Source organism: Xyrauchen texanus, chromosome 24, assembly GCF_025860055.1.
Source record: "Xyrauchen texanus isolate HMW12.3.18 chromosome 24, RBS_HiC_50CHRs, whole genome shotgun sequence".
Taxonomy (NCBI): Eukaryota; Metazoa; Chordata; class Actinopteri; order Cypriniformes; family Catostomidae; genus Xyrauchen; species Xyrauchen texanus.
The window spans coordinates 8,536,842-8,781,617 of record NC_068299.1 but is presented as its reverse complement, the minus strand read 5'-3'; the positions used below and the strand labels follow the sequence as shown (position 1 = coordinate 8,781,617).

Below are 244,776 nucleotides of genomic sequence, written 5' to 3'. Positions count from 1 at the left end.
CTTAACAAACTATCTGGAAATCTCAGTTTCACTGTGTCGGATGGTTGATGATAGCCATTACCATTTATTTGATTATTTAGTAACATTGTTGAAATGCACGTGATCTATGTGCACTATTGCTTAATTGCTTAATGATATCAGATAGCTAGGCTACTACAAAACTTCACATCGAATATATGCTATTATATCATATTTGATAAATATTATTAATTATTTCCCTAATTTATGCTACTATGTTTATAGCTTATGGGTTGTTGACAAATCACATGTTTTGTCATGTCGAAAACTTCATGTTGAACTTCTTCAACATCGGGATTTTGGGTTAAAATTTGTATTGATATATAAGGCAAAGTGAATATTTTAGGTGCAGTGACTGGTCACCATTTCTTTTAAGTGCTTCACATTTTTTAACCACCTTTTTGCAGTAGGCCTACATATACAATGCAAATATTCCATATATTTTCTTAATTAGTTAGCATGCACGATGCAAGAATCAGAAATGTGTTGCTCAAAGTACTTATAGATGCAATGTGCTGTTGCATGTCAAACTGCAGAAAAACCCCCACATTAAATCGTTTAACTTTGAACTTGAGGTACACGTTCACAACAAACCGCTTAAGGCTACTGTACTTTATGTGCAAAGATGCATAAATGATTGTAGCCTACAAAACTGCGTGTGTTTCAATTATGCATGCACAAGTGCTTATTTATTTATCGCAATTTGTTTGCCCTGTTACTTAAGAGCTCAATAACAACAGTCCGTGGTGGGTAACGGATCGTATTGGTTTACAGGAATCTAGAACTGGGTCCCCAAATGCACATCATGCTGTAAACTTACTCTGGCCTGAAGTTTATTCCGAGGATTTAAACGTCGCTTGACATTTTGTGTTAAAACATATTGCCACATAATTGAAGTGCTAGAGACATTTTTTCTAACCATGATCTTTTCCTGTGTGTTCTATCAGATGGAGTAGTTCTTCTAAGTATGTTGGCATTTGAAATCGGTTATCCTTGTATATGGGACATGATCTGTGGTGGGACACTGAACTTTACAAGAGCTGAATAGTTTACTTAGAATCAGTCTTGAAAAAAAGAAAAATATATATAAATATATATATATATATATATATATATATATATATATATATATATATATATATATACACACACATTTACACTATATATATTAAACTGAATATGTACTGAATATTTAATAGTAACTGGGTTGTGATTACTAATGTAGGGTGAACGCAATCCATGTCTGTAAGAACAGTAACAAGTGGTGTTAGATTACCCAGAAGAGCATCAAAGTGCTTTGAAAAGTGACGTTGTTTTCTATTTGTAGGTTTTCAAGAGGCCCTTACTCATGTGCCAAAGAAGACATGATTAATTTGCTCAGATGGACTGTTTTCCTGTGGATCGTAAAAACCATTCCTTTTACTTTAGGAATGGCAGTGAATGAGAGACTAGGTACAGTATGTATGCAGTGTTGGGCTGTAACGGAATACATGTAATGGCATTACGTAATCAGAATACAAAAATGAAGTAACTGTATTCTCAACCCCTGTTACATTTTCAAGTACCTGTATTCAGAATACAGTTACTTTATAACATTTTGGAATACTTCTCTCATAATTACCACAAAATAAGGCATAAAAAAGCAGTGTGTATGCAGTGTTGCCATGGTTTCATGCCAAATTGGGCTCATTTGAAAAAAGTCTCGGGTTACATTTTTTTAACATATTTTTAAAATGGACGCGGTCACCAAAATTCTGATGGTGAGCCCAAAAGAACAGAAATGCAATGTTTTATTCATGTATAGTTTATATCATGTATAGGCCTAATGATTACCGGATTTAATATCTGGCAACTGCACAGGCACATCTTAACAATCAGCAGGATCAATACAACGTTATTTCGACAAATACAGCTGCAGATGCGGCTTCTGTGTAGGTGTATGTGCTCACGATAGCATTTGGTGAATCACGTCCACATCAGAAACTTGCAGAACTGTTGAGAAATAGCAGTTGTTAATGACAATAATAGGCTACTATGAATAATAGGTAAAAAATAAAAATAAAGAAAGTAGGCCTACTGTAAAGACTGAAACAGGGAAAAGGACTTGAAGTAGATTAGAGTCCAATGGACAACAGAAAAATCGCAGGGTTGGTGGTTTGATTCCCAGCCCACACGACTCCACATGCCGAAGTGTCCTTGGGCAAGACACTGAACCTCAAGTTTCTCCCAATGGCAGGCTAGCACCTTGCATGGCAGCTCTGTCGCCATTGGTGTTTGAATGTGAGTGTGGATGGGTGATTGGGACGCTTTGGTAACCTCTAAGGTTAAAAAAAGCACTATATAAGTGCAGACATTACCATTTACCATTATTGGGGGGTGGGAGGGGGGTTACCCTCTGGAATCTATGCCCTTGAGTACAGTACAATTTGTGGCTTATAGAGGTATGGGGCTAGTTCAGTGTGACACATATTGTAACATACAGGCATATTAATATTATTTCTCACTTTTTAAAAACATCTCATACAAAGTGATGAACGAAAATATAAAATAACAATTAAAAAACAAAGCAAAGGATGAGTAAATGTATCAAACGCACCCAAAATAAAAGTGTTGGTAATAAAAAAGATAGAAAATTAAATGAATTATTTGGCCTAAATATGGAAATATGCAAGCAAGTCTAGTTACTACATTGTTGTCACATGACCTCACTAATTTATGGCATTCAGTTATCATCTTGAAAATAAATAGAGTTTATTTGAATTTTGTATCTAAATTTGTGTCAAAATGTATTATTCAAATCAAATAATGGGTTAAACAAAAAGATTAAAATGTTGTTAATTAATATAATTAATATAATATAATATTAAGATATTGCTGTGCACAAACTGCCTTCTGTTTGTCTTTTTCCTTCTATAAAGAAAAACATTAGTGTCCAACTCCACATCTAATTTAAAGAAACAAGCTATTTAGATGAACTTAGTTAAAAGTAGCAGTGTAGCTGTTATGTTCCCTGTTGTCTTTTGTTTTTTGTACTGTTATTGTGAAGTTTCGTTTAGTTCCTGTTTTGGTCTTTGTAGTCCTTTTGTAGTTTCTCTTATGCTGTCATGTTCATTGGTGTCTTTTGTTGTTGTGCTCTTATGTTGAAGTTTAGTTTAGCCCCTGTTTCCTGGTTCCTGTTTGGTTTTTTGTAGTCCTTTGTAGTTTGTTATTATGATTGGTGTTCCCTTGTTTGTTTCTTCCAGGTGTCCCTCATTCCCTTGTTTGTTCCTCTTGTATTTAAACCCTCGTTTCTTGTTCAGTCCTTGTCGATCGTTGTTTGATGTATGTGCATGAATGTTTGCTGCCCTAGTTCTCTGTTTATGTTTGCCCTGGTTCTCCATTTAAGTTTATTTCCCCCTTGTGGGTTTTTCCTTTGTTTATTCGTTTGTTCATTTAATAAAAGTCTAAACTGCATTTGGATCCGCATCTCCTCGTCTGCCTCGCTGCTCAAACGTAACAGTAGCACTTCAGATGATAATAATGACATATAACTCTTAATTCCTCCAATTGTGCCTTACCTTTATAAGTATGAATTTGAAAAGTATTCTTGTATTCTGAATACGTGGCTTTTTGTTTGATGTATTCTGAATACTTTACTGAATACATTTAAGATAGAGTATTCAGTATTCAGCCCAGAATACTTTATTTAAGTAATTCACACTATGTCAAACCACATTAATTTGCTGTATGCTGTTTTCACACTTTGTTCATTTGCTTGTTCTGAACCTGGGTTTGAATCTAACCGCTATGTATATTTGCATCATCGACATGAGAACCACTGTGACTAATAGTGAAAGATATTTGCCATTATAGCTAGGGAAGTTCCATAACTTGAAACACACAGATTATTTCTGCTGCAGATTTTTGTTTTGAATAATTCAAACTTCTTTCCAAAGTCTATCTATTCAGACACAAGCAGTTATGACAAATGTATTATACTGTAATAAGAGCGAATGGGCAAACATGCAAATTGTATGTCATTAATAGTGGAACACTTTCTGTATTTATGACAGATTGTTTTCATACCAAACATGAACCGTATTTTGAATTCACCCATATTCGTTTCTGTTTACAAAAGTTTTCATTAGATGCAATTAGATATGTTTAGAATTGGTTGCTTTTACGTTTTCACTGCGTGACGCCAAAACTGGAGAGCTTGTAAATGTTTCTCACTCGTCATTTGTTTAAGCCTAGTTTGGCTCCTCAGCACAAGAGGTCAAAGTTGACTTCATTGCTTCATCCGAGATTTCCAGCATGCAAAATGGTGTTGTCATCACCTTTAATTAGCAGTGTGTTTCAGCTCTCTTGTTTGGAATCCTTGTACGCAAACACATTGTTTGTGATGAAAGATGCATTGATTTCCTTTAAAAAGTAGGAGCTCTTGCACTGCTGTTTGGGCCTGTAAGGAAATAGCGTGAAGCTCTTGACCTGGGCGGCATTAGTGTGAGGTCACCAGGACACATCCGCTGTGGTGTTGTGTGTCTGATAGAATTGCTTTATTGGCCCCATTCAGATTAACATCAAGTGATTAAGGAATATTCTTGCAGAGTGTAAATGCTTATGAATGAGGGTCCCATGATCAAGAGGACAGCCAAGCAATATTTTTGCCAGCTGAGTGAATTGTATCTCTAGTGATACAAAGTGTGTAAGTGTGACAGCCAGGAAGAGATTAAGAGGATTTACTGCATGGGTCTCTTCTCCTTAAGTTGACAGTTTGCTAGGCTGATGTGCTGATTTTTGACATTTTTGGGTGAAGCAGTGTGTTGCGCATATACCTGTATGAATCTAGATATGTTTGTTTGGAAGCTTGTTTGAGTGTGCATATGTTTGTGCTATGTTCATTAATGTTAATGTAGGGGTTTCCATTTAGTATATTTGTTGATGAAGCAGAAATTATTCTTCAGCAATATCAGGCTGCAGATGTCATGTAGGGAAATGCTTGTTTTCTCTTGCTGTGATTTTGTATGTTGATTTTGAACACTGACTAATATTAGAATAATTATTTGTGAATTATTGTGAATCTCCCAATTTTAAAAATACAAAATTGTAATTTACTAGCCTGTTGGGTGAACACAAGTGAACACAATAAAACCACACTGGTATACATTAAGCCAAGAGTCAACTATTTACTGTGATGAAGGTAGATTTTAACTGAAAGTTGAAGTGGGTTCTCTGGACAAGGGTATTTGTCTTAAATGGGCAAATTGTCACATATTTGGGGGACAGATTTTCACACGTCAGGGCTCCAGACTGTGACTAAAATGGTTGTAAATGCGACCAAAAATTGTTTATTGCGACTATCATTTAAAATCTAGTCACCATTGGCGACAGTCGGGTTGGGTTCATATGCGGTTTCGTCAGATATCATCTTGTGAGTTATTGAATACATCTATAGAGCTGGCACCACTGTGTCTCACGCCGCATTTCACCCGTTCTGTTGTGGTGACGAGCTGGCTGCACCACACAGCCACACAAAAACAACAACAAACCCAGCATGAGAGAGTCGTGACCAAATGACTCTTTTGTACCGAATCTTTTTAATGAATCACCCGAAAAGAACTGAGGGTTTGAATTCAGGAGCTCAGGTTAGCAGTTTTAATCAGATTCACTTTAGATTAGTGCGCTCACAACTGGGAGTGCATGCATTTCAAAATAAGATTCCCATGTGTATTTCAGGCTTCTTTATTATTAAAAATTCTCCTGGTAATTATTGATTGGGTAGTAGCACAATAAACTGCATCTGGGATTTTTTTAAATTTGCACTCTTGTATTCTCTGTGTCTAGGCCATCTGGTAACAGTAAAAGACTGAGGCTCACGCTAGCACCATCTTTGATTTTTAATAGGAATGACACCAAGGCTGTGAGGGATAGACGTATTCAATCAATGCGTCTCTTCAATGGCACAAATGGTGTAAAGCTGTAAAGCTCCTAGATCACATCTGATTTTCCACAACTCATTTTGTCTGGAGTTCTTTGTATACAGAATGTTCTTGGACAGATATATTATCAATGTTTTGTCTGTGGAATGATCCAAAGACACTTTAAACTGCAGTAAAGCCCATTGAAGAGATGGTAATTCTCCCTCACAGCCTTGTTGTTATTTCCATTAAAATCAAAGATGGCTCTACCGTGAATAAGGTCTATATTGTAAAACTATATATACAGTATATATATACTATATATATTAATTTCAAGCTTTTGACACTTAGGACAATTGAGGGACTTGATCACAACTATTACACAAGGTGCAAAGATTCATTGATGCTCAAGAAGACAACAAACTACTATATGCATGCTATCCATCCATCCATCCATCTTCAACCGCTTATCCGAAGTCGGGTCGCGGGGGCAGCTGCTCCAGCAGGGGGCCCCAAACTTCCCTATCCCGAGCCACATTAACCAACTCTGACTGGGGGACCCCGAGGTGTTCCCAGGCCAGTGTGGAGATGTAATCTCTCCACTTAGTCCTGGGTCTTCCCCGAGGCCTCCTCCCAGCTGGACATGTCTGAAACACCTCCCTAGGGAGGCGGCCAGGGGGCATCCTTACCAGATGCCCAAACCACCTCAACTGACTCCTTTCAACGCAAAGGAGCAGCGGCTCTACTCCGAGCTCCTCACAGATGACTGAGCTCCTCACCCTATCTCTAAGGGAGAAGCCTGCCACCCTTCTGAGGAAGCCCATTTCGGCCGCTTGTATATGCATGCTATACTTTATGTAATTATCTGTAATGTAAATTGTGAAGAGCAGTATTAAATTAAAAAAATATATTTTATCTCTTATATTTGTATAAATATATATTCACATTTATGAGACAAAGGGAATGCAAACTTATATTTTCAACTATATATACTGTTATTAAACCTCAGATTAATGGGTTATCAGCTGTCTTCCTTTTCTTTGGCTTTCTATCTTGTTTCTGAACAGCAATCTAAATCAAACAATTATATGATTTGGTGACTAAAAACAGCCATTTTGCTCCTTAATGTTTCAGTTTTGGAGCCAATGGCTCCTATTTTTTAAGTCTGGAATCCTGCATTTTTTATACGTTGTAATTTTATGCATTTGATTAATTTGCAATATTTGTTTACCAAAACATTGTTTGGATATTTTTGTACATTACCTGTAAATTTTTGCTAATGGTAAATTAATCATTTTGTGCATCAAAATTGTTTTACATTTTGCTGAAAAGGCATTAGATAGACTACAAAAAGGCAATTAATGGCAGGATCCCATTGTGACAACTGTGTAATGTGACAACATGCTCTAATGTTGGGTCATGTTGTCAAGGTCAACATGTGTGACAAGCAGGGGTGGTTCTAGGGTCAATGGACATTCTGGGCTTATCCCAGACCTCTGTGGATATTATATAGGGCCATCCTTTCATTAAATATCGAAATATAATACTATTCTCTTTACATTAAATGTTACATCTGTGAGATGTCATTTATATAGTAAATGTTTAAATATAACTGAAACTAAATTGTCCCACTAACTTTTGTCTCGGCCTCAGATAAGCTTGAAGATAAGATATTAAGTGCTTTTAACACTATGTACTTAAAACTTGATTTAAAACAACACTACATTTCTCCTTTCAGTGTTCCGTGGTTTGTATATAACAAAAATCAGGCAGTAGGCTGAAATAGGTGCTTAAGAGAAGAAAAAATACATTGCTAGTTTTGCCAGAGTTTGCGAGGTTGAAGGCATTGTGTCTTAATAAAGAGTTTTGCAAATAATGCATATGTCCTGGTTCATGACCAAAAGTTAGCAAATTCCTCAAGCACCTATACTCTTTGTTTTCAGGGTAATATATTTTAATATTTGCTACTTAATGCATCTGGATTAAAAAACTCAACACAGTTCCCAACATCTTACCAAGACAGTTGACCAGACACTCAGCCGCAATAGTGCTCTTTTTACATGGGCATACAAGGGTGCTGGAAAGCAGTGAACAGTGTGTACTTTGGTGTCATATCATTATGCTGTTGTTTGGTTTTATCATACTGTAGAAAGAAAGGTTCTATTAATATATATATATATATATATATATATATATATATATATATATATATATATATATATATATCAGTGGGGATTTCTTTAAGACTGCAAGGGAAGCTCAGCTTCCCTATAATGTCAAAAAAATAATGGTCAAATATGTACTATTGTGTAAACAATTTATTGACTAAAAATGCGTTAGAACACGTTCATCTCGAAGACGAGTTCGTTCAGAATCAGCTACATTACATATAGCAGGTCGGCTGACTCGATTTACTTCTCATACATTCCCGTAAGCGCCAGTGCATTTCCCTGTTGAAGCCGAGCGTCCATTGACTTCAATGGGGCTGCTCTGAACAGTTTTTTCAGTGCTCCGAAAATAGACGATCATTGGATAAATGCTGCGATTATGTCCCGCCCACGGACGCTCAGCGTCTCTGGGGGTGAATGAGGAGTGGGCTGGCCCGGACTCTGGGCTTCCGCGTGATGATTGGAGGATCTGTCGAAAGACTGCATCTCCTTTTGATTGACAGCGAATCTGTACTATAAGAAGTCACTGAAGCTATTTCGCGCTCAGTCCCATCGCGGATTTCTCAAGTGTAGTGGAAAGACAAACTGCTGCAACCTATTTCTTTATATTTGTTTGGCGAAATTGCTAGTCAATTTGCATAATACATTTCACACAATTATACACCACATTCCTTGTTTCAGTTTTACCAAGTTTAATATATTTTGTTTTAGAGCGTTCGTTCGTTCGTTCGTTCATTCATTCATTCATTCATACAGTAGGCTAGGCTAGCGTCAGTACGGGTGAAACTGCGCACGATGGCAGACGGTGCTAATATTGTCGACCTGATTTTGGCGAAGCCATTTGAAAGTCTTCCTTACGAGGAAAAAATTAGAATTAAACAGCAGGGCAGATCAACACCTAAGATTGATTTAGTGCAAAAAATAGGGTAAATAAGTTTATAATGTAGGCCGAAAATGAGCTTCCCTCTTTGAAAGACCAGCAGCCGCCACTGATATATATTTATATATATATATATATATATATATATATATATATATATATATATATATATATATATATAGCTTAATATTAAAATATATTGTTTGTTTTAGTATAGTGTTTGACATCCCTACAAGATGATAGAAAACATTCAGGGCTTTGCGGAAAACTTTCATGGCTCAAGCCCCAGAAAACCCGGTCTTAAAAGCCTATGGTGTTAAGTGTGCTGTATCTTTTTTCCTCGACAGTAACAGTGTAATTGTTCATTCACTTGGCTGTAACCAAGACTGTAATGTACTTTAAGGACTTTCAAAATAAACCTATTCACTGGAGGCAAAATATTAACTGGAAGCTAAAACATTTCCAGTTTTTACAAATCAATTCATGTTCTCTGCACTTCATGTATAATATTCCTCTGTTCTGCAGATCATTCATGTCCACCCTTAAAACTGGAGGAGAAATGGCATACCATCGTCAGCATTCACCAAGAACAAACAGGTACAAAGAAGAAATACTGTATATTTGATCTACAGTATATCTCAGGGAAAAAGCACAGATTGCCCACATGCAGCACTCTAAAATATCCAACTGGCTGTTTAAACATCACTAATGATGAGTATTGCTAAAACTGACAGGGCAGCATATACAACTAAGTTTGCATTTCCTAAAGAAAATAACATTGATTAAACGTGATTGTTTTCAGTCAGCTACCAGCATGCAAGAATCAATCAGTATTGTCAATGTGCAATGTAAAGGTGACTTAAAATTGTTAAATTGATGCAAGAAATAAGACCAATCACAATTCAGTATGCAAATGCTTTTGGAAAGTTGACATGCCCTGTGGTGTAACATGCTATCCTCCAAAATGCTGTTTTAAACTGAATTTTGCTCATTCTTTTGTAGTTGTATGCATGCTTCTATGCTTTCATTGCCTCATTTTAATTGAGAGACATGCACCATTTAAATAGTGAAGAATATAAAGCAGTCTGTAATTTGATTTATATATATATATTGACTTTTACTTACACTGACACCTAGGGGCAGGGATACAGCATCATTAAAAAACAATAGTTTCCAGTTACTGAAACCATTGTAGATATTTACTATTAACAGTTTGCCAGGATTAGTTTAAACCATGAGTGAAAGTGTTCAGTAACAGTGTGGATACTGAAAATTAAGCGAGTAGTATTAATAGTATTTGGCTGATGAGGAGACCCTTTCCATGTAGAATAAAACAGCTTTTATAATGTTATTAATTTGAGTCTTTATCTTATATGGATGCTTATGATTTTATAGATATGTATAAATGTATACATATTTGGTACTAAAACCAAATATAGAAAGCACAGGTAAGGCTGAAATCATCAACATCAGAAAGTTTGAATGGAGTCTGTACTCCATTATTTCAGTCTGTCCACTAAAGTGAACAGACTGAAATAATTGCAGAATAAGATACTTAGGATTGATAGACTGCTTGAGGAATGTCAACACAGCGCTGCCTTGCAAACACTGTAATTATATCTTGTAATCGACCAGATGTGCATTCAGCAGTTTGTATATGACAACACTGACTGAAAATGTCTTTAGCCTGAATCTAACGCAAGCATGTTTTTCTTCTCTCAGGATTTGATTTAGCCGAGAAATTCCTTCTGCGAAAAGGCCCGGTGACGGACGACAGGCCGTTGTTTAAACTAGGAGGTAAACCTCTCTTCAAACCCACCGAGTAAGTGCTCCAAACGTTGATTTGGTTTTGATATCGTGCCATTTCTTGACTGTCCAAGGATTGTTTATTTTTTTCTCTGAAAACAATGTCGAGCTTTCCATGACTTTACGTGGTTTACGTAGTTTTGATGTGATCAATGTCCTGAATCGTCTGCCATCTCAAATGAAAAATCATTTAAAATCCCTCTATTTTCACTCAACCATATACAAAATTGCAACAGTGGGTGAAAGTCTTGGGTGCAGTTACGAGCAACATAGCAGTCATGACAGTGATGAGACATATACCAATTTACTTCAGATTTACAAAACACAATTTCATGTCTAATATACACATAATTACACACAACACAATATACAAATAATAATATACAATGTACAGTATACAATACTTACAATATTGAATACACATACACACAGTGTAGAATACGCAGTATACAAAAAAAAAAAATAGTATGTATAAAATATACAGTAGGTTGTATTGTGCTGTATTGACATTCAGGCTTTCGGTTGATAGGCAGTTGCCAGTGTGTTGTTAAGAGAGAATATAATTTATGACAGTTCAGTGTGAGATTAAAGTGCAGTGCTGATGTATATGGATCGTGAGAGATCAAGAGTTCAAAAGTCTGATTACTTGGGGGAAGAAGCTGTCATGAAGTTGGCTGGTGCGGGTCCTGATGCTGCGATACCACCTGCCTGATGGTAGCAGTGAGAGCAGCCCATGGCTCTGATGATCCTCTGAGCTTTTTTCACACATCGCCTGGTATATATGTCCTGGAGGGAGGGAAGCTCACCTCCGATGATGTGTCTGGCAGTCCGCACCACTCTTTGCAGGGCTTTGCGGTTGTGGGCGATGCTGTTGCCGTACCAGGCAGTGATGCAGCCAGTCAGGATGCTCTCTACAGTGCTGGTGTAGAACCGTGTGAAGATGTGGTGGTTCATTCCAACCTTCCTCATCCATCTCAGGAAGAAGAGGAACTGGTGAGCCTTCTTCACAACGGCCTCAGTGTGGACAGACCATGTGAGTTCCTCAGTGATGTGGACACTGAGGACCTTGAAGCTGCTGACTCTCTCCACCGGTGCTCCATTGATGGTGATGGGGCTGTGTTCTCTGTCATTTCTTCTGAAGTCCATCACAAGCTCCTTGGTCTTACTGACATTAAGGGAGAGGTTGTGTTCCTTACACCAGTGTGTCAGAGTGTGCACCTCCTCTCTGTAGGCTGTTTCATCATTGTCAGACCTACCACCATCATATCATCAGCAAACTTAATGATGGCATTGGAGCTATGTGTTGCCACACAGTCATGTGTGTACAGGGAATACAGGAGTGGGCTGAGAACACAGCCCTGCAGGGCTCCAGTGTTGAGGGTCAGTGATGAGGAGATGTTGCTGCCCATTCTAACCACCTGGCGTCTGCTTGACAGGAAGCCCAGGATCCAGCTGCACAGCGAGCTGTTTAAGTCAAGAACCTGGAGTTTCACATCAAGTTTGGAGGGCACTATGGTGTTGATGCTGAGCTGTAGTCTGCAAACAGCATTCTCACATATGTATTTCTTTTGTTCTAGGTGGGAGAGAGCAGTGTGTAGCGTAAGTGCAATGGCATCATCAGTGGAGCGGTTGTAAGGAAACTGCAGTGAGTCCAGTGAGGCAGGCAGCACAGAGCAGTTGTAATCTTTGATTAGTCTCTCACAGCATTTGCTGATAATGGGGGTCAGAGCAACACAGACGCCAGTCATTTAAGCCAGTGATTTTGGATTACTTTAGTACAGGCACATTGGTGGACGTTGAAAATGTCTGTAAAAACACCAGCCAGTTGGTTCGCGCAAGCTTTGATGACGCAGCCTGGCATGCCACCTGGACCCGCGGCTTTATGGATATTTACATGAACATTTATGCATTTGGCAGACGCTTCTATCCAAAGTGACTTACAGTGCAATTATTACAGGGACAATCACCCCGGAGCAACCTGGAGTTAAGTGCCTTGCTCAAGGACACAATGGTGGTGGCCGTGGGGATCGAACCAGCGACCTTCTGATTAACAGTTATGTGCTTTAGCCCACTACACCACCACCACTCCTATACCACTCCTTTACCCATCGGAAGGATAGGGTTACATCAGCTACAGAGACGGAGAGTAAACTAACCTCTGTCACTTCGGCCTCAATAGCTCTCTCCTTGAGGGCAGTGTTATTTCCCTCGAAATGAGCATAACAAATATTAAGCTCATCCGGGAGAGAGGCAGCAGTGTTCACGGTGGAGTTTTTAGTCCCTTTGAAGTCCATGATGATATAAATTCCCTGCCACATGCTTCTAGAGTCGGTGGTGTTGAACTGTCCTTCAATCTTGTCCCTGTACTGGTGTTTGGCTGCTCTGATAGTTTTGTGGAGGGCATAACTGGCTTGTTTTTGCTCCTCCGTATTCCCGGAATTAAAAGCGGAGGGCGCATGAACATCGCTATTAATCCACAGTATAGTTTTTGTTTTGGAGCATCTCCCAGTCCGTGTGATCATCGAGTCTTGTAGCATAGAATCTGATTGGTCCGACCAGCACTGGAACGTTCTGAGGGCCGTTGATTACTGTTTCAGTTTCTGCCTGTAAGTGGGCTGAAGCAGAACAGAAGAGTGGTCCAATTTGCCAAATGGTGGGCGGGGGAGGGATTTGTAGCCATTCCGGAAGGGAGAGTAGCAATGGTCCAAAACCCAGTCCTCTTGGGTGTTGAAACTGATGTGTTGGTAGTATTTCAGTGCTATTGATTGAGGTTGGCTTGAAAGTCCCCGGCCACAATGAACGTGGCCTCATGGTGCACGGTTTCCTGCTCACTTATACTCCAATACAGTTGCTTGAGTGACCAGTCTGTATCGGCTGGTGGTGAATTCCCTTGGTAGCCAAAATGGTCAACACAGAAACATAAGAAATTCCAGATCAGGAGAGTAGAAAGACTTTATAGAATGTACGTTCCTCTGATCACAACAGGATTTGTTGATTATAAAACATACACCTCCACCTCTGCTTTTACCTGAGAGGTCTTTCACTCTGTTCGCTGCACAGAGCTCTGCAGGTACGATGACTGAGTCTGGAATCTCCGCAGACATCCAAGTTTCTGTAAGGCAGATAATGCAGCAGTCTCTTGTGTCTCATTGGAAAGAGATCTGTGCTCTCATCTCGGAGAGCTTGTTGTCCAGAGACTGAACATTAACTAATAGAATACTGGGTAGCGGGTGTCGATTTGCATGATGTCTTACTCTGATGTGAAAGCCGTCTCTCCATTCCTGGGCTGCCCAGACAAAGGGCTCCACTGGCATGTTTGAAAACAGCAGGTCAGCACTGAGGTATTTAAAGACTGGTTTTCAGTGTGCTATTGCAGAATGTCAAAAAGTGTTTGTCTATCATATACAATAAGGCAGACATCATCCAAGACAAAAAACTAAAAACTGTAGTAAAGAAAGTTGGACAGTTCCTTGCAGAATCTGTGCTTTGATGAGCATGTTATAATGGTAGTTTGAATTAATGCCCACATCCACATGTTGCGTGTTTTGGAAACTTTACTTCAGTTGTTCTAACAGCTTCTCATATAAATCTCGGTGAGGACAGTGTGAGACAGACCAAAAGATGCTTGGCTGAACAACTGCATTCAACTCAAGCAGCCAGTCAGACTTGTTTGCATGAGTTTAAACCATTCAAAATAGGAATATATGCCAGCCACGCTGTTAAGGAGATGTTCAGTGATTACATCTGTTTGTAGGCCATCCAGGAAAGCTAACTCGCCATTGGTTCTTTTGGGACTATGTTATGAATTTTCACAACAGAGGTTTATGAGTAAAATAAGGTCTGTGGTTAAAGGGATAGTTTAAACCTGAATGAAAATTCTGTCATAATGTTCATGCTCAACCCTCATATTGTTCCAAACCTGTAAGAATGCTTTCACATTAGCTGGTTTCCTTAAAATAAATACCAAGGAGAAGCTGAGTTCACTGTTCATAGCGTTTAGACACGGGATGTCCCAGATATCACAAGCTCGCTGAGATAATTAACCTCACATTGGCTAATAAGGATAAACTGCCAGGTCAGCCATGAGCCATTTTGAATAATTTGGACACAAATAATTTTCAGACCGTGGGCAGTCGGCCTGAACAAAGGAGACAGAAAGGGGACTCTAAGTCAGTGCTGTGTAGTAGAGAAATCAAGCAGTAATAGGGAATCATGTTCTGTATATTAATTGCCTTAAAATGACTCACACCTCAAGGGTGGTGCCACATCCAAAGATGGGTTCTGTCTCATAAGGTGCGTCCCAATCCACAGGGTTCCTACTCACTGAGCACAGGATATCTGTTGAAGTCCATTTCACTTGACAAAATATGTGCATTTGGAATACCCAGCAATGTCATCAAACACAGACAACGCTTGAGTCGAGCTGATCACGTGGTTCAAGTAAGATGACACAAAATACTTGTGTATAAACGTACAATAAATAACCTTTCAGCAATATATACATTTATAAAATACATTCACGTGTATACTTATAAAAATATATTGTTATACATTTAAATTAATATATTTCTCTAGACTTTCAACACATAAGTTAAATGACTGTTGCTGATTAATTAAAAAAATAAATGTTATGTGGTTATTTTATAACATGTGCATCTTAACTGTTATATGACATACTGTCATGATAATACAATAGCATGAAAAGCACAACTGAGGTAAATTCAGCTTAATTTAAACGACAGCATCTCAAACTCCTTTCTTTTATTTGATTTTAGTGTTTATTTTAGACAAACTACGGCAGTACTCTGCTGGTTCGCAATGACTGGTGGGTAAATTTCCCCCTCCACTTCCTGTGAAGTGATGTATCGATATACACTTTTTTATCATGTATCTATTGTGTTTTTATTATGGTCTTTGATTCAGTATAATTGATTATTCTGTTGTTTCAAGCATGCCTGCTGGTTTGGCCATGGAGCTTTAGCAGTCGGTGGACCTCACTTATTCCTCCAAACTTTTCACCTGCACAGGGAAAGGAAGGATAGTTTTAGTGTTTTTTTAGAACTGTGAACACACTGTTTGCACCCCGGGACCCTGAATGGGCCGTAGGTCAGATGATTTGTGATCTGTTGCTCTGTCTAACGCTTGGTGGTCAGCGGCCTGCTGTGGGGCCCTCTCTTTGCTCTTCAAACTGGCTCTTAGTGTTGTCCCTTTTTTAACCGATGTCAGTGCAGGTTATAGAGACGTTGTCTGATCTAGAAACCATTCCTTGCGTTTCCACTGCAGACAATTTATTTTCCTCATCCCCCTAACATAAAGTGGAATTATTTATTATGTATAATAAATGTATTTATTATATATTTTAAAACAATTCTGGTCATTGCATCAAAAGTTGTTTGTGATGGCATAAAGATGCTAAATTAAATGACCATGTGTAATGGTAGCCAGCTGCTAAGTGATAGCTGTGCAGTGTGTAAATCTCACTCTCCTACCTTAAGAGACACACTAGCGACAAAGACTAGTGCCATAGCTTTCTAGACTCCTTGCTAGCGTATCTGATTCCCGCGGGAATCACCAGTTGGAATCCAGCTCGGGGCGGGTTGAGTAGGATCGGTGACAGTGCTAGGTAGGAACTGATTACATTTAATTTGGATTATGTAATCAGATAACAACATAAAGTACATGTAATTGGATTAAATTATATTTTAAAATGCTCGAATTACATAATAAATTGTTAACAATTTATTGATCATCCTAATCATTCTCTTTTTTCAATCTTTTACATTTTTCATTCTAAATCAGCACACCGCTAATTTACGTTTGGTAAGTCTTTGAGGGTTTTCGGAAGAGAGGGGGAGGGGGAGGGTTTTGTGTATCTCAGCATTTAACCACTGGATCTATAGAGATCATTTTAGTGTAAGAATGAAATTACACCAATGGTGTGCAGAACACATGTATAACTTTGAACTTAATTGCTTCAAAGGATCTTTTGGATGCCATCTCTAAGGGTCCTGCCCGCAGGGTACACAATATTTCAACTGCAAAATGTGCAGCAATATGAAACAAAACCTACCTCTCTACTATTGCTGCTGATGCAATGGAGTCTACTGCATGAAACTTCACATAAAACTTGACACAATTGTTCCTTGTGTGACTCGGTGGAGCTCTGCTGTTTTAAGCTTTTTTAGAATATTCTTGCTGTTCAGATGATCTTGCACCCCAGCTTTGGTAGAGTTGATGGACCATCATAAAGGTGTAAGGGTTAAAAGTGTTTCAGTTTTTAGATGAAAGCTTTGACCTAGAAACGATGTTGCTGTTGATTTTATGGTAATTTATGTTCTTAAAGTTGCTATTCTTTTATGCACTCAACATGACCTTGATGTCAGAGTGTGCACCTCCTCTCTGTAGGCTGTTTCATCATTGTCAGACCTACCACCGTCATATCATACAGCAAAGTTGTATAAACTTTAGCCATGCCCTGTCATTGCTGTTAGATTTAATGTTTATTTTATTCATGTAATGTTTAATGCACACTTTTAAAAATGTCATAAGGAGCTCTTTTTGTGAGGTTATTTTTGTTAGTAATAAAGAAAGGAAAAAATGTTCTTCCTCTTTGAACTTTTATGTTAAAGATATTATCCTACTCAAATGTGTGTGACATAAAATTAAATAGAATTAGGTAGAAAGTAATCTAAAATTAATTGGATTAGTTTACCCCAAAAATGCAATCTACGAGATTACATTACTTATTGCATTTTTTTGTCATCTAATTTGTAATCAGTTGAGGATTACAATTCACAATTAAACTACAGAGCACTGCACATGGATATTAAAATATGTTCTCAAAACTCCTAAAGGTGAGGTCACACATACCTTTGCACAGTAATATGGGATCTGTGTGGGAATATGTGGGAATATGTGCGATCGTGAATTTCGAGCGATGGACTTCAGGTGTGAAAGAGTTTTCCCTTGTGGATTTCATGTGGAGTTTAATTTTGGTGAACTTTGACACGTGATATCGCCATGTTGACCGATAGGAAGTTGTGTGGTTTGACAGTGACTTCTGTGTGGGCGGTGCTTCAAACACAGCTGCAGTGAATATTCACAATGGACAAGGATATCATTTTAGCAGTGACTTTTTTTTTAACTTAAAGCATAGCATAAAAAGAGGCTGCTTGGCAGTTATTTTTATTTCGCATGCGCTCAGCATCTGCCCACACCTTCTTCGCCCGCAGAATTTCACACTTCTAAGGTACTGTATGTGTGACCACGACTTGAGACTCATGGCTCCAGCCTCTTTAATTTTTTTTTTTTTGTCAAAATAAAATGACTTTATTTACAAATCCTATATGTGAATTAATTGCTTTTGAGAAAAAAAAACTTCTGACTGTTGCAACAAAATTAGCTTGTGATGGCAAAAAACATGCAAACATTTAATTAAATTACTTTCGATTTTAAACTATGTGACATGCTCCATAATTTGTAGTCACTTTGCTAAGGAGACACATTTTGAGTTTTATGCACCAAAGTAAAACAAGGACAGCACTGAAATGGGGGATTAATGGCAGAAATGTGACGCTAATTATTTAAAAAAAGCACTTTATTTTTTTAGCTGTAAAGCTGTTTAAATTGTCATTTTTACTTTTGGGGGGCCTGGGTAGCTCAGTGAGTATTGATGCTGACTACCACCCCTGGAGTCACTAGTTCGAATCCAGGGGTGCTGAGTGACTCCAGCCAGGTCTCCTAAGCAACCAAATTGGCCCAGTTGCTAGGGAGGGTAGAGTCACATAGGGTAACCTCCTTGTGGTCGCAATTAGTGGTTCTCGCTCTCAATGGGGTGCGTGGTAAGTTGTGCATGGATCGCGAAGAGTAGCATGAGCCTCCGCATGCTGGGAGTCTCCGCAGTGTCATGCATAATGAGCCACGAGATGAGATGCACGGATTGACAGTCTCAGAATCGGAGGCAACTGAGACTTGTCCTCTGCTACCCGGATTGAGGTGAGTAATCGCATCACCACAAGGACCTACTAAGTAGTGGGAATAGGGCATTCAAAATTGGGAAGAAAATAAATAAAAAATGTACACTCATTTTAGGGTTTTAGGGCTTGTTGACATTACAATGTCATGGCAAAAGGTTAGTTAGTGATTTTATCAAAATCATGTCTATATATTGTTTATGTCTTGTGGCTATACTTTTGAAAAAGTGAGTATTTTAACATTCAAAATTGGCCCCATTCACTTCCATTGTAAGTGCCTCAATGTAACCCAGATTTTTGCGTTTTTTTTAAAGAAAAGAAGGGGCAAGTTAAAATACATTTTTGTGGTTGCATCAGAACATGTTGTAAAATCAATAGGACAAGCAAATAAAAAATGGGTTTGAATATTAAAATATGCTTTTAAGGCTCGTAAGGCTCTTGAGATTCCCATGCACTATGTTTGTTTGCAGGCAGTTTACGCAATGTAGTAGCCAATTGCATCATTGTTCTGCTCTCAAGACAGTTGAAAAGCAGTTCCTCCAGTTTCTGAGTTTCTCTTGCTGAGCATGAGTACCGCAACATTTTGGTGGAAAAGGGGTATTTAAGTCTCCCTGCCTGGAGGTGGAACAAGGTTCTGGGGAATGAGAATGCCAAGTTGTCTACTCAGACCCCCACAGACACAAACATGCACACAGTTCTCCAGCAGACCTCAATTAAGCTGGACTCTGACAGGTGATGGTGTTAGTCAGCTGGATGTGTATGGGGGGTGGAGAAGAGAGTCAAAAAGCCCCAAGCACAACCTCCAAACTTTGCTCACTTTGCAGGAAATACAGACTGTCCTGTCGTCCAGTTGATACAGCCATATTGCGAGAGAAGGCTCTACTCTCCTAGACTATTTTCCATTAGTTGTTTCTGATTAATAGCATGCTTATTTGTTTTTATGATAGGTCAGGGGCAAAAGAACAATCTGAAATGTGGGTAGGCGACACAATATTAAACTTATCAGCTTTGCTTATAAATATTACAGTACATACGTGATGGGGGCGTTGCCCATTAGTTCTAACTGATTTGCTGAATGGTAGTTGTTGAAAAGTAGGTAGAAGCCATAGGAGAGTATTACTGCTTAGGCTTTTATTCAGTCCACTACTGATGCTACTGGTCGGCAGAGAAGAGTGCATTTATTCCAGGTTCAGTACAAGTCAGGGACAAAAAAACTCAATGTTTTTCATTTTGGTTTGTTCGGAGCAAAAACTGTATTTTTATTCGGTTCAGAAGTTCTGCAGACTCCTTTCCAATCGGTTACCGGATAGAACAAAATAAAAGAACGGTTAATAATGTTCTTTTTTTAAGTTACAGCACTAGGTGCTAAGAGGTGGGTGAAATACTAGTTGCCATGTTGCCAGATCTCGCAAGAGAAACAATCAACCTTGTCTAGAAAAATAATCCCTAAATAAGCCACCTCACCAAAATAAGCAAAAATAAGCAATACATTATTTTTCCTGTGTGGTGGATTTATCAGCATGGAAATCATAACAAGCATAAAGTTAATTAACAGTTAAGTATAATTTTAATTAAGCTTCTCAGTCAAAACCCGGCAGCATCAAATCTGTATTAATGCATCATAACTAACAATAATTCAATGAAGACTTGGAAACAACTCTCAAGTAATGTTTTCATTGTGTCTGGATTAGCTGTCCATGTATACTGTATGTTGTAATTATATACTGTATAGTTGTTAAAGATGTCTTGATTCACAGAATACAACATCCACAATGGGCAATTAAGAAATATGTGACGCTGAGGTTTCCTTCAGGATCAAAGCATGTATTCTTTTCAGGTAACATAAAGAAATTCCAAAAACGTACTTTGATAAACCCTTTGGCCTTTGGTTTCATGAAAAAACAATCTTAACGAAATGAACCAGTTATAAACAGTTACTAGAATTTAAAAATAAGGTTTCTGCTCCGGAACAATTGGAAAACAAATTGTTCCCGTTTTCAGTTATGATCTGCAAACATTTCCTTTAGTTTGAGATTTTTGTCTTTGTTCCTTGAACTGCTTTAAGTCCCTGAAACAAATTAAGCACAATCAACAGCATTTGTGTCATAATGTTGATTACTACATAAAATTATTTCGACTCGTCCCTCCTTATCTTTAAAAAAAGCAAAAATCGAGGTTGCAGTGAGGCACTTAAATTGAAGTGAGTGGGGCCAATTTTTGGAGGGTTTATGGATTATGGGTTTTGGAGGGTTTATGGGCAGATATGTGAAGCTTATAATCTTATAAAAGCACTTGCATTAATTCTTCTGTTAAGACTAATGTGTTATTTGATCAGTAATGTTGTTTATATTGTCATTTTTACAGTAATTTTAGCGTTTGTTTACATTACATCATCATGTCAATGAAGGTAAAATTGGCTATACCTTTACACAGAAAAGGTTAGTTAGTGATTTTATCACACTAAAATCATGTTTGTTACGTATTGTTTATGTCTTGTGGCTTTTCTTTTGAAACAGTAAGTAATATGGAACCATATTTCTGCCTAATATTTTTTAAGAAAAGGAGTGCAAAGTCAAAATAAATGTTTATGGTAATCATTATTATGCCACAAATGCTGTCAGTTGAGCTTAACTTGGATAGAACCCGGAATATTCCTTTACTGTGATATAAAGTGACAACTATTTGTTGGTAGATTCACTGGAAAACTCTTTACTATCAAAACAATGCTCTGTTTGTTTGAGCATTCTGACTAACCCAACCCAGCAATACTGGCTCAACGAATGCATACATTATGGGAACTATTGTTGGGCTCACAGTTTATCATTATCATAGATAATTATCAATTATTAAAATCAATAGAACACTGATTAGAATCAATGTTAGTTTTTCTAATCCTTTAAATCAACAATCATCAAATTCAATAGAATATGAATCATTATCAAAGATAATCATTCATTATTAAAATGAATGGAACATTGATTAGACTTAACACTAGCTTATTGATCCTTGAAATTTAACAATCATCAAAGATAATTGTGAATTATCAAAATCAATATAATTTTAACAAGGATTAATGTCGACGGGGCACCACCCTGGAATCAGGGACTAATAACCAAACAGTATAACAGTCTCAATATTAGATTGTTCTCTTAGGAAAATTGATGTCGGTAGATCATCAAAATTCAAATGGACACAACGAAGGTTTGAATTCGAGCACTGGCATCCCCTGCCAGCCTTTGACACATGTGTATGCAAAACAAACCAAAACACTTCTCTTTGAATATAACAAAGTTTATTGATGCAGTAATATCAATTAATAATCAATACAATGCAGTCAATAAACTTCCGACTAACAACTATAAACTAAACAGTGACGTGATTAGATATTGTAACCAAAATAAGCCTATAACACATGAGAGGACGGTATGTGTATGTGTGTGTGTGTGTGTGTGTGTGTGTGAGGGTGTGTGTGTGTGTCTCCACTTGTACGATAACTTGGGGACAAAGCTGAGCTTTATCACAAAGTTATCTACTAGGCAAATGTTTGTGAGGGGTTGCGCACATGCGTGCGTGTGGTTTGTACGACAGAGAACTGTATGTAACTCTAATGAAATGCCAATTCAGAATGTTAATCCAGAAACAAATAATGTTACAAGTACATCCGGGGGAATGGTTTCTAACAATAAATTTGAAGAACGCTTATTTCCATATTCAGATTGCGCCAAAGCACAGGCACTTTTTAGATTTGCTTTAGTAAATCCATAATTACATTCAGATGCTTTAGCTCACTTGTGCGCCGCTGTATGCTTGCCACAAGGGCTTAGACAGTTGGCAGCTACTGATATACTGTGAATGTATATCGTTCCCGTAGCATTCACACAGAGCATAGAGTTGCTATGAGAGGGAGAGTCTCGATTACGTACGTACCTTGGTTCTCTGAGTGGGATGAGCTGGCCACACTTTATAGTAACTGCATAGGCTCCTGCCTCATGCAGAAAATCTGACTCGGTTGTGCAAATGCGAGTGCCTTTATAGAGCCCGTGACATAGCTCCCTAAGGGCATCACTTAAGCGCCATCAGCCAATTAATTGGCATGATTGTATAAGGGCTTTAGACCACGTGACACTCAAACAGTGTCCCCATAGTGTTCATATGCAGTGTCTCTGCCACCCCTCAAGAGGCCTTTTTATAGCAGTGGCAGCATTTGTTTGCTTATAAATCGATATGTTCAGTGATTAGTTTTAATATGCACTGCATTAGGTCGTTACATCCCATAATATTTGACATATGGCCACAGATGTTCTTATTTAACAGCTCAGTGATGAAGTGAATTGATTTCATGGTGCTCAGGTTTGTTTGATCAGAAAAGCTACACTCACAACTTCTGCAGTCTCACTTATCACAAATCCACTGCACTGAATGGTCATATAAAATATAATATAGTGTGATTATCATGGTCTAGCTGGTGGGCAATGTTGTTTACAGACAAAAAATGTCAGTCAACCAGTCATTCATCTTTCTTTTTAAACTTGTTGACCGATTGAGGATTGCTGGTTACGCTAGTTAAGAATCTTGGTAAGGACACAAGTACACCAGCATCCAAAATACAACATCTGCAGGGTATTAAAGCATTCATTTCCTAGTAAAAATGTTTGATGGAATCCTTAAAGTATTACCCTCCCTTGATATAGTAACCAGTGGCTGTCAAGCTGCAAAAAAAACAAAAAAAAAAAAACACCATATAAGTATCATAAAAGCAGTCTGTGCAACTCTATACACTATATTTCAAGTCTTCTGAAACCATACTATAGCTTTGTGTGAGGGAAAGACTGAAAAGTCTTTATTCACAAAAAAAATATTTCCTTCGCAGAAGCTCTGAAATATAATTCACGCTTTCATCCATCTCTTGTTGTGTTCATTCATGTTTGTAATGACATGAGGATGAAGATATTTTATTACAGGAATTTCATTTGTGGGTGAACTGTTCCTTTAAGAAGGCTACAAGCAAATAAACATGTGTTGCCATCTTTACTAATATTCTGGCCATTTGCCATTATTATATCTAGTTTTCTTTAAGCCTTTTGGCTAAATGCTCTCTCCTTCTGTGTCTTCCTCTCTTCATCAAAAACATTTGATCTCGCCAGCGTGTGAAGTCAGAAAATAGATATAACTTTAATAATGTGCATTTTCTCCACTGTGCCTTTTAAAAGACATGCTATGCAGACGAGCCTATAGCCTAGTGAAAATAGAGCATGTTGTATTTGAGTGGAAACTCATTTTCAGTCTGTCTTTTGTAAGTCTTATCTCTCCCCTCTCCCTTCCTCTCTTCTGTGAGGAGTGGTAGTATTTCTGTCTCTAAAAGTGAGATTCACCCCAAAGTGTAATATTATTATTTTAATCATTTTTGTAACCTGACAGAAGCTTTACAAATATGTTAGCATATACATGGTTGTAGCTGAGCTCTTAAACATCCTTTTTGAATACATGCAATTTACAATGTTTTTATTTTTTTTTATTTTTCACGAAGCTCACCATGGTTTATAATATCTGTGTCAACCGATATAAAATGTAAAAGGGAAGACAAAACATTCTTGATCAGTTATTAATTTGTATATAAGGGAGATTGTGTCCCCTTTAATGTCTGGTTGCTTTCCCTGCTGAAAAACTAAATTAAACCAGCCTAAGTTGGTTTGCTGGTCTTAGCTGGTCTCCAAGCCTAGTCAGACTGGTCTGGTTTTCTAGTTTAAAATGGTTTTGGGCAATTGCTGTTCAAATAGATAAACTCTAACTGTAGGTGCTGGTGGTATTTGTCTTTTCTATAGATCTGTGTTTCCAAAAGGACTTTCACATGAATTCTCAATTATATCTACATTCCGGCTCAGGAGAACCACAAAGAAAGATCGCTGGTTTCTTCTGCAGATCTTTGATAAAGGTGGAGATACACAGGTATGTTTCAGATTCAGTTTTTTGTTTGTTTGTTTTCACTACAGAAAGATACATTTATTAATCTAAAGTTTGCTCAAAACTGAAGACTCAAGCAATTATGGTATTATTGTAAAAACTTTGATTGTTTCAGACTTCAATTTGCCTCCCCCATTAACTTCTTTAATGAGCCACTCATTTTAATCTTTCCTCTCTCTTTTTCTTAATTTAGGTGTCATTAATAGTGGATGGGGCAAAAAAAACTGTGGAGTTTTTAGCTCAGGGTTTTCTGAAGAACAGCCTCCTGTATGTGTTCAAAAACCGAGACCTGCACGCCCTGTTTGATCGACAGTTCCACAAGCTCAGTGTATCCGTCGAAAGCAATGCTGTTTCTGTCTTCGTGGACTGTAAATTGATAGAGCGTCAGGTGACAGCTGAGAGAGGTGCCGTGAACCTCACCGGACGCACCTTCATCACCACTCGTGTGGAGGATGGACGTCCAGTGGATGTGAGTTGTGAAAAAAAAGCAGGGTTGCTAAAACTGAATATGCATAAGCCACAGATTTAGGACATTTAGTATTTGTAAAAGCGTCTTCAAACTGATAAAAATTGTGAAATTAGTTGATAAAATGAACCTTATGAAGTCAATGTCATCATTTAAAAATGTATTATTTACAAAGGAACAAAATGCAATACATTTCCTTACCTTTCTTTTCTTATATAACCTTATTTCTGCTGGCACTAATATTTTACCTATATATTTCATATTTCACAGTATTTGTAAATTCACATTGTAGGCTAATTATAACTGCAGTTGGCCTATTTGTTTCCATAAAAATAGTATCTATCTTATCTGTTTCGTCATGCATTGTTGGCTGGTCAAAACCCCTTACATTAAAATCAAATTTGTTTCTGGTCTGATTTGTCAAACCCTCAAAACGCAGCACAAAAATAATTCAACTCACAACAACAGAATTTGGTCAAAAGTATCCCCGGTTCTGTGGGAAAACATTAGATTTGGCAACCCTACATCTGACTTTTACTGAAGAGCCCTTATAGTCAGTTATATTTATATTTCAAGTATCTCTTTCATGCTCACATGATACTAACTTATCTTCACAGATCGAGCTTCAAGAGATTCTGATCTTCTGTGATGCTAGGATAGCCGATATGGACAGATGCTGTGATTCTCCTGGAGTTTCGGTAAGACATTAGCTTTAGTGCAGCAGTGTTAATTATGGAGATATGAGCAAGCAGCTTGTTATTTTGCACTAAAATTACAAGCTTTACATGTTTATCAAATTCAATCTAAACAGCCCTTTCAAACACTGCTATTGAAAACTAAATCATTCAGATAAATGTTTGAAATACTTTTAGTTTTTGTTTTATTTATTGGAATAATGGGTTCCAATAATTTTTATAGGCACGGTTCCAAACCCTTGTGAGCTGCCTTGCCTTCTGAGGCAGCATCATTACTTAAACCAGTGTAAGATGGTTTTCTGGTTTTAGCTAGTTTAAACCAGTTGAGCTTGTTTACCAGCCTAGCCAATCTGGTGTTCTACTGGTGTACTTTAGTCTTTAGCCTCTGCTGGTCTCCCAGCCTGACCCGATAAAATATTGCCCCCAAAACCCTCAAAAAACATTTTGACATGCCTGACCAGGCTGAGAGGCCGGATAAGAAAAGAAAACCAGCTAAGGCAGGCTAAAATTAATTTTTTCCTGCCTACCCTTTGTAATAGTTTTCACTTCAGGAGTACAGCTTTAAATGTTGCCTACATAGACAGCGTGCTACATTTTGGAAAACAGCCAAAGTGATTTCCATGTATTGTTCTTGGGCTCATGGTTTCCATTGAAGGCAAAGCCCTTTAGGGCATCCCTTTAGCTCAAGTTGCTCCGGTCAATAATTTCTGATTAATTAAAGGCAACATCCTGACTTAAATGACTGGATTAGGGAAAATACACATCCCTGCTCAATGCAGTAATTGGAATTTGGTTTTTGCAGTGGTGTGCTAATCCCCCCTCTCAGCGTTTGGGATTATATTTCTTTAGCATTTTCCTCACTGTAGCTGAATGATTCAAATTGCCAACCTGGTTAATATTTGTTGCTCAGGTCTTGGGAGCATATTAATACCATTTTACATTACCAAATGTTATATTCTAATTATAATGTTTTGGCATCACTGTTTTTTCCAATGTTTTGAATTTTTGAGAGCTAAACTGCACACATGCATGCTAATGTATAAAATCCCTACAAATCCAATTGATGGCATTACTGGAACCTTCTTTTTCAGTTAGGAATTCAAAGGGTAGAATTGATTATTTTAGGTTATATTGGAGTGATCTAACAGTTTCTTTTCAATTTGACCAGTGTGAACACCTGGAAATCCACAAACCCACAGCTGCCCCATTGGTCACAGGATACTTCCACAGAATTCTGTCCATGCCAGTCTATCAGCCCACTGATCGATGCCACTGTCCCTCTCTGAAGGTAAAGTTAGCCCATTAGCATTCTTTTAATGACTGAGTTAGCACTCCACTTTGAATCTTGAGGTAATGCTGCATGCACAATAAATGGCCAATTAAAGCATATTAATGCCAGTCCCTATACCTGGACGACAGCCAGAAGCAGAAATACAAGCTTATTAGCAGCAATTTAGCACAAATAAGGGGGTGCTTGGGCTCAGACATGCACTTCATCAACGGGTGATGTTCAGCTAATCTCTTCTGAAGTACGAAGAGGCAGAGTTCAGACTGGGACTCCTCTTTGAATTATGATCACAACATTCGAGACCTGATACGGAGGGCAGTTTTAGCATATTAACATGGTATAATTTGACTTCTTTTTCTATTTAATTTGACCGTTCTACTTTTATTTGAAAGGAGGATGAAGGGCTTCCTGGTCTGGGAGGACATGCTGGACAGAAAGGAGATAAAGGAGATATAGGGGATAGGCCTACAGTAAGGAATGATTTTAATCAACATCAAAGATTTATTTTTATTTTGTTGTTTTATAATAACACAAAATTGGATGGTTCTTTGTTCAGTCATATTTTATACAGGTGAAACTCGAAAAATTAGAATATCGTGCAAAAGTTCATTAATTTCAGTAATTCAACTTAAAAGGTGAAACTAATATATTATATAGACTCATTACAAGCAAAGTAAGATATTTCAAGCCTTTATTTGATATAATTTTTATGATTATGGCTTACAGCTTATGAAAACCCCAAATTCAGAATCTCAGAAAATTAGAATATTGTGAAAAGGTTCAGTATTGTAGGCTCAAAGTGTCACACTCTAATCAGCTAAACACCTGCAAAGGGTTCCTGAGCCTTTAAATGGTCTCTCAGTCTGGTTCAGTTGAATTCACAATCATGGGGAAGACTGCTGACCTGACAGTTGTGCAGAAAACCATCATTGACACCCTCCACAAGGAGGGAAAGCCTCAAAAGGTAATTGCAAAAGAAGTTGGATGTTCTCAAAGTGCTGTATCAAAGCACATTAATAGAAAGTTAAGTGGAAGGGAAAAGTGTGGAAGAAAAAGGTGCACAAGCAGCAGGGATGACCGTAGCCTGGAGAGGATTGTCAGGAAAAGGCCATTCAAATGTGTGGGGGAGTTTCACAAGGAGTGGACTGAGGCTTCAAATGTCTTATTCCTCTTGTCAAGCCGCTCCTGAACAACAAACAACGTCAGAAGCGTCTTACCTGGGCTAAAGAAAAAAAGAACTGAATACACAATATACAATAAGTGGGAGTATATGAAATATATATAAGTAGTTGAATTGAGGAGAATATGTTGACAGTCCAGTGTGAGATTATAGATTAATAAAGTGCAGTGCTAATTATTGATCCTGATAGATCAAGTGTTCAACAGTCTGACTGCTTGGGGAAGAAGCTGTCATGTAGTCGGCTGGTGCGGGTCCTGATGCTGCGATACCGCCTGCCTGATGGTAGCAGTGAGAACAGACCATGACTCGGGTGGCTGGAGTCTCTGATGATCCTCCGAGCTTTTTTCACACACCGCCTTGTGTATATGTCCTGGAGGGAGGGAAGCTCACCTCCGATGATGTTTCTGGCAGTTCGCACCACCCTTTGCAGGGCTTTGCAGTTGTGGGCGGTGCTATTGCCGTACCAGGCGGTGATGCAGCCAGTCAGGATGCTCTCTACAGTGCTGGTGTAGAACCGTGTGAGGATGTGTTGGTTCATTCCAAACTTCCTCAGCCGTCTCAGGAAGAAGAGGCACTGGTGAGCCTTCTTCACAACGGCCTCAGTGTGGACGGACCATGTGAGTTCCTCAGTAATGTGGACACCGAGGAACTTGAAACTGCTGACTCTCTCTACCGGTGCTCCATTAATGGTGATGGGGCTGTGTTCTCTGTCTTTTCTGCTGAAGTCCACTACAAGCTCCTTGGTTTTACTGACGTTGAGGGAGAGGTTGTGCTCCTGACACCAGCGTGTCAGAGTGTGCACCTCCTCTCTGTAGGCTCTTTCATCATTGTCAGTGATCAGACCTAACACCGTCGTATCATCAGCAAACTTAATGATGGTATTGGAGCTATGTGTTGCCACACAGTCATGCGTGAATAGGGAATACAGGAGAGGGCTAAGAACACAGCCCTGCAGGGATCCAGTGTTGAGGGTCAGTGATGAGGAGGTGTTGCTGCCCATTCTAACCACCTGACGTCTGCCTGACAGGAAATCTAGGATCCAGCTGCACAGTGAGCTGTTTAAGCCCAGAGTCCGGAGTTTCATATCAAGCTTGGAGGGCACTATGGTGTTGAATGCTGAGCTGTAGTCTACAAACAGCATTCTCACATATGTGTTCCTTTTTTCCAGATGGGAGAGAGCAGTGTGTAGTGTAGATGCAATGGCATCATCAGTGGAGCGGTTGTTACGGTAGGCAAACTGCAATGGGTCCAAAGAGGGGGGCAGAACAGAGCAGATGTAATCTCTGATTAACCTTTCAAAGCATTTGCTGATGATGGGGGTCAGAGCAACAGGACGCCAGTCATTTAAGCAAGTGATTGTGGCTTGCTTCGGTACTTGCTTGCTTGCATCAGCCATAATGCACCTGGTTCTTCTTACAGTTTTTGACCCAACGTGGTTTGAAAGATGGATGTGCAACATAGTGTAGTTACTTCAGTTTCAGGAAACAGTCATGAATAGCTAGTTAATATCTCCAACGATGCATCGTACTATGATGGTTTAAGCAATGAGAAATGGGGAAATGCACCCCAGATTAGGCAGATGCCAACCTTTCCCTCATTCTCAAAATCAATGAATTAAACTATACTAAATTGTGTTCAGTCGCCACTTGATACCCTAAAATCTTGGTCCTAAAGCAAAACCAGTTGAGAACCATTGTTTTGTAAGACCAGTGTGGCAGGGTGGAGGGCGGGGCCGGGTCGTGATCCTACACACCCGGTCCCGTATTAGGCTAATTATGCCTCCGTGAGGTTTAAAGGTCGACTGCAGAGGGCTGTGCGGGAGAGAGAGATCGTTAGCGGACATGTCCGTCATGTGTGTTTGTGTTGTCTTTTAAGTTTTCAATTAAACTATGATTTATATCGTCAAGCCGGTTCTCGCCTCCTCCTTTCCCATCCTTTAACTATTTTACAACCAGCTTTTGAGGAAATATGCTATTTGCTTAGCTTTCTACATATAAGTGAAGCTTCTGCCAAAATGTGGCATCTGATTGTTTTTTAAATCCAGCTGGAGTTATAAATTGAAAGTTATGGAGTTGATACAGTTTTTTTTTCTACTGATCTTTTTCCAAGTTATCCTGAACAATAAAGTCACATTATATTTTTTAGATCTGCAATGTTAGAATATCTATATTAAATAGACCCAACAAATGTCAGTTGTTCAGGTAATTGCTCTGTTTTTGCAACAGTGCTTCTCTTCTTTATTGTAGGTGTAAACTGATGACTGCAGTTTGTTGCATTGCTGTTGTACATTATATTTGGCTCCTGCTGTAGATTGTTCAGATTTCACTCTGTTCAGTAACTGAATCCTCAGGAAATTACTGTTCAGTTTCAACCTTGCATTAATTTTTAGGTGGCCTCAAATAGAATACATTATTTCTCCAAATCCAGAACTAGTGTAATTTATTTTTCTTTTCTTTTTTGAACATATTTGTAACAGTACATATTGAATTCATGGCGCAATCCAAAAAATTGGAAAGCAGAGCAAAGGAGGTAACAAGTATGGAGCAACATACACCCCTGCGAACAAGATGAGTCATAAATATTTGTTCTTTTTGAAATAAATGTCAATGTGTATATCTGCTAGAAGTTTGTCAACTTTTAGGAATACATTGACTTTGAGGCCAACTGTGATATTTAGGTCTCAGAAATCACAGACAAGATATAAAAACTTTGACTTTGATAACACTGGGTCTATAAATAACATAAAGTTGCGATTACATAAGCCTGAGCACCATGGTTTTGAGGTTCTGTTTACTGGTTGGAAAGTTTAAACAGGAAGGCTCATCTCCTGTATTGAGAAAAGAATATGGTCCACATTTCTTATATGTGGGAATTCATAGATGTCAGAATGTTTCTTTGGCACTGAAAACACATTACAGATAAATGAAGCACATGCATTTCACGGCTGGTGGTATTTTCGTCATCTGCCAACTTCATTCTGTTATTGCCTCCTCACAGAGAAACATTTGAATATCACAGGCAAGCTAGCTAGGTATCAAGCGGGCATTTCAAGCTTTGTGTTGCCGATGTAATTTGTCATCTTCACACCATTCTTAGTGAATTTTTTAGTTTTTTGTTTGAAGAAAATAATTGCCAGCATATGAAGGCAGGGTAGATGGGAGAGTGCATGCATATATATTAGCTCACAGGCTTGATTTACTACAGCATAGTGAATGGAAAGGGAGACAAAAAATCTCATATTAATAGACTGCATGCAAAACTTATTTATTTACCAAAGTATCTATCTTTTAATTTGCAGTGGAATTGCCTGATAGTATTGTCATTATATTGAATGGCTTGCCTTACTGTATCTTTTGTGCTGTAGTGCCTGCATTTAGCTCTTTATTGGAGCTTGGTCCCCTAAGACCTAAATCAATATCAGACTCCCTACAACCCAGACCAAAACTAGGCCCCTTGCGACTCAGATCAGTACTCGACCTCCTGAGACCCAGACCGAATACTAAATCTCCTAATACCTAGACCAATACTAGAATTCCTAAGATCAAGACCAGACCTCCTTAGCCCCAGACCAAATACTGGACCTCTTAAGACCCAGACCAAATACTAGATCCTGAAATACCAATAGTAGAAGGTCTAGACCAATACCTGACTCCTAAGACCAGATCCCTTAAGACAAAGACCAGACCCCCTTTGACCTAGACCAATACAAGTCCTTCTTAGGTCCAGACTGACACTAGTTGACCTCAGCCAGTACCAATTACTCTATGAGCCAGACCCAGACCAAGACTAGTTTCCTTAAAGGCTCAGATCAAGACTAAGACACCGGAACCAGGCTTAATTTAATGCAACATGCATTTCAATACTGACCCATTTTGTTCAGTGGCTACAGTTAGTAGCTGGAATTCTTGTGACTCCTCTGTAAAATACTGACATGTGTTTGTGGTATCACCCTAATATGCTGGAAATAGACTGCTTTCATATTTGAGAGTCAAGACTGTAGTTTTTTGTCTGTTAGAGAAAAAAAAATGGCATTTAGTGAAAAAAAAAGACTATTAAAAATCTTTTGACTGGCTTTGATATATGTCATGCTGTCAAATTATGCCAGTTGTCTTGAAGATGAATTTAAAGATATAATAAGGTTTATTATGCACTGTAAACTTAACTAATTTGGCCTATTGTTTTTTAACCAAATTACATGAATTTAAATCTGCTTTTAAGAAGATTAAAACAAAGGACAAATGATGCATTTTATGTATGAACCAGCCAAAATAGCCTAATATGTTGCAATACGACTAACCAACAGCCATGAAACTGCAATTACAAAACACGGACACTCTAGTCAGTTGTTTAATAGATGCATTAGTAAGGTAAAGTATGTCTATTTTGAAACTGAATGAGAGTCATGCTCTCTTTGTGTAGACACGGTCACCTCTTAACCCCAAAGAAGAATTAAGTCAAAAAAACTGTGACAGTTTGCAAGATAGCATACGAACATTACAGTGTTCTGAGCTATTAAGCTCAAAGTGTGTCACCCAAAGGTTAATTGCAGTGACTCACATGAGAACACTTTTTGTGGATCACTTATAATGTGTTTCTCAAAAGGGTTTGTAACCAGCACTGAAATATTGTTTCTTGGAATGAATGAAGTGGGATTAATCGCATGAGGAATTCTGTTCGGAGTGGACCGGCATTTTTACAGGCCAATGCACAACACGTTCAAAATGCAATTACCTGGGTTGGTTTTGTTGTTATGGAGATGTACTCTCTAACCATACTACCTCCCTTATAGATCTCCCTCACTCTATAATCCAATATTCAAATAGAAACCAAGTGACATAGCAAACCTGGGCAGCAAACCTGAATCCAGGGACCACCGGCATGCCTGAATTATTTATGAGCTGCAGTAGTTGGTTTAATGGTCTTTTAATTCACTAAAGAATACTCAATATTATGTTTTGTAAACAGATTAAAATCTAAGGAGTTTCAAGGTTACCTTTAGGCCAAACTGACAGCGTGAATCTAGTTTGATTGATGGACCCCATGGCGTAATAACTAAATAGGAAGTTGTTTTTTTTTCTTTGTTTTTTTTTTCTTCCACAAATTAAATTGTATCTTGTGTGTCCTGTAACTCAAGTGAAATACTTCCACTGTGAAAAACTGTTTGGGCAGCACATCAAAATGGAAACAGAATAAGGCATCCAAGGCATCAACATTACAGTTGCTCAGTTTTGACAAAATACTGTATGTACCTAATGCATTTTTCCTTTGCTGGCCAGAATGAGATTCTTAAACTTGCATTTCCCCTTTACGTCCTTGCCGGTCAATTTGGCGATTTCCATTGAAATCAGTGGATTTTTTGTGCTATCTGAGCAATGTAAACTCTAGTGTGTGTAGGCGCTCTTCCTTTATTAACCTTGACTGTAATGTTCTCAAGCCCATCAAGCAAGGTTACTGTGGCCTTGAGCTTTTAGCCTTCCAATTATCCAGACTATTATCCAGCTTTGCGCATGTGCATTTGCTATACAAGCTAGTTTTTCAGTCTAATCTGAGGTAAAGAAACATCATTTGTGATACCAGTGTTGCTTGATTTTACTGCTGATTTGAAATATGTCATTAAATGAAAGCTTGGCAAACAGTTTTTTAGATTTTGGTTTTCCCCCATTCAAGTAGATTGGAGCTGCACTGTCATGACTGGAAATAGCCTCCCGGGAGCATTCCAAAGATGGCAGCCAGTGGACTGACTTGGTAGAAAGACTTTGGTTGGACTCAATTGTGTGGCATGCTGAGAACCTGCCTGTGTAGAGTGTTCCAAATTAGTAATTTATTAGGTTCCATTTCAGCTAGGGTGCCACCTTAGGGGCTGTTCAAACTAATGTGGCCGCCCAAGCAGGTTTTAAATTGTTTTTCTATGCACATATGTGCTAGATAGACGTGTTTGACCATCAGCAGCCACACGTTGCTGTTTTATTCAGTATCTCGTTAATGATTGCTGCATTTTTTTGATGTAATGTCAAGTTTAAAAAGACATCGCATTTCAAGACACCTGTGTTCCCTTGCAAAGATCGAGAGTTCGCTGCAAATTTGTCACAAATTTTGCAGATGAGCTTTGTGGCAAACTTGCGGCAAATTGTCAATTTTTGCCAAATGTTTGCTGCAGGTTCACCACAACTGGTGAAGAGCTGCAAACTTCTGTTAAACATTGTGGCGAATCACAAGCTTATTTGCTTGTGAAAATAATGAGTGGCAAATGTGCTGCAAGTTTGCGGCTAATTTGTCAGAACTCTAGATGTTTTGTAAGGGTTCTGTTCTATTCGTTACATTGCCTCAAGCTTATTTTAGCACAAGAACTTGTACGGTCTGAATTAACCTTTAGAAGGCTGCTGCCTGTAGATAGTAGACAGCAAAGCAGCTCACTTTGTTGGAACAGAACTAAAGTTTCCTTTTAGAATGTCACATGCTTCTAATAGCTTCAAAGTTGCAGAGACACATACTAAAGATTGTAAGTCCATTGTAGATTTTAGGATGTCTCTGTAAAGTGAACCCCAGTTAAGATAGAGACATTTTTACCTTATGGAGCTTACAAATTTCCTTCATTTCATAATTATAATGTTCAAAACTTATCAAAAGCAATAATGTAAACAACAAAAACTCTTTAGGGGTTTCTACTGTAAATTAAGTCAGTTGTCTTTCCTCAGGGTGAGTTGGTTCCCATGGTCTGGATGGTTCAAATGGTAGCAAGGTGAGTCTTAATGGATAAATGCTGTTTAATAAATGCTTAAATGGTAGTTCACCCAAAAATGAAATGATGTCATTGTTTACTCACTCATGTTTTTCTCCCTGGGGAACAGAATGTTAGTCTCAGTCACCATTCACTTCCATTGCATATTTATTTTTATTTTCCATACAATGAATGTGAATGGTGACTAAGGCAAACATTCTGCCTTATGTCTCCATTTGTGTTCCATGGAAGAAAGGAAGTAATGGGAGTTCGAAACAACATGAGAGTGACTGAGATGAGAGAAGTTTCATTTTTGAGTGAACTACCCCTAAAAGAGAGGAGAGGAAGTGGCATCTGAATAGCTTGTCTGTCGCTAGTCTGAATGTGGTGCTTCACATAGAGGTCCAATAACAGTATTTAGGATGCCATTCTCATCTGTATAGTATGTTTGAGGATGTGATGTGTGAAAGAGTCATTTTTCTCTACCCATGGAACTTCACCAGCCACATATAATCGGCTAAAAAGGTTTATTTTATTTTGCGGTGCCTCCTGAAATCAGATTACACAGCGGGATGTCTTCCATCAATTGGTTGGGATTAGATGGTGACAGAACACTGGGGCACCACATGCTTTGTACTGGGCACTGGTGTGAGCTGTTCACCTCTGGACTGTTAGTATGAGAGTTACTGCATGTGGAGAAAAGACTTTAAACGAAGGGAATTTCTTCTAGGAGGTCATGCTGGAACAACAGCCGAGGACTGGGACTGCTGTAGCTACTAGATAGGCTATACAATCAGTTTTACATATTCTGAAGGAAAAGAATTTAGGAGTTTAGGTTGTTACACTAATATACAAATAACATACAGTATACATATATTATTACAGTATATATAATTATATTGAAATTCCTCTTTTCTTTTTAGAACTCAAACACACAAACTATTGCATATTTGCATAGTCATTCTTCTCACACGTATAGCTTGGAAACCATTGGTACTCTGTGACTGGATTTGAAATTGGCAATCATCTGCATTCATATTCATGTATATGTAAGTAAATCGCTGCAGGCAGATGGACAATTTATCATGCTGTAATTGAGAATGTCCAGGTCATAATTATCTCACCGTTATCAGGCTAACGAACACACAACTGATGGGAAGAGAGTGTGAGGCATATTGAGAGATTGTTTCTTTCACACCTGGAGAGTGAGAGGTGGCATATACTTAGTGAATTAAAGGGATAGCTCATCTAAAAAGGACAATTCTCTCATCATTTATGCCAACCCAGATGTGTATGACTTTCTTCTGCAGAACACAAATGCCACTGAGGACCTACAGAGTTGAGATATTTTGTAAAAAAAAACTTTATTTGAGTTCTGCAGAAGAAAGAGAGTCATACACATTAGGGATGGCATGAGGGTGAGTAAATAGAGGAGATACTTTTCATTTTTGGGTGACCTGTTCCTTTAAGGAGAGTGAACTGTAATTATGACTGGATAAAGATTCACTAAAGAACCACTTTTGTTATGACTTATGAGGTTCAATAAGCTGTTTTAGAAAATGTGTATACAGAAGGTATAGCTTACAGTAAAGAAAGAAAGTGTGACATTTAGCATTGAATTACGAATACCTTAAATTCCAATTCAATTTCGGAATTCAAATTGAGGTGGGATGCAGAATTGTAGTTCACATTTGAATTGAAGGAAATACATTTAAAATGAAATGAAATTCAAAAGATGTATAGTATGTTGTCATATATGCAACATGGGGTATTTCCACAGACATTCGATGATGTCTGTCCTTTAATTTGTATTTCATTTAAAATGTGTAAAAAAAATAAAATAAATGACATTAGTAACTTTCATGTTATGGACCATGCTAGAAGCACACTTCATTTAAAAGAATACACAAAATGACTCACTATATATTGTATAATCAATAGATTCAAATATTGATGTAAGTATTTTTATAAATGTATTTAATAATAATTTTGTGTGGAAATTGTGTAATGATGTATGATAAAATCTTTCTGATGGCTGTGTTAAATCTTTCGGCAGTATTGAACTTAGTTTAGAGAAATAAGTCTAATATATTCTACATAATAGGGAATAAATTAGCATAATAGTCCAAATTAATAATGTAATTGTTGTTTTGTCAAGAAAACTTGTTTGACTACAGAGGTTCTTTGTTTAAAACTTTTGGAATTGCAATTCATTAAATTCCTCTTCCACTTATTCCAACATCCTGAGGGTCGTGGCCAATTCAAATTCCAGATTATGAATTAAAAAGTGTCCAATACTCAGTAAAGAAGAGATATACTTCCATTGGAAGTCTTTGTTACACAGTTCTGTGGAAACAGAACCCAAATAGTGTGGATTGGATCTCCAGTGATTCAAATTTAACATAGTTGTTGTGCCATGTTGTACTGTAGAATGAAATGCTCAGCAAGGTGCACATTTCACTAATTTACACTACTGCCACACTTTAGTGTTTCATGAGGTCCGACATTGAGCTGTCAGCCTCACCTTCTATAATGTGAAGCTTATCGTTAGTATGGTTGTTTATTTGCTGCATGTTTGGATGATTTAAATGGTAATTGCATGAAAATATTGCCAGAAGCTAGTCATACATTTTACTTAACTATCTAAAATGAGCCCAGATAATTTGGTCATGGAAGAACTTGATGAGCAGTTTTAAATTCATATTGACATTCTTGAGTTTTGATTGCAGACTTGGTATCTTGGCATATCTGAGTACAGTTTGTGACATTGTAGATCTCTTCTAAAACTGTAGAGCGGAAGCATGAAATTACTGAATTTTTGCTCCAGAGAATATCTCAGAAGCAGGAGACTGAAACAAATGTCCATTTAATCTCATTTTAAGAAATTGTTTTGTTTAGGTCTACAGCTGTGTCTTTGGTCCATGGATAAAATGAAATACACACACATACACAAAAGTCACATCAAGCAAAGACTTCAGTCTGTGATTATTTTTTTAATTGTATTATTATTATTATTATTATTATATTAATTAAGCCTACAGAGGGAAAACTTTCTGCTTTTATGTTTGTTTTAGTTTTATGTTAGTTTTAGTTTGTTTACAAGGTTAAGTTCATCTGGGTATATGCTTATTGAAAATGTATAGGTGTATTTTTGGATAATGATGGAAGTCTTCAAAACTTGGAATTGGATTAGTAAGCATCCCCTCTCTCTCTTTCCTAGTACAGGTGTAGGGTCAACTTTGTGATAGTCCACATACATAAAGGCAGTTTACAGTCTCCAGTTCACTTAACCTGCATGTTTTTGGACTTATGGGGGACACCAGAGCACCCAGAGGAAACCCAAACAAACACGGGGAGAACATGCAAACTCCACACAGAAAGGCCCTAGTTGAGCCAGGACTCGAACCCAGGACCTTCTTGCTGTGAAGTGACAGTGCTAACCACCGAGCCACTGAAATAAAATTTAAATAATTTAAATCTTAGGGCATTTGGAACAAAATATAATTTGAATACAGTCTGAAGTTAATGAATAGTGCAAATTACAATTTTCTATACACACTAACTGCAAAACATGGTAGAATTACACTTTGCAGTGTTTTTGAATCTGAGGTATATCCTGTCAGATGTAGTCTAATGTTAACCAGACATAATTCAGTGCATCTGTTCTGTTAATGTTTGCTTTATCAGAATTTTTATTTTTCTGTAGCTGAAAGAGAACTCACCTGATTTCTTTAAACATACTGATTTATTCAACATTAACAGCTCATTTTCTGTTTTCTTGATAGGGTGCAGAGTCCATTTGGCAATACCAAAATTTTACTATGGTACTGCCACAGTACTTTTTTGTAGGAAATGCTGTTACCTACCTTATTTCAGCACAAAGCAGTTTGGCACATTGAAGATTCCTGACATAATTCATGTCAGAGCTGCCATGCAAGGTGCTAGCCTGCCATTGGGAGTAACTTGGTGTTCAGTGTCTTGCCCAAGGACACTTCGGCATGTGCGCCAACCCTGCGATTAGTATCCAACCCGTTCTACCCCCCTTAGCCACAGCTGCCTCTACATTGTCAGTGTTTTCTGCAGTTAGGGACATTGGCAAGGGTAAAGTGGGTCCATCCTTGATTACATTGGTGTTGTGACAGGCAGGTTTATAGCAATGCTGATAGATTTACCCATACTTTTAGAGTATGCAGCATCCCATGTCATCCAAGTGGACATCAAAGTGGCTCAGAAACTCCCATCACGCTTCAATGTGAAAATAAACTCCTTTTGCCATACTGCTATGCTCTGGTTGAATTATGGTGTAGTTGGGAGGGAGGTTAGAGAGTTCATCGTAGGCAGCACTTTCTTGCATGATTTCACTCATTCTGAAGTGGAATCAGCTTTAAAGGAAATAATAACACAATAATGTGTTTTAATGAACTCAACATGCTTGTGTATGAAAACATGCTATAGATCACATTTTGAGTGATGTTGTTTGTCAGTTTTTGTTTACATTTTTAAATCTTAACTTAAAATATGGCTGTACTTAAAGACTTAAAATAAAGCTCAAACTTAAATATACTTAAAGCTGATGTATTAAACCTTTCCTTTCTTTCTTTCTGTGGAACTTTGAAAATTTCTCTGTTTGTTTAGAGCGACCTGCTTAGAGCCTCTCCAACAACGTTACTCAACCAATGGCGTGATTTCGGGGGGTATTCAGAAAGCTGTTTTGAAAACAAAGTTTATTTTTGCAATTCCGTTTGATGGCACTAGTGTCGCAGAAATGACATACTTCAGCTCTAACATATCGAAATATTGGGATATTCCTTCAGTAATAAGTTTTCAGTCTGCAGTAATACATTTATGTTTAATATGAATTTAATTGAGTTATACATCAGCTAAATATAATTTGTATTATAGGTATTTTATTTTGTACATTAAACATTATTTTGGACATTACTTTTGGCTATGAACTTTGAACAAAACATGCAGTGTGTACAACTCGAGTAATTACTAAACACATGCTGAAATTGATTAATCAATAGCTGGTAAACGTAATAATTAAATTTATTTAAAGACAATTAAAAAGTTGGCATTTCAATGCATTCCTCTTTATTCTCTGATGCTTTATGGCAGTTGTAAACTGTTGAGATTACTTAGCAGAGGCAGACTTGTTTGGTGTAATGTTATTTACATGATGTCAGTGTGAGAGTTACAACTTATTAAGAATGTGAGTGAGTAAAATCAGATATGGAACACAAAGAATACTTTGACATTTTCTGGGGAAAATGCTTACAGTGATGAATGGCCATTTCATGCTCTTGATTGGCAGATGCATTGTAGATAACAACGGCCAAGACTTACAGAGTTACTCTGTCTGATAAAAGGCCTACTTCAATGAATGTCAGAACAGATAACTATCTTAAAGCTTCCACCAGACTGCTGTTTGAAAATCAGCTTCATTTTATGAATATAATGGGGGCATTTTTCAAACTTCCATCATTAAATACGATTACCCTTGATGTTGAAATGTCAAAGAGTTTCCAGGCTTTCCATTTCTACAAAGTCCTTACAAATCACTGATTAATTGTAGTGCAAGAGTCAGCACCAGCTCTCTATAGTCTTGATTTGTATGTTAAATGGAGACCGGCAAACTACTAGAGTGATTGTAATGTACACTGATGTTGATGTTCTACATTTAGATATTTGTTCATGTTCAAATTACCATAAGCAAAGATGACAGAGACTCTGGATTCTGACTATGGATGACATACCAAGTTTTTGAATGTGCAGATTTAGGGGATGGGGAATGTAAGTAATTGAACTATTCTGGGCCTTGTTTTCCAAAACCAACGTAAGCCTAAGTAGATCGTAGAATCAATATTACGATTCATCTTAGTTTTGCGGCCCATTACCCAAAGCCATTGTAACTTCAAATAAATATAAAATGTAAATGCGTGCCAGCAATTTGGCGGTCCAAAAGTCACATTTCGGCAGCATAAAAGTAATCCCCAAGACTGCAGTTGATCAATGAATGTCTTCTGAAGAAAACTGATACGTTTGTGTAAAAATAAATAGATAATTAAAACTTTATTACATTTTAAATAGCGCTTCCTGCCAGCAGTTGATGCAATACGGAGCTGTCGCTTGACGTATGTGTTTCGGCAATGTGTGTCATGCGAGAGTTCGGCCATTTCAAACAGCATCAGAGCCCTGGACGGAAGCTCCGATTTAAAGTAAAAAACATTATCATTATCAATTTGTTTCTTGCATAAACCTAGCGATTCACTTCAGACAGTCATACACATCTGGAATGGCATCAGGATAAGTTAGGGTGACCATACGTCCTCTTTTTTTCCAGACACATCCTGTTTTTCTGGCATCCGGCTGGGATTTCAAAATTTGAAATGTGCATCTGGTCTAATACTTCATTGTGTGTGCGCACATAATTGCATTGCTTTAACCTCTCTTTCTATGTCCCGCCTTCTTGAACACCAATTGGTCGATTATAAGAGGCTTGCAGCAACTATTGGCCAAATTCCTGCCTGTCAATCTCTCCGTGAATGCACAAAGCGCTTTTGTGTTTGGCATCAAACAGTTGCTTGACAGTAGAAGCAAATGACAACTGAGTGGAAACAATTCCCAAACGAATGTGCAAATTTAATTTCATTCCCATACTTTTGTCCAGGTCGAGATCCGTTGGAAGCAGAATGTATGACATGTAAAGCTGGCACTTATGTGTCATTTGCTAATAAAGGTGCAAGTTATTTAGATGCACACATTAGCTCTGCGAAGCATAAAGAGTCAGCAAAAGGTGAATGTTTATCAGGTAAATTAACGGACTACTTTTTGCGACCAGGTAAAATTGTTATCACATTACTTCTTTGTCCATGGCCATTTAAAATATTAGTAATAGTAAATGAAGGCACGCTCATGGCATCAAATATTTTATTTTAGTACATGGACATTCAAAAGAATGTTGGAAATGTTTATTTATTTATGTTATGTCATTTTCACTAAATTAAAGTTTGCATTTTTTTTTGGGTGAACTATTCCTTTAAGTAGTACTTGAAAATGCTTGTAGATTTACGAGTGTTTTGGAGTAATCGTACGGGGCTAAGAGCATCGTACGGACATAGAAGTTGCACTTTAGGAAATTTAAATACCTACAGTATAGCTACACTTTATGCTGAGACTTTAATATCTTGATACCTGCTTTATTTTTATTTTAACAGAAAAAGCTAATAATAAAAATGTATAAATGCATACAATAGATCGTCTATGTAAATGGTCAATAGATGAATCAGTAAACATAAAATAATTGGTGGTATGATTGTTGTAGACAACTGTACTAACTGTAAATAAAATGTAAACAACTTGCTGCCGTGCATAAAAATCATCTGTATATTGGCTCATCATCCTCGTCTCATCTTCCTCTCTTGACACCCAAGGATGCTCTCTCCTGCAGCACACTTTGTGTAGTACCGCACATGTTGTGTAGCATTGCTGTTAGCATTATCACTTTTGGGATTAAAGAGCAGACCTCCGCTTTATTGGTGAATGTCCTTAAAGTGCATCTTCCACACGTCTCCTTATTTTGCACTACACAATAAAATAAGTAAAGTCTGGGTTACAGTGAGGCACTTACAATGGAAGTGAGTGGTATCCTTTATTTTAACAGTAAAATACTCACTTTTTCAAAAGTATATCCACAAGATATGATTTGAGTGTGATAAAATAGCTTTCCAGCCTTTTCTATGTAAAGTTTTAGCCAATTTGACAACTTTCGTGCCATTACAATGTAATTGTGAGATCAAAATTATTATGAGACTAATTTGTGAGTCTTTTTGACCGAATCAAACAAATAAGTCATTACTTATGGCTCTTTTTGACTGATTTACACCAGGAACACATCATTTTGGGACTGATTTGTGACTTTTTGACTGGTTCAAACCAGTAACGCATGATTTTATAAGTGATTCATGGGTCTTGTTGATGATTAAAATCATTAACTCATCATTGGTGAGTGTTTTTGACCAATTCAAACCAACAGCTCATTATTTGTGACTATTTTCAAAGTGATAGCTCAGGAGTTTGAGACTGATATGTGAGTCTTTTTCACCAATTCAAACCAGAACTCGTGATTTTGAAGCAGATTTGTGAGTATTTTTTTACTAAATAAAACTGATATATCATGAGTTAAGACTGATTTTTTATCTTTTTCATTAAAAAGACCCAGCTCATAAGAGACTAAACAGCTACTGCTGTACATTTGTTTGTGCTTGCAACCAGTGAAGACATCGCAATACAATGATAAAAATGGTTCTAGTTACCAGACCCTGATGATGTGTGTGTTCTGATGTGTTGTGAATGGTTACTTTGATTGCCAGGGTGAAAAAGGAGCTGCTAGAGAGCCTGGTCCTATGGGATCACCTAGAAAATATGTAAGAAACCTAATTAATCTGCTATGCCACGAGACATTTGGCATCAGTCACAGAGACTGACCACCCTGAGTCAATACATTCTAACGGCTGACTAATTTAAGTCTTTTAAAGTCAATACCTGATATCTGAGGCCCTCAGGGGTTACATGAGAACCCAGAATGGAATGTGCATGATGGTGTGTATCATTTGTCCGATGCGAGGCCGTTGAGACACTCAAAGCACTACATGGTGTGTAAGAGTTGAACATGAAAGGTTATTATAGCGTTACTATTGATGAATGCAAAAGCTTTGTGTTTAGATTGCTGAATTAGTAGAGAAAGCTGTTAAAGTCTGCATATGATGTACTTGAAAATGCATATTTAAAATTTTAGTTTTAACAATAAGTCTTATGAATGCAGTCGAAAATTGTCTATTCTGGTGCAGCCCGTCATGTTTTTGCTCTGAAAGTTTGTTTCATTGGTTATCCTCCTGAGCTTCTTCAAAAGTTTGTAGCGTTGAATCGCTGAGCAAATGGAAAATCACAAAAAGCATTTCCTGGCATAAGCCTCTCGGCATTCATGGGCCAGCACTCCAGATATCTCGGTTACTCTACTGGATCTTGTTACAAAGATATTTGAAGGCTTGCCATTCAATATATCAACAGTTTTCACTTCTTAAAACACACACCTCTTGAGACAGACACAATTTCTTTTTTTATATTAATTTTAATGTTATTCTAACCAAAAGTTGGAAAACTTACCCAGAAGTACTGCTTCAAATTTTTATATAGGTTTGTATTTGATATGAGTAAAATATAAGTGTTTTTTAGGTTTTTTAAGTGTTTTTTAGGTTTGTTGTGTCTGTGAGTGTGTGTGTGTGTGTGACAGGGCAGAGGGCGGGACTGTGTTGTAATGATGCACACCCGGTCCCTTATCAGGCTAATTAAGCCTCCGAGAGGGATAAAGGCCGACTGCAGACAGTGGTGTGATAGAGAAAGAAGATACTGCTTCGCCGCCTCCTCTGAACGCTGCCTTGTAGTCCTCTGCCAGCTGGACGGCTCCATCCAACGATGCCGGGCGTTGGCACTGGACCCACTCGGACATGCCTAGGGGAATTTGGGAGATGAACTGCTCCAGTACAACCAGGTCAACCATTTCCACGACGTTGCGGATTCCCCCCACCAGCATCCACTACTGGCAGGCATCACGGAGCTGCTTCCCAAAGCTCAACGAGTGGAAGAGCTGCCGACTCTGCTCCGGGGTCTGACCGACCAGTTGCTGGATGGACTTCTTTAGGTGGCTGTAATCCAGGAGGCTGGCAGCGGGAAGTTGTTGTGCCGCCAGCTGCTGGTGGAGGGAACCGGTGATGTCATGGAAATGGTCAACCTGGTGGTACTGGAGCAGTTCGTCTCCCAACTTCCCCGAGGCATGTTCGAGTGGGTCCAGTGCCACTGCCCGGCATCGTTGGATAGAGCTGTTGGATGGAGGCTTAATTAGCCTGAAAAGGGGCCAGGTGTGCAGCATCACGACCCGGCCCAACCCTCCGCCCTGTCACAGTGTTATGTCTTTAAACAAATCTGCCTGTGCTATGTATGGCTAAAACATCCAAACACCATGCTAATATGAGCTTTTTGAAGATTTGATTTCAAAACAATAGGCATTATTAAGGAATTGGTCCTCTATTTCCTGCAATAACAGCTTTCACTCTTCTGGGAAGGTTTTCCAATAGATGTGGGGAAATTGCTCAGGCATTTGCTCTCATTCAGAAACAAAAGCATCAATAAGCTCCCAAGGTCAGGCCTTGATGTTGGGTGATGGGGCCTTGCTCACAATCAGCATTCCAATTTATGGCAAAGGTGTCCAATTGGGTTCAGGTTTAGGATTTGTGCAGGCCAGTCAAGTTCTTCCACGTCAGATTCAGTAAACTATATGTGCACAGGGGTAGAAAATGGTCCCATTGTACTTCAAATGTAAATTGAAATTAATTGCATGGCTGTATGCTTGATTATATGCACCGACTACAAGTTCTGCGTGCTACTGAAATAGCCAAACCTGTTATTTAGGAGGTGTTGTCCACATACTTCTAGCCATGTAGTGTATCTCTGTGTGTCTACCCGCCCTGGTAAAAAGCCAGATTGTATTATGACCTGGCGTCTACTGCAGCCAGCACGTGCTGTGTGGTACATAATTATCAGGCAAGTGAGCAGAAACCCCTGCAGCATTTTGACCTGAGAGAACGTGAGAGGGACACTGCCCTGATTTCACCCATCCTCCACCTCTCCTCTTCTGTTGTAATGCCCAGAGCAAGTAGAGGCTAACTGTGGACTCTGCCTCTCTGTCCTCACTCCTGGGGTCAGAACAGCCTGGGGGCCTGGAGCTCAGTTTAAGTTGCAGATGCAACTGTGTGGACTGGGTCTGCTCTTGGGGAGGTGGGGCAACAAAAGAAAGGTGTTCTGGTTCCCTGATTTAGTCATTTAGATGCTGCCAAAAGCAGTGTGGGGTGCTCTCTTTGAACATATATCTTTTAAATGCAGCCTCAGTGTAACCTCTATAACGCCGTCCCAATGTGAGCTCCTCTTCCACCTGCATTTTCACAGTACTGCGATCTTGATCAAGTTTAAGTGCCAACTCTTACTTGCATCTATCTTTCATTGCCTCAGTCTGGTGCTAAAGAGATAGCTGTTCAGAGAAAGAACAGTTTGTTTGATTAAGGCTATATTCGGTGTTCTACTGCAGGGTTCCCACTGTCATGAAAAAAACTGGAATTATCAGGACATTTTAAAAGTGTGTTTTCCAGGCCTGGAAAAGTCTTGAAAATGTCTAATTAGTTTAGATTTGCTTTAGTTATGCTGTGCTCTACAATGTTTCATTTTCAAAATCTAAAATATTTCATAACGTTGTTAGAGTAAAACATGCAATGTCTGATTTGTGAGTTCTTTTCCACAAACCAGTTCAGAAATTGGTGAATTTTAATTATATTGAAAAATAGTTATCGTGTTATCACCAATGACAGGAAAGGAAATGAAATTAAATGTTCAAAAAATTTAGGACTCCTAGAAGACCACTTCTATAAATTCTGCGCATTATAAAATGGTTATTGCCGACTATAAATTCTGATTTAGGGCATTTTTCCACCTGGCTCCTTTGGTGTAAAATGTCGCTTTGTTCGGATAGGTATATGCTGTACAGTATGAACACGGCAATTGCACTTTGATCCGCACCAAAACAATCGGTTCAAGACCAACTGGACAAGGAAGTAGGATCAACGCAAATGAGCTACAGGTCTGAAAACGCAGCGCCATGTAATGAAGCATTTCTAAATTGCTAATAAACTTACACCTGTGACCTGTATTAATGTGGGAAATCGACACGTTGCTTTGGAACCATAAACAGCCTATAGTTACGCTAATAAATTGTATTATTTGACTGAAGAATTGTATATTCCAATTATTATAAATTAAAAATGTATTTTTTCATATTGCATATTTTACCACAAACACTTTTGGTTTATTATTTAAGTATGCTCTGTCTACTATTTTTTTTAATATCTCTACAATTTAATAATATAATAATTGTATAGCTAATAACTTTCATTTCGGTTCGTTAGTCACACTATAAATGTCAAGTGTGTTGCATTGTGTGATGCAGTATTCAGCAAAGTGTGCTTTGTTGTGTACTGCACATTTTGCAGCCTGGTCTCATTGAATTTACGTGAGCGCTGCAATGTTTTCGCAAACTGGAATTACGTGCTTCATTACACATTTGCCTCATTGGACATTTGCCACAAATGTCCAATGAGGGGTGCCACAATTTAGCAAAATTAAATTGTAATCAGACAAGGATTTTAAGGTGAATTATAGATGGAGGTTTTAATAAGTAAAACGTACCACCCTAACCTAAAACTTTACCCTAGAGCTAACCAAAAGTGTCCGAAAAGATAAATGAGAGTTTAACAAAACAGACATCCTTACTCTTAACCAACAGCTAACCCTAACTGATAGTGTTTTAAAATGCAAATTCGAAATGAAAAAAAAAAAAGCATTTACTGAAGCAAACATGTCATTTCGTGTCACCTCTATACACTTTCATGCGTTTTAGGCTGACTCGATTCGTGGTCGGTGAATCCAAAGTCCAATACTCTATCAGGTGAGCTACCAAGCTAGTTTATTGATTTAGGAATAAGTTTGTATATGTAGGTGAGTTTGTAATATACAGTAAGTGTAAAAATGTATGGTGTGGCAAGGAGGAGGGTGGGGCCAGGCTGTGATGATGCACACCCGGCCCCTAATAATGCTTCATACGGTTCTCTCTTTCTCCATTCCCTTTTACCTCGTTGCAATTGCATATGGTTTTTCAAATCATGCGTTAAAGTATTTAGATATCATAACATAGTGAAGGGTGAGTAACAGAAAGGTTTTTTTATAAAGTCATAATCAGCAATTGTATTCATGATTTGTCTGACAGTGAGTAAAAGTCTCAGTTGTTGTAGTGCCTCTCGTGTTCATTTTACCTGCAATGAAACTGCAGTGAAACATAAAAAGCGGCATGTAAAAGTCAGTTAGCTAAAATGTACATAGAGTATAATTCTATGAGACCAGGTTGACATTTTGCCAATTGTAGTAGGTAATCCTGGTTGTCCATGCATCAAGAGGTGTAGCATTTTAGTAGGATTTTATGGACATAGCTTCAGATCCATCAGTTCTCCTTGAAATGGACTCTTGTTTTCATGAGAAATTCATGTTTCTCATATCTGTTGCTCAATGTATGATTTAATGTTTTATAAAGTCCAGGCTTCTTTTCAAAAGAATATATACAGAATCGTATTCCAGGAGAACAGAAGTCTATAAACTTTAGAGACCATTTCAGATCCACACAGGAGTTCTATCTTAGTTTTTTTTAAATAATATTTAAAAATCACGTACCTCATAAGTAATTCACCCAAAAAGTACAATTCTCTCATCATGTACTGAAACTTTAGTCGTTACAAACGCATATGACGAAAGAATTGACGACAATTTTTTTTTGTTGTCTAATAGTTATTTGATCTCATTTAACAAAACATGAGATCACATTACACTCTAATGATGACACTCGAGAGCAGCACTGCAGTTCGCACCTGACTGAGAGGAAGTATTACACAGCTCACAGTCCAGATGAACTCTAAACATTTCAAACAGCTTCAGGTGATGTAGATCACAAAATATGAGGGAATTATCAAAAATACAAAATAGGTAAATACAGAAACATTCTTGTTGTGGAATAAGTGGAGCTGGAGCTGCCACTCCGCTGAAGCAAAACTTGCCTTCCGAGCGTCTTTAAAAGGAAACACCCCAGCATTACATCTTTAATTCAGTTATATTAAATGCATTATAGCTTTATTAAAGTTCAGATAATATGGAAGCAGATCATGTAAATAACTACAAAATCCAAAACTCAAATCCATAGCATTTCTCTGTGCGGTCAGCGCCTCTTCTTTGAGTTGTGCAAAGTGTCCCGATCTAAGGGGAGAGACTGAAACTGCATCCCTCGAGTTATAATGCAACTAGATTATAACTTGATGGCTCGTGACTTATTGAATCATAATATATGGGTCACTGTGCATTTCTTATCGAGATGAAAATTGGCAATACACAGCTTTATTAATAAGAGAGAGTTTGTTTTTTTGTGAGTTAAAGATGGATTGGAGTGAACAGAAAGGTATTTGTATTGAAAGCTCCACTGTCATTCTCAGAGAAAGAGTCTCTTAGTAAAACAGCTGATCTGGAAGGAGATTTGTCAGATTTAAGAATCTTATTTGTATATCGATGTTATTCCATACAGATGGGCTCTAGATTACTGTTCCTGCTATTCTTTTCATGGTACCTCAAAGAGCTTTCACTCAACTGTCTTGACAAGCACCACCATCAAAAGAGTAAATTAGTCACATCTCTGTCTGTAAACTCTGAGACATGATTAAAAATAGGGTGATGTGCTCATCTGGGCCTAATATAATGTAATTCAGTATTAATAGTTTCACTCTGAGGCTTAACTAAGACAATAAAAATTGCCATATTCTGAGGGCCACCATTCCGTTCTCTCTAAGTACCCTCTAACTTATTTCAGAAATCTCTCTCCATGTAGCTGGCGGTCTCAATGTGTCACACCTAACAAGAGCTGCAGTAAATTGAGCCTGTCGATACGTGTCAGGCTTCGTTTATTAGCCACCTCTGCTCGGCCACTTTTCCCTCCTTCACCTTCTTCATTCCCTCTTTTTTCAGGTGTCCTATCTCTTTAAGAGTTTTGACTTTGCCTCTGGTTTTGCCTGATCTCTAATCAGATTATTTTATAAAGATTTGGCAGGCAGGTGATGGGAATACTAATCCTGGCTCCTGCCAGAGGGCTTGGGAGGGTATGTGCAAGGGTGCCACACTTGTTGTTCTTTGAGCGGGCACCAGTGGCAGTCCAAGATCTCTTGGAACCCTAGTCGAGAATAGACATGACATGGGGGACTTTATTTAATTGCTTAGTAACTAGTTCTAGTTATAAATGAATGACAATTTAGTCTTTAATGTTCAAATGGACCTTTTTTATTTTTTATAAACCAAGCAAAATTGGAACTGAACTTGGCAGCCAGTGATAACTATGCATCGTTGTGTGGAAAATATTTTTGATAATGTCATAACTCCTATTGTGTTCCACAGGAAAAATGAAATATGATACAATACTAATAAGTAATAGCCAACTACAAGCTACTAACAAAAAGTAGCTAATTACTGTATATTGCAGCTATTTAAAGTATAAATATACACAAAATGAGATGGTATCAATTAGGTAACACTACTGTATAAACATTTACAATGAATGAATAGTTTTTATGTTAGATTAGGTACTGCAAAAATATTAAATAATAATTAATACATTATTTGTAAAGATGTATAAAAGGTAAAAGCATGCAAACATACCACAACAAACAAAGTGTTAGATGTGGTAAAAAAAAAAAAAAAAAAAAGCATTTTTTAAGCATTCAAATGTACATTTACAAATTATCTATTAATCATTTAAAATAAATTTGATCGCTTTGGGATACCGTTCGAGTGTCACATGATCTGACGCCCTTATACAATCATGCCAATGTATTGTCAGGCCCCATAAAGGCGCTCACAGGCCCCATAAAGGCGCTCGCTTTCGCACCATCGAGATTTCCAGCAAAACAGACAAGCCTACGCAGCTGCTAGAGATTATGGTCTGATACGCAGCGTCTTGTACGCTCTTGGCCACTGCGCATAGATGCCCAGCGGTGACAGGGGCGAGAACCAATTCCGCTTCTGCTCTGTCAAACCTCCTCAAGATTTTTTCCATAATCTGTGGATGTAATGTCCATTTTTTTCCTCTATATATTTGATGTATTTTGAGTATTTGTATGTATGTGTATTAAGTGTTGGTTATGTATGTGAGGCACCATGACAGTCTGAACTAATTGCCCCGCTGGGATTAATAAAGCTCTAAACTAACAGCTCTCTGAAAGAGCCATATTCATGCCACCATCGAAAAATCGAGCAGCGATAGCAGTGCGTGTCTCTTCTCTTGCCAAAACGAGAATATTCCCCAACTGAGTGATGGCATACCAACGCGAGTTGTACTTTGTCAGTACCATTATTCTATTGGGATTCAATCAGGAGATGCAAGGTGTTTTAACTCGCCCATTTCGTGGTGTCGTGGAGTTTGATTGGAGTGACCTTTGATGTTAAAGTGACCTTTGATATCAACAACAAAAGAAAATGGAAAGTGTTTTCTCTTCTCTTTCAAAAGTTGATAAGCCAGTTTATTTAGCTATACTATCTATGAATGATTTTTTTATAAATCAAATTTTAAAAAAAATTCCCTACTGAACACGACTCTATCAGAAGAGACAACGTAATGACCCACCATTTTGGAACCACTGTTTTCGACAGTTTTTCTCCCTACGATACTTCAAAATCCACTAGGATAGAAATAATGGATTTGAATGCTAACACTTAACATCAATTTATTGTAGGTTAAAAAAAAGTGTTTGAATGTGCAAATCACTTCTGTGTGTGTGCTTGGGGTGTGCAATTTCTGCTAATCGTCTATCTTTCACCAAAAACAGTAAAAAAGCACAGACCTGAATGGAAGAGATTTGTCATTTAAATTAGGCCAGCTCAACACCTTGAGACTCTTGTGCTTTCTGTCAGAGCGATAAGCCACAGCGGTTCACTGCACATTCCCTAGACTTACAGCATGTTTTTTGCTAAAAGATCACTGGAATGGCTCCCTGCTGAATTCATAATGAGAGGGAAGTCAAACTGATACATTATCCACTGGCCGGAAAGACTTTATAAGAGTTGTCAGAAAGCTGCCATGAAATAGACTCAGTCTTAAGCCATCTTCTGTCTCTTCTGTCATCTCAGGAATTGAAAGGGGATCCTGGACCTCAAGGCCCACCTGGTTCCAAAGGTGATAAAGTAAGTAACCCAGCCAGTTTGATTTACTGTAATAACCATCTTTACACACTGCATCACACACAGAGCGAAAGAGAGACAGTGGCTCTTATCATAGGGCTGTTTTTTTCTTCTTCATACATACAGGTGAAACTCGAAAAATTAGAATATCGTACAAAAGTTCATTAATTTCAGTAATTCAACTTAAAAGGTGAAACTAATATATTATATAGACTCATTACAAGCAAAGTAAGATATTTCAAGCCTTTATTTGATATAATTTTTATGATTATGGCTTACAACTTATGAAAACCCCAAATTCAGAATCTCAGAAAATTAGAATATTGTGAAAAGGTTCATTATTGTAGGCTCAAAGTGTCACACTCTAATCAGCTAATTAATCCAAAACACCTGCAAAGGGTTCCTGAGCCTTTAAATGGTCTCTCAGTCTGGTTCAGTTGAATTCACAATCATGGGGAAGACTGCTGACCTGACAGTTGTGCAGAAAACCATCATTGACACCCTCCACAAGGAGGGAAAGCCTCAAAAGGTAATTGCAAAAGAAGTTGGATGTTCTCAAAGTGCTGTATCAAAGCACATTAATAGAAAGTTAAGTGGAAGGGAAAAGTGTGGAAGAAAAAGGTGCACAAGCAGCAGGGATGACCGTAGCCTGGAGAGGATTGTCAGGAAAAGGCCATTCAAATGTGTGGGGGAGCTTCACAAGGAGTGGACTGAGGCTTCAAATGTCTTATTCCTCTTGTCAAGCCGCTCCTGAACAACAAACAACGTCAGAAGCGTCTTACCTGGGCTAAAGAAAAAAAGAACTGGTCTGTTGCTCAGTGGTCCAAAGTCCTCTTTTCTGATGAGAGCAAATTTTGCATCTCATTTGGAAACCAAGGTCCCAGAGTCTGGAGGAAGAATGGAGAGGCACACAATCCAAGATGCTTGAAGTCCAGTGTGAAGTTTCCACAGTCTGTGTTGGTTTGGGGAGCCATGTCATCGGCTGGTGTTGGTCCACTGTGCTTTATTAAGTCCAGAGTCAACGCAGCCGTCTACCGGGACATTTTAGAGCACTTCATGCTTCCTTCAGCAGACAAGCTTTATGGAGATGCTGACTTCATTTTCCAGCAGGACTTGGCACCTGCCCACACTGCCAAAAGTACCAAAACCTGGTTCAATGACCATGGTATTACTGTGCTTGATTGGCCAGCAAACTCGCCTGACCTGAACCCCATAGAGAATCTATGGGGCATTGCCAAGAGAAAGATGAGAGACATGAGACCAAACAATGCAGAAGAGCTGAAGGCCGCTATTGAAGCATCTTGGTCTTCCATAACACCTCAGCAGTGCCACAGGCTGATAGCATCCACGCCACGGTGCATTGAGGCAGTAATTAATGCAAAAGGGACCCAAACCAAGTACTGAGTACATATGCATGATTATACTTTTCAGAGGGCCAACATTTCTGTATTTAAAATCCTTTTTTTTTATTGATTTCATGTAATATTCTAATTTTCTGAGATTCTGAATTTGGGGTTTTCATAAGCTGTAAGCCATAATCATAAAAATTATATCAAATAAAGGCTTGAAATATCTTACTTTGCTTGTAATGAGTCTATATAATGTATTAGTTTCACCTTTTAAGTTGAATTACTGAAATTAATGAACTTTTGCACGATATTCTAATTTTTCGAGTTTCACCTGTATACACACACACACACACACTAGGTCTGCAGCGGTACACAAAATTCACGTTTCGGTACATACCTCGGTTTTGGAGTCACAGTTCAGTACGATTTCGCCACATCAGGAAAAGCGATTTTAAAAACATACAATTTTATAATTTCATCTGCTTTTATTTTGAGCAAACTTAACATGTGTAAAGATTTGTATGAACATAAAGATTCAACAACTAAGACAGATTTCTCTGTCTTTTGCTTTGCTTGTTATTATCGCAAAATTTTCTAATATTTTTCCACATTATCAGAGGAGTGTGGATCTGTTAGTATTGACAATGTCCCCTGCTGGACAATTACGGCACATGCTTGTTTATATAGAGTGGGCACTACAGAATTGCTGAAATGCATTCTCGTGGGAACTTTTTGACCAGGCTCAAGCAGATGCTTAAATCCTGTGCTCTCGACAATGGAGTATGGTTGCATATCTGCAGCAATAAATACTCCAATGGCGTTCGTTATCACTTTAACCCTGTCTGATCTTACAATGAGAGGCTGCTTGAAGGCCATGGCAAGACTAACTTGCACAGGCTGTTTATGATTTGCTTCCGTAAGCTCAAGTGTCACGTGGATGATGTCACTGCAAATGAGTCATCATGTTAGATGTGCTTGCTGAGACATACCCGAATTTGGTGAAACATCGGACACACAGCCTTACTGCGAAACCATAATGCTCCCAAATAGCATATTTTAGAGATGGTGGTGAGTCTTCATTCTCTGGCTTATTTAAGTCTGACATATTTAAATTTTGTTTATTTCCATCACAGGGAAAAATAGCAAGCTAGCTAGTGTAAACATCTTCAACACTTCACATGCATTTATCTGATCCACAGTTTTTAAGTGTTGACACTGTCGTGTAATGCTCTGTTCTGTTAGGTTTTGGATCCGTGCGGTCCATTATTGCTCCGCAATCTTTTTCATTTTAGTTCTATGCTGTTATGATGAAATGCCCAGTCTAGGTTGGGGTAAACAAAGGTAAAGGAATCCTTTATGAATAAAAGAATCCTGGAGTCCTGTCGCCTGCTCTCAAACACACACTGAAACGGATATCAACATAATGATTTATTTGTTTACAAAACAAAGGAATGGGGAGCAGCAGAAACCTCAGGAGGGGGAGAGGCCAAAACAATAAATGAAACAGAACTAAGAGGGAAAAGTCTTACCTGACATATAAAAAGAAAAATTTAATAAACAAGAAATGCTTGCCTCCCTCACTGTCCATACACAGGAGAAAAGGTAGTTAAAATGAAATGGCACCCACCTCACTACAAAAAGCTCCCAATAGTAGCTAACAACATTAAGCAATACAACGATACCAATTAAAAGCTTTATACAAGGCTTAATAGCTATACAACTAGTCACAAGACACAAAGTAGCTCAGACAGGAGAGGGGTGTCAGAGAATGGCGTTTCCCAGCAGCTTTTATCCCCACAGCTCACATCCAGACCAATCCAGGCACCTCTTGTTAGCGCTCTCACCTGGTAGTCATGGACCGAGTTATAGAGGAGACAGAAAATAGGGAAAACACATGAACACACAAAAGACATTCCCACCCCAACATACACAACCAAAACAAAATGATAGAAAATACCCATTTGAATATATCTTAGGATGTAACCTACACAGTTTGTGTTATTCATTATATGTTGTTTTAATATTGGTTTCACGTATGCTAAGATATTAAATCATTCGTGTGACTGCATGTACCATCCTGAAGGCCATGCATCCCTTCATTTCAGCATGGATACATGCACTGTTGCAGCCCTAATATATACTGCATATACTCATAGAAAGGCATGATTGTCGCTGATATTTACGCATGTTTCAAATGTGGTTAATTCTTAGCGAATGGTGCCATTTTTGCCTTAGAATCTTAGATGTTTTACTAGGGTTATAACCACCATAGACATTGAGGGATCAGGTGCCCCTTACGATTGGAGATTTTTAACTATTAGTCCCAATCCGAAATATGTGGTAATGCCTTGTAAAATACCAATAGTTATTTGTAGGGCTGTCAAACGATTAATTTTTTTAATCGCAATTAATCGCAGAAGCTTCATAGTTAACTGCGATTAATCGCGGTTTGAATTGCACATGTAAAATTCTGTTATTTTGCATATCAAGGCAGTTCTAAGCCCATAATGTAGTATATCTTACCAGAGTTTTCATTGGGAATCAAAAGAACACATACAATTTCCTTTTTGACATTTTTTTATTAAAAAAAAAAGTGCAATGTAGACCAACTTCCAAATATTAGGAGGAATAAAGTAATGCAGTGCTTACTTTGAGAGATTACATTTATCAGGCCACTCTGTGTTTCAAGCTTTTCGATCTTCTTCAGTTCTGCATTAGTCAGCATGGCTGGTGTGCCTCTTTGTTGATGGAGTTCAAGTGTAGCCTTGACAAGGTCCTTGTTTCTTCATCTTGGATGAGGGGCTCCTGTGGCTGTCCCAACTCCTCTTGTTGTGCTCGCAATTCAGCTGCATTTACTGGACTATGCTTAAAATGTCCAACCAATTTGCGGCATTTTGCCAAGACATTCTCAAGACCACTGTCACAGAGTGACATTGTGATCGATCTCTGTAAACTGTGCGCAACGCACGGCATGTGCTCGTATGGCAGGAGTCTTGCTGCTGCTGTCATATTACGGGCACTGTCGGTGCCAATTGTTGTCACCTTCCCCGCAATTTCCCACTGCTCTGCAACTTCAGAAAATTGTTCGGCACATGTTTCTGCAAAGTGCCATTCTTCTGAGTGTTTAACCGTTAAAGCAAACGAATGCAACTTCCAGTCAGCGTCTATATGGTGTGCAGTAACTCCAAGATAATTCTGGTTTCTTACTGACGTCCAATGATCCCCGGTTAATGCCACAGCATTTGCATTTCGCAGGAGATTGATTTTAGATTGTTTTTCAGCTTCATAAAGCTCCTCTATGCGAGCAACAATTGTTCCCTGCGATGGTAACGTGTAAGCCGGTTCAGAACTTGCCAACCTGATTACATCCCTGAGACACGAATCTTCTACAATGTTGACTGGTCTGCAATCAGTTGCCACCCATCTGGCGATCGCTGTGGTTAACTTATTTTCATCCAAGGGTCTGCTGCGACGCCCGCACTCAGGAATAGTTCTTTGGCGACACTGCGGCTTGCTTGGCGGGGAGGCATCAGGTGAAACACCGGGGTGTTTCGCCTGGAGGTGGTAACTTAGACTTGACATGCTCCGATGGTAGCTGAACTCCTTGAAACAAATGCTGCATTCTACCTTAGTGTTGTCAACGGAACGTGTGATTTTTTTTTAAAGTTAAACAGGCTGTTTAAAAATCCGGTCGTATTTTTTCTATCTATCACCTTTTACCGCTTCACAAACCAAAGGGGCTGACTATGGGCTAGTCTATATGGAATGATTTAACCAGACAAAAAGGCGTTCCTTGAAATGCGATTAAAAAAAATAACGCGTTATGGATTGTTTTTAACTAATCGCGATTAATGCATTAACGCTGACAGCCCTAGTTATTTGTCATTATTAACCCTTAGTCTAACCCTTAAAGTCTACTGTATGTTATTTCATCCCTCTCTTAGTAAGGAATTTATATAATTTGAGTAGAACAGAAACAACTCTGGTTAAATCATTTCATTTTCGTGTAATAAATTACACAATGTAAAAACAATAACACATGAAATTTTTCTATTTCATGTTTGTGCCAACCCTGTTGTATTCAAAATGTTTCAGTGTTGAAGATCAGTAAAGAAATGTCTAATAACTGCCTTAGCTTGCATATGCTGTATAATTGCATCATACCTTATTTTTACAGTCAGTATTCTTTTTCTAATTTTAATCGGAATGGTGATGAATGAGGACATGCATTTGCTAATATTCATTTAAAAGACATTTAAAACCATAATGCATGTTTTATTGAAATATTTATGATGCATTTCACACTCAAATCTACCAAATAATGTGGCTATGTTCAGTGCCCTCTTAATATATCCCAAGTAAGTCATGGTTACACAAATGGGGTACAAATAACGTCTCGGGTTACATGTGTAACCCTTGTTCCCTGAAAAAGGCGGAACGAGATGTTGCGCTGCTAAGCGCTACGGGGAACAGCTTTCGCTGTTCGCAGCCGAGCTGAATAATATGTGGAACACGTCAATGGACATTGACCGGAATTTATAGCCTCGGCTGATGTAATCATTAGATGCACCTGAGGCCAGGCTATAAATGGATACGTCACCAGGTGTCGTCAGATACTTCTTTTTGAAGAGCAGTCCTGGGACGTCCCAGTGCGGCAAAGCAGCGCAACATCTCGTTCCGCCTTTTTCAGGGAACAAGGGTTACACATGTAACCCGAGACGTTCCCTTTACAAAAGGCTTCACTACGATGTTGCGCTGCTAAGCGCTACAGGGAACGCAATACCCACGCCGCCGCACAGGGCTGTCCGCACCCCTACGGTTGTGCAGTGTACTCACAAAAACGCGAGAGGTCTCAGACATGAGCTTGAGATGTCGACTCAAGGGCATAAGAGCCCGGAGTAGCATAAACATCTAAACCATTAATTTTTTGATGAATGTGTGCGGAGTGGACCAGTCTGCCGCATCACAAACCTGTTCAGGCATGAGCTGAGATGTCGACTCAAGGGCATAAGAGCCCAGAGTAGCAAAGCATCTAACCCACAAAGTTCGATGAATGTGTGCTAAAAGAACCCTATTGCAACACAAACTTGTCATAAAAACTGATGAATGTGAGCGAGAGGACCAGCCTGCCGCATCACAAACTTGTTCAGGCATGAGCTGAGATGTCGACTCAAGGGCATAAGAGCCCAGAGTAGCAAAGCATCTAACCCATAAAGTTCGATGAATGTGTGCGAAGAGAACCCTATCGCAACACAAACTTGTCATAAAAACTGATGAATGTGAGCGGAGAGGACCAGCCTGCCGCATCACAAACTTGTTCAGGCATGAGCTGAGATGTCGACTCAAGGGCATAAGAGCCCAGAGTAGCAAAGCATCTAACCCATAAAGTTCGATGAATGTGTGCGAAGAGAACCCTATCGCAACACAAACTTGTCATAAAAACTGATGAATGTGAGCGGAGAGGACCAGCCTGCTGCATCACAAACTTGTTTAGGCATGGGCTGAGATGTCGACTCAAGGACATAAGAGCCCAGAGTAGCAAAGCATCTAACCCACAAAGTTCGATGAATGTGTGCGAAAAGAACCCTATTGCAACACAAACTTGTCATAAAAACTGATGAATGTGAGCGGAGAGGACCAGCCTGCCGCATCACAAACTTGTTCAGGCATGAGCTGAGATGTCGACTCAAGGGCATAAGAGCCCAGAGTAGCAAAGCATGTAACCCATAAAGTTCGATGAATGTGTGCGAAGAGAACCCTATCGCAACACAAACTTGTCATAAAAACTGATGAATGTGAGCGGAGAGGACCAGCCTGCCACATCACAAACTTGTTCAGGCATGAGCTGAGATGTCGACTCAAGGGCATAAGAGCCCAGAGTAGCAAAGCATCTAACCCATAAAGTTCGATGAATGTGTGCGAAGAGAACCCTATCGCAACACAAACTTGTCATAAAAACTGATGAATGTGAGCGGAGAGGACCAGCCTGCCGCATCACAAACTTGTTTAGGCATGGGCTGAGATGTCGACTCAAGGACATAAGAGTCCGGAGTAGCAAAGTATCTAAACCATAAAATGTGATTAGTGTGTGCGGAGAGTGCCAACCTGCCGCACCACAAACTTGTTCGGTGTCAACTCAAGGGCGTAAGAGCCAAGAGTGGCAAGAACATCCAAACTATAAAAGTTTAATGAATGTGCGTGAGAGGACCAACCTGCCGCACTACAAACTTGCTGCAGAGGGAGACCTCTAGCCAAGGCTTTAGAGGAGGAGAGCCCTCTGGAAGAGTGCGCCCTAAAACCTACTGGCGAAGCTTGAACGCCGCCTCGTAGGCCCGGGCAGTAAGGTCCCTCACCCAAAGTGACAACCCGGTCACGGCTTCAAAGTGAAGAACTGCTGCCCTGACTTTACGCCACTAGCAAATGCGGTGGACATAATTCTGAAGGGCACAGACTGGACAAAGTCTGAGTAGTCTTTAGCTGCTCCGCATTACAAACGGCAGGGAGCAGAAGGCTTAGAGAATGACTGGCCAAGGGTCGAGAAAGGCACCTTGGGCAGGTAGTCAGGGTGAGGGTGCAAAGAATGCTCTTGGTCCTACCTGGGGCAACTCAAAACAGGCCGGCAAAAGAGACAGAGCCTGTAGGTACCCAAGTCTCCTTAGAGACGTAATTGCCATATGAAAAACCATCTTGAGAGTCAGAAGTCTACCAAACGCTGACTCTAGAGGTTTTAAAAAGGGGGTCTTACCCTATGAAGAGGTCCTAGCAAGGATGCCTCTTAGAGGGCACCCCGCCCACCAAGGCGTGGCAAGCCGAAGTGGGAGCCACATAGAACCTGGCAGTGGCGAGGCAAGTGCCCGCTGACAGTTCTTTCCACAGAAAATCCAGAACTGAAGCAAACTGGCAGTTAGCTGGTTCTGTAATTTGAACTTATTAGAAGGAAACGCATGCAGGAGCATTTGTGCCATGTATGCGCCACCACGATCAGCACCCCCGAGGGGGGGGGACTGGCTGACTCGGGGAGAAGTAGAGGAGACATTGCGCTATCAACAGAGGCGAAAATGTCCTCTTCTGCCCTGTAAAATCTACCCAGATCAGTTCCAAGGGAGGGAGCCCTAGCACTTGAAATGGTCTCGATAACTTCAGGAGAAAGCCCTGTGAACCTCAGTTGGTACCCTACAGGGGCCAAGCATGAAAGGTTTCACAATTCGGGCCGGGGATGAATATGTCCCCCGAGCCTGAGAAAGAATGTCCTACCTGTTCGGAATCGCCCAAGGCGAGCCGTCGAGGAGAGATATTAACTCCGAGAACCATATCCTGTTCAGCCAGCGCAGCGCCATTAATAGGAGGCAAGACCCTTGCTGGTGAACATTGCCAAGACTCCCGGAGCAGAGAAACCGGGAAAGAAACGCATACAGACGCATTCTGGGTCATGTATGTGTCTTAACGTCCAGACCCAAGGGGCTGGGTGATTTCAGGGAGAAGTAGAGGAGACATTGCGCTATTCATAGAGGCTGAAGAGGTCCTCTTCTGCCCTAAGATCTCACCCAAACTTGTTCCAAGTGGAAAAAGCCCGGCATTTAAAAAGGTCTCGATAACCTCAGGAGAGAGCCCTGTGTCCCTCAGTTGGTACCCTTAGGGGCCAAACATGAAAGATTCCACAATTTGGGGCAGGGATGAAATATTGCCCTGTGCCTGAGACAGAAGATCCTTCCTGTTCGGCATCGCCAAAGGCAAGCCGTCGAGGGAAGAGATTAGCTCCGAGAACCAAGCCCTGTTCGGCCAGCGTGGTGCTATCAGTAAGAGGCAAAAACCCTTGCTGGCGAACTCTGGGCAACTACTACCTTAGGGTGGAGTTCTTAACTCCCCCGTTGGTATTTTCTGTCTGGACTGTAATATACGGGCATCCAGGGATATAACTGACCTGAGTGACAGGAGCTTGCCCTGGGCCCTAAGGAGAACCCAACGTGTCAGAAATACAGCTGACAAGAACGTGGGTCTCCTTGATGATTTATGTAAGAGGCTACCGCTGCATTGTCCACCCGCACCAAGACATGGCAGCCTCAGGAGGAGGTATTTCAGGGCCAGAAATACAGCCATCAACCCGAGACAGTGACTGTGACAATCGAGCTGACGACCCTCCTATCCCCTTAAGCTGGACGACCACTTAAGGCCACTACTCCGCCCATCAGGGAGGCGTCTGTCGTTAGCAGCTTGCGACAACAAGACGCACCTAGAGTGGGACCCAAGGCAGAAAACCGGGGTCTGAACCACATAGAAAGGGAACGAAGCCTGAGGCGCGTAACCCTATTTAGCCTAGGGGTTTTGGCCCTTGGAAGAATCCCCTGGCTTTTGGCCACAACAAAAACGGTCTCATGGGCAGAAGGTCCAGAGGGATCACTGTGGACGCATTCGCCCTGAGACCTGGAAATCATTGATACTGATAACAGTGCAACCTTGACCTAGCCTGACTTTGCTCAGGGTGATCTAAATGGACTCAATCCTAGCGGGAGACAGTTGTGCCCGCATTGTGATTGAACTCCATACGATGCCCCGATAGACAGTGTTCTGAGTGGGAGAGAGGACGCTTTTCTTGGCGTTGAGCCTCAACCCCAGAGAAACAGATGAGCTAAGACGATGTCCCTGTGCTGAACTGCCAGTTCCTGGAACTGCGCTTAGGATCAGCCAGTCGCCTACATAATTCAGAATGCAGATGCCCCGAGTCGCAAGGAGCCAGCGCTACATCATGCATTGTGAATGTGCGGGTAAAAATGGCTAGGCTGAGTGAAAGAACCTGACCCTGGAAGACTTCGCCCCGGAAGTGAACCTCAGGAACTTTCCATGTTGTGGCAGAACTTCTAAATGAAGTATAGAAGTGTGTCATAAGATCGATGGTGACCAGCCAAACGAGTTGTAGGGCTTGAGACACGACCGCCTTGACAGGCATCATCTTGGACTTGAACACCCACGGGTAGTTCAAGCTTTAAGATCTAAGCCAGACGCCACCCCTCACCCTCCATGGGTAACGGAAGTATTTAGTGTAATAACCTAACTCTCTCTCTGGAAGGGGAACACATACCGTGGCCCCTTTAACCAGGAGAATGAGTTTTTGTTTTTACAAAAAAGAAATCCGGTTTACGGTAGTGAGAACACGCCGTTGAAACACGGAAAACGGCGAGTGAATTAAATCCTGACGCTCTTATAAGACCCACAAAAGAATATATCCGGCAGGAGTTTCCACGCTGCCAGGATCTCTGAGATGGGTATTATATTTTAACACTTCCTGTTGAGGGGTTGTCGGGTGCTTCGTGTCCTGAATAAGATGCAGGAACAGCTGAAAACACCCAATTTTGGTGGAAGCCTCTGCAACCCGAAACACCAAGAGGTGGCGGGAATGGGGGCTTCGAGGGGGTACCGGGAGGGGTGAAGTGAAACATGCTCCGTCCCGAGGGGAGCTACCCCTAATCTAGGTGCAAGACCATCAGGGTTTCTCTTGGGTCTTGCTTCGGGCTGGCGAGGGCGGCAGACTGTCCCCAATCCCTGGGAGGAGGAGCACGACTCGCCACGCTTTGTTTTTGAGCCTCCCTTCAGTCAGGACCGAGGCGGGTCTGCGGCTTGCTCGTCAAGCGCAGAACCCACACTCAGGTCGCCCAGGGGTCAGCCTGGTACGCCTGTAAAACAGCATAGTGTGCAGAGCAGCACCAGCCTGACCTGCTGCTTGATAAGCCCTTCCCACTAAAGTGGAGGTTGTCCTACAAGGCTTTGAGGGGAGAGAGGGCTACTTAAGTGACGATGCCAAGCCCGGCGAGAGATAGCCCGCAGCGTCTCTCGACCGGGCGGCATCACTGAATACCGCCGTGCCTCAGCACCCACGACAGTCGAATACAATGACGTCGAGGGTATGTGAACATGGGAAGAAAATATATATATATTTTTTTTTTATTTTTTTTTAGGGGTTCTCCATGAGCGAAAAAGCTCTTAATGGAGGTTTATCAAAGAAGGGAAGAAACCCATGAGGCGTTCCCTTTCTTAGACTGGAAGATAAAATCTATCCCCTAATTTGGAGAGTTTGGGGGTCTCTTTATCGCGTGGCCAGACCAATCTGGCAACCGCACGAGTAACAACATCGAGCAATTCCTCCGTAGATTTTTTATCGCGGACGGAAAGCTCGGAGGCGGGAAGAGAATAGCGATCCACCTCATGATCCGAGAAGCGTCGAGATCATGTGAAGAAACAGCTGGGTTTGGGGAGAGAGTGAGAGAAACGGATCAACCCGTCTCTTGCTCCTCAGCCAAAACCATGCAAGAGCCCCACGAACGATCTTCTTTTTGAGAGTGCTGACTCCCGGAAGCAAGCGAGGCGAGCACGACGCACTCTGCCTGTTAAAGCAAATCGCAGTGCTCGCACCCGCCCTGCTGCAACGCGAGAGCAGCGTGCTCCCAAACAAACAGCAAAAACTGATGTGTGTCGTCTTCAGAGGGGAACACGCACCGTTTGTGGCTTTCAGTCATTCTCTCTTTTTTAGAAATATATATCTATATATATATATATATATAATATTTTCTAAACAGAAGAGAAAAGAGAACAAAGAATAAAGTTCACTGCACACTGTTTAACTGATTCTAACTCCTAACTGAGTAACGTCTCTGGTTACATGTGTAACCCTTGTTCCCTGAAAAAGGCGGAACGAGATGTTGCGCTGCTTTGCCGCACTGGGACGTCCCAGGAATGCTCTTCAAAAAGAAGTATCTGACGACACCTGGTGACGTATCCATTTATAGCCTGGCCTCAGGTGCATCTAATGATTACATCAGCCGAGGCTATAAATTCCGGTCAATGTCCATTGACGTGTTCCACACATTATTCAGCTCGGCTCACAGCGAAAGCTGTTCCCCGTAGCGCTTAGCAGCGCAACATCGTAGTGAAGCCTTTTGTAAAGGGAACACAGTATTTCAAGAATGGCCCATAATTAAATCAGACAAAAAAATGGCATGTGCACAAAGTCAAAATCCATATATACATATTTTAGCATCAACATCAAACTATGTTCTTCCATGAGCCTTAGATTATTTCTTACATATTTTAATGTAAAACAACATTTATGCTTCGAGTCAACACAGGCTTGTCACTAACTGTTTGAGTCACTTATCGGTTGAAGAATAGAAAGGTTTATTTAGAGATGTGATTTTTTTATACAATGTACTTGATTTACTAAAATCCTTTTAAGCACCATGACACTGACTGGACGAGGAAATATTTCTATATCCAATCATTGATCATGTTGTATATATTGCTTGTGCTGAGTGTAGTATGTGGTACATGCCACAGAAAATCAGGCACATGGAATGCCGTTCAATTTTGTGGGATGTACTACATATTTTATTGCTGGAAGTCAAAGGAACCATCTGACATATACTGTATAAGTGACAGGAAAAAACCATAACGTATGAAGACATGCAAGCAAGCAAGAAAATGAAATGCTAAATGATATGGGTTAAAGGGTTAGTTCATCCAAAATTTTTAATTCTGCTGTCTTTTATTTAAGGAAGAAAGTTATGAATGTTTGGCACTTGATAAGTAAATAATGACAGAATTTGTATTTTGGTGGCACTGTCCCATTAAATAAAAGGTTAAGATGAAGTGTGCTATTTTTGTGCCACTACCATCACCAAACGGATCTGCAAAAACTTCCATTGGGTTTACAAACAGATAGTCCCATGCCAGAATCATACCATTGGTCGAGCCAAAGTTGCTGTATTGTTCTGGGTGGACTGCTCAAACAAATAGAGCACACATTGATAGCGCCACACTTTTACACTTTAGGTGAAATCAAGCTACAAATGGCTTACTTCGCAAATTTAGTTGTAATAAGTAATAATTTATAAATTAATTTTGACGTTCCTCAGTTTGTAAAAACAAGCAAAGATCATGTTTTATTTTTTTTAAACCGTAAAGTTCAGAAAGTAATGAATTTTATATATTATATTTGTAATGGAGACTCAGGCTGGTTGGGATCCATTTGCGGTTTATTAGGCAGAGCAAACTCAAGTCGTACAGGCAGGGTAAGAAACAGGCAAACAGAGAGCAAAGAGGACAGGCAGACTCGTAACTGGAACAGGCAGAGGGTCAGGGCAGGCAGCGAACTAACGAGATCGGTAAACAGGCAGAGATAAACTAGGCAGGCGGCAAACTACAGAGGTCGGGGGTAAACAGACTAGGTTGGTACACTGGATAATCAAGACTAGAAGTAAACACACTCAGTAATGTGGCCGGGGCTAACAAGACTTCGCGAGGAAGGAATTCACAGGCACGGTTAAATAGACAGAGGTAATGAGAAGCAGCTGGGAACAATCAGGGCAGTTAGTACTCGGGCGAGTGCGATCTCCGGAGGCCAGTGAGAGAGACATCCTCATCGGTGTTCGTGACAGAGCCCCCCCCTGCGAGCGGCTCCTGACATGAGGACGCAACCTGCGCTGAGGTCTTCCCCGGGGTCGAGGGCCGGTCTCTCCGGGTTGGCTCGGTGGAACTCGGTGATGAGGTTGGGGTCGAGGATGTCATCCGTGTCTACCCAAGATCTTTCCTCCGGGCCGTACCCCTCCCAGTCTACCAGGTACTGGATTCGACCTCGGCGCCGCCTGGAGTCAAGCAGCCCTCGCACCTGGAACGCTTCCTCGCCGCCTACGACCAAGGGAGGGGGACCATGGGTCTCCTCCTCATCGGCCCTCGGGGTGTCGGCCGGTTTGAGTAGGGAGACATGGAAGGTAGGAGAAATACGGTAATCAGTGGGGAGTTGTAAACGAACGGTGACAGGATTAATCTTTCTGAGGATTTTAAAAGGTCCTACATACCTTGGGCTTAGTTTCTTGCAGGGTAGGTGGAGACGGAGGTCTCGGGTGGATAGCCAAACCCATTGGCCCGGAGCGTAGTCGGGGCCAGGTCGACGGTGACGGTCTGCCTGGACCTTGGAGCGGTTCATGACCCGTTGTAGGTGAACGTGGGCCTGGTCCCATACTGCCTCACTGCGTTGGACCCAGTCGTTCACCGCGGGAACTTCCGTGGGCTCGCCGGACCAGGGGAAAAGTGGGGGCTGATACCCCAGGACGCACTGGAAGGGGGTCAGGTTGGTGGAAGGCTTAAGCAGGGAATTCTGGGCGTATTCAGCCCATGGGAGGAACCGGCTCCAGTCCGATTGGTTCTGATGGCAGTATGTGCGTAGAAACCTGGTGATTTCCTGGTTGAGACGCACTGCCTGGCCATTGGATTGGGGATGTTACCCAGACGAGAGACTGAGGTTAACGTTTAGGAGGCGGAAGAAGGCTTTCCATACCCTGGAGGTGAACTGGGGCCCCGGTCCGAGACAATATCTTCTGGTAGTCCGTAGAGACGGAACATGTACTGAAAGAGGTGTTCGGCGGTTTCCAGGGCGGTGGGCAGCTTGGGCAGAGGGATGAGGCGACATGCCTTAGAGAAACGGTCCACGACAGTGAGTATGGTTGTGTTTCCTCGGGAATTGGGTAAGTCGGTAACAAAGTCCACTGCTATGTGGGACCAGGGATGCCGGGGTGTAGGTAGAGGCAGAAGAAGTCCGGCCGGTGGCTGCTTTGGGACCTTCGCCAAGTTGCATGGGCGACACCTCTTGACGAAGTCAGCGGTGTCCTTGGAAAGTGTCCCCCACCAAAAGCGGTTACTCAGGAGGCGCGTGGTGGCAGTGATGCCAGGGTGACCGGAGTGCGGAGCGTCATGTACCCAGTGGAGTATTCTCTCTCGGAGGCTAGGGGGCACGAATGTCCGGTCAGGTGGACACTCGGGAGGTGGCGGAGCGGTGGCATTGGCCTGGGTGATGTCGACCATGATGTCCCACTGGACGGGGGCTAGGATGAGCGTGGGGGGCACGATGGGTTCGACCATGGGTTTCAGGGGTTTGAATTCGTACTGTCGGGAGAGTGAGTCGGCCTTGGTATTCTTGGACCCTGGGAGGTAGGTAATGGTAAAATAGAATCGGGTGAAGAATAAGGCCCATCTGGCTTGTCTGGGGTTTAGGCACTTGGCTGAGCGGAGGTACTCGAGATTGCGGTGGTCAATGAGAACCTGGAACAGGTGTCTGGCCCCCTCCAGCCAGTGTCGCCACTCCTCCAGGGCGGTCTTGATGGCCAAGAGCTCGCAGTTGCCGACGTCGTAATTTTGCTCAGTGGCGGTGAGCTTACGGGAGTAGAAGGCACAGGGGAATAGTTTCAGAGGGTCGCCCTGGCGCTAGGAGAGCACGGCACCTATGCTGGTGTTGGAGGCGTCCACTTCTACTACGAAAGGGAGGTCTTGGTTGGGGTGATGCAGGATGGGTGCGGTGGTGAATCGCTCCTTGAGTTGGGCTAGGGCCTGGAGGGCTTCGGCGGACCAGTGGAGTTTAATTCTCCCCCCTTTTACCATGGCGGTGAGTGGAGAGGCGACAACGCTGAAGTTCCTGATGAACCTGCGGTAGAAGTTGGCAAAGCCTCGAAAACGTTGGAGCTCCTTCACCGTGGTGGGTTGGGGCCACTCCCGGACGGCACGTACCTTCTTGTCATCCATGGCTACCCCTTCGGGACTAATCACATACCCCAGGAAGGCTTCCGACCTCAGGTGAAACTCGCATTTCTCGGCCTTGGCGTAGAGCTGGTGCTGGATTAGGCGCTTGAGCACCGTTCTGACTTGACTGACGTGTTCCTCGATCGAGTCGGAGTAGACCAAGATGTCATCAATGTAGACTACTAGGCACCGGTTGAGCATGTCCCTGAACACGTCATTGACGAAAGACTGGAACACGGACGGGCTGTTAGACAATCCGAACGGCATAACCAGATATTCGTGGTGGCCGCAGGTGGTGGAAAAGGCGGTCTTCCACTCGTCCCCCTCCCGGATGCGAATTAGGTTGTAGGCACTCCTTAGGTCTAGCTTAGTATAGATCCTAGCGGTTCTTAGCTGTTCCAGGGCCGCGGGCACTAGGGGCAGGGGGTACTGTAACTTGACAGTGACGTCGTTCAGGCCCCGGTAATCAATACAAGGGCGGAGGGTGCCATCTTTCTTGCCCACGAAGAAGAATCCGGCTGCTGCCTTAGAAGTGGAAGGCCGGATGAATCCCTTGGTTAGCTCCTCCTCGATGTAGGACTTCATGGCCTGGGACTCGGGCTCGGACAGGGGGAAAATCCGACCTTGGGGAGGCACGGCTCCAGGTTTTAGTTCAATGGGGAAGTCACTCGGCCGGTGGGGCGGAAGAAGGGACGCCTTGGCCCTGCTGAAGGCCTCGCTCAGGTCGGCGTATTCGTGGGGTATCTGTGAGGCGACGTCGGGGTCCCTGGGGTCCCTCTGAACCTTAGTGGCCCCCAAGGTGGAGGGCACCACGGTCCTAAGACATCTAGTCGAGCATTCCCTCCCCCACTGCGTGATTTGGTTGGAGCGCCAGGAGATTCGTGGGTCGTGGAGCCTGAGCCAGGGGTAGCCGAGGACTACTGGATGGTGGGGGGGAAGTGACGACGTTAAGGCGCACAGTCTCAGTGTGCAGAACGCCCACCTGCAGGAGGACGTCGGTTGTGGTGTAGGTCACACGACCGGTGCCCAAGGGGCGGCCGTCTAGTGCCGCCACTGTTAATGGAGGAAGACAAGGCGTTAGGGGAATGTTATGCTGTTTGCAAAACCCTTTGTCAATGAAGTTTCCCGCTGCACCGGAATCTATCATGGCTTGAGTGTTCGCACTGAATGATGAATTTCTGAGCTTAACAGGCACCCCAAGACAGTCCCTGGATAGAGTAGAAGAGAGCAGTAAACTCACCCCGGGAAGCTGAGGTTCGGGTGGTCGTGTCGGGCAGGTAGCGCGGATGTGTCCGGCTAGACCGCAATACAGGCATAGACGGTTGGAAAGGCGGCGTGCTCTCTCCTCTTGAGTTAGGTGGGCTCGATCGAGTTGCATGGGTTCTGAGGTTAAGGGCTGCTGGGGTGCCGGAGCGGGCTGCAAGGTGAATCTGCCCGGTCGTCTGGAGCGGATGAGGTTATCCACACGGATGGCCAGCGAGACAAACTGATCGAGGGAAACCCCCTCATCGCGGCAGGCCAGCTCAGACTGGAGGTCCGTATTCAGCCCCTGCCGGAAGAGGAGTTTCAGGGTGCACTCGAGCCAGCCAGTTTGTGTGGCAAGCGTACGGAAAGCAAGGGCGTAATCCGCTGCCGTGCACGTTCCCTGGCGGAGCGCCAACAGCTGCTCTCCGGCGCTCTTGCCGCTCTCTGGGTGATCGAACACATCAATCAGGCTTTGCATGAATGAGTCGAATGTAAATTGCGCGAACCCCTGGTTGGTCCAGACTGCTGTCGCCCAGTCGAGTGCTCGGCCAGTAAGCACCGAGTTGACAAACAAGATCTTACTTTCATCGGTAGGGTACAGCACCGGTTGTTGCATAAGGAAAATCGAGCACTGCATGATGAAGCCCCTGCATCTAGAGGGCGTGCCGTCGAATTTCTCTGGAAGCGCCAGGCGAGTGCTGGCGGACACAAGGCTGGGCGGAGGCGCATCGGCTGTGGGCGGTGCAGCGGCTGCGGGCACAGGAGCAGGTGCCGGTGGGGGTTGGTGCGAAGCCTGGACGGTGCGCACGATCTCCTCTATGGCCGCCCGAGCTGGTGTTGTTGGGCGGCCAACTGGTTTGCTTGGGCTGAGAGTTCCTCCGACATGCGGGCAATTATCGCTGGATCGATAGCCGGCGAAGTCTTCTATAATGGAGACTCAGGCTGGTTGGGATCCATTTGCGGTTTATTAGGCAGAGCAAACTCAAGTCGTACAGGCAGGGTAAGAAACAGGCAAACAGAGAGCAAAGAGGACAGGCAGACTCGTAACTGGAACAGGCAGAGGGTCAGGGCAGGCAGCGAACTGATGAGATCGGTAAACAGGCAGAGATAAACTAGGCAGGCGGCAAACTACAGAGGTCGGGGGTAAACAGACTAGGTTGGTACACTGGATAATCAAGACTAGAAGTAAACACGCTCAGTAATGTGGCCGGGGCTAACAAGACTTCGAGGGAAAGAATTCACAGGCACGGTTAAATAGACAGAGGTATTGAGAAGCAGCTGGGTACAATCAGGGCAGTTAGTACTCGGGCGAGTGCGATCTCCGGAGGCCAGTGAGAGAGACGCCCTCATCGGTGTTCGTGACAATATTGTATATTTCAATATTTATACTAGTGCAATACCTTGCCCCATTGACTTCCATTGTATCACATTTCCAGCTTATCCTTGTAGAAACTTAAAACAGGAGTGATAGCTCATATTAAACAATGCAGAACAAGGTAAAGAACTTCCCTTTCTGAAATTTGACATACGCATACACGTGAGTAGTCCACAGGGGACTTCTTTTCAAACAATAGAGCCAATGTTATGCGCTAATTAGTTGCTATATTACCCATTGTCTTTGACATTTCTTTCACCCATATTGGATTTCTTTGTTTGCCTGCGCTTGCATGTAATTGTCAATGCTGTGTTTTCAAGCCTTGAAGTCCTAATGAGCTCCTCTGCATTACAGATTCTTTTTTTTATCTCATCTTTCAGTCAGACAGAGGGAGGGTGGGATGGAGGAAAGCCGTCAGTTTGGATTGAAACTGACAGTTGGAAAAACACGTCATGTTCCTCAAACAAACAATAACTGTGAATATCTTCAAACAGGCCATCTATAGGTGTTCACCTATTTATGTCCCTGCAAAACTTTGATGCTGAGTCTCTGTTAATGAGGATTTCAATTTAATTTATGGAAGGCTTTGTCTGTTTTCGCCAAGGTTTTTGAATGATGCTGAGGTTTCACCATGTTCTCTTAGACTTAAACTTTCTTAAACTGTTACTTCTGATCCTTAATATATGGTTACTGCCCTGCAGAGTACCAACATTTATTTGATTTTGCTAATGCAAAGACGAACTGTAAAATGTGTTATGTTTCTTTAAACCTTTTAGAGTAAGTTTGAATAGATAACTGATGAAATTCTAGTAATAACAAAACTTAATAACCTCTGATATTTCTCTTTAAAATAAAATATGTTTGTGTGAAACATATATTCAAAATGTTGCAGGATTAAATATTACGTGCTGGAAATTGAGTAAAAAAAGTGATTGCTGATTTTGGGATCAGTTTTTTCCCTCCAAAAACACAAAGATGTTTAAAAAGATAAGAGTGGCTGTCAAGCTCCATAAAAAATACAAATAATAAAAAAAAGCACCAGTAAAGTACCACACAAATAGTCCTTATAACTTGTGTGTAATATTTCAAGTCTTCTGATACTATACATTAGATTTGTGTGAGAAAAAGATTGATATTTATATATTTTATTAGCAAAAAAAAATTTATATTAAATTTATATAATTAAAAGTATATTAATATGCGTTCTTTAGTTCATTGTGTGTCTATATTTTCACAATTCTCATATTTTGCTAATGAAATGCAGCGATTTTGATTTTGATCTGAATGGATCATCTCTTTCTTGTAGGGGGAACCTGGCCTGCCAAGTCTAGAAAATCTTGCGGTGAGTATCTTACTCCACTCTAAAACAACACTGCATGTGTTTGGAATAACGAGATGGTGAAACTACTTCTTGCTGGCACAGATTTGTGGAAGTGTGCTCACGACACAAGAGTGTTGGATGACAATCTGTATCCAGTAAAAGAGGCTGGTGAGCTGAGGGCAAGTTGAGAGAAAGTAAACCTATTGAATTTTATGCCCTAGCATGCCCTATATATATATATATATATTATCTGGTTTTAACCTACTACCTCTTATAAGCGGTACACCCAAGAGCTGCCCGAGACACACCCCACCTTATAATGCAACACTAACTCATGCTGTCAACCTGAAATCAAAATCGACCCCATTTACTCTCTTAAAGGAATAGTTCTCCCACAAATGTTGAACTATGTGGATCACTAAAGCATAAGTTCTGAAGAATGTTAAGAGTGCTCTTCTATAATATTAAAGTGGAAGGGGACCAAGAGCTGTTCCAATCGAACAAAAAAGCACCAAAATGGTAAAAGTATTATATTTATATATATAAAGGTATATGTATTATTTTACCAGTTTTCTGAAGCGATACGACAGAATCAATATTTAAATTGTTATTCACTGAAAATCTTGCTTTCACCATCCACACCATCCACTTCCATTGTATGGAACAGAGCAGCTCAGACTTCTTCTATAAATAATATGTTTGTATTCCACAGATGATAAAGTGAGTAAAGGATGACAGAGTTTTCATTTTTTGGTGCACTATTCCTTAAACCCTGACAATACCCTGACAACCAATCAAAAGGCAAGGGAGAGTCAATCCAACATATTCTCAATCAGAGGCAGCTTACTGCAACGTGGAGAGACACAGTCTCTTCCTGTTGGTAGAGATCTAATTATTTTGCACATCATGTGGGGGACATCACATGTCTGCCACATTTCTCCAGACACCAGAGCAGAAAGTATGTTCTTGTGTTTGATGATACAGCACTACAACACTCCTCTTTATGTCACCTAAACAGTAATGTTACCCAAGTGGAACTATATCAGGGTATTACAGTTATTTACTCATGCTAATTTTACATTCATGAGGACATGCTGGGATGCCAGGGATTCAAATGTGAGAGCCGACAATCGCCACTCTCTCCTGTAGTCAACCTGTGAATAGTGTGCGGGACAAAAATTATTTGAACAAGCTTTAGGAAAGAAGGAAAGTCAAGAAAGAAAACAGGTTTTTCTAAATCTGTTTGACTTTCTTTCTTCTGTGGAACACAAAAGGAGATGTTAGGGAGTATTTTAGTCTTAGTCACCATTTACTCTTATTGCATCGTTTTTGTCCTATACAATGAGAGTGAGTGGTGACTGAGGTTGTCTTTCTATCTATTATCTCATTTTGTGTTCTACAGAAAAAAAAAGTAATTCACTGCAATATAGATTTTTTCAAGACACGTATTTTTGTCTTGTTTTCCTGTAAAATTCTCTAAACATTCTTAAAACATGATTATTTTACTTGTCAAGCAAAATGGCAAGATATTAATTCTTATTTTAAGATAAATCTGACAAAATTTTGTGAACTTTAGATGTAAAACAAGAAAAATATCTGCCAATGGGGTAAAGGGTGTAACTTGTTTTCACTTTGAATTAAGCCTTGTGAGTCAATAAAAGTTACTCAAAAAGGTATTTAAAGGACAAAAATGTCCGTGCCAAAACTGCCATAATTATATAATATATTATTATTTGCCACTTTCAATGAGTTAATTTTTTTAACCAACATCAGTCCTGATCATTACTACCAAATATTCATTTTCAGTATTTTAACCTTTTAATTGCCAGTTTGTTTACATAATGCCGCTGTTCTTTTTTACATATACACACAAATGTCTTAATACACACATACAAAACACACTCTGACATCCATACCAACACACCCACACAATTTTAGCTGCATCATTTATTCATTTGGTTTGCAGTGCTCTATAATACAGCAAACAGAAAATAGAAAAAAGCATGTATTTGCTCCATAGGCTAAACATGGGAAAAATGGCGCCATCTGATGGAATATATATATAAAAAAAACTATTTTGAAGCCAGGGCTCTTGAATGAAATCATAATATCACAGAATTCACGATTTTATTCAAAAGAGGTCAAATTTTGCAGTTTTAATGGGTTTCAATGGGGAAATTTTTGTCCTGAAGGTCCTGAGTGTAATTATGTGTACACAGTGTATTATATATGTATTATAGGAACTGAGGATGAAAATCATCAAAATTCCCAAATATAAAAATCCCCCCAAAGTACACACCTTTGATAAAATGTATGCCGTTTGCATTAAGGCAGCCAAAAAGATCGAAAAAAAACAAAACTGAAAAAGGCAAAAATTTCCCTACAGTTGTACAAGGGTTACGTAAATTTTTTATTGCTAAAAAGTTTTATCTTGTTCTAAGCATAAATCTCACTAAATTCAGTTAGATTTCCCTGAAAACAAAACTTAAAATCTTAAGACAGTTTGCGTTTCAAGTAAATAAATCATGTTTTAAGAATATTTAGAAATTTTTACTGGAAAACAAGAGAAAAATACTAATCTTAGAAATATTTTTTTTTTGCAGTTTGCAGTTTGGAACAACATGGGAGTTTGTTTTTAATTCTTAAGTTGAACCACTGCACTTTTTAGGTTACCATGAAACTGTTTGCAAACAAATAGCACATAAATGTCATCTTGAGTTTTTGATTTCATCTTTGATCCAGAAATGTATTATTTTTTTATTGTTAACGTTGGTATTTGAGACATCTGTCACTCATATACTGCCCCCAACATCGCAGGCCGTCTCTTCCCCATAACATTGTGACATTTTTAGAAGCACTTAAAACTCTTGTTCTCTGGCTTTCACATTGCAAGCACAAGGAGTAATTGGCTATTTTTGGAGCTGTTTCTAAGATGTGTGAGTATTTTCGAGAATGCCAATTGAAATAGGACACCAAACTGTTTTACTCGGCCTCTGAAAGGCTGAGTGAGTGTGAGAAGCATGTATTTGGGGAGAGAGAGAGAGAGAGATCATGAATATGTGCATGGTCATGTGGTCTGTCCTTTCACTGGGCCTTGTAAAGATGTCCTGACATTTGTTAATTTGTGACTTAATTAACACCTGGGACTCTATTTTCGTGACCGCGCTAGGCATAGCGCTAATCGCATCATTAATCGCAATGCTAAACACAGCGCTAAGTGCAATGACGTGCACTACGTCTTATCCAAATTGCATGATTCTAAGTGCAATTTTAATTCTATGTGAGTGTTTGTTCCATTTGTTGGTGTATCTTCACAAACTGGTGGTGTATTGTATATTGTAGGTTATCGCGCCGATATTAGCACAAAGTCGAAAATTAGTTCCTGTATTTGTCGTTTAGGGGCTCCACCAGCAGATGATATTAAAGAGCTATTAATCACTTTTAATACTAGCCATGTGTTATGTGTCAGTTGATCAATATGAAAATAATAATGATGATAATAATAATAATGTTTATATTGTACCTTTTCAAAGATCAAGGATGCTGTACAGAAATAAAACATTAAACAGAGAAACATACTACAAATAGGCTATACATTACAAAAAATGACAGAGTAAGGGATGTATTATTTCCAGTGATGCTGTTTTCATTTATGTCGACGTTGCTTGAAAAGAAATTAAATATATAATAGGATGCAGGCTGTGCAACAACCAGAGAAGAATTAAATTGCACTTGGCCCAGCCAATTAGCACTTTTCATGTGCGGTTTCGCCAACCCACTTGTGCACACTTAGCACATGCTAACACAAAAATATCAAATCTTCATGGCCACTGACTCTGCACGTATGACGTATCGCATAATGATGCACTTAAGGTCTAGTGCTCTTAAAGTAGGCCCTCTGATGTTAACTTTTCATACATCTTGTGTGATTCAACACAACTGATAATTTCATTTCTGCCTTCTCCTAGGTTGAAAAGCAAGGTCAAATAGGGGATCAGGTAAAAACACACATTTTATAGATTTTTTTTTTAGACTTACTGTTCTAAAGATTAACACAGTTAATCATAGACTGTTTTGTCTGAATTAACTCTTGTTCTGGGAGAACTGCTTAAAAATATTGAAATTTAATTACAAGTAATTGTGCCATTTTCTTTTTTCTATTTTGTATGTATTTTTTTTAGGGCTGCCGATTTAACGTGTTAATTCAGTGTGATTAATTTTACAAACAATAAAGCGTTAAATAAATTAACGCAAATAATAGCATGCCCCCGGACCATAATAAGGAACATTCCTGAGAAATGCAAGCTTGTAGTACCACCTGTTTACTCCAGAGGGCAGTAAGTTAAATTTCAGCTCTATGAGCAACACACAGTTTATACAGTGAAGAAAACACTCCAGTAGGCAGAACAACACAAACATGCGTTATGTTCTTGCGTTCAAAACACTTGATGGAGCGCAAATGCGAACTAAGGGATCTCGAGGTGTGTTAAAAAGATTGAATATTAAACTATATTTAACTTGAATCAGTGACCTAAACATTGACGGGCCCTTAAACAAGCCCTCATAATAAATCTCCAACTGATTGACAAATTCACTTGTGAAATGTATTGCCGTGAACTGTGTGCCAATAAATGGATTATGATCAATAATATGGTAGTAAACAATACATTGTATTCTAAAGCCATTTTTTGTATTGTCTTATCAGTGATGAACTCTTCTGCTACAAGAATGTAATGCATTTTAATTATCTGAATATTTTTTGTTTTATAGATATATATATAATTTTTTAATATTTAAACATATGTATAATTATATATTGATATAAATATGCATAATCATTATATATTGAATTATTGTTATATAAGGGGCTTTCTCAGCAAATATTTGTATATGCGATTAATCGCGATTAATTAATCGGGACACCATGTAATTAATTCGATTAAAAATTTTAGTTAATTGACAGCCCTAATTCTTTTTTATTATTGCAGTGCTTGCAAGGCAGCACTCCATTAATATACACCTCGACTCTGAATTATCCCATTATTAATAGAAGTCTGTTGAAATATCCCATTTAGGGTGTGTCATATTACATTGCTTTAAATTCCTTTAGCCAGTAGAGTGGATGTTTGTTGTTTTTAGAGAACTTTGCTTGTGTAGAATGTACACAACTTGCATTGTGTGGAATGTAAGTGTCAAGTGATTAATGAAACTTCTGACCTGAACTTCTAGAAATAATAAAAATCGGTACCTCTGAACAAATAGGAACAAAACCACTCAAGGAAATAAAATAAGACCTAGACCAAAAACAAGTGTTGTGTTGGGTCGCCAATTGTTGTCCCATGTGAAAATCTGGTTTTTGAAGCAAAACAGTTTAGGAACGGAGTTAATGATTTTTTAAATAAAAATAATACATTATTACACCGATTACTGGAACACTTGATTCTGATTGGTCAATTTTACAATCCAATAGCCTGATTTTTGTGAGTAATGACTGCACATTCTGGGATAAAGTGATATTTTACCATCGTCTGAATATTGCGAGTCATCTTTCCTACTCGCATCACTCTGTGATATCTGCAAGTAAGCTAATAAAAAACTTCATCTCCAGTCAATATTCCATGTGCATAAATTTGTTTATTTGGCAAGTAGTCTTTTAATAAGTGGGATAATGAGAAGTCTGATGGTCATTGTTACAATATATTGTAAACAGAACTTACAGAACTCAGATGCAGACTGTGGTGGAATTCAGTTGTTTCTGGAGACTCTGTGGTCACTTTTTTCTCACATATTGCAATAACTTAATTTAAATGGAAATCAGTTTTTCATTTTCATTTAATTATTTATTTGGTGAGTAGCCATTTAATAAGCAGGATAATCTACAGTCTGCTGATCATTTTCACAAAACCTTCATAATATAATACAGTATAATTCAACATCCAGAGACCTTAGTGGGACTGCTGTGTGCATTTTTCATTTCCTTTTTATTTTTAACTAGTAGCACCTAATAAACATAAAAAAAAAAAAAAAAAAATATATATATATATATATATATATAGAGAGAGAGAGAGAGAGAGAGAGAGAGAGAGAGAGAGAGCAAATATATTTTCTAAAAATGTATGTCCACATATGTGGACAATGGGACTAAATACCAAGCAATAGAAAGTCAGAGTTTTTTCATCAAATTGTTTATTATGTTTCAAGGAGTTTGGGTTATTCATGTTTTTGAGTCGTTATAGATATTGCAGATGATAAAGCTGAATAAACTATTCATATTCAAAAGTAATGGCCAGCATCATCCAATCATGTTAAAATAACATTTTGCATTATAAAATTCTGAATATATGTACTGATTATCAATAATAAACAATTAAAAATTACATTTTCCCATGCCTGCCAAACATTTTGAGTTGTCCAAACATCATCTGCAGCCTGTAACTGAACTTTCATATTTTAAGAGTGAATAGACTTGAAAGCTGCATTGAAAGCTTTAAGATGCACCCTTGCTCCCTTGCTCCCTATTTAGTGAGTGACTTAACCTCCAGCATGCTGTGTGTCTGTACTGGTCTCAGAAAAGTTTGAAATTCACCTTATTTTCATCCTAACGCCACATAAAGCCTCTAAAAGGAAAATGTTTCTGCTTTTAAATGGCTGTATTGATTCTCAATGTGTAAAGTAAATATATATAAATGCATTTACTAATGTTAATGAATAGAATCGTATTGTACAGTGATAACAAAATAAAATATAAAAAAATGTATATTAGGATGAAGCAAAATGACCCACAGATGTGTAAATGTGGAAAGTTATTCAAAATAACTTACATGTTTTTTCAACTTTTGAGGGAATAAGGTCCCATTTTCCACATATGTGGACTTCATGTTTATCAACATGCTGACGCAAAACAATTTATGTATTTTTTTAAAGCGGCATATCAAACGAAACTAGAAGCACTGCTATTTACCAAACAGGTTTCAATCCAAAAACTTAAGGAGGTTTCTTATCAGAGGCACTTTAGTTGGTGCACTTCACGATAATCAACATCATGCTGTTGTGTCACATGACGCGGTGCGCCAGACGTTTAATCCTTAAATGACGGTGTAGAGTGTTATGAACAGTATTCTGTTGGTTTAAATTTATTTTAATTATGCTTTGTGCATAGCAAAGTAAACATATAACATCCACACATAATATATTGTAATGTAATGTAATGTAATGTAATATTTATTTATTTATTTATTTACAGGGTCTCCCAGGTATTCCAGGAGAAAAGGTAAACATTTGTACTGAATTTCCAAAAATATTCAAATAATTGTTTGTCCCTCTCCTCCAGAATGAAGCAGTGAATGTGCTGTGAACATGCCGTCTGAACATCTGTCTCTCAGTACTGATAATGTTTTGAATGAATAATAACTATGGACAGATGGAAAAAATCTAGACCAGCCTGCTTTTTGTACTGAAGTGCTTTCTCAGAACTTGAACCCTGAATCTTTACCCATCATTCCCCAGGGAGATGCTGGCTTGCCTGGTCAGCCAGGAGCACCAGGGAAAGAGGGCAAAATGGTGAGTAAACCGGTAGCAGGCTGCTGCTTGTGTGGGCAAAATCCATGTTGTGAGCTTGAGTGTGTGTTTGTTTGACCAACCTGAGATTTTTTATGTGCTCATGGCGTAAAAGCTTTGTGTGAGATTTGACTGGCTGCAACAAACAGCAGTTGTGCATTCTACTTATTTGAATAAGCTGTTGAGCCATCTCACTAGAGGCTCACTTACACCTGATAGCACAAATGTTATCTCAGCTCCTTGAGTGGTTAATGGTCTTGAATGCTGTGCAGTTGCTTTCTCAACTCCCATGAACGTGATAAAAAGTATAAAAAATGCATGCCACTCTGATCGGTGAGAATACTTGTGTCTGCCGCAGGGACTGTAAGTACAGCATTAAGCCCATTCAACAGAATGAATGAATATTATCTTGTGCAGCAGTGTTCACTGGAGTGGTACTGTTGAATGTTTTCAGTTCAGTGATAGATTTAGTGATGCACTATACCACAGACATCTGGATGGTGCTGCATTTTATCACCAGTGGTTGAGAGTGTTTCAACTACTGGCAGTAAAATTCAGTTTTAGTCCAACATTGTTCACTGTATCATGACTGAGTCATTCTATAAATGAATGCCTATTCCACCATTATTCCTAGAACATTTTAAATATCCCATAGAACAAAATAAATTGCAATGTGCTGCCTCAAGCTTAATTAATATAAATGAATATGATGAGATACTCTGAAATTGTCTGACTATTCTGATAGGGCGGAACATTTTTTCAAAATAGCTAGTTCTCTCCCTTATTTCAGGGTTATGACCTCCTATCTTTAGTATTCATTAGTCAACAACATGGCTTAGTATGTTAATTGTAATATTATTTTAATTATCTAAATTATTATAATTAACACATACATATACAGTATATATTTATATACACACTACACACACACACACACACTGTAGATGTTTGTGTTTTATACACATATATATATATATATATATATATATATATATATATATATATATATATATTATTATTATTATTATTATAACTTAAACTAATTCAGAGAGTTCTCATGAAAACATCCTCCATGTGCACCAATGACAGCTTTTCAGATAATCAAGCATTCTAGCTGTCAGTTTGTCCAGATACTCAGGTGACATTTCCCCCCACCCTTCCTGTTGCACTTGCCATAGATGCGGCTGTCTTGTCGGGCACTTTTCACGCACCTTACAGTCTAGCTGAACCCACAAAATCTCAATGTGGTTAAGATCCATAACACTCTTTTCCAATTATCTGTTGTCCAATGTCTGTTTCTTTGCTCTCTCTGACCTTTTCAAAAGTGGCTTTTTCTGTGCTATTCTTCCCATAAGGTCTGCACCCCTGAGTCTTCTCTTTACTGTTTTACATGAAACTGGTGTTGAGCGGGTAGAATTAAATGAAAATGTCACCTGAGGACATGTGAGGCATCTATTTCTCAAACTAGAGAACTTATCCTCTTGTTTATTTGTACATCTGGTCTTCCACATTTCTTTCTGTCCTTGTTAGAGGCAGTTATCCTTTGTCTTTGAAGACTGTAGTGAACACCTTTATATGAAATCCTCAGTTTTTTGGCAATTTCAAGCATTGCATAGTCTTCATTCCTCAAAACAATGATTGACTGATAAGTTTCAAGAGAAAGCTGTTTCTTTTTTGCCATTTTTGACCTAATATTGACCTTAAGACATGCCAGTCTATTGCATACTGTGGCAACTCAAAAACAAACACAAAGACAATGTTAAGCTACATTTAAAGAACCAAATAGCTTTCAACTGTGTTTGATATAATGGCAAGTGAATTTCTAGTGCCAAATTAGCAATTTAGCATGATTACTCAAGGATAAGGGGTTGGAGTAATGGCTGCTGGAAATAGGGTCTGTCTAGATTTGATCAAAAATTACTTCAAATAGTGATGGTGCTGTTTTTTTCATCAGTAATGTCCTGACTATACTTTGTGATCAGTTGAATGCCACTTTGGTGAATTAAAGTACCAATGTCCTTCCAAAGCAGCAAAATCTGTACATTATTCCAAACTTTTGGTCTGTTGAATGCCTGATTCTGATTTGATGTCGGACGTTGTAAGGTGTGCAATTATTTTTCATTGCAAACAATGTCTATAATATCCTACATTTATTTCAATTTCGGTTGAAAAGCTCCCTCGTCTCCCCCGCACTTACACACGCTCACACACATACATAAGCATGCACACACACACACACACACACACACACATGTTGTGTTTCCATGTTTTATGGGGACTTTCCATAGACATAATGGTTTTTATACTGTACAAACTTTATATTCTATCCCCTAAACCCAACCCTACCCCTAAACCTAACCCTCACAGAAAACTTTCTGCATTTTTACCTTTTCAAAAAACATAATTTAGTATGATTTATAAGCTGTTTTCCTCATGGGGACCGACAAAATGTCCCCACAAGGTCAAAAAGTTCGGGTTTTACTATCCTTATGGGGACATTTGGTCCCCACAAAGTGATAAATACAGGCTCACACACACACACACACACACACACACACACACACACACACACACATACACTGAGACTTGTGCCTCGACCAACAAATAGAGCCGCGCCCCTGCGACTTGATCAATACAACAGTTTCTATTATCCAAAATAACTTTTAATATGTGAAACTTTTTATGTTTCAATGTATTTCACCCTAATCAGCCTCACATAGGTATAATGGAAAGCACCGTGCTAACCCTCACCCTCTCTTTTGATTGCGCGCGCACACACACACACACATTACCTTGTTACTCCAATGCCAAAAAGCAGCTCACCCTCCGTTGCTAGTTCAAACGTGACATTTTGGAACTAGCAATGAAGGCTTGAGCTGTATCAAAGCTTGATACACTTGATCAATACAACAGTTTCTATTATCCAAAATAACTTTTAATATGTGAAACTTTTTATGTTTCAATGTATTTCACCCTAATCAGCCTCACATAGGTATAATGGAAAGCACCGTGCTAACCCTCACCCTCTCTTTTGATTGCGCGCGCACACACACACACACATTACCTTGTTACTCCAATGCCAAAAAGCAGCTCACCCTCCGTTGCTAGTTCAAACGTGACATTTTGGAACTAGCAATGAAGGCTTGAGCTGTATCAAAGCTTGATACACTTGATCAATACAACAGTTTCTATATTATCTGAAATCTGTGTGAAACTCTCTCAATGCTGACTCACTTCACATCACTACCTGGCTCATATTACACACAAAACTGGTATTTTGCCTCCACCTACTGGCTAAAATATGTAGTGTCACAAAATGTAATGTAAAGAGACATCTTTAAACACATCTGCACTGCTCTTACACTTAAGTTTAGAATGGCACAAACACAAGTGGAGTGATATACACAGTGAAGCGTCTGAATGATGATGGTGTGAGACCATCATCACTCATGGAACGTCTCTCGTCCGAGGACCAGAACTAACTGTTGTGTGTGTGTGTGTGTGTGTGTGTGTGTGTGTGTGTATGTATGTATATATATATATATATATATATATATATATATATATATATATATATATATATATATACTGTCCAGGTTAGCCTGTGCCCACGGCAGCCTCAGCTTTCTGTTCTTGGCAGAAGTGGAACCCGATGGTCTTCTACTGTTGTAGCCCATCTGCCCCATGGTTCGACTCGTTGTGCATTCTGAGATGTTATTCTTCTCACTACAATTGTACATATGGGTTATCTGAGTTACCATAGCCGCTCGAACCAGTCTGACCATTCTCCGTTGACCTCACTCATCAACAACACGTTTCCATCTGCAGAACTGCCACTCACTGGATGTTTTTTATTTTTGGCTCCATTCTGAATTAACTCTAGTGACTGTTGTTCGTGAAAACCCCAGGAGATAAGCAATTACATAAATACTCAATCCAGCCCGTCTGGCACCAAAAATCATGCCATGGTCGAAATCAGTGAGATACAATTTTTTTCCCCCATTCTGATGGTTGATGTGAACATTAACTGACACGCCTGACCCATATCTGCATGATTTTAAGCATTGTACTATTGCCACATGACTGACTGTTTAGATAGTTGCATAATTAATTAGGTGTACAGGTGTACCTAATAAAATGATCAGTGAGTGTATATGTACATATAGATTAATAGATTATATATTATTATTATTTAATCATCATATATTGAAATATTCCTATTTGGGGGCCTTTCTCAATAAATATTTATGTATGCGATTAATTACGATGAATTAAATGTATTAATCTGTATATCGTGCGATTAATCATATTTAAAATATTAATTAATTGACAGCCTCATCACATGTAATTTATTCAAATATTTAAGCTTGCAAAACACTTAATAGTAGATTTTGTTTAGTGCACTTCATCAAATGTTGAGTTCTTCCTTTCATGGAATGACTTAACTTCTCTTGCAACACTTCTAGATTGTACTGTCTCACTTAGAAACAAACTGACAAGTGTACTTTCATGGTATAATGACCCATACACTTCTTTTTTACAGTCAGTTAAACATTTCATTAAACTTTTCTCCCAAACAAGCACAATGTTGTCGTAGCCTTTCTTTAGCAAGATTAAAAGGCCACTGCAAGCGTATGACCTTTCTTCGAAATTTCCCAACATAATGTCAGCTTTTACCAACATGATTCCTCTTTAATTGGTTGGTGTTCCAAAAAAAGAATCCAATTGATGTATTCTGATAATCTTGCGGTCTGCAACCCAACAAATTCATTAAATTCTCAGCGCACACAAGGGATCAGGGTTACGTTTACTGCCCAGTGCCCACACGAGTTGCAGTAGTTTCCCTCGAGACTTGGTTAGAGTGAATTATTTTCCATCTGCCATTTAAATCAGTGTCAAGTAAGTTGTTTTGTTGCAAAAGATACTATTTGGCCCTATATATTTATTTGCTGTGATAACTGCATGTTGTCCCAGTGAGTGAGGATGTGCTAAGTTTTCGGGATATATTTGGCGAGTCACATGCAGTAGGGTAAGTTGTTGAGTAGAACTGTGGCCCACTGCAGTCTTGGTCACTATTTCGGGAGTGAAGGGACACAGGTCATTATTACCGGCCTTCTAGATGAAGACAAGCTTCTGCTGGCGAGAGTCTCTCACCCAATTAGCAGCTCTCATACTCTCCAGTCATACCCCAGCTGCCATCTTTGTGGCAAAGTATTTTTCACAGCTAACAAAACTGCATAAATGCAGGTTTTTTGCATTGTCAGTTTTTTTACATAGCAGATTTTTTTTGTAGTTATTAGCATATTGTTGTGCACGTAAATGCTCTCACAGAGCAATATTGCATGTATCATTATCATAATGAGGTGGACCATTTTCTTATCCAAATGGTAATTAAAATACATAAAACTTAACTGAAAGTTTAAAGTGGACAGTAGCTATAAACTGCTGAATTTGGTCAGATTTACTGGAAAGAAAGTGTGTTTGTGTGCCTGTGTGGAACTTACTGTACACCCCCAGAGATGTCTTTTTTCAAGCAATGGATGAGTAGTTTCTCCACTAACGAGCTGACGAGTTGAAACGGGTGTGTTTAATTAGGGAGATATCCAAAATCTGTAGTGTAGTGATTGGGAGGGAGCTCCAGGAACAGGGTTGAGAACCACAGGATTAGAGGAATGCATCTTACTATGATGTTTCTCTGAATCTCAGAGACATGCAGGGCTGGACCGGGAAGAGAAATCAGCCCGGGATTTTACATGGCAACTGGCCCACAACTCGTGGGGTGGGTGAAGAGCCAAAAGTTGGGCAGTGTTTGCTGTCCTTTTCTGCATATCGCGGCACCATTTTGTGGTCCGTTCTGCATAACATGGTGGCACGTTTTAGCTTATCGCACCCCATTCGGCCCATTTCGCGGCCCATCCGCCGGCCTGTTCGGTTTTCCTGATGACCAGTCCGCACCTGATCGGCCCCAAAGACCGTCGGCCTTGTGGAGTCCAGTGTTTCTTAGTGACAAGCACCACTATTTAAGGTCGTTGTCTGGAAATTAAGCAACTATTTACTCACAGACTCTGAGAGCAAACAGAATAATATCTTGTGTTTTTATTGATTGCATCAGTTTTTAATTGCATCACTCTCATTATTGCATAGAAGGCGCTGCAACCCTCCCTGACAATGTGTCCAAAACAGTCAGCTAAATTTCAGGCGCTTGAGTGGGGTTATTAATACAATTATCATTTAATTATTTTTAAACACTATTAAAAATCGTATTTTATCGAAATTACACAATGATGATTAATCGACTTTATAGACATTACAGTTTTATCGTCGGTTAATGCTGATATTCTGTAAAGCTGCTTTGAAACGATGTGTGTTGTGAAAGGCGCTATACAAATAAAATTGACTTGACTTGACTTGAGATTTGGCAATAGTAAACCAGTAAATCAGAGTTCTTGTAGGTGGAAATAACACTTATCTTGCATATGCGATTCTTTTAAAATGTGTCTGCACATATTATAGTTTTTGATCGCAAATGCAGGCAAAACTGTCACATTATGCAGCCCTGCTGTAGATAAATGGGTTTCCAGTGTATTTGTTTTATGCAGAGTTTAGCCTAGTTTAGTTAACTACTCACAGCTAAAATAGACTTTGTGATGAAACTGTGTACTTGCAGCTACTCCTCTGCTATGCCTTTTCTATGCTGCACTGTGCAACTAATGCTCACAGTGTGAATGCAAAAACCTGTTCATATGGCCGTTGAAATAAAAATGCACTAAAGTGTGCGGTGTGAAACAGGCCTTATCGTTTTAGTTATTGGACGAGATCACATTAGCCACTGTCACTTCCCCACTGATTAAACAAAGACGACATCTCATAATATATTCAAGAAATTTGAGACATGGGGACTGAATCAATGTTCACAGAGGCGAGCCGGAAAACACTTCGTATAGATTTATTTTTGGAGGGGACGAATGAGTCAGCCCTCCTGCCATCTGACTGAAGTTTACTTAATAATGTCTGAAAGTCAATAACTGTAATTCAGCATTTATTAATAAAATAAATCAAAATAACAATGGAAAGGATCTGGCCACCAGTGGGATAAGGGCCCATGTTAATTATGATATGTACAGTATATGATATTTAAATTAATACAATGTTTTATAATTTTCAATTAGAAATTGTTCATTTTCCCCTACACAAAATGTACTCAAAAACAGTTGGAAAACAGGAAATGTTATTTTTTCTTCCGACCTAGCAGATACAATCTCAAAATTAACCCCCAAAATTTGGCTTTGTAATAGGCTGTAGAGCGGAGGGGGGGCGGGGCCGGGTCGGAATATCGCGCGCCTCATCAGGCCGACGAGCTGTGCGTGTGTTGATGTTACGTGTCAGTGTTTATCAAAAAGTAAATCATTGTATGTGTGCTAGAACTACACTTTGTGTAAAATTACATATACATACAAACACAACCGCATTGTTATGTCCGTATTCATGAGCTTATTGTACATGAGTGTGTGAATAAGTGTGAGTGTCTGTTTGCGTTGGAGGGTGGAATGGGTTAATTTAAATATTAATGCATTGATGCTGTATTGCACTGGATTGGAAAAAAGGGCATGAATAGTAATTTGAAGTGCTTGCTTTATCCATTATGGATGGCACTGACTGGCACAGTGCGATGAGCAAAACTAGAGGTCTTTGGGACCATGTGACACTCTAGAAGGAGAGCACCAGTGGGGGAAAATAAATTCTCTCTGGTGGCATACTGAAATATTCATCAGTTCTTGGAATGGTGTGCAAAGCTGTGTGTTGCCAGCTTCCTGCGCTACAGCACATAGAAAAGCACAGGCACGCATGCCATGGCAACGGCACAGGCAGTTTACATTACACACTGTCAACTGACAACTTCAGTTGACATACATTTGCGGAGTTACTCTGAATAAAGTTGGATAACTGCTAATTGTGCTGCAGGTGTGTGTGAGACTGAGTTTGAATATGTATGTGGATGTGACTATGTTTGGAATAGCACTACTCTTACTATAGCTGCAGTATATAGAATGTATACTAAATTTGCCAAAACGAGTATAAATATAAAACAGAGCTTACTATGTGGTATACTGTATCCTACATTGAAATGCTCTTCATTCAATCATGCATTGTAATGTGACAGGTGAACTGGAATTAAAATCAAGCACGATTTTTAACATTTTTTTCTAGACTCATCATTTGATCAGATATTTTATGCAAAATTACATTAAAAAAATGCTAAATAACCATGTTTATTTCCAAGATTATAACTGACTAACAATTACTAATTTAATCCAGAAACGCGATGAGGTTATGTGACAACAATGTAACATAATTATGTTTGATATGGAATATTGTTGTAGGTAAATAATTAATAATTAATATTTATTAATGAATATTTAATTAAGATATTAGAATTTTGCTAATTAAATTCTATCCCCGGGGCACGACTCTTTGACAAGAGAAAAATAATAGCAATTTACTGATCGAGTCTCATAAAAATTATATTTTAATTATGAATCTAAATAATCAAAAAGGGGAGGAACTAGTTGAATTATTGCCATACGAATCCAACAGTAATCTAATTATAGTTAGTTTCTAACACTAATAAAATAACAGTACACTGAGGTAATATGGGAGTTCTTGACATGACAGAGGCTGACTTCAACAAAATATTCAAGCAAAAACAACCAGGAGTACTTCTTATTATAATACAACAACATTTATTATAATCAAGCTGTAATGAACACAGCCAATACTGTCTGACGATAACACAAAACATAACAAGGAAATCCTAACTAATAGTGGAGCTATATGCTTGTGTGTGTGTGTGTGTGTGTGTGTGTGTGTGTGTGTGTGTGTGTGTGTGTGTGTGTGTGTGTGTGTGTGTGTGTGTGTGTGTGTGTGTGTATGCCTAGATATGGTAACAAAGAAAGCAAAATGGAGGTTTAGATCCAAATGGTGGACTAGATCCAAAATGGATGACTAAATCCAAAATGGAGGACCAGGTCTAACATGGAGGACTAGATACAAAGTTGAGGACTTGGTCCAAAATGGAGGACTAGATCCAAAATGGCGGTGCCAAAGAATATTTGAGTATGGAAGGAGAAAGGGAAGATGGCTGGATCAGTTCCAGAGCAGTTGAGCTGATACCACGTGAGGGTGGATATGAGCAGACACACTAAGGAACTGATGAAACAGGCGGGAGAATTTGAAACACCAGCCTGAGTCGGGTATAAACCGCTGTGCCGCTCACTCTGTGAATATCAGTGAGCGAGAGAGAGTGAGAGAGAGAGCGAGAGAGAGAGCGAGCAAAGAGGTTCATGAAATCTAATTGAGGGTGACCGCTCCTAACAGCGAGACTGAATTACTAGTTCAGATCACTCAACAAAACAACATTTCACCCAAAAATGACGATCTCCCATATTAAAACAGCAAACAGCGATCAGATTTAAACATACAAAATATACTCAAAACATCAGCATTTATAATCAAACATAAGATTTAGCTGTGCAAGAAATATCACAGTTTCATCTCTGCTTTATTCCTCGGGTCCGGTGATGGAGAGAAATACAGTAGATAGTCAACATTGACAGAATACGAGGGAGAAGGGAAGCTGGTCATCTTTTCAATTTTTCTATATAAATTCAATGTGGTCTTGCAGTGAAAATTGAATGAACCGGTTATTATAAATATACAGTACTAGAAGACTTGAAAAAAACTAAGTTAATCTTACTCTACCATGGCCAAATGGTGAGGTTAGAAAAACGTGGTCTCTTTGTTCTTAGTCCAAAAATTAGCCAAACTACATCTGTCCACTGGTTTCATTGACATGATGATGTCATCGGTCGTAGACCGCTATTTGACCAATGGCATTTGAGACTGGGTCCATGGGCTGTACTTCACATCCCGGTGTGAAATTGTGAAGGCTCCTGGGACACTGAGTTCAGTTTTTCTCCTTTGTTTATGGAACAAAGGGCCATGCGGTTTCCACTGCCATTTGAGTGGGCCAAGGCCCTACAGTGTACTGTTTCACTTACTATTAAATAAAAAGAAAAGTGTAGTTCTCAGTAAGCTAGTATACATTCCGAACATGTACATGTGTGGTTAGTTAAATGAAAAAACCTCTGTATTACACCCACAGTAAATAAATAATTTTATTAGGAGAGAGAAAAGCAACAGCCCACACTTCTGCAATCACCCCTAAGACAAAACGTACACAGAACATGTTCTTGTTTAATGTTCTGCCAAGTACTTTCAGCATACAGTCGTACAAGTTTGTAGATGTGTTCACTGTTCATTATGTGTGTTCATCTCGCACACACCAATCACTCCTGGTTTGGCTAGTGGGGATGTAGAGTATTAATAAATAGCAACATCACACTCTTCACTAAGCAGCTCAGGACATGGAGAGCTGCTCAATATTGACTGTGATGTACAAATTTGTTTCACACACTGTGCCAGAGTTCAGCATTTAGAGCTTTAGTACTGAAGAACTAAACAAATATTAGTCCAATTAAATCCTTATTTGGATCCATTTAGCTGAAACAAAACTACAAATCACTCAAAGCTTGAGCAAGCATTTGGGCTGTGCAGCAGCTGGTAGTTATGTACATGTATGTATGTATGGATGGATATATGGATGACAGTGCATTATCTTAACCCACAGAGATTAATATTTATTCTGCTCTACAGTAATACAGTGACTGTGTTACTCCCACCAAGTGATCGAAAGATGGTAATATGTTGATGGATAATACTGTTTTATTTTCTTCCATAAGACTACATCGGCAACATAATTGCTCCTTTTATCTTTGAAAAGAGTTACTCAGTGAACAAGGAGTATAATAAATCCTCTAATTGTGGTGATATGTGTAATTAGTGACTCTTGGGCTAATTGTAGTGGAGTCAGAATGTTAATGAAGATTGAAGGCTGCAGCTGTAGAAAATTAGCCGTTACTGTTGCTCACATCATTGCCAATGCTGTAATACCTCATCCACACTGATCAATGCCTGTGACTAGTTCCGGAAGTAAAAATCCTGTTTACTTTCTCCAAAGGGGTAATGATTTTTAACGATAACAAATAAACCCTTAATGACAGACCTACCGTGAGCTCTGAGGTTGTTAATCAATGGCATATGCTTCGGTTGAAGCCAGCACTCCACGATATTTCAACATCAGTTTTAAAAACTGTGCTTGATAACATAAATTCCTAGTAAAGAAATGCATTACCCATGATTCTGAATGATCCTCCAATCAGAGAAACATGACAAACAAATCACAAAAAAAGAGCTCTGCAGCGACTGTCCACTCCCATGACACACTGAATTACATAATCGCTATTCTATATTTGCATATGTTTGAATATTTGGCAATAAACTTAAAATGTATTGTTTTATTAAGTGTAATCAACAACTTTTAAATCATTATTTAGATTTTTCCATTGTTTTTATGTATTTATTTAGACTACATCACATTAACTACGTTAATGTAGTTCATCATGAAAAATATTAAGTAAAGGTTGTACACCTTTTTCTTGTCCAATTTTCAAATACTGTTTTGCTTCGAATCAAAGTTTGCTATATTGTGATTCACCTGGTTGGTTTGGTTCATGCCGTAGAACTCTTTAATGAAGTTTTTTTTTAAATTTTTAAACCCCTAAGGAAATTATGAATGTGAAAAATACTATATATCTGAAAAAATTGTCAGGCACTGTTGCACTGCATTAACATATCCTTTATGGTTTTCAGGATGGTATTTCCTTGACAACAAAGCTGCAGTCTACAATCAGGTTATCCAGTCTTCCTCTATTAGTTGACATGGAAGGGTTGACTGTTCTTCCCTCTTTTGCCATGCTCTCTCTAGGGATGTTGGTCAGATATCTGTTTAACCATCAGAGTAATACAAAGACTTAATTACTTGGACGCTTTACTGATTTAGTGTCTTGTTCACTCAAGCACAATTTGAAAGCAATGCAATCTAGGAAAATGACTGATCAACAAAGGGAAGTTGGAAAGATAGACTGGTCAGAGGAGCTATATATTTAAAAAACGAAAATATTTATTTCACTTAAAATAATTTCTTTAGATATTTGTGAATTTGTTTAAGGGTTTCCACAACTTTTTAACAATACATTTTTAAGTCATCTTTTGGTTCTTGGAACAGGATTTTTAAAAATATATTTATGGAGATCTCAAGGAGCCATTCTTAGTCCAGGGGTAGTTCACCCCATGATTTACTCATGCCATTCCAGATGTCTATGTTTTTCTTTCTTCTGCAGAACAGTTACGTTTTTAGAAGAATATTTCAGCTCTGTAGGTCCTCACAATTGAAGCGAATGGATGCCAAAATTTTGAAGCTTCAAAATCCACATAAAGGGAGCATAAAATTAATCCATATGACTCCAGAATTTTAATCCATGTGTTCAGACATGATATGATATGTTTGAATGAGCAACAGATCAATATGTAAGTAATATTTTGTAATAAAGTTTCCTCCCTGCCTAGTTACGGGTGATATGCATGAAGAATAAGAATTACCAAAAACACAAGAATGACAATTTGAAAGTGACAGTGACGTGGAGATTGACTAAGCAGGGAGGAGAATGTATAATACAAATGTATTAAATATAGATTTTTTTCTCAACCACAGCTATCATATTGCTTCAAAAGATATGGATTTAACCACCAGAGTCATCTAGAGTACTTATGTTTCCCTTATGTGGATTTTGGAGCTTCAAAAGTTTGGAACTCATTCACTTACATTGTATGGGCCTACAGAGCTGAGAAATTCTTCTAAAAATCTTTGTTTGTGTTCAGTAGAAGAAAAAAAGTCACACATTTGGGATGGCATGAGCGTGAGTAAATGATGAGAGAATTTAAATTTTTGGATGAAGTATCCCTATTAAAAAGTATCTGTGTAACAGGAAGAAATTGTCTTCTATCTATACATTTCCATGGCTTTTTAAGATCAATGGTTTATGGTCAAATATAATTTAAATATTAATCTTTTTCACACCAAAAGGCATCGCATCACTTTAGAAGGCATACATGTAACCGCTGGAGTCGTATGGATGATGTTTATGCTGACTGTCTGTGATTTTTGGAGCTTCAAATGTCACCATCCTCTTGTATTTTAATGACCTACTGGGCTGAGATATTTAAAATGTTCTGCTGAAGAAAGAAATCTAATACACCTGGGATGTCATGAAGGTGAGTAAATGATGAGAGAATTTTTGTTTTTGGGTGATCTATCCCTTTAAGTATGGCATAATGTACAGTCAGCCAGTCATTATCGTACAACAGACGCCCACAGGGTGATCAGGACCCCGCAATGCAAAGCAAAGGGGTATTGTATCTTCCTTTAAAGGGTTAATATTCTAATAATACATCATTAAATAGATATGAAACATCGTTTTGAGATGAAATTATTTTATTAAGGGTGGCACTGGTAAGCAGCACAGCTATGAAGGAAATTGCATCCCCTGGACAATCATTGTTGCATATTCAGATATTCTAGAAAGCCATGTAATTAAGTCAAATATATTGTATGCATCACCTTCTTGTGATACCCAACATTTTAAAACCGTCCAAACAGATGGCTGTAGGAAATTAGCGACTTTGTGGCAGGGTATATTTACAACTGCCAGCATTCATCACCAATAATATGTAAGAATTGTATAATGGAACGCTAAATGTAATTGGCAGATTTAAGCATGCCTGCATTTATCCACCAATAATATGTAGGTTTTGTATATAAATTAGTTAAGGAATTTTGGCCGCATTCGACCACCAATATATGAAGGATAAATGACAAATGATCAGATTTGAAATCTGAATAAAAATTCTCCACCCTTAAATATGTAATACAACAGGCTTGTTGTATCTGCTCACAATTTATATATGAGGAATTTTAGCTCAAGAATAGATTCATTATTAATTCTGAGAATATTTAAAGAATGAAGGTGTTTGTCTGATCACTCGGCCATGCTGGGTTGATATAACACATCTGTCTTTAGAGTCTTTAGAGTATACTATTCTCATGGCTATTGGAAATAATATCACAAATATGTTGAAATAATGTTCGAGCATGGAGCGTAGACCTCAAATCTATTGACAAGATTATTTATGAAAATATACCACAGTCAAATCCTCTTTGAATACAAACAAAACTTTATATTTAATCTACAGCATCAAACTAACAAACACACATAGACAAAAATAAAACCAGGTTGGTGAGTGAACTATAAAAGAAGGTGAATGGAAATGATCTGTAACAGAGAAAATGTAACTTTATTGGTTCTATGACCATGCACTGAACCATCAATACTTAATTTAGTATACCTCGATTTGCAATCGGGTTACCCTAATCATTTAAATAAAACACCAGCAATTTCTAGCAAAAGTCTGGAGGTGTACTTGCATTACATTGCATTTCCTAGCGTTGCTATGGTCCTATGGCTGGGTCCATAGAAAGTTATGGTTGTTCTGTCTACGTTTTGGAACTCTGTTAAGATCATGATGGCAGGTAGTTCATGCTGGAATGATCAGGCGGGGCTTTGATCCTGACTTTTATATAATACAATTGGTGCAAGAGACATGATATTTGTTAACATCAATGTTCTCTCTACATAAACAGGCAATCATTTAGATATTAAACGTGATATACTTTTATGAATATTCAACATGCTAGTTACAAAATATGAAAATACATTATATGTTATGAGAAACAAACTTGTCAGGGTTATAATTTGCATAGGATGTATTTGTCCATATTTTAATGTAATCCTACACATGGCTGTGTATTTGGATTGAAGTGAAATGAGAAAAGTCCATAGTCCATGTCAAATGTTCATGAATTAATTTCATGTGAACTGGTGAGCCATAAACATGCCTCATGATTAGTATAATTTTTGTGAAGTGAATTGGTTATATTGAAGAACAATGGATTTCCATTGGTTTCATAGAGAGTAGTACTCAGCAAATGACCAGTCATGTGATGACCATTAGCGTTTAGAGCATTTCTGATTTACAACATTGATGAGGAGGAGTCTTGGTGCATCCACAGGACTCTCTTTGTTCTCAAGACGGTTAAGGCTAGGCAGCTGTGCATTTCATCTCATTTGCACAGGGTTGATTCAGGGCATAATTTTAGGCAGAGTCTTTAAATGTATTGCCCTGAGGAACATTAGTGTGACTACGTGCCTTTGTGTCTTAGTTTTAATAACTTGGAAGGAAAATATCAGTCTAAATCCAGGAATCAAATCGTTCTGTGCAGAAATTGTTAATTATTCTGACCATAAAATCCTACATGGCTTGTGTCCACCTCTTTAAACACCTACTCCAGCAGGCACCTAGAAATGATCTGCCATGTGATACATGCAATAAAAGATGGTGGGACTAAATCGGAGTGAGTACTATGTAAACCAGTAGGCTGGTTGCCGGGTCATGTCATATAAGTTTTTCCCAGCTGCTGGATGTAGCTAGCCTGCTGTAAGAGAATATTACCTCATAACCTCATAACATACCTTTAAATAATTGATGGGAACCATAGTGCTGCAACATGCAGAGCACATCACAGATCTGTAAATTGTTTGCTGTGGAAATGGACTGCAATCATCCAATAAGGAGTTTATTTAAAGCACCAGAGATTTAGCATTGTTATTGTATATGTACTGCATTTATTTTAAACAATATCAAGTATTGAGTTCTATTTTCAGCCAGTGGTTACAATGAAAATTGTGATGCTCATGGAAATGTTTATTTTATTTGATGTACGATATTATCTCAAGTGGTGCTGAAAAGAAATTTGGGTAACACTTTAGAAAACTGTATCTTACTTAATGCATAACTAATAAGGAATTACCGCAGAACTAATAGGTCATTCTTCATTAACACTTAAGTCACTACTATTAACTACTAAGGAAGATGTGTTAACTAATCAGTATGTAATAGCATTTTATAGTTGTGTTAAGTAACAATTAGCTAATCAATAACTATTGAATTCAGTCACGCCTCATGATTAACTATTTTTAATTATCTATTAATTCAGCTTCAGGAGAAATAACTATTGAGTAACTACTAATGAAGAGTCGATTAATTACAATTACAATAATATCATAACAATTAGCCATTACAATATTCAGGTTGTGGCCCTTTCTTCTTCCTTATTTCTAATGTTATTATTACTATGGAAATGCAATACGCATTTCGTGGAATTACTACACTCCCAAAATGAGTCATTACAGCGAATTTAGTAGTTTTGGCCTGTATGGTCAATTGCTTTGTGAGTGTGGTCTGTAACCAGAAATCAACAACGGAATGGAACCCCATCCCCACTATAAGTGACTAGCCAACTTACCTCAGGCAGGTTTATGATTTATATACAGTATAGTGTGTGTGTCTCTTGTTTTCCTCAGCACATATCACATTACATTTGGGTAAATTATTCCTGTATGTAAGGCAATGACTGAGGGGAAGGGAACATACAGGGAACCCCTGAGTATTTAATAAAGAATTACCACATAATTATGAGGGAATTACTTACAACCTGGAACAGTATTCTAAAGTGAAAATACAGGGAATCCATGATTAATTAATACAGAATTGCCACATAATCATGAGGGAACTACTTACAACCTGGAACAGTATTCTAAAGTGAAAATACAAGGAACCCCATTAATGAATGATTATCTGGTAATTCTGTATTTAATAATCATGGGTTCCCTGTATTTTCACTTTAGAATATTGAATACTTTAGCAATTGACCATACATGACAAAACTACTAAATTCGCTGTAATGACTCATTTTGGGAGTGTAGTAATTCCACGAAATGCGTATTGCATTTCCATAGTAATAACAACATTAGAAATAAGGAAGAAGAAAGGGCCACAACCTGAATATTGTAATGGCTAATTGTTATGATATTATTGTAATTGTAATTAATCGACTGTTCATTAGTAGTTGAATAGTTATTTCTCCTGAAGCTGAATTAGTAGATAATTAAAAATAGTTCATCAGGAGGCATGACTGAATTCAATAGTTATTGATTAGCTAATTGTTACTTAACACAACTATAAAATGCTATTACATACTGATTAGTTAACACATCTTCCTTAGAAGTTAATAATAGTGACTTAAGGGTTAATGAAGAATTACCTATTAGTTCTGCAGTAATTCCTTATTAGTTATGCATTAAGTAAGATACAGTATTCTAAAGTGTTACCGCAATTTGCATACCATAAGGAAACTGTATGTTAATTTAATGTGAATGTCCTTTTGTTTGTTTGTGTGTGAGAGAGAGAGAGAGAGAGAGAGAGAGAGAGAGAGAGAGAGAGAGAGGATGGTAATTGTACATATTTACACTGACAAAAATGTTTAGAGAATACCGTCTTGTATAGTGACACATTTACGTAGTGACACATTTACTTGCTAGTGACCAACAGACAAAAGTTTTCACACAAGGCTACGTTTAAGCATAATGATAAGTTGTCATTATATCTTTAGGATCACAGGTGAATTGCCATTATTTAATTTGTTATAGGGTGAAATAACAAATTCTAACCCTAGTCTTTAGCATTAAAGAAGTCCATCAGAATTGTCCAGTATTTTTGAAACAGCAGCCTTCCTAATTCAGAAATGCTGTTGCACAGATATTGCTATTAACTAATGATAATTTAGTGGAAGCTTTGCTGTTTATGGTAAGATGCGTGAAAGACAGAAAATTAATTAAGCATAACCAACAAAATTTCACTATTAGAATAAGTTGAGTAACTTCTTTTGTTCAATTAAAACAGATACACTTTAAAGAGTCTTCAAAACCTAATTTAAATACAGCTAATACCCGCCTGCACAACATCAATAAATCTCTTAAAAGAGAGTGTAAGAAGTTAGTCTACATTTTCCCCCAAAATATTAAAAACTCCATGAATTGGTTTGATGAGCACAGTGTTTTTTTTTTTTCTCTTTGTTAAAGTATTGCATTTCTCATTGAATCAGAAAGCTGGGGTGGAACATCCAAGAGCTGTCAAAATTAATGCATTAACACGTGATTAATTAAAAAGTTTAATAATAATAATGCATTTTATTTGTATAGCATCTTTCATACAAAAAATGCAGTTCAAAGTGCTTCACAGTTGGAAGTATAAAAACATAGAATTAGAACATAGAACATTTCAGAAAAGTAAAACAAATCATTGCAATAAAAATGAAACAGTACAAAGATCAAATAAAAAAAAAAAATACATAAAATTAATTAAATCAAATGTAGGGAAATCAAAATTAAAAACTTCCATCCATCCATCCATCGTCAACCGCTTATCCTGTGTACAGGGTCGCGGGGGGCTGAAGCCTATCGCAGCTAACATTGGGCGAAAGGCGGGGGACACCCTGGACAGGTCGCCAGTCCATCGCAGGGCCACACATAGACAGACACTCACACTCACATCCACATCCACACCTAGGGCAATTTTTTTTTTTTTTTGGAGACACCAATTAACCTAGCCTGCATGTCTTTTGGATGGTGGGAGGAAGCCGGAGTACCCGGAGAGAACCCACGCAGACACGGGGAGAACATGCAAACTCCACACAGAAAGGCCGGGGCAACCAGGGTTTGAACCCACGACCTTCTTACTGTTGCTATGGTAAACGACCTTTCATATGTCTTGAAATGCTTTTTAAAAATTTAAATGCTTGGTGTTGTCTAATTTCATTTTGTAAAGCATTCCAGATTTTTGCCACATAATGGCTAAAAGCAGCTTCACCAGATCTTTTAAGATTTCCATTACATTATGTAAGAAATTCTGTATTCAAACTGCGAATTGGAACATAATTTGATAAAAGTGCTTTAAAATCAATCCTGTATTTAACATGTAACCAATGCAAATGAGCTAAAACTGAGGTAATGTGGTCTCTCCTCCCGGATCTTGTAAGCACTCTGGCTGCAGCATTCTTCACCCGTTGCAGTCTATCTATACAACTCTTATGTAAGCCAGCATAAAGTGCATTACAATAATCTATGCGAGAAAAAATAAAAGCATGAAACATTTTTATTATGAGACTTAAAATTCAGATCACAATCTAGAATGTCAATATTTCTTAATCACTATTAACGCATTTAATGATTTGACATTAGATTCTGACATTTTATTCAGCTCCGTTTGAGCTCAAAACACTGGTTGGAGTAGGGCAGAACTTTTGCAAAGTGTCCGCCCTTGGTCGTTACACTGACACACACACACCACAACAGATACACAACTGCGATTCTGTTTCAATCAGTAGCAAAGTGGATAGTTACAGTCTGCCGGCAGATTAATACTGTGGGGGATGAGGGTTTAAGATATTGAATGCTCAATGCAATGAATATGCAACCTATGGGGGTTAGTTCTTTCAATTAGTCAAAAGACTTTGAGAAATGTTTAATGTTACTTGAATTGGTGCTATTTTACTGCATTTCTATCTTTATACCATGGAAGACCTTGTTTGTTAAATGATAAAAAGCATATTACTACATATTGTTGTGATTTATTTCCTAAGAAAGAAAGAAATGCAATTTGACAGAACTATATAGAGTCAAATGTCAGCACTTTGAAAACCTCTGATTAATCGTGTTAGACTGTGTAAAAATATGTGATTAATTGCGCTAAAAAATTTTGATTGACTCAGCACTATTATATATTGATGTCATGGGGCCTTTAAAAACAATCTTTGCAGACCAGATAATGAAGTTGTGATAGAGAGGCTGAGGCAGTTAGATCCATTTGCAGCGGTTTTAATCAACACAGGTAACAGAACAAAGAAATCTTGACATCAGCTCACGCTGGCAATAGAACAGAACTCAGGCAGGCAGAGGTACAATACTCAGGCTGGCATTAGTAGAGGGGCAATCCAATATGCAGGGTGAAACACAGGCGAAGGTCAGGGCAGGCAGCAAAGGTTCGAGAGTTCGTGAAACAGTCCAGGTCAGAGATTCAAGGTCCAAGGACAACAGAATTACGTGAGATACAGACGTGTAGGCAAAACAATACTTCACAGAGAACAAAGGGGAAGCAGTCAATATAAATAGAGGATTGGGAGCAACAGGTGATAATGCTGAAGATAACAAGGGAATGCAGCAGGGCTGGATGGTGATGAGTGCAGAGGGGAGAGATGGGAGATGAAGAGTTAATACTCAGGGGAAAGGGATCGGATGACGCCAGAAGGAGGTGTTGTAGTGCGTTCTGTGACAGAAGTAATCCTTACATTTTTTTTATAGTTACAGCCTTACATCACATTTCAGTGCAAGTGTTATGTATGTTATTCAATTTCTCTCCCAATTTATGTTGTCCTACATCATCCAAACTCTATCTGCATGCAGACAAGGTGACATAAGGTCATCATCCTCCTTCTCTGTAACTCTCCTCACACCTTTACAAATTCAGCATCTATGCATGACGAACAGCGATGAGCTTTTCAGACCCCTCATGTCATGACGATCTCTTAACGCTCAATGTTGCCCAACTGGGCTATCTGTAATTGAGCAACATCTTAGTTGTACAGACACACACTTCAACTTAAAGGAATTGTTCTCCCAAAAATGAAAAATCGGTATATTTACTCATGTCATTCTAAATCTGTTTTGAAATTTTAAAAACATACTGGTTACTCTTTTCCATGCAGTTGCAATGAATGGGTCTGGAGCTTTTAAGATTTTTAAAAAGCTCAGAATTTTCTGTGAATAATGACTTCACCCAAAAATGAGTATTCTGTCATAATTAATTTACCCTTTTATTGTTCCAAACACATAGACAATAAGAAAGTTAGTTGAGGTTTGAACAACGTGAGGGTGAGTAAATGACAAAAAAAAAATGATTTGATGGTGTGTGTGTATAAAGTCCTAGTATTTGTCTTACATTAAGACTCTGATCTCGCTAATAATGGGCTTCCTGCAGTCTGTTCCATATGTGCACACTGCAGTGTCTGTCCTGTCAAAGGCAGACAGCAGGAGAATGAGACACAGCAGCAGGACAAGGAGCAGTTGGCAGTGTTTTTCTTTGGCTGGCAGTTAGATTAGGCTGCTCACATGCTGGTGACCTCTCGATGGGCACCTGTAGGGAGAGGTTATTGGCTGAGCAAACTCCTAATGTGCGTTCACAACTCCCTGTATGGATAGTGCAGTGGAAAAGGGCCAGAAAATATTTAAGCCTGTGTTAATACTGATTAATGTGTATAATTGTATGCTTATTTGAGTTCTAAAGTGTAATACTAAATTAATGTTCCGGGTTCAATACAAGTTAAGCTCCATGAGCTGATCTCAGTGAAATCGGAAACAACAGGTTGATTAAAATTTGTTTTTGTCCAAAATCGATCTGTGCTTACCAAAATGCAAAATACTGCTCCCAGTGGCCAAAGCGGTAAGTGTTGTTGGGCGTATGGGCATGTGTGAGCTCCATTTTCTGGGTACATTGTCCAAAGAGGGGCACCAAAAGCGAGATGTGAAGCAATTTGTTTTCAGCTGTACTGCCAGTAATACAGAGAGAAGGAATGCTTATTTAATAAACTGTACCCCTCAACCCAAACTAAAACCTAAACCTCAGGTCAGTGGAGTAAAAATGTAATGTTAGAGTGGAAAATGCGGCCTCCAAATCACGCTTGCCACTGATTATACAGATGCGATTACTTCCTGGTTCCAATGTGGGATCTGAACCCAGGTCTCCCACACCACAGGAAAAGGTAAACACTGGAGCAATGCAAAAATGTCTGATATGGCGATATAGGATATGGCGCTTGATGGTGAGTTGGCATGTGATCAATTCTAGGGTACCTGAACTCTCGGAAACAACATACCGACTTCTCGTGTGATTATGTTGCTATGGCATTCTATTGATTACCACAGAAAATCTATTCTATGTTTTTGTGCATTTAAAATTCTCTTGGACTCTTTAAAACATCTCAGTAGTCTTTCAATTCAGTATCTTATTATTATACTAATAAATTAACCAGGAAACACCATGTGTGTTAGCCAGCTCTCTCTTGCTGCATTGTCTAACATCCAATTTGGTGGGATGTGACATTGTCTGGGACCTTCGCTATTTATATCTGTGTTAGAATACCTTAAGCACATTCAGTTATCATTTTATAAAGAAATCCAACAAATACATGTGTTTATGTCTGTTCAACACAAATTACCTTCTGTCTTTCAAATGAACTTATGTCCTTTCTCCACTTTTAATGAGCACTCCACGCTATGATTTGCCTTTTATAAAAAGTGCTGTGGTGGTACAGGGTTTCACTGATGGTGTCAGAGCTTAATGCCAGGGTACTTTGATATATATTATATCAGGTTACTGAAAGTTTACAATATTCATTTACATTGGTATTTACAGTATATTGTGATCCAAGGTACTTTAAATAATACCATAGTACTATCATCTCACTGAATATGTAGAGAAAACTATTGTATTGCCATGAAAAAATAAATAAATAAACATGGTAATACCATGGTACTTTTTTTGTCAGTGGAACTAAGTATTTTTGTTGTATTTAACTGTTATACTTCAAAATTACAGTGCTACCATGATGTATGTCCAAAAACATGATAGTAGCCACAATGGTATTTTTTGTTATTGTTTTTGTTTTGGAACTGTATTTTTTGTTGTACAATATATATATATATATATATATATATATATATATATATATATATATATATATACATTTGAAGTCATAAGTTTATATACACTTAGGTTGAAGTTATTAAAAGTCATTCCACAGATTTCATTTGAGAAAACTATAGTTTTGGCAAGTGGTTTAGGACATCTACATATTGCAAGTAATTTTTCCAACAATTTTTTAAAGACAGATTGTTTTAATTTAAATTTAATTCCAGTGGGTCAGAAGTTTACATACACTTGTTAACAGTGCCTATAAGCAACTTGGAAAATTGAAGAAAATGATGTCAAGCCTTTAGGACATTTGCCAATTAGCTTCAGATAGGAGGTGTACTGAATTGGAGGTGTAGCTGTGGATGTGGATGTATTTTAAGGCATACTTTAAAAACTCAGTAACTCTGGGAGCGACTTAATCTGTACAAACAATAGTACGCAAATATAAACACCATGGGACCACGCAGCCATCATACCTCTCAGGAGGGAGATGCATTCTGTCTCCTAGAGATGAACGTAGTTTGGTGTGAAAAGTGCAAATCAATTTCAGAACAACAGCAGATCTTACTTTTGTAGAAATTTCCTCTGGTTTTATGAAACAAAAATGGAACATTTTGCCATTATGACCATCATTGTGTTTGGAGGAAAAAGAGTGAGGCTTGCAAGCCGAAGAACACAATCCCAACCTTGAAGCATGGGGGTGGCAGCATCATGTTGTGGGGTGCTTTGCTGCAGGAGTGACTTGTGCACTTCACAAAATAGATGGCATCATGACGAAGGAAAATTATGTGGATATTTTGAAGCAACATCTCAAGAGATCAGCCATTTGCAGAAAATGTCAACTGGTCAAAATAACAAAAAAGACCTCAGACCTCAAATAATGCAAAGAAAACAAGTTCATATTCATTTTAAACAACACAATACTAATGTTTTAACTTAGGAAGAGTTCAGAAATCAATATTTAGTGGATTAATCCTGATTTTCAGGCACAGCTTTCATGTGTCTTGGCATGCTCTCTACCAGTCTTTCACATTGATGTTGGTTGACTGTATGCCATTGCTGTTGGTTGACTGTAAGCAGCTTGGCTTTGTATGATGGCTTGTGGATATCCATCATCCTCTTTATCACATTCCAGAGGTTTCAATGACAGGGTTTTGATCTGGTGCTCCTCCATACACACCTTGATTGACCTGGCTGTGTGACTTTGAGCATTGTCCTGATGAAAAAAAACAACCCTCAGAGTTGGGGAACATTGTCAGAGAAGAAGAAAGCAAGTTTTCTTTCAGGATAACCATGTACGTGGCTTCATTCATGCATCCTTTACAAAGACGTCATGCATCCTTTACAAAGATCTGCCCGATTCCATCCTTGCACCCCCAGATCCTCCACCAAATTTCACAATGGGTGTGAGTCACTGGTGGCTTGAAGGCCTCCCCAGGTCTCTGTTTAACCATTAGACGACCAGGTGGAGGATCGGTGAGGATCTGGGGTGCTTCGGCAAAGCTGGAATCGGGCAGAATCATCTTTGTGAAGGACACATGAATCAAGCCACGTACAAGATTATTCTTAGGATGTTTGGTGTGAATGGCTCTCTTGAGGTCATTACACAGCACCTCTAGTGGGTTAAGGTCTGGACTCTGATTGGGACACTCCAAAAGTTGGATTTTATTTTATTAGGCCATTCTTCAGTCGATTTACTTCAATGTTCAGGGAACTTTTCCTGCTGCATCATACATTATACTGTTGAATACCTTAATAAATATTGGAATTCATTTTTCAACCTTATTCAACCAAATTCAATCTTTGTTTCATCAGTCCACAAAACATTTTTGCAGTAGCATTGTGGAGTGTCAAGGTGGTCTTTGGTATCTGCAAGCGCACAGCAATGATTTTGTTGGAAAGCAGCAGCTTCCTTTGTGGTGTCCTGCCACAGACACCATGCCTGCTTAATGTTTTCCACATAGTAGAGTCAAGAACAGAGATATTAACCAGTTCCAATGATTCCTTCAAGTCTTTAGCTGTCACTCTAGTGTTCTTTTTTACCTCACTGAGCATTCTGCGGGGTGCTCAAGAGACATCTTGGCTGGACGGCCACTTTAAGGGAGAGTAACCACTGTGACAGTTTGTCTATCTGTGGACAAATGAATATCTGATCTCTTCGAGAAAACTTTGTAACCCTTTACAACGTTATGCAAAGCTACAATTCTTGATCGTAGGTCTTCTGAGATCTCTTTTTTGTGAGGCATAGTCCACGTCAGCAGATGCTTCTTATGACTAGCAAACTCAGAATGTTTGAGTGATTTTTAAAAGTCAGTTTACCTCTAACCCACACAACCAATCTCGTATCATTAATTGGATGCCAGGTTTGCCAACTGCTGACTTTAATTGTTTGTCATTAGCCTAGGGGTTGACATCATTTTTCCAACCTACACTGTGAATGTTTGAATGAAGTATTCAATATGTACAATGACAATACAATGTCTAAAATGCCCGAAGTTAAAACCCCTATGTTAGTTGTATTTTTTTTTTGTGTGTGTGTGTGTGTGTCTGTGTGTAAATAGAGTATTTTTCCTTTGAAAATACAGTACATACAGGTAACATATACTGCGTCATTCTATTTTATGTGTTAGAATAGTGTTAATTTACAGATAAATGCTGGAGCAAGTTCTGCTCAACGGCCACAACACATAGAGATTTTAAAAGTTGACGCATCTCACAGCTGGGAGTTTACTGCCAGATTTATGCCCTTCACAGGTAGGCTGGCTTCAGTTAACTCTTTGTGGTCTAACATTGTGGAAACCGGTGCGGTGACCTTGTCACCCAGCGCTATTTTCTGAGCAATAGATCTGAGCGTGTAATATTAACCTATGGCAGCAGCCTGCGGAAGATGCAGACAGAGACAAACGTCCTCACCCAATGGAAAAGAATTGCTTGAGTCTCCGATGGGGAGAAAGGGAGGGAAAAGTATGGAAAAGCAAAGAGAGGGAGGATGGATGGGCGCAAATGGGGACAGATGTGGCAAGAGATGATTTATCTGACTGTCGCAGGCTGTTCCCAGAGTGCCTGAGTGTAGCATGATCCACGCTTGCATGGGATAAACACTTTAAGTGGCCAGTTAATTAAAGGGGCCGCACAGATGACCCAAGACCTTGGAACCACAGGGTTTGATTGTGCTGGTTACTGACTAGATATGCAATCAGAATGAGTATTCTCATTCTGGTGAGATGTGAAGGGTGATGTGGTGAAATGAACTTGTCATGATACTGGAGAGGGTAATGTATATCAGAGCATCTCGCTTGAATGAGAACGAGCTTGCCCAGTGGCTGTGATACTGTCTGGCTCTGACTTTAAGGGATATTTCATTAAATACATTTATTTTGTCATTGTTTACTCCATTCCCAATATGTGATTTTATTTTTCTGATGAACATAAAAGGAAAAATGTTGAAGAATGAAGAATGTACTGGCCAATCTTTCCTATACAGAGTAGTATATTGAGTGACAAGATCCAAAATTACAAATAAAGCACCATAAAGTAGTCGGTGTAATCACAGTGATTTTGCTGGCCATATAAAGTTAAGCAATATAGGAATATTGCCATGGTTTTAAAGCACGTGTTATTTGGCCATTATGTCATACTGATTTCATAATCCTTTGGGGCTGCACAATTAATCATACCAAAACCAAAATTACACCAAATGGCCATATGGGATTATTGAACTGCAAAAGTTTGTGATTATATTAATGGAATGCATGGTCTGGCTGAGTTTCAGAGTGAAAACGCACAAAGCTCATGATAAGCTGTTTGTAACTTAGGAGAGAGACAATGAAGACAACGATGTGTTAAGAACCCAAGTGCAGTTTATTATCAATCGTGAAATCCAAAACCTATAACTCCAAACATGAACGAAATACAAAAACATGAACTTGATATGACACGAAAAATCCTACAATGTTACAGTCACAATACCTGACAATGGACAATGGCAAACATGAGGCTTAAATACATGGACTAGGGAGAAAAATGACATTGATAACCAATGACAAGACAGAACTTATAACAAGGTAACAAGACAATAAACCAATGAAAGTAAGACACATGAACATGGATGGAAACATGAAATCACATGACCAGGGAACCACATGACATGAAACAGGAACGCAAACTAAACTTTCAAAATAAAAGATGTAAAAAACATAAACAAACACACACAACCCTGACATATTCCCCCCTCTAGGTGCTGCTCCCAATGCCCCAAAACAAAATTCAAAGTTCAATAGGGAGCTGGGGGGAGGGATCCGTGGCGACTTGACGTGGTTAAGTGGCAGGACATGGATACATAGTGAAACAAGGTGTGGGGTGTGGTCTGGTGAAAACATGGTGTGGAGCTTGATACCAGGGCGGAGCCTGTGGGGGTGGAGCCATGAGAGGCTCGACGGGCGAAACCATTGAGAAATGGATACCCGGAGAGTAGTCGAAGACTCGAAGGGCCAGGGTGGAGGCAGGGAGGACCAAGGCGGCGCCAGAGGCTCGGAGGAGCAAGGCCGAGTTGGGGGATTGGAAGACTAGGGTTCTAGTTCTAGATTTTTATTTTATTTTATTTTTTCCAAGCATAAACCACTTCAAATCTACTTGGCTACAATGGCTGAAGTTTTGGTTTTGATTTTAAATGACAGTTCCACTGATTAAAAAGAAAGAAAGAACGAAAGAATGAATGAAAGAAAAAAGCTTAGAGCCATTTTATAGAGTAAATACAAAATTATCATGATATATACTCAATATCGTCACCTGACTGGAAAATATCGAGATATAATTTTTGTAGCCATATCACCCAGCCCTACTTCCAAGTCTACTAAATCCATATGTTATCTTTGGATGTAAAACAGGCTGAAGTTTAAGTCGTTATTCACTGAAAATCATCTGCTCTAGATCTCCTTGGATTGTTTATGACAGTTCATGAGAGAAGTAGCAATGTCTGAAACATACTGATTTGAAAAAAAAAAACTGATGTGGACTGATTCTTCAATATACTCCATGATACTGAAAGTACATATTACAGTGAATAACAACGTGAATTTTGGTTTGTTTCTCACCAAGCTATAATATGGCTTCAGAAGACTTGAAATTTGTGCATCAATCACTTGTATTATACTTTTATGGTACTTCTGCATCTTTTTTAAAGCTTGAAAGATTCGATTCTCTTCAGTTGTAACTGCAATCAAATCAGGGCTCCAGATTGCATGGTCACAAATGCTAATGCTAAAAATAAATTGATTGCGACCATCATTTAAAATCTAGTCGCCATTGGCGATAGTTGTGTGGTGTACGTTCATATGCGCTTTCATCAGATATCATCTTGTGAGTTACTGAATAGTAACTCACAAAATCTTTAGAGCGTGCACCAGCAATGTGTCTCAAGCCTATTTTCAACCGTTCTGTTGTGATTACGAGCTCGCTACGCCACATGCAACAACAAACCCAGTGCGAGAGAGTCATGACAAAATGACTTTTCTAAACCAGGACTTTTTCATAAATCACCTGAAAGGAACTGAGGGTTTGAACTCAGGAGCTCAGGTTAGCAGTTTGAATCAGTCACTTACTCAGCAAATCATCCATCAGTGTGTTCACAACTGGGAATGCAGACATTTTAAAATAGAGGTCCCATGTGTATTTCTGGCTTCTTTAAAATTAAAAGTCCAGCACTAATTCTTGCCACACTTAGGACGATTGAGGGACTGATACACTAATATTACACAAGGTGCAAAAATGTATTGATGCTCAAGAAGGCAATACACTACTATATGCACACTATGCTTTATGTAAATATCAGCTTATGTAGATTCTGAAGGGAAGTACAAAAAAACAAATTTATCTCTTATAATTGGATAAATTATGAAGGGGGTATGAACATTGATGAGACAATAGGGGAATGCAATTTACGTATCTTTTCAACTATATATTTTGTTTATTAAACCTCTGATTAATGGGTTATCAGCTGTCTTCCTTTCTGTCTTGTATCTGAACAACAATCTAAATCAAGCAATTATATGATTTGGCAACTAAAACAGCCATTTGGCTCCTTAATGTTTCAGTTAAGGAGGCAATGTCTAATACGTTTTTTGTTCATTGTCTGGTGCTCTGAAAATATTCTGAATTTCTCCCATTGCCTTTCATGGAAGAAAGTAGATAATATGGGTTTCGATCAGCATGACGGTGAGTAAATGTTGAGAGAATTGTCATTTTTGTGTGAACTGCCCCTTGGAGGCAGACAGGGACTGATTCAGAATGAAATGAGGCAATCTTACTGTGAACAACTTAAATAGCTGCAAATATTATTCTTCTCCTGTCACGCACACTTGCTGACTGATGTTTGTAGTGACGTACACAGACCTTGGCAGGGGCGCAGGGACATGGACAGAGTGTGAAGAGAAATCTGCTGCCAGTAGTTTATTTTTTTGGGTGTGTGTGTGTGTGGGGGGGGGGGGGGTTATGCTGTTGTAAAGACACCTCTGTTTAAATCTCCACGCTCTTAAAGGCACCTCAGCTTAAAAGGGCACCTTTGCATTTGTGAAGGGCACCTTTAGATGTGTGAATGAAAGGGGCAAGGGTTTGCGCCCCTGTTGCCCCCATTCTGTACACATCATCTGATAGTAAATTACCTGATTAGCATTTTGTTGAGCAATTGAAACCGCAATACAATAACAGTTGTCAAGCTAGCCAGTGTGACTCCATTGTCTGACCTTGTTTGTTTGAGTTGCCCAAGGCAAGAATCACAGACTGAACACTTCTGTGGCACCAAGCAGAGGTCTGCGGGGTCAATCCAGTTGCTGAGACCAGGTCAGGGACCAGAGTGATGTGAGCTTGCTGTGGTTTACAATGACGACATGGGGGTTTTGGGACTTATGAACCAGAGGTCATGCTTACAGACGACTACAGACTCTTGTGGCATCTGTTCATGCGGGATTGGGCAACTGACGGACAATCAGGGGCTCTGGTTTCTTCATTGACTGATGTCCAGAGGGCAGGATTGGCGTAGACAGTTTTATTTGCATAAACCTTTCAATGAATCCTCTGTGAGGTTCATGAATATTGTTACTCAAGGGTTGCATGATAACTAAATGTACGTTTAGGTCAACATGCATGGATCAACATAGAAAATAGTCTCAATATTGCATTGTGTTTTTATTTAAGCAAATTTAAAAAGCACGAATAAATGTTTTGTAATTAGTTGCTAAAATTCACTATAACATAACAGATTTTTATGTTTTTGGTGAGTCTGTAGTAATTATAATTATCTTTATATGAAAATATTAGAAGTCTTTGGACTGTCCTCTTTTAGATTGTTGTAAACATGTGCATGTGGGTATGCATAAATGTGAGATTGCTGTCTTGAAAACGTTTTCCCATCTTAATGCTGGTCTTAATCAGTAATGGCTCTCTAACATTTCATGGACAGATCTGTTGTGCTCTTTTTGTGGAATTGGTTATCTTTTCGGATGATTGAGGACCCTTGAATATAACATAGCAGAACACTTTGTTCTAAAAATGTAGATGAGTGACATTCAAGAAAGCCCACTATGCATTTGAAAGAGCAAACTTTATGAATCCAGATTTAGTTCAAATTACTAGATTTTCTCAAAGCTCTTATTGTATTCCTGGTCTTTAGTGAGTAACGGATTTCATGTAATCTGGATTATGTAATCAGATTTCAAAACCAATTAATTGTAATTGTATTACATTTTAAAATTCTCGTAATCTGAGAATTGTATCGGATTTACTAAGGTTACTTTTTTATAGATTATATGATTACATATTGACAAGGCAACTGCTGTAAATTGCTAATAATTGATTGATCATCCTAATCATACATTTGTTAAGTCTTTGAGTGTTTTCGGAAGACAGGGTTATGCAAATTGCACTCAGAACTGATACTTACTACAAGCCTGTAAAATGAAGATTGAGCGGTCTACGTCAGCATTTAACCACTGGATCTATAGAGATTATTACATTTTTAAGAATGAAATTACACCAATGGTGTGCGGCTCACACACTGAATTTAATTGTTTCAAAGGATCTAGTGGATGCCATCTCTAATGGTCCTGCCTGCAGGGTCCACAGTACTGTAATACAAAACTGCAAAATGTGCAGCAATATGAAACAAAACCTATTGCTCTACTTTTGTTGTTGATGGCAGTGGAGTCCACTGCATGAAATTTGACATAAAACTTGACACAATTGTTCCTTGTGTGACTCGGTGGAAGCTTTTTAAAATATTTTGCTCTTTTAAAATATTCTTGCTGTTCAAGAGATAATATCTTGCACCTCAGCTTTGAAAAGGTGATTAACTATCAGTAAGCAGCAAGGGTTACAAGTGTTTCAGTGTTTTTAGAGGAAATATTTTACCTAGTAAAGTAATTGCAGTTAAGTTTATGGTAATTAATGTTCTTTATGTTGCTATTGTTTTATGCACTTAAAATGAACTTCTCAGTGTTTTGAATTATACACTTTTTGTGAGGCTCTTTTTGTTAATAATAAGGTATGGATACGTTTTCTTCCTCTTTGTACTTTGATGTTAAAATGATTATCCTACTCAAATGCATGTGAAACTAAATAAAATAGAAGTAGGTTGAAAGTAATCCAAAAGTAATATGAAAGTAATAGGCTTAGATTACCTCAAAATGTAATCTACAAGATTAAGTTACTGAATGCATTTTTTGTCATGTAATTTGTAATCAGTACCAGATTACAGTTCACAAGTAATCCACCCAGTACTGTTGGGTATAGTAGATTAATGTAAAGCACACGTGCCATCTGGGGAACGTCTCACGCCAGTCACTGGTATGCTGTTTATAGCTTAAGTCCACAAATGTAAACTGCTATTGGACCAGTTAAATATTTGGGAAAATAAAAACTAGTACATTGATTTATGTGTTTCTTTGAACATGATCAGACAGAGAATTGGAAATGTTGCTTTTGAAACTTAATGTACCCTGAAATCAACCACATTCTACTGAATTACTGACAAGAGTCATACCTCAGCAGACATGTTTGCATCAATTAAGATGTGATCACCATCACCTCTGGTGCTATTGATAGTAAATCAGCAATACAATTTGATAATACCTGAATCATAAGTTGTGCTTCTTTACCTCATATTATGCTAGAAAATTTTTTTCCCTGCTTGTATAGCCAATGTGCATGCGCGTTAGCTAGTTTGACAGGCGAGGCATGTATCTTAAAGGTGACTGGCTCTTTTACCTGTAAGGCAGCACTTCTACATCCACTGACCATTGTGCACTAGAGCTTCTTGGTTGGGCGTTCCAATTTCTCCCATTAATTTAAATAGAATTGGCCCGTCTCTGCTAAATAGTGCAGCAAATTTGACACTCATTATATTCACATGTAAATGAGCTTGCAATTTGTGTCACATGTTTGCCAGAAGTTTTCAGCTGTTCACTGCAAACCTTTGGCAACAATGAAAAGTTTGCTGCAAATTTACAACAAGTTTGCAGTAAGTTTGCTAGCACTATCGATACATACCTGTATATACAACTTCATACACACACACACATAGAAGTTTGTCCTTCGTTTACGAAGAAGACCAGCTTTCGTCACCATCGTAGGGTAGGTGAGGGGAAGGGAAGGGAAGATATGTTCATTGATCAGCAACATTGTGTCGTTGGTGAACGCGCAAGTGTCCGACTAGCCCAATGCGTGCTCTGAATGTCCGGTTGCAGTGGAGGCAAACCGAAAGTGGTGCAGCAGTGGCAGTTGGGATTCGGGTTCCTCCTTTTATATTTTGTCGTTTTTCTTTGGCTGCAGCAATCCGACTGGCTTCGAAGTTGGTGCCTCCTGATTTTACAGCAGTCCTCCAGGCGTTGCGATCCTGCGTGTTTGCTTCACAGTTGTTGGGGTCAATCCCGAAATCCTTGAGTGTTGTCTTCAGCGTATCCTTGTAACGTCTCTTTTGCCCGCAGCATGATCGAGCTCCATTCTCCAGTTCTCCATAGAAGATGCGCTTTGGTAATCGCTCGTCCGACATGCGTGCGACGTGTCCACTCCAGCGCAGCTGAATTTGTTTCAGCATTGTAAAGACACTGGGTAGATTCGTTCTCTCCAGGACTTCAGTGTCCAGGATTCTGTCCTGCCACGTGATGTTGAGGATGCGCCGCAGGCAGTTGAGATGGAAGTGGTTCAGTTTCCTGGCGTGTCATTGATAGACGGTCCACATTTCCGAGCCATACAGCATGGAGGACAGGACGACGGCCTTGTACATCCGTAACTTCACAGACAAGTGAATTCCACGCCGATTCCAAACAGATGAGCGTAAGCATCCGAAGTTGCAGCTGGCTTTTGAGATTCGGGAAATAACTTAATCGTCTATCAACACGTGTCGAGAGACGGTGCTTCCAAGATAGGTACATTTCTCGACGGCAGATAGAACTTGATTGTTGATGCTCAATACCGGTTCTACGTAGGGTGTGCCTGGAGCAGGTTGATGCATCACAACTGTCTTTTCTCTACTGACTGCTAGTCCGAAGTTGTCACAGGCGGCGGAGAACAAGTCCAAACTTCTTTGCATATCCATCGCGGTGGTGGCATTAAGAGCACAATCGTCAGCAAAGAGCATCTCGAGCATGTTCAAAGGAGACCTTTGTTACTGCTTGAAGCCTTCACAGGTTGAACAGTTTCCCATCTGTGCGGTAACGGAGTTTGATGCCGGGGTTCTCGTCTTTGTAGGCGTCCCACAACATTGCGGAGAAAGCGAGACTGAAGAGCTTTGGGGCAAGAACACATCCTTGTTTAACTCCGGTGGTGACAGGAAAGTCACCCCCACACAGGTGACAGGTGACACACACACACACACACACACACACACACACACACACATGTTGTGTTTCCATGTTTATGGGGACTTTCCATAGACATAATGTTTTTTTTTTATACTGTACAAGCTATATATTCTATCCACTAACCCTAACACAACCTCTAAACCTCAGAACATTTTCTTCATTTTTACATTTTCAAAAAACATAATTTAGTATGATTCCCCATGGGGACTGACAAAATGTCCCCATAACGTCAACAATTTCGGGTTTTACGATCCTTATGGGGACATTTGGTCCCCACAAAGTGATAAATACATGCTCACACACACACACACACACACACACATGTTGGTGCGGCTATCCTTATGAGGACTCTCCTTAGACATGTTGATTTTTATACTGTACGAACTATAGATTATATCCACTATCCCTACCCCTAAACCTAACCCTCACAAATAATTTTCTGCATTTTTACATACAAAAAAAACATAATTTAGTATGTGATTTGAATTATGGGGACACTAGAAATGTCCTCATATACCACATTTATAGCTGTATGTATGTACACAGTATGTAACCTAAAAACCTGTGTATAGGTGGGTTTGGGTGGTTTAAGAGGATTTATTTAGGTTACAAACTTGTAAGTACAAGGGTATTAAGCTATAAATGTGGTTTATGAGGACATTTCTAGTGTCCCCATAATTCAAATCGCTTAAAAAACATCCTAAACTATGTTTTTTTGAAAATGTAAAAATGCAGTTTTTTTGTGAGGGTTAGGTTTAGGGGTTGGGTTAGGGGATAGAATTTATAGTTCGAACAGCATAAAAATCATTGTTGGAGAGACCTCATAAGGATAGCTGCACCAACAGCTGTCTGTGTGTGTGTGTGTGTGTGTGTGTGTGTGTGTGGTATAGTACTATAAAGTAGTATATACAGGTATGTATCAATAGCTCTTCTAGCACATAAAACATTTTGGGATTTGCATAATGACATTAATACAAGTTGTTAGCATTGATGAGCTCTTAATTGAGAGACTGTAATATACCTCTTAAAAGCAGCATTAAGGACCATCCTAGTTATGAGCAAACAGAATTTCTCTTTCAGTATTTTAAAAAGGTAATTTTGTGACTGCAATAAGAAACATGGCTTAATGGGATTTTTTTTTTTATGTTCACACTGACTCATGACCAGCACAGATAATGCTCACCCATACCGACCACTCTCTAAACCAATTTAACATTTGCACATTTCGGTTGTATTCTTTACCATTAATAGCAGTTTATCAATAACACTGTATGCTCAGGGAACACTTGTATGCAGCCTGCTTCTCATACCTCCAACACTCACGTCCTTTCCTTTGGCTGGCTTTCCATAAATGCACTTCATTCACCAGTCCCCTTAACCCATTCATGGAACCTTATCGCCATCCAGTGGCCAACTGAGGAACAATTTTTCCCATTCTGACCTGAAGTGCTCTTTGTGTTGAATAGATCAGAGAGTAACAAAATCATCCATACTGAGACTGAAGACATCAAACATAGCAGAGAGAGAGAAAGGTTGGAGCTAAATTTTGGCCAGGGTGAGCTGCAGCTCTGACTCTTGACTGTCACACGTCTCTTTATGCGTGCAGGAATAGTAAGATTGTTGAGAGGGTTGAATAGTTGCTTTGTGTGCCACTCAGGACGGAGTGAGAAACGTTAAGCTGCTTTTGAGAGCTTGCCAGGCAGCTGTCAGCTTTAGCGTTCACTATCTCTGCCTCTCTCTTTTCTCCCCCTCAAACCCCCACTAAACAACTGGAACAAATCCTGTTTTGTTGAAGTTTACCGTGCCAGCAACGTAGGTAAGCAGTTTTGCGTCGCGATATTTAGACCTTGTGTGAGAAGCACCTATATGTCGAGTATTTCAAATCAAAGGAGACTCAACTCAATATTCAATTATATATTCAATCATTTCTATACAGTTTGGCGTTAAAATATTGCTAAGATATTTCAATAATATTCTGATAAGATAATTTCATGGCACACACAAACATTGGGTAAAAATAGTCAATAGCTTTTGGTAGTGCAAATTATACATTGGCGGCCAAAGGCATCACCAGCAACAATGTCGCCAATGGGCACAAACCCACCTTCGCTGGACCAGACAGGCTCATCACTGACGAGTCACGGTTTTGTATCACCAGGGGTGATGGTTGGACTCGCGTTTATCGACGAAGTAATGAGCGTTACACCAAGGCCTCTACTCAGGAGCGAGATCGATTTGGAGGTTTAGGGTCCTTCATGGTCTGGGGCGGTGTGTCCTCAGCATCATCGGACTGAGCTTGTTGTCATTGCAGGGAATCTCAATGCTGTGTGTTACAGGGAAGACATCCTCCTCCCTCTTGTAGTACCCTTCCTGCAGGCTCATCCTGACATGACCCTCCAGCAATGCCAAAAGCCATACTGCTCGTTCTGTGCGTGACTTCTTGTAAGACAGGAATATTAGTGTTCTACCATGGCCAGCAAAGAGCCTGGATCTCAATCCCATTGATCATGTCTGGGACCTGTTGGATCGGAGGGTGAGGACAAGGGCCATTCCCCCCAGAAATGTCTGGGAACTTGCAAGTGCCTTGATGGAAAAGTGGGGTAACATCTCACAATAAGAATAGGCAAATCTGGTACAGTCCATGAGGAGGACATGCACTGCAGTACTTAATTCAGCTGGTGGCCACACACCTTTGTTCAGGTACACATTGTTCCATTTCTGTTAGTCACATGTCTGTGAAACTTGTTCAGTTTATGCTTTAGTTGTTGAATCTTTTTATGTTCATACAAATTTTTACACATGTTAAGTTTGCTGAAAATAAAAGCAGTTGAATGTGAGAGGACATTTCTTTTTTGCTGAGTTTACTTCAAATAGTTCTCATAAAAAAATCTTCCACATGCAGCAATGACAGATTTGCAGATCCTTGGAATTCTAGCTGTCAGTTTGTCCAGAAAATCACGCACCTTATAGTCTTGCTGATCCCACATAAGCTCAATGGGGTTAAGATCTATAACACTCTTTTCCAATTATCTGTTCTCCAATGTCTTTCATTGCCCACTCTAACATTTTCTTTGTGTTTTTCTGTTTCAAAAGTGGCTTTTTATCCTGAGTCTTCTCTTTACTGTTGTACATGATACTGGTGTTGAGTGGGTAGAATTCAATGAAGCTGTCAGCTGAGGACTTGTGAGGCATCTATTTCTCAAACTGGAGACTCTGATGTACTTATCCTCTTGTTTAGTTGAACATCTGTGCCTTTCACATCTCTTTCTGTCCTAGTTAGAGACAGTTGTCCTTTGTCTTTGACTGTAGTGTACACCTTTGTATGAAAATTTCAAGCATTGTATTGCCTTCATTCCTCAAAACAATTATTGACTGACACGTTTCTAGAGAAAGCGGTTCCTTTTTGGGTTTTTTTGCCATTTTTGACCTAATATTGACCTTAAGACATGTCAGTCTATTGCACACTGTGGCAACTCAAACACAAAGACAATGTTATGCTTCTTTTAACAAACAAAATAGCTTTCAACAACTGTGTTTGATATAATGGCAAGTTATTTTCTAGTACCAAATTGGCAATGTAGCATGATTACTCAAGGATAACGTGTTGGAGTGATGGCTGCTAGAAATGGAGCCCCATCAAAAATGACTATACTTTGTGATCAGTTGAATGCCACTTTGGTGAGTTAAAGTACCAATTTCCTTCCGAAACAGCAGCCAATGTATATACAGTATATATATATATATATATATATATATATATATATATACTGTATATAGAGCATTTGTGTATGGCACAAGGACAGTTTAGATATTGATTAGTTTAGTGTGTGAAATCTAATTTTATAACTTGAAATGATGATGATGTAATGCCACAAACCCTAAAACAACCATAAAAACAGTGCTTTAAACAACTTTACAGCTCAAATAATACACAAGTGCTTACAGAATAATTAATGTAAGTGCTTTTATACAATTATAAGCTTCACATTTCTGCCTTTAAACCCTCCTAAAATCCCCCTTTACTTCCTTTGTAAGTGCCTAACTGTAACCTCATTTCTGAATTCGGTATCATAATTACTGAATTCATTAGCTATATTTGCCTGCTTGCTGGTAGACAGTCAGGCTAATTGCAAGTGTCTGGCAATTATGAATGTAGAGATGGGAAAGGTTAGCACCTCATACCCTAGTTGTACTGATAGGCTGGTGGATCAAAAGAGTGTGTTTGGAATGTCTTAATCTCAGCAGCTTTTCATCAGTCATTTACATTATGCATTTGGCAGATGCTTTTATCCAAAGCGACTTACAGTGCACTTATTACAGGGACAATCCCTCCGGAGCAACCTGGATTTAAGTGCCTTGCTTAGGTCAGTCAGTCAAAGGTCAGACATCACTCACATCAGCCATGGCATGGCTGGGATGCTATGAGATGATGCTTTACTGTATGTATTCGTGCATTTGTATATGTTTGTTCTTTGAAACACATCTGTGTTCATATCAAGTACATATTTTTTATTTATTTATATAACTGGAGGAAATGAAACCGTATGTGATGTACATTTTCCTGTTTCTGTATAAATTGATCATAACATTTTATCTGATCATCAACAGTCACAACAGGAATTCACATCCTTTTTCTAGCAAAATGTCTGTATGTTTTTGTGACATAGACACAATTTATGCAAAATCAAGGTAAATTCAAAGGTTATACATAATTAACTTTTTCTTGGAACTGTATATAGGTTCTCTTTATATACTTTTTATGTAGGTGTTTAACGCTGTGTGATCAAGAACACATTGATATAAATATAAATATAAATATTAATAATATTAATATGGCCCTCTTGGCAAAAAAATCCTATTGTCATATTTTGGAGCTGTTCCAAATGGGAATTTTCCTATATGACTTTTTTATTATTGTACTATTGGTACTCTTATGATTACAATATGATATAATTCCATTTGGATATTAAAAGCTAAATAGAAATAGTCAGGGTTATAAATCTCCTACAGCTCTTCATTTCAATCACATGTATTCCAATTGAAGTAGAGGTCTGATAATGACTACACATTATCCAATAATACGCTAAGAATCAAATAAGAATGCAATCAAATCTTGTCAAAATTTCAGTTTATCCATTTTGATCTTATTTGATTCTTATAGGATTCTAATTTGATTCTTTTAGTCTTTGTTCCAAAGTATTATCTGAATTCCAACAGAAACCATGTACAGACTTAATCTTACTGTATTGTTGTAAGACTAACTGTAGGTACAGCAGGGCCAGTACTAGAATGTGGTCTTCGGTTGGGCACTTTTATGTTGGGGAGTGTGGAAGGGCGGAGGGCGGGGCTGGGTCATGATTCCGCACACCCTGCCCCTAAACAGGCTAATTAGCCCTCGAGCGGGATACGGGCCGACCGAAGAAGGCCCAAATCACGGATGGTAGTAGCGAGAACTCCACTATGGTGCATCCCTCCTCCTTCCCGGATTTCGGCACCAGTGTAAAGGGATTAATGGAAAGGGGGAGGCTAGAACCGTCTTGACAATATAAATAATATTTTAATATAGAAACTTAACCAAAAAGACAAAAACACACACAGTGTCAGACAGCTGTCCGTAAATCTCTCTCTCTGTAGCACTGCCATCTTCGGCCGGCCCTTATCTCTCTCGAGGGCTAATTAGCCTGATGTGTGGAATCATGACCCAGCCCCGCCCTCCGACCTGCCACAGGGGTCAACGTTGATTGTTTTGCCGTTAGTCAGAGGGGCGTAGTGCCCCTTGATAATTTTTTTATTCACCCGCCAGTTCTTTTAGTTAATTAAAAACTTACTATATACCACAAGTCAATTATTTCATTATGTTTGACTCGAAATGAACCAAGAATTGTTACGCTGTTGCCTGTACTTAAGGCTTGCATAACTTATAACAGTAATTACCGGGTGGTTGTTTATTTGATAATATGTACGTTAAGGATACGCATGAGTTTGCCATTATATCTGTGTAAACATCCCGTTTTGTAGAAATCTAAAATTATCACATCATTTGGTAACAGACTGTTTATGGCTCTAAATCCAGTAAGAATTGCATTTCTTATTTCCAAATATTTCTTCCTAAGAAAAAAAAAGAAAAAATAATCATTTACAGAACCCTTAAGGAATCTGAATCGGAACTGGAATCATTAAACTCCTCATAAAGCCTTTGGATACTGTGCATACTGCATATGTGTACATCCATAACGTATACACATTTGTATGGCTTTAACTTTTTGTCAGTTCCCATGACGTTAGTGTGAATGACCAGCACACAGTACTGCTTGTGTGGCTCCTGGATGACTCACAATGACACCAGTGGTGAAGCACAGGATCAATTGGCACAAAATATCCTTCATTTCATCAGACATCACTGGAGAAGCAACCTGTAGCCATGGAGACAAGACACTAGCTGGTGGCTCTCAGGACCTGTAGCGTTTGCTTCATGTGGTTTCACATCACATCTAAGCACTGAAATAAGAAATTCTTATTGACATACTCTTTTCGGGCAGGTGAGCTGAATAGTGATTCCAGATCCATCATATAGCACAAAGCCACCAACAAAATATTGTGGCTAAGTTAACAGTAAGGGTTAGGGGAGGTTTTGGGCTGAGAGTTTGGTTTTGTTGATTTAGAACTCGATAGAGCATTAATTTAAAAATGATCTCACATTTGCTTTTATGACACTATTGGTTATTTTTAGGTTTAATGTTTTTAGGGCAGGGAGGTAGGTTTTGTTGATTTAAAACTCAGGAGATAATTAACCTTAAATCCTCATATTTTGAAGAAAATTTAACTTGCTTTTACAACCACGCAGTTAACCTTATTTCACCACGGTACTGCCGTGATGCTTGTAATAAACCACATAATGTAATTTCGCAAAAATCTCTCCACAGTTTCATAATTTCATGAGATCAGGCTACTTCAAAGATATCTTGTTTTGCCCAAATCCTAAATGCATAATTTCTTGCAACCTTCATGGATGAGGCAGTCCCAAAATCGTTACAACTATAGGCCAATTTAACTTCTGCGATTTAACTTAAACTTCAGATCACTCGAAATGCATCTTAATACCAGGTGTAAACGTGGTCTGAGTGTGTGAGTAGAGGATTAGATTCTTTAATGACATACATTACAGGGCTCTCTCTGGCTTATCGGCTGACCTCTTGGTATGAGTGTGTGTGTGTGTCTGTGTGTGTCTTCACTGCAGATAACAGAAGCTTTTGAAATACTAGACATGCCTTCATGTCCATCACCCCCCCCCCCCCCCACCCCCCCGCCCCACTCTAACACATATTCTGTAATCCATGGCACCTGACCCATGCAAGGTCTCTGTTGATATTTCAGATCAGCATTAAAGTGCCACTTTAAAGATTACCAGGGTTCATGTTTGCTTTGCTCCTGGCGAGATGGAAAGTAAGCAACCTGCCTCATTTTAGTGTATTCTGTCTAGCGGGGAAGCTGGCATTCTCCATGCCCGACTGTGTGGAAAGATAATTCAGATTAAAGTGCATGGTACTGTCATCTGAGGAGGCCTTGCAATCATCTGTGCCGAGTGTGAAATTCTTAGAAATGAGTGCCATTAAAGTCTCCAAATATGAAGGCAATGCAGAGTTAGTTGTATGCACAAAGAGAAAGAGCTACAGTATGAGCTATGAATCAAATCTTTGACTTGGCCCATAATCAGACCTTTACTCAGCAGTAGCTAAATAATCCTAATAATCTGTTAATAATCTGATTGTCGCATGGCTCAGTTGGAATGAAAAGCCTTACTGATCCCACTGAGTTTAACCTAAATTACATTTCTGTCTGTGTTTGTGTAGTTTAGTGGGGTGTAGATCGTTAACCCTTCCCTGCATCCATTCCAATTGAGATAAAGTTTCTCTTGTGCTTTTAAAAGGTTTTGTAATTTGGTGCCACCCAATTTGAAAATAATAAGTATAGGGGAGAGTGGGGCACAAACTTATGCAGGGCTAGTTGTGACACACATGGTTTAAACGTTTCCACACACACTGGTAAGCCAAAACTTAATTTGTTTACTTGTTTCCATATCAACACCTTGCAGAGAAAAAATGCATCAAAAAACGTTTGTTATGATTTTATAAAAATACACATGGCCAGTGATGCAAAAAATGCACATTGTATGCACATTGCATTACTTTTCATTTATATTTTAAAATGCATTACTTCATAATAATTAGTATTATTAAATTGGAAGTATTGATTTATTTTAATCTGATTGTCAATTCAGTTGAATTCAATGATTAATATAACAATAATTGTTTAAGATCTGCACAACCTCTTAAGATCCTTGCCATTTTTGGGGATTTCCGCCTGGATTTGGCCTACCCAAATTAAAAAGCTTCCCATTCCCACATACTTTGGCCTAAATACACAGTTTTGGTGTCATTTTACAGGAAACCCTTTGAAGTTGCATAAAACACTGCTAAAAATAAAAAAACATTAAATATATGTTGTCTGAACAGTAATAACCCTCCTAAAAAAAGAGGCGCTTTTTGATTTTTTTTATATAAATTCATTTTTGAAAGTGTATATAACTCAAGCCCTGTAAACCCTAGCAGCATGCAGACAGTTTTGGCTGTTTCCACTAGATGTCAGCAAATACCTGAAAAGGGAATTTTGTCTGTATCGTGTTTTATTTAATATCTATTTCAGTTTATTTGAAGGGAGGAATATTACCTTTTTTTGGTGTACTTTCTGCCTACCCAAATCTAAAGTCTCCCCATACCCATATACAGTGCTATAAATGCAAAATCCCAGTGTAATTTTACAGAAAACCCTTTGTCATTACATAAAACACTGTTGAAAGTGGTAAATATGCGCTCTGGTGTCTGGTGAGACAGCGTCTGTGTGTTTTGCGCGCGTAACCTACCCAGTGATCACTTCACAGTCTGGATGCAATATCACAGCCCCTGATTGGTCTATTTGATCTTGAGAGACATTGCCGGAAAGCAGAGGGTCTAAGCTTTACGGCAATATATGCTTTATCCGGATCGGATGTTTACATATTTTCCTGGATTGTTGAATATCATATAACATTACTTTGTGGTGTTTCTGCACTCGAGGGATTACTTGGGCACACAACCACAGAAAACACTGAAAAACGGCTCATTTTGCAGAGAATAACCTAAGGTAAAGGATTATGTAGCATTTGTGGCTAACTGTGCTGTCTAGTGCGAGTAGCACGGCACATATTCAATAATTTCAGTTGTATGTTTACAAATGTTGATTGTATACTTCATGATTCATTCGAAGTGTATTAGATATGTGATTATACCTCAATAAAAAGACTTATTGGAACTTCTTACTGGCAATGAGAGCTTTCATTTGATACATGGTTTGTACATGTGCGTCATATTTGAGCGATATGAGAAATATGCGTATTCAAAAACGCACATAATTATGGCACGACTTTTGATGGGTGGAACTATGTAATTTATTGTAAATAAGTTACTTAGTGTAAAACAAATGCCAAAGTGATGCATATCTCAAGAAAGTAGACATTCTAAGCTTTCAAATGGTACCAGATATGAGCTTATAACTCCTCTGCATACATTTAAAATTGGAAGTACATTATTACTGACGTAATTTTAAATCCCGGATCCGGGATCGTGGATTTTAAGAAATTTCATTAGGATCAAGCTCAATCAGATCAGGGTTTTTTTATTTATGTATTTATTTTTACATACAGTACAGTAAAAGTTCATCATTCCTATTGAGTCAGATTATTAACAGGTTTATTATATTGCATGTGAGGGAAGCTGGTGATTTATGATCCCCTCTCTCTCTCTCTCTCTCTCTCTCTCTCTCTCTCTTTCTCTATCTCTGTCTCTCTGTGTGTGTGTGTGTGTGTGTGTGTGTGTGTGTTGCATAGCAACTGAGATTGCATGATCCAGAAGAGGTGAAGTGCAGTCGGTGTGAAAGGGTGAAGTGTCACACAATTGATCTCTACTTTTTCCATCATGCTGTGATGCTCTCTTCTAACCAGATCTCCAAACAGCCATAGACCTTACAGTATATAGGTTTTAAACACTATCATGTTCCATGAAAAATATTTATTTCAAAATCCTTGTAAAAAACATATTGAATACAGAGAATTTATGGAATTCAATATAGAGTAAATGCACTTACAATGAAAGCCTATGGGGCAACTGCATATAAATGTGCTTACAAAGTCTACAGGTCTACAAATCTAAGCATTTAAGCGAGGTCAAGCATCACTATTGTTATTACTTATTCTCAGGATTAGGGATTTCAACAAACCCTTAACCCCAAGTACTGTATTAAACTTTGCTGTGTAACATTTCCCACTTTGTTTGTGCTTTGTGCATGAATAATACCTCAATAATAGGTGTGTTCATACATTTTAATTTAAAAGCAGAAGGTAAACTGGACAAATTATTTTGAGTTAAATTGAAGGAGAAACCTGAGCCAAAAAGGGACAAGAATATAGAGATTTGGTTGTGGGCTCTTAACTTGGGCCAGTAAGCAACCCATTCCCATTTTTTTATACAAAGATATAATTTTCAGATAATGTTATTTCCACATGCAATAAAACAAAATGTACATTCTGTATCGTCACTTTTTCTTAATCCTCACATGTCCATATTACAAAAGAGAACTTAAATAAACTCAGTTGATTCAACTTTAAAAAGTGTCCATGTGCATTGGGACAACAGAAACTAGGCAGAGGATTTCTAGTTCCCAACATGCTTTGCATGGGTCTCGACAGGGAGTGTAAATGTTAAAAAATAAGTGTTAGTTTATGTGTCTTTATGCAAGATGAATATAAATGGTGAGACTTGTTAGTGTTTAATGTTTTGTCATGTTGAGATTTTGAAGAATTTTTGTTGAGTATTTGTTTTGGGGTTACCATCATGGTGAAGAGTGGAGCCTGAGTCTAGGTTGAGGATCAATACATTTTTTGTAATATTCTGCATAATACTTTATCCATTAATTTGTTTATCAAATATTGTGCTTAATGTTACCGGTCTCAAACAGGGAAGGATGAGATGTAGTAACTGTAGAAAATGATGAGAAACACACATTAGTGTCTGCAGCGTTCTGGCGCTTTCTTTTAATGACTTTTTTTTAACCTTTTCAGGTAACAGGTTAGTATAACTCATTCAAAACAGGTCATGCATACATAATTCAACTCACAGCATTTAAATGTGTCAATGGAGTCAGCTAATGTAATATATTTGACCATTTCTATTCTATATTATACTTTTACGCAACTTCAATAACATCTGGATACAACTTTACATGTTTTTTCGTCTTGTACCATCACACTGTGTTTCCACTCAACACTTTCAAGTTTTGCTTTATCTATTTTATAGATATATTGAAGTTCTGAACAAAGAGAAATCAGGATACATTCTATGAAACAAACAGAATGACTTCGATGGAATAACCAATCAACAATGATTAACAGTCTCGCTTGATGTAAATATGTTTTCTTCACTTACTAGTGTTCGTTTTTAAAGAAAAACATCATTTTGAATTTCACTTTTCCACATAAACAAAATGGTGTGACTAACACAATATAGCACATTATACAGCTCAACCTGGAAAATCTATCAAGATTACACAGGAAATAGAGTTGTTGTTGAATAATTGCTTCAATTCTCTCACTTGCACATCACATTTTCTACGAGCATCGTGAATTTGGACTGTTTACTCAGCTGGAGATTGCATCGACGAAATCACAAATAAAATAATCATCTGACCACTTACAATCAGTAAAACTGCACAAACAGAGTCTAAAAGCATTTATGAACGTCTCAAGTATCACTAATGATCGATATTGATCCATACAATACATTTTACAAACCTGTAGAAAATGATGAGAAACACACATTAGTGTCTGCAGCGTTCTGGCGCTTTCTTTTAATGACTTTGCCCTTTGACCAGAACGTCATTTCTCATCACTCTAGTGCAATGCGCCATCTACAGGCCTATTTCAGAATAACCTTAAATCTATATAACATTAGAATAACTTTTTTTTAGACTCTTGTAAATACTTAAACTGAAGACAGAGAGAAAAATAATAATTTTGGGGGTACCTATTATAATTCAATACTATTTTCTTTCCCTGTAATATTTTCAGTCCGTCACATTAACAAACAACATAGCATAGTGACCAAGTTGCACTTAGTAGTGCTTCCCACCAGCATGTTTTCAGCCTGCTAAAAGTTCCTGTCACTAGAAAGTGTTTCATTTGATTTATTTTTTTGACATGTAAATGTTTTGGGGGGTTGTTTGATTCACTTAGATTCCCTTTACTTGAAGTATATAAGTACATGGTTATTTTAATTTAAGAACTCATTTTAGACATGTGAAACCACAGTCCATGACTGAAGTTCAGCCAAAGAGTTATTTTTTGAGTGTGCAGTGGTTTTTCTTATTATATGTGGTTTCACTTTTAGTCCATTGTGAAACCTTTAAATATTATTTAATATGCAGAATCATGATATTGATGTAATATACAATCTTTGACTTGCATTTAACAGTTTATTCCCCTGTTCTATAATGCATGTGGTGTGGCATATCTCAGTATCTCCAAGACACCCATATGCACAGAAGAGCTTAATACAGAGGCAAAAGGAAAAGATAATTAGAAAATGCATTATTCATCATCTGGTTGGAATGGTAGCATTATGCAATATTTATTTTTATCACTGCATACAGCTTATGTTGTCTTATGTTTTTGAGAAAGCAGAGGGTGAAATTTGAACGAACTGTTCATTGACCTGGTACACCAACGCATACGCTGTGTAAACATATTATTACCACCGCTAACAACCAACCTGATTTTCAATGAGCCACATAATCAGATCATAGATATAAACTTTCAGAGTCCTGAGAACCCATGTTACACCTCTGCCTTTCATATTTCTTCATAATCTCTAAAATAATGTGCCACACGTAGCAATACAAACATAATCATAATGGCATTACTTAACTGCTTCAGCTAGTAATTCATATTAGGTTTAAAGATTGGTAAGAGTTTTAAAAATCACCTTGTTCTTACTTCAGTGTTCTGCTTAGGTGTATTGTAGCTTATACAAATGGTTTAAATTGGGATTTCAGAGGTGGGGGAAATCTAAAATAAATAATAATAAAAATGTTTTAATAAAATACATGGGTGTCTTAATATGTAAGTTTTTTCTTTTTGATTTGACTGGAATTCTGTTTGAATGATTTGCCACTTATGTATTGATGTCATTATTCAACTTAATTATGAAAATACATAATTATAAGGGTGTGCAGTGAATCCATTATCTATTTTTGTATCTGTAACTGTTTATATGACAAAATTATCTGTCTCTGTATTCAGATAGAACCTGGTGTGGGGGCGGGGCTTAACCCGGAAGTGTGTCAAAACTAAACAAAAAGCCAATTTTTTATTGTTACTCTTACATTTATAGTTATCTATTAATAGAATATGCCTTGTATATGCCTTTTAATAATAATAACCTAATATTAATAATTATTATTAGTAGTAGTAGTAGTAGTAGTATTATTATACAATCATTATTAAAAAATTTTTTTTTTTTTTATTACCAGAAGAAGCTGAATTTGTAGGCTAAATTAACTGTGGAATATGTTATGGTTTCTCCTGGTATTTCAGATAGTAATATCAGCATGAAACATAATTCTATAACAACATTATTCTGGAGTCAGGAGGTTTCAAACAAAATGTGAAATGTCAAGCACACATTTTGCAGTGAATAATAAATACAAATTCAAACATTAAAATAAATGTAAATAAAATCAATATAGACTACAAACAGGTGAAAGTCCAGTAAATCTATCAACATTTTTACAATAGGACTCCATTATTTTGTTAAATAATAATAATAGTAATAATAGTAATAATAATGTTAAATGTATATAGTGCCATACCAGAGTTCAAGAGCACTTAAGATTTTCAAATTTAGCACAGTTTAAAGAAGAAGAAGAAGAAGAAAAAAGACAGAGCTTAATTTTCTTAATTTACATAAGCAGGAATATTTATAATACTGTAGATGAACATTTAATCCTTTATTGAGCATTTTCACTTTTTTTTATTTTAACATCTTGCTCAGGTTTAGGCTATAAATAAATACATGAAAATAACGTGTGAATCGTTTTATACATTAACATAGACATTTCAAGAAGTGGAAAGTGTGCATAGTGTCAAATCTTAATTAATGTTACTGTCACAGTCTGTCTCCTCGGACTACGTTTCCCATCATGCACTGCCCTCAACACTACCATCTGTTCCCCATTGTTCTCACCTGTTCTCCCTTCCCTCGTTAGCCCTTGTGTGTGTATATACACCCTCTAGTTTTGCATGTCTTTGTCAGTTCTTGTTTGTTGCTGTTTTTAGTTCCCATTTGTTGTTTGACTGTCATAATTTTTATTAAAACCTGCACATAGATCCTACATATCCTGTCTCATCTCAGCAACCAGAATAACTGACCTAACATGAATCTAGCGGCTGTCTGTATTTTGCTTCTCAAGCAAGGGGACATCCAGTTGAGGAACACAACCATGAGTTCTTAGAACTAATGAATTTAGTGCACTATCTAGACCACTCTCTGGTGGTTTTCTTCCAGACCGGTCTGAATAGTGCACTGATGGAACTGATGCCTCCAGCTGATCCTCACTGGAAGCTCGGTGAATATGTTGAAGGCTCTGGAACTTTGCGGTTCCCCTTTCAAAGTGTATTATGGTGGGAACCCTGGGCTAAAACCTGCATCTTTGGCTGCTTGTTCCAAGCCTTCCACGGCTCCTTGCTTCAAGCCTGCCACGGCCAATGAGCCAATGGCCACGCCTGCCACGGCCAACGAACCAACTCCCATGCTTGCCACAGCCAACGAGCCAACGCCTGCCACGGCCAACGAGCCATCGCTCATGCCTGTAGCTTCAACCCTCCCAGAGCCAATGCCTGTGGCCTCGCCCACTCCCGTAAATACACTCCCAGCTGTCCGAAAAAGGCAAAGAAGGAAAAGGACACCTTGTCCCCAGTCACTGCCCATGCTCACAACCAAGAAGGTCATTCCCCAGTCGCTGCCCATGCCTATAACCATGGAAGACGTTCCCCATTCTCTGCCCATGCTCATGACCACGGAGGTCGTTCCCCATTCACTGCCAGCTCTTGTCGAGCCTCCGCCTTCCATGGCTCCGCCCCTCGAACCTCCCACGGTTCTGCTCCTCAAGCCTCTCCTGGCTCTACCTGCCTTCGTTGAGCCTCTCCTGGCTCCACCCTCAGAGTCTTCCTTGGCTCTTCTTACAGCTGCTTTGCCCACCTCTCCTCCAGCAATAAGAACAAAATAATTGAAAGGGTGTGTGGAGAGAACGTGAGAATTAGCAAATATTCCATTTGGAATTATACGCGTCACATTACCAGAGAGCACGAGGATGTGCTACATGAACATGATTCATGTTTGATAATAACTTAATAGATAAGTAATACATCTTGTTGTTGTGCCATCATGTCAGTGCAGCTGCCAGCTAGATGCACGCCTGGATCTGCAGGGTTGCGAACATTAGCGCACCCTCAATTGGACATGTAATATTCTTATTAATACTGTATATAGGCAAAGCATTTTTCCTTGAATCCCGTCAAACACACACACACACGAAATACCTGCATCAAAACAAATAAACATGTATGATCTTGCAGCTCAGTGTGTCCTAATTTGCAGGTGGAGTATTCTGCTTTCATGCCTCTATTGTACAATTGAGCATTTGATTAGTAAAAATTTCTGCTCTCTCATAGAGAATTTCATAGCGGAATTAGCTCACTTAATATTACTTAATCACTTAAATGCCTGTTGCTTTCGATTTCTGCTTCGGGATAAAGTACACATAACTGCTGGTCAGTTTACCAAAGCCAAATCCACACCTTTACGATTAGTGAAATGTAAATTTAAAAAAAAACAAATCTAGATTAGTGGTTGCATATAACATCTTCTGACATCACTTGCTGCATTCATGTGCAGAGAAAAAAGCAATAAATGATTGTACATTAGAACAAAAAACTTTTCTTAAACAAAGGGAGTATAATTTGTGAATAAACTCATTTTTATTTGTTTTGGGATCATTAAACATGATTTCATCTAATATATGTATATTGGAAAAAATCTCAATTTATGCAGGTCAAATATTTTTTATTTGTAAATCGTCTAGGTTACGTATGTAACCTCGGTTCCCCGATGGAGGGAACGAGACGTTGTGTCAGAGAACGACACTAGGGGTCTCTCTTGAGCGCCGATATTCACCTCTGTACTATGAAAAAAGGCCAATGAGAGTTGGCAGCCAGTATTTGCATGTCCCGCCCCCGGACATACGGGTATTTAAGCGGCGCAAATACGGGAGTTCATTCAGGATTTTTCTGAGGAGCCGGAAATGGTCCGGCCACAACAGGGGCTCGGCTCAGCGACGTGGCAAGGGGGACACAACGTCTCGTTCCCTCCATCGGGGAACCGAGGTTACATACGTAACCTAGACGTTCCCCTTCTGTCGCTCTCTTACGTTGTGTCAGAGAACGACACTAGGGGTCCGCTTAAAAAGCGCCATGCGCTGAGCCGTGTACGTGATCCGCTGATACAGGAGCGAGCAGGTATTCCTACGTGCAGAACGACCAACTGTATCAGGCCGCACGTACCCTTCCCCAATGCCCCATTTAAGCCATCAGGATTCCTTATCGTTACCCTGGAGGGGGGAACAAGGTGACGGCCGCCAACATGGGAACGGGCCAGCCTGGCTGGGCCTCTTTTCTCTCTATGTTTCTCGCATAGAGCAACTACGGCCGGGGCCCTTACACGCATTGAGGGAAGGGGGTCTTAGCCCTTATTAGGGCGGAGAAGACCCTGCGGAGGCCACACCTACCCGGGAGGGGAGGCAAATTTTGAGTGGCAAATACATCGCATGGCCTATACTTAGGTCTTATGCGGAACAGTAGTGCTGGTGGTAGATACAGCCTCGCAGAGGGGGAAGCATACAGCACGGCACCCGAGGCAGCTGTAACTGCCTAAGGGAAACACGGAGTCAACTCTCGTGAGGGGACAGAACCGTGGTTTTACATACAGGGGAGTCCGAACAGGAGGCCTTACCTGTGGGGCCCCTATACCAGTACAGGGTAGCTAGTGGTACCCGCAGTGGTTTGGGTCGGCGAGTTCCTCCACGAGAACTGCGACCCGCGAGGGCTAGGGAGGAGCCAACCAGTGTCCCAAGCCTGGGATCTCCTGGGAAGAAGGCGACTGTTTCCCTGGTTAGGGGAAGGGCTGGGTGCAAGCGATCCACCCGGTCAGATCGTCGGCGTGCCACCGAGTTCTACGGGCTCGGTACCTGAGAGAACACGGGACGAAACTGACTCAACTCGGAGATTGTAGAATCTCGCAAAAGTGTTAGGTGTTGCCCAGCCCGCAGCTCTACAGATGTCTGCTAGGGCAGTGCCCCTAGCCAGTACCCATGAGGACGCGAAACTCCTTGTGGAGTGGGCTCGGACCCGCAAAGGGGGGGGCACGGCCTGGGTGTGATAAGCCAGGGAAATGGCGTTGACAACCCAGTGGGCGAGTCTCTGCTTGGAGACAGCATTCCCTTTCTGCTGTCCCTCAAAGCAGACGAAGAGCTGCTCAGAGCGTCTGGCTTGCTCTGTGTGCGGTCCAGGTAAATATGTAAGGCACGTACTGGACACAGCAGTGAAAGGGCTGGGTCTGCCTCCTCCCGGGGCAGCGCTTGCAGGTTCACCACCTGAACCCTGAAGGGTGTGGTAGGAACCTTGGGCACGTAGCCCGGTCGCGGTCTTAGGATCACGAAGTGTCTGCCGGACCGAACTCCAGGCAGGCGTCGCTAACAGAGAACGCATGCAGGTCCCCGACCCTCTTGATGGAAGCGAGCGCGATCAGCAGGGCGGTCTTGAGAGAGAGGGCCCTGAGTCCAACTGAGTCAAGCGGCTCGAAGGGGGTCTCCGGAGTCCCATCAGGACGACCGAGAGATCCCAGGAGGGAAATAGGTTAGGCCGGGAGGGAATCATCCTCCGGGCACCTTTTAGGAACCTGACGATTAAGTCGTGCTTGCCAAGAGACTTGCCGTCTACCGTGTCATGGTGGGCCGCGATAGCAGCGACATACACCTTGAGGGTGGAGGGGGACAGCCTCCTCTCCAGCCTCTCCTGAAGAAACACGAGCACTGACCTAACTGCGCACTTCTGTGGGTCTTCGGCTCGGGAAGAACACCAGTTCGCGAACAGACGCCACTTCAGGGCGTAAAGATGCCTGGTCGAAGGGGCTCTGGCTTGGTTAATAGTGTCTATGACGGCTAAGGGTAGGCCGGCTAGACCCTCCGCGTCCCGTCCAGGGACCAGACGTGGAGTTTCCAGAGGTCTGGGCGCGGGTGCCAGAGCGTGCCCCGTCCCTGAGAAAGAAGGTCCTTCCTCAGGGGAATTCGCCAGGGAGGGGCTGTCATAAGGAGCGTGAGATCCGAAAACCACGTCCGGTTGGGCCAGTAGGGGGCCACCAGAGTGACTTGCTCCTTGTCCTCCCTGACCTTGCATAGCACCTGTGCAAGAAGGCTCACTGGGGGAAAAGCGTACTTGCGCAGCCCCACGGGCCAGCTGTGTGCCAGAGCATCTGTCCCCAGGGGAGCCTCTATGAGGGCATACCAGAGTGGACAGTGGGAGGTTTCCTGGGAGGCGAACAGGTCTACCTGGGCCTTGCCGAACCTGTCCCAAATCAGCTGGACCGATTGGGGGTGGAGCCTCCACTCTCCGCCAGGCAAGGTTTGTCTTGACAGCGCGTCCGCTATCACATTGAGGTTGCCGGGGATGTGAGTGGCGCGCAGCGACTCCAGTCGCTGCTGACTCCAAAGGAGGAGACGACGGGTGAGCTGTGACATGTGGGGAGCGTACTCCGCCTTGGTGGTTTATGTAAGTCACCACCGTGGTGCTGTCTGTCCTGACCAGGACATGTTTGCCACGAATCATCGGAAGAAATTTCTTCAGGGCAAGACGAACGGCCAGCAGCTCTAGGCAGTTGATGTGCCAGCGCAGCGGGCCTCGGTTCCACCGGCCTGCGGCTGCGCGCCCGTTGCACACGGCGCCCCAACCCAACTTGGAGGCGTCGGTTGTAACCAGAACGCGACGGGACACCTGCTGCAAGGGTACCCCTGCCCGTAGAAAGCAGAGGTCTGTCCAGGGTTTGAAGGTTTGGAGGCAGGCAGTGGTAATTTCCACGCCGTGTGTGCCGTGGCGCCATGCTCGTCTCGGGACTCGAGTCTGGAGCCAATGCTAAAGTGGTCTCATATGCATCAACCCCAGTGGCGCGACCGCCGCGGAGGATGCCATATGCCCCAGGAGCTGTTGGAAACGTTTCAACGGGACCACGGTGCCTGGCTTGAAGGAAGCGAGGCATTTCAGCACTGACTGAGCACGCTCGTGGGAGAGACGTGCTGTCATTGAGACTGAGTCCAACTCCAAACCGAGAAAAGAGATGCTCTGGACTGGGGTGAGCTTGCTCTTCTCCCAGTTGACCTGAAGCCCCAAGCGGCCGTGGTGCTCGAGCACCTGGTCTCTGTGTGCGCATAGTAATTCCTGCGAGGGGCCAGAATGAGCCAATCGTCGAGGTAATTGAGTATGCGTATGCCCGCTCCTCATAGCGGGCAAGAGCCGCCTCAGCGACCTTCGTGAAGACGCGAGGGACAGAGACAGGCCGAAGGGGAGGACCTTGTACTGATACGCCTGGCCGTCGAACGCGAACCGTAGAAAGGGTCGGTGTCGAGGGCTAATTGAGACGTGAAAGTACGCGTCCTTCAGGTCTACCGCTGCGAACCAATCTAGATGCCGAACGCCAGATAGGATTTGTTTCTGGGTGAGCATTTTGAACGGGAGTTTGGACAGGGTCCGATTGAAAACTCGCAGGTCCAAGATCGGTCGTATGCCACCGCCTTTCTTGGGTACAACGAGTAAGGGCTGTAGAAACCCTTCTTCGTTTCGGTTGGAGGGACAGGCTCTATCGCGTCCTTGATTAGAAGGGAGGCGATTTCCTCGCGCAGGGAGAGGGCATGTTCGCCGTGCACTGCGGAGGAACGAACGCCCAGGAAGGGTAGCGGAGACCTGGCAAACTGAATTGCGTAACCGAGTCGAATGGTCCGGTGCAGCCACCGTGACGAGCTGGGCAGTGAAAGCCATGCCTCTAAGCTCCGTGCTAGGGGCACCAAAGGGACGAGTATTTTAGACGTATCCGGCGGGCTTCGCAGCGGTGCGGAACAGGTAACGCGGCGTCGTGAGGCGCTGTGGCGTCCCGAGGCTCTGGTGCTGAGAATAAACTCAAAGCACTTACCTTGTTCCGCGCACCCGGCAGGGGGCGGGTTCGTGACTGAGGAGGAGGTCTGCTGGCGTCCTCTGGACTCGTCTGAACCGGCCGTCCGGGGAACAGTCGTGGGCTGAGGGCGGGGACACCGCGTCCAGGAAGCCAGGACTGTCGAGGCCTGAAAGCAGAGTGCCGTGAGAACGGCATTTTGCGGGCCAGGTGACCCAGAGACAACAAGGAAATAGCTCTATTGTGTGTAAAGAATTTAACAAAAAATAAATTCTCCTTCCGGCCCTCCACCGGGGGACGGAGTGGTCTTACCAGCTCCGGAGCTGTTGTCTCGGTCTCTGGGTCGGTCATCTCAGGGGTGCCTGGGAGCCTTCTGGGTCCACAAGGGGTCCTGTGAGACGATGGGCGTCCAACTTCTGCGGGGAGCTCGACGCTGGGGCTGAGAGCTGGGCCCACTCACTTGTTAGTTGAGGCGGAGCACCACTTTCTTTCTTCCTTGAAAGCCGCAGGAGGGCGCCCTCGGCGAGCAGACAGGGCATGGCCCCTGGCGGCAGGTTTGCGTCAGGGCAGGATGTGTGAAAAATAGCCCTCGTCTGTTTCTTCACCACTGAGGACTGCCTTTTTGGGCGAAGTCGTCACGCGGCGAATCGCGAATCGACGCCGAGTCGCCGAATGGACAGAACTGGGAGACGGGGGTGTTTGAGAAAGCGTGCTTCGTCTGCCTCCTGTACTGCCTGTCCATCGTTGTGTTTCTGGACCACGGAGTGTGCATCGCCTGTTTGAGTGTAGTTCCTGCCGCACGTCAAAAACAGGACTACCCAAGTGCAAATTTTGAAATGCCCTGGCCCGGTGGACTTGCAGGAGGGGGCCATGGCGTGCAGGGGGGAGCGGTCAGGGACCGTTCTACCACCGAGGGTAGCGAGAGCGGAGGAGCGAGGAAGCTGGGCTTGCTCAGCTCGTCATGCACATCCGGGAAGGGTCCCAGGGGGGCGCGGCTGTGAGCGGCGCACATGCCCGCGGAACCAATTACCCGGGAAGCATAGCGGACCTTCGTGCGTCAGGCTCAGACTGGGCGGGGACCCGAAGGTGGCGGCCCAGGCGAAGTTATCCGCCTCGGCGCCACTGTTACGCTCTCCGATGCAGCGGTGATGTCATCATCCAATGCCAGGGAGCTCGAGGGACCGGACGGCAGGCCGTTAAGCCGGCCGCACTAATCCAGAGCTCGCGGGAAGCCGGCAAGCGTGCCGGGAGGCGGGAGGTTTCGAGGGATTTACCCGGCGAAAGCATCCCGTTATTCTCCCCAGATCGTTCTTCATCGCCGCTGCGCCTGCCTCAATCCCGTAGGAAGGAGGCGGCGCGGAGGGCGGCTGAAGTGGCTCTCTCACTACAAGAGAAAGCAGGGATCGCAACGCTGCCGCGGTTATGTTCTCGCACTGAAAACATAACCCATTGGAGAGAATGCTCATCCCGAGCTCGGACGGAAACAAGCAAGCGTCGCGGGGAGGCGGGGGTTTCGAGGGGTTCACCCGACGAAAACGGAGCCCGTCATTGCCCCCAAATCGTTTTCATCGCCACGGCGCCTGCCTCAATCCCGTAGGAAGGAGGCGAGCGCGGGGCGGCTGAAGCGGTTTTTCTCACTACAAGAAAAAGCCTACGACCGCAATGCTGTCATGGTTATGCACTCGCACTGAGAACATAGACCATTCATAAAAACGCTGCCTGCGTGTAATCGCAACCCAGGAATGCAAGGCAGTTTTTATGACCGTCAGAGGTGGGGAGAATCACCGCATCCAGAAACTACACAGAGGCGGAAAACCGTCTTTAAAAAGACGCGTCCTGAGAAGGACGTTCAACGCCGCTGTGTTTTGCTCTTTAGAGGAAATTACTCTTTTAAATAAAATCACTCTTTTATGAATGAAAGACTCGTGAGAGATCTTTCTTATCTGCAACTGTCGATGCGCTCAGGGCAGAAAGTGCACAGCCGTGCAAACAGGAGAAAGCCGCTGTTGTGCGCCGTAGAATCCAACAGCATGCAGCAGAGGATAGCAGGAACTCGGTGTGTAATACGCAGCAGTCTGCAAACACGACCATCGGCTCGAAGAAATTTTCTGAATGAACTCCCGTATTTGCGCCGCTTAAATACCCGTATGTCCGGGGGCGGGACATGCAAATACTGGCTGCCAACTCTCATTGGCCTTTTTTCATAGTACAGAGGTGAATATCGGCGCTCAAGAGAACCCCTCTATACATATACAGAGCACATGCACAAGACATGATTGCTTGATGGATATAAAGTCATATGATGACTTAATGGGCATATGGTATCAACTAATTTAATAATTAGTTTATAATTAACCACAGTATGTTAGATTGCATATGATTTGTACATATACAATTGTAGGGAATATTAATAAAGCAAAAACACTGAAAAAGAGAAAAACATTCACTGCATTCACTGCTCTTCACTACTCTGAGAAATTGCTCATTTTAATTTAGTTCAAACCCAAAGTCTGATAGCATTAATTCAGAAATGTATTAATGGATCAAATCAACAGTATAACCATTCTGTGGAATGTTACTGAAAACCAATTATGAATTTCACTTTCACCTGCAATATTTTTCCTGGTACCAGTCCATGTTTTCATCATTGCCATAAATGACTCAAACAAACTTTAAAAATGAAAAGATTGTGGTTTTCTGGGTCGGTTGTATCACTCTGGTCCAGTTTAAACTGAAAAGCGCAAATTTGCGCATATGCGAGTTTCCGCGCCATTGCACGTGTTTTATCACTTGTAGCGGCATGTTTGATGACTTGTTTAAAATAAATAAAGGTAATTTAGAACTGAATTTTTTAAGGCATTATTTGAAGATGTTCAATGACATATGTGCTAACAGAGAAATATTTGTCTGATTACAAATGATAAGGAAGGTCTGGTAGACCCGATTATCTAACAGCAGTTGTAAACCAGTCCAAAATAAACAGCAAGATTTTATATACAAATACACAGTAATACAATCACATAATTGCAGATATGTAAATGACTAATCATTTGATAATTTAATACATTTCTGCCTATAGTCTATATTTCACTCAGAGGGGCACCTCAGCCCACATGGGCGGCTGTAGAGCGGGTTTTCCACTAATCACAGGGTTGGTGGTTCGATTCCCGGCCCACATGACTCCACATGCCGAAGTGTCCTTGGGCAAGACACTGAACCCCAAGTTGCTCCCAATGGCAGGCTAGCGCCTTGCATGGCGTCATTGGTGTGTGTGAATGGGACACAGTGTAAAGCACTTTGAATACTGTTAAGGTTAAAAATGTGCTATATAAGTGCAGACCATTTACATGTGGACAAAGGAGTAGTTGCTTTGGCCACTGTAGCTACCCCCTGTGTATGTGCTTGGAACCAAGAATAAACAGAGAAATTTAATGTCAGAGCTGGATTTGAGAAAACGCTTTTTTACCGGTGAGCATGAGCGGTACTTGAGTGGAGCTTCCACTGTAATTTATTTTATTCAGATGCTATACCTCGTTTGTGCACCGCTGAATGCTTGCCACATGGGCTTAGACAGATGGCATAGCATTCATATGCAGCGTAGAGTTCCTATAAGAGGGAACGTCTGGGTTACGTACGTAAACTTGGTTCCCTAAGTAGGAACGAGAAGCTGCATAGCTGGCCATACTCTCTAGTAGCTGCATAGGCTCATGCCTATTGAAGAAAATCTGACTTGATGGCACGAAAGCGAGCACCTTTTCTGAGCCTATGACATAGCACCCTAGGGGCGTTTCTTAAGCACCATCAGCCAATAAATTGGCATGATCGTATAAGGGCTTCAGACCATGTGACACTCGGACGGTGTCCCATAGTGTTCAAACGCAGTGTCTTGTTTCCACTCAGGGAGCCAAGGTTACGTACGTAAACGAGATGTAAAAAAAACATAGCTTGAATGTGATGAGTAAAGTAAGGGATCATGTACAGTCAGCCAGTTGTTATATCAAACTAAACAGCTCAAATCCACCTCCACCTCCAGTTTCTGAGTTCTGTTGATGTTTAATTTGTAATTAATGAACTTCTGACCGCTCATTGTGATCCTGATAAGCCAAATATTACCAAATAAATAAAGAAATGCTCATGAAACATTGATTTGAGGTTGAATAATTATTTTTTGGTTTACATGTAGTGATCGCATAGTGATCCAAAAAGCAGGACAGATGGCTCGCAAATACCAGGATGAGCAGTCTGATACATGGAAGAGCAGTTGTTAATGAGAAATATCAGACCGCTAGATGCCGCCATTGACCAATAAGAATCGACTATTATAGAGAGCCTTGTAATATTACTTTTTTAAGTTACAGTATGAGTAGCTTGCAGCTTTGGAATCTACAGATTCAGAGTAGCTTCCCCAACACTGCTCATATTTTCTTTTTCATTAAACGTCAAAAAGCTCAGCTTGGACTTTCAGATAATGCCCTACACATGAATCCCATGAGAGTCCTTGTTGATATTGTTTCATCATTCATGTTATTGTTTACTTCCTGCATGTTTCGATTCCCTTTTTGCTTTGACACTTTTTCCAACTACACACACACTCATACACACATTCATACAGGGCTTGAGGATGAAAGCAGTTTATTCTTCTGTCAGTTCTTTATGTTGCAGCTAATGAAAACGGAAAACATGGGCTAACTCAACACTACAGAATTAAAAATTATGTAAATGAACAGTTCTAAGGAAACAGATGAGCCACTGGCTTTTGCATGTGTTCCCCATCCTCTTTCATCCATCCATGAAAACCGATAATACAAACACTCCTAATATAGACAAAAAGACAAAAACTCCCTGGTCCCCTATGTTCCCTGATGAATTCTTAATAATGGTGTACATATTACTGAAATTGCACCTTGCACTTGTATGAAAAACGTCTCCATAAAATAAATTTACCAAAGAAGACGGGGCCTTCAAAGTCACATCCAAATCATTCATCAGGGGACAATGTGGATACTTATTTCCCAGAGGTTACCACACCGACTGTCTTTATGTTAGATTTCTGATAGTATTGTGTTACTGTCATGCTGAGTTGAAAATTAAACCGGTGACTGGCAGTTTTGGCAGCTTTCATTGAACTCTCCTTACGCACTTTGCCATTTTTTGTGTTTTGGGCATACGAATTGAAGGCAGTTATTTATGTATTTGTAAATAGTCCATTATGTCCAGGCTACCGTTATGGGCTGTACAGCAAGGGCCTGCTCTCTTTGTCACTGTAGGCCTGGCTTGATTGATGGGGCTATGGATTGTCACAGCTGGAAAGGAGGGAGTGTGTGTGTGTGTGTGGGGGGGTTGGAGAAAGTGCCACACCACACAGGGTTCTACAATTAAGCTGTTTTCTTTTTGTTAATTAAAAGCAAATTAATTACTCCAACAAGAGGAGCTGTCGTCTTCTAATTGCCATCTCCATAGTGCACCCAGAAAAGCCAACATGGACCTGTTGTTCAAACAGTCTGTTGTTTCTCATTCTTGTCTTTCTCTGTTTCGTAGGGTCTACCGGGAAAATCAGGAGATCCAGGGACTCCAGGACCACCGGTGAGTCTTATTTTGTATTTCTGAAAAGATTTCCAATGAGGGTGGAGGCATTTTAAGGTTTCTTCTTCCCTAGAATAGATAAAAAACTTCTCATTTACATACATAACCTTTGTTCCCAGAGAGGAATGAGACGCTGCGTATGAACACTATGGGACATCGTCCAAGTGTCACATGGTCTGAAACCTTATACAATCACGGCAATTTATCGGCTGATGGCGCTTAAGCGACGGCCCCATGGAGCTATGTCACGGGCTCCATAAAGGTGCTCACTTTCATGTCACTGTGTCAGATTTTCAGCTGCTATAGAGTATGACCAGCAATGCAGCATCTCATTCCCCTCAGGGAATCAAGGTTACGTACATAACCGAGACGTTCCCTTTCGTGGAACTCAAGCTGCATATGAATGCTATGGAAACAATATACATTCACGTCATACAAACAGTAGCTGCTAACTTTCTAAGCCTGTGTGGTAAGTAAACAGTGGAGAGAATCTGGGAAGCAGGAGTCAAAATCCTCTTCCAGATTATAAAGTCTAACAAATGTATTTGGAGAGGACCACCTTGCTGCCATACAAATGTCCTCCAAGGATGCACCTCCAGCCAAAACCCATGAGGATGCCATGATCCTCGTAGAATGGGCTCGAATACCTGAAAGTGAAGGTAAACCGAAGGTAAAACTTCATAAGCACTCGAAATTGCATCAATAAGCCAATGAAACAGTCTTTGCTTAGACACCGAAACACCTCTGTTGTGGCCACAAAAGCACACAAACAACTGATAAGCATATGTTAACCCCAGCCCCAAAATGCTCCTGCAAAAATTCCAGCACTGTACCGACAGGGCTGTACACCACCAAGCAAAATTAAGCCAATTAAACATATATAGCCTCCTTGTTGATGGAGCTCTGGCATTTAGAATCATCAACCACAATGGGAGATAAACCATCATTTAAAAGAGCGCCCCGTTGAGGGGCCACACCCATAACTTCCATAAATGCGTATCGATGCCCAGCGGTGCCAGGGGTGAGAGAGGGGACCTATTCTCTGGGTATCAGACTCTGTCTGGACAGGAGATCTGCCCCTAAATTCAACCATCCTGGAAATTGTATGGCTCATAGACAGAACCTTGTTCTGTGCCCACAGAAGGATGTGATGTGCCAGTCTCAGCATGGCACAAGCAGCACCGTGAACATCTCCAGACAGTGTATGTGTCAATCCAGCCGCTACCATATACAGCGCCCCAATCCACAGAGGAAGTGTCTGTCATTACCACCTAGCGGCGACACACCTGTCCCAACGGAACACATGATATTAGAAAGCTGGACCTTTTCCATGGCAATAGAGCCTGGAAACACCCACGCATCACTCTGAAAGGACAAAACACATGCCTCAGTGGCTGAAGTCCCTTTGTGTAGTTCATCCACGTCTTGCACGCAATAAGCCTATGAGTATGACAGCAGATGCCACGATCATGAGTCCCAAAAGCCTGTGAAATTTTCTAGCTGGGAGAACACGTCCCGTTCTGAACATTGCTAGATACTGGCGTAATGACAGAACACTCCCAATCGCTCTAGAGAGAACCCAGGGAGAGAGATGTCTACCATGGAGCTGGTATCCAGAACACACCATTCCCCAGGGGAGGGATGGGTAGAAAATGTTCCTTTCCTCTGCCTGCTGTACCCCCAATGGGCTGCGGTACCCATGGTGTCGCAAAGGAAGCAGTTTCCTCACTCCCTGGGTCACTTAGCCAGTTCCCACAACCGCCATTCTCATGCCGATCAGGCACCGAGCACTTGCAGTCGGGCCCCCGTGAACACGGATCCTCAGCCTTCATGTGCCCAAATGTACCACACTCGTGCCTCAGGCTGAGTGCCTGGTGCTCACACACCTCAGTAGTTTAGGGCTTCTGGTAAACTGGGAAAAGAGCAAGCTCTCCCTTGGTTCTCTTTTCTCAGCATGGAATTAGACTCAGTCTCAATGACAGTGCGCCTCACGAGTGAGCACCCTCGGTCTGTGATGAACTGCTGAGTTTGTTCAGACTGGGCAAAATGTCAAAACAATTTCAGAGGCTCTTGGGGCATATGTCACCCTCAGCGACGGTCACGCCACTCGGGTTGATGCATATGAGACCGCTTCAGCACTGGCCTCAGACTTTAGTCCTGAGATGGGCACCCCCACCCCTTCCTGCCGTCACTTATTCAGCCCTTGGACAGACCTCTGTTTTCTACGGACAGGAGTCCCCCTACAGCAGGTGTTCAGATTTGTCATAGTTACTATGGACTGGGGCGCTGTTTGCAATGGGCACGCAGCCGCTGGTTCCTGGATGGGGCCCCGGCTGGGTTGGCACATCAACTGCCTAGAGTTGCTGGCTATATTTCTTGCCCTCCGCAGATTTCTGCCGTTGATCCGTAGCAAACACGTGTTGATTCGCTTAGACAACACAGTGACCTATATATATATATATATATATATATATATATATATATATATATATATATATATAGTGTATATAAATTGCCAGGGTGGCATTCGTTCTCGTCGCATGTCGCAACTCGCCCGCCATCTATTCCTTTGGAGTCAGCAGCGGTTGAGGTCGCTGCACGCCACTCATATCCCGGTAACCTAAACACCACAGTGGATGTGCTGTCACATCAAGTAATGCTCTGCGGAGAGTGGAGACTCCACCCTCAGGTGGTCTAGCTGATTTGGGCTCGGTTCAGCAGAGCACATGTAGATCTGTTTGTCTCCCAAGGTTCCACCCACTGCCCGCTCTGGCACTCTATGACAGAAGCCCCACTCGGCACAGACGCATTGGCACACTGCTGGCCCCAGGGGCTGCGCAAATATGCATTTTAGCTGTGCAAGGTCAGGGAGGTCGAGGAACAAGTAATTCTCGTGTTCCCCCCACTGGCCCACTCGGACTTTGCTTTCGGATCTCAGGCTTCTCACGACAGCACCTCCCTGGCAAATTCCCCTGATGAAGGACCTTCTTTCTCAGGGACGGGGAACCCTCTGGCATCTGAGCCCAGACCTCTGGAACCTTCACGTCTGGCCCTTGGACGGGATGCGGAAGATCTAAATGGTCTACCACCAGCTGTCGTAGACATGATTACTCAAGCCAGAGCTCCATCTGCCAGGCAGCTTTATGCCCTAAAGTAGCGCTTATTCGCAAATTGGTGTTCTTTCCAATCTGAAGACCCACAGAGCTGCCCAGTCGGGTCAGTGCTCTCATTCCTGCAGGAGAGGCTGGAGATGCGGCTGTCCCTCTCCACCTTGAAGGTTCATGTAGCCGCATAGCGGCTCAATACAATGCAGTGGACGTTGTCCTCTCGGGCCTTCGGGGAGACCTGTTTGAGCCACTTGACTCAGTCGAACTAAAGGCCCTCTCCTTGAAGATGGCTCTCTTGATCACACTCACTTCCATCAAGAAGGTTGGGGACCTGCAAGCGCTCTCTGTCAGCTACACTTCACTGGATTTTGGTCCGGAAGACTCTCATGTCATTCTGAGACCCCGACCAGGCTATATGCCCAAGGTTCTTACGACCCCATTCAGGGATCAGGTAGTGAACCTGCAAGTGCTGCCCAGGGAGGAGATAGACCCAGCCTTAGCTTTGCTGTGTCCGGTGCGTGCTTTGCGCACCTATTTGGATTGCACGCAGAATTTTAGACACTCTGAGCAGCTCTTTGTCTGCTTTGGTGGACAGCGGACCCACTTCCTTTCAGGGGGGAAAAGACCCTGCAGAGACCACATCCTGCCCAGGCTCCCAGGCTAGTTACGTCGCTTCCCTCCTTCAGGGATGTGGAGAACAATATGTCGTCTCTTGGGGAATTGTGGAAGGTTACATGCAGTCTGATGCACCTGCTATTTTCGCACGGAACAGCTTGCTTGCACCTGCATCAGCAGTCCACGTAACATGTTCAGTGTTGTGCCGTTTTTAAATAGAGACCCATAGTGTCACGTTATCATGTCCCCTGAAGCATACGCAAATTCCATAATAAAAGTAAGGATTGTCCTTCCATATGAGGAATTCAAGCTTGAAGTTCATCTGTTTCTACGAGCCAAGTCAATAGGTGGCAGCCTCAATGAACCTCACAAGTGGCACAGCCTAGGGATGGGCGATACCACTTATTTTCTTTTCAATCCGATACCAAGTACTTTTAGACCAGTATAGCCGATATCGACACCAATACTAATACCTTTAATAAATTAAACTTTTTCGAATTCTTTGGATAAAATTTGCAATTTAAATTATTACTTTAAACTTTTTTTATATATATATTTATAGGCCTAAGCAGCCTTTACCTTTTAAAAATGTGTAAGTATAAGCTATATATAAAACCACAAAATTAACCATATATATTATGAAATGGTTATTAAAACCAAGTTACAATATGGATACTACAGTAATGCTGTAGCAAAACCATGATTAATTGTATCAAAACTAGGTATGCACCGAAATTTCGGCCACTGAAAATTTTCGTCCAAAAATTTAATTTTTTGTTTTGGCCGAAAGAGAAAAAAGGCCAAAAATATGTGCCAATATATATGCCTCCCTGCCCCTCATTGCTCAGGTTTCACTCTCGATCGATCTAATCATAATCACAGCGCTTCCAAGCAAAGGCCGATGTCAGTGGTGTGGAAATACTATATAATACTAATAAGCAGTACCGCCGCAACCTATACGCATATTACGTAGTCTGCGTAGGGCACCAACTCCCTAGGAGGGCACCATCTTTACCTTGGAGGGCACCAGAAACTCCACTGGGTACCCTTCCTTGCACGTTATATGTTATTCAAGGACCCGAAAACAGTTGTGGAACACAGTCGATCGCTTCATGCTCATATTGCGAACACGACAATCCTCTTGACTACTGGCGCATGAACAAAGATCGCTTTCCATTGCTTGCGCGGATTGCACTCAGGTATTTATCTGCCCAAGCACCAGCACAGAGAGAGACTATTCAGTGCAGCATCTCATGTTCTTGAGTTGCCAGAAAGCTGAGCAACTTTTGATCTTGAAGAGAAACCTGACACTTTTACTTAAATAGAAAGCAGTCCAATTTGCTATGTGTATAGCAATTACATTAAAATTTGTTTAGCCCTGCAAAACTTTGTTCTTCACTTGAGGCTACATCTGTCGTTTACAGCTGAGTTTGGTTTTAGTTCAATTACTGCTGTTTTGCACTGTTATTTTGCACAATAATTTTATATTAAAGTAGAAATAAGTTTACATAAACAGAATAGAGGCCCTCTGCCATTCTGTATTCTGCCTGTTGTTATAATTAAAATATTAAAACTTTTTGTATTTGCAATATGCTAGCCTAGAGCTGCTAAGTTCATTACTTGACTGCTGTTTTGCATATCATTAGAGTTTTCTATAACGTTACATTTATTGGATAACTGGTATAAAAACAAAAATCTGTTAAATTTGATTGTTAAAGAACTGAATAAAGAATAATATATTTAATATTGTTATAATATATTTTCTGTCCGATTTTGGTGTGTTACTTTCAATAAAAATGTGAAAAATTTAATTGAATTGTAGTTTTCAATTCAGATTAATTAAATTCATGAAATTAATAAAAAAAAAAAAGTATAATATTAATACAATTATATTTTAAAAAAAACTATTTTAAAATAGGTATTAAAAAAAAGTCATTTTTGGTTTTCGGTAAAGTGCATCCTGAATTTTCGGTTTTGGTTTCGGCCCAGAATTTTCATTTCGGTGAATCACTAATCAAAACCTTGGTTACTGGTAAAAACGAAACAAAAAAAACATGGTTACTACAGTCGTGGGTACTAGTCATGGTTAATACAATATTACTTCAGTAAATCCATGAGTAGTTTTCATATGGGTAACATTTATTAATGAGGATTAAAGATCATTATCAATGTTTTAACACATCTGAATTTAAATAAACCTGTAAAAATGGTCACGCAAGACCATTATAATACGTGTCATGTCTAGGTTTGTCATTACTTAATGTGAATTAATGTGAGTAACTCCAGATGCTGTTTTTCTGTAAGTACCTCAGGAAAGCACTGCTCCCCCTTTGAACGAGCACTATTACTGAAAGGGTGAGCGCTGTCTGTCTGCTGGTATATTTTAGCATTTCTGCATGTCAAGATGAGCTGAAGAAAAAATTGTTCCAGTGCCATGCAACAATTCGCTAATATAATTTCCACTTGGAATTCACTTCCAATCTTATGAGATGCATTACTATTCACGTTATCTAAATAATAAGATCACTAGTTAAAAAAAAACTTCAGAATCAATATTTTTATGTGAGGATCGATATTCTTGATACCACATTAGTATCGGAAGTATCGATACATTAGTATCGATCCGCAATCCCTTGCGCAGCCACAGAATGAAAACCTCTCACTTAGGAGGAAGCACAACAGGTGGGCGAAACACAACAGAATACAGGAATCTTGAGAAATTTCTACAATCATTTACTTGACACAACAACCTAAAAATGCAGTGTTTATGATGCTGAATACCAGCTAGATGCTCCAAACATCTGAGGCACTCACATGTGCATAAAGCAACAATTAAAAATAGTGCAGACAAATTTTAATCGATTGATAACCCTACCAATTACTTCTCCAAAATTGTAACAAGATTACTTTATTGAATACTTCGAAAAAGTAATAACATTACTAGGTACTTTACATTTTTAGTTTAAAAAATATAAAAATTTGAAATAATGTCTATATTATAATGTCTATACATACCTTTTAACTGTCACAGAAATGCAAACAAACGTATAAACATTATAAATGTTTTAACTGCATTCTAAACTAACAATATTATTGGAAAAATATGTGTAATTCAAGTAATGTACTTAAAATTAATCTAATTGAAAGTCATTAATTTGTAATTTGATTGGAAATTAAAATGCAATACACGATTAGATTATAGTAACTAATTACTTTGTAATCAGATTTCACTTTTGGTGACTGAGACTGAGCATTTAGCCTAATATTTAATTTGACTATTTTAATTATGACTTTTCTATACTGAATGAAAAAATATACTGTATGTAGTCAAACTGTATGTAGTAATTTTTTTTCACTGAGCATGTCGTAATTCTATTTGGGGGTGCCTTCTCCACAAAGCACACAGGTATCTTACCTTTTGCTTTTGTGTTCAAGTATGCATATTGTGTTTTAAAATGCTTTCTTGGTAGCTGTGTTTTGGAACAGAGTTTAATTGTCCTTATAATTGTTGTTTTATGATCACATAATAGTGATCATAGAAAAACAAGCACACTAATCCCTCTGCAGATGAGTTTAGGAGATTTTTGTATTGATTGGAGTGAAATCGAATCGGTTACCTAACGTAACCTCGGTTCTCTCTAGATGAGGGAACGGGTATTGCGTAAGCTAGCTTACGCTACGGGAAAGATTCATCTTTTCTGAGATATTGAAGGCAAAAAATTATCCTTAATTTTGTATCCATTGTCAACGCAGTGCAGCAGCTGCATACCTTGAGCGGGCTAGCTAGCGAGCTCATTGGTTGCTCTGCGGCAGCTGCTGCAGCCTATAGACGAACTTGAGTGAACTCGCGTCCAATGACAGGCGCCCACGCCGTCACTGTATCAAAGCCCGCCAGAATGGGTGTGGCTAGAGTGCATATAAGCGTAAGTTCGTAGGCTGGAACCCTGGTTTTCATTGAATGAAGCAAAAATCGCTAGTGGCGCGAGCACGGCCGGCTACACAATACTCGTTCCCTCATCTAGAGAGAACCGAGGTTACGTTAGGTAACCGATTTGTTCTCTTACGAGAGGTTCTCTCGTATTGCGTAAGCTAGCTTACGCTACGGGAACCCATTGTCAACGCCGTGCGTGCCAAGCATCCACTGCATGAGCCCCGGGGGTTGGGGGACCCGGGGGAGCCCTTGTGAGTAGGGGAATAATATTTTGCCGGCAAGAGTGCGGGCCAGTGTGTGTGTAATACATAAGCACATAGTGGGAAGGGAAAGACAGAGCGGCGGTGCCGGTCTGTGTGGAATGTGTCCCGTCAGTGCAGCTCACCAGGGGAGCTGTAGCGTATTAAACCGCTAGTAGTTTTGCCTGCAGGGCGGGCACTTCCAGATTATAAAATGTGACAAATGTGGAGGGGGAAGCCCAGCCCGCTACCACACATATGTTGTGAATGGAAATCCCGCTGGACCATGCCCACGAGGAGGCCATGCCTCTAGTGGAGTGAGCCCTAATGCCTAACGGGCATGGTAGGTCTTTTGACGCGTACGCGGCAGCAATAGCGTCCACTATCCATCTAGACAGTGTCTGTTTCGAGGCGCGAAACCTTTGGTGCGCCCTCGAACGAAACGAAAAGCTGCTCAGAGCGTCTGAAAGAGGCGGAGCGCGCAGTATACAATCTCAGTGCTCTGACTGGGCAAAGGAGATTGGCGTCGCGTTCGCTATCGGATGCTGGCAGCGCTGATAGGGAAATGATTTGTGCTCTGAAAGGAGTACCGATCACCTTGGGGACATAGCCGTGTCTAGGCTTTAAAATGACCTTGGAGTCACTTGGTCCAAACTCAAGACACGCAGCGCTGACAGACAGCGCGTGAAGGTCTCCCACACGTTTAACTGATGACAGGGCATTTAGAAAAACGGTTTTGAGTGAAAGGTATTTCAAATCCACGGATTGAAGCGGTTCGAAAGGGGGGGCTTTCATAGCTTCGAGAACTATGGAAAGATCCCAGATAGGAACCGATTGGGGGCGCGGGGGGTTCATCCTTCTAGCTCCCCTGAGGAAGCGGATGACCAGCTCGTTTTTCCCAGTGACTGGCCGTGCAGGGGTTCAGCGAATGCCGCGACAGCCGCCACGTACACTTTGAGCGTGGATGGGGATCTGCCCTTATCCAGCAGCTCTTGTAAAAACACGAGCAGTGACGACACCCCACATGTCCGTGGGTCCAGGTCTCTGTCGGTGCACCATTTTGAAAACACAGACCATTTGGACGCATAGAGTCTTCTCGTGGAAGGGGCTCTAGCATGTAGATAGTGTTTATTACTCCTTCTGGCAAAGCGACGGGTAGTCGTTGATCACCCACGCGTGCAGCGCCCGGCGCTCTGGGTGGGGATGCCAGATCGTGCCGCGAGCTTGAGAGAGGAGATCTGCTCTCACTGGAATGGGCCACGGGGCTGTGGGCAGTGACAGCTGCGTAAGCTCCGGGAACCATGTCTGATTCTTCCAGCGCGGGGCTATGAGGAGCACCGAGTGACGCGTTTCCCTGATCCTCTGCATTACCTGTGGCAATAGCGAGACGGGAGGGAAGGCGTAAAGCGGGCGGTTGGGCCAGTCCTGGGCCAGCGCGTCCTCGCTTTTCGAGAAAAATACTGGGCAGTGAGAGTTCTCTTCTGACGCAAAGAGGTCTATCTCTGCTCTGCCGAATATGCTCCGTAACTTCTGGACTGTTTGAGCGTGCAGGGACCATTCCCCTGGGGAAATATTGTCTCTAGACAGTCTGTCTGGGCCGTCGTTCAGGTGGCCTGGCACGTGCGTCTCCCTCAGCGAGCGCAGGTGGCACTGGGACCAACTCAGTATGCGTTTTGTCAGATGGAAGAGGTTCCTGGATCTGACACCGCCCTGACGGTTTAGATAGGATACCACAGATCTGTTGTCCGAACGGACCAAGACGTGGTGACCCTGAATGACCGGGAGGAAGCGCACGAGCGCGTACTCAACCGCTATCATTTCCAGACAATTTATGTGAAGGAGCTTTTACTGAACTGACCATAGGCCAAAAACCGGAGAGCCCTCGTAGACCGCGCCCCAACCCGTGTTGGACGCATCTGTCGAGATGACTTTTCGGCGAGATACAGCTCCCATCGTCACTCCCCGCTGATACCATTCGGCCACTGCCCAGGGCTGCAGAGCTGAGATACAGGTCTGAGTCACTCTGATCGGCTGGCGTCCCGTGGCCCAAGCCCGGCGAGACGTGCGGGTGTTTAGCCAATGCTGAAGCGGGCGCATGCACAGTAAACCCAGCTGAAGTACTGCTGCGGCTGAGGCCATGTAACCTAGCATTCTCTGAAATTTTTTCAGAGGCGTGAGGCTGTTCATCTGAAAGGACGCGGCTAGTCGCTGAACACGGCGCGCGCGCTGTGTAGATAAGTGAGCCGTCATCGCCATAGAGTCTAGTTCTATTCCAAGGAAGGAAATTGCCTGACTGGCTGTAGTGAGCTCTTGGTCCAATTGACTGCAAGACCCAAACTGTTCAGATGACTGAGGAGAACTGTCCTGTGAGACAGAAGCTCCGTACGTGACTGTGCCAAAATCAGCCAATCGTCCAAATAGTTCAGAATTCGCAAGCCCTGACTCCGCAGGGGTGCGAGCGCTGCATCCATGCACTTCGTGAAAGTACGGGGTGCTAAAGACAGGCCGAACGGAAGGACGGTGTATTGATAAACCTGGCTGTCGAAGGCGAATCTCAAGAATGGCCTGTGACGGGATTTATCTGAATCTGAAAGTAGGCATCTTTCAGATCGAGAGAAATAAACCAGTCCCCTGGCGCATCATGCGCGAGGAGTTTCCTGATTGTAAGCATTTTGAAAGGTCTTTTTGCGAGCACCTTGTTCAAAACCCTGAGATCTAATATTGGTCTGAGGCCGCCGTCTTTCTTGGGGACAAGAAAATAACGGCTGTAAAACCCCGACTCGCTCAGAGAAGGTGGCACTCTCTATGGCCCTTTGCACAGAAGGTTTGCTATTTCTGAACGAAGCATGCAGGCTGCTTCCGTGTTCACAGTAGTTTCGAGCCAGCTCTGAAGCGGGAGGGCGGCGATCGAACGGTAGCAAATAGCCCTGTTTTATTGTGCTTAACACCCATTTGGATATCCCTGGGATAGCTTTCCACGCTTTGAAGCGTAACGCTAGAGGGTGAATGGCCAAGTCGCCCAGATTGCCGCACACAGCGAGCTGAACAGAATGTGTGAGCGCGCTTACTGTGCTTATGCATGACTGCTTGCAGACAGCAGGGACAGGCTGTTCTGTGAGTGACTTCCCGATTGAGGTGAATGGGGAAAGAGTCACATCTGTGAAGTGATGCGCGAGCATAGTCACGGGCATGGGACTTACATACAGAGAGGTGTTTGCTGGCCGTGTGACAGAGCGGGCAGAGAAGGGGCGCCACGACGGATTTGTGGGCGCGCTTATTGACTCTAACACTCGAGCTGGCTGTGCCCGCTTTATGTGAGTGGGCTCTGATAGGGACACGGGAAGTGTAATGCTTGTGTGTAGGGGTGAACACTGGATTGTGGGCAAATTTTCTACACATAAGGCATGTTTGCTTTTTACAAGATTTCTTTGGGTCGCCGTGAAAACGGCATTTGAGTGCAGGCAAGCGGGCAGTATCACCGGCTTTTTGGCTGCTGAATCCACCACTGCAGTAGCCTGAGAGAAGGGGACTGACAGGGGGCGAAGCTTTGACGGTGGTCCGGCCGCGGCGGGACTGAGACGTCGTTTCCTCAACAAAGGTAGGAGGACTTCGGTTGCTCAGGTTTCAGCGCAATCTTAGACCGAGGCCCGCGGGGGGGGCGGAGGTCTGCGGCGGCTGTCTGAGCGCGTTCTAGGGCGGCCGCCCTGTCGACGCTGAGAAGTCTGGCTTTGCTGAGCTGGGCGCTCTGTGAAGAGGCTCGTGCAGGAGGCTGGTCACGTGGGCGGCCTGCAGAGGAGCTAGCGCGACGAGGCAGGAAGAGATTCATGGCTTGGGTGGCTTTCTGGACTTCCGAGAAACGGTCAACAATGCCACTCACCGCGGAACCGAAGAGACCGGATGGAGAGAGCGGCGCGTTGAGGAACGTGGAGCGTTCAGCTTCTCCCATGTCGGCTAGCGTTAGTCATAGGTGTCTCTCGGTCACAGTCAGCGTGGCCATGCACTTCCCTAGGGCTTGAGCTGCAGCTTTGGTGGCGCAAAGGGCGAGATCCGTCGCGCTGCTTAGATCTGAAACAGCCTCTGGGTGCCTGCCTTTCTCATCCCACTCTTGAAGAAGGTCCGCTTGGAGGATCTGTAAAACGGCCATGGAATGCAGAGCAGATGCGGCTTGGCCGGCAGCGGCATAGGCACGGCCAACACAGGCGGAAGTAGTTCTGCAGGCTTTAGACGGGAGCACTGGCTTAGACCGCCATCTCGCGGAGGGCGGGCAAAGGTGTGCTGCTAACGAATCCTCGACCGGGGGAATGGAAGAGTAGCCCCTCTCGGTGGCGCCGTCCACCGAGGCGAGAGAGGTGGAGACATGGGATCGGTTCCTGGCCGAGAGAGGCGCGTTCCACGATTTAGAGAGCTCGGCGTGGAGTTCCGGCAGGAAGGGCGACGGCTCTGAAGAAAGCAGCCGTCGAGTCTGTTGGGAGCCTGCTCACAGGGCGGTGACCACTCGAGCCTGAGGCGGTCGACGGCCTGTGTGAGGAGGCGCGTTAGTTCTTCCTCGACTCCGGCGCGGGTCCTGCTGGATTCAGGCTTGGGAGCCTGACCACTCCTCGCTGTCCGAAGCCATGATGGAACAGCAGCCCTTATCCTCCACGTCATCATCCGAGATGGCAACAGTGCGGCCGCTCGGCGGCAACTGCGCGTCCCGGGGGGGCGGGGAGGGTGAAAGCGAGGCTCGAGGGAGAGGCTCCGGCGAGGTAGTCGCTTCTAACACCGGTTTCCGGCAGCCTTTGGGAGCGGCGCTTCTTTCTGCACGGCGAAACGAAAGGCGGCGCGGCGGCTTCGGTTTTGAGTGCTTCGAGTCGAGCAAGGAAGGATACGTCGCCGGATGGCGTAGTTCGCAGGATGGCTGAAGGTGGCGAAGACGGCCGGCTTCTTCGAGCGCTGTCCAAGCTTGCTAGATGCCCCTCGAACGGCGACACGGCTTCTGCAGTTCAGAGATGCGAAGCGCTTCGCTGAATAGATGAAAATCAGGGTTCCAGCCTACGAACTTACGCTTATATGCACTCTAGCCACGCCCATTCTGGCGGGCTTTGATACAGTGACGGCGCGGGCGCCTGTCATTGGACGCGAGTTCACTCAAGTTCGTCTATAGGCTGCAGCAGTTGCCGCAGAGCAACCAATGAGCTCGCTAGCTAGCCCGCTCAAGGTATGCAGCTGCTGCACTGCGTTGACAATGGATACAAAATTAAGGATAATTTTTTGGCTTCAATATCTCAGAAAAGATTAATCTTTCCCGTAGCGTAAGCTAGCTTACGCAATACGAGAGAACCTCTCGTAAGAGAACCATCAACCACGCTCTGACTCAACATTTCAAATTACAATTTCAAGCAGCCTAGAGGGACATATTAAGAGCAATCCCATGCATACATATTATTGAAGAGGCTCTCAAAGGGGCCCTAGTTTACTACTTGATAAATAGTCAACTCCTGAAAGCCATGGAGTCATTATGAAAGTGTGTGTGTGTGTGTGTGTGTGTGTGTGTGTGTGTGTGTGTGTGTGTGTGTGTGTGTGCGTGCGTGTGTGCGTGCGTGTGTGCGTGCGTGCGTACAAACAGCACAGGTGCAATGCATGTCGCTCAGAGATTTCGAGCTTATTTACATTAAAGCTTTTTTTAATTTCTCTTAAGGGGAAAATGAGTGATGATATTGCCTTATGTAATGAATCCTTAAACAACTGTTTCAACTGCAAACTTTACTTGAAAACTGCTGAGCTATGCATACAACAATCGACTGACCCTTTAAACCCTTTAGTAGTATGTACAATACCAGTGAAAACTTTGGCCATTCTTGACTGAAATGTTTTTTATGATCTTAAAAACATTTTGATCTAAAGGCTTTTTTTTTTATATAATTATTATTTAGTTTTATGATTCGTTGACCAAAATATTTTGTGTCTATGCTTTGAATTTCTTCACAAAAGTACAGTTTGAATTGGCATGGGCCTATTATTGTTTTGAGTAATTGAGTAATTGATACAGTATTTAAATTCAATAAAACATTTATGAAAAGCTGCAATCTAGGCAAATAATGGCTGCTTTGAAAAAGCTAAAATACAAGATGCTTTTGATTTGTTAAACTTTTTTTTGGTCACAATAAAAATCCAATTCTTCCATTTGTATAATTTCATAGTTTTAGTAATAATAAAGAATGACTATTCTTACTATTTCTATTCACAGAAATAGTAATAATAAAGAATGAGCAGGTGTGTCCAAACTTTACACACACTGTAAATCTCCGTCCTTCTCTGCCACCGGTAGATTATAAAGTAGTGGACACAAAATCCTAAAAGTTAGGAGAGAAGCAGTTGTGAAGATTCACATTTATAAATGGCAGTGTCCTGATAATTTCTATGGCATGTGCCAACTTTGCTTCTGTCCCCGGGAGCTGGCCTTTATGAGTCGCCTTTAGTCTGTAGTTTGAGAAGGCCCCCGCGCGGCACAGACACCATCCCCCAGCCCCTGCCTCAGTTTTACCCCAGGGTGTTGAGGAAAGCTATTAAAAGTATAGGAGTCCTTATCTGTCTCTATATTTTATTGAGCTGATATGTCTAGTGACCTTTGTCAAGGATATTTGGAGGCGTTGATACTGCAATAGTGGGCATCAGAGGCTAATACGCAGTGTATGCTTGTCTCTTCATTGGTGTGTCAAGCCGTTAAAATAGAATTTGCCAAAAATGTTGGGTTATGATCAGGGTTTGAAATTAATTTCATGTTTTTTGGCTCACTGGCCACTGTGGCTAGTAGTGTTCAAGGTCACTAGCCACTCAGCATTTTCACTAGCCAAAATCCCTTAACTTAAGTTAACTTGAGACTGTAACTGCATGCATTTGTTTAGACATATTCTTTGAATGAGAATGATATGAGTTTAGCAGGACACTGGCCTAATGATTTAAGTCACCTTCAAGATATATTAAGGCAAACACAGCCAGAACAGGAGTTGAACAGGTCAATATTTTGTCCATAATTCATGGAGGTTTTAACCCCTTCATTATATTTACCATTGTTCTATATTGTTTAACAGTGGCATTTGTAATGACAAGGTCAGTGGCGGCTGCTGGTCTTTCAAAGAGGGGAAGCTCATTTTCGGCCTACATTATAAACTTATTTACCCTATTTTTTGCACTAAATCAATCTTAGGTGTTGATCTGCCCTGCTGTTTAATTCTAATTTTTTCCTCGTAAGGAAGACTTTCAAATGGCTTCGCCAAAATCAGGTCGACAATATTAGCACCGTCTGCCATCGTGCGCAGATTCACCTGTACGACGCTAGCCTAGCCTACTGTATGAATGAATGAATGAATGAACGAACGAACGAACAAACGAACGAACGCTCTAAAACAAAATATATTAAACTTGGTAAAACTGAAACAAGGAATGTGGTGTATAATTGTGTGAAATGTATTATGCAAATTGACTAGCAATTTCGCCAAACAAATATAAAGAAATAGGTTGCAGCAGTTTGTCTTTCGACTACACTTGAGAAATCCGCGATGGGAATGAGCGCGAAATAGCTTCAGTGACTTCTTATAGTACAGATTCGCTGTCAATCAAAAGGAGATGCAGTCTTTCGACAGATCCTCCAATCATCACGCGGAAGCCCGGAGTCCGGGCCAGCCCACTCCTCATTCACCCCCCAGAGACGCTGAGCGTCCGTGGGCGGGACATAATCGCAGCATTTATCCAATGACCATCTATTTTCGGAGCACTGAAAAAACCTGTTCAGAGCAGCCCCATTGAAGTCAATGGACGCTCTGCTTCAACAGGGAAATGCACTGACGCTACGGGAATGTATGAGAAGTAAATCGAGTCAGCCGACCTGCTATATGTAATGTAGCTGATTCTGAACGAACTCGTCTTCGAGATGAACGTGTTCTAACGCATTTTTAGTCAATAAATTGTTTACACAATAGTACATATTTGACCATTATTTTTTTGACATTATAGGGGAAGCTGAGCTTCCCTTGCAGTCTTAAAGAAATCCCCACTGGACAAGGTCATTATCACAGTGTAAAGTCACGCCAGCAGAGGGAGCCCTTTCCCGAGTACTGACTGTGTGCCACTCCCTCTGCTTCTCTGGTTACTTCCTGTTTGTGAGATATTTAAGCATGGCCTGGCCAACAGGCCATTGCGAAGTATTGCCAGTCTACCTGCCTTGCTAAGCATTCACTTGTCATTGTCTTGTTTATCACGTGTATGACCTTTGCCAGCTTTGTTCTGTTTTTGCCTCTTGGATTATCCCTTTTGCTCTGTTGTTTGGATTGGACTGCCTCATTGTGTTTTACCTCTGCCTGCCTTAAAGTTTATGCTATCTGCCTGCCGATCTTGATTTGTTTGCTGTGTATTTTAATAAACGACTGCATATGGATTCAGCCTTGGCTTCCACCTCATTACACACAGGTCAGACCATGGATGGCTCCACATTACTGTGATTAGTGTTTTCCAAAAATTAAACTAGTAGTATTTGTTATAAAAAAAAAAAACTAAACATATTAGCCAATTAGGGGGATTGTCCCTGTAATATTATGCACTGTAATTCGCTTTGGATAAAAGCGTCTGCCAAATGCATAAATATAAATGTAAATTCACCTCTAATTTTGATTAAGGCTCTAATTACTTTCTGATCATTCTTTTATTTTAATATTTTAAGTTATTGATTACTCTGAATCCTCTTCTATTCATTTACCTTTTGATCTGTTTCTAATAAAATTCTAACTGATAGTCTTTAAGTGGCTTCCTCCTACATTAAAGTTTCAGTTATGATATAAATTATTCTTAAAATGGTATTCTCCTGCTCGGTTCCTCCAGAGCGGTTTCTCCTATTTTAAAGACCCAGTGTTGATATAAATGATTTCAGAGGAATACAGAATAAATAAAAAAGTAATAATTTATTTGCCAGGTAGGATTTAAAACATAAGTTACAGAAACAAGTCAAAGAACATACCTGGCAGTTGAGAAAACTACATGTAATTGCAAAGCTTGGGAGATCTGAATGCAGATTCCAATTATTACAGTTACACACATTGAGGTGTGAGATCATCTGACTACAGAGAACCCTAAGCTCTGGGCCAGCTTTCCTTAAATATCCAGAAAGATTACACATTGTGTACCAAATGGTATTATCCTTTGAACAATGAGAATTTGGGGGTGAATGGGTTCTTAGCTTCCTGGGGTTTAACCTTCAAGGAGGGGGAGACCTACAGAATTATTCAGTATATGGCAAAGACCTTATAACTTTGTTGTCATTAAGTATTACAAACCTGGGAAAAAGAACACTATACCAGTCGCACTGAGACATTTTAAATGATACCAAACATGCCTAGTTACATTATTTGTATACATCAGGTATGATATTTTGTTACATACAGATCTTAGGTGAGTTTGAGGTGAATCTGAGCTGAAGGGGAATGGAGGAGGAGGAGAGGGGAGAGTATGGGAAAGATGTGGAAGGGCAACAATGAGGTGTGAATTTGCAATCTTCGCTCAGTGGGGTGCCTTAGGAAGAGTTGATAATTTTGAGAAAGTTCATATGTTGATTTTCTCAAAGATCATACATTTGCTCTTTGCCTTTGAATGCAAACACATTGGCACCCCGCCTTACAACCTCATCAGTGCTGTTGATAATGTAGGGCCTATCCGTTTGAGAGGTTTGACATTCTTCATATAGAGATTTACAGTATACTATAATGTTCTAGAATTCAAATGGGTCACATAAGTTTTGTGGTCTCCACTGGCCAGCGTAATATCAAGTGAAGTCCAACTGAATCACGCAAGTTTCACTCTGCACTGTCCCAGAGATCTGGCTCTATCTCTGGAGCAAGATGATGTGTGCTGTGATAGTCACGCGAAAGCACGCTTTTCACCCGCAAAGATGCACGTGTAAGTTATGTGAGGTATGAATACCATTAAACTTGCCTTGTCAGAACGGCTTCAAGTCACCTGAATTTCATAGAAATTTAAGTTCAGGAAAAACCTGCATCACCCCCCAAAGTGGCTAGTAAGAATGATGAATTACCCGCAATTGTCATATATATTCATTAGTGAATGAAAGTGTCAGTTAATAGATTTGCAAATATTTATATAATACTAATATTGATTAACAACACTTCTATTTTCTTGATTACAGGGTCCACCAGGAACATGTGATGCTGGGGCTATTAAGGTAAGATTTAGCTTTTTTCTAGGTTTTAACAGGGATCCCACAGCCATGGAAATCCTGGAAATGTTTCGAAAATAATGGCAATATCATGGAAATTTCTATAGTGAATATCTGCTCTAGTCATGCTCTGCTCTAAAATATTTAAAAAGAGTTCAATATCTATATAATTTTTATTGCTTTTACTTTTTATTTATTACTTTTCCAGTAATCAGAAAAAGAAAATGGAAACATCATGGAACTTAAACAAAAAATGTGGGAATCATCTTTTAATCACACAGCTTGATGTTTCAAATATTACTCTTGTTGTTAGTTCAAATTGACATATTCATATCTATCCTACTTCCTTCTTATAGCTTCACTATGACATTGTGGCAAGTTGCTGCAAATGATTAGGCATCTTTGCCCTGTCCCAAATTGCACACTTTAAGTAGTCTTCGCCTGAATGTGGTTCTGTGAAATTTCCAAAATGACCATGTCCAAAACAAATTATATGACAATGTAATTTAGGTATCTATTTTATCAGTACTTGTATTCCCTGTGAATCAACAGCAACACATTGGCTTTGTTAAAACCATGCTCTACCAGTTGAGCTATAGGGATAATAGATTCTCAGTGGACTCCTACCCATCAGCTGAATGAAATTCTGTTATGTTTACATGGTACAGTATTCTATTTTAAGAGATTGAGAAAAATTACATTTTAATATTATCACCCTCTATAATGAACTGACCATGCGATTGGTTTCTTTGTTGGTTTAAAATGTATTATGACTGAAATTTGTCATACAACGGAAATTTGCCTTTGACTTTAGCATAAAAATATGGGAAGCATCATACACACACACACACACACATACTCACATGGTGATGGCTCTGTAAGGCGGGGTGCCAAGGTATTCGCATTTAAAGGACAGTAGTCCCATGGGAGGCAAAGAGCCTCCGCGAGAGCAGGCACACTGATCCTGTCTCACAATTAAGATCTACATCTGAAGCAACACACCCAAAAATGCAACTGTTCACAGCTGTTCCTCTCTTCCCAGCTCAAGTCTTCCAGCTCAAGATCACTTAAAACTCATCTAAATTCTATATCTAAATACATCCTATGTATGCAAAGAATGTAACTACATGTTTCATATAATTTAAAAGGTCTCAGTGCAACTGGTACTATAGTAGAAATCCCACAGCATTAGACTTTCATAACAAAGATTTGGTATTTAGAGAAATTATGACTCTGCTGGTGGAGGTGTGTCTGCCTAATTGTAAATTACCACCTCCTGAGTCACTGAATCCATTCATCCCTAAATTCTCATTGTTTACCTTTTATAGTGTTGGGTTAGAGTCCACCTTACACAAGTCTGCGTCTTTAAACAATTGAGTCCGAGTCCGAACAAATCAGTTTATGATTCTGAATTAAAATTGTAACCATAAACTCAACATCAATATTTTGAGCTTATTTTAAACTTCACAACTAAGAAAAAAAGTTTGTCAAATAAATTTAACAAAAACACCTCTGTTGCCTTCCAAATATATATTTTATTATTTGTGTCCTGCTGGACAAACTTAAAAGCGGTTACAGAATAAAAGCATATGCTTTAGGTGTATGAAGACAAAACTGTCTGTTCTGTTGACATTAAAATAATTTTTTGCATTTTCCCCTCCACTCAAACATAGACTAAATAAAGTGAAAGCTGCATTAGTCATTACAACCAAGGTTATACTTAATTTTCAATTTGTCAAAACAATTTATTTTGGTATAATTGATATTTACTTGAGCGGCAGCCGTGTTGGTCTGCAATCAGTATAATATGAAATATTTAAATACCAACAAAAGAAAATTTCATTGAGCTCTTCTTTAACTGCAAAAACATGGAAAATAATATTTTTTTGTCGTAAATTTAACAGAATTGTCCTTCAAAAGAGTCAGAAATATAGGCTAAAACAAATATGGTCATAAGTTACCTGATGGTTTACAATAAAAATAAAATAAAATACAAATTGAAAATAAAAATGTCATAACCAACTAATGTTTAGCTTCATACACAGACTCATTGTCATTGAATAATACATTTATTTTATAGTCTATAATTAAATTATAAACAAAAAATTGCACTGCCCAAAATATCCTAATATTTTATTGTGCATTTTATTGTGAATGTTGTGAATGGTGGACAAATTATGTTTAGTATTTTAAGCAGCTCATCAATGCTTTGAAAATAGTCAATCAATAATGCTGTTAATGCTTTTTATCTGTTTAAAGTAGCTGTCTGCTTCAACAGTAATGCTTTTTCCCCTGACTATTTAAAAAGTTACACAGTTAATTCATCAAGCTATTATGGACCAGTTCAAGCTGACAACACTGCGTGGACCACAAGAAACTACAGAAGCCAACATGTGTCAATACATTATGCCTAAAAAGCGCTTACTATTCAATATTAATACTATTTTTATGTATTTTTATTTTGATATTCCGTTTTTAGTAAACTGTGAGAGACACGATGTAGGTGACTTGACTCAATGACGTTTTTAACCAAGATGAAATCACAATGCGAGCACCGTCTTGACTGCACAAACGCCACACACAATATTACTAGTTGTCAGGTCCCTTGTCGTGTGAAACTGCCTTATTTAGTTACTATTACATTGGATACATACCCGTCTTTATGTTTTCATCATGCCAGCCACCTAGTTAGCCGATATTATACATTTGTCTCTGTAGCAAAATTCAAGCGTATTGGTTGACTGATGAGTGTGCCTGTGTACGTGCGCATTTGTGTGTGTGTGTGTTTGCGTATACATAGTGAAACATCTCTGGCTACGTCTATGACATCAGGGCCTAATACAGCTGCATGCTGACAGAGATGTGCTCATTAATTTAAAACAAAAAAATCCTCTGGCACATCAAGTCACCGACGAGCATGTTGTATGCATGTGCCTAAACCAATCTATAATTTGATTGTGAGCAAGCCTGATTAAATGGTATTAGTAGAACTGTGCAGCTACTGACTAAGAGAGAACTGGCAACCTTTTTCATGAGATATATGTTACTGGTCAGCCTAGACTCTGAACATTGACACCTAACAAACAAATAATGAGAACCAAATAATCAAAAACTAAATTATGATGATGATCAGAATTTGGTTGGAATCTTCCCTAAATTAGAGGTCTATTAAATTGGAGTCAGATCAAATTAATAACTGCAGTCAGATCAAGTCTAAACTAAACCAAAGTTTAAGACGTAAAACCAAATGCATGTCCGAAAAGATGAACATGCTTCACCATCCGGACCAGCGGATTGGCCTCTTACAGCTCTACTTAAAAAATATTCTTCTTTAAAATAATCACTGCCATTGGAACAAATTTTTTATATAATTTTTTTCTGGCCCTTGGAATTTTAAGTCTACTTGCAGATGAGATTTTAGGGTGTTTGCAATGGTATAGTTGATCTGAAATACTTTGGTTGCTGTCCTGTGGTATGACACCATCTATAACTTTTTAATACAGCATTTTGCTAATTGTTTTGTAATTATTACGAATGCAGCTTTATGAGCTCATATTAATTTAATTGGCTTTTAGCTTATCTTGATGCCTTGGCTTGTGTGTTTTTTACTTGTCCATTATTTGTTTGATTTTATTGTCTTGTATATTTGACTGGACAGCACTTCGGTCAACTTCGGTTGTTTTTAAATAAATAAATAAATTTTGACTTGACTTGAATTTAGAGACTATAATGATTTGTCGTTTTAGAAATCTATTTGTCACACTGCAGTACTGTTAAATGAACGTGATTAAAATTGGTAAAATAGTTCAATGGTGACTGACTAATAACAGCACCAAAAGCATACACTTCCCCTCACACATTTCTATACATTTTAACCTTAAATCTTGATGTTTATTAAAACAGATCTCAAAGACATTTTATATGGTAGTTCAATAAGAATATGAACTGTTCTGAGGGCATCACAACACATGCACTGCTGTCAGTGACCTAGAACATTGGTTAGACACGCACTGTTTGTCTGTCTGTCTTGTCTGTCTGCCTTCCTGTCTGTCTGTTTGCGGGTCAGGTTAGATGAAGCAGTTATTCAGCGCTGTCCTCCTGAGAACACAGCGGGAAGGACACACTCTCATCCGACCGATTGGCTTCCCTCAGTCAAACGCTGCCTGCCTGCACTGCATGTTAAACAGCCACACATACACACACACGAACGCACGCACGCGCGCACACACATACATACATACATACCCTGAGTCACTCCTTAGACTTGAGCCTGACAGATGGTAATTATGAACAGTGCATTTACAAAAGGTGTGCAATCATTCATGAAGCCCAGGCAAAAGGCAGTGATTATATATATATATATATATATATATATATATATATATATATATATATATATATATATATATATATAGCATATAAATTCTATATATATATTTTATAAGAGCAAGAGTGAACACATCAGCACACACCCACCGCAGAGACGTACAGACAGGTCTCAGAGTGGACCGCGTGCCTGCCCAGCACTTAACCTTCCTTCAACCCAGATAGCAATAAGTCGGCGGTCCGCTGGCGGTGCGCCGGCGGCAGTAGAAGCGGCAGAATGGCGATATCGCAAACACGTTTGACGGCGGTCCGCCGGCGGCAGCCGCTTTTTAAAAGCGGCAGCCGCCTTCCTACCGCCTTCGATGCGCGGACGGCCCGCTGGCCAGCCGCCACTCCGCCGCCGTTATATCGAAGGCGGACCGTCGGAGGCAAACGCTTTTTTCGAGCGATCTGCCGCCGCTTATTATATATATATATTTATAGCATGCAGTTTATCAAGAATAATGATTGATCAAACCAGACAAATTTCCATTTGGCGTTTTAATTGCACATTTCAAAGTACAGTAACTGTCATTGAAACAAGATGTCAGATCACTGAAATATAAATAACAGAACACACACAAAAGAACATGCAGGTTTCCAATTTCTTTTTTTTTTTTTTTTTTTTAAAAAACACTATTGTAACACTTACAATAATTGTTAATATTATAAAGAGGTCAGCTCTGGGATGAAAAGAATTACCAGTAAACACAAGCAATGAGGATATTTGGTACCAAAGAAAGTGCAGGATACCAAATAAATTGAGGTATAACATCATATTTACAAGTCATTTCTAACAATAGGTTAAGTGGTAATAATTTAGAGTAAAGCTCTGGAGTAGAATATACCATTATAACTACAATGCTGACCTGTGGCACAAGGATTTACAAGCTATATTTAACAATAGAATAACAGTTAAGCACTGTGATGGAATGAAAGTATAATTTTTGGTACTAGTTAATGTGCAATATCAAGTATCAGAGGTATGAAATAGGATTTACAAACTATAATAGAATTGTTAAGCACTGACGGAATGAAATAAGCCAATACTAAAGTCACGGTAAGTAGAATATTTGATACCAGATAATGTGCAAATATCAAGTATTAGATGTATAATCTAGGATTTACAAGCTATATTTAAAAATAGAATAGTTAAGCACTGTAACAATGAAATAAGCAGCAAATTGTATATGAAATAATTGAGATCTTTGGTATCAAGGAATGTGCAGGATAACAGGTATAATATACATTTTGACATTCAACTTACACATGACAACAAGTGGGAATAAATATAATTAACAGCAGAAAATCTGGCTGTAGAGAACACAGCCAATCAGAATGTCTGGAGAGGTTGGGGACTGTGTGGCATAGTGGGCTAAGAATCACCGGTTTTCCCCGACCTCCAGAATGAGGCAGTGCAAATTAGCATATCTTCAGTGATTCCTCGTGCGCCTGTATAAAAGGACAAACCATCCCATATCTCATCCAAGGAGCTGCCCTCAAAGCAGGGTCACGAGAAAAAAAAAAAAAGAGCAATTTCCACAGTGAACAGTGTGGATTGGGTGAGTGTAGTCTGACACTTTTAGCAGGCTTTTTTAGGGGTCTTGATGTTACTGACTGCAGGATAAAGAAAGGGTTCCAGTTGTCAGCGATGCTGGGGTGTCAGTAGTAAGCCTAGGTTTAAGGGGTCGGCTGTGGGTCCATCTCAGCTGTGCGGCGCCTTTTTCCACCTTCATGTTCAGATGCTCCTTTCAGGTAACGTTAACCTGGATCGCCTCATCAGTGGCATCCTGTGTTGCCGGGTTCTTCCGGATGGCTCCTGTAGAAAATAAAGATCTGTCATTCCATTTGAATGGCATAAGGTCATACACATCTACTTAAATATAAAAAAATATCCAACTTACTTTGAACAATGGTCTTCAGGAACATCTCTAAAACATGCTTTATCCCCTACACCAGTCCAGGTTGTATTGATGGAAAGGTGATTAGAGAAGATACTCTGAAGCATTCGCCACACGGTTGTCTTTAGGTCCCTCCCACATTTGATTGCCAAAAACCGAAGCTGAAAATACAAAAAAAACCATGTTACAAATTACATTTCTCTGAAGCTTCTCATAAATTTAAAATGTGACAGGCTGTGGATTCAGACAGTAGAATATGCAGTGTACGATCTTAATTGTACTTTTTAGATTACCCTATACCCGTTATAAACGAAATCGGCACACTTACAAATCGTTGCTGGAGCTCTTTATCCTGCCTCAAACTGTTGTCAAGCAACGCCAAATCTTCCTGGGTGTCTAGGGGGGAGTAACAGATCCCCTGGCAGGGATAACTCTCCAACAGACACATTGGCACTGAAACGTTGCAGCATAGCATTTTGTCGTCCATGCTACGCACAACATCGGCAAATTCCAAGACGTCGCAGCATTAGGGTTTGATCTGCACCTACAGGGGTTCCCAGAATAAAAGAATAAAGTAGTCAGTCCTGGTCCTTCAACTACTAAACTATGACATTTATATCTAGGTCTACTACATGTACAGGTGGCCCCAGTGGGAATTAAACCAACAACCACAGGTGTTGTTTGCAAGTTGTACCTGATTGCCCAGTGCGAGCAAATGTCTTCAACATTGTCCCAACTTGCTTCACCTGCTCTTGAAGCGAGCCGCTGTCACCTGGGAAGTAACAATATATTAATTAGCAATACACTAAATATAATAGTAATATAATATAACCACAATTATCATACCAGTAACTGTCCCTGTAATTTCTATCCACAGTATGTTATGCATGGCATACAAGTTCATAATGAAGAACCCTTATGATAACATCAATTTCATTTTTTTTCTTTGAAGCAGAATATTTGTTTGTAAAAGGGGAGGAAAAAGAAAATGAAATATTGGTATACAGATTTTGGTTGATATATCATACTGTACAGTGAAATGTGCTATTGTTATATCCCTACTCACCTGAAGGACGGATAGATCAGGCAAATCTCCAGTCAGGCCTTTGTAGAGTGTGTGCTCCTTTTGAATAAAACTTTCATTAGTGGGAAGTTGCATATCCACAGGTATTTTAATTCAAACATGCAACATATTGTAATAAATCTACAATATTCAGCCTTTACCTTACAACCTCGGTTGTTGCTCTACACTTTTATTATATTAAATACTTATTTATATAGCTTGCTCACTGTATAATCATGATAGCCTAATACTTATAACACAAGATTGCATCTTAAACGAATGACTGAGTTGAAAACTTGAATAAGAACGCATTTTACACAGAGGGGACCAGCTAGGGAAACTTTCCTGCCTACAATAACTGTTTTCATTTGATTTGAGTTACATTAAACATGAATAACCTTAGCCGAGTCCCCAGGAACATCGGGCTATTAAAGTAACAAGCCTATAACTGCGGTCTTATTAATTCTAGCTTCACCATACACTCAAACTGTGAGGTTTATCTGCTTTTACTTACATTGCTCTGTACATAATATACTGTTTTTTGTTCTTTATATACAGATTGTATTAGATTTGCACTACGTGTGTGTATGTGGGTATGTATGAAGGTGAGTGTATGTACGTATATGTATAACTATTTATTTTGTGTTCTTTTTTGTTTTTAATTACCTATGTCTTGCTGCTGTTTTTTGGTATTGTTTGTATTGTTGTTGACTGGTAGCTCCTGTCACCTAGACAAATTCCTTGTATGTGTAAGCATACTTGGCAATAAAGCTGATTCTGATTTTCTCATGGACCTGTAACACAATGCCCTGACAGTGACTTCACCGGTGTCCTGATCTTTATTAGAAACTGAGAGGAGACCAAGTTAATAACTGATATCACAATTATCACAAAAATTAACAAACAGTCTGCTTTAAAACTAAGAAAAAACAAGCTTCTATACTAACGTTACATTAAAAATGAACACGTGGCGAACTAGCTTAGCCGCTATCTGCCGGCACACCACATTAGATTAAAATACTTACCCTTGTAGTTGTGCAGATAACTCGATATGTAGAGTTTAAAGCCCTTGTCCCTCTTGCTTGTCGGAGCAGGGGACCAGGCATCAACAATGCGATGAACATCGCTGACGCGTATTTTCGGAAGATTCTGGAGACATCGAGTAAAAAGACATTTTGGGCGACGCGCAAGTAAACCGGAAACAGATATGGTGACAGCGGAACTTCACAGTTCAGTCTTTGTCATGTGTTTTAGCAATACATTTTTAACATTTATAATGCATTTAGATTTTTTTTATTGCCTTTACAGGGACTTTAACACTTTCTTAAACATTTGTACAGGTCATAATTGTAAAACCTGTAAAAGGTAAAATAACAAAAAAAATCGAGGTTGGAAAAAATGTAGACATAAACGAAATTTCTGCGCAACTGTGAAACCAGAGGATAATTTCGCTTTTTCATTGAGTTTATCCTTCACGTCAAAACAGGGATTTTCATGTTTATGATAGATATCACCATGGTTGCAAATTAATAAAAAATAATTAAAGTATACCCGATATTTTGGCCATGTTGCAGATGTCTTTCACTGTTCACTGATACAGGCATTGGTGAAAAGTCTAACTTCATCAATTTATTCTGCTAAATTGTTCATACCCTGTATTAAATATCTATTTTAAAACCTAATCAGAATCAGAAAGATATTTATTGCCAAGTAAGTTTTACAAAAAGGAATTATTTTTGGTTTATTGCATGTCTCAATGTGCATCAATCAAAGAAATGTAAACAATTTTCACCTGTGCATAAATAATTCAATATATTTTACATATATTACTGTATAATCGCTTCAGAGTTTCAAAGTAATTTAAATGTCATTTCCTAAACCTTACCTTATCATGGAATCAAGAGTCAAGCCTCCGTTATAAACCCTAATGGCTTTGGAGCAAAAAATAATAATAGCCAACATGGCTGGTCGATTTTGAGAGTCTAAGCTGTCCTTGTAGACTATTTCAAAGCGGCTTGCCGCCGGCCGGCCGCGGTCGATTGCCGCCGGCCGGCCGCGGTCGATTGCCGCGAGGCAACCGCCAGAGAAAATGAAGCGGGCGGCCCGCCGTCTGACCGCTGGCGGCATCTCGCAAGAAATGGGAGTGACGAATTCGGCGGCAAACGCTTCATCCCCGCCAGTGGGACGCACCTATAGCCGACAGCTTGGGGACGGCGGCAAAAAGAAGCCGTGCGGACATTTTTTGCTATCTGGGAATGTAACCTGTCTGCTCATAGAGAAGGGCTTCTGTTTGCCTGTTCCCTTTCTGTCACTCACTCGAGGTTGTGTCGATGAGTTGACACTAGGGGTTCACTCTTGTGAGCCTAGACATCTCTGATCTTTGAGAAAAGGCCAATGAGAATTGGTGTGTGGAATTTGCATTCCACTCCCCTGGACATATGGCTATAAAAGGAGTGCCGCCTCTACTGCCGTGACATCATCTTAAACACGGCACAAACTGACCAAAACAATAACACAACCGCTAGCTGTTAGCTACTAGCTCATTGTGCTGCATAAAGCAGTTGTTACATGGTGATTTTACTCAAGTGTAACAGTAAAATTGGTCTGGTTGTTTTAGAAGCAAGATTCCAGTATCTGGTCAATAAATAAATTGAAGCTTTCAAGCAGAATAGAGTTCACGTAACAAAATGTACTATCCTCCATCGTGGCTAAGTCCAGGGCACTCTCCCTCCCATTGCTCGCCGGTTTAGATAACGTCCAATTGGTCAAAACACTTCCACTTTTCCCTACATTGTTAGTAGGTCCGGTGGTATCCGTGTGCGGCCAACAGCCTCTAAGTCTCTCAACAAGACACTTTCTGAGAGACTTTTTCGTTTCGCTCATCGCTAACTAGTGAACCATCTACACCTCATTTCTTGACTGGTTTTGAGCACAGCCATTTCTTTTTTCACAATTCGAAAGTCACATAAACAAATGATACTGCTATCGCTGTTACTAACTTTAAAACTAGTGTGCTGATGTTGTGTGTCGGAAATCCAGTGACGCTAGTAGTGACGATTCTACCTGACCAATCAGTGATCTGCAGGATTTTGACGTCACATGTAGTATCGGCTTGGCTCGCTCGGAACCTCGACCGAGGTGGTACTAAAAGTATCAGGTACCCGGTACTATCCACAGTGGAAAACCCCCAAAAAACAAGCAGAGTCGAGTTGAGTAGAGTTGTACCATGCAGTGGAAAAGCCCCAATAGTGGACCTTATTAGTGATCCCGGACTTGGTTCCCAGACCTCATGCTCCTCAAGTGTCTTGTCCACTGCACGGTACAACTCTACTCAACTCGACAGCTGAGGCTGACTTAAAGGCGCTCACTTTAAAGAGCTCACCTCCATCAAGAGTGTAGGGGACCTGCAGGTGTTCTCTGTCAGCGAACTATGCATGGAGTTCGGTCCGGCTTACTCTCACATCATCCTGAGACCCCGACCAGGCTATGTGCCCAAGGTTCCCACGACCCCTTTCAGGGATCAGGTGTTGAGCCTGCAAGTGCTGCCCCAGGAGAAGGCAGATCCAGCCTTGGCGTTGCTGTGTCCGGTGCGTGCTCTTCGCATCTACTTTGATCGCACGCAGAGCTTTAGAAGCTCCGAGCAGCTCTTTGTCTGCTTCGGTGGACAGTGGATAGGAAGTGCTGTCTCCAAACAGAGGATCGCTCACTGGTCATCAATGCCATCACTATGGCATACCATGCCAGCATGTGCCGCCCCCTGCTGGCCTGCGAGCCCATTCTACCAGGGGTGTTGCGGCTTCTTGGGCGTTGTCCTGCGGCACCTCTCTAGCAGACATCTGTTGAGCTGCGGGCTTGGCAACACCTAACATCTTTGAAAGGTTTTATAACCTCAGGGTTGAGCCAGTATCATCCCGTGTGTTATCAGGTGACACAAACATGTACGTTCGGGTCAGCTGGCCGGGTGTACTGCTTGCGCATTGCGCCTTTCCCCTCCCTTGAGGCGAAGACATGCGCTCTTTTCCCAGTTGCGTTCGCAAAAAAGTGTGAACCTTGTACGTTCTTCCTCCTTAGCCCAGCGGCCGACAAGCCTTCAGAGAGGTTCGCCGCCGCCCCAGTACGTGCGTCACTTAGGCCCCCATACTGAGGTAAGTGCTCCACATGTGCTGGTTGTCTCCTTAGATTACTCCGTGTGATGTATATTGCATAAAATTTTCCCCACTGGTAAACCGCGTCTTCTTTGGGCAGCGGGCCCTCTGTCCTTGGTCACCGTATTTGTAGTAAGTCCTCCCCTCATTGGGTAGGACCTACCACGGCACCACTCCGCACGATGTGTTTCCGCTTTGACCTGGTAAGACCGTGTGCTGTATTCCACTTAGAAGTCCCCCCCTCTCGGGGTCAGGTGTGGTCTCCGCTGTGTCCTCTTTTTTTTAGGGACACCCCCCAACATGGACCTTATATGGCCCCCAGCTGAACGATTTAATTCCTTTTTTGGGGAGAAGGCTACGGCTGGGTCAGCCAGTCCTTAAACTTCTGAGCAGTTAGCCGCTCCCCAAGGTGAAGTGGACCGCTTCATGCCTGCCAGTGTGTTGGGGGTAGTTACGCGACGGCTTTCTGCACTGGCTATGAGGCACTTAGAGTTCTGCCCGTCTCACACCACCAGTCTGCGTAACTCGGTTCAGCTCTTGTGGCGTTTTCCATTGAGACCCCTAGTGTCAACTCACCGACACAACATCGAGTAAGTGACAGATAGGGAACGTCATGGTTACTGATGTAACCTTCGTTCCCTGATGGAGGGAACGAGACGTTGTGTCCCTCTTGCCACAACACCGAACCAACTGCTGAAATGCCCAGGTCTTTGGTTTGGCTCCACAGTGCGAAACCTGAGTGTGTGTTTGCAAGCGGCACTCCTTTTATACCTGTATTTCCAGGGGAGTGGCATGCAAATTCCACACGCCAATTCTCATTAGCCTTTTCTCAAAGATCAGAGATGTCTGGGATCCCAAGAGTGAACCCCTAGTGTCAACTCATCGACACAACATCTCGTTCCCTCCATCAGGGAACTGAGGTTACATCAGTAACCATGACGTTTTATAAAGCGTAAAACTGTACAGATAGTGTTGTTTGTGAGCTCTGGTCAGTTTACACTACAGCAGGGATAGTTCCATACTCATATATTTACTTGAGAAGCAAAAAAGTGTATGACATAACTTTTGTTTTGTTTTAGGAAATATTTAATGTAAATTTTTCATACCCAGTTGGCAATTATTTTTTGTTTTTGTTTTTGTTATTGTTTTGTTATCTAGTATAAACCTCATTATTTTTTATTTACACTTAAAACAATAACAAAAGATAAATAATTCAAGCTATAGGCCTATATTACTATTAATATCTTTTTTTATATTTTAATATCTTGTTTTAATATCTTCTCTTTGCTTCGCAACTATTTTCTTGATTTAAAGATGTTTTGATATTTTTACTGGAAAACAAGTGTGTTTTGGACCAACTTTATATTAGGCATCTTTAACTATTATGTACAATGTACATGTGTTATTTTGCATTGTACTTGCATTTAAAGTACCTGCATATACAGTAATTACATCTGTAGTTACACTGTTAACCTCACCTCTAACCCCTAGCCCTAACACTAACCCAACTCCTACTCCTTAACCTACATTAACCTCAACCTCCGTAGCAGAAAATGTGAATCTTATGAGAATTTTGCACAACAACATGTAGTTGCTGGTATACAACACGTAGTTACACAATAAGTACTTTGTATATATGTGTTTTAATGTTAGTACACAGTAGTTAAATGCGTGTTATATAAAGTATTTTTTCCAGTGTAATGTTTTAATTTACTCAAGTTATAGTTTCTTGACATTAATAGTTTTATTGCTTACATTTTCCTTCAGGCAGTTGGATGCAGAATGTTGCAATGCAAACCCCTAATTTGACATGTACAATAATTACAGAGATTAATTTAGACTTTCAGCAGTCATGGTGATGTCCAATACTAGATAATATAACTGTTAGTGGCTATTTAGCATCAAAACTCTTTCTTAATTCATTCTAAATTACAGTAATTGAAGTTTCAATGTAATAAAATGGGCAAAGTAGCCAAGAACATAATTTACTGTAACGTCAAGGACATGGATTAACAGGCAGTAGTGACACAGAAGCAGACGATGACTATGATGAATGAACGACTTGTCTTGACTTGACTACGTTACACAAAACAATACTCGACAAAGGACAATGGCAAACATGGGGGCTTAAATACATGGACATGGGCAAACACATGACAATAACAACCAATAACAAGGCTAAACTAATAACAAGGTAACTGGATACTAAAACATGAACCAATGACGTGACAAGACTAATAACCGAACAATGTTAATTGTTTGAGTCAATCGAACAATGAACCAATGAAAACAAGACACATAAACACGGGGAACACATGACTGGATCACATGAGGGAACAGGAAATCACATGACATAAACCAGGAACTAACTTGCAAAATAAAAGTCATGTACACAAAATATGAACAAAAGCACAGACAAACCCACCTAACATCTCAATGTCCATTGACATGAGGGAAAATTATAGTCGCCACCTTAAAAGTTACAAAAAAATACTGGACACCCCCTCCAGTGATGCCTCCTTGGGGTGGTACTCTGTTTATAGAGCTTCATTTGATTTGAACCTGGAATATTCCTTTAATTAAAATGGAACAACTCTGTATTATTGTTTGAATGCCCTGCAGTGTCTGTATGAGTTCAAGCACCAAGAAAGTCATGATTCAAATGCTCTGAGTTTTAAAAGCCTGGGTGAAAAAAAACCTTAGTTAAGAACAAACTGTCTAGGCTGATTTATTAATGATAAATATAGAATTTCTAAAACATGCCTGCAGATTTATGGTGCAAAATGATTTACTGTAGTAAAAAAGTATTTTCGACCCATTATTTAGAGTTTTACCTTAATGTCTTGGCAACAAATGACAGTCAGCACATGTATACTGTATATATATATATATATATATATATATATATATATATATATATAGTCAGATAAATATCAAATCCAATATTAATTTAAAGCTGTTGTATGTGTTTCTGCTATTTAAATAGTATGCATAAAATGCCCCAACTACATGACAAATACCACTGCAGTAGGTGTCATGAGGAATCACACCTGATTCTATGACAGCCTTTGGCTTGGTAAACTGCACAAAAACAAAACAAATAGTGATCAATTTCAAGAGCTTAGTCTAACAAGAGTTAGCAAGATGGAAAGATAATTCAGCTTTAACAAAACACATATACTGTACATGTGTGTATGCATGTTGTTAGACAGGGACAATTAGACTCAATCTATTCAATTATTAAGTCTGTTGATACATTACTGTTGTAACATTTATAAACAGCCTCATGAAATCAAGCTAATCATGTTGTGATCAAGTGAATGGACTTGTTTTTCAGAGGGTCCTCTTGCTATCAGTTGAGCGCAGACCCTGTGGCATCATTACCATATGTTAAATTTGATCCTCTTTATTAACATTCATAGGACCAAAAATGCCTTGATGGCGCTAACTGGATACGTCACTCAAACAGAGCAATTTTGTAGAGCGCTTTTTAGTTAAATCAACCTACTAAAGGCTTACTAATAGGTATCTCTACATATCAAGATGGAATGGGAGGAAATATATTAACATGGCAAAAAAATATTCATACAGTATATTTAAGGTTCTGTATTCAAATGCTGACATGACATTCCCAACAGCAATTAAGTATTTTAATATATTAGCAAGACATACTTAATCCTTTGGTGTTCCGGACAAATGACTATACACATCCAGGATTAGTGTTCTACTATAGATCAGATCCTCAGTAATTAAATAGTGGAACAGAGATCACACAACAGCATTGCCAAATGCATATAATTAAAAGTCCTTCATATGTTTACATCACTGAACCATGAATCTAATGAAATGGAGTTTTGAAAACCCAAGATGGTTTCTTGACACAGTAAATGCCTAAAATGAGTCCAAATGACTCACTGTTTCATCTGTCGATATAAAATATGCAAACTTTGCACTGTCTTTAGAGGAGAGTGTCTCAATATGGAAGCAGTATGAGAGACAGGAATTCACCTTCTGTTATAAAGTGCCATTACAATCAAGTTACAGAACATTGATATACTGTTCAGTGCCTGGAATTTAGTTGCACTCTGCAGTGTGTTATGTATGCAAACATGGTGTAGGGTATGCAGGTCAGGTTTGGGGAATATATGACCGATATTAATGATAGTAATCAATGATCAGTCATACGATTTGACCCATATACCAATACATGTAAAAACGCCCCAAAAAGGGCTTATATAGTCCAGGAGTCTGCTTCAAATATATATAGATAATTAAACACAACGAATTATAATTAATTAGGAATATACATTATATGCAGACAGGCTATAGTAATTTAATTAAACCCTCAACGGAATCGACCCGTAGGCTACCGCAACCAGTCAGTTCGTCCAGCGAACAGCTTTGCTAAATATTTCTGATCAATTCCCTTGAAGGTTTATTCTTAGTTATAAGCTTACTCATCAAAGCACGTTAACTTACCTTGATAATATCAGCTCGTAGCTTAAAATCGCACATTAAAGAGGCTTTGTTCTATGATCAACAAACACAGACAATCAAGCATATAATTGGGTTTAATACAAGGAACTAGAATATATCACTACACTTGACAAACAGACACTTAACATGTAACATAAAATAAACATAAAATAAACAGAGTAGAAGCAATAAGGAAAATAAAGCGATTATTAAGGATAGCAACTTATTACAACAGTTAACCCTTAAGAGCCAGCACATGGAATTACACACTTTAACGCGTTTGAATTTCAGATGAAATAATACTTGCGCAAGGGACTTTTGTGTGCAGCTGAGCAAGATTGAAGAGAGAGTTGAAGGGTTGTTCCGAGAAGTTCGAAGCGTCTTTGAGGGTGACTGTTGAATAGTTGTCGAGGGTTCCGGAGGGTTGCAGAAGATCGGGAGGAGAAGTGAGAGATGTAAGATGGCTTGAAGAGGTCCGGGAGAAGTCCAAGGGAGGTCCAGAAGTGAAGTGGGGAAGTTGGGAGCAGCCAAGAAGACGAGAAGATAAGAGAGAAGAGAGGAAGAGAGCGAAAGGCCAGTGTTGATGCAAGTTATACCCTTCGAAAACGGGTCCCACCTCTCATTGGCTCGACCAATAAGAAGAGTGGAAGTTCCAGGCGGGAATTTGGTTTATTGCCCTTTGTCCTAAGAGTGTTCCTCTTAGAACTAGGAAATATTCTTGTAATACTAATATGATGTTTTTATCGACATATCATGTATACGGTCATTTCAATCTTCAAAATACCAAGTTATAGAGACCAAATATGACACACATATGATTTCGGTTAACCATAGTATGCAAAGTCTGAAACATTTACCCATTAGAGTTTGCAAGCAAACATAGATCAAACAACATTTAGGAAAATCCTGAGATGGAACATTAGATACATGTTAATACATTTATCACAGGGATATATATATAGGATATATGGGATTAAAAAGGGTTCATTTCTCCTTCTCAGTAAGGACTGAGTGAGCGTCCGCCCTCTCTAACATTCCTGTGGAGGTCGTAAAATTCTCCTTTATTTGGGCAGGAGAATGATTCCTTTGTCCCGTCAAGGCTCATTTGCATGTTTATGACCGGGTTTATGACGGTAAGAGATTTTGGGCTGAATGACTCAAAAGATGGTAAACATAGCCGAAATACCATTCTAAGGTGATCTTATATTTATTTTCAGCTAGGACAAATCGTCAGGTTTAATTTGATACCAAGAAAGATGTACTTGGTACACTTAGACGTGGATATACACTGTTAGGCTATTAAATATAAGATCACCTTATTAACTATAACAGGTTTTACTACACTACTAAACTAATTTCAACTAGTTTTGATCTATCATCAGACAAATAAACACACAGGGATTAAAACATATTTCATTAGACATACATTTCTAAGTTTAAAACTGAAAAACACACACACACATTTTTACGTTCAAGATCTCACATGGTAAAGCATGCGGTGTGAGGCGAGTCATATGGGAAAGGGGGGGGCTTAGCAGTCACAAGTATTTCCTGTCAATAGTTCCTTGTCTCTTTGTCAATAGCGCATTGTGCTGTGGAGACTAGTCGGCGCTATTACAGTAATTAAGGGAGTTTTAACAGTGGGTTCTTTATTGTTCGGGACCGGCTGAGTTAATGATTATCCTTCACTGATTCCTCCAGACGCTACAATGGGCAGGTACAGTATGTGTGCATTGTTCATTGTGTATTTGATTGTATGTGATTGTTGTTGTTCAGGGTGAGAAGGGTGACCTGGGTGTCACAGGAGTTGAAGGCCAGAAGGGCGAGAGAGGGGATCCTGTATGTATTGTCTCATGCTCAGAACTCTATATTCTATCATGGACAAAAACATATTATTTGGTTTTGTTTGCCTTGTGATAGTCTTTTGACTCTGTTTTTGAACCCCACAGGGTTTGCCTGGCCAGCAGGGAGCCATCGGAATAAAAGGGCAAAAGGTGAGTAATGTATGTTTTAAATACTATTAGTTAGCGCTGTATGTGCCTGCTGGGAGTTGCAGTATTGTCCAATAAATCCTAGTCTAGTGTTGCCGTCAACATAAAGTCTGGCACAGTTTGCTGCTTATTCTGGCCAAAAACTGCCCACTTAAAGGGCTTCCACATGACTCGCGTTGGGGCATCAATGCACCACTCATTTCCAGCGTCTAGCGCTGCTTTGCCCTTCATATAACATGCATTGCAAATAACACTATGGAGGGGCGCTTTTACAAGTTTCCCAGGCAAGAAAGCAGAAAATGTGCACAGTAAACAATGTAAAAATGAATTCAAACTTAGTGCAATTAATTCATGTATTAAAGCAATTGCCATGAATTATATATTCTAAGTAATAAGAGGACTCATTTATGTTAAGGTCTTAGGATGTTCTTGGTAAATTAAAAATATTTCAAGAACTAATGCCTCTGAATGCTTAGAAAAAGGTAAATATAAATAAAAAGACATTCATTAACTTTGACAGTTTTGAAATATTTTGTGTTGCTTTGTACTCTAAAAGACAGTGATAAAAAAATGTGTGTGAAAATCACTGTCAATGCAACGATGTCAGACTTTGAATATATGCAAATTAGAAAGCTGCTTTACAAAGTATTATGCTGTAATGTCTGTAATGTCAAATGCAACCCATTGAGCAAATTAAATAAAAGAATGCCAAAAAAATATTTTTCTTTAGGTTGCAGGTGAGCTAGCCAAAGGCAACTGTGGAAAGGAAAACAAAACTCCATAAGATGTTAGATAATAGAGAAAGAAAAAAAATTAACTTGGGAGAAACCAGGCTCAGCTGGGGAGCCAATTTCCCTCGGGCAATACAGCATGAATATAATGCCTATATTAGCTATCTATGTGTAAAACAAGTCACGTATTAAGTCATGTATTAATTAAGTTAACTGAGCAGATGCTGGTGGGCAATGTTTAAATCCTAAGGATATTGATTGAACTGGCTGATGCTTTGAAAGGTCAGTGGCAACGTGGTCAAAGTTAAAATAATTGTAACACTCACAGTTCTTGTTTACAGTTGCCGTTTAGTGGTGGTTTTATTTGAAGTTGTTGAGACCAAAGTAATAGACTGGTATGAGAAAACAAAAGGAGTACATGCTGAGAGGAAAGTAAGAGATAGTGGTGGAAGAAGGATTTAAGATTTAAAAAGGTTTTCAATAAAGAAAGAAGAAAGGCAGTTAGTGTATTAAGCTATACAGCATGAATATAATGCCTATATTAGTTATCTATGTGTAATACAAATCATGAATTAATTAAGTTAACAGACTAGATGCTGGTGGGCAATGTTTAAATCCTAAGGATATTGATTGAACTGTAAGATTAAAGATTACCGGTAAGTGTCTTTGAAGTCCGTGCCGAATTGGCTGAAGCTTCGAAAGGTCAGTAGCTACGGGGTCAATGTTAAAATAATTGTAACTCACAGTTCTTGTTTACAGTTGTCGTTTAGTGGTGGAAAGGCAGTTAGTGTATTAACCCTCATGTTGTGTTCCTGTCATTTTGACCCAAGGAGGATTTTCTTTTGCCTGAAAATGCAAGTTAATTTTATCCTATTGGACTAAATCTTACTGACTTTTCTCACACAGGGTATCACAAGTTCCTAAATTTTTTTGATAATGTTTTTAATTTTGGGGTTTCTTTTTCACCTTGTTACACTTTTGGTGTTCCCGGTCAAAAATTAATATTGCCAAAATGATCCACAAATAAGACTTTTTTTTCCACTCAAAAACGGTGGTGCATAAGCTTAGATCACTGAGGCCTATGATCAATAAGATCTAAAAATAAATAAAAAACCTGTGCTAATTGAAAAATGAAATTTTTATTATAAATTCATATTTGGTGATAGTATAGCATAACAAGAGATTTATACGCAATTATTAATAGGCTGGACATTTTTGACCAGGAACACCAAATAAGGTAAAACAATATTTTTCACAAGGGTTAATAGATGTTTTTAGATGTTTCTAGAAGATTGCAACAGAATGGGTTTGCTCGGGTGGAGCCGATTCAAGCCAGTTCGAACAGATTGAGGGCAGTCTGTTAGCGTCTGAGACTAAATAAATGACACCTGTGGTTCACTGATTCAATGTTCTTTGTGTGTCTGTATAATTATACCTTTAGGGTGAAGAAGGACTCAGAGGACTGCCGGGCCCTGTGAGTACTTTACTGGTTTCGATCAAGTTCTGACACTTGCAGATCTATCACACACACAGTATCACTCATCAAACGACACATATTAAAGCAATAGTTCACCCAAAACATTATATACCCAAAGTAATTATTTGACATATATATATATATATATAGTCCATGAGATATTCAACCTCTTCTAAAAAGCTGTAGAATCGCTTTGTATGATGAACAGACTGGATTTTCAGTCATTATTCACTGAAATTCTTTCCCTCCTTTGTAATTTTCAAATAATTTTGCCTGGCATTATGTTTGATTTGAGTGTTACAAGTTTTTCTGTGAAAAAGTGTTTCGGTTTGTTCCTCGCACAAAGCTATCATATATGGGTTCAGAAGACAAGTGGTGGTTTGGTCACTTTGAACTGTCCTTATATGGATAAGAGCTATGTGAAGGTTTTTCTAAAAATCTCCCTTTGTGTTCCACAGAAAAATGACAACATACGGTTTAGAACAAGTAAATAATTACAGAACAAAAATTTGGGGTTAACTATTCCTTTAGATAGAGGAAATTTAAAGAGAAAAATTAAAGGTGCTCTCTGTATTTTTTCCTTATTAAAAAAGTTTTACTCCTAAAGAAATTAATTGTAATTTTGAAATATATGTATAAAATCATGATCACTCACATGAGATGAAGACTCATTCACCTTATAATAGCTGTTTTATTCTATATGGAGAGGGTCCCCTCATGGAGGTTGCCACGTTAGAATCACATGACCATCCAAATACAACTCACTTTATCTCAGTAACCCACCTGATTTTGGACACTTTCACTCATAGATTAAGATAATCATATCTGACTGTGAATAGTGAATTTCTATAATGCCATCTGAAACTGAAAATGAAAGATTTTGAATAATGGTTCATCCAGGCCACTAGGTGTCAGTGTAAGTTCAAAACACCACACATAAAAAATACTGAGTGCACCTTTAAAGTTTGTGATGCACATATCTGACCTTATTTTATGTCGAGAGACTGAGCTTTGGGATCATACTAACGTCACCAGGACCTCTGGGATGCATCGTTTTCCTCTTATGCTCCTTTCATTACTGGCCTTCTAAAAACCTTCCATATCCAAACTGAACATTTAGTAAACATGGGATCTGCCTAATTATATTTTTATTTCTTGTTTGTTCCAAGATTTAAATTTGAAGTTAAACTGTGTAATGTCTGTGCAATCAAGTGGAATTGCAAAATTAATAACTGTCCTGAAGACTCCCACCTGCCATTGGTCATACCTGCCACAAACTCACACCATTGGTTTACATTTACATTTATGCATTTGGCAGACGCTTTTATCCAAAGCGAAGTTTTAATGCCACTACCAGCCAACCAAGGAGAAGTCGCAGCTGTCCGCCCGGGGAAGGAGGACCTACTACTTTCCAGCAGGGGAAGAGCAAGCTGTTGTCCACCAGAGGTTGTGGAGTGGCTGAGGGCCAGACGACAGCATATCTGGGCTCCGCTTTGCCCTTTCCCTCTCCTCTTTTTTTCCCCCCTCCCCAGCCCTAGAGAGGCAGGGAAAAGCCTGCCGGCAGGCGGGGCCAGAGGGGTAGCGCCGCCCCCTAAACCTCTAAACCAACATTTTCTTGAAGTTACAGTACATCAGACCTCATGTTGTTTCATCTTTATTCTTGAACTTCAGTTATTTGTATACTCCATGAAACTCATTTAAGTTTCATGGAGTTTGTTGAATGTCTCCGAAGCAGTATATATATATATATATATATATATATATATATATATATATATATATATATATATATATATACAGTATATATGTACGTTGTGTAGCTGGAAAGACTTGATTGTGTCATTGGCAGTGCTTTGAACTAGGATTTCTAGTACTCAACACATTGTGGCTTTAGAAATGTATTTTCTAAATAAATTGAAATAAATAAATATGAAAATTAATAATAAATGAAAATCTAAGCAAGTGAAAATGAAATAATAAAGACTGTTTATTTTCTGTTCATATTTTCAGGTTATGACAGCAAATGGTCTGAGACTTTCTGGACCTGTAAGTTTGCCTCTGTAGATTGATTTTGATTTTTGAAATTCACTTTCTAAATAATATTGTGTCTCACACTTTTTGTTGTACATTTAATTTTAATGAGATCCATAATTTAGATATAAAGCATTTTAATGCCAAAAATTTTATTTATTTATAATCCAGTCATATGTAGTAACATACTTCACATGTGCAATTGATTGAATCTGACTGTGCTTTCTTCAAATGCAACCATGCATTCATGAATAACCCTCATTGCATTGTATTTGTGTTGTTGTTTTGTTTTTATTATTTTGATTTTGTTTGTTTTTTGCTCTCTCCAATACATGAGCGGGATGGAGGTGCAAAAGGCCAGAAAGGAGGCCAGGTGAATATCCATAAATGGCGTTTGTGGAGAGTTAGAAGAAAGTTCAGCATAAGTTCATCTTTCTAAAGCTAGTCTAACAGAAAAATGTATTCAGCAATAGGAAAAAATTAAAGTTTTATTTAGCCAATAAAAACTCTTGATCCAGCTCTCTTTTTGAACTTTATGATGCTAGTGGAGTCACTCAAAGGTTTCAAAATGGAGAGTGTTGTTTTAAAAAATATGGACACACGTGTTGTTTTAAAAGCATGGACACAACCTCGAAACTGTCTTCACTGTAGATCTTAGAGGAAATTTGATTCCACTTAATGTCAGCATTTTTACACTTACCAGGGTGAAAAGGGGTCTGAAGGCCCACAAGGACTAAAGGTAAATAAAGTCTGTGAAAGATTTTTTTACTGTAGTTAATTTATATATATATATATATATATATATATATATATATATATATATATATATATATATATATTTTACCATTGTTATCATTCTCATAAAGGGAGATACTGGATTGTCTGGGCTGACAGGGACTCCAGGACCTGAGGTAAGAACTTCCAGTCTCCATAAGCCTCCAACATTGCGTCTTGCGATTTCACTTAGATATAAAGATCATTTAGTCCTTCTACTTTACGTTTTGATGGGCATATTGTGGATCTCGTCAACATAGTTGGCCAGGAGAGCTGCTCTGCAATGATCTCTGCAATTTACTGACTTGTGCCAAAAACTTTCTTTTGGGTGGCTTCCTGCAATCAGTTCCTGCTAAGTTAAATGGGTTGTGGTATGTCACCAAGGTTGCAAAACATTTTTGATTTATGGCCTTCTTTTCAGTTAAGGATGCAGAGAGAGACCTCTCAGAATAGCAAGCTGTCAAAATGCTGCAATTTTCACAGGTGGTACAAAATCAAAAGTAACTGCAGCAAGACCTCTCAAAGGCTGTTTTCATTTGCTTTCTCTGTCAGAGTGAGGCACAATCAGATTTCAGATTTCTCATACTGAAATGTTAGCTTTTGACTTGGCAGTGCCTTAGTGTGAGACCTGAAATAAGGTTCATATAATTTGATTAAAGAGATCTTTAATCCTCTTACAGGGAAAACAGGGTCCACCTGGCCTCATTGGACTTCCTGGTCTTCTTGGAGAACCGGTAAGCAACAAACATTTAAGTTTTGAGTGATTGAGAGACTAATGCAAGCATTACTAGTATGAATGCTTATACTTGGGTTTAGGAATTTGAACAAACCCCTAACCCAAAATATTAAACCATAGTGCCCAAACTGCAATGTTTGTGATTGCATTGAAAATGCACTGAAAATCGCTCAAAACACCCTATCGAACATCCTTGCAACCACCCTAAATATCCTAACAACCACCTAGAACACCCAAGTGACTGCAGAGCAATGCACTGAGGATGCCAAAGCAACCATTTACAGCAACTTAGCAATCGTATAGCCATGTGCTGAAAACCACCCAAACCTCAGGGTTCGTGCACTCATTAAAATCCTGGAAAAGTCATGGAATTTAGAAATGTTTTTTTCCAGGCCTGGAAATGTCATGGAAAAACAGGTTAACACTGAATGTTTAGGAGATGTCATGGAATTTTATAAAAAATATATATATATATATATATATATATATATATATATTCAACAATACACGTGGGCTAAGATTTCTTCAGGTTTGACGCGATCACGGGGGCAATGCGAAGAAGCGTTACTAATCCCGCACAGATCAGTGCGCAAATTGCGTTGTTGCGTAAACGGAGTACTTTGTGAACAGGCGTAGTGCCATGTGATGGTGCATTTTGCACTAATTTAACATTAAAGAAGTTTATTCATGATTACTTAAGTTCATATGGTTAGCATATAAGTAAAAAAAAATAATATTTAAATATATAAACGCTTTGAATGTTTGTATGCAATAACTCACCATGTCAAATTAATCTTGTGGTGATATTTGCTTGTGAATCTAAGCAGTGTTAATTGTCCACTTCTTGATGAGCAATTAATAAAAGTCTCAATATCACCTACATTCTCCTGATTTTAAAGGAAAACATGACAGAAGATGTGTGCTGCTTCTCATGGATGTCCATTGATCTTTCCCCCAGCCACTTCTGTCTAGTGACGCATCCGTGTACCTGAACAACAGCCGATATAAGGGCTCTCCCACAACTCACGCGAAAGGTGTCTGTTTCAGGAAATGTCCCTGGATTGGTTTTCCATTCTAATCTGTAATTATTAACATTAACAATAATAGCCTATGTGAAACTGATGCAAATGCAAAAATATATAAATAGCCTATAGCCTATAAAATATGAAAAATAAGCAGCTGCTTAGGGCCCGAGCCACCAAATTGCTCCACACAACAAGGTTATATATATATAAACGAAATCTATGATTAAGATGGCAGCTGTTGTGGCTCAATTAGACAGTTATAGGAGGTCCCCTTGTGGCCTGAACTGCGTGTGGCTTATGCATTAACTGCATGAAGAGAGAGTTGGGGCTAGATGTCACAGGCATGCACATGCTCATAGAGTTTTTTGTCTTCATGAAGTGCACAGACAAGTCGGGAGCCATGGGTTCCATGGGTGATGGGGGGGCCTTCAAGTAGGATTTCACTTAGGGCCCCTATATGCTCAGAAATGGCCCTGCCTATATATTTTGTAACGTTCGCAGATGTTTGGGTGTTTTGATTTAATGTTAAACGCAATTCTGTTTCCTTTAAAACTGGACTTGTCTGTATTATACAGGTCAGTTGGTTGGTAACCTTAGACACATAGATGTGGGCATGAAGAAACATGCTTGATTAGAGCTATATTTTGAATAACGAACTAAATTATATCCGTCGATGCGTGTATCTGATTCGCTGTTTGTTGAGTGCTTCTCACAGAATGCGCATATGATATATACCTCTCTTCTCTGTGTTAGTTGTTCGAAAATAGATTGCAAGAATTGTTTCCTATATGTGAGTACTGCAAATGATCTCAGACCATCTCGGTATGTGCTCTAAGCTAAATTAGCATTATTCCAGTGGTTACTGTTTACTGCAGGCTACATGCACAGCCTATATGCTTGTACAATTTTCTCACTATTTATTTGAATAGGAAAAGTTACAAATCGAAGTGGCTGTTAACCCTATAATGCAGTGTGTATCAATTATGATACACAACGTTTGATGGCTCTTGTTTCACTCTCTGTTCAAGCTGATGGGTCAAACATGATATGGTGTTTATGGAACCACCTAGTGGTTATTTGTAAAAAAAAAAAAAAAAGTGCTTTCAAAGTTTATATCGATCTATTTAAAATGGTGGCAGACTTGGGAAAAAAAATCTTATTTTAATTAAGTAAAAGTGACTGTAGTGATTATATTGTTACTGATATTTTATTTGAATATTTGCTGAATATAAGCAACCTCTGCTTGGTTAAAATATTGTATATTATTTTATTGAAAACCCCTATTGAAATCCAAACAGGCTTTGTGGTATATCTTTCAATCACCATTACACTCCATTCATGCCCACCACAAAAAAAAAAAAAAAAAAAAGCACAGAAAGCCCTTTTAAAAATTCAGACATATACTTTTGAAATGTATATTTAAAGTGTGAACTAATATTTCTGTGTATTTTTAAATGTGCCACCTGCTCTGGTATAATAATAAAGATTTCATTATTTTACATTAAAAGCTATGATGATGTAATCTTACCATAAGTTCCTGAGACCCAGCAAAAAATTTTACAATTTCCCTTTTTTTTTATGTCAATATAGTGTTTGGTGCAAAAAATACATGTGATAAAAACTGTTTATTGAAAAAAGAATATTTTATTCATATTCTCAGGCTTTACAGTGTTAAAATGAAGAAGTGTCTGGTGGTCAAAAATATATTTTATAAAAATTTGTATTAATGTAAATTATATGCATTATTTTAAACAATGTATGACATAAAAATTATTCTAAATATTGAACACAAAATAGAGGGCTTCCAAAATTGCAGCGAGACATCCAAAAGATGAGGTGAGAGGACAAGACAAAGCGAAAACAATGTGTTCACGTTTGAAAACAATTTAAACATTTTAAAATGCTGCAAAAGAGTCTTGGAAATTCATGAGAAAGTAATGGAAAAGTATGGAAATTATCTAGTCAAAATATGTACAATACCCCCAAAACATAACATCCTGGAAAATAATTTTGCTTCGGCAAGCACTACTCGAAATGTAAAGTTTTTCTTTTATCACACACTCCAAGTACTTAATGTTTACAATATTTCTTTACACTCACTCACACACACATTGAAAAATACAATCCATGTAAAATGTAGATCATCAAAGAGGGAAGAGAGACAAGGGTGCAGAACTGCAAATTGTTGCGCAGACAATCAGTAATCAATCTGTAATGTGAAAATTAATTCGCAGAGACGGATACATCTGAGATCTCGAACTGTGAGAGGAAACTGCATCAGCATCACAATCTGTTCTCTGCACCTGCTTTTGCTAACAAGCATCTGCCTTTTTTCAAAAATGATGGGGTTGTGTTCGGGATAAAATAAAAGTGTAGTGTTCTTGATAAAAAAAAAATAAATAAATGTGGGAATTTTTGAAGGTTGCTAAAGCTGATAGACATGTGTCTTATATTTTCTGATTGACAGGGCTCTCCCGGTAAGCCAGGAACACCTGGAAAAGATGGAATAAAAGGAGAGAAGGTAAACAAAAGCATTTTTATATATATATATATATATATATATATATATATATATATATATATATATATATATATATATATTACAAATTACGAATTCTGTTTAATGACCTAATATTAACTGAGAGGCTACAATATTTGTACCTAATAAATTTGTCACACCGCTGGACCTATTAATATGAACTAGGGCAAGCATTAAGGTGATGAAAAATTGTTATCTTGATGTTGATTGAAAATGTATCATATTTTTTATTTAAATTCTGCATTATACAGTGTACTGAAGCACCAGGGCGTTAGTTTTGAAACAGGATGTTGAGAAGCATTTGCTTGCCCTAGACACTTCACAGACCTATGCGTTGCTTGTATATTGCTTGTATACACAGTGTGCACCTGCTATAAGCAGATGTTGAAAATGTTACACTTGTAGATTCATAGATAAGATCCATTACATCTTATCTATATCTAATCGTCCTTAAAATAGAGACCAGAGCAGTCTCTTTGAGGCTCAGTGGATGTTCAAAAGCATCAAGAACTTTTTGAGACTCACGTCTCACCTCTGCAGAGATTATAATTCCAGGTTGGTGGCATTTGCCCCATATGTCGGTAATATTTACATGCAGCCCTTCTTTATATGGCAGGTGTTTGTGTGTGTGTGTGTGTGTGTGTGTGTGTGTGTGTGTGTGTGTGTGTGTGTGTGTGTGTGTGTGTGTATTTATCACTTTTTGGGGACCAAATGTCCCCATAAGGATAGTAAAACCCGAAATTTTTGAACTTGTGGGGACATTTTGTCGGTCCCCATGAGGAATACAGCTTATAAATCATACTAAATTATGTTTTTTGAAAATGTAAAAATGCAGAATGTTTTCTGTGAGGGTTAGGTTTAGGGAATAGAATATAAAGTTTGTACAGTATAAAAACCATTATGTCTATGGAAAGTCCCCATAAAATATGGAAACACAACGTGTGTGTGTGTGTGTGTGTGTGTGTGTGTGTGTGTGTGTGTGTGTGTGTGTGACGACAAGCCTTAGGTGACAGGGTTACTAAATGCCAGCTGTTGATGTGTGTAGGGTGATGCAGGCGGAGCTCCAGGGCCAAAAGGTACTCCAGGTCCCAAGGGCGAGCCCGGTGAGCCCTGCAATGCTGGACCCTGCAATGCGGTAGGAATTTAGAACCATTTCTGTTTTTCTCTATCATTTCAAATACATAATCTCTTTCTGAGACATCATAAGGATGAGATGAGTCATATGTCATACATATGAATTGGAGAAATCAAAATGCTAAATATGGTGGCTGTAGGAATGTAAGTCCCACCCTATGGTTAAAAGAGCAAATCACATTTTTAATAGAGAGATCACCTAGAGAGAGAAATAGCTTTTTGTGTGTGACTTAAGCAAAAGAAGGACAATTATCATGCCAGTGTTGCCAGGATGTATTGCTGATTTGAAATATTTGATTTGAACATTATTTTGACCAATATATTTTGGAGATTTCTGTCTTCATTTACAGTAAGTATATACAGACTTGTTATTTAAAGGGCTAGCCTTAAAGGCACTTTGTCTCCACTCGATGTCTCTCATTCAGCATTTCTTGCAAACTCAATGACACCTCAATGTTTTAAATTCTGGCATCAAATTTACCATTTGTACTAATACACCATTTTGGCAAAGCTATCTGCAAAAATCACCTTGGTGTCCCATCATAACCTGTCATCATATGCAATAGAAAAATCACTTTGTTTCTCTTAAACACTGATGAGATTGAATGGAGAACAAATGGAGATGTAGGTCTCCTGTTTCTCCAATTTCTTAGATCTGAGGAAAAAAATTATTTGTAATCTCACATGTGTCTGCTCTAGTTTCAGAACAGAGTCACAAACTCTGCTCAGATTTGCCTTGACAGCAAATTCTGCCTTCAAAAGTGAAATATTTCAAAATTTCCATTTCACATCAAATTTATCCAAGACCAAATTATTTGAGCTATGCTGTCCACATTCATTTTGTAGATTTTTATTCTTAACTATTTTGAACAATCGGCTTATTTTATCTCCATAAAGTGTTCATCCCCAAATGAAAATTCTCTCATCATTTACTCACCCTCATGATACCCCATGTGTATGACTTTCTATCTTCAGCAGAACACATTGGAAGAAAAACAGAAAAATATCTTAGCTCAGTTGGTCCTTTAAATGTAAGTGGATGGTGATCACACTTTTGAAGCTCCAAAAAGAACAGACAGTCAGCATAAACGCAATCCTTACGATTCCTGCTGTTAATGAATGTCTTTTAAAGCGACGCAATCTCTTTTAGTGCGAAAACGTTCAATATTTTAGTACTTTTAATCACTTCCGGTCAGCAGCAGTATACGCTTGTGACGTAATCGCATTGGACGTGAGACACGTAAGAACTGACGCACATGTGACACACCCGGAATAGCAGCGCTGTGTACAACTGAGTCTGATAAACGCTATACAGAAGCTTAGTTGGTTTTGGTTTAGATCTGTATTAGTATCTGTATGTTTGTGTGCTTATGCTGTATGTCTCAACCGAGAGGAAAACATGACCTTACGTCCATAACATGGCAATGCAAATTCGTCACACGAGAGACTGCGTGAACTCTCTCATGAAGCTTACTGGAAGCGATGGTTTATAGGTAAAAAGTAACTAAATATTGATCTTATTTCACACCAAAAGTGATCATATTGCTTTAGAAGACATTAATTTAATCACTGGAGTGGTATAGATGATGTTTATGCTGACTGTCTGTGATCTTTGGAGCTTCAAAGAGAAATCTACATCCACTTGCATTTTAAGGATCTATAGTACTGAGCTGAGATATTTTTCTCTTTTTCTTCAAATGTGTTCTGGTGAAGAAATCATACACACTTGGGATATCATGAGGGGTGACTAAATGGGTGAAATTTTTGGGTGAACTATCCCTTTAAGAATTTCAGGAGAAGCATCTTTGTCTTTTATGAGGCAAAGTTGATGATTAAAGTCAATGTATATGCATTTTGTTTTCTTTAGAATTATATTCACAGGTCAGTCAGTATAAGAATAACCAGGAATGTGCATTAAAAAAGTCAGTAGTGAATTTTGATTTTAAGTTGACTTTATGGGGAGCTTCTGGGATTTAAAAGATTGGAAGAAATTTCTGGTTTGGCTGTTTTGCCATCTTTCAAGAAGACATGGTAAATGACAGACACTCTAGTCTTAGATGCTTGCTGGACTCTGTCTCAAGCAATTATGTTTGATTGCGAGGGATGGAGAAAAAAATGCATATTACTGTATAATAAATGCAAGTTATCAATCATGCAGCATATAGATAGATGGTTGGTGGGCTGACAGAGCCCTTATTGAGCAGTTTAAATGACAGCATGCTGGAATGAATTAAGCATTGCATGAAGTCATCAGCCACCTTCATGTTTTATTTTTGTGGAAATGAGAGGAAAATCCACTGTCAAAATGAAATCCAAATTGTCACTAATTATTATTTTTGCATGCTCCTATGCTTATCGTGCATGATTCATCTGTGCACATTATTCTAAAGAAAAAAATATCTTAAATCGTTCATCAAAATGCAATAACTTGATAATTGTTCATTTGACTTTTTCAACCACTCCCATAGAACCACTTGGCTCAGGTCTTGTGAATCCAGACTTTTGACTAAACAGCACAAGGTCTGGTCCACATTGTAACTTCTAGCTAAGAACCACCCACTTTAACAGGGTGAACCTTTTTTTTACATGCTATATATGAGTTGATTTATCTAAAATTTGTTATACCACATTAATGGACCTCTGTTAAAACTGATTTAAATTATAGAATGGCAGTCTCTTTAAACAGATGTACAGAAAACACAAACAAAATAAAAAAATAGTGGAATAGTTTTGTCTGAGGCTTAGACTGAGCTGGCTCATTTATGGCATTTAACACCAACTTTTCACAAACCAGTCCATTGGAAATGGATAAATGTAAGTCAAATGTTCTATAAAACATCAATACAAATCATATTTTACTATGAAATAAGTCCTATAAAATTGGTATGATGTTGACTTTAAATTCACAACATGAACACTTTTGATTGTCTAAATTAAAATGTAGTGGTAGACTTTGGCCTTGCCATGTTTCTTTCTTTATTTCACTATATTTTAGCATACTTTATTTTTATTTCTTCATTGGTTGCAAAAAAAATTGGAGTACAAGCGGCCGAAATGGGCTTCCTCAGAAGGGTGGCGGGCTTCTCCCTTAGAGATAGGGTGAGGAGCTCAGTCATCCGTGAGGAGCTCGGAGTAGAGCCGCTGCTCCTTTGCGTCGAAAGGAGTCAGTTGAGGTGGTTTGGGCATCTGGTAAGGATGCCCCATGGCCGCCTCCCTAGGGAGGTGTTTCAGGCACGTCCAGCTGGGAGGAGGCCTCGGGGAAGACCCAGGACTAGGTGGAGATATTACATCTCCACACTGGCCTGGGAACGCCTCGGGGTCCCCCAGTCAGAGCTGGTTAATGTGGCTCGGGATAGGGAAGTTTGGGGCCCCCTGCTGGAGCAGCTGTCCCCGCGACCCGACTTTGGATAAGCGGTTGAAGCTGGATGGATGGTTGCAAAACACTATTCACCACCTGTGGTGGTGGCTTCTGCTTCAGAACGGCACATTTACATTGCACATTAATTCTTGCTGACCAAAGAATTACATTTTCCATCAGTGGCACTTAGAAAATAACACTTACTGTAACTCTTTAATATTGTCAAGTCCTACAGAATCACTTGCAAATCACACTGGGTAAAACAATAAAACATTTTCTGTGAATTGTATTGAGCTTCAGGGGGTAAAAAATGTTACCCCCTTAAGGGTAAAGTTTTTTTAGGCAATGTTCAGAATGGAATAATTTACTTAAAACTGCGCAGAATACACGTTATACTGTCTATTATAATACAAATTAAAAAATTAATTGAAAAAGTGGCTATTATCTAAAAATAAATGTTTTGAAAAGGATGCTACATTGTTGTTGTGATGACCTTGTCATGTTAGATGTGAGTTGCATCCAGTTATAATTATAATCATTGGTTATTTTACATTTTCAATTAAATAACTGCAGTTCCTCCATCACATTGGAAATGGCAGGTTAAGTCAAGTGCATTGCATTGCATAAAGAAAATGCACAAACTGTTCATGTTATACATACTCTACTGCATACTGCAGAAAGTGAATACATATACGAATATACCCTGATTTGTTCACATCTCTTTTTTCTGTCTGAAATTGAATGTTACGCAAGTTCTTAGAAAATGGTATTCATTTGAGTTTATATTTGTCTCTTGTTTTGCACCAGGAGGAGGTCGTGTCTAGCCCACGTGGGTCACGAGGCCCTAAGGTGGGTCACTGTGAACTGTAACAGTATTTTAAAATATTCCTCTTTGCTCTCGTGAACTGTATCTCTAGAGGAATTTTTTGCAGAATAATTTTTCCCTGAGCTGTGCTTCATTATATGTTTTAACCCACATCTAAAATGATCATATTCTGTATGCTGTTTTGATGGTACAATAAGAAGTATGTTACATGCTGTCATAAATTATTTGCTTTTATGAAACGTTTTGTGAAATGTCTTGTGTTTGTAAGCATCTTTTTGTAAGGCTTCAATTTTAATTTAAATAACTTACTCTTCACTGGCTGAAGATTTAATGTTGCTATGGCAACAAATTCATTTTAGACCACAGCAATTGTTCAATCAAGCCTTATTGCATGAATTGGCACAACTTCACTGTGTTTGGGGAAATTTAGACTCGTGCAGCTCTACCAAACCCAAAGTGAATTTAGTTGAGCTGAATGAGGTTGTTCTATTATCTTGGGTTTTCGGTGCCAGGGTGAGCGAGGTGTACCTGGAGTACCTGGAGACGCAGGAGAGAAAGGGGAAACTGGTGTTGGAATCACTGGACCCCCTGTAAGTAATTGTTCTGAAGTTCATGACTTTTTTGTCCATTACAAATACTCTTTAAAGTAATAGTTCATCCAAAAATGATTATTCCATATGTCACCCATATGACTTTCTTTTCAAAGACATTCTGTACAATGTTCACTCTGAGAAAGTTAAGAGTAGTGATTATGAAGAATAACTTTGTTTTTCTGTCTCTAGGGTCTGATGGGACCAAAAGGGGATCCAGGGATTCAGGTAATGGACAACTAAACATAAAAAAAAACAATCAACCATAGATCAGTCATGTGCATAATGTCATTTCCCACAATATATTGACAAATAAATATTTATATCATTCCAGAAGTTAACGAAAACTTCACAAGCAAAAAAAGCTTTACTTAAATACAAAGTCTTAGTCTAGATTGTATTGAATATGAAGGAATTATATTTATATTGTGTTTGTATTGTTTCACAGGGTCCCCGTGGACCCCCAGGACTAGCCGGATTGACAGGCATTATGGTGAGCAGCGCTTTTTACTTTTTATAGCCATTTATTTCTCATGTGGTCTGTCTGCAGGGTTCGTACGTTTTGAAAAAACCTGGAAAAGTTATGGAATTTGAAAAATGCAAATTCCAGGCCTGGAAAGGTTTTGAAAAAATAAAAAGGCACAGAAAGTTTTGGAAAAGTCATTGATTTTTTTTTTTTTTAATTTTAATTCATTTTTAACACAGTAATATGTGATTAATACAAAAACTGTTTAATAAAAAATATTTCTCGTTGTCTTAAATGTCCTTATATTCGGGCGACAAAACGTTCTGTTCACTTCCGATTCACTCGTTGCCTGAGGCTAAGTCGGTGCTGACATAAATTAAATTTAATTGAAATGCCAGGAAAGTGTAGATTTAACAATGTCTGGCTTCACTTGGAAACATACAATACATGGCTCGAAAAGGTCCAGGACCCGAGGAAAGCGAGATGTGGACTATGTTCTAAGATAATTGACATCTCTAATATGGGAGAATCAGCGCTCACTAGCCATGCTAAAGGCACCAAGCACCAGGCAGTTAAGGCTGCGCGTGAAGGCTCAAGCATGACTATCACTAGCTTCTTTTCTCCTCCGGCGACATCGAACAATGTTAGGCTAATTGCAGGTTCTTCCATCACGAGTCAGGTTGAAGGCACAAGACAAGGGACTATCTCAAATGATAGACAAGACGCGTTAAGGGCCGAGGTATTGTGGGCGTTAAAAGTCGCAAACTCCCACTATTCTTTTAAATCGTGCGAGGATGTCAGCGCACTTTTCAGAGCTATGTTTCCTGACAGTCAGTTGGCAGCCAAATTTAGCGTGTGGGGAACGTAAGTGTGCTTACTTGTGTAATTTTGGATTGGCTCCTTATTTTAAACAGCTCACTTTGAAGACAGTCACTACACAGATGTCTTATGTACTTTTATTTGATGAGAGCCTGAATAATTACCTACAGACTAAACAGTTAGATGTCCATGTCAGGCTATGGGACGGGCCCAATGTGAAGACCAAATACATCGGTTCAGAGTTCCTGGGGCATTCAACCGCCAAAGATGTTGTTGAGAAACTCAACAACTTGCTTTCACAGCTCGGAATGACCAACCTCATCCAAATCTCGATGGATGGACCGAACGTGAATTGGAAAGTGTTTGAAATCCTTCAAAAGCAGCTGCAGATTGATGTGGGAAAGTCACTTATCAACATCGGGTCGTGCGGTTTGCATATACTGCACAATGCATTTAGAGGCGGATGTAAAGCGATTGGATGGGACATTGAACATGGACTTTCTTGTCTCTACTGGCTGTTTCACGACTCCCCAGCCCGGCACGAGGACTTTGTGACAGCGACTGGATGCAGCACAAGCATGCTAAAGTTTTGCAAGCACCGGTGGGTCGAGAATGTTAACGTAGCGGACAGAGGATTACAACTCTGGCCGCATGTGAAACGATACGTGGAGATGGTAGGGAGAGGCGAACTCCCCAATCCAAAGGTGAAATCGTTTGAGGAGGTGAAGAACCGGTGTGCTGATCCTCTCTTCACTGTAAAGGTTGGCATATTCATCAGCATTGCGCGAGAAATTGAGCCCTTTCTCAACATGTATCAGACGGACCAACCAATGCTGCCATTCCTTGCTGAGGACATGACTAGACTGATCAAAGGTAAGCTTAAACATTAAATCCAATTGCCATATGTTACTTGTTTTCTAAGTTGAATTTATTGACATTGTTGGACAAATTACTTCCAAAATGTAATTGATGTCACTCGCGGACTGGAAGCAACATATCTCGTTTTTTCGACATCTTATCTCATTATTTCTACATAAGCTGTGACATTCTAATCTGCATTAAGCCAAGTGTTCTTAATTGTTTTCTATGGGAGGAAAATGCTTAATGTGTAGGCCAATTAAACGTTTGCGTTTATAGGCTCTACTGATTTTTTTTTAAATATAACCGACTGTATTATGATTTTTGTATCATATTTGTTAAAATATTATTATGTTTTTTATCGGGAGACATGAAGTGGGTCAGATATGATTTTGACTCATTAGCCTACGTAGTGTTTTGTAGAAAGCCTTTTCTTTAAAGTGAATTTCGTTTTGTATAAAATGTATCTTAATTATTATTTTTAAATCATCAACCAATTGCCTGGATTTAATAAATAAGAAGAAAATATAGCAGTCATAATCATGACATGGAGGCGCCGCACGGTCACTTGAACTTGAGCGCATCTCAACATAAATTAACCGAAATATACCTCACAGACATGAGAAATCTGAAACAATGAAACAATTAAAAAAAAAATAATAGCCAGTGATGAAATGTTTTGTGTTGACACAAATCTTGGATGTCCATGTCCTAACTGCTGGGAGTCTCACACAACGCACAGGACACGTCCAATTCAGCAAACTAATGACTCCTTTCAACCGATTAATTTTAATTAATGGTTGAAACAACTGATCTTTCCAACAGTGAACTCAGGAGACATCTGAATCTGTAACACTTTACAATAAGGTTTTATTTATTACATAAATTACTAAAAAAATGTATTACATAAATTACAAAAAACAGTTTGCTTAAGCTTTAAAATAATTAAAAAAAAACTTCTTTTTTTTCAAAGTATATGACTTTATTTTTCCACACAGTGCAATTAAGAATCGATTAGAGAATCAGAATCATCAGTAGCATTATTGATACAATCTTATCAATTCCCATCCCTATGTGAAGACAGTAAAATTATAATCATACATGTTTTTGTTATATTTTTTTTTTGATAGTTAAAAGATTAAAACATTTTATTGAGTAATGACACTGAAGTAGCATATATACCCCTTATTTTTATTGTTTGCAGGACTCATGGGCCGATTTGTGGTGGACACGCACCTGAAGGAATCATCCACACTCAAGCTCCTGAATGTGCCTTACCAGGACCGTAACCTGCACAAAGATGCTTCTCAAATTGACCTTGGGTTCACTGCAGAATCTACACTAAAGCAACTTAAGTTCACTAAAAAGGTTTCAGATAAGCAGTCCCTAGAGATAAGATTGGACAGTAAGAAACTTCTGATGAATCTTCTTGACAAGCTGCTGGCAAAGGCTCCTGTGAAACACACCTTAGTAAGATGCCTACAATGCTTAGACCCGAGACACATGGCCAAATCTAAGGAACAGTGTGTTAGACAAATGGTGATAGTACTACGCAGTATTGTGGAGGCTAAACATGTAAACAGCACTGTATGTGATGATGTGATGAGAGAGTTCCGGGAGTTTTGCGATTTGGCTAAATTACAGACTAAATTCAGGGATTTTGACCCCAAAGCAGAGCGTGTGGACACACTGCTGTATGAGACAATGGGGACCAACCCCTCTTTTTCCAGACTGTGGGATTTAGTGAAGGTTGTACTTGTGCTGTCTCATGGACAGGCAAGTGTAGAGAGAGGATTCTCAATAAATAAAGAGCTAATTGTGGAAAATCAGAAGGAATTGTCTTTGGTAGCTCAAAGGCTCATTGTTGACCATGTCAGGTCTGTTGGAGGTGTATCAAATGTAGCCATCACAAAAGATTTTCTTCTGTCAGCAGGAGGAGCCAGGCAAAGATATCATGGCTACCTTGATGAACAAAAAAGAGTGTCAAAACAGGATGCAGTAGACTTAAAGCGGAAGAAGCTTAGTGACGAACTCCAAGGTCTGAAAAAGAAGAGGGCCACCATTGAGACAGATGTGTTTGCCCTCGAAAAATCTGCTGATGAATTGTCAGAGAAAGCAGAAAAAACAAGTTGTCTAACGTTAATTTCCAAATCAAACAGTTTCCGTCGGACAGCAAAGGAAAAAAGAGCTGCTCTGTTCAACATTGAGAAGCAAATTGATGAAAAGCTTGCAGAAATGAAAAAGTGAAGTGTGTGTGTGTGTGTGTGTGTGTGTGTGTGTGTGTGTGTGTGTGTGTGTGTGTGTGTGTGTGTTTAAAAATGAAAGGTTATGTCCTCCATATGTGTTGTAAACTTAAGTAGGGTGAAAAAAAGATTAAACTCTAGTTGTGCATTCACTGTTCAATCTCCACTACTGCCCAATTAGTTGTTAATATGCAGTTGCTGTGTTTTATCAGGACACTTATGTACATTTTACTTATATATTTTATCCTGTGTCCTTCAAAGATCTTGCACTATGTTTGCGTTTAAATAAATGTGTATTTTGTATTGAACCACATACATTGTCATCCATTTTATTGTTAAACCTCTGAGGGTAAACACATATTTTTATTCTTATAATGTTGACTGACATTTTGAGGAATACATAGTCATGGAAATGTGCCGAAAAGTCATTGAAATGTCATGGAAAAGTCATGGAAAAGTATTGGTTAAAATGTGTATGAACCCTGTGTCTGTCTCTCTTAGTATAAATGTGTGTAGCGAATGTACGTCATCTTATGTTTATATTTTATATATTTGTTTCTGAAAGGGACCTCCAGGCCCACAAGGCAAACCAGGACTCCCTGGACCCCCTGGAGAACCGGTACGTAACATATATTTTACTGACATTATTGTTTCTGTGTCACTTCGTTGAAAAGTAATTTTCTTTGACATTGAAGTTCTGTTAATCCATATTAAATATAACAAGAGAAAATAACATAATTTTAAATGAAATCAATGGACAAGACACCAGTAGTTTGCTACATCTCAGGGCTTATATTGCAATAATGACCAGCAAAATGGCCATGTGCCAAATAATAAATAAATTATTACAAAATATTGATTGAGTTTAAATTATTGTATTATGTAGTAAGAAATAGATAGTGAAATTTTAAGCAGTCATTATATAAAAGTTTTTTACCTAAGTATGCCACGATTGACCAATCAGAATAAAGTATTTAAGAGAGCCTTGTAAAAAGTGCTTCTCGTTTGGGTTGAGGGGCTCCTTGGTTTCCAGTATTGTTTAATGCTTTTCTAATTGATCTTTCCATTTCAGACAGCGCTACCTATTGTTGGAGACATGGCCGCATTACTGAAGGTACTGTTTCATGCAACTTCTGTCATCCTGTGCACTGGTTTACTTTAATGGAAATGGTTTGTGTTCAACTACTGCAGACTAGTGCTGAATTTAAAACTAGAACACATGCACAGTGTTATAAATAATTATGGTAACACATTACAATAAGGTTCCATTTGTTAACATTAGTTAACATGAACTAACAATGAACAACTGTATTCTTATTAATAAACATTAACAAAGATTAACAATTGATCCAACAAATATATTGTTAATTGTTTGTTCATGAGACCTAATGCAGTTACTAATGTTTAAATAGGAACCTTATTGTAATGTGTTACCATAATTATATATTATGTGAGTGTTTATATATATATATATATATATATATATATATATATATATATATATATATATATATATATATATATATATACTAAACACTCTGTTCCCTTCAGTCAGATTATGTGTGGATCTTAAGATAGTTCTTACCCTGTGTTGTCATGGCATTTGCACTGCCTAGAGGAAAAAGTTATTTTCTGAAAGATTTCTGAAACATTTCATGTCTTATAAAACAAAGTACTCAAGTATCCCAATAATAATGACAAACTATAGCCAGAGGGAATATACAATCCAATTTTACCCTAAATTGCTCTTTAAAACTTTTTAAGGGTGTGCTATAAGTTTTTTGTCTGATTCTATTGCTTTCTTTTTAACCCTGAACATGTATTTTCATCTTTAAAAAAAAAAAAAAGCATTCTTACAACTTCCCCCATCTGCTTTCCTTTAATTTGTGCTTATAAATGTGTTTTGTAATTCCTCCTCCACCCACTATTCTCAAAGTCTTTATATTTCTGTTTGGGCATCATACTTTCATCTCTCCATAACTGAAGAAAGTTCTGACAAGATAAATGCCCATATGCTCACATAATGACTCCTTGGTCGCATTGAGATTCGTAGGAGTGAACTGTCAACCAAACAACACACACACATTGACTTGCTGTAGCTAATGTACTGTAGTTAATGCTTATCTTATGTATGGATTTGGATGCTTCTTCACATGCAAAGAAAAGAGAACGCATCAAAACATACATTTCAAAATAATAGGCAGTGCTCATCATCAGAGTTTTGATGAAGAGTATGAATAGGAGCTGAAGTCAAGCTGGGTCATGTCACCCGCTGGTTGTAAAGATATTTTCTTTCTTTCTGCTTTAAAACAGGAAATTAAGCATGACTGTCTTTGTCTACCTGACAAAAAGAAAATAGCTTAAGTGGAGAAAAACTCCCATAAGCTCTTTTATGACTTCATGTTTTCTGACAGTGAGGTTGGCTTTGTGAAAAGATATTAAAAAGGATGCAAAAGCACAAAAAAATTACACTATGACTTCCTAATCATTTACTTTGAGGAAGCAGCCCGATGTCATTATGCATAGCTATTCATATTTTTCATACTACATTTAAACATACGTTTATGAATGTTTGGAGATAGGCTGATATGTACAGTATGGACATATTAACAGCATCTAAAATCTAAAAGTTTTTAACTAAATACAGCTTTAGAAATGTAAAAATATTAGCAAATACTTTATATTGTAAATATGAAGTAGTCCAAGCAACAGTGTACTGCATTCAGAGTGCTCTCTGAAGGCATTCAATAACTTTGTGTTAAGTAGAGAGTGGAATTTAAGTTTGTAAATGGATAGTTGACTCAAAAATAACATTTCTCATCATTAATTCACCCTTGTGCAATTACAGATTTGTATGACTTTCTTTCCTTGGCTGAACACAATTAAGTTTTTCCATTCAATGCAAGTGAATGGTGGCCATAACTTTGAAACTACAAAAAGACATAAAGGCAGAATAAAAGAAATGGTCAATGCCATGTCTTCTGAAGCAATATGACAGGTGTGGGTGAGAAACAGATCATTATCGATGTCCTTTTTTAATATAAATTCCCCTCCCTGCCTTGTAGATGTCTATATGCACTGACAATGCAAACTGTTCGTGCATATAGTGGTGGTGGTGGCGTAGTGGGCTAAAGCACATAACTGTTAATCAGAAGGTCACTGGTTCGATCCCCACAGCCACCACCATTGTGTCCTTGAGCAAGGCACTTAAATCCAGGTTGCTCCGAGGGAATTGTCCCTGTAATAACGCTGTAGGTCGCTTTGGATAAAAGTGTCTGCCAAATGCATAAATGTAAATGTAAGAATGTGAAAGTGGAGATTTATAGTTAAAAAGGACTTTAAATCTGATCTCTTTGTCACACACCCCTATCATATTGCTTCTGAAGACATGTTAACTACTGGATCATATGGTAATCATATGAATTAATTTTATGCTGCCTTTATGTGCTTTTGGAGCTTCAAAGATCTGGCCACCATTAACTTGCATTGAATTGAACAACAGAGCTGCGGTATTCTTCTAAAAATCTTTATTTTTGTTCTGCCAAACAAAGAAAGTAACAAATATCTGGGGTGACATAAGGGTGAGTAAATGATTAGAGAATTTTCATTTTTGGGTGATCTTTCCCTTTAATCACTGAAAATCTTCTCCTGATGCACTATGTGAAGGCAGTCATCTCTCATTCAATTAAATACATTTCACGAAATGAATAAGAGTTTGATATTAATTTACTTCGAATATGCTGTCATTATGTCAATGTTGTAGTTTCAATGTCTATACAAACCTAAGCAAATGTATCCCGAAATGTAAGCAAACATCCTCTGCTAATGTGAAACCTCCACGGCTGTATTGGTCACATGGAATTTGCTAATTGTCAGCCTTACAAATGAATGCAAACATAAATGCAGGCCCTGAACCATCCAACACCTATTCAACAGGTCAGCCTAATGCACTAGTAAATTGCTACCTTCAGAAAGCTGCAGAAACTGTGCACGAAAAGTGCATCCAGTGTGAAATGTCTCCACAATCCCTGCGACCCATTACTGTAAACCTTTGATTATGCCTCACAGGTCTACAGTTACGTTCTTACAAATCGGAAGGGAGAACGTTTGCTTACTTAGCAACATGGCTCCTGCTTTTCACATTTCTCTATGTGTCATTGGGAAAATGTAGTGAGGTAAAAGCATTAGGCTTTCAAGGTTAAAACCCATGCATCCCTAATTATCGAGATTGCTGCTTCTGAGATGTTTGTATCTCTGGGTTTGACCTTAGCTTTTTTAGCCATGTGCAAAATAAGACTGCATATATCTCAATGGGGCAAGAATCTTATACAGATTATGCAGTAAAGGTCAGTATATAGAAGCAAATATGTTAGAGCTTTTGAACACAAATAAGGATGTTGGAATTTGTTTAGCATTTACAGTAGATATAATACATAATAAAAAGTGTACAAATGCTAATCTACATAGTTCCAGAGGAAGCACTTAAAACTGAGAACTTGCTGTTAACTGAGAATAACACTTATACTTAACAAACACTTAATAAAATACTTATTTGTCATTATTTGCCAGATTTGTTTCGATAACTGTACATTAAATGAAAGGACAGCATTTAGGGTAAAAAAGCCCCCCTGTCACAGGGGCTAAATGTCCCTCTTAAACACATTGCTTTTATTTTTTAAAAGTGGGGTGAATAGATTTGTAATGAAACATTTTCAAAGTAGGCTCACATTGACTCATCCAATCATAACAGAGATTAGTTTTTTATAAAATATTAAGATGTAATAAAATGATAAATATTAAAAATTAACAGGAAATGGTTAACTTTACCTTAAGTAGATATTTCAAATAAGCATCATCTTAATTTGTTACTCAAAAAAGCATCTTGCTGTCTCGAAATTATTTTCATTAGTTGACAAATTGTATACTTTAACTATTGCCCTGGTATCTACACAATATCAATCTATAACCATTAGGGGCATTTTAACCCATGTTTGGGGTAAAAGGCTCCCTTACCACCTAAAACCTATTTTCACATAAATGATTTGACCTTGATACAGTAAAATTTCCTTAAGTGGTGCCTTAACTGTGTATCGGGTTTGTAAAAGTGACACTCACTCAACTATGTTACTAAAAGTTGAGAACATTTTGCTTGTTGTTTCAATGCATACTGTTGAAGGTATCTGTTGAGTAATGATAATTTTTGAGAAGTGGGACAGTTGTTTTCATATGATACACTAATAGTTGTTTTACAGAGCAGGTCCAAATGTCTGCTTATGTGATGCACCAATTTGAGATATGTTGCATTTAATGAGTGATGTATGATTTGGCAGAATGCCTGCAATGTGTGTCAAACGAGAGTACCTGGTCTGACTGGGAAGAAAGGAGAGAAAGGATCCCTTGGAGCTTCAGGTTTCCCGGGAATGGATGGAGAAAAGGTAAAAATCACTGCAAACTAATGCAATCTACTAATTTATTCATATACAATCAGAACTGAGATTCTCTGGGAGTGAGTGCTGTCATCTATTCTGATTGACAATAAATTATTTGTTTCGTTGAATCTTCATTTGAAAACAAGTCATGCACAGCTCTCACTGTGTTGTTGTTGAAATTTAGTGTTGCTTGTTAAGGCAAGCATCACTATTTCTCATACAGTTTTTGATTAAACCTCTAACCCTAACACTGCGACAAAAATGCATACTTCCTTGTTATTGTATATAGTAAGCCAAAAGGAGTATATCAATTGAGTAGTATATCCTAATTGTCATTATTTATAAGACATTATGTGAATAATTCCCGAATGACATACTATTCCAGTGAGATTCTGACATTCTAAATTCTAAGCTGGACACCGCGAATCATGTGGCTCTTTTCAACTGTACGCGTTATATAATCCAAGATAGTGAATCCTTGTGGTTAATTCGTACTTGTATACCAAAATCAGAGTAAATTACTTTCATGTGTTTTGCTGCAACATCATATGTTCGTGTCACAGGACAATGGCTGCGTTCCCAGAGGAATTTGTTCATTCTACTCGCCCGCATGCCTAATTCACTTTTTTGAGTAACAGCCAAAAAGTACATTCTTTATCAAGTGCAGTACAGAGCTTAAGACATGAATGAAACCAAAATTCCGGTGGCTTATTGAGGAGAGATGTGCTATTACTTTTCTAAGTGAACTGACTTGCTGGACACTAAAAGTGGGCATGATAAAATTACTTTGAATGAGCAACCTAAGCCTTATCCAGGGACCAGAATATAGTAGATACTTGGGGGTGGTACTTTTGATACTTTTGACTTGGGCCAGTAATTAACCACCTAGAAACCCTAGCAGCCACCTAGCAATGCTCTAGCAACCACCCAGAACTCCCTAGCAACTGCAAAGCAATCTCTTGGCAACACCCTAGCATTGTTTTTGCTTGGACCACTCCCATTTTCTTCATATTTGCTTTGATGCTTGTGTCTGTCTCGTGGTCGGTCTGGCTTCTTACACTCTTTGTTGATTTTAACAGGGGGATCAGGGTCTGCGGGGCCCAGTTGGTAATCCGGGGAAAGAAGGTCCAAAGGTAAACAACTCTAATTAAATGAGAGATTAGAGAAAATAATTGTGTGTTGGAAGGTACAATATCCACAAACTTCACTGGCCTCAGCACTATTTCTGCCTTGAAATACAATAACATTCATTTCCTCAATACCACTGGGCATAGCAAGGCAATTATAGTACAAAATGGTGTGACAATTGCAATTAAAGCAACAAAAGATGTTTTAATTAGAGTCATTCAATGTTGGTTCAGTGGAGGCAAATACATTCAGTGTCAGGCAAATATTCAGGCCAAAAGAAGATCATTAAGAATATAGAAGACCATTCTTTAGAGGAAAAACTGAAATATGGAGGCTGCTTAGGTAAGGTGGAAGCACTTAGTAAATCAAAGGAGTGTGCTTGCTGTCTCACCGATTGTCCATCTGTCTTGTTATCCAATAGGGAGTGAAGGGTGAAAGAGGGTTTCCTGGACAAATGGGGGACAAGGGTGATGAGGTGAGTTATCAGAGTTAAGGCTGGTTCACACTGCCCAAAACAATCGCAAACATTTCACACAGTATAAAGTTGACTGTTGGATTAAGAATGATGGAATCATAACTGTAATTTTAACTTTAGCCCTACAAACAACCAATAATCCCAACAAATCCCAACAACCAACGAGTTACTGGCTAGTGGCAACTCCCATTATACATTTTTGTATCAATAATGCGATAGTTCACCCAAAAATGAAAATTCTCTCATCATTTGCTAATCATGCCATCCCAGATGTGTATGACTTTCTTTCTTCTACCAAACACAAACTTTTTTTTTATTACTTTTACTATGATTGTCTGTGCTTTTGGGGACTTTAAAATCACCATCCACTTGTATTGTATGGATTTACAGAGATGAGATATTCTTCTGAAAATCTTTGTTTGTGTTCTGCTGATGAAAGAAATTCATACACATCTGGGATGGCATGAGGGTGAATAAATAATGAGAGAATTTAAATTTTTATGTGAACTATCCCTTTAAAAAATTAGCAGCCTCAGAAACAAGGGTTCTGGTCTCATGGAAAACAGGAAGTAATTTTATTCACTTAAACAATGGTGAGTGTGATTCTGAGGTTGCATTTTCCCTCTAAGACTTCATTTTTACTCCTCAGTTAGTTAGGTTTAGGGTGTGTGGTTAATAAAATATGCATTCCTGTTGACTGTATACAACATTTACAACTATATACAGTATATTTCACATTTGGCAACACTCTGTGGACATTTTACACAGAAACTGGAGCTCACGCGTGTCCATACTTTAAACAACACTTCCAGTTTTGGCCACTGGGGGCAGTGGTTTGAATTTCAGTAATAAGATTTTCACTGAAGACCAACTGTCGCCAAATTCACAGTGAGATATGTCTGTAGAATTTAGTGTATGTTGGCATTTAATAGATCAGTGTGAGTTAGCTTTAACGCTAGCTTACACAGGACATGTGCGGTGCCTCATTGTGCAACAAAATCAGTTTCCTCTCATTTTAGTCAATGGGGATATCTCCTGTTCTGAGACATAAAATAAAATGTAAAGAAATTGAGAAAATAGGGAGTATGGATCATTTTGTTTTTTAGACTGTTTAAAGGTTTGTGGATCTACGCACCCTGAACAGGAAGAGCGCAGTGATTTCATTTCTTTGATTGCTATTCAAAAATAACCCATGCAAGGTAAATTTTATACCAATCGATTTCAGTTTAAAATAAAGTTGGAATTTATTTTCAGTGGATTTCATTGTACTATTACTGAAGTCTAGGCTCAAACCCACAGCTGATTTGTACATGGTAAAAGAACATTCTGAGGTGATGTGCAGCTTCAACACTTCTATTGTAGACAGAAGTCATGATGTGAAGCACATTTTTTTTTATTATTATTTATTGTCTGATTGTTGGATATTTTTCAGTAGTACACTTGATCATTTGAAGATCATCTCTATTTTCAGGGGGCCCATGGTGTGCCAGGAGTACCTGGAGCCACAGGCCGTATAGGTGCACCGGTGAGAATCTCCTTACAAAAAATAAATGTTGTTATTCTTTCTTGGTTACAAGATAGCATCTGGTTAAGGTTAGTTTAGTTCTGGTTTCGTTTTAGCTTTTTAGTTTTTCCATCATTGTGCCTTAAATTCATCCAAATGTATTTTGCTCTATATCCAGGGCCTTATAGGCAGACCAGGACCTGTTGGACCCCCAGGAACAAAGGGAGATCGGGTAAGCATGAATGTATAATCATTACTTGTGCTTTAAAGTAACCAAACATTTTCAAGAACCAAACAATAAAAAATTATGTTCATAAGTATTTTCTTTAAGCAAACATAAAATCAAAATTGACCTACTGTATTACATGTTCCTGGTTTCATTGTACATGGTCCATAAGTGCTCTTTATTCCAAAGAACAAAATGTTTTATAATCTTTCATCAAAATGCAATAACTGGCTCCACCTCTGAAATGACTGTCAATAGTTAATTTACAGCAGGATAAAGTCCTGTCCCAGCAGTAATAGCAAATAACAATAGATTTGAAAAAGAAACAATACCATAGGGTGAACTTGACCTTTAGCCTCCACAGTGTGGTGAAAAAGCCTCCTCAAAAGTGGAGTTGTAGGAGGGGAAATGTCCTCCACATGTACCCCTGCATTCAGGTCTGTCTGCAGTGTGGAATGCTCACGTTTCACAATCCAATCAATTCCTGATGGGTAAAATTACAGAAGTATAATGTGTTGCAAATGATGTTACTCAACTAAAAAAAAAAAGAAAAATGAAAATTGAATGGGTTTTGTAGAGTGGAATAAAGACAAAATGTAAGGCACATTATCTTTTTTGTTTTTCACCTTTCAAAACATTCTAATTATAGTAGTTTTGACCCATTCTGCATCTGAATGGCTCACATGCTCTCTGATAAATGAATCTAGTGATAATCTCACAAACGGTCTGTGGGAGATAGTGAATATGCTGCTCAATGTGTTTGAGCTTGTGGTGTGCCCTGCAGTGTGTAGATATGCACTAGAAAGGGAATAGCAACATTTTTCATTGTTTTTCATCAGCTGGTCCACTCTGCTGTGAGCCAGCCCAGTAGAGCCAAGGGGCACAAAATCTATCCACAAAACTTCCAAATGCTCCGTCTGAAACCTGTTATTATTCACATCATTTGCTAACATTGCAGCGTGGCATTGGCCCTGAATCTCAATGCAATCACGTATTTTGTTCAGAGAGAGGCAGGGTTTGTGTTGCAAAAGACATAATGTTTGAGATAAAGACTCATGTTTGTGTTGCAGGGCAGCGAGGGACCGACAGGTAGACCCGGACCACCTGGACCTCCTGTAAGTTCTGATGCTGATTGCAAGAGAGCTGGATGACATTATGAGAGATTTAACTGATATTAAAAACACGTATGATCTGAGCATTTAACGCACAAGATACATTTAATTTGAAATGTGATGCTAGAAAGAGACAGATCTAAAAATTTTGATTAGCAATCTTTATGGATTCCCAACATAGTTAATTATGTTCAATCGCAAATGAGGGAGAGGTTCAAACTCTAATATTGTGTTCGACAGCACATGTGACCATCTTGTCAGCAAACTTAAAATTCTCTGTTCTCAGTTTTGATCAAATCAAAAATATAATATAGCTGCAAGCAGCGATACCGACAGATATAATCCGACACAATAATCAGCACCATGAGCAGCAAAAGAAGCTTTGAGACATGTTTTTGGTTACAGTCCGATGGACAGTGTATGAGGATATCAATCATAAAAAAACATCCTGAAACTGCTCAGTATCTGGTAGTATCTGGGCATGATGGTTATCATGCAGGAAAGCATTCAAGAGTTATTAGCCAAATTAGCCATTTTTCTATCTCCTGATCAAAAGTGGGCAGTGGACCAATGGTTATGACACGTACCAAGATTTGTCACAATCCCTCACAGCGTTGCGGAGATACAGCCTCAAGTTCAAGTTCTTCGTCGAATTCGTTGATCCGCCATTTGAAAACAGTATGTATTGTTAAAATTCTGTGAATAAGTTTTTGTTGAGAGTGCCTCTAGATGATGCAGGCCAATTTTTGTGCAAATCAGACAGTCTAGGAGGAGTTCGAAAAAGTAGGTTATCAAAACATTTAAAAATGGTGGACAGGAAGATTGGTCGATCATGACATAATTGGTATCATTGTTCTCGGCATGAACCACGGAATCTATCAAGACCAGTCTCATGACAGTAGGCAAAAGGAGTCAATAGCTATTCAAATTTTTAGAAATAGTATTAGAATTTTTGACCGCAAAGTGGCGAGTCCCTTCAGATCGTTTCGGAATGATACGCCAAGTCATTCGTAAAACACAGCATTTTATAACTAAATAAAAAATTGCCGAGATCCAAAATGCCCGATATAGGAATTTTTCATCGCTATACCCCACTGAATCTAATGAGACCAATTTGCTGATTTTATGACAAACTGTTCAGAAGCAAAAATTAGCTTTTCATATCTCGTGACCACTAGGTGGAACTGTTCTGAAACTGAGCAGTCACCCTCAAGTCATGGTGCCTATGACAAATAATATGTTTGGTATGAATATGCTACAGCTTTACGGAGATACACCCTCACGTCCATTTTGGTGTGCTCTTCGTCGAAATTGTTGAAGCACCATTCAAAAACAGTACGGTTTATAAAAATTCTGTGAAAGTCTTTTTGTCGTGAGTGCCTCTAGATGATGCAGGCCAATTTTCGTGCAAATCAGACAAACTGCATATGACGAGATTGAAAAAGCATCGATTAATGCTATGAAGGTATTCTTCATTGTTAGTTAATTGTATCTAATGTTTTTAACTAATGTTATCAAATGAAACCGCATTGTAAAGTGTTGCCATACATTTATAAAAATCAGGGTACATTTTATTTTGCAGTTATTCCAAGAACTTACAAATGAATAATTTAAATTAATTTGTTTTTATGTGTACAATTTGTTATTGTTAAAACAAAGAAACACAACATTACCATGACACACAATATTAGAAATCCACACTAGTACACATACACTGAAAAAATATTTAGAGGGGAAGTAAATATAGCAGAAAAGATGTTGTACTTTTTACTAGAATAAATTTGTAAAAGTTAGTAAATAAATCAATATTGAACTAACAAATATTAAGCAAATTCTACATCTGTACTCAGTTCAATCATGGAATAAGTAAAATCTTCAACTTATAAGTAAATATTACTTAATAGTGTTTGTTATATTTACAAAGATATGCACTGAAGATGTTAAAGATGTTCCCAGCATGCACCGGTGTTTGAATATATAATGAGTTAGCATGATCTCACTGTTGTCCTGTCTAATAATAATGTTCCTGTTGTTGATTTTGTTGTCACATTTAGAAAATTGTTGTTTTATGATATCTGGTGTTTGTTTCTGCTTAAACTTACCAGTTTTTGCTCAAATTGTATCCATTAATTGTTCCTTTCATTGTGTGTTTTTTTGGGTGTTGAGGTCTGTGTGTGCAGCTTTCCCTACGTTTTATTAAGATTATGTGCACTCAGACATATTGGGCTATTTGAAATATGTCTTAAAAGTGTATAGCATTGAATGATAATTACGTACACTAGTGGCCAAAAGTTTGGAATAATGTAGAGATTATGCTCTTATGATAACTTTTATTCACCAAAGTGGCATTCAACTGATCACAATGTATTGTCAGGACATAAATAGTAGATGTAAGACATCACCTGTCTAAAAATGTAGAACTTCTTAAACTACTTCAAAGAGTTAGAAATCCTGGGGTGGCTGTGGCTCAGGTGGTAGAGCGGGTCGCTGCCAGTCGCAGGGTTGGTGGTTTGATTCCCGGCCCACACGAGTGAAGTGCACATGCTGAAGTTTCCTTGGGCAAGACACTGAACCCCAAGTTGCTCACAATGGCAGGCTAGTGCTTTGTGTGAATGTGAATGTGTGTGTGAATGGGTGATTGGGTAACCTCTAAGGTTAAAAAAATGTGCTATAAGTGCAGACCATTTACCATTAATTATTGTTCTTTTTAGGAGGGCAATGGAATGAGCAGTCTCTTTAAGCTTCAGGTAGTGTATTTCAAATGATGTGAAACTACAATACATTCAATAAATCACTTTAATCAAATAGGTCATATTGCTCATATTATACGATACTATAGTGATTATTATGAATCTTGCAGAATGGAGGGACTAATGCAGGTCAACCTGGGCCATCTGGGCCACCTGGACCGTCGGTATGTGTCTTATTTTTTACTTGATGTTCCACATAAAAGAAAACAAATCTTTTGCAATTTTGGTGATGCTACTGTGGCAAGTTCGACACGACATTCTCAGTTAAAATACATTGATTTTGCTACATTTTCACATCTCATCCTAAATGTTACAGCGTTTTTCAACACCAAAAACCCTAATTTATATAATTACGTCGAAGGCATAGTTATGAACAGCAGTATTGAATGAAATAGTTTGCTACAAATAATATGTAAAATACCACACACGTACTTTGCAGGGACTCGAATCGATCAGTAAGCAGTTGTTTTACAGAACTAACCATTTCAATTAAATGAACTGCACTGTTGTATTGTATATATTGTAGGTATAATAGCTTTTCTGCCCTAGCAGATATAGACGATTAGCTTATCAATGCACCGACACGCAGACTTATCTGCTCTGTGTGTTATGTGCTCTTCCGTTCCATGAAGGACTAAGACCTAAGTCTATTCCCTCCTGGGCCTTTGTTACAAGACCGCCCAGAACTCTGAAAGATACGATACCCTTATCAGTATGCCTGAAAGAGGACACACTCCAATCTCCCTTCTCACTGCAAGCACAAGGACCCGCTTGAAAATCCCCCAGGGAGCTTGCTTTGGATTATCCACGGCTGAACCTGCTCTAAGTGGAACATGACACCTGCTGTTGACGGGCCACAGCCTGCACTTTAACCAAACAGAGCCAGCACCCAGCCAAAGCACACTTAAACTTCATTTGAGCAATCAAATCTCGTAGTTAGGAGAGTTCACTATTTGCAAGCCATGCACCTCACAAAAAGTGCCTGACTCGAAAAATGTTCACTGTTTATTCTAAGATTGATCAGAGATTATTTAGTAGAGATGGGCCACATCTATTAAAATTAATTTGAGAAATTGGAACACCCAACCAAGGAGCTCCGAATGCCCAATGTCAATGGATGTAGAAAGGAGGTCCTGCCGTACACATAAAAGAGCCAATCGTCTTTTAGACAAAGACATCACCTGTCAATTAATTTGAGAACGTGCATGCACATTAGCCATACAAGCCGTGAAAATTAAATTTTTTAGCGTAATATGAGGTAAAGAATTACAATTTATGATTCCAGTATTGTACAATTTTATTGCCGATTTGAAATATGTACTTTGATCGTAATCTTGACCAACCATTTGTGAGATTGTGGTCTTTCCCTTTTTAAGTAGATAGAAGCCACACTGTCATGACTGAAAAAAAGACTCCCAAGAGCGTTCCAAAGATGGCCGTCAGCTGACTGACTTCCTAAGACTTTGTAAAATTTGTAACATTTATATCAAAAGACATTGATTATGTATTGAAACAGTTGATCATTCTATAGACATAGTCTGTCAAGATGAATTACATTTTATCGCCTTAAGGGAGACTGATGGTGTGAAACTTGTGTTTCAACAGGTTAAATGTCTAGATAGGCAGCTTTTTGGAACAGAGCTTGAGAATGCATTAAACTCTACATAAAACCCTTGTGGGTCTTTATATGACAATCACTTCATTGTGTTATTGTTTGACAACTAGTCAGCTAGATGTCATCCAGTAAATTGCACAGATTGGATTAATATTCATGAGAGCACACAAAGAGACTTTAGGTCAAATGGCATCAGTTTCATGGCAATCAGCTCTTTTTTTGTTTTTTTTCAGGGCCCCAAAGGAGATGAAGGAAAGAGGGTGAGTGGTGTCTCTGTGTGATTTGTGTTGAATGTATTGGCCTCTGACCTTCTATGGGTATTTTACAAATGAATGCTAAAATGGTCACCATTTCTTTTAAGTTCTTCACTTTTTATTATGTTTTTAATGTCTATAGTTTATTTTAATGGTCCTGACATATGTCACACCATAGGACAGTTAAAATGAGCTTTAAAGCAAAAAATTGCGATTTGGCCTTGATATTCTTCATTGTAGTTTGTAATCTGTATCTACTTAAAACTAATAGGAGCAACTGTTAGAATTAACAAAATTAGAGTGTCACACTTAAGAACAATATAAATGGTACCTTAAATGATGAAGTTAAAATTGTGATTCTTTTGAATAAGTATAAGAGGCAAAAACATGGCATCTTACAGATAGTTCTTCTCAAGATCATCCTAGACTTCTTGGCTTAGGTCCCAAGTCAAAATCAGTATGTGTGCCCGAAAAATTGCCTGTCCACAAATCTGTCTTGGCAGACATTTTACTCAAGGAAAATTCAGAGACATTTTAAATAAACTAAATGTTTTCAGAACCGAACTGGTGATCCCCGGCATGGGAGTCAGACTCACTAGCAAGGAGACTAGAAAGGCCATGGCCTCAAGCCTCGATTGCTAGTGTGTCTCTTAAGTCCAGGAGAGTGAGGTTTACACACTGCACAACTATTGCATACCAGCTGGCTACTGTTACACTATGATTGCCATTTGAATAAATGGTTCCAGCAGTCTCAAACACACTGCTAGAGCTGCCCACATCTGTCTCCAGTCGATCCTCTCTCTGGTTCCATATTGGTTTGTGTGCTGTTTTTCATGGCAAACTATATGTGCCACAATTACCTCCATAATCCATCACAGTGGCGAGACCTTTTAATACAGCACTTGCTGCTGCCCGCCAATAGCGAATAAGACATGAGACGAACATAATATATGGTGCTTGTTCACAGATCCTTTAGTGCTTAGTGTACGGTTTCGGTGCGGGGGATCGGCCAATCACTTGGCGTGAATTACGAGCTGCACTGTTTGCGCAGAATATGTGAGATTTATTAATACAGCTGGCTAAATGAAAACCGAAGGATGAAAGTAAATGCTTTGTCAGGATGGTAATGCGACTGAATTAGAGCTAACGTGATGCACTTGTCACGATGGAAATAAATGCTCGCTTTTTAATTGAAATGATCAGTGACATGCCAGACAAATGGTGTTCCGTTTTTGCTGGGTCTTTAAAATTCATGTATTACCATTTCAAACATGTCCCAGAAACATCATACTCTTTCTCGCTAAATATACATGCTATAGGAGTATTTTCTTTGAGGAGCCAAATTAGGTGTGATCTAAAAAATATAAAATAAGAAAATAATCTAGAATACAAAACAATATTTTGGTGATCAAATAGTTTGTAAAGTACTCTTTTTTTTTTTTTTTTGTGTAGGCCTATTGCAACTTTTTTTGACTGAGGCTAAACATTGCTAGCATTCTGCCTAATATACTTATTTTTGTTCGGGTTTAGAAAAACATGATGTAAATGATGAGAGAATTTTCTTTTCTTTTTTCTTTCTTATATTGGAAGAACTATTTAACAGAAGGTGGCTGTTATAATTTTTGAAGGAGTGTAAAAATATATATATTAAAAATGCCAAAACTTGAATAAGCCATGATATTACTTGGTTTTAAAAAATGGTATGTTAATAGAAACATACAAAAATATTGCATTATTGGTTGATTGTTGATAGTGTGGTAAATGGTGTTTCATATGACTTAAAGGTGCACTTTTTTCCCATTAAAAAAGTTTTACTCCAAAAGAAATTGATTGTAATTTTGAAACTTATGTATAAAATCATAAGCACTCACATAAGATGAAGACTAGTCAAATCAGTAACCTTATAAAAGTCCTATGCGAAAGGACCATTTTAGAATCACATGACCAGATTAATAATGCTCACTTAATCTCAGTAACAGTCTGGTTATTGGACGCTTCACTCTTGGATTAAATGAATCATGGCTGATTGTGAATTGTGAATTTCTACAATGTCAACTGTAACAGAAAGCTATTGATTTTGAATGATGCTGCATCCACACCACTAGGTATCACTGTAAGTCCAAGATAACATGAACAAACGGTTACTTAGTACACCTTTAAAACGGATAGTTCACCCAAAAAATGTAAATGTTATCGTCATTTACTCACCCTTATTTTGTTCCAAACCTGTATGATATTTCTGTTTTTCCATACAATAAAGTGAATGGTGACTGAGGCTAACATTCTGCCTAACATCTCCTTTTGTGTTCCATGAAGAAGAAACAAAATGAGTAAAGGGTAAATGAGTAAGGGTGAGTAAATTATGGCTAAATTATGATTTTCATTTCTGGGTGAAGTATCCCTTTAACCTGGAAACTGTGTTCAAATGGAACTGAAACATGAATGTACAATGGACTTAAGAAAAAAACTGCAGGGACACATTTCAAAAGTCCACCACACGCCATTAACACACACACAAACACACACACACATACAGACAGACTTCACGCATGAAGATGTCCATGGTGAGCTGGAATGTGTTTCCTTTATTCCAGGGTGAGCCGGGACTGATGGGATTACCAGGACTAGAGGGGCTGCCAGGTGCTAAGGTAAGCATGTTTGAATGAGTCGTGTCACTGGACATTTTCTCACCCTGTCTGACGGTCCCAGATTACACAGAGCTTTTAACAGCTCAAACAGACATGCCTCTCCGTACCTACACGATTTGACATGACATTGCTCTTTCCATGAGACTTTCACTGATTGTGTATGTGTGTGTGGATGACTAACTGAGAGATGGAGGGTAGTTGGAAAGCTCAGACGCCACAATGCAGGATCTCTTTAGTTTCAGGGGTCGCACTCTTTAAAATATTAAAGCTGATGTGCATTAAAAATCTTTCATGTATCCCAGCTTAATATGGAGAGTATAAAGTAAGCCATTTATAGGTTGATTTCACCTAAAAGTGTAACACTGTGGAATGTGCCTGTGTGATGTGCGGTATGTCCAAAATTATATATCATGGTATGAGTAATTGTAATAAGGCAATATATAATTATTTTAGCTGGAATTTCAACCAATTTCAACCCATGGTCTCATTTTATTTTTTTGGATGAAGACCAAAAAAAGTCTGTTCAGTGGGTCACTTCTAATCATCACGATCAACAAGGTTCAACCCGCTGAACAGACTGAATATCTGTCCCTCACAGCCTTGTTTTCAATAAAAAAAAAAGCTGCTACCCTGACTAAGGTCTTTATGTCTGAGTTTTAAATCACCCCATGCATAGACCGCGATATAAACATTATAGCGAAATCTCTACTGTACCATAAAAAGGCAGCTTTACTGTCACACCGCCCAACCATAGCTTCATTACATTTTGCCCACAAAACCATGCCAACCCACCCAACTGCATTCTGCGCTGTTGCATGGAGCCTCACAGTTTCCTCCTCGGAGTGGCATCAAACTCTTCCCAGAGAGGACTTGTCAAGGTTGTAGTTGCACGAGGCTGCCTGATCTCAAGCTGTTTATTTTCATGCTGTGCCCCAAAACTTAAAAGCAGCTCATTAATTTGTAATGCCAGCAGAGCGCATATGAAACAAAGAGTGCAGGTCTTAACACTCCCTCATGCACAGATACTCAAAAACTGATTTTGGAAGACTTGTCATGCACAGTTGGTTTAGAGAACAGAAAGGAAAGCAATCATTCGGTTTTGTGCACTGACGTGTTCTCAGTCATTGTGGAATGAAAATTCTTGTCTTACATGTGTGTTTGTGTGTTGTAAGGGGGATCCTGGCCTTCCTGGTCCACCTGGAATCGCTGGACCCATTGTAAGTTGTTTTCATGAAATGATTCTACTACATGTTAATCTGTTATTTAAGTGAATAGTTCCAAAATAATAGATCTCCTCTTTTTAACTTTGTTGTGTTGGATAACCATATATAATGCAGCAGTTCTATAAAATATTTTTTTTGCATTCAGGCTGTGAAAGTTTATTAGTCCATCTTAAAGAAAAAGGTTTCATACTGAGCATTACTTTTTAGATAAAAGAGACATTGTAGTTGTTCCTTGCTGTACTTGCTGGTTTAAATGGACACCAGTTTTGTGCTCTAACTCTTTTTCTCTCGTTCTTGTTGCTGTGGTGGATAGGGAAAGCCTAGTCCGCGTGGTGAGCCAGGGATCCCTGGAGAGCCGGTGAGATTTGCTTTGTTGCTTGTTAGCAGCTGTCAGTCATGCAGCAGGTTTATGGCACAGGGATGATGCGCGACTGATAATGTCCTATTTTCTTACTGTTTCTCACCTCACAGGGAGAGCGGGGACCTCTGGGAGAGACTGGCTTCCCTGGACCTGAAGGGCCTCCTGGGGCCCCTGTAAGCAATCCTACACTACACCTGCCTATAATCTACAGAATATTCTACACCTGTCTAAAATCAACGGCATACGCTCCACTTGCCTGTAATCTACACCCCTACTGTATGTCCCATAACATTATTTCCCTTTAGTTTCTGTCCTTTGTTCTTAGTGTTATGATCTTATAACAGATTGATCCAGTTTTGATCCAGGTTTGAATCGCAGACCCGATTTAATTAACTGATTAATGTGGTGAAATTCTGTGGATTCAGATTGCCAACATAAACAGAGTTTGTGTGGTCAGAGTTTCTTCTTCTACATTTCTTGAGTTCTACTTAAAGATTTTTAGTGTGGCCAGTAGTTGTATTTATAGCTTTAGTTGTTACTAATGAAGGATCCCAGTGTCAGGAATAAGAAAGTCTCAGGACCCAAATGCAGAGTTAAAATAAATTAATTTATTAAGTCAGAAAAAAAAGGGCAAAAATCAAACCAAAACTTCTCCCAAGGGGGAAAACAGACTTTCTGGGGAAGAAAGTAAACAGGGCAGAGGACCGACTGGGCTGAACATAAACAAGGTAGGGGAATAGGACCAACAAGGAATGTGACCAAAAACACATACAGGACCAATTAGATCACAAGAAGAACTGGCACTGGAGAGCACATATGAAGAGAGAAAAGGGGACAGGTGAGGCAAATTAACTAATAATAAGCAAACAAGGAGATGGGGTATGATGTAAGATAGAGAGACACGCTGCGATACAGAAACAAAACACAAAACAACAAAACACCTGAATGACATGAACGCACATCGCCAAGACAATAAGGCATTATACGCCCGTGCCAACTGACAAACAAGATGCATAGCAATGTCAAAGCAATGCCACACATTCTCACACTAAACAAAACCTGAGCGTACATCATGAGGCAAACAACAGGCAACAAAAACAAGACAGGGCAAAAGTTCGACCACACACACACACACACACACACACACACACACTCAACACCTTAGACTGAAGTGACCGAACCTCAACACAACATGAAGACAGCTCACAACCCAGATGTGCAATGCGAGGCACACCAGTGTTCGTGAGAGACAAACTATTGACGCAAGAGCATGCTGCCAAGATAACATAAGCGCGATGCACCCACATCAATAATAGACAGAAATGGAGCATGAGTATCCATATCCTGACCGAAACCGAACTAGACAGGAGGTCAGGATCCAGACACCATGCTCCCGACATGAAACAAGATGGACTGAAGAGCGAACGGCAGGGAATACAACCGAAACCGTGCGTTCACACAAAGACAGACAATGAAACACAAGACAGACATGGGACAATGATGCCACAGTCCTGTCAGACAAACCCAAGACTGACAGAGGGACAGGACCCAGAGTGGTGATGTTAAAAAGTCCATTGAAAACAATGATCAGAGATATAACTTTGAACTGGATGCGTGCCATATACAGGTACTGCACATTTTTAGTAGTCTCACCATGGACCTTTTCCACATTTCCAGTTTTGGAGCACAGACATTTCTAAGTGGGAGGTAGCTGGCAGACCAAAGCAAATGTTAATGTTGGACTCCCATATGCTCCAATAGCAAAAGGAGAAGTCCACTACTATATTTCCACAACTTTTTAAAAAAGAGGACAAGGTAGTGTGAGATGGGTTACGGCATTCGGAAGTGAGATAGATTGCAAATTTGTCCCTCCCTCAGTATCTGTATTTAAAAGCCTCATCACAGTATTTCTGGTTTTGTTTTGATTTAATGCCAGGGTAATGTAACACGAAGAGCATTGATGTAAATGTATGTTAAATAACTTAAAAATATTAAAGTAAACAACATTTCTCAGATTTACCCTGCTAAATTAAGGCAAATGTGTGTCATCCCAGTGTGTTGAAGGCTCCATTCTTCAGTGATCTATGTATCTACAAATCATTTTCTGTGAAGCACAGCGATTTTGGCTATTTCTGCTGTAATATCTCACTTCACAGTACAGAGCAATCTTCTATTTTCTTCTGGAAACTGTGCTGTTGAGCTGATTTGTGCTGTGGCAATGAGTGCAGTCACTGGGGTAAACGTTTCATTGGGTGTCTTAGTGAAGGAGTACAGGCCTCATATAATTGTTTCGTTACTCTTACAGCAATATTGCCTTCAGCACCTTTGTTGAGTACAGAAAATTCCCCTGAGAGTTCACTGTGAAACTTCCAGGTTGTGTTTTATAATTTAATTCTAGTTTATCTGACTCTGGTTGTTCACACTTAACCTTGTATAATAATGTGTACTAACCTATGATGATGAGACTTGATTACCAATGAGAGGTAAAGTCAATAAGAGTTTTTTATGTAATGTGACGATTTTCTATAAAAAATTGGATATTCATTGATTTGAACCATCAGGAAATGATTGGTTCATGAAAAGTGGTCTCTGTATAGCAAGTGGTCGTAGGGGAGGGGCTGAAAAATAAGTGTGCTTGGTGACATCAGCCAAGAAGGAAAGTCGTTTCGGAGGGATCTAGTTATTACATGGTGATGGAATATTTATTTATCTTTGGAATAACCTGCATCCTGATGAATCGTTAAGGGAAAAAAAAAAAAAACAGGAACATGTATTAAAGAAATAGTTCACCCAAAAATGAAAGTTTTTTCAAAATGTACTGTTATTTGTCTGATAAAAATTATTCAAGTTCTCATTTGAACGCAGGGGCCATCTGAATGAACTTTTCATATAGTTTGCACGAGATGTCAATAGTTTCATTGATAATGATCTTAAATTTCGGGTTGTTTCTCAACAAATCTCAACATGTTATTGTATGTCTTCAGAAGACTTGGAATATGATGCAACAGACCTTTTTTTTTAGCTTTGAATTGAGGCATTTTATCTCATGACTTGGTTTCATTTAATTTTTTCCTTTTTGAAACATTTAAAGTTTCAAAAGATGTTTTCTAATAGCAATTTGAAACATTAGTGCTCATCGGGACATCTAATTAAGTACAGAGATTGTAAACGATACAAAGCTGCTCTGGTTACAAAGATTGATGGCAATGTTCTGTCTCCTCTACAGGGAAGGCCAGGGAAAGATGGAATTCCGGGCTATGAGGTAAGTGTGTTTATGCATATGAAGATTAAAGATTTTGGCTTTAGTTAAATGTGTCTAAAATAATTTTGTCGATGAGTTGTGCTTTGCTTGTGCTTTGCTGGGAAGTCTGTGGAAATATAATAGCTGACAAAGGCTTGTGTCTGTGCTGGTCTACATTTATCTTTGTCTCATTCGTTTTCTTTCTTTACTAGACAAATAAAAGCCTAACACCAGTCATTAGTCTTGTAAAGTTTTCAATAATAAGACTGCTTACTCACTTCTAATGCTCTTCAGTGTGGATAAAATGCTTGCTGCGGGCCATAAATTCATGAATAATGCATGTTATCACAAAATAAATGTCCCCTATAAATAAGGTTTGTAGTTTCGAATGTCTCATCACGTAACAAAAAAGGTTTTGTTCTCTGAGGCCTTGTCACAACAAAAAGCAGATCTATGGCAGAACTGTGTGACAAATCACACCTCTGAACTTTACTGAAGCAAGCAGACACATAAGAGCACCGCCAACTCACACACACACACACACACACACACACACACACACACACACACACACACACACACACACACAAATATACGCTTCTGTCAAACACAGTAAATACATCATAAGCTTATGTCTGCAGATCTTAAGAGATAGTTCACCCAAAAATGAAGATTCTGTCATCATTTACACAATCATCGTGTCATGATTGTTTCAATCCTGTTTGTCTTTCTTCTGACGTTAGGCAAAACGTTTGCAGTTAAACACTTTTTAAAGGTATAGTTCAATGTTAAAATTTACTTACTTTGTAAGTAAAACATTCATAGGGGAATTTAAAAAAAAAAAATAAAAATTCAAATCTGTTCCGAAACAGCGTGACAGCCTATGTTGGCACAGCCAATGGCACGAGCTTGTGGTGGGGCTGATTTTAAGCTGACCAATGGAAGACTGGGTGTGTAATGGAATATTGTTTGAAAACAGTTACTGGTGGTGCTTGCGAATCATCTGCTCATATTTACGTTTCTTAGCATTCCAACTTTTTTGTATTGTGAATGAAAAAACAGATGATAGACTTCCATTGCAAAAAGGTCCGACACATATCTTAGATACTTGGGGGTAGCTTAATGGGTCTGTAAGTAAACATTATTATGCCCTAGCAACCACACACAATACCACAGCAACCCTCTCCAGCAATAAGTCGGCACCAGAAAATCAAAGAGACAACTCACATTTTCTTCTGAAAATGTACTGTACCTACAGTATCTAGGTGTTATTCCAATTCTGTTTGAAGCTAGTGGCACAGAAATTACACTGTACACCTTAAATGTACAGTGTAATTGGAATGACAATGTCACAGGTAAAATGGGTGCACATCAACTGGAGGAAGTTCAAATGGTGGGAAACTACCTTATTTTCACCTCACATCACTATTCTCTCAAATGGCATGGCTGTGTTGTTTGCTGGGTGTTGGACCACTCGTTGAGATTTCTCCATTTTATTCTCACTTTTCCCCCCTACTTCCGTCAGCTATGTCCGTCTTTCTCTTTTGGAGGTACAACAGTGCCATCTAGCAGGAAAGACATTTCTGGATCTTCCCTCTTCTGTACTTCTCCGTCTCTTTTATAGCAGGGGCTGTGGGAAACACAATTCAGTGCACACGGTGATGACTTTAAGCTCTCCTCATCAGTAGTCTGGGAATAGAGAAGAGAGGGGAGGAGAGAGAGTGTGTTAGACATTGACGAGGGTGTGGAAGAAAGCAGATGGGCGAGGATGCTTTCTCAAAGTGCCGCCCGCTTTGGAAACACAGGCTAGATTGCATTTCTTTTTTGCTCGGCTGCTGTAATCCAGCAGGAGGATTTGATACAGAGATGTTCCCCGAGGAGCTCGTGGGATCCGTGATGCGAGAGTGAAGAAGAGATAGATAGGAGGAGAGTGAGAAAGGGAGGGGGGAGAAATGCCTGAGTGGTTTTGGAGCACATTGAAAGGTGTTGCTCTGCAGAACTCTCTCAAAGGAGATGGAGAGAGAGAGAGAGAGAGAGAGAGAGAGAGAGAGAGAGAGAGAGAGAAGTAACAGAATGAGAAGTTCAGAGGCTCTCAGCTTTGATGAGTTTAGGTAAAAATGGTCATTTAGTAATCCTCTGAGCTCTGCTTTCACTGATATTCTCTGCAGAATAACTAAAGATAAAAGTTGGACCATAAAAGCAGCAAAATAATTTCATTTCTCAAATGCAGTTTGGGAGTAGTCAATGAAAAACAGTGCGGTGTAGCTATGTGTGTGCGTGTGTGAGTGTGCACGTGCATGTGTGTATGTGTGTGTGTGTCTGTGTGTGTGTCAGGTTTTGCCTTCATTGTGGATGACCATGACCCCTACGAGGAATGTTTTTTTTTTTGTTAGTTGCTTTTACTCAACCAATCATGGTACAATCACTTTAATACATGGCCTTTTATGACTTTTTGCTTTTATAAAATGAATGCAACAGCAGTTTTATAAAAGGAACCAATACTTAATAGCTACATTTATGAATAATTATAATAATCAGAATAAACTATTATTCAGCCAAGTAATATAGTGCATTAGCAGGCCTGTAGGCCTTTTTTTCTGCAGTTGCAAAGCTTCGTAACAATTTAAACTAAATAATTTAAACGAAAAAAAATAAAAAACACTTTTCAATATGGTTTAATTTGATAGCATTATAAAATGCATTAGGTATCCTGAACTAAAATGTATTAATTTTGTTTCAAGTTAATTTATGAAAATACAGTTGTTAATTGTTGGTTCATGTTAGTTCATAATGCATTACCTAATGTTAATTAAAAAAATGTAGTACTATAGAGCACGTTGAAATGAACATTAACCTAGATTAAAATGTGCTATAAAATTATTGTTCATTGTTAAATAATATTAACAAATACTGCCTTATTGTAAAGTGTTACCAAAATGTCATAATGAAAATGTAAAAAAATAAATGCAATAAGTCTTTTAAGGGTTAGGTTTAGGGGTAGGAAATCGAACTAGTAGAACAAGTAGAAAATGGCATGGCACTATGGCAAGGTTGTGGTTCTATTAGGGACACACAAGTGATAAAATGTGTACAATACGTGCACTGTAATCTGCTTTGGATAAAGCATCTGCAAAATGCATAAATGTAAATGTGAAATCTCATTAGCTCTATACAAATCCAGTGGAAGTAAATGGCAAGTCTCTACTATAATGGAAATACTAACATCTATGTGTGTTTGTGGTGAGACCCAGTGCTAGCCAAAATAAAAGAGAGGATTTGGAGTGTCAGTGGTGTGGATGAGGCTTTTAGCTCAAGGGTCAATCTCATTCCTAACCTTTAATTATTTGTCTCGGCTCTTGCTGTGACACCTATACCTTTGTGCTTTTTCTTCACTTCTTACATTTTTCTCTGTCTGTTTTTACAGGGAGCCACAGGCAGACCTGGGGACAGAGGTACCAAAGGAGAACGAGTAAGACTGTGATTTCATTTTGATGGAAAATCACTTTTCAGTTCATTTCAGTTAATTTATTCAAAAATACACAACTTCTGTGACAATGAAAATGATTATTAATATTATATATAATATTATATTAATATTAATTTTGATAGTTTTGCTGAATTAAGTAAAAAATGTCTAGGTGATAAATAACCAGAGATTGTAATGAAGAAAAAAAAGGCTTAAATACTTGAATAAAAACGTTAAGTAGTTTGACAGTTTGATTAAAAGAATAAAAAGCATAATGGTATGTCCTCAGGAAGTGGGGTGGGGGGGTTGAGACCATCAATCCATGCATCTTATCACGTGGCTTGTTGAGCATGTTACCCAGGAGACCTAGTGCGTGTGGAGGCTACACGCTATTCTCCATGGCAACTCACCACATGCCCCAGCAAGAGCGAACCACATTATAGCGACCACGAGGAGGTTAATCTAATGTGACTCTACCCACCCTAGCAACCAGGCCAGTTGGTTGCTTAGGAAGCCTGACTGAAATCACTCAGCATGCCCTGGATTCGAACTTGCGACTCTAGGTGTGGTTTTCAGCATCTTTACTTGCTGAGCTACCCAGGCCCCCTGTCCCTAGGAAAACTTAATGATATTCATGTGTCATGGTGCTATCTCTCTGTCAGTCTGGGATTTGGTCTGACAGGACCGTGGCATTATTCGCCATGACTGTCTTTATGTGAGCACGCGGTCTCTGTTTTATTCTCTGCCGCACGCTCTTCTGTCTGTTGTGTTTCATGTCTGTAGTATGTTGTCTGGTTGCTGACTTCCTGTCTAGTTTGGTTCTGGTCTGTGTCGGGACACGGACATTCATATACTCACGCGTCCCGGGCGCACGTTACACTCGCTTTGTGTTGTGCGCCCGGGTCGCAAGCTGTCTTCATGTTTGTGCTTATGTTCGGTCACTTCGGTAAGGTGTCGGGTGTGTGTGTGGCCAGACTCTCACATGAGTGTCTTCTTATGAGAACACACAGCTTTTTTATTGCTTCTGTATCGCCGCATGCTTCTCTGTCTTACGTCACACCCCGCCTCCTTGTTTGCTCATTGTTTCATTCGTCTCACCTGCCCTGAATTAACCCGCTTGATATCTCTCCCTATTTTAGTTTCCTCTTGTTTGCTATCCAGTGACAGTTCGTCTTGTTATCTTGTGTTCTAGTCAGTCCTGTGTATGTTCTTCCGCGTTCCAGTCATCCCGTTCACCTTCCTGGTTCCAGTGTGGTCTGCTTGGTCCTGTTCCTCATTTTCCCTCTGCCCAATTCCCTGGATTACATTTGTCTCCTGGGTTGTTTATGTTCTCCCCAAAACTCCTGACATCATGATTTAAACATTTATAATATTTGTTTTAACTTTTTACCTTGAAAAATGTGTTTTCAAACCAGAGTACGCTCACATGTATTCAAGGTGTAAGGAAATTATTTTATTGCTTGATCATTTCACCACTTGTCAATAAGTAAGTCAATACTAAGTCAATAAGAAATAGTATTAATCTTTTTAAAAGAAAAACATATTAAACCAGCATGAATAGAAAGATTGCAAAGACCTTGGCACATGCCTATCATCTTGGAAATGTGTATTTGTCATTGAACCATAGACATTTGCCAGAAATTATGATCAACATCAAGTCCATAATGCTCCTCATTTTAACAAACAAAAGTCACATTCCACAGTATTTTATATGTACTGTATGTTCAAGGAAAAGATGTCACAGCTTGTTGTTTCTCATTTGTAATTAATGTAAACGTAAATACACTTTTTCCAGTGTAATGGCTACATGGTTAGCTTTTATAATCACATCACACCCCTCATTTAACACTTCTCCTCCAGTGTCAACAATCAAAATAAAACATACTTTAAATATTCAAATGTATTACTCTATTAAGGACCACAAATCATCATGTTGCAGATTCAAGCAGTAGTTTTGATTATTCCCATGGTGAATTGTGTGTAATATAGCCCAGGGCTGTTATCAGTTATGGTGGAGGAGGCAGCTCTCAATAGCTAGCTTGTATACCTTGTGTTGTGATATTATTTATATTCTGCTTTTGCCTCTATAGGGAGATCTGGGGATTACAGGAGAAAGAGGAGTCCAGGGAGAGAGAGGGAGACCTGGAGATAAAGGGCCTGTTGGTCCACAGGGATCCCCCGGAGAGAAAGGAGAACCAGGACCACCTGGGTCTTTAACGTCACCAGGGACAGTGAATCTGTTGGTATGAACAACTGTTATGAATGTTACAGAGTAGTATCTACAAAATCAGTTTTGAAAGGCTTCTTAGTAAATGCTAACACTTAGGTAAAAGTTGATCATCTAATACAGTTTACAACTTGAATTATCACCCGTCTTGAGTGATTTGATCACAAGTGGTCATCCTGGATAGATTGCTTTTTACACTTATTATTATGCATATTAAATGTGTCTTGAGGGGAGGGTCTCTAATTTTACTTTACATCAGTGCATCACTGTATGTTAACATTGTTCAATTAATTCACGAACAACATGTAAAGCATGGGACTATGAGTTGACTAGCTTATATTTCAGTCTTTAAAGTGCATGGAAGTGAAAGAGAACGATTTGTTTGCTTAAAAGATGCACTTACAACTGAAACACCTAGTTGGTGGCCATCTTTGCAGAGAAAATCTGTTGGTTTGGGAGAGTGATTTGAGATAAGAATGAACTTTAAAAAAGGAGAGTAAGAGAAATAAAGTGTTTAGTAGTTTATTTTTAAAGGAGATTGTGAGAAGAAACGATTTCAAACAACTCCAGTTGGCTTTTATGAGTGCTACGTCTCCCATTGGATTAATGTTGACCTTGAGTGAACGGCGAGCCAGCAGATTCACTTGATATCAGAAAACATTATCACCCTGTGCAATTCAGCTTTTCATCCAGATTGCAACATGATTTTGACAGATACGGATAAACATGCTCTTTTGGATCAGAAGTAAAACTACAGATGTAGTGAGTATTTTTTATTTTGTTCCACTGGACTTTAAAGGACTATGATTTTTATACAAAATCAAGGATTATTTGTTGTTCTTTTTTTCTGTCCATTTCTAAAAGACCTCTTTGAACATTGGGGTGAGGGGTATTTTTCCATAATTGACCCCATATATATTTGATTCCATATTTTAAAAATATTCAACAAATTAATGTTTACCAATTTTAGTTTTTCTATTATATTCTGGTACTAGACCAAAATGACACTTACCACCACGTCTCGTCAAAAATCAAGTATGGCGCTACTGTGAATAAGATTTATTATCAAAATGTAAATATCATTATTATTATTATTGTTTACATGTTACTGTGGAAATGAAAATGTATGTGCTAATCAATATTATGCCACAAATGCTGTCAATTGAGCTTAACTTGAACCCGGAACATTCCTTTGAGTGCACATTATCTGTGGCAACACCTGCGATAAAAAGGCTATTCAGGACTGGTAACATCTGTACGTAATGTAAATGTTGGAGGGGTCGAGGAGGCTGATCGTACCACCTTTAGTGAGCCGCTAGCACCCCCCCTTTACATGGCGCCCTATGCATTGCATACCTTGCATAAATGGTTTTTGCGCCTCTGCTCACAGCGACTGCAGACTTCTGTGCAGGCAGAGCACATCTGTAACCTCAATAAAGATCCATTTGCTGACTAGCTGCCAATCTGCACCAACCTCCTGGCCCCTTGCCCAGATCCATAACTGCTGGGTCAAACCACCCTTTTCATAAGGCAACCGGCATTGATTGCCTTGTTGTGCATAACACACATGCATGAACACTCCAGAATAAATAATCAGTAGCTCTGCATCACATTAATTACATGAGTTCCCGAACCCATCAGCCTCTGAAAAGCATGGTCTGAAGCTCTGGGCTGCGGCAAGACACCCGCTGCGTTGCCTCTGTCCAACGCCTCTCACTCCCAATCGAACACACTCACAACCATGTCACTCAGGAGGGGCCATTAGGAGTGCATTGTGTTTTTGTTTGTGTGTGTTTGTGCGTAGCGGGTGTGGGAGGAAATGGTATCACCATGAGCTTGATGTAATACTCCTACATAAACCACACACACACACACACTCATGAAATCACAAATTAATACTCTTGTATGGGTAATACTATGTTTTTTATGTGAATATGAGTAATATTTGGGAGATAATTTGGCTTTACTGTTATATTTTTTAGGATTGTGTGGGTGTGTGCTGCTTCAACAGGCGGTTATGTTGTGGCTGTCACATACACTTATAAACACAGACACACAGACACTATACAGAAAGAAATTTTATAGCCCATCTTGTTTGAAAAGCTTCACTTCTCCTCCAGTCATGCAAGCTTTTGGGGCCGTTCACAAGGAACACATTTTTGTTACTGTCTGTGCTGTTTTATAATTGTTCATATATGTTGAGGAACAAAGCACATGACCACCACATTTTTAATAACTGACACCTGCATTCTGTTCCATTCGTTGTGTGGCATCTAGCTTTTTTAAACACAAGAATACATTTGTCTCTACAGCCATATAGGGTGCTTTCACATTACTCGCATCAAAGATGCCCAGCACATTGAAATCTATAGAGCAAAGCATAATGTTGCGTAGGTAGAGGCCGTTCACACAATATGCGTTCTTGTGTTGAACACAGCTAGATGGAGCTCAATGGAATGGGCAAATCACTATAACATTGGTGCTTAGAAAGCTGAATAACTTTTAAAACATAGCGCTCATGGTGCGAGATGTTGAATGATCAGGAGACGTGGTGCAATGGGCAAAGACATCCGTCTGACGCATGTGTACATAATCTAAAGTGATTAAAAACAGCCCAGATGGAATGCAGGGACACTTCCTGTTCAAGCAACCCCTTTGAGTTCACCCTGAGGCAAAGCATCGCAGAGGTCTCTGAGCTCTTGATAGAACGGCCTTGAACTGTGATAGGTTTATTTTTTTGGAGATGTTCTTCAAAATTCAGGCCTCTTGTGCAGAGCAGTGACTGTGAACGGCACGATGCTTTCAGGAGACATGGTGATTATGCAATAACGTGTCATCCATCGCTTTATCTCGAAGAACTCCACCGTTTCTCACCATGAATAAAACATAAAGCACTGCCATTTTGTTGCTGCACTTTTTTTAATCTGCAAATCATGTTGTGCTGATGTTTATTTTCTCTCTTTTCTGCCTTTGTTCTTTTTCCGCAGAGTGATACAGCTGCCTTGGAGGAAATTAAAACATTCATTCGAAATGAAGTATTGCGTGTGTTTGAAGGTACATCTGCCGCCACTGAGGCATCTTTTTTGTGGTCTCCACTGGTAGCTTTGTGGTTTTAGCTTTCAGCTCAGTGTGTATGTGTGCGAAAGGCACTTTATAAGACATTTTAAAGACATTTGTCAACATTAACAGTGTTGTAAAAGCAGTCTATACCTGAGGGCACAAAAGGACAAGATCAGTGTCTTTCAAGTGCTGTGGCTTGTGAGTGATTACCACTGAAAATCATTTCGATTCATCCTTCTGATTTTTAAAGCCAACATGTTTGTTGTAGTGCACTTACTGTTTAATGGAAGTACATGGGGAAAGACTTTACACCAGGATAAACAGTTTTTAAAGTGTAGCCACAAGACTTAAACAATATACAAAATGAAACTACACTATGAATATGAAACCTTTTTACCTTTTACCTATTTCTTCCTGATCTTACCCTTTACTTTTAACTCAATGTAGTCAGGTTGACGTAGTAATATTAAGGGAATAGTTCACCCAAAAAAGAAAATTCTCCCATCATTTACTCACCCTCATGCCATCCCAGATGTGTATGAATTTATTTCTTCTGCAGAACACAAATTAAGATTTTTAGAAGACTCTATCATCTATGTAGGTCCATGCAATGCAACTGAATGGTGGCCAGAATGTTGAGGGTCCAAATACCACATAAAGGCATCATAAGTGCTCTGCGCGTACGTCAAGCACTAAGAAGTTTAATTGAGCTTGAAATCATGAATACTTCAGAACACATTGATTAAACCACTGGAGTTGTATGGATTACTTTTATGATGATATTTATGTGATATTTGGACCCTCATTGTACTGTCCACACTTCACTTGCATTATGAGGACCTACAGAGCTGAAATATTCTTCTAAAAAATTGTATTTGTGTTCTGCGGAGGAAAAAATGTCAGACACATCTGAGATGGATTGAGGGTGAGTAAATGATGAGAGAATTTTCATTTTTGGGTGAACTATAACTTGACTTGAATAAAACTAGTTAAATTAGATGTTACTAAATTGAGAATTTTTTTAGGTTATGTGAGCAAACGTTTTTAAAGTGTTTGATTAAAAAAAAGAAAATAATGAACCTGTTTGTGCAAAGTTAAATCCAATCGTTCACCTCCTGTCATGACTATGTAAAGCCAGTTATCCCAGTAATTTTAGCATAATATGTGAAAGGGTACCAGAAAGGGAGTAAAAGAAGTCCCACTGCCAAAAAAAAGGATTTTACTGCTATAAAATACCAATTTTGTAACTTGGTATAAATAGCACTTTAACAAAAGAAAGAAAAAAACAACCTGCGCATTTCTGCTTTTAAACCCTGTGGACTACCTTGCCGCATAGACCATCCTTCTAAGTGAAATGCTGTTGACAGTTTTCACGATCAACACTGATTGCCCTTGGATTGTTTATTTGTTTTGTTTTTTTGGTGCATTCTCCATATTGCCAGCAGCATATCACCCTGCAGATCTTGCCTAGTTACCTGCTGAAGCTAAGCAGGGTTGAGCCTGGCTAGTACCTGGATGGGAGACCTCCTGGGGAAATCTATGGTTGCTGCTTGAAGAGGTATTAGGAAGGCTGTGTTGGTCCTAAAGCTCCAGTAAAGTGTTGGGGTTGCTTTACTGTGAGAACACACGTCTTTCAGATGAGACATTAAACTGATGTCCTGACTGTCTGTGGTCATTAAAAATCCCATGACAATTTTTGTGAAGAGCGTGGGCGTAATCCCTGTGTCCTGGTCAGATTTGCCCATTGGCCCTTATCCATTATGGCTTCCCAATAATTCTCTATACATAAGAATTGGCTACATCACTGTACTCTCCTCTCTAGGAGATTGAGGAGATTCCCCCAATGCTATATAAAGTGCTTTGAAAAGTGCTATATAAATGTATGGAATTATAAGAAGCAATGTTAAAACTACCGAAACGAGCGATCTAGATGGAGAACGACAACCATTTTAAGTGTTAGTTTGAGTAAAAGTTAGTTCAGGCTCAATTTGTGTAGTTGTTGGCTGTCATGTCTCAAAGTAGTTAATGATGTCAACGTAATCTATCTGCGGGACATCACTTGAAGTCATCTTCCCAATTAGGTGAGGCACTGTGAAAACACGGTCATTGAAACTCTCAAAAGTATTGGCACTATAGAGCCTCATGTTATTTAATTTGGCCATTTTTACAAATGTAATAGCCTAAACATCACATTATCTGCTAAAAATTGCAAGTGAAAACACAGTAGACTGGAAAATGAAAACGGGCATCTGTGATTAATCGTGGAACATTTTCGCATTCAGGAAAAAAGTGGGATGAGTCTAGTTATTTTCTGTGGTAATTGACATCTTTGATCGTAAATTGTTATGAACCGGAACTTTCCTTTAATGCACATAATCATGCCCATTTAGGACCCAAACATGCTATTATGACAATATTATAATATTGTATTTATTACATAGTGGTAATACCTATTGTACTCTGTGCTAAATTGATCCAGAATCATGTTTTTTTTTTCTTTTTTCTTTCAGAGAGGTTTTCAGAGAGTTACACTTTGATGCAGAAAACACCAGCAGCTATATTAGCAGCACAGGGTCGACAAGGCCCTCCGGGGCCACCAGGCAATGTTGGCTCCTCAGGACCCCCTGGAGTGCCAGGTCCTCCTGGCCCCCAAGGTAGGAGCCAAAACCATACAGACTAAAAATGTATGGACCTATTACTATGCTCCTACGGTGGTCTCAGCTAAAACAAAAGCTTGTGCAAGACAGTCATTTTTATTAATAAGACTTAAGAAAAGCTTAAACAAAACATGCGTTCCCAGTATTAAGCTATGTTTATGTGCTTGCATCTCAATAATTCCAGCTTTTTCTTCTAGTATTTTTATGATTATGTATATTTATTTGGCTTTGCTGCATCAGCTGCTCCTCAGATTGTTTCTCACTGTTGCACTGAACTGAGCAGGTTGAGATCCCATTGCTTTTATTGGGAAATTCAAGCTTTGAACTCCAAAATTCACCAGAATTTTGTGATGTCATGCTATTGTGATGTAATGAGTTCAGAAAGTGTAGGTAGAGATCTCAGTCTCTAGAGATGGATCCAATAGAATGTTGCTCAGAGGACTGGCAAGAGAATTGAGCAGGAAGGTAAGGTCTTTCCACCAAGCACCTTACTACAATGGCGGTTTATTGGAATTTGGATGGGAGGATTTCAAAGGATTCTTTCTAGTTACGTAAGAGGAGTAAGAAGGCAGATATAGCTGCATGACAAAGTGGCATATGGTGCCGAGAGCCAGGCGGGACATATGAAGATGGATCAAGAACTGACCCACACAAGCAGAATGTAATATCACCCTGGACAGACTTGTTAGAGCAAGACAGAAAAACAGAAGTGAGCAGATGGGGGGAAAAGGCTTGCAATATATCATTTCTGAATTAAGTCCTGAAAACAAAGGATAGTGGGAAAATAAGGAGATCTGCATCGTGCATCAAAGGCTGGCAAGTGTCTACTTCAGCCTTTCTTGTCAATAATGATTTGCAAGTTTTGTCCATTCTGGAGTTCCTGAGGACCTTAAACTTTTGTTGAACTATACAGTAATGCTTTTCATAATACAAGACTATTTAGTGTACTTTTGTACATTGATAATGTGTGCTTTCATTGAAATTGAACACATTCTTTGGGCTGTGCATATACAGATCTCCATATACAGATCTATATATATAGGAACCCTCCTGATAAATCAGAAATTCAGCCGTTTTAATTAATGAAATGTTGGCTTACGCCTCTATGTGAATAGAAGGAAGTTTGTGGATAATATATCCTCATTATGTCCTCGTCACCCTTCGCTGGAGACTGTCCTCCTTCGGAATCCTCAATTTCCGTGTTTCGTGCTAAAATTAATACTTTATGAAGAAAAATATCTCTGCCACCTTTGTACACATCTGAGTCACATTAATTCTTCTCGGGGTCAGTGTACTTGCGAGTTAAAAGAAATGCGAATCAGCAACGTTAACAATCATGTTGGTTTTTCTCTTGTGACCTGAAAGAGAAATTTATGCTCGAGAATGTTCACAACACTTCCACTCTAAATGCTGGAGTTTAATTTAAATAGCTTTTTCTCTTTTTCTATGTCAAATAATCTTCATGTGCCTTATCTCTTGGGTGCCATTTAGTTTTAATTATTTATTTATTTTTATTTCACATTCTGTATGTTCTTAAGCTGGTGAATTGATTTACTTTATTATGTTTTTTTGTTTTGTTTTGGGTTTTTTTTTTGTTTCATACTTTCTTAAAATGACTTGTGTACATGAACCATATATGCTGTAAATGGTTTATGCAATTTGAAAGTCATTCTGCATAATAATATCTAAAACTACTTATGCAACTGTTTTATGCAGCTCAAGTGTAATCTGTCATGCTTTTGTATAACACAATTTATTGGGGTAACATTTTATTTTTTAATCCCTTTGTAACATGATTTTTCATTCAAAGTTGTGTCCTCAGGAGACAAAATCCTTTAACATGGTTTTGTTAAAATGTATCTAATTCATTATTAAACTGTAACTAAATTATTTATTTTTTTCCTATGCTGTCTCTGCATGCCAAGAAGATACTGAATTATACTTATGATTACTGAGCTCTTATTATTTTATTATTAAAAAATAATTTTATTTCATGAAGAGTAATGTTCCAGAGTCTCAATAGGACATTTTTAAATTATTAAATTTACTGTTGGTAGATTTAAGCAAATCTGCAAATCATGTGGACATGCAAAGCCATTTGAAGATAAATTATTTGTAAATATGTGTGTATATATTTATCTGCGCTCATTTTTCATTCTCCACAAGGTTGTTTTTTTTCCCCTAGTATGAAAAAAGTATTTTAAATGTAAAATCTTGGCAAGAGGAACATTAGATGTATTTATGTTGCTGTAGGATGCATTTCGCAAGTATTGTATTGCAGCGCCCCCTGTCGCAGTTCTTTTGAACTGTACAGTAAGAACTCCCCCTCTAGCAGGGGGTCGTAATGCAGTGAATGTGAGCGGCCACAGGAAGCAAGGAAATGATGCCGCAGGTAGAGTGCTGTTCTTCCGTGGAATGCCGTTGCATTGAATGAATGCGTCTGAAGGTGCTGGATACAGTACATGTTAGTTATTGTGTAGTTAATTTAGTGTGTGCTTGTTTGAGTTGCTCATGTAAATTAGCACTTTGATTAGAGCAATTTTTACGGCGACGTTTTGCATTATCTTGCCTCTCTTGTCAAAATCAGGGGTATTTTCTCTTTTAATGTACTTTATACACCACGTGTGACGTGGTCTGCCTTAAAGAAAATCCTGCATTAAAATAATAATAATAATAAACAGCCCAAGATGGTTTGCAGGTCTTACATTATCTCCCAGTCTGGCCAGACTGGTCTGTTTGCTGGTTTTAGAGGGATTTCCGGCACTTGTTATTTGGTCAGGCTGGAAGACCAACTTAAACCAGAAAACTGTTTTAGGCAGTTTTTTTTTTTTTTTCTTCTACTGGGAACATGTTACTAATGCTTGCATATTTTAAAGTTAGTGTTCAGCATGCCTTTAGGAAAATGATCTTGCGATTGTGGTCTTACTGAGTGTGTGATAACAATACTAAAAGATCAGCATCAGCTGAGTTTTTGTTTGTTAGTGTGCCTGCCTGCGATTTGTGATATGCGATCCAGCTCTGTGGTGCTTCTTAAACACTTTTTAAAGTTTCTGATCAATGGATTTGTCATTACTTTTGAAGGGCTCTGAAAACACTCTAAATTAAGAATGGTCTGAGACCAGTTTTTGGCCCTTTTTTTTAAGGCTACGCTTTCTGGAAAAGCAGCGTCTAAATTTCACATAATCTAGATCTGAATCATTTGGTTAAGTAGATCACAGTCTACTGTTATGACACCCCATCCCACTTCTCTCTACACCTACTACCCCCTGCATTGGATGGGAATATAAAACAAATATGACATTTGGTGTTTTTATTTTCCCTTTGCAGGGTATCGAGGGCAGAAAGGGGAACGGGGTCAAATGGGACTGGGCATACCAGGAGCACTAGGCCCCACTGGCCCACCAGGTACAAAACTCTCCAGCACTGAGAAGGCACATAAAGGGGTATTCCAGGTTAAAAACTACTTAAAGAAACAGTTCACCCAAAACTGAAAATTCGGTCATCATTTACATAAATTCATGCCATCCCAGATATGTATGAATTTCTTTCTCTTGCAGAACACAAATGAAGATTTTTAGAAGAATATCTCAGATCTGTAGGTCCTCACAATACAAGTGTATGGTGACCAGAACTTTACATTTCCAAAAAGCACATAAAGCCAGCATAAAAGTAAACCATACGTTTCCAGTGGTCAAATATTTAACTTCAGAAGTGATATGATAGGTGTGTGTGAGAAAAAGTTCAAAATGTAAGTCCTTTTTTTTCACTATAAATTCTCCTCCTTTACCCAGTAGGTGGCGATTTGCATTCTTCATGCATATCGCCACATACTGGGTAAGGGAGGAGAATTTACAGTAAAAACAAAAGAAGAATATGGAAGTGAAAGTGGAGACAAAGTAAAAAGGACTTAAATATGATGTTTCTCACCCACACCTATTGTATTGCTTCTGAAGACATGGATTTAACCACTGGAGTAGTATGGGTTAATTTTATGCTGCCTTTATGTGCTTTTTGGACCTTAACCTTTCTTGCCACCATTCACTTGCTTGTGAGGACCTACAGAGCTGAGATATTCCTCAAAAATCGTTATTTGTGTTCTGCAGAAGAAAGAAAGTCATAGACATCTGGGACAGCCTCAGTGTGATTAAATGATGAGAGAATTTTCATTTTTGGGTGAACTATTACTTGAAGGTTTTTAGACTGCATCTGTTGCATACCACACTAAATAATTTTGACCCATCCCTCAGTTTGATAAAACAAACTAAATGAATGTATAGTAATGCCATTATATTGGAAGTCTTTTGGGTGATCGCACAGCATTAGAAAAATACATGACTCAGTTTTAAAATTCTAGCCATAACAATTAACTATAATACAGTATGTTTTAGCATGAGACTTATGTGAGTTGCTTACTAACCTTGTCTGTTTAAAATTTGTATCCAATCTTTCAACTCCTGTCACGAACATTCAAACACACTAAACCCAGTGGCTCTCGCATGATATGTATTTTTTCCACAAAGTGCTGTTTACATGGAGCAAACTCCACCTACAGAAATTGCATTGACAATGCAAAAACAGAAGTTCATCCACCTAGAAAAGTAGTCCCAGTTCAAAAGGATTTAGATAGATTCAAACTTAATAGCTCAAATAATAAAAAATTAATCAGGTTTAACATTTCTGCTTTTAAACTTTGGAATATCTTGCCCCCTAGACTTTCATTGTAAACCCATTACTTTAATGCATGTTTAATGTATACACATTTTAGAAGCGTCTCTAAATAGTGATGCTTCGCTTATTGCTGTTACTCATACAGCTAAGAAATTGAACGAACCCATAACCCTTAGGCTTGAAACATTCTTTACACAAGTACGCAAATGCATACACGAGAACTCAGCCAATGCATTGCCAATGTGCATTCTTGCCTTACTGTAGCGGTAACAAACCTCAGTTTAAAAACATTTCAGAAAATGCAATAATGCAGTTTGACCTTTACTTAATTTCTCTACAGGTTTACCTGGAATAGGCATCCAAGGGCCCTCAGGTCCCTTAGGGCCACAAGGTCCACAGGGCAGATGTAACCCCAGTGACTGCCTCCACCCTTACCCTCATGGCAGACGGGATGGGTAGGATCTCTGACACTTTCTGATTTAACCTGACAAGATCCTGGAAACTAATCAAAGTCACATGCACAAACTTTGGACTCAGCATAAAATACTATTAAAAGCAAGTGTGGTCATTCTGATAGAAGAGATACATCCAGCTTTGATTTGTTTTTTTTTTTTCAATCTTCTTCCATTATGTGTGTGGACGTTTTCAGTCCCTCCTGATATGCAGATTGCAAACAGGACACAGTATGTTTATCTTCTGCAATGTAGGTGGCAATACAGCTAAAGTTTGTGACATCATTCAGGTTTGTCTTTTATCTCTATTACTCATATTTGTGACCAAATGCATTCTGCATTTACTCCTTTCCCATATGTTGTGAGGTTGACATATGAAAGTTGAAATCACATAGTTACAATAATCAAAACGGTTAGTTTTATCTGGTGAGATGTAATCAAGATGAATAATAATAATTGTATTTACACTTAAGCTGATGTGAAGTTGTGAATTGTGATGTCACTGTGCAATCTAGAAGTAGAAAATTATATATATGTAAATAACATGTAAATAACATAACAAAATGTTTAAAGAAGTGTACTTTCCTGCTCTGCAGAAGTGACTTTGCTCGTAAAGGGAGTCAATTATTATTGTGTTTATCACCTCACATGTACTGTCAGTACATGTATATTGGATCGCTCATTGTAATTGACTGATCCATTCAGGTTTAAGGACATTGTTAGATGAAGTGGAAGCCCAGCTGTTTCTGGGACCCTTGACACAGCATGTTATGTAATAAATTCTACATATACAGTGTATACATTGTATATATATATATATATATATATATATATATATATGTGACGAGGAAGAGGGCGTGGCCAGGCCGTGAGGGTGCATGGCCGGCACTGAGTCATCTGATCATCTGGAGAGTGAGATAAAGGGGAGCAAGAGACGCCAGTTTGGGGGAGAAAGAGAGATGCACACAGCCGCTGTGTGTCTCTCTCTCGAACTGGCATCTCTCTCTCTCCCGAACCCTCAAGGCCCGGCCCGGCCACGCCCTCCTCCTCGTCACACTATATACTGTATATACAGTATGTACTGTATATATACATACATGTGCAGTGGGATCCAAAAGTCACTAGTTCACTAATCCATTGTAAGTACATTTGTGACATTGAGCTCTGTTCAGAAGGTCAGATTTTCCACACAATATGCTCTTTGAACATCCTCAAATCATGCTTTGTTAGCAATAAGAAATTAAAATTCTGAAAATAATGTTTATGCTGATGATTGATTTATTTTTAATAATAATAATAATAATAAACCACTGAAAAATGTAAAATAGAAGTATTATCTCTAGTGGTCTTAGACTTTTGGACCCCACTGTACATAAATGAATTGTAATGGTTGACCATACACAGCTAGAAATGATACAAACAATAATTGATGATCTGGCTGTGTTGGTGTGGTGAAAGCTCAGTTTAAATTAAGCTTCAATTGTTTACAGGAAAATAAATGTTCTTCCTTTCTGACTGTTTAAACATATTCATATTGGTGTTTTATGTATATTTTGTTGTTTTTCCAAGCGTTGTGAAGTGCTGAAAAGCCTTTTATTTTGCATTTCAATATATTTACGTATCTCTGATTTATTTAGCTTTGTATGGAAAACATCCTTCCATGTTACTTGAATATTTTTTTAATAATAATGCATATTTATCTATATCATAGTGACAGTTTTTTAAAAGGTAACCCATTTAACATTGAAGGTTGTATATTTTACTTTTCACAGGCAGCAGCATGTTTTAAGACTATATATCTTAGTAATTTATTTATTTGTGTAAAATTCTTTCTTTTTTTTTTTTTTTTTTTGGGGACACTTTTTTTTGTGGGTTAATTTATGTTTATTTATTTTTCAGTTAAAAACACCCATTTTATGAATATCAAGATTAAGTGAGATTTACTGCAGGCTAATCTCACTCAGAAGGTGAATCTGAACCTTTTGACTTCACCCATGTGCCTGTTATGGAAAGATTAAGGTTTCTTATGTGGGTGTATGAGATTTTTGTGGCATTCTCCTTTTGGTGCATGTTTGTGCTCATTTATGTTTTTAATCTAAGATGTCTTTCCTGTAAAGTCTTAGTCATAGTCATCACTTTTTTCAAAGTAAACTCTTAGGGGGCATTCAGACAGAACACATTCTTGCATTAAAAAAAGCTAGAAGCAGTGCAACGAGTATAACAGGATGTAGGTATCTCGTGAAGTGTTTTTGAAAATTGAAGTTATTTTAACTTGAGTCTTTAACGGTTAAAAATGCTGAAAAAACTAGCGAGGCAATTGTCAAGGAAATCCATCTAGCGTATGTTTACCTACAAAAAGCAATTAAGAAATAGTGCAGACGGATGCATAAATATTTTCTGTGTGAACGTCTCATTCGATTTCGCCCACTTTCTATTTTAATCTTTTTTTTGTTTTGTTTTTATATGTCATGTACCAGATGATGGCGTAGTGGGCTAATGCACACAACTGTTAATCAGAAGGTCGTTGGTTCAATCCTCACAGCCACCACCGTTGTGTCCTTGAGCAAGGCACTTAACTGCAGGTTGCTCCGGGGGGATTGTCCCTGTAATAAGTGCACTGTAAGTCGCTTTGGATAAAAGCGTCTGCCAAATACATAAATGTAAATATATAATACTTTTTTGTGAGAGATCAGCTAACTGCATTTCTATAGTATATAAGAGAATCCTTCCAAGTAAGCTCTTTAGACAAGATCTCAAATTTGGGATAGTTACATTTTCAGACTTTATGTTGTCATTTACATAGTTTTTTCAGATGTTCGGTATTTAGAGGTATGGGTTATAAAGATATTAAATGAAACTCCAAGGATATTCTTCTTAAGGACTAAATCAGTGGACTAACTTGAAGGGTAGTCTTAAAACAAAAGACCACATCTACCTGATAAGCATTGCACCAAAAACTAATGTAATATGTGCAAGATGATTTCACAATAGATCAGTTTTGTCAGATACAGTATCTTCTTTGGCTTGGTGAAGTTGCATTTGGCATTTATAAATACGTAATTGTATATTGTTTTAATAAGTGTACTTAATTTTACATGTGTTAAAGTTATGTTGTGTGTCTCTTAATAGGCATCTCAGTATGCAACTTTATTTTTCCTCAATGACACATTTGTACAGTGGTACATATTTTTGAATTCAAGTGCAATTGAAAATATTAACTAGCGGATGTAAAATGTGGTCAAAACAGAAGTTGTCTGGAATAGGTTGCTAATACATCAACACTCATTGTGGGCCCTTACAAAAACAAAAAATGTACAAGGGGCAAAAGTAACATGGAATTTTTTATGAAAATCATATGTTATGGAGAAGTTAGAATTTTGAAAATCGTTTACAACTCACTGACACAAAGACACTAATTAAGTAGCACATGATCCGTGTGCTTTTTAACTTATTACATTGTAATTTATCCATAATGCATATAAGAGCTATTGCAACTACAGACTGTTTTATACTAAGAATGTACTAACATGTGTTTGGTGTATAGAAATGTAATGCTGCTGTTTAGGTTTGACATACTAATTTGTCTTCATGTAGATATTTGTTAATGCTGTCACTATAGAAGTTGTGTGGATCTGTGCCCATTTTTAATTTTTATGTTTGTACTTTTGTTTTGTTTGTTTCTCATAGAGATGTAAGCGGAGTATGCCATGTTTAGTTTAGTTCATCTTTAATTTTTACAGTATGTCCTATTCAAGGATTCACAATGTTGTTGATACATATTATGATTTTTATTTACTCTTGTCCTGTATTCTATTGATTTTTTTTCTTTTTGTTGTTTTTTTGTGAGGAAATAAAAGACACATATGAGTGTATACATAGATTTTGGATGCTTAAGCCGCACTGAAATATATAAATGGCACTTCATTAGATAACAAAATATCAAACCAAGTGGCATCTACAAATATATGATTGTAATTATTTTCTAATAACTAACTTTTAACCCTCTGGTCCCAACTGGTCATTTTGTTGGAAATAAGAAGTCACAATGGTGCCCTAACAGAATAATCATAGATATACAGGTGAAACTCGAAAAATTAGAATATCGTGCAAAAGTTCATTAATTTCAGTAATTCAACTTAAAAGGTGAAACTAATATATTATATAGACTCATTACAAGCAAAGTAAGATATTTCAAGCCTTTATTTGATATAATTTTGATGATTATGGCTTACAGCTTATGAAAACCCCAAATTCAGAATCTCAGAAAATTAGAATATTGACATGAAATCAATAAAAACAAAAAGGATTTTAAATACAGAAATGTCGGCCCTCTGAAAAGTATAATCATGCATATGTACTCAGTACTTGGTTTGGGCCCCTTTTGCATTAATTACTGCCTCAATGCGGCGTGGCATGGATGCTATCAGCCTGTGGCACTGCTGAGGTGTTATGGAAGACCAAAATGCTTCAATAGCGGCCTTCAGCTCTTCTGCATTGTTTGGTCTCATGTCTCTCATCTTTCTCTTGGCAATGCCCCATAGATTCTCTATGGGGTTCAGGTCAGGCGAGTTTGCTGGCCAATCAAGCACAGTAATACCATGGTCATTGAACCAGGTTTTGGTACTTTTGGCAGTGTGGGAAGGCGCCAAGTCATGCTGGAAAATGAAGTCAGCATCTCCATAAAGCTTGTCTGCTGAAGGAAGCATGAAGTGCTCTAAAATGTCCCGGTAGATGGCTGCGTTGACTCTGGACTTAATAAAGCACAGTGGACCAACACCAGCCGATGACATGGCTCCCCAAACCAACACAGACTGTGGAAACTTCACACTGGACTTCAAGCATCTTGGATTGTGTGCCTCTCCATTCTTCCTCCAGACTCTGGGACCTTGGTGTCCAAATGAGATGCAAAATTTGCTCTCATCAGAAAAGAGGACTTTGGACCACTGAGCAACAGACCAGTTCTTTTTTTCTTTAGCCCAGGTAAGACGTTTGACATTTGAAGCCCATGTCCAGGACCCGTCTGTGTGTGGTGGCTCTTGATGCAGTAACTCCAGCCTCAGTCCACTCCATGTGAAGCTCCCCACACATTTGAATGGCCTTTTCCTGACAATCCTCTCCAGGCTACGGTCATCCCTGCTGCTTGTGCACCTTTTTCTTCCACACTTTTCCCTTCCACTTAACTTTCTATTAATGTGCTTTGATACAGCACTTTGAGAACATCCAACTTCTTTTGCAATTACCTTTTGAGGCTTTCCCTCCTTGTGGAGGGTGTCAATGATGGTTTTCTGCACAACTGTCAGGTCAGCAGTCTTCCCCATGATTGTGAATTCAACTGAACCAGACTGAGAGACCATTTAAAGGCTCAGGAACCCTTTGCAGGTGTTTAGCTGATTAGAGTGTGACACTTTGAGCCTACAATACTGAACCTTTTCACAATATTCTAATTTTCTGAGATTCTGAATTTGGGGTTTTCATAAGCTGTAAGCCATAATCATCAAAATTATATCAAATAAAGGCTTCAAATATCTTACTTTGCTTGTAATGAGTCTATATAATATATTAGTTTCACCGTTTAAGTTGAATTACTGAAATTAATGAACTTTTGCACGATATTCTAATTTTTCGAGTTTCACCTGTAATTAATTGCATTAACTACACTCAATGAAATAATATAAATAAATATGCATTTCAATTTCATAAATAAATTCCTTAAATAATAGTAATCCTTAATCAAATAAAAATGTTTAAGTTTTATCAATATAATAATTCAGATTTTTATGAATTTGAAATGTATAAATCTTTAAAATAAGCTAAAATATATTATTATTAGTAGTATTATTTTGAGTGTTTAGACATGCTCCACCTAACTTTTTTCTTTGAATAGGATGCTTGTGTGACCTTTCATTTTAAAATAAATGCCACTTTGTTTGATATTTTGTTATCTAATGCAAGAACATTCACATATTTTCACATGTCAATATGCTTTTTGTGGCCACTGTATTTTTATAAGCTGAAATTGCATTTTAATTCAAATTAAATGTATTTATTTAGTAACCATACATTCACTTCTTTATGCATAACCATTTTCTAGTCAGTATTTAAGTTTTTAGTTTTAATTGAAGTTAAAATTTAGTAACATTTTAAAATTTGTGTAATTCTTACAAGTTTTGTTTGTCTCGATTCTGAGCAATTAAATAGACTTCAGTTTGCCAGCATCTCTTAATTAGCATCTACACTGAAGAGCAATTTGACTCCAACATTAGTACTGGTGTGTAATGAGTCATTTCAACTGAAAAGTAAGGGTGGAAAAAGTTTAAAGCAGTTGGGCTGTTCAACAAGGGAACATTTCTTAAAAACATTTGTAAGAATGTTTAAGATCTATGTTAATTTTGTTTTCATACAAAAACTTTCAAATTTATTCAAACGTGTTTCACTTGGATCTCTGTACAAACTTCCATGTAATCTTCACTGAACACTTACCTGTGTGTTAAATAAATTAAAATACCATGATATTACATATCTGTGTTTTCTCTAGTGTGTTTGTAACAAAAGAGTAATGTATTACTTTTCCCCAAATCCCCACATAATACTGGCACAATATGAATCAGCTAACTGCAGGGGGAATACATTTCTTACAAAACCACAATCAAATCATTTACATACATGTACAGAATACATTGCAGTATGTCTATTTTCACAACTTTTACCCTACAGATAGTCTCCAGAAAAGGTCTTGAAACAATTAAAAGTTAATAGTTGGAAAAGTGTTTTAGGCATTACAGATGTTGCTTAAATAGAACAAGTTGGCAGAAAACATTGTCAACCCATTATGGTGCGGTGGTACGACTGTAAATGTATTGGCAAAAGCAATGAGAATGTATTGTGCTCTTCAGAGAGTCACTTGGGTCGTTTAAAACTGGCTTGCTAAATGTGCCTCTCATAAATTGCAAAAAGTATGGCAAGGCACCTTTTCTTGTAAAGCATTTTGTGCTGCATTTTATGTTATGAAAGGTGCTATATAAATAAAGTTTATTATTATTATTATTATTAATTAGTCTATTTGAATCCACACGATACTGATGTTCCAACATTGCAGTTGTAGTTACCGCCTGGTCCCTTCATGCTAGAGACTTTAAGAGACTGATGTGCGGCACCTGCACTGAGATTACAGGCTGAAGGATCGCGGTAACCAGGAGGGCCGGCTGGACCAGGAGAGCCAGGGATGCCAGGCTGTCCCGGGACACCAGGTGGACCCCGCTCCCCATCATGCCTGTCATTACCATATCCCAGTTTTCCTGGTTCACCTGTAAGACAAAACAGGTCAGTCATCTTCAGTCTCACTTAATTCCCATCAAAACTTCCAATTTGGCATTAAGTGTATAAATGTCAAAAATTATTTCCTATTCAAACCAAAAGTTTGGGTGGGCCATAGCATACGTTTTTTTTTTAATTCTTTTTTTAAAAAAAAAGCCAATAAGCTTTGGCTACATCACAACCATGAACCATGGCTTGCAACTGTAGCAGGTGGTATTGGGGGAGGGATGTACTCAATGTAGAGAGCATTTGATAAGACAAAAATCTGTGCGGCGCATAGTGAGTCATCAATATTTTTGTTCCATTTTCACAGAAGAGTAAAGGGGCGGTCAAACTAAGCTTTGAAGGTGCAAATTTTCTTTTGGGCAATGCAACAGACCAGGATATGATGTAGGTATGGAAGAGCTTCTGGTGTAAGTAAATAATACATCATAAAAAATCAATAATCTTATATAAAAAAAAATTACATATATTGGCTACTCACTTTCCTTCAACAATAAAACTAAAAATTCTTTGAATTAAGCCAAGAGGTCAGCATGTGATGTACAATATTTAAATATATTGAGAATATATATATACAGTATATATTTTACACAGCTCTCTGGAATCCTCAATTCTGATTGGTCAATGGCACCATCCAGCGGTAAGATATTGCTCTTTAACAATCGCACATCTGGGGATTTAGACATATTAAGATATATATATATATATATATATATATATATATATATATATATATATATATATATACACACACACACACACACACTGTATTAATATTAAGAAAGCTACAGTTAAGGGGACAATTTTCAAGAAACAACTTACATTTAGGTGAAATATAGGAATTGAGTCAAAACGACTGTTTTTATGGTGCTTTTATAATGCATTCTTCCAACATCATTGTATGGAAAAGGGCACAAGGGAAATTCTTTTTGTGTTCCACAGAAAGAAAGTTATATGGGATTACAACAACATGAGGGTGTGTAATTGATTACAAGTTATCCTGGTGAACTGCTCCTTTATCATCTACTGCTATCTCATATATATTTCAGCCATTGATGATAACCCACAAACTACTTGACAACTTGAAAGATATTGTTGTTCTGGGTGACCCTGAAACTTATGACACCGGCAAACAGCATGCTGACACTCATCTGTCCATTGAGAAAGCGACTGCATACAAAATCCTATTTAAACAGACAGGTTCATTTAAGTGACAGTAACTGTCAGTGACATACATAGTAAGAAAACAGAAGGCTTCATATACTTCCAATTCATCAGACGACTGACAGCTTCATTTATTACCAATTTAATGTTGTTTTCAAAAGTCAATTGCCAGAATGGAGCTGAAAATAACTCCCGCATAATTTTCAAAATAAATTGAGTTGTTTCAGATTGAATTGGTTTCCAGACAATATTCATTAACAGCCCTTTCATTTATGCATTTGGACAACAAGGCTGAATTGCAGAAAAGTGCTGTCATGAAGTAAAGAGCAGTGATTTTTAATAACAAGACAAAGCAAAACATGACACACAGTCAGAAATGACCTGGTAAGCCAGGAGGTCCTGGCATGCCTTTGGGTCCTCGAACTGTAGGTCCTATATCCCCTCTGTCTCCCATCTCACCTGTAACGAGTACACACACAAAAAATACTAGAAAAACTGTCATGACAGTACCTTTACATACACTACTCTAATAATTTATTATCTTACCTTATGGGCTTTAAATGACAATTTCTGAATAAATTTTAAAGGGTACAGTGAGTTATGAGTCTATGTATATCTACATGTACAGTATATCCATCTACAGTATATTATACAGTATATACACACTCACTGTCAGTCTTTAAAGGAATATTCCGGGTTTAATACATGTTCAGCTCAGTCGACAGCATTTGTGGCAAAATGTTGATTACGCAATTTCATTTGGACTCTTCCCTCCATTTCTTTAAAAAAAGCAAATATCAAGGTTACTGTAATGCACTACAATGAAAGTGAATTGAGCCAATTTTTAGAGGGTTTAAAACACAGAACTATGAAGCTTATCATTTGATAAAAGCCCTTACATAAATTGTTCTGTTAAAACTCATGTATCATTTGAGCTGTAAAGTTGTATAAATCGTCATGTTTAAAGGTTTTTTTTAGGGTTTTACAGTTTGTTGACTACATCGTCATGGCAACAATTTTGTAAAATTGGCTTTAACTTTACAAAAGGTCTAAAATGGTCTTTCACACTAAAATCATGTTTGCATGATTGTTTATGTCTTGTGGCTATACTTTTGAAAACGTGAGTGTTTTAATGTAAAAAAAAAAAATGGCCCCAGTTCACTTCCATTGTAAATGCCTCACTATAACCTCGATTTTTGCTTTTTTCTTGTGAGGGATGAGACTAAATACATTTTTGTGGTAATCAACATTATGCCATAAACACTGTTGATTGAGCTTAAATTATATTGAACCTGGAATATTCCTTTAAACTTGTAACATCAAATGGTGACCATGATTTTGCCAGAAACTTTTTTGTTGGTCCTGGAATAACATTTCTGTATAACAAACATACCGGTAGTCCTAACCCATAACACACCCCTAAAACCAAAGTAAAATGATTGGTTCATTAGAATGTTGTTATTGCCCCAACCTTAGCCCTAACCCTAAAATCCAATTGGTTGATACAAAAGTTGTTCCAGGACCAATAAGTATATCCTACTTGGAAAAATCTCAGTATGCTCTACAAACTGGCACTCCCATAAAGACTCACCTTTTGGCCCTTTGAGACCCAGGAGGCCTGGAGGCCCTTTGAGTCCGGGGAGTCCTCTTGCACCAGCTTGCCCAGGGAAGCTGTTTTCACCTGGAGGTCCTGGAGGACCAGGGGGATCAGGCCTGCCAGGCAGTTCGGCCGCACCAGACTCTGGTTTCCTCAGACTGGCAGCCAACTGGGCCAGCTGTTCTGAAATAGCAAAGAGCAAATGTACTAAATAATGAGTGTAAATGCTCCCCTGCCATTAATACAGCTCATTTTTATTTAATTTTGTCCCTTGATTTTGAACACTGCAGTCTGACAGCGGTGCAATTTGTGTGTTGTGTCTCTGTGATCATGTTAGTGCACCTCCTTGTGGTTGATACATTTTCCTACTCTGTCTTTCCATAATTCCTTTACATAAAAAAAACAACATATAAAAATAAATAAATAAATATGAATATATTGTAGGTGTACTGTAATCCTGGGCTGTCTTGTTCCATGTTTCACACTGTTCCTATTTTATCCAGGTTGGCAATTAATCCTGGGTAGACATGTTTTGAGATTTCCAACTGTGTAAACCCTGTGTTAACATTATATTTGTGTAAAGCATTCTAGTGAAAAAAGATGATTGTGAAAATGTCATCAAATAAATTTACTCTGGTTGTCTTAAAGGGTAAATGAAAATTCTGTAGTTATTTACCCAATCTCATGTTGTTCCAAACCCATATGACTTACTTTCTTATGTTGAAGGTGGGGGGGGGGAAGGTGCAATGAAAGCAAATGGTGACTGAGGCTAAACATTCTGGCTAAAATCTCCTTTTTTGTTCAACATAAGGCAGAAATTAATTCAGGTATGAAATAACAGAGTGAGTAAATGATGACAGAATTTAAATTTTAGGTGCCTTTAATTCTTTTGAAACAAACAAACAAACAAAAACAACATATATAAAAAAAAAGAATATCTTTATCGCTCCAGATAACAAGTTTGCCATCACTGTTTGATTATATATATATATATATATATATATATATATGTTTCCCTCAGACACTGAAACTAAACACAAGGTGCTAAAGTTTCTGAGACTGTACGTTTAGGTCACGTTTCCAATTTCTGTACTGTAAATTGCTTTATATTTTGGAAAACAATATATGATAGAGTAAGCTTTTTTTGCAGTGGGATTCCAAAGTGTGTGAGCCTAGACTAATTTTATTTTGTTATAACGCTGATATTTTTTTGTGAATCAGGAATAATTTGCTTAATCCTTTTCGGTATTCAATCAAATCTTTGTTGCAGAACGTTATAAAAGCTCACTGCTTTCATTTGTCCTCATTCACCCTTTGAATGGTGCTATCTCCTCTCCATTTCCAATTTGCGTTGGGAAACTGAGCATAAAAGGAGAGCATTTCTGCCTTTTTTTACAACTTCCTTTTCAATTGGGAGAAGGATAAAAGGGAAGACTGATTATTCATGACGTGCAAAATCAAAACCCAGGCCGTGAGCCATTGAGCAGGGGCTGTGGTACAGTGAATTTTAAAGTGCCAGTCGGAAAACTTACTAAAAATGTATGCAGCAGGATGCTTGGCTGGGGTTTGGTCAGGGGGAAGAAAAAACTCATCACTATGAGCGGATAAAGTGCATATCAGCTGAAATGAAAATGAATTTTTCAGTAAAATGTAAATTAAAAAGTTATAAGGGAATCAGTGGCGTGCAAGCAAAAGGAGGAAGAGAGGAAGCGAGTGAGTCAGAACTGATTGCAAACTTCAGTAAAGTGTTTCTGTGGATCAGAGTGGAATCAAATAGAATCTTTCAAACA

At 39.3% G+C, this 244,776-nt stretch overlaps 3 protein-coding genes and 1 long non-coding RNA gene across 4 annotated transcripts in view; 2 read left to right on the top strand and 2 right to left on the bottom strand.

Moving 5' to 3' along the window:
- The first annotated feature begins 1,351 nt into the window (after window positions 1-1,351).
- LOC127617495 (collagen alpha-1(XIX) chain) lies at window positions 1,352-179,077 on the top strand. The gene is made up of 18 exons (XM_052089471.1): window positions 1,352-1,470; window positions 9,489-9,560; window positions 10,686-10,785; window positions 24,565-24,688; window positions 24,897-25,172; window positions 25,787-25,867; window positions 27,033-27,152; window positions 51,863-51,916; window positions 71,748-71,783; window positions 75,731-75,760; window positions 79,006-79,032; window positions 79,269-79,322; window positions 138,727-138,771; window positions 156,835-156,870; window positions 174,591-174,653; window positions 174,764-174,808; window positions 176,978-177,010; window positions 179,024-179,077. Exons 1-18 carry the CDS (start codon window positions 1,383-1,385, stop codon window positions 179,075-179,077), a joined length of 1,338 nt encoding a protein of 445 aa, XP_051945431.1. The 5' UTR covers window positions 1,352-1,382.
- Window positions 163,180-164,505, bottom strand: LOC127618008 (uncharacterized). Its single transcript, XR_007967393.1, has 4 exons — window positions 164,197-164,505; window positions 163,825-163,902; window positions 163,459-163,674; window positions 163,180-163,291 (listed from the first exon to the last, which is right to left on the bottom strand). It is a non-coding gene; the product is annotated as an uncharacterized LOC127618008 (long non-coding RNA).
- Window positions 179,078-179,380: 303 nt separating the features above from the next.
- LOC127618006 (collagen alpha-1(XIX) chain-like) lies at window positions 179,381-233,125 on the top strand. The gene is made up of 32 exons (XM_052090214.1): window positions 179,381-179,417; window positions 179,748-179,783; window positions 179,911-179,955; window positions 180,499-180,552; window positions 184,047-184,100; window positions 185,164-185,253; window positions 189,418-189,459; window positions 189,949-190,026; window positions 190,219-190,254; window positions 190,475-190,519; window positions 194,978-195,031; window positions 195,485-195,526; window positions 199,743-199,847; window positions 200,921-200,974; window positions 201,391-201,444; window positions 202,916-202,969; window positions 203,127-203,180; window positions 204,245-204,289; window positions 206,998-207,033; window positions 207,147-207,200; window positions 208,885-208,911; window positions 211,500-211,553; window positions 212,726-212,770; window positions 213,090-213,134; window positions 213,248-213,310; window positions 216,364-216,399; window positions 219,803-219,847; window positions 221,935-222,087; window positions 225,059-225,125; window positions 227,642-227,785; window positions 231,116-231,193; window positions 232,797-233,125. The coding sequence occupies exons 9-32, from the start codon at window positions 190,225-190,227 to the stop codon at window positions 232,913-232,915; spliced, it is 1,503 nt and encodes a 500-aa protein (XP_051946174.1). The 5' UTR covers window positions 179,381-179,417; window positions 179,748-179,783; window positions 179,911-179,955; window positions 180,499-180,552; window positions 184,047-184,100; window positions 185,164-185,253; window positions 189,418-189,459; window positions 189,949-190,026; window positions 190,219-190,224; the 3' UTR covers window positions 232,916-233,125.
- A 6,839-nt stretch (window positions 233,126-239,964) lies between these two features.
- LOC127617494 (collagen alpha-1(IX) chain-like) overlaps window positions 239,965-244,776 on the bottom strand; it is a 19,338-nt gene continuing 14,526 nt past the window's right edge. The window contains exons 20-22 of the mRNA XM_052089470.1: window positions 242,981-243,171; window positions 241,771-241,848; window positions 239,965-240,212 (exon numbers count right to left, since the gene is read on the bottom strand). Coding sequence (XP_051945430.1) covers window positions 239,965-240,212; window positions 241,771-241,848; window positions 242,981-243,171 — 517 coding nt within the window. The remainder of the gene's footprint in view (window positions 240,213-241,770; window positions 241,849-242,980; window positions 243,172-244,776) is intronic.

Excerpts from the sequence above, each read along its gene's own strand:
- LOC127618006 (XM_052090214.1), top strand. The coding sequence starts at position 190,225 with ATGGGACCAAAAGGGGATCCAGGGATTCAG. Across the intron at positions 195,527-199,742 it reads ACATGGCCGCATTACTGAAG|AATGCCTGCAATGTGTGTCA; the intron begins GTACTGTTTCAT and ends ATGATTTGGCAG. Across the intron at positions 227,786-231,115 it reads AGGTCCTCCTGGCCCCCAAG|GGTATCGAGGGCAGAAAGGG; the intron begins GTAGGAGCCAAA and ends TTCCCTTTGCAG.
- LOC127617495 (XM_052089471.1), top strand. The coding sequence starts at position 1,383 with ATGATTAATTTGCTCAGATGGACTGTTTTCCTGTGGATCGTAAAAACC. Across the intron at positions 9,561-10,685 it reads CATTCACCAAGAACAAACAG|GATTTGATTTAGCCGAGAAA; the intron begins GTACAAAGAAGA and ends TTCTTCTCTCAG. Across the intron at positions 71,784-75,730 it reads CAAGTCTAGAAAATCTTGCG|GTTGAAAAGCAAGGTCAAAT; the intron begins GTGAGTATCTTA and ends GCCTTCTCCTAG.